Genomic DNA, 265,016 nt, shown 5'->3' on the forward strand with positions numbered 1-265,016 from the left:
CTTGTGTTCACATGACCTCTTCTTTGTCTTCTGTTCAGGGGTGGGGAGGAGTGGAGGGCCAGTGAGTGCTCTGGGGTCTCTCATAAGGACACTAATGCTATTGGAAAAGGGCCTCATCCTTATGACCCCATTTAACCTTAATTGCCTCCTTATAGGCCCCATCGGCATGTATAGTCACACTGGGAGTTGGGGCTTCAATCTAACCTATGAATTTGGGGGGACACTCTTCAGTCTGAAGCCCACATTCACTGAAATTAATTAGACATTTGTTTCTAAGTCAAATGAATTTTAGTATTTAGGCTGAGTGCCACTGTAAGCAGGGTCCTCAGATGCATTGACAAGGAGAGGTGGTGACGTCCCTAGTGAGGGAAGGGGGCCCCACAGAGCCTGCCCAGCGGGGTCCCCAGCCTTGGCAGGTGATGTCTGTCTGTCTGCTTTAATAGAACAGCACTCACATCTCCTGATGCCATTGGGCACTACCATTTACTTGGAAGCGGAAGGCTGGCCTTGCTGGAGACCAGTGCCAGGGGCTCTGCTTCTTCTCCGTGACACTCTCCATCCCTAAATTATGCCCACATAACTCTGGAAACCACCCTGTCCAGCTGGGCAGCTGGCACACATGGCTGTGAGCACCGGAATCAGCCCTGTGGGAACTGAGACGAATGTTAGTGTCTCATAAGGATTCAGCAACTCAATTTGGAAAGCGGGCTCATGATGTTTAAGTACTGATTACAAATGAATTGATATCGATGGGTAGAATAAAGTGTATCATCAACATTACTTTTGGCAGCAGTTACTTGTTACATTTTGTAAGTGTAGCTCTCAGGACATTTAGCTTTACAAATGGGGGGCCCACTCCTTTCCAGGGGCGGTGCCCAGCACTGGGACTTGCCCACCTCACCAGCAGGGCACATAGTGCCTCAACCAGCCTCTGCTGGCCTCCTAGCATCACCTGGGTCCCCCAGCTGCACCTTCCGCCCACCCAGTTTAGGCCTTTACCCCCACTCCACCCCCTCATCTCCCGCCCCAGCCCCCGCATGTTCTCTTGTTCTTCCACTTCTGAGGGTCCTGACCGGCAGATGCGAAGCCACGTGCTCCGGCTTTCGGGACGCGCAGAGCTGGGCAGGCACTGCACAGCTGGGCAGGCACTGCACACGAGTAACCTGCGGGACACAGGGCAGGGCCTGAGGCTCATCGGAGCTGGGGAACCGCGCGCGGTCCCTTTAAGGAGCACCCGCTAAGCCGGGCCGTGACGTCAGAGCAGTGCGGAGGGCGGAGTCAGCGCGCGGCCAAGGCGCGGGCTAGGGGCCTGGGTGGGTTGGGCGGCCGCTGACTGACAGGAGCACTGGCCCACGCAGCCCAGGCCGACTCTGGGGCGCCCCTCGTAGGCCCCGCCCTCGCAAGACCCCGCCCCACCCGCGCAGGCCTTCGCAACGCCCCGCCCCCCAAGATCCCGCCCCTCCCTGAGCCCTGCCCTCTGCGTATGCCCCGCCCCCCAAACGCCCCGCCCCTGCACGCCCCGCCCCCGCCCCGGAGCGGGCCTCGCCTCAGTGCTCGGCGGCGGCGGCTCTGCGGGACTCTGGTGGCGGCGCTCCTAATGGCTGCGCACGGGCCGCGGTGAGGCGCCGGCGGAGAGCGACGGGCGCGGGCCGCGGAGCAGCCAGAGCGAGCGTGCGCGCAGCCGGACCCCGGCCAGGCCCGGCCCGACCCGCCGAGCCCGCGATGCACCCCGGGGCCGCCCCCCGGCGCAGCTGACGCGCGCTCCGTGGACACCGGCCGGCCGGCCAGGCCACGATGGCGGGGAAGGCGGCCGCCCCGGGCACCGCGGTGCTGCTGGTCACGGCCAACGTGGGCTCGCTCTTCGACGACGTAAGTGCTTTGGCGGCGCTGGACCCGGCCCTGAGCCCAGGACCCCGGGACCCGGATCTGAGTCTTGGGATCTAGACCCAGAACCCTGGCCCTGGGACCTGGGACCCGGACCGGGACACTGAGCCCTGGGACTCGAGCCCTGAACCCTGCCGGTACCATCCTGCGACCCTCAACCCCAGACCCTAAGTGCCCTGAGCTCTGCCTGGAACCCTGGAATCCTAGTCCCGCAGACCCAGCCTCCAAACTCCATAGGCTGAGCCCCAACCCCTGAACCCAGGTGCCTGAACCCCAATCTTCATCCTTGTCCAAGGTCCCCAAACCCTGATCGTAGAACCCTCGTCCAGGAACCTCAAACCCCTAACCTGGCGTCAACCCTGGTCCCAGAATCTTGACCCCAAAACCTTAACTCTGAACTCTGGTCCCCAAACCGCAGCCCCTGACTTGTGGCCTCTGGCCAGCCTGCCTGTCTCCCTGTCTGTCACGGACAGCCCCTGGGTGCCCGCACCTCATCATACCCCGTAACTTAGTGTCTCTCTAGTTCCCAGACAAGGGGCTGCTTGTTGAAAGCCCTGGCCGACTTTGCTGCTGCTTTAAGGAGAAAGATGCTGAGAAGCTCTTCGAGGCCAGAAAGGGATGCTGACTGCACAGGGCCTTCACCTTCTAGGGGCCTCCCTCCCAGGCCCCAGGCCGGCCCTGGGGATGAGGGAGCGAGGCGGGGGCCGGGAGCTCGGAGGCAGGCCAGGGCTGACCTAGTTCGGTGTCTCAGCTGTTGGTACTTAAACTGCCAACCCAAATAAAGCTGAATGCAGCTCCGAAGGGGCGAGCTTGTTTAAGAAAAAAGGTGATGGCACCGATGGGCCTGTGGCGTCCTCCCCGCCCCTCCCTAGGTGAGCAGTAGGTGGCAGTCCGTAGGTGGTGTGGACCCCCGACACCAGTGTGACTTAGACTTCGGGGGGGGGGGGGGGGGCGGGGGAAGGCTCTTGTCCTTTCCCCGCTGGTAACGGTGGGTGAGGTGTTTCAGTGAGCTAAGCCATGTTCTGGGTAGGTTTGATTTTATTAATAAAGGGCAGGCGCTATTTTTGTGTATTTCTCATTTTAACTTCCAGGAGCCCAAGCATTATACTTCCCTGCTGGAGATGAACTGCTTTCCCTCTGACTTTGTCACAGACAACTTTATCTAGTTTTGTGTTTGATAAATTTCTTCAAAAGTGCCCGGTATGGGTGTGTGTCTGTATATTTAGCATTCTATTCTCGGCTTTCCAGTAACATGCCACTGTAACATGGTTTTGCTCAGATGATTCAGATCCGTTAGCTGTGGCTTCAAAACCTCAGAAATGTCAGGAAAATTAAGCATGATGGGGCATTTCGGTCTCAGAGAGAAAAGAATTTTGCTGCGCAAACATTCTTCCCTGTAATCTTTGATTCTGACTTCTAGCATTTTTGTTGTGTTTCAACTGTATACACACACTTCTCTCTGTTGACATTAAAATAGGTAACTTAATTTACTTATGTTTAGCAGCATGTTGTCTTTGAATTTTCATTTTCTTAAATGGTATAAGGAGTTTTGCATTATGTTTACATCTGGAAGGAACATTTGTTTTTGAAAACAGTGCATAGGTTAATTCTGCAAGGTGTCTTTGAATTGAAGGTGCTAGTAAAGAAGTATCTGTAATACAGGTTTCTTTTTTAATTTAAATATACTTTTATTGATTCAGAGAGGAAGGGAGAGGGAGAGAGAGAGAGAGAGTAACATCAGTGATGAGAGAGAATCACTGATCAGCTGCCTCCCGCAGGCCCCACACCGGGGACCAAGCCGGCAACCCAGGCATGCGCCCTCGACCAGGAACCGAACGGTGACCTCCCACTTCACAGGTTCACAGGTTGACCACTGAGCCACGCCAGCCAGGCTGTAACGCAGGTTTCTTACTGTGTGGAGCAGCCCGAGGGAGGGAGCGTCCCCAGTCAATGGCAGCAGGGTGGGTATTAAATAGTCTCCCTCATGTGCCGTGTGGTGCTTGTGGGAGAGGTGCCTGGACATGAAAGAGGCCAATGCTTGAAGGAGATTGTGATTCGTTGGTTTAAGTAGTAGGTTTCAGGAGATCTGCTTGGCGACACTGTCTTTGCATGACATGTGCCCATACTGACCAGCACACTCTAGAGCAGTGGTTCTCAACCTTTCTAATGCCGCGACCCTTTAATACAGTTCCTCGTGTTGTGGTGACCCCCAACCATAACATTATTTTCGTTGCTACTTCATAACTGTAATTTTGCTACTGTTATGAATCGTAAATATCTGTGATTTCTGATGGTCTTAGGCTCTACAGCAGCGGTTCTCAACCTGTGGGTTGCGACCCACAGGTTGAGAACTGCTAGCAGGGTCGCCTAAGACCATCGGAAAACACAGATATTCACATTATGATTCATAACAGTAGCAGAATTACAGTTATGAAGTAGCAACGAAAATAATTTTATGGTTGGGGGTCACCACAACACGAGGAACTGTATTAAAGGGTCACGGCATTAGAAAGGTTGAGAACCACTGCTCTAGACCAGTGGTCGGCAAACTTTGGCCCCTTGAGTGTGACTCTTACCAAAATACCACGGCCTGGGCGAGTCTATTTTGAAGAAGTGGCGTTAGAAGAAGTTTAAGTTTAAAAAATTTGGCTCTCAAAAGAAATTTCAATTGTTGTACTGTTGATATTTGGCTCTGTTGACTAATGAGTTTGCCGACCACTGCTCTAGACAGTGCTGAGGCCTGGGAGGGATTCTTTCTTGATAGTTTCGGCATCTGGGAAACCGAGCTCCAGGTGGTGGCCAGAGCATCGCCTCTTCCCGGAGGGTAATGGATTGAGGAGGAAGGTGTCTGAGTTAGAAACACACGTGCCCTGCTGTGAAGGACAGTTTTCCTTTTGTACACAGTGCTAGGTGATGAGTTTTTGCTTTTGTGGTTTTATCGTCTTCCCTTGTTACCCCTCCGCCCCCGCCCCGCCCCAGAGGTGACCACTGTTAAAATCTGGATGTAGGCTTTAACCATGTCTTGCCCCTAACACCCTACTCTCATCTCATCAGCACTCCTGGCTCTGTTATGTCTCCACAGAGGGCCCTCAGGTTGCTCCTCACCCTGTGATGACAGATGAAGGTGTCATAAATACTTACAATACACTGGTTCTCAAATGTTTGCCTCTTGCTTTCTTAAAAATTATGGAGGACCCCAAAGAGTTATTAGTTATGTAGGTTACAACTACCAATATTTACCATATATCAATAGATAGAAACAGGAAAGCTGAAGCTGAGAAAGTTGCATTAGCTGTGAGGATGTCATTGCACCTCAGAAACCCCCTGGAAAGCCACCGTTCACTCAGGAGACAGTGGAAGGGGAACGGGAACGGGAACGGGAAGTCATTGCATTGTATTACTACGAACATAGCCGTGACCAGTTAACCACTCACCAAGTCTCCTGGGCCTTCCTTCCGGTCACCTCTACCCTAGCTGTGGCCCTTCCCAAACCTGCATGGCCAACTCCCTGCCTGGGGTTCTAGACATGGCTGGGGTGCCTGGGACTTTTCCAGGTTCACAGAGAGCCCTGTGGCTGTTCTGTAACCCCAGTGGGACTCCCACTTGCCTGGAAGGGGGTGGCAGGGCTACATACCTAATTGTTCTCCTTGGGGTGCTTGGATTTTGACAAGTGAGGTTTCTAGCTTTAGGCTCTTTACATTTTGGCTAGGATGAACTGAGAGGGGAAGTTTCACAGCCGATGTTTCAGAGCTGTCCCATCCTTACATGGTAAGGCTGTTTCTTGGGAAGGAGACCTAGCCAGGCAGAATTTTGAGAGCACAGCCTGCTTTCGGGTGTCTGCCTGTAAGGACTTTGTCCTGCTCCTTACTCGGGGCGAAATGTCAGCTTTGAGCTGATTTCCCTTTTTGCTTGGTCAACCCCTGCGCAGCCCTCTACCCAGGGGTTGCAGACCGGTTGTGCAACTGGGCTCTGCTGAGGATCGCTATCGAGGCTGCAGGCCTCCCAGCGCCTTGCAGACAACAGGTGTGTGTGAGCTGCTCCCCTGGGCTGAGCAGGGTGGGCAGCACCTGGGGCACGGTCCCTCTCTTCCCTCCACCATCCGTTTTGCCCTTCTTGCCCTAGTTGTAGCCCCACCCCGAAAACTCCCTGAATGCCACGGCCACTCCTGCTGCTGTGGGGCTTTCTCACTTCCACCGCTCGCTGCCCTCAGCCTTCTCCCAGCTCTGCCCAGCACAGCAGGCTTGGTGGGGTGCACCGGGAAGTGTGCCAGAGGGCCTCTGACGGCTGGGTCCCTGCTTCTTCAAGGACTTCTGTTTGGTCATGGCTTCACTGAGATGGCCGTCACACGCCATACACTTCAGCATGTCCGTGTTCGACCAGTGGTTTCCTGTATCCACAGAGTTGTGCATCTCTCACCAGCCAATTTTAGGACATTCCTTGTACCTGATAAAGAAACTCAGTAGCCTTAGCTGTCCCCCTCCCCATTCTCTCCATCTCCCTGAACCTCAGCCCCTGGCAACCACCAGTCTCCTGTCCATCTCTAGGACATTTCCCACATGGAGTCACTCATGTGGCCTTTTGCATCTGATTTCTTTCACCAGCGTGTTCTCAGTGCTGGCGTATGTCAGAGCCACATTCCTGTTCAGGATGAGCGCTCATCTCCTCTTGGACACACCAGTCTGTTATCTTCCATCCAGGGTGGGCACCTGGCCTGCTCCACCTCGGCCATTAGCAGTAGTGCCGCCCGGAGCATTCGTGCCCAGGTTTTTGCATGGACATGCGTTTTCTTTCTCCTGGGCATGTGCCTGGAGGGGCGCTGCAGCTGCATGGTGACTCCTTGTAGAGCCTGCCGAGGAGCTGCCCACTGTTTCCAGGGCGCCGCCCCATTGTGCAGCACACCTGCCCTGTCCCAGAGCTGCAGTTGCCCCACATCCTGCCAGCACTCCTAATTACGTCTTTTTTCAAAGACTCCTTCCCTGGCTGCTTGGACACCCATCATTTGGCTCTTGTTCTCACCCCCACCTCCCAGCATTGCCACCTTTTCCCAGCCATACTCACCTCCTGGGAGCTCAGCTAGACTCAGGCCTCTCTATGTGGACACCCAGGAGGTAGGGAGAGGACCCAGACCCCGAGCCCAGCATACAGTGCTGTCGCCTGGGGAAGCCCAGTGCACAGGCCAGTGCCTAGTCTTCCAAGAGATGGGGGAAGCAGCAGTCCCTGTCCACGCAGCCCCAAGCAGGCTCCGGTGTGCCGGGTAGGCGGGGGCTGATCAGCCGGCTTCCTCACGGTCTCCCTCCCTGCTCTCCCAGGCCCCTGGTCCCATGGGTGTGGCCTGTGGCATTACTGCCTGTGACCTGAGATCTGAGTGTACTTTCTGTTTGCCCAAGTTTGGGACTCTGTTTGTAGATGGGGTCCCGCCCATCCCCACGGTGGTAGGATCAGATATACGGTGATCCCATGTTTGATACAGTTATGGGCTGCTTTCTCTGCTGCACACCCCACCCTCCACAGCCCTGTGCCATGCCTGCCTTAGATGTGGTTCTCATTGGAAGTTAACATGGCAAAGGTCTGTGTGCAGCCACACTCGCCTCCTGGTCCTCCTGCCCGACGTCCTGGATCTCACAGGCGGAGCTGTGAGCTGTCAGCCAGCCTCCGAGAGCTCACACTGTCATCTGTGGGGTTTCCTGTTTTTATCGGCTCTCCAGTCGCTGAGGGAGGGTTTAGATCACTGGGTGGAGAAGCCACTTCTTCGATGTAAAGTATTAAATATTTTTCTTGTTTGAATCCAGTGAAGTGAGCACTGCAGGTCGGCCTGCTGGACAGCCCTGGAGGACAGGGACACGTCTGCTGCCTCTCAGCCTGGGATCTGGCAGGGCGTCCTGAGAAAGGTCTCTCCACTTGCGTTTGGGGCTTGCATGCCCTCATGGCACACACCATCAGCATGGGGTCTGTATGTCCTTCCTGGAGCTGGGCAGGAGAGGCCACGCAGCCCTGGGGTCTGTCTCCGGTAGGCGATGGCCGGGTTTCGGGGAGAGAGGCCTGTTCTAGGGTGACTCAGAAGTACAAAAATCAGACCAGGCCTGCCTCCAGCAGATTGCCCTTTTAGAGCCCAGTGACTGGAAGGGGAGATGATGGGGGGTCAGTGTTGCCTGCGGGGAGGTCCCACAAGGGACTACAGGGTGATGACTTAAAAAAAACACTTTATTGTTGAAAGTAATGCATATGTCCCCTCTCCCCCCATTGATCCCTATAGCCTACCCTCGCACCCTGCCCCAAGCCTTCACCACCCTACTGTCTGTATCCGTGGGTTATGCATATGTGCATACAAGTTCTTTGGTTGATCTCTTCCCACGGTGATAGCTTTTTAAATGTTGACTACCTCAGTGTCTGCCTGGGCTGGCTGGTGGCAGGGTCTCCTGTTGGGAGGTGGGCTTGATCCAGGATGGGTTCCAGTAGCGGGGGTCAGCACAGGGCCTGGTGGCTAGTCAGAAAGGCAGCAGAAGGTCTGAGCAGCATCTCGGTCACCCACCTGCACTGCTTTATCAAGTTTAAAATTTGGTTTGGGAGATGGAAATGGCACTGAAGCAGAGTGTCCACTGGGAGGGAATGCATGGGAGGGGCCCACGGCTCCATCCATCACAGGGAGGAGGCCAGCAGACCATGCAGGGTGGAGTGGCACTGTCCCATCCTGGCCTCACTTTGTGTGGAGTGTGCATGTGACCAGGGATGATGTGGGAAGTGGCTCAGGTCCCCAGATGTCAGTCAGGATTGAGAGGATCTGGAGCAGGTTGGGAGTGAGTGACAGATCCTACACCGAAGCTGGTCTTGGTGCTGCACAGACGTGGAGTTTCGTGGGCTGACGAGGTGCCCTGGCTGTCAGGGAAGCACACTGGTGCCTCCCACGCTGGAGGGAAATGCTGCCTCCGGTTCTGGTTTTCTCTTCAGTGAATAAGAATAAGTTCCCCTTCTCTCCAGGAGCAGGGCCTTGGGGTCAGCCTCTTACTGGTGGGCCATTGTGACCTTGGGCTTGCCTTCTTGGGCCATCAAGGTCCTGATGAGGGGTTGGGGATGCCACGCAAGCTGTAAGCTGCAGTCTCCTCCCCTGTCTGAGCAGAATGCCCTGTGGTTGGGGTGGCTTGCCCTGCACTGCCCTGGCACCAAGAAGCCTGTGCCTAACCTGCCCCTTCTCCCATCTGCAGCCTGGCCCTGCTTATTTGTTGCCCACCGGGCCTTCCTGGCTCATCTTGCTCTGGCCTTGGAGCATGGGAACTGGTGTCTGGGCCTGTGTCTTGGAGGTCCAGCCCTGGCTTTGGTTTCCAGGTTCACTGGTGTGGGCTCGGACAAGCCTCCTTCCTGCCCTCCCTCTCAGGGCCTCTGAATGGCCAGCAGTTTTTCTGGGAACCAAAGGGGATTTTAAAGCAGAAGGCATGGCTTGGGCCAGGTCTCGGTGGAGGGGAAATCCGCCCTAATGCCCTGTGGGAGGCCACACTCCAGTGTCAGTGAGGACATGCAGTGGCACAGGGAAGTGTGGATGTCTGCCTTTCATCACATGTAACTGTGGGCATGTGACTTAACTTCTTTCTGTCCATGTGTGTGTCAGGAAGGTAGGAAGGAAACCCAGCACGGTGGCTGCCGCAGGTACAGGAGGGAACGGAGGCCCTGACAGGTGTGTGGCTTGGTGTTGTCAGGTGTCCCTGGGGTGCCTCCTTGGCGGGTCTCTGTCCTCTCCTTCCCGGCAAGGGCCTCCTGTGTCCAGGGCTGAGCAGCGCTCGGACTGCCTCGTTGATCCATCAGCTGTCCCTGATTGTGCCAAAGGGACGGCCTTGTGTGCCCACCCGGCACCTGTAGCGATGCTGGATGGCCCTCTGTGGCCTGGACAGGACGTGCCCCTCCTTTCCCGAGGAGCCCCTTGGCCCTCCTGCCACCAGCTCTGTGCAGCACTTCCCTGCCCCACCCTGAATTGGTTCCAGGTTTGTGTTTCAGTCCGATCAGTCTTCCCTGTTGATATAGATCTCATCACATGACATTCCACGCAGGTGTGCTGGCCTCTGACCCGCACGGGGCAGTGACAGGGGCGGGATTTGGGGTTCTATGTAGATGGTTGTAGGGGCAGAGCAGACACAGCTATGGGGAATCAAAAGAGCTGCGAGGCCGCTGGGTTCCTGGACCCTGCTGTGCTCAGGCCCACTGACGCCCCTGTCAGAGCATGGGTGGAGCTGGGCAGTCAGTCCTCCAGGCAGTTGGAAAGGCTGGATTTCTCTGATAGTATTAGTCCTTAGGAGCAGGCAGTGGCAGGCAGGGCTCCTGGAAGGGACATGGCTGTCCATAGCTTCCCCTCCCACTGCCCATGGACCAGGTGGACACCGACCCAGATTGGGGCAGAGAGTGCCTTGCGCAGGTGAATTCTCTGCTCTCAGCCTCTGGGTGTGATGGACCGCTCAGAGGGCTGTTCCCACCCTCTCTCACTGCCTCCCGAGCATCTCTGATAGTCCTGCTTCCTGGGGGGTTTTGTTCCGTGGTGCACCCAACTGGTCATCGGGTGGAGAATTTCTGTGAATTGGCAGAGTGTTCCTGAAATTGCATGGATGAGAGGTTCAGCCCTGCAGGGCAGAGGGTCTGTCACCTTCCTGATGGGCACGTGGCTGTCCTGGCCTGGGCTCGTCACCTAGTGAGCACAGTGCCATCACAGGACAACGGGGGCAGGTGTCAGATCCGATGTTCCCAGCTACTCCCTATTAGAAGAACAAGAGGAAACACTACTTGGGTCTTCTTTCTGCATTTAGGGAAAACCTTTTCTCTCTTGTGATTGGAGGTGATGGGCACTCAGGCTCTGAGGCGTGCTCGCTAGCCTGGCCTCCTGTTGTCCCCATCAGATGAGGCATCATAGGGACTGTTCCCGCTGGCCCCGTGGCAGGTGGCCTTCTGGGAGGCCTTGGGCGTGCGGCCTTCCTCTCTGATCCTTGCTGTCCTTGGGTGGGGGCATGTGCTCAGGGCCCTGCGGCCCACCTGGAAGGGGATTGCATCAGGGTCCTTTTGGGCCAGCAGTTTTGTTAGCCACACGGCTCATTAGTCCCAGGGTCCACAGAGCAGATGGAGGACAGGGTCCTGAGGACAGCTGTGGGGGCAGCTGCCCCCATCCCAGCATGGACCCCAGCTCCGAGCACTCTACCTTGCCTACTTAGGCTTTTGGGGAACCGTTGGCTCTGTAAGACGTGAGCGTGTAGACTCCGGTCAGGGAGCTCTAGCCACGTGGGTGAGCCTGCTTGTGTGGACCGAGAGCTGGGTTGCGTGGCCAGTGCTTTCAAAACTCTAATGAGGCTTCCTCTGCAGAACCCTTGGGAACCCGAGAGGCAGGCATGGAAGGGCTGGGGAACGGACAGACCCACTCATCCTAGTTTGCCCAAAGCTGCCCTCCAGGACACTCAGAGTCCTGTACCTCTTTGGGGTCCCAGGATTGATTAGGGTGCATCAGTGGGCACTGGCTTTATCCGGGGCAGCAAATGTGTACCCAGCACCTGAGGGCAGGGCATCCTCTGCATTTGCTGCGTTGTAATTTGGGATGATGTGGAACTTCCTTTCACACAGATTCTTTGTTAAGAATGACATCTGTCCAAGTCACAAATTTGTGGGGACATATGTTTTGCTTTTCTTTTCTCCTGCACTGTTACGGTTTTCAGATCTGTTGCAACTTCCTGTTTTCGCTGTACCGCCGTCACTACCCTCGCCCTGCATCCAGGCAGCACATACTGTGCGGAGTCCAGGTGGGAGGTGGGCGGCTGGGCTGTGTGCAGGGACCGGAGGGTCGTGGTTATTAATGCTACAAACAGAATCTGGGTGAGCAGTGGAGACTGACCAACCAAGACTGTCACCAGGGCCAGGTAGCGTCTCATCTAACTCTCTGAACCCTCAGGGCTCTGTCCTTGCATACATGGCCCAGGGGCACTTGATGTTCTTAGAGGGGGAGTTCTTAGGGCAGGAGGTCTGAGCACCATGTAGGTCAGCCTGGGGTCCTCCCATTTTCAGCCTCCAGGTTTCGGGTGGTTCTGCTGTGCTGCCCAGGTTCAACTTTGACTGAGTTTGCAGGTGTGTGGGTGACGGGGCATCTAGGAGAGCTAATTTTTAGGGATTGTTAATAGCTAGTCCCAGCCCTGGCCGGTTGCTCAGTGGTTAGAGTGTCAGCCTGTGCACCAAAAGGTCTCAGGTTTGATTCCAGGTCAATGGCAAAATGGCACATACCTGGATTGTGGGTTCACTCCCTGCCCCCAATAGGGGCATGTGTGGGAGGCAACCAGTCGATGTGTCTCTCTCACATCATTGTTTTTATTTCTCTCTCTCCCCCTCCCTCCTGCCCTTCCACTCTCTCTGAAAAGCAACGGAGAAAGTATCCTCATGTGAAGATTAAAAAATAAATTTAAAAAAGTTAAAAAAAAATAGCTGGTCCCAGCGGCCTTTCATTCACGCTTATTTAGTGACCTCCTCCTTGAAGTTGGGCCCCCTTTCAGGGGCTGGAGGCGCAGCAGGGGGCCCCCCTAAGGCCCCCCCATAGCGATGCTCCCATCAGCACACTGCCTCTGTGGGCATCCTCTGAATTGGCTGCGCAGAGTGGCCTAGTGCTGGGAGCAGCCCGTGGGCCCCTTGGGGGAGGCCCCCAAAGCCCCTGTGTGCTGCCTTCCCTGCTTCACCTCCCCCCCCCCCCCCCCCAGTTTTCCACACCTACCCCACCAGTCCTAATCTAAGACAGGAGCGGTCTGTAGGGTAAAGTCAGGCGAGCAGGTGATGTCACGGAGCATGAGGTGACAGAAGGTCAGGAGAGATGAGGACAGGAGGGGGCCTGAGAGGGGCGTCCTGGGAGTTTGGGAGGGATGTTTCAAGAAGGGCTTGCTGTGGGGAGAGGAGGGGGGCCCAGGCGGTCCCGGAGCCAGCAGGTTGAGCCAGGTTTGACTGCACAGAGTCGAGATGCCTGGCATGTTGTCAGGACTGTCGCCCTCTGAGGCAGGGGTTCCGCTCTTCTCGTCTTCTAGGGATGAGGCACAGCCCACCGTTAGGACAGAGGGGGCCTTGCACAGGGCAGCCTGGCTCTGTCCCTGGGTGGCCCCAGCTGCCAAGCACAGCAGGAGATGGACTTTAGGGTGGCTTAGGATGCAAGAAATGCTCTGGGTATGGAGACCACAGGTGGCCTCCTGGGGCAAGTGGCCAGGGTTGGGGCAAAGGCTTCGGAGCATGGGAGCTGCCCCGGGGAAGTAAGGAAGGGGTGCCCATTGGGGCCACTTCGGGGCCGAAGCAGAGGCTTGAAACAGGGAGCAGGCCTGCGTGGGAAGTACTGGGCTGGCGCGGGTGGTGAGTGAAGGAAGCTGCATGCTGAGAGGCAGCATGTGTCTGATTGGTTCGAGCCCCAGTGTCTTTCGTGCGCTGGGGACTGCAGCTGATGACCCCACTTCTAGGAAGATGTGGTTAGTGCCAGCGCCTCTGCCTTGGCCCCGCTGTTGTCCTCCCCAGGGCGGGGCCTTCAGTGTGGACGTCAGCTCCTCCTGCACACACTCGGGCCAGCCGAGCTGCCTGTGCTCTATCGGTATTTTTAAAGCTACTGATAAGTGAGTCAGTCCGGAAAGGGAAGAAGGGGGGCTCAGGCTAGGCCGGAGGGTGAGGAGCTCAGAGCAACTCGGGGAAGTGTAGCCCGGGAGCATCGGTGTCCTTGGAGGGAGGGGTCCACCCCAAGCGAGGCGCACAGGAGTGGCCCTCAAGGAGGGGTCCGCTGTGGACTGCCTCCTGAGGAACCACGGACGACAAACGCAAAAGCACCAACACATGTACTTTCCATTTCTATCGTTTAATGGAATAAATTCCACATGGGGAGGAAGTTAAAAATTTATCCCAGTTTCTAGGAGAAAATTGATGTCCGTGACCCTAACCTTGCTAATTTTAGTTTTCTATAATGAGAAAAGCCTGTAGAGTCACTCAAAACGCCCGAAACTCCTCGTGTATACTCCGTGTGGCATTCAAACTGTTTTCAGCACAGCCAGTGGGCAGACCTTGAGTGACTTTAGTGCTTGTGGCAACTGCTGCATCAGGACCTGCACTGTGGGTGAAGGACAAAGTTTTATTTTGTGAGAGAATAAACAGGCACTTCCCTGCTGGAATTTAACTTGACTCTAGCCGCGTGTTGCTTTTCACGGAGAAAGTCAAGATCCCAAGCTGAGTGGCGTTGACTTGGGGTCTGCACGTGCCCCTGGTGTCTGGCGGGGCTGCCAGGCCCGGGCGCATGTGCTGGGTCTGCTCCCTTCCCTATGGGAAGCAGCGCCCTGAGCCCAGACATGTGCCCGGTGTCCTGGAGTGCAGAGCATGGAGCAGAGGGACCCCCAGGCCAGCCCTTCCTTGTCACAGATGGGCCTCAAGTCCCTGTACTGAAGGTACTAAATACGTGGCTCTCCTCCCCATCAGCAGCATGCTTGTGGGACAGACACCCTGCTCCTGTCCTGTGCTTGGCATGTCCTAGCACCGTGAGGTTTACCTGGCATTCTAGCTGCTTTGGAGTTCACCCACTGAGTGAATATGCCAAATGTCTTCACGGACACCGATGGGCAGTGAGAGGGCCTCCCCTTTCTTACTGTCACAGTGCTGAGCACCGAGCCCTCCACTTGCCTTCTCTCGTGGACCAATCCCTGGGTGCCTGGCCAGTGTGCCAGACAGGGTTACGTATATGTGTGGGTGTATGTGTGCACACCTCCTATGGTGTCCATACGTGGCCATCACACACGTATATACTCAACACCTGCTAGTCCACATCTCAACAACTTTTGGTGTCACCAGTCCTTTGGACCATCCAGGAGGCTGTAACATGCATCTGTTATCCTTGGGTTTGCATTTCTCCGATTACTTGTAGAATCATTTTGAGACTTTTTCCTTGGGTTTTCAAGGATCTTTATTTTAGATTGTGCAGCTTTTACAGATCTTGTATCTAATTAGTGATAGAGTTATTTTGATAAGGAATGTCCGGATTATGGGCTCGATCTCCAGTGTGGGGCATGCAGGAGGCAGCCGATCAATGATTCTCTCTCATCATCGATGTTTCTCTCTCTCTTTTCCCCTCTCCCTTCCTCTCAGAAATCAATATATATACATATATATGTATATGTATATATGTGTGTGTATACAAAACATACATACATGTATATGTGTGTGTGTATATACAAACACACACACACATCTAAAGAAAAATAAATGAAAGTTTGTGTCTTTCTGGGATTTGTCTTTCATCTAGGTTGTCCAGTTGGCCACCATTGTTCATGGTATTCCCTTGTAATCCTTTTAATTTCTGTAAGCTTGATAGTAATGCTCTCTCTTTTATTCCCAATTTCAGTAAGTTGAGTCTTCTGTTTTTAGTCAGTCTAGCTAAAGGTTTGTCAATTTTGTTCATCTTTTCCAAGGACTAATCTTTGTTTCGTTGATTTTTCTCCGTTGTTTTTCAAGTCTTTGTGGTGGCTGCATTTAAATGAAGTCAGACAGGAGGCGTTATTGACAGTGCCATTGCTGCTGTAACTGCTGGTTAGAGAACTTCGTTCTCTGCCTTTTGCCTTGCTTTTCCTTGTTTTGGTCGATACTGAGCCTTTCTCCCACTTGTTTCTCAGTGGAGGCTGCATTTCTGGGGCAGGCCGATGTGGTTGCTCTTCTCCTTGGTCCCTGAGGTGGAAACAGTGGCCTGTGGCCCTGATTTTGGGTCCCCTTTCCTGCATGATTAAGCTTTGGGTAGTCTTTGGGCACCACTGAGGTCCCCTCACGGCAGATCTGTCGATTTTGTTGCTGAAATAAATGCAAAGCAGGCAGTAGCTAGCTTCCAGCCAGATGTTCCTCTGAGCGCTCTGCTGTCTCTGAGCACCGGCTGGCAGCTCTAAGAATCTGCAGTGACCTGGCCAGCAGCACCTGGAGCCTGTGGTGCCCGCCACAGACTCCACTCGCTGAAGCGGCTGTCTCCTCCCTGACCTCCTGCAACTGACAGTAGGAGGAGCAGCAAAGTACCTGGACTAGTCTGAGGAATGGAGCAGGGAAAGAATGCCCTGTAACAGCTTCCACTGAGCCACCTTCTGAAGGCTGCCCAGGTCGTCTGCTTTGCAGGTCGGCCCTGGATTACCCCACACAGTGTGAGCTCAGCTCACCTGTCTGATTCCAGAGACCACCCATCAGTCGGTTCTGTACCTCGGGGTGTGACACTTCCTGACTTTGGGGTAGTTTGCCTAAAGCCCCATAGACTGAGCTCCGTCCTGTGCACATGGGGCGTGCACTGTGGTGCTGCCCCCCTCAAGGGTGTGGCACGTGCTCCCAGGGAGTGACAAGCTCCTTAACCAGGGAGCGCCGGGGGTGAACCCTGCCCCCGAGAGCTTGTGGTTGGGCCGGGAGGATAATAGCGGGGTTATTTTATAGCCGTATCCTAGCTCTTGGTCTGCTACAGGCCTCTAGTTACAGTAGACAGAACAACTCTTGCTAGTTTAAGCAGAAAAGGAAGTTTTGAGAATAGGTGGCTCCTAGGAAGGGCCAGCAGTCAGGCGTGGAGGGCCCAGGAAGGAATGGCTGAGTCCTCCTAACGTCTGGGGCCCTGTTGCTGCTGTTGGGCAGAGGACCCGCTTGGCAGCTGCTGACAACTATACCCCTTTGCCCACCCCTGCCCTTGCTGAGATGGGTGCCCAGTGGCTTCCAGGGTCAGGGCTGGAGCCCAGAGAACTTGCAGTGACAGAATGATGGTGACACGGGTCCTGCTCTCAGAGGAGCATGCTGGGAGGACCCGAGCCACCTTTCACCAGACCGCCACCAGGCCACCAGGGCCTGTCGGTGCCTCCACCGTGCAGAGTTGTAGGTCCTTGAAGCCCCCAGTTGTAAATTCTGGTTACTATACACGACGATAATACTTTTGCTTGAAATAAATTTTGCCAACAGCTTATATTGGCAGTGAAAACAGAAACTTGAGGCCAACATGTAAGAAAAGGAAATTAGAGCGTGAAAACTCATTTTCGTGGCTTCTGTCTGATTAGGTGTTCTCTGCCCTAGCTGAGCCTGGGAGCGCGTCATCTGTGCGGTGTCGGGGCGCAGTCCATGACTGCAGCTCACCTGCCTCCTCGACCCCGGTGTTTGGCATTGGTTTGTGAAGGAATACTTTCTAAGTAGCATTTGCTGGAATTTTTATAGCTCCGAGAAGGAGACCAAATGAGCATGTGTGTATGTTTGTGCATTGGTTTGCATATTTAACCTATTTTTATTGTTTTAATTCAAACCACCTACTTTCCATTTATCGCTCTTTAGTATACATTGGTCTTTAAAATACATGAAGTCATAGTCTGTGAGTTGCATTTCAGGGTAATAAAGGATCCAGAGCAAAATGTTCATATAGAAGAGGGTGTGGTTCTGATGCGCTGAGGACCGGTATCTTCTCTGCGCCTGCGCCACAGAAAGGAGTGGGTAGCTGCTGGCCTCGCAGGGATCATTGCTTCTGGCTCAGGCCCAGTGTGGGGACTATCACCAAGTGGCGAGCTCTGGACTTTCTGCCCAGACTGTTGCCCCGAGGAAGGAAGCACGCAGGCCACCAGTTCCCGGGCCTCAGTGTGGAGTTCCACAGGGTCTTGCTGGGAGCCCTCTAGCAAGAGCTGAGGCCACCCCTTGGTACCCACTCTTTTCTTGTTTCTGGGCTCTTCCCAGAGGCTGCCACAGTGCATGGCACCCATGCCCACCTCCCCTGCTGCCCCACACTGTGTCTTCTGTGCCCTCCTGTTTGCACAACAGGAGACCTTTCCCAGATGGTCCCACCTGACTCTTCCCAACCCATCCACAGCGAGGGGCCCAGGATGACCATACTGGCTTGGATATGTGGAAGTCCGCTTTGCCTGTGGGGATCCTATGCCCATCCTAGAACCAGGTGCGGGCCCAGAGGACAGTCCACTCCCCACCCTTGAAGAAAAGGGTGGCGACACTCACTGGCAAGGGGGGTATGAGGGCCACTCCCCCATGAGCTGGTCCCTACCCAGACTTTTCCCCAAGCTCCTGCCTCCATCTCTCCCAGTCACACCTGAGCTCTTGTCCAAACAGCACCCATCTGCTCTGTTTTTTGCTACCCATTCCTCGGCTTATGAGCCCCTCAATGTCCTGGTTGGTGGTGTGTCTGAAGGGGAGGGTCCTTTCTAGGGTTCACACCCAGTGGCCCCCTACATGGGACCCTAGGGATTCTCATTTCTGTCTGGCACTCCCAGGCCCACTGTCCTGCCCTCCTGCTCAGTCTGGGCTAACCTCGTCCTCACACACATGCTGCCCTCTGCCCTTTGAGAGCAAAGTAGAACCTTCTGGAAAGCTTTTATAGAAGCAGTTGTCAAACTTGAACAGCACTCTGTGTTGAGGTTGTGTGTTGTAAGTCTACAGTGTGCGCTGCACTGAGCCGGGGCCCTTCCAAGTGGCCCAGTCTCCTGAGCTGACACTGGGGGACACAGCAAACACGGGACTGGTTCCAGAGTCACAGCCCTGTGGGGTTGGAGGGCTACTGGGAGGCCGTGCCAGGTGAGGACCTGGGGAAACCTCCCCACCAGGCAGAGGGGCTGAGAGAGTGGAGGGCAGGAGGCGTGCAGAGGAGGCTGGTGGGGGACAGACGGAGTCAGGATGGAGGGTGTTGGCCCTGCACACCTGCAGGGTAGAGCCAGCTTTGGGTTTAGTCTGAGTCTGAAGGCAGCTCATTCAGGTGGTCATGAGAAGAAGCACCTGCCCCTGCACAGCCTGGGGTAGGGAAGGGGATTCTGGAAGGTGGGGTCTCTGTGGCCCTATTGGGACTGAGGTGTCCTTGTCCTTGGGGCTGGGGCTCTGGCTGGGTTTGGGGAGCATGGTGCTTCTAGGACACCAGACCATGACGGGGGAGTGCAAAGGGCCATCGGATGTTTGTCCTCATTTATATATACTTTTTCTACCTGAAGCATTAGCCAGACCCCCACTTTGGGGTCAAAGTGTAGGATGGGAATAGTCTGAATTAGGAGTTGGCAGGCCAGAAAGCAACTTGATGTTTTGTTCAGAATTGGCTGTGAGGCCACAGGGCCCTGAAGCAGCCACACCTGGCACTTGAGAGCCGGCCAAGCGTCACACGTGGCTCCCGGGTCTCCTCGCCACCCCACTGCACCCTGCACAGCCCATGGTCCCGGCGAGATGGCTGTGGGAGCTGGCCTGGGACAGCCGGTGGAGTGGCAGTCCTGCGTCTGCTGGGGTGCCCTTCTCCACGGTAATCAGGTGTCTCAAAGCTGAGCGTGGGCCCCATATTTACATCAAGGACGCTAGACAGGAGCATATACATGTTCACCAAGTTACCAAAATGCTGATACTTTATGTTTCATAAGAGAACGCAGAGCATACGCAGGGCAGGAAAAGCCACGGATAATAAATCGGAGATACCAGTGTGTCTGAAAGTCCTTAATTACGGGTTCCTGAGCTGAATAACTGAAAGCTGAAGGAGCTGTCTCTCAGGACTGCGATTGGAAAATGAAGGGTGCGTGGGCGTCCCTCAGAGAAGCTAAGCCCAAAGGGAGAAGGAAGGAAGGACAGGGACCCGGACTGTCCCTGCCATGGCTGTGCTCGTTTCCACGGGGTGGTTGGCTGGGCTAAGAGGGAGGGCTTCAGTAACTGGTACCCGATGACTCAGTTGTCAAGGAGGTGTGTCCACTGGATGGTGGCCACATCCCCCTCTGCCAAGCGAAATTCAGTTGGAGACGCTTACCCGTCTGAACAGAAGAAACCCCTTTGTGATCATCAGATACACGGGCATGAACTTGGGAAACATGATCTATATTATGTGATGCAGCTGAACCCAGTGAAAGGTTGAAGAGAGGACGGAGGGATGAAGGCACAGGCAGCTTATGCAGAATTAGTAACTTTTGGGGGATAGGTGCTCAATAAATGGCATTTATTTTTAATTCAGGCAATTACTGTCCAACTTATCCCGATTGTCACTCATATTCTGCCTTGTCATTTTACTGAAATCTCTTAGTGTGTGTGTATTGATTTGGGCTTTATGTTTTTTGAAGACAGATTCGGTTATGGCATCTAAAGTTTTCATGATTAGAATAATTTTGTGTAATGTGTGGTATAATTCAGGTTGGCGAGAGTAGCCCTCTGAATTAAAAAAAAATTTTAAAAACCTGATTACATTATTCAACAGTCATTCATTCACTCATTCATTCATTTGGCAGATTACATGTGAATGTTATTTATTTTTAAGATGAGATCTGCGACATGAGAAGAGCAGTTCAGTTTGGATGTTAACGTAACTCTTCTCTGGGACCTTTTTCTCTCTTTAGTTTGAGAGCAGGCATCGGCCTGTTCACCTATAACCGCCAAAACAGGAAGTGTACACAGAGTGGTGAACAATTTTGTTTCTAGATGTAAACACCTATTTCAATTGGGAACAATTACTAAAAACTTCATGGTGTAAACGACTGACTGCAGCTTTATGGACTGGTGACCAGAACTTTGGTTCATCTTTAAATCTGACAGGTCTCCCGGGAAACACAGTGTCAGGATGCAAGTAACAGAATCTCTATTCACATTGGCTTAAGTTATATGCAGTGGAAGGTTTGGAGGGGGAGGCTGCTGGTGGGCTGGTGGCTCGGAGTGTTACCGGGGCTCCAGCTCTCTCATCCCCGCATCCTGCTAGTCCCTGTGCCCATGGAAGTCCCTCTTGGATCAAGGTTGGATGCCCCCATCAGATCCTCACACCGCACTCTGCAAAAGCAGGAAGGAAATGCATGGAGCACCATTCAAAAACCAAAACAAGAAATCCCACCTTTTTCTCAAAAGAAGAAACTTTTATAAAACTCTTTAGTTTGGGAAAATTTTAGGTTTGTAGCCAGGTTGCAAATAGCGCAGAGTCCCTGTACCTCCCTCCCATGAACATTAGACACAACAGTGGTACCTTTGTCAGAGCTGAGAAATTAACATCAATTCAACAGTATTGACTAAACAACAGACTTTATTTGGGTCATACCAGGTTTCCACTGATGCCCCTTTTCTGTCCCAGGGTCCCATCCAGGGACCTGCATTAAGTCGCCGTGTCTCCTTGGTCTCCTCTGGCAGTGGCATTCCTCAGTCTTGCCTCCACGTGTACAGGACACTCACCACGAATGGAGCTTATAGGACAGAATGTGTTCTGGGTTAGTCAAAGAGTGAGGGTGAGTGAGTGTGAAAGTCAGAACACGACTAGACACGACTGTAGACCTTATAACAATGTACACTTAGGCTACACTAAATTTATAAAACAACCTGCGAGTCAGTCAGGCACAAGAGAAAAGAATTCATCAAGACACACTGTAAACATGGGGCGTATGAGGCTACTGCCAATGTAACACGGCTCCTGCTTATACCAAACGTTTTCTGTAAGTAAAATATTACACTCTAAAATAATGATGGGAAGTGTAGTGAATCATAAACATGTAACATGGCTGTTGATTATCATCATCTAGTCTCACTTTCTGTACATAAGTCTAGGGCAGCCGTGGGCAAACTACGGCCCACGGGCCGGATCCGGCTGTTCTATCCGGTTCTCTTGCTCTCCCCTCCGCTCCTTTACTTTGAATTTATATTAGTTCATACAAACACTCCATCCATGCTTTTGTTCCGGCCCTCCGGTCCAGTTTAAGAACCCATTGTGGCCCTCGAGTCAAAAAGTTTGCCCACCCCTGGTCTAGGGGCTGCACTTCACACGATGGGCAGCATCACCACACAAGTGAGGAGTGTTGTGCTGGGACATGTGATCACAGCTATGACGGCACTGAGCGACGGGTTTTTCAGCTCCATTATAATCTAGGGGACCACCGTCGTCTGTGCTGCCCGTCGATGACCAAACATTGTTATGTAGCTGTGACTGTATGTACATGTATCAAATCCTCACGTTGTACACCTTGAGCTTAGACAATGTTATATGTCAATTCTACTGCAATAAAAGTGGTGAAAAAGAGAAAGGTCAGTGAGACATGTTAGAACCTAGAAAGAGACTTGAACACACACGAGAACTCGGCATGTGACGAGGGTGGCATTTCTGTCGGAGAAGATGGGGTTATTTAGTGTGTTCTGACACAGTGTGGTAAAAACATCCGAATCCACTTCTCAGCCCTTACACCAGGTAATTCTAAACGGGACAGAGATATACCGAATTTCATCAAATTTAAGAGTGTCAAAATAGAATGCGCCATTATTTTCTATACTTTTCAGGAAGGAAATAGAAAACCAGTGCTAGAATATAAGAAAAATATCAAAAGAATTAAAAGCCCAGCCAACATGGCTTAGTGGTTGAGTGTTGACCTATGAATCAGGAGGTCATGCTTTGATTCCCAGTCAGGGCACATGCACGGATTGTGGGCTCAGTCCCCAGTGCGGGAGGCAGCCAGTCAATGGTTCTCTCTAATTATTGATGTTTCTGTCTGTCTCTTCCTCTCCCTTCCTCTCTGAAATCAATAAAAATATTAAAAAAAAATAAAATTCATTATTTAATTTTCTTTAAATACAACGTTTATTGAGAAAAGATATTGTGGCCCTAGCCAGTTTTGCTCAGTGGATTGAGCGTCGGCCTGCGGACTGAAGGGTCCCGGGTTCAGGTCCGGTCAAGGGCACATGCCTGGGTTGTGCGCTCGATCCTCAGTAAGGGCCATGTAGGAGGCAGCCAACCAATGATTGATTTTCATCATTGATATTTTTTTCTCTTTCTCCCTCTCACTTCCTCTCTCAAATAAAAAAGAAAAGACATTGTGACTTATACTCCCACTTTTTTTTGGAATCATCATGTGATAACTTAGTGCTCAATTACAACATCTAGAAACATTTTTTATGTGCTGGCTGAGGCCTCAGCGGTCCTTCTGGTGTTCATCTGGTTCCGTCTCTGCAAGAGCCAGTTACAGTTTCGTCTGTGTGTTTCTCACGGAAACCCTTTCACGAGTATTGGCAGTTAAGTTCTAATATTTCCAGAATGATTCCGAGCAGCTCCATGAGATCAACACAATTATTAAGCTATCTTTAATGAAAGCCTTGAGTTTTCCATTTCAATAAAATTATTAAACACTTTTGTGAAAAAATAATGAGTATTGAAATGTTATTGCCCCAAACGTGTAAATTTGCTGCATATATTTGCAAAAAGTGAGGCCATAAATCAAGATTGCAATGATATGTTCTTATTCATAGTCTCTTTTTGAAATTCTTGAAAACATTGGACATCTGAGAACATCTGGTTAATTCTGGCCACAGTAGATGTGAAATTCAGATACTTTCTATATCTTTTCCTTTTGGATTGTCATAAATTCTCTCTGGTTAAAAACAACTGAAGTTTTATTTAAAATGTTTTATTCGATGAGGCTGACCATGTCCTCAATGACGAGCACACATTGTGGTGAGCCCTCGAGGGCCTGGACCCCCACTTGGACCCAGTGGTGGTGGGAGCCTTCTGGGCACAGGGGCATATCATGTGAGCCCGTGAGGATGGCTAGCTTTTGGTTTATGGATGGACTGAGGCTGGCCCTGGCAAGTGAGCTGTGGCTTAGGGAGCCTGGGTTTCCCCTTTAATTTATAGTTGGCTGTGGAATGCCACCCGAAACTCTGGGGGGAGGGAAACCCTGGTGAATGGGTGCAGGAGGCTGGCAAGCGGGCTCTGGTCGGGGAGCCTTACAGCTGAGCAGACAATACAAAGTGTGGAGTGTGGCTGAAATGACATCTGCAGTTTGACAGATGAAGTTTCTCTCGAGCCCACGCCTGGAATTGTGAAAGCCCATGAAGATATTTGAATGTTAACTGAGGGCCCAGATGAGGGGTGAGCTCTGGCGCGCCGAGTCCTGGGCTCATTGCTGCTGGGGGCATTCTTCTGAGCATCGGGTCCATGTCTGGGCTGGTGTTGGCCCATCTCTGGGGGGACTGCCCGGCCCTGCCAATCGGAGGCGTTTGGACCACCCGTGTTGCCCGCCTGAGTGCTGGTCCTTTTCACCTGCCCGTGGGCCCCTGGAGAGGCCTGTGGAGGCCCGGCAGCTACCAGTGGACTGGCATCATCCCAGGCGGGCTTTAGGAGGAGATGGGCACTCACCCCATGGGCTCACTCAGGCCAGAGTGGGTGGGAGGGTTTGCATAGGCTGGGGCACCTGCAGAACCCACAGGAAGGACACCTATCAGCTGTGGGCACTGAATGGACAGTATCGACCTGGCTCGAAATCGTAAAATTAGTAACCAAAGCAATCTAACCACATCCACAATCATTTGGAAACTAGTGAAAAGGGGAAAAGACCAGAATGATCCCACTTCCCCAAGCAGACCACAACCATCTGAGTGTATTTACTTCTAGGCTTTTCCCTGCAGAAGTCGTTTATTTGAAATTCTGTGAACAGTGTTTACGTTGATGAGGAGTCAAGTATGAATTCAGACAGCTGCTCCTTGGCGCCGCCCTCAGGGCTGCCTTTCCATCCAGCCCTGCTCATGCCCAGGGGCCCTTGACCTTCTGTGCAGTTGAGCTGCCAGGGTCCTGGCTGGGCAGGGGTGTGGGGGACCCTGAAGTGTTGCCTGCCTGGTTTCCTTCTTACTCGTACAATAGCTTGCCTCTCACACTTGCTGCCCAAGGGCCTGTCTGACTTAATAATGTGGCCCTGTTTGCTCCTGTGCCATGCAGGGCACTTTGGGGACAGGATTTCTCTGGGTGGCTCCAGGACAGATCTCCCTGCACCCCAGCGGCCGCCTCACCCACAGAGGCTCCTGAGCAGCTGCCCAGGCCCCTCTTGCCAGCAGCCTGCTTCCTCCCCGTCTCTGCGGCCACGTTGGTGGAGCTGTGAAGACCAGCCAGGGTCAGGCTGCGGGCCGAGGCGGATGCCCTGCTGCAGTCTCCTCCCCCTGAGGACTGGCACCTCTCCTGTGCTGGTTAAATGTGCTTTTCCGGGTCACAGGGGAAGAGTTGTGGCTGCCTTTGCAGGGTGAAAGTTAGGTTCAGAATGAGGCAATGGGCTAGTGCTGGGCATTGCCTTGGCTTCTAGGACCCAGTTCCTGGGGAGTTGGGGGTCTCAGCCCTGGATGGAAAGGGGCAAGAACCCTCGTCTTGGCTCCCGGCTGTGGGTGGCTGTCCAAGGCCTTGGTAGCTAGAGAGGGTTCGGGCTGGGATGTTGTCCTTCTCCCTGCTCCTCTGTCCCTCTCCCTCCTGGCACTCTGCCCGCTTTGGGGCCTAACCTGCACACAGCACAGATGCCCTTCCACTTGGCTGGCTAGCGATGTGCATCTTGGAATATTCTCGGTTGTCTTGGAATACAAGCTTGTCTGCATTACTTGAAGCATTAGGCATTTGCCTTCTATATTAAGCCCACGTCTCAGTGGGCTCGCGTCTCGCCTGTGCCGACTAGAGCTCACGCTTTCTGAGAGTTGGGGTTCTGTGCCCAGAGCACATGGGCCAGCTGTCCTCCCACAGCCATGTCCTCCCACAGCTCCAGAACAGACCTCTGTGTGCTGCTGGGGTGGGCGCTGCTCGTGTCTACTCACTTCTCCCTCTTTCCCCAAAATGCTGGTCACAGTCAACCAGATTGGCGTGAGCCCACTGAAGGGCCGAGAGCTGCAGCTGTAAGGGCCCGTTCTCGGGGGCTCGGGAAACTTTGAGGGGGACCTGGGAAGGGGGACTTTGAGGAGTGTTGGGGGACTCCGAGGGCAGGAGCACAGGCAGGGAGGAGAGCACAGGGCATTCCCAGGCTGATCGGCACAGCCATTTCTTGGAGAAGGCCCGGCATCTGCGGGCAGGGGCAGCATCTGCGGGCATGGGCAGCATCTGCGGGCAGGGGCGGTGTGCTTCCCTGAGCGCTTCTCCGGGACACAGGGCAACACGCCCTGTCCCCCTGGGCACCCTTCGCTCTGGTTCTAGCCCATTTGTTCTGGGGAACCTCGAGCCCCTAATTTGAGACGGGAGCCTTGAGGAGCTTAGCGGCTGCCCCTTGGGGGTGCACTCTGAAGAGCGGGGGCAGAACAGCCCTGACATTGAGATTTCTGGATGATTTTAGTCATGGGCTTATTTGTTAAATGTCAGCAATTTGGCCTCACTCACAATTTGTTTTGAGATCAGGCTCAGTATTGAATTTGTATTGAAAGAAAACCAGGATTCTAAAATTAAAATATTCGGGAAAAAGTTATTTAACCCTTGGGAGGTTATTATGCCCATATAAAAAAATTTGCCAAACACTGATTTAACGTCCATAAAAAACGACAAGAGCCCTCACTCTGTTGTGTCTGTTTTAAATACTGTGGAACGTGACCCTGTCCGGACCACAGTTGAGCGGCTGGGCCTCCCTCGCGCCACGTGGCCGTGTGCCTTAGGTTTTTATGTGGTTTTTCAGTGCGAGCAGTAGCCGTATAGAGTCTGCAGTATGTACGTGGAGGACATCAGCCAGCGCTTGGTAACAACTTGCTGCTTGTCCTCTGCTGGTCTCTGCAAACTGGAGTGGTGTGAGCCTCTCCTGTCCCAGAGCGGAGTCAGACACTGCCCCGTCCCTCGGCAGTGTGTGCTGCTGTGTGGGCTTGGACTGCGCCTTGGGCGGTTCGTGTTTCCCGGGGCACTAAGGCGTGGGAGGGCCCGGTGGCTGTGGGGCAGAAGTCTCTAAGGGGGCTTCACCTGTTGGCAGGTGTGGCTCCTGCTCCCCCTTTTCCATCATCTCCCCGCGTCCTGACTGTGGACCAGATGTTAGGCATCCGGCCCTGGGGGCTCCGGTGCTCCTGGTTGGGGGGTCCGGTCCATGTGGTGGAGCTGCCCGGGCATGGGTGAGGTGGGGTGACATCCACAATTCCCCAGCAGGAATGCTGTGCAGATGGGAGTGTGGTGGCCCTGGGGACAGGGCACACAGTAGCTGCGGCATCCTCTCTGACCTAAGGGTGGGCCAGGTGCACAGTGACCTGTGCATATTCCCGCATGTGTGTGTCCAGGCCCCAGGAGGAAGATTTGGGGAGCAGCGACAGACCTGTGGTGCCCTTAGCTCCAAGTTTCCCAGGGGGAGCCTCAGCTAGTGACAGGGCTGGTCAGAGGTTGTGCCTGCCCTGTCCCCTCCTCTTCTCCTCCACTTCCTCCCTGTCCACACCCCCTCCTCCCCCTCCACACTTCCTCCTCCCCATCTACACCCCCTCCTCCCCATCCACACCCCTTCCTCCCCATCCACATCCCCTCCTCCACATCACAACCCCCCTCCCCATCCCCATCCCCTTCTCCACATCACAACCCCCCTCCCCATCCATCTCCTCTCTTCCCTCCAACCCCCCTTCTCCCCCTCGACACCCCCTCCCCCCTCCACACCCCTCCTCCCACTCACACCCCTCCCTCCCCATCCACACCCCCTGCTCCCCATTCACACCCCCTCCTCATTCCCCACTTTGCTAGGCTTCTGACTCATCCTCCCTCTTCTTGGTGACCAGTGGGCAACTGTCTAGGGAGAGTTGTCTTTCTTGGCTGTGGGCCCATCAAATTAGCTCTGTGTGCTGACTCCCGTTGGCTCCATCCCCCTGAGCTCATGCCAGCCTTGGGGCTTTCAGCTGACTGCGACAGCAGGGCCCTGGCCACTGGGTGGTCCTTGGCTTCAGCTATGGTGGGTGTGGGCCAGAGGGACAGGTGATGTTAAGTGGGTACTTGGGAACACTGGCTCCCTTGTGGGAGGAGGTAGAACAGAGAGAGGGAGTGAAGGGGGCAAAGGGGAGGGCAGCCCTTGACCTTGAGAAATTGGCTGGGGTTGGCGGCAACAGCATGAAGATCTGTCTTCTCCAAGCCTGGCGAGAGCCCAGCGGAAGGTCCTCTACTGCACTGGGGCCCTACAGGAGCAGAGCTGGGGGTGCCCGGTCTCCCCGAGTTGAGGATAAATTGGACCAGTGTTTGTGGTGTGCCCTCTCCTGTAGCCTGGGGACCTGGCCCGCTTGGGGTGGGATGTGACACTGCCCAGCTCAGGGCGTGGTGGCTTTGTTATGACTGCCAGTGAAAGGAAGAAAGGAAGGAGCAGCTGGGAAGATTTCTCACATGGTGACTTGACAGGGGCCCTACTTTTAGACTAAAGTTATTCAGGACTTGACTTTTAAGATTTTCAAAAAAATTTCCAGAGACTCAAATTGTAGAGAAGAGAAGCTTGGGCTTTACTGCTTCAAGACCCGGACCTTCTTTCTGTGGCTCCTGACTGTCTGTCTTCCTCGTGGGCCCACAGCTGCCCAGAGGGATGGGCTGCGGACGGTCCCCTGCCCGGAAGGACCCACACCATGCAGCGCGGCCCTGCTGCTGGGCCTCGCTGGACCAGCTGTCGTTGAATAACCTGCCTGAGGGTTCTGGGCTAGGCCTCTTGGCTGGAGAGGAGACAGCTGGCGTGGGTTCCATTTGAGATGGGGAAGAGCAGTCACCATGTCCCGGTGCAAAATCACAGACAGGACTGTCAGCTTCAGCCCTCTTAGCTTTTAATTTTAAATTATCTCCCAACATCTATCTATACTAATAAAAGGGTAATATGCTAATTAGACTGGGAGACCTTCCAGAAGACCTTCCGGACAAAGCCATGGTGGCAGGGCTGAGGCAGAGGCGGTTAGGGGTGATCAGGCCAGCAGGGGAGGGCAGTTGGGGGCGAGCAGGCTGGTGGGGGGGGCAGTTGGGGGCGATCAGGCCAGCGGAGGGGTGCATTTGGGGGCGATCAGGTCGGCAAGTGGGGACAGTTGGGGGCAAGAAGGCCGGATGGGGGCAAGCAGGCCGGCAGACAGAGTGGTTAGGGGAGATCAGGCAGCCAGTCAGGTGAGCGGTTAGGAGCTAGTGGTCCTGGATTGCGAGAGGCCTGCGGGGATTGGGCCTAAACCAGCAGTTGGACATCCCCCGAGGGGTCCCAGATTGGAGAGGGTGCAGGCCGGGCTGAGGGACATCCCCCCGCCCCTATGCATGAATTTCGTGCACCGGGCCACTAGTATATATATAAAAGCTTAAGCGACTGGTATGACCGAACGACCGGTTGACTGGTCACCATGATGCGCACTGACCACCAGGGGGCAGACGCTCAATGCAGGAGCTGCCCCCTGGTGGTTAGTGTGCTCCCACAGAGGGAGTGCCGCTCAGCCAGAAGCCGGGCTCACGGCTGGAGCTGCCCCCAGCCCCAGCTGGGGCTCCTCCCTGGCTGCCTGTCAGTTCAGCACTGCTACATCACCCAAGGGGTCCTGGATTGAGAGAGGGCGCAGGCCAGGCTGAGGGACCCCACCCATGCACGAATCCATGCACTGAGCCTCTAGTTTATTATAAAGATTGAAGTTGCCAAAAGGAATAGGACAGTACATATCAACACTTAGATACCCACCATAGCAATTGCCATTAAAATTTTTCTATCCGTGTTTCATCACACATTTACCCATATATCCATCCATCGATTGTTCTGGTGTTTATGCATTTCAGAGTAAGTTGCAAACAATAGCATACTTCCCGCTGAAGTAGCTAGAGTTCAATATTGGTTTAGTTTTTTCTTTTGATAGAAAATTTACATACAGTGAAATGTGCAAATTTAAGTAGACATTTGCTGAGTTTGACAAATGCTTATGTTGAACCCAAGCCATTCTCAGAATGTAGAATGTGACCATCACCGCAGAAGATAGCCTGTACCCTTTGCCCCTCATCCCCATCCTGAGGGAGCCAGGCAGGCTTTGGTTTACTCGGGTCCCGGGAGTCAGACTCAGTCTCTCAAAGATGGTTTTGAAGTTGGTCCACTTTGTTGTCCGAGGTCCGTCCTTTCATGGCTGAGCGGTTAGTTTCTGACCGTACCTCGGCCTTTGGCTCTTCTCCGTGGATGCACACCTGGGCCCGTCTCACACTTTGGCTGCTACGTGAACATTCCTGTACAGATCCTTTTGCGAACACATTTTCGTTTCTCTTAGGTAACTTCACCTGCAAGTGGAGTCAGTGAGTCGTGAGGTGGGTGTGTGTTTAGTTTCCTCAGAAACTGCCAGAACTTTTCCCAAAGTGGTCACGCCGTTTTACGTCACACCTCCCCGTGTTCCTCCTTCTTGCCAGTGTTTGCTGTTTGGTCTTGGTCACGTTCGCCACTCTGGTGGGCAGGCAGTGGTATCTCCTTGTGGTTTTAATCTGCGTTTCCCTGATGGCTAATGATGTTGAGCACCTTTGTAGGTGCTTACTGGCCACTTGTGTATTTTTTGTTTTTGGTAAAGTGTTGATTCCTATGGCTTGCCCATTGTCATTGTGTTACGTGTTTGCATGACTGAGCCGCAGGAGTTCGTGTGCCCCACACATCAGCCCTTTCAGATATTCTCTCCCACGCTTCCTGCGTCTTCTTGGTAGTGGTTTCAGTGACCACAAGTTTCAGGTAAGATCTCCTAATGACGACTGCTTTCTGTGCCCCGAGAAATCTCTGCCTGCTGCCACGTCGGTGAGACATTCTCCCCTTGATTCCTTCATGGTTTCACCTTTTACATTTAGCTTCTTTCGTCTCTGATGACTTTTGGGTCTGATGTGAGGCCATGGTTGAGATTTAGTTTTTCCATGTGGACATCAGCTAATCCTTAACCATCTGTTAAGATTTTGTTTCCCAGGGGGATTGCTTGGGCACCTTTGTTGAAAATCAAAGTTTAGGTGTGTGTCTCTTTCTGGACTCTGTTCTGGTCTATTGATCTGTTATTGAATTTTATTCCAGGACCATCTGTCTTGATTACTGTAACTTTACAGGAAGTCTTGAGACCAGTGTAAGTCCTCTCACGCTGTTGTCCTTTTAAAGATTGCTGGGTCTGCTAGGCCTGTCGCATGTCCAGGGGTATTGCCGAGATTACGACCCTCGTCACACCAAATCCACAGATCACTGCGGGCAGACATTTGAACACTTCTGGGTCTTCTGCTAATGGAGACCATGCATCTCTTTGTTTATTTAGGTCTTTAAGTTCTCTCAGTAGTATTTTGTAGTTTTCAGCATAGAGGTCTTGCATCTTTCGTTAAATGTATTTCTACGCAATTTATGTTTTTTGGGTGCTATTGTAAATGGTATTTTAAAACATTTTATTTTCCAGTTATTTGCTATTGTTAGATAGAAATGCAAATGAGTTTCTGTGTGTTAACTTTGTACCCTATGACCTTGCTAAAATGTAGCTTTTCAGAGTCCTTAAGGCTGTATATGTCAACAGTTAGCATCTGCAAACAGCCAGCTATACAGCTGTCTCTGACATGGTGCCTTCTTCTCTCTCTGCCTCCTGCTCTGGTCAGGACCTCAACTCCATGTGAACCAGGATGTTGAGCCTGTAAGCATGGTGGTAGCTGGGGGTTGTTTTTTCTTGTTTTAGATGTAATTTATTAAACTGCGGACGTTTTCTTCTATTTCTTACGTTGCTGTGTGTTTTTTTTAACTATGAAAAAAGTTGAATGCTGACAAATGCATTTTCTGCATCTATTGAAATGACCCTATAGTTTTTCTCCTTTAGTCTGTAAGTGTGGTGAATTACATTGATTTTCAACCAAACTATCATTCCTGGACTAAACCCTACTTAGTTGTATGATATTCTCTTTCTTACATATTTCTGCACTTGGCTTGTGTTTGTGTCCATAAGAGATATTGGTGTGTAATTTTCTTTCTTTGCCAAGTCTTTGAATGTCTTTGTCAGGGTTTGGTATTAGGGTTATGGTGATTTCATAGAACAAACTAGAAATTATTCTCGCCTCTATTTGGAAAGAGCCATTAAGATTCTGGTATTTCTTCCTTGAGTGATTAATGGAATTCCCTAGTGAAACCATCAGTGTAATGTGGGAAGGTTTTTGATACAAATCCAATTTCTCTAACAGATAAAAGTTTTGTTTCACTGTGTCATTTTATTTTTTAAGGAATTTGTCCATTTCTCCTGAGCTGTCACATTTGTTGGTGTTGCTCAGAGACTCTCCTATTGCTCTTTTTAGAAAATATTTTAGAGAGAGAGAGGAAGGGAAAGGGATAGAGAATAGAAACATTACCAAGACAGAAACATCTGCAATCGGCTGCCTCCTGCACGCCCCCTACTGGGGATTGAGCCTGCAACCCAGACATGTGCCCTGACTGGGAATCGAACCATGACATCCTGGCTCATAGGTCAACACGCAACCACTGAGCCATGCCGGCCGGGCTCTCCTATTGCTCTTTTAATGCCTGCATTGATAACCTTTGGTTCCTGATATTGGTCATGTGAGCCCTTTTTTTTTTTTTTTTTTTTTAAATGACCATCATACCTACTGGTTTATCAGTTTTACTGATTTGTTGAAGAGCCAGTTTTTGGGTTGGCTAGTTTCTTTATTGTTCGCTGCCTGCACTTTTGCTGGAGTTTCTGCCTCTGACTGTTCCATTGTGTGACCAGGATGGGCGCTCGCTGGGACACTTGGCTCTGACCTGCCCAAGGAGAGTTCTCTCCTTTGTCACTTTTTCCAGACCTTGGTTGGACTGCATTCACATTCTTTAGAACCCACGCTGCTAAATTAAATTTACGTACTTTTTTCCTTCCTGGGAATCCTCTCCTCCTTTCATAGCTGGTCGTCATCCCCCAGGACCTAGCTTGAGTTTGGCCCTTTCTCCGTGGACACCTTTTCCCACCTGTGAGCAGGAGGCCACATGCTCTGGTAGGAGGAGGTGGCACTGTGGGGTCTGGGGTGCCCTTTGGGTCACAGCAGAGCCGGCTCACCTCCCAAAGCTCCAGGTGACTGCTTCATTCCACCGGAGCCAGAGCTATCTGTCCCTGAAACCCAGCTCCTGCCTTTGTCTGTGGATGAGCGATGCTGTAGCAGCGTGGGAACGCCTGCCACTTGAGGAGTCCGGTGTGTTGTGTAAGAAAGGGGCAGAGGAAAGAGCGTTTCGAGGCTGGCCTTGCCGTGTCTGGGCCGGGCCTGTGTTCTCCCTGCCGAGGTGGACCTCCATCGCAAGACACAGAATCTGTTCCTGTCTTTCTCCCAGGCCTCCACCGGCTCCCACTCTCAGTTGCACAGTCGGGGTTCATCTCCCGCAGAAGCGAGCACCCTCCATAAAGGGAGAGGGCACAGGCTCTCAAACCACTGACGGCTACTGGCGGCCACCTCCTCTGGGACACCTTTCCCCAGAAATCCCACTGGGTCCTCATCCTTTTGACATAGTCAGCGGTGTACCCCAACCCTGTAACTTGTCACAAGGGGCTCTGAAAGCCTCCTTGCTGACCAGCCGCAGTGACAGCCTGCTGGAGGGGCAGGTGATGGGTGACTGCGTTGTTGTCGGTGGTATGGCGATGGGGTCCCAGGGCACCAAGGTGATAGCAGTGTAGGCAGCTGCAGTTTTATTTTTTGCTCCCCCCAACCCCCGCCCCACTGAGTGTCCCAAAATGCTTGATATGAGTATGAGTCACTTTTGAAAAGAAATCTTGTTGAAAATTGGACAGAGAGACGCATTGCATGTTAAAAGCAGCAGTGGCCTAACTCTGGTCCAGGGAGAGTTGCCTGCCCCGCCCCCACCAGTCTCATCTCCCGACAGCTCACCACTCCCCCTGGACTCTCCTGCTGGTGTTTATTGTGGGCGTGGAGTTTGATCTCCATCATCTGTGGTCTTCTGTGGACCGCCATGTACTGGCCTCCCCACCGCCTGCTCTGTCCTGGCGCGTTCAGGGGTCAGGCCGCCAGGGCCGCGTCCTCTGGACCAGGTACGTTCTGTTTGCAGAGGACCACGTGGTGTGTGCTCTGATTTTATTTCTCCCCGTCTTCTTCTATAAACCCACTTGTAAAAGAAAACAAAGAGAGCCAGCGTGAGGACAACAGCACATAAACTGCTGGCAAAGCTTGGAGGATGGAAAGGACAGGGTTCCCTGGGAGGCGTGGGGGCTACATGAAGGGCCTCCCTACCCTCTGCCCCGCCCGGCCAGCTGTCCCCTCAGGGGTTCTTGGCACAGCTGGTTTGATATTTTGGCTGAAGTCACTATGGAGGGGGAAAGCAGTGGTGTTGGGGGACTTCCTGGGAAGAGAGCGCCCAGGGGACGGAGCCTCTGTTGCGGGTGGGGGGGATATGCTGAGATCACAGGGCGAGGCTGTTGCCATGTGATGTGTAAAACTGCCTCGGGTTTCAGGCTTCTATTCTGCTCTGTTCCACATCTGGTGCTTGGAGTCCAGCCGGATACACGTCTGTTGGGAAATGGGCCCCAGTTTAGTCTTAGCCGGATGGTTGGCCTGCACAGAACGTGCCCGGCAAGTCGATCATATCATTTTTCATAGGCCATTATTTCCTGGAGGGGCCAGGATGTCCCAGGATTGCTTTGTTCTTAGAATTTAGTCCTGTGTGATGATAAATTATTTTATTTAATTGTTTTATTGTTCCAGGTGTGGATTTCTTTTTTTAATTTTTTTTATGTTTATTGATTTTTTTAGAGAGAGGAAGGGTGAGGGATGGAGAGATAGAAACATGGATAAGATGTTTCTTATGTTCAGTTGGCTGCCTCCTGCACGCCCCCCACTAGGGATCGAGCCCACACCTGGGCATGTGCCCTGACCAGGAATCGAACCGTGACATCCTGGTTCATGGTCTGACACTCAACCTCTGAGCCACACCGACGGGGCTGATAAATTATTTTAAATATGTTATGATCTGGGACACCCTTAAGGGAAAATGTCTGTTTTGTTATAAATTCATCAAGCCCTTCTTCCCAGGGGATTAAGGTTTTCAGAGGATGCATCTTTGTGAGAAGTTTTGGCATAATTTGGAGAGACTTAAGCAGCTTTTTCTTCGTACTTAATGAAAGAGGAGGGCATCTCTAGCTGCCCTTCACAGGGAGACCTTGCTCTTTGAGTTCCCTGTTCTTTCTCGTTCTCTTGCTGTGCCTGCAGAGCTGAAGGGATGGAGGCTAGAGTGGAGAGGTGGACGTGCGAGCTCAGTGTGCGAACCTGGCCCCAGGCTGCTGCCTGCCCGCCCCCTCGCACTTGTCATTTGGTGGGGGGCTGACCGTCACTTCCTTCTACAAGCCTATTTTTAGCCTCAGTATATTTCTGACTGCACAGACAAGATTTCCCTTCACATGAGAGGAAACGGTTTTCCGCAGGGATAAGCGAGTGGCGGGGCCAGGATTTCCTGTGGATCGCGCAGCGCGGCCCCTGCACCGGAGGCCCCAGGTCTGCAGGGTGAAGGAGCCCAGGGTGCTCGTGTTAAATGAACACGGCTTGAAGGTGCTAAGGATCGATCTGAGGAACATGCCGTTGGGTGCTATGTGCACGGTCCTGTGGTCACCTCTTGGAGTGCGGGTCTGCTGTCTCAGAGGGGGTTAACCTCCAGGGTTGGGGTGCTGCCTCCAGGACTGGGGCGGCGCCTTTGAGTCCCCGTCTGCCCTCAGCCCAGGCTCTAGCGCGGGTTCTGGAGCCAAGAAGTCCTTTCTGCTCCCAAGAGTGATGCCTGTGCTGCCAGTGCTTTCCGTGTGGCCCAGGAAGCAGCGGCCCCTCTCCCTCCTGCAGGACCCGGGGACCAAGGGGCTTCAGTGTGGGAGTCAGAATGGGGGCTCCTGGTTCCCCAGCCCTGACACCTGGGGGGAAGCGATGCCCATGGGCAGTCCTGGTGGGCTGGGCTTTCCAGCGCCTTGGCCCACCGTGACCATCCTCGGACTCTGGGTGGGAGCTCCCTTCTGCGCAGCCGCTCTCGGCATTCAGCATCTCCTTCCCATGTGCACTCTCAAGCCCGGCTGCTGGCTTCCTCAGCAAACGCCTCCTTCCAGGCGCCTCTACAGGTCTGAATTGCACACCCGTAGTCAGTCAGGATGTGCCTACAAAAGTGACAGAGATGGGGATCCCAGTCATCAAAACTGTCCTCTCCTGGCCGTGAGAGCCAGAGATGGATGTGGTTCCAGGCCTGCCCCTCCCCTCCCTGTGCAGACTGGGTGTGTGCACTGTTTGGGGGTGGAGGGCAGCACTCACCCACAGATGCCTATGTTGGGCGGCCTGCAGGCAGCATGGGGACATGTATGCTGGCTGGATGGGCGTTCTCACTGTGTCCCTCAGAATCCTGACAGCACATCTCACAGTCCATTTGTACCATGTTTCACAGATTCTGACATGTACATTTGTATGTTATTTCATGAATTCTGACATGCAGATTTATATGGTATTTCATGGATTCTGACATGTACATTTGTATGGTATTGCATGGATTCTGACATGTAGATTTGTACCATATTTCAGGGATTCTGAGATGTACATTTTTACTGTACTTCATGGATTCTAAGAATTACATTTTTCACATGTTAGAGAAGAGCCTTCATGTTCCAAAACTGCTGGGGTGCTGACATAGTGGCATTTTGGATTCGGTGAAATGTGACAGTCGTAACTGGTGAAGGCGTGCTGTGGGTGAGAGAACCTCCCAGTGCCACTGCATCCTCGTGGCCTGGATCTGTCCTGCGGGAAGAGGGTGCCGTCATCTCTGTCCCTGATGGGACCCTGGGCTGGAGGAGCCAGTGCCTCTCCCAGGGCCTGCAGGGAGACTGGGGGTCAGCATCCCGGCCCTGCTGCCCTTGGAGCCTAGTTCCTTCTCTGTGAAACAGGCTGCAGAGCAGGGAGGGGATGGAGGGCGGCAGGGAGGGGCTCAGCTCAGGGAGGGGCTGCTGGAGCTGGCATGCCCACACAGAGAAGCCCGGTGCCCAGGCAGCCTGTGGGGTTCGCTCTAAGGCTCATTACGAGGGATGGTTGCTTGGAGTCCTGGCCAGTGTGGTAGGATGAGCCACCAGGACCAGTGCAGTCCTCCAGGCTGGCCAGGCTGTCACCTGTAGGCGACCACGGAGGGGTCGGGTGGAGGTGATTCCTGGAGCTTGGAGAGAGGTGGCTGGAGGGGCTGTTCAGAGAGAGCTGAGTTCTCCACCGAGGATCACAGGCTGCACACCCTGGCCGCACCCTTCACCTGCTCAGTCCTGCCAGGACTTGCCCTGGTCCCAGGCAGCTGGGGGCTGGCCAGTGTCCACCACAGGCCCACCTCCCAGAGTAGAGCGGGGTTGCAGAGGAGAGTGGGTGGGTGGGGGGAACCCGTTAGAAAGTAAGTTGTAAACATTGTGATGCTCAGAGAGACATCAGAGGCACCCCCACAAGTGGGTGTTTTCCCATCTAAGCACATGGTCTTCACTCCGGCCATTTGTCCTGGGACAAAGGTATCTCCGTGCAGTTTACAGTCATGTCACCCCACTTGCCTCCAGCAGCCTTGATGGTGCTTATTACTCCTTTTTCCTGGCTTGTGCTCAAGGCTCACCTGCCGAGGTGGGGGTCACAGCTCTGCAGCCAGTCATTCCAGCCTCCTCACCTGTCTTTGGTCTTTCTAACCTTGGCATTGTGAAGAGTCTGGACCACTCATCCTGTAGGGTGTTCCACTGTTGGGATCTCTGCTTGTTTCTCCGCTTTCATTTTGGGTTAGACGTCATTTTAGCAAAGCACCTGGGTGAGTGGGGGTGTACCCCGCCTCCGCCTCAGGAGGCCCCCTGCCAGCTCTCTCCTGGGAGAAAGGTGAATGTCTCTTCACATGGACGTTGTGTGGAGACCTTTCCTGTGACTCCTCTGTTTGGATCTTTTGCCCATTTTTTAAATCAGACTTTTTGTTGTTTTTCCTTGACTTAAAAAAAAATTTTTTTTTATTGATTTCAGAGAGGAAGGGAGAGGGAGAGAGAGATAGAAACATCAATGATGAGAGAGAATCATTGATCGACTGCCTCCTGCATACCCCCACTGGGGCCTGAGCCTGCAACCCGGGCATGTGCCCTGACCAGGAATCGAACCATCACCTCCTGGTTCATAGTTCAACTTTCAACAACTGAGCCACCCTGGCCGGGCTTGCTTGACTTTTAAGAGTTCATCAAACATTAGGAAGACTAACTCTGTATGTGTGCTTTATGCTGCAAACATTTTCAATCAGTCTGACATTTGTCTTTGGTTTTTGACATGCAGAAGTGTGTTGTTTACTGCAGTTTTAAAAATGGTGTTTGGATTTTGAGTCATAGTATATTTTTCCATATGAACTTTAGCATCAGCCTATCTAGCTTGAGCTGGGCGGGGCGGGTCCCTGACTGGTGGTGGGACAGTGTCATTTATAGACCAACCTGGAGAGAACAGATGGCTTTATGGCGCTGAGTCACCTTCCTGAGAACCAGGGAGGTCGTCCTTTGACTCGGGGCTACTTTTGTCTCTGCCAGGAAGGGTTTAATGTGTTTCTCTTACAACATTTTCACTTTTTGTTGTTGTTTGTGTTAATCCTCAGCCGAGGATATTTTTCTCATTGATTTTTAGAGAGAGTGGAAGGGAGAGGGAGAGACAGAGAGAGTGAAACATTGATCACACTGATTGGTTGCCTCTTGCAGGCCTCCCCCAACCAGGGCTAGGGATTGAGCCTGCAGCTGAGGCATGTGCCCTAGACCTGGAATCAAACCCGAGACCCTTCAGTTGATGGGCTGATGCCTTAATGACTGAGAAAACTGGCTAGGGCCAAAGCTTTCACATTTTAAAACTTATTCCTAACTTTTGTCTTTATGTTGCTATTGTAAATGGGGGTTTTCTTCTCAATATATCTTCTGACCAGCTATTGTTTGTATTGATGGCTGTTGACTTTTGTATCTTAATTTTACATCATGCTACTTTCCTAAATCCTTTTATTGTTTTCTTTAGTTGTATCATCGAGTCCCTGGTTTTCCAGATGTCCTGTGATGCCTTGCGCAGATGTGGGGGGTTCAGGTCTTCCTCTCCAGGCATTATGCCTCTGATTGCCTTCTCTTTTTTGTCTGCTTTCCTACTGTCTTTGAGATAAGTTCGAACAGTGGTGGAAATAAGAGTGCCTTTGCCTCATTTCTGGGCCTCAGTGGGAGTGCCTCATGTTCCTTCATGAAAAAGGGACTTGCTCTGGGGGGAAGCATGAACGTGTGTGGTGGGTAATATTTCCAATACAGAGATTCTGTGATATTCAAAGTTGTTGCTGTTAAACAAGAAATAATAAAAATAAAGGAAATATTTCATTCAAAAAGCTAAATTACAGAACTGTGCCATAAACTGAAGGAACATAGGAAGGATAAGTATAAATCCAAATTTTATTGAATGAAAACACACAGACACAAAGCCCATAAAAACAGTACATTAAGGAAAGGTAAAGAGTTGTTTGTTTGAATACATAAATGAAATCATTATCTGACAAGGCTAATTATTGGAGGGAGGGGAGGGACGGTCAGACGGACGGAAGGAGGGACTAGCACTTAGGAACCGGGACCTTCCAGTTTAACAATCTGTTTTAGACAGTGGTCTATTAGGAAAAAATGTTAAATTAGACCCTTACCATATACTTTATAGCAAAATAAAATCTGAATGGGGAAGGAATGTGTAAAACAATCTTCATTTTACTTTATCATACACACCCACACGTATTTATAAGCACTAAGGACACAGGTATTAGTTTTCTCTGCTGGGTAACAAATTACCCCAAACTTAGTGGTCTACACCGGGCACCCATTTTCTGTCTCATGTTCCTGTAGGCAGATGTTGGGCACAGCCTAATGGAGCCCTCCGCTCGGGGGTCTCTCGGGCAGTGTTCTCATCTGGAGACCAGCTGGGGAAGGACTTCCCTCCGAGCTCCCGCGGAGCTGTGGGCAGAGGAGCTGTGGGCAGAGGTCATTTCCTGGGGGCTGTGCAGTTCAGGCAGCTTGCTCCTTCAGGGCCAGCAGGAGCGTGTGCCCTGCTTCCAGAACCTGCCCTTCAGAGCCTCTTTTAAATGGCTCACCTGGTGCTGGTAAGGTCAGACCTGCCCAGGATATGCCACTTTGATTCACTTGAGATGAACTAACTTTGGAAATTAATTACACCTGCAGAGTCCCTTCACTTTGCTATGTAATGTTACCTAACCTTGGGAGTGATATCTTATCGTCTTCTGGGTCCCGCCCATACTGGGGGAAGAGGGCCACGCAGGCAAGACACCATGGGGGGACACTTGGAGGAAGTTAGAGTTCTGCCTCCAACAGGAAGTCCCCATCAATTCCTGGTCCATCAAAATGTTATCATAAATGGCTGTGACTTTTATTGAAGAATTTTTTAGTTTTATTTATTTCTTCTCTAATGTTCTTTCTTCTTTATGAAAATTCAGAATTTTGTTCTACATAGTTTTCCTTCTCCGTGAAGAAAATTTTAAAACATCTTTAGGGCAAAGCCCAGCGCAGCCTCCACTTTGGGCTAGAATGAAAGTATTTCTCTAAGATCTAGTTTGTGTGTTTATCTCTTATTCTTACTTTAGTGTCTTTAAAAATAACTCTGCATTAACCAAACATGGGCTGTAGCTCTGAGGAGGCTGGCACCCACGTGGCCTCCAGGCCTTGCCCAGAGCTGCTCCTGGGTAGAGCCGCCACGTTGTCATGCCAACACGGAGCCCGTGCACTTGAAATGTGGCCACTGTGACAGTGCGGAATCACAGCCCCACCGCCCAGCTGGGCAGGGCCCTCAATGAGAGGTTGCTGTGATGGGAAGGTCTAATTTTATAGAAACTGGGATATGTGCATATAAAAAGATCATTTTTGGGGTTTTGTCTTGGCTAGAGAGCATGCCTAAGTGTGTGTGTGTGTGTGTGTGTGTACACACGTGCACATGCATGTGTGTGCTTGCACACAGGCTGTGCTGTATTGTTTAAGGGTCTGTTTTCTAGAAGTTTGGAATCATAACTGACAAAGCTTGTCAGGGCTTCTAGGTGCCTCTGCTGTGGTCTTCCCCCTTTGTCTCAGTGTCATGGGAGATGGTCGGTGTGCTCCCGCACGGCTGTCGGTGGGGCTGGTCTGGAACAGGGACCGGAGGGCCTGTGCCTTGACTTATCTCACTGAGGATGTGGTGGTTTGTTGCTGAACTCCTTACTTTTAGTGGGAGAAGACTTGAGGCAAATATTAGTATATCAGGCTGTAAATTCAATTGTGATTTTCAAGAAATTATGTTCTTCTTGCATCTTCAGGGAAATTAAACGAGAGGTTTATGTGCCAGGCAGGAATAGTTTCATATGCGGAGTATGAAGAATTATTGACGTCTGTAGCTGCACCAGCCCTGCAGACCATGTGTTTCCATGGCCAGGTCTCATCCCTTCGGCGTGTGTGGTGTGGAGTCTGGTGTGTGCAGGGATGCTGGGCTGTGGGCCCACATTTTCTGTGTCTCAGTTGGGATCAGCCCTTCTTACCACTGGCTTGAAACTTTCACTTTTCATATTTTAATAAGATAAGAGCACAGCACAGTAATGTACAGAGAATGAGTCCACTCAGCTGAGCCACAGCTCAGCGCCATCCCTGTGGTTCTGGTGTCCTGGTTCGGGGCTGAGACGGCGGGGTTGGTGAGAGAGGGTGCGCACAGTGCAGTGGTTTCAGTGTCACCACCACCACAACCAAGTCTAGAACATGTCATCGTCCCCCCGCCAATCCTGTGCCCTAGCACTCCTTCCCGTTGCCCCACCCAGCCCTGGCAGCAACCTAACTTCTGTCCCTGTGGATTTGTCTTTCCGCACATTCCATACAACGGAGCCTCACAGGGTTTACCCCTTTGCGGCCGGCTCCTTTCACCTACATTGTGCCTCTGAGGCTCGTCTGTCTCATGGCCAGTGTCAGTGCGTCCTTCCCTTCTGTGGCTGAGTAATAGTTCGTTGTGTATCAGACCAGGCTCATTGTGACTAATGCTGTGAACGTGGCATCTGTGTTTCCGTGTGGACAGAGGCTCTCACTTCTCCTGGGCATGGACCATTTTTAAGTTGCAGTTCCGTAGTGATGAGCATGTCACATTGCTATGTAGCGGGACCCTAGGCTGTTCCCCTGCAGACCTGGAACTGCGCCCTGCACAGCCTCCCAGCCTCACTGAAAGCCTAGCTCTGCCGAGTAGCCTCATGTTGCACTCAGGGCTGCAGGACTCCCGACAGCCTTGTCCATAGTCCAGGACCCTCAGCAGAGCTCACAGGGCCGGTGACTTAAGCCATTGGTGAGGAGACATTAGACCCACTGGGCAGGCCCCAGTGAGCCCAGTGGTCAGGACCTCCCAGGAAGGGGCTGCATCTCAATCTCGTATACTCTACGAGTCCATGCCTGCTGGTCCCCAGAGTATCCGGAATCTGGAAGCTGGCGCTCAGTGCTTTGGGTCCTCCCAGCTTCTACAAGCCCACCTGCTGTGGGCAGCCCCTCCATGACCCCCTGGGATGGGGCAGGACACTGGGCTCTGTGGTGCCTGCCCTTTGCCAGGCGGGTTTGGCTCTGGGGAAACTTGTAGATTGGGTCCCTGCCTGCGGAAGGGGTCTCCTGTGTGGAGCATGGTGACCTGTGTGCGGAGTGGGTCCCCTGTGCGGCATGGGTCCCCCCCCCCCCACCCCCATGCAGAGACCCCAGCCCCCACAGTGAGGCCGGCAAGTAGGTCTTCATCACAGAGGCTTCTGCGCAGGGCTGTTTGGGGCTGTGAGCAGTCCGACTGACTTTTCCTTTTTCTTCTGTGTTTACAGCCGGACAACCTGCAAAAGAACTGGCTCCGGGAGTTCTACCAGGTGAGGGCGCTGTGCCAGCCACGCCCCCAGATAAGCTGCTCACACGATAAGTATTGTGTTTTTGTGGAAGTCACACTTGCCCACGCAACGTGCAGGCTTGGCTGTCCTGGCGCCCATGGGACAGGCGTCGCATTTCTCCTCGGAGGCCCCTTTCATATCCCTTCCCTCTGGCCAGGATTCAGGGGACTGGGCGGGGTCTCTTCATTATTGGAGGGAAGGCTGCTGAAAGTGTGTGGGGACATTAGGGTGCCTCTTGGGGGTCCTGGGCTTTCAGCATGATGAGACCACACAAAGGGACCACCGTGGGGTCTAGGCAGAGTGTGGGTGACTCTCAGGGGAGGTGCTGTAGGACGGGCCAGATTCCAGCACTGTCTGTTGAGCAGATGTTGACTAAGGCCCTGTCTGGGGGAGCTCTGCTCTGGGGGCTGGGGTGGAGCTGGGACATGGCGGACAGGGGGCTCCACTTCCAGTATTTCCGCAACGGTAAGGACGATCAAGCCAGTCACCTGGGTCCTTGGTGAGGTCTGTGCATAGGTGCGCATACTGGGCTCCAGGTAGGGTGTATGAGAGGCCACTCTGAGGAGGCACCACGAGCTGAGACCTAGTGGGTGGGAAGAGCGTCCAGCTTGGCTGGGAGCAGGAGAAGTGTGGCCGCAGCCCGAGGGGCAGCTCTGGATTAGAGCGGCCTGAGCACAGCTGGGTGAGGATGGTCCAGTGCTGCTCTGGCTCCTGCAGTGAACACCGGGCCCAGTGGCAGGGCTGTGTGGGTCCTGCTCCTGTTTTGGAGATGACAGTGGGGACCCAGAGGAAGAGGCTCGGTGCAGGCCTTGTCATCCCTCGCCATCCAGCAAGGTGTGTCCCCCTGGGGTGTGTGGAGGTGGAGTTCCTTTCTCACCCATCCGATGTGTATTGTCTGCCAGGCGTCGTGTTTGTTGTTGGGGGAACAGAAGGCGGATCCCTGGGGAACAGCCTAGGCCCAGGTGCAGGGGCATCAGGAAGGAACATCCTTGGGATGAGGCAGGTGAGAGGCCACAGAGGTAGGGTCTCTGGGAGTAAGGTGGGGCTGGTTTCCCATTACCTAGGGGTCCTGGGCCCCTCCTTCCCCATACTCTGCTCTGCCCAGGTGGACACCTGATGTCAGGGACCCCTGGCCGAAGCCAGGCGGGCAGGCTGCTGCCTGTGACAGCTCATGAGGAGGTGTGCTGGAGAGAGCAGGCCCTGCTCTGGTCAATGCTTGCCTTGGGATTGCACAGGCTCCATGCCCCACCTCTGTCCCCAGCCACTGGGGGAGTCCCTGGTGTGGCTGGAGCCCTCCAGTCCAGCTCTCGGCTCCCTGGGTCTGTTAGTTTTGGTGAAAACATCTGTCGTGCTGAGCTATAGCTTTTGTTCCTTTGTCTGTCTGTCTGATTTTCAAAGGTGGACCTTGCAAAGTTCGTGTGCAGCAGAGTCTGAGACTGTTAGGGCACATCCAGGAAGGGTGAGCGGGCAGCTGGCCTGGCTCCAGGCAGGGAGGGGTCCTGGCAATGACAATTGCGAGGGAACGTGCTAGAAGCCTGTTTGGGTGTGGGGGGCCGTCCTCAGGGAGGAGTCCTGGGGGGCAGTCCTGGGAGTCCTGGGGAGTCTTGGCTGCCTCACTTGACTGTGCCCATGAAGCCATCACGATCGGAACTTGCATCCCATATCCGCTGGCCATTTATTTATTTATCTCTCCCAGTAGAGGTTCAAGTTCCACTCTGCCACAGATTGGATGTGTGTGTTCCCCACATTCTTCTGTTGAAGCCTGACTCCCCAATGAGATGGTATGTGATGGGCCTTTGGAAGGTCATTAGGATGAGATGAGGTCATGAGGGTAAGGCCCCAAGATGGGATTTGTGCCCTTGTAAGAAGAGGAAGAGACCACAGCCTGGGAGGTGCCAGGTGCTGGGGGGTCGGCAGTGAATAGGGGCATCCATGGCACTGTGGAGAGACATTTGGAAACTCCCCACGGTGGCCCAGGGCAGCCTGGGAAGGAAATGAACCACCTGAGGGCTGGGGTGCAGGTTCATGGGGTGTCAGGAAGGCTCTTGAGGAGGCTGCTTGGAGACCTGCAGCTCTAACCTCAGTTCTTCCAACTGTGGGCAAGGTCACTAGGTTTAACCTTTCCCCGTTTCTGACATGGTGAACTTGCATGTGAACGCTTGGGGGCAGGCACCTGTCTTGCTCAGAGCTGTATCCTGAGCACCTAGGAGTGGGTCTGACACATTCTCTGTGCTTAGCAGTTCCTTGTTGAAGAACACTCAGGAAATTGCACAAGGCAGGAGAGTATAAATAAATCTCCCCTACCCCCATCCCGCTTCTGGTTTGATGTCCACACCCTCCTGTCTAACCGTCTGTGTGACTGGAGTTTGGCAACCTTCCTTCGCTGGTCCTAGATAAATGTATTTTTAAAACCTACTCTTTTTGGGGGGTAAACTAGGAAATCTTTCTGTGTAAATTAATATACACTATTTTTATGTCTTCAGAGTATTTTATTATATGAATAGGTCATCATTTAAGTTAAATTAAAGTTGTTTTTTTATTGATGAACCTTGGGTTGTTCAAGTTTATAGTAATGCTATAGATAAATTTTAAAATTGATATAATTTTGGCTTGCATACAAATATAAAATGAGCAAGTATTGAAGATTTTTTTATTGAGATAATAAATATTTATTAATGGGAAGACCAGTAATATCTTCTAATTGGTTCAACTAGGTTCTCCCATTCCTGGTGCTAAAATGAATTTTCTGAATGATACAAAACTGGCTCATAATTGCCAGGCTGGTGTGGCTCAAAGGTTGACCATCAACCCATGAACCAGGAGGTCACGGTTCGATTCCCAGTTAGGGGCATATTCCAGGGTTGCAGGCTCGATCCCTAGTGCGGGGCATGCAGGAGGCAGCCAGTCGATGATTCTCTCTCATCATTGATGTTTCTATCTCTCTCTCCCTCTCCCTTCCTCTCTCTGAAATCAATTAAAAACAAACAAACAAAAACTGTCTCATAATTATTGACACTCTTCATTCCTGTGGTCCAGGGGCATTTATGTTATCATCAGTTTCTAGAATTCACAGAATTGTAAAACAGCCCAGAGGTAAGTCAAGGTAGAGACACCTCAATAGGTGAGCTGAACAGGACCCTGACATTTTTTGCCCGTTTAAAAGTCACAATTTTTTTCTGGAAATTTAAAAAATACTCTGATGAGCAAACCTGCTTCCACCAATGTGGGGGAACAGGTAACCTACTACTGCCTTAAAGAAATTTAAACCAGAAAACGTCGGAAACTGGTTTTCAAACATCAGACACCAGGCGGGACAGGGCAGCACCTGAGAGAGGGGACAGGCTCAGCAGCTTACAGCCGGGAGAGGAATTCCAGATGAGTATCTAGCCAGGTAAAGTCACAGTTTTACTGTTTACATCCTGCCCACAATTTCCAGGCAGGCAAGGAAGCAGGAAGACGGGACCCCGAGCCGGAGGGTCTGCTAGGGGTGTGGCTGAGGGCTGTCTGTGTGACCTCGGAGAACTGCTCCTGGCTTCACTGTGTCCTTGTTCTGGTTGTTTCCACTGATTTCTGCTCCTTGTTGTTTCCTTTTTTTTCAATTGCTTTGGGTTGAATTTGCTCTCCTATCTCTGATTTCTTAAGGTAGAATACAGAATTGGCCAATTTTAGAAATTTGACATGGGCATCATCACTAAAGATCCTGCAGCATTAAAAAGATAATAAGGGAGCCCTAACTGGTTTGGCTCAGTGGATAGAGCATCAGCCTGCGGATTAGAAGGTCCCAGGTTCGATTCCGGTCAAGGGCATGTACCTTAGTTGCGGGCACGTCCCCAGTGGGAGGTGTGCAGGAGGCAGCTGATCGATGTTTCTCTCTCATCGATGTTTCTGGCTCTCTATCCCTCCCCCTTCCTCTCTGTAAAAAATCAATAAAAATACATAAAAAAAAGATAATAAGGGAAATATCATGAATAACATATGTCAATAAATTTGTGAAAGGAACAGATTTTTGGAGAAACAAAGTACCAAAGCTTAGCCAAGAAGAAATAGATGCCCTATCGATTCCATTGAAATGTTGCCCAACTCTCCTACAGAAAACTTTTAGGACCAGATGGTTTTCCTGGCAAATTCTGTTGAGCATTTAAGGGAGAAACAGCAATTACACAGAAACTTGTAAAGAAGATCGAAGCATAGTGATGCTCCCTAAGCCACACTGGCACGGCCACTACCTGATGGCGGAGGCAGACAGAGATGCCACATCAGAAAAACGATCCCCCATGAAACAAAGGCAAAAATCCATCAAACTAACAGGTCAGACGTATAAAAGTATGTCTGTTATATATCAATAAATACCAGTATGTGATACACAAGCAGATAAACAACAGTGTATTAAAAGTTATTACAGCATCACCAAGGAATGTCAGCCTGGCTTAACATTCACAAATTAGTCAATGGAATTCACATGCCAGCAATTGAAGAAGAAAACACATCATCTCAATAGATGCAGGGAAAGCTTTTGACAGGATTCAAAAACCTTTCTGATAAAAACTCCCAGCATTGAAGACTCGAGGGGGACTCCTCAGCCTGCAAGGAGCATCTGCAGAAACCCCGCCGCTGATGTGCTCCCAGAGGTGGAAGACGGCGTGGGAACAGAGCCAGGGTGCAGGGCTCCCTCCCTCTCCATGGGGCGCTGGAGGTCCTCGCCAGTTCACAGGCGGGAGGGGAAGGAGAAGACAGGCAGATTGGAAAGGAAGAGAGAAAGCTCTCTCCTTTGGCAGAAGACTGGACTGCCCTTTAGAAAGGCCTGCAGAGCCCACACAGACTTTACTCTGACAAATATCAGGGAATTTAGTTAGTCTGCAACATACGAGGGCAATTGGAAAATCTTTGTTTTATATTAGCTAGGAACAATTGAAACTTAAGAAATAACATCTAGAATAGCACTGACATATTTGGATATAAATCTAATGAAATACATTAATATGTGTACACTGAAAACTATGAAACACCGATGAAGGAAATCTGAGAAGATATGAAGAAATGGACAGAGATGCCACGTGCCTGGTTGGAAGACTCGTGTTAGCATGTTAGCTCCACTGATGGACCTATGATCTGCCGCACTTCCAGCCGGAATCTCTGCAGGGAGTCAGGGAGTCGACTACAGGATGCTTCTAACATTGTTGGGGCAGCAAAGGAACGAGAATAAACAAGACAGTTTTGGAAAAAAGCCAGTAAACTTGAAGGAGTCACACTTTCTGATTTCAAGACTTACTGTAAATCAATTGTATTCAAGACAGTGAACTTTTGGCAGGAGGACAGAGATGTGGGTCATGGAGCAGAAATGAACCTACACATACAGCCCAGTAACTGATGGAGGAGGGAGGTGATTCATTAGAGAAGGGTCAGTCTTTTCAACTATCCATGCTGGGACAATTGGACATCCATATACAAAGAAGTTTTTCCTATACCTTGCACCATTCACAAACATTCAATTCTTAAAGAATGTTGAACTTAAAATTGTACAAGTTCTAGGTGAAAACTTAGGACAGACATCTTTGTGACTTTACATTAAGCAAGGATTTCCTCGCTATGACACCAAAAGCACAATTTACAGAAGCAATATATTGATGATAAGTTAGAACTTATAATTAGGAACTTCTGCTCTCTGTACGACACTGTTAAAGAATAAAAAGATATGTCACAGATGGGGGTGGAAATATGTGCAAATCACATGAAACAAAGGACTGGAATATAGAAAGAACTCTCAAAAGCCAATGAGAAAGCAAAGCCCCAGGTTAAATATGAGTAAAAGATTTGAACAGGCATCTCACCAAAGAAGATGCACAATAATAAATAAGCTCATGAAAAGATGCTCAACATCTCTAGTCTTTCAGGAAATGCGAGTGAAAACCACCGTGAGATACCAGCACAAATCCATCATTAGCGTGGTTAAAATTAACAAAACAAAATAGGAAAACCCTGAGAATATGTGGGAGAGGAACCCTCACAACCTGCCCGTGGGAATGCAGAATGGTGCCTCACTTCTGAAGTTACAAGTACCCCCATGTGACCCTGAATCCCACCCCATGTGTTTACCCAAATGTTTGCAGCTGCCTTATTTGTGAGCCCCTGTGAGAGAAGCCAGACTCAGGCCTGCATGCCCTCCGAGTCCATTTATCCAGCATGAGGGACGGCCAGACTGTGGGGACAGGAGGGAACGGGCGCTGCAGGAGCATGGGGTCTTGGGAGGAGGTGAGAAGCAAGGTACCAGGTGTTTGTGGCATGATTCATTGCTCTGTATTCTGGTGAGGCCCCCAGTCTTCCCTGCGGCTCTTTTGCATTCTATCCAGGCTGTGGCTTGTGGGGCTCAGGGCCCTGCTCTTCCCCAGCTCCCCCACTGCGCAGCCGTGGTGAGTCCCATCTCTAGGTGCTCCCGACTCCCCAGGTTTTGATTTCAAGCCGGGCCTTTCTGTTCTTTTCAGACGTACCTGTCCAGCTCCCAGGCTCTTTAGACTGAGCGTCTCCACCCTCTGCCCCCACAGCACAGCTGGCTTCCTCTAGCCCATCCGGGTCACACTGGACCCTCTCTATGTCTCCCATCTCCCATCTCCCATCTCCCATCCCACCTGTCAGCACCTTGTACTCCCTGGCTGGCTGCACTGGCTTCCTCCAGCCTCTGCCTCCTTGCTGCCTCCTCTCCACCTGGCAGCCCCAACAGGGCCAGGTCCCCACAGGGCCTTTAAGGTCCTGTGTGAGCTCACAGCCCTGCTCCGATGGTCTGGACTTAGAATGATTTGGGGAAATAGCTTATGCTGTAATGTTCATTGTCACGTTGAAGACAGCTATATTGAGTTCATACGCATAGAAATGCTTGGCTTCTGGATTCTAGGTGATCTGTGGGCTCATGTTTCCCCTCCTGTCCCTCCCATTGTGGTTCCTGCTGCTGTGCAGGGCATCACTGCCAGCTGCACCTGTCCTTCTCCCCCCATCGGAGCACTAATGGTGTGGCCATGCTCAGCACCCCATTTTACAGATGAGAACAGTGAGGTATGAAGAGGGTATGAGAGGCACCCAGGCCCCACAGCTAAGTAGTTGCAGTCAAGATGGAGCCCATGAGTCCAAAGGCCATACCAGTGGCTAAACAGGGGACATGGATCTGGGGACAGGTCTCACTGGGGGTGTCTGTCAGCAGGTGCTGAAGAGACTGGATTGTGTGTCCATCGATGGAGGAGAGGGTATTGGAGTCAGGTCAGCAGTGCTGGCAGGGGTGAGGTGTGCCTCCCCGCCAGGCAGGGTTGAGGAAGAAGACAGCAAAAGCCAATGAGAAAGCAAAGCCCCCGTTTAAATATGAGTAAAAAATTTGAACAGGCATCTCACCAAAGAAGATGCACAATAATAAATAAGCTCATGAAAAGATGCTCAACATCTTTAGTCTTTAAGGAAATGCGAGTGAAAACCACCGTGAGATACCAGCACAAATCCATCATTAGCGTGGTTAAAATTAACAAAACAAAATAGGAAAACCCTGAGAATATGTGGGAGAGGAACCCTCACAACCTGCCCGTGGAAATGCAGAATGGTGCCTCACTTCTGAAGTTACAGGTACCCCCATGTGACCCTGACTCCCACCCCATGTGTTTACCCAAACACATGGGAGGTGGCCCTTTCAGTGACAGCAAACCACCTGCTGCAGGGGAGGGAGAGGGCAGATCTGGACCCTTGAGCAAAGAGGAGGATCTCAGTTGGCCAGCAGGCAGGGTGGGACCCCAGGACCTGAGAGAAGAGGAGTGACAGCTCCTCTGGGAGCTCTTCGGGGCTCACTTGGGATTCTCAGTGGGGGTGATGAGGATACAGAGTGTCTGGCAGCATCTGGGAGGGTGCAGCCGGGGCTATCCTGGGGCCAGTGCAGGCCCTTTGGAAGATTAGGCCTGGTGGGAGGGGTCTTGATAAGGAAGGGACAGTCATTGGTGGCTGGGAGGGCAGCTGAGGGGCAGGGACTGTGGGATGCCACTGCGATGGAGCAGAGAGGGCAAGTTTATCTGGGCCCTGAGTGGTCACAGTCCCCTATGAACTTGATATGGTCCAGCAGCCATAGTGCTGAATGGAAGTCTGCTCGGCAGGCTGGCTTCAGGGAGGAGGTTCCCAGAGGTGGCTCTGTGGCATCTTGCACTGTGACCTTGAGGCTCTGGTCACCACTGGCCCCTGCGGTCAGTACAAAGCCAGGTGAGCGCCTGAGGCGTGGCAGGAGGCCCATGTGCTCCTGCTTGCTGCCTTAGAGGGGAAGTGCTTTCTGGTTAAGATTCATCAGTTCATGTAGAGTTTTGATGTCCCAGAGCTACAGGTTTGGTGAAGTGTCCCTGTATCCACATTTCTGCCTCTGAAAATGCAGCCTCTTGTCCAGCTGTCCAGATCAGTGTAAATGGTGGCTGTCCTGCCCAGGGGCCTGCTGCTCGGCCTTCGTAGTCAGCCCTCCAGCCTGCCCAGTGCCTACCAAGAAAACCCTAGTTCTGCTTCAGAGTGGACGGTGGTCCGCACATCCTGAGCACGTGGGCAGGGAGACACCCTCACTGGTGGGCGGCCACGAGGCCCGAGGGGGAGGTCACACAAATATGTGGCTTCCCGTGTGCACGTAGCAAGGAGGCGTGCCTGCTGCCCACACTGCTGGCTGCCGCTGCCCCCATCGGTGGCCGCGTGCGGGCGTGGACTCCAGGAGGGCGTCCGATCAGGGCCACACGGAGCTGCACCCACACAGCACAGCCCTGGAGAGAGGAGTGGGCAGCCTGGCACCCACCCCAGGCCGAGGGTGAGCAGACGATCTCAGGGCAGGGTGTTTGCAGAGCGCAGCTGGTAAATGGCAGCCCTCTTTTCCTCTCAAGAAATTCTTTGTCCTTTTTCTACTCCTTATCTTGGGTATCAGGATCCCACTGGGCTGTTTGGAGGATGTAATTCCTTTTTAGGTCACTCAGATACTCCTCTTTGGAGAAAGCCTAACAAGGCCTGGCTGTTTCTATTTTTAACGCTGACTCCTGGCCAGCGAGGGGCCGTGGCGGGCTGCCGTGCGCTGCCTGGGAACCCAGAGCTGCCCCTGCTCGCCACCTGCACAGCGTCAGGAACGGGGAGCTGCTTTCTGTTTGGCTGGTTGCTGTGTTGTTGTTTTTAATTCTCTCCGCTCTTCCCTGCCAAAATTTGTAATTCACTCTTTTCCAAAATATTTTTCTTTAGCCTTCCTATGAAAGAACCCACGTATTTTTATCAGTTGCCTATTTCCTCCCCCCTAAAGTTAGAAGCAGCTCCTTTTTTGTAGCATTTTGGTCAAGCAGTTGTGAAGCTTTGGGCAGTGACTCGCGTGTGGTCCCAGGTGAAGGCAGGCCAGCCTCACTGTCAGGCAGGGATGTGAGCTGCAGCTGGGATGGGCGGAGGCCCGTGTTGAATTCTTGCTTTACTGAGATGCATTTCCCAGCTCAGACAAGATCCCTGTCCTGCACTGTCCTCAAGATGTCCATGGCGTTGGCCCTGCAGGGATCTTGTCCAGGACCATCCAGGTTCCAGAGCCTCTTCCCAGCCTGGGGAAGGCCAGCAGCTCTGTCCCAGCTGTCCCACAGCTCATCTCCCAGCATGCAGGGTGGCGTGGACTCATACCACCAGGCAGGGGCCCCCACCGTGTCCAGTCTGTGTGCAGTGACCATGAGCATAGGCTCCTAGGAAGTGGACGCTCAGAGAGCCCTGGGCACGAGGGGTCCCTCTAGGAAGTGACAGAGGAGGATCCAAGCGGCATGCTTCCTGGACTGCCCTGCCCTGCAGAGTGACCTGGGCCAGCTTGAAGGAGCTGGCAGATGTCAGGTACTGGGACCAGGTGTTCAATAGAGCAGTATTAAACATCTAATTCTGTAAGCCTACAACTGAGCAAATCATATTAAAATCAAAGGTAACGAGTGCCTGACACTCAGCATCTAATGGCTTTCTCGGTGTTACTGTTGGGATCCTGTTATTTATGTTGTGTCTTGGCAGGGAGCTCTAGCAGTGTGTGCCCCTAACTCTGTGTTCAGTGATGTCACATCGGGAGCTGGACATGGGCGTCGTGGGGGTGTTTGCACAGTGAAACGGGTTTTGCCCCACTGAGCTGGCTGTCAGACACTTACCGGCATGCCATGCCCGCAAAGCAGGTTGAGCAGGTGCTGTCTCGCTGACCATTGAGAACACGTCTGTCCCGAAGGCCGTGATTCCTGGGATGTTCAGAAACCAGCCTTGGCTTTCTTTTTCACGCTGGCTACTGCAACCCAAGTCCCACCTGTTACCGGGGTCCTGTTGGTGAGTGCCCGATGGAGGGCATGGTCCAGCTGACAGTCCCGGGAGCCCAGCCCCTGCTCCCACCTGCCTTACTTCCCAGGTCAGCGAGAGGTATGGTGCCATCACAGAGGCTTACGTTTGCCCCATGGAGCACTCCACAGCATCACTCACTTGCAGAGAAAATATTTTCACTGTTAGCAAAAATTTCCCACAGCATGTCATGAAAATGATCATCTTCCGATGAGTGATTTTGAACTTCTCATCTTATGCAGTAGTTAAATGTCTTTGAGATGAAGTCTCTAAGTTTGTGTCTCAGGCTGCACTTTGAGTGATGTGGTTACAGATGCCCAAGCACTGGAGGTCTTACCATCTGATCGGGGCACCTGCCCTCCCGAGAGTTGGCTGGCAGAGTAGTTTTCCAGCTGTTTCCGGAGAGGGGCGTAAGAAGAGACCTTAGTATCTCTTTCCTGCTTGCTTTCCATTAAGGAGCCAGGGAAGATCAAAGATTAATAGGAAGTCACATTTCCCATCACAGACATGCTCATAGGGCAGCTTCGAGCAGTGTCCCAGCCCAGATCGACCTCCAATGGGCCAGACGGTGCTGCCCTGGGTGGCGGGACGATGAGGGATCCTTTGGGTTTCTGGTTTTGCTCTCACTGAGTTCAATGAGTGTGGTCAGCAAACTTTTTATTATGGCGAATTTCAAACATACAGAGAGAGGACAGCACAGTGAACTCCATTCAACAGCTTCCAACTCACAGCCAATTTATTTCAATTGTGCCTCCACCCACGCCTCCCGCCCCATAACCACTTAAAGCAGCAACTGGTCTGTGTCACTTACTGCTGAGCACTCCAGTATGTCTCTCTAAAATATTTTTAAAAACAACCCTCATAGCCCCACCAGTGTGGCTCAGTAGTTGAGCGCTGACCTATGAACCAGGAGGTCATGGTTCGATTACCTGTCAGGGTTGCAGGCTCAATCCCCAGTGGGGGGCATGCAGGTGGCAGCCAATCAATGATTATTTCTCATCATTGATGTTTCTATCTCTTTCTCCTTCTCCTTCCTCTGTGAAATCAATAAAAATATATTTTAAAAAAACCAACCCTCACAGTGTCATTATTACATCTAAGGTTAACATTCACATCATATCATTAAATATCCAGTCAGCATTCAGACCTTCCTAGTTGTCTCATAATTATTTGTAATTTGTATATTGGAATGAAACAGTATTTTGGTAGAAATTAACTTTTTACAATGCTGTGGAGGTATAAACTGATGTACAGTAAGTAGACTTCATATATTTAAAGTGTGAAATTTGATGGATTTTGTGGTACGTCTATATCTGGGAAGCCATCGTGATCCAGAGAATGAGCGAGTCCATTGCCCTCACTGCTTCCTGGTACCCCATCACTGCCTCCTTCCAGCCTCACGCCGGGCAGCCAGTGGCTTGCTTTCTGTCACTCACTGTCCGTCAGTTTGCGTTGTCTAGTGTTCCATGTAAGTGGACTCAAACAGCGCACTCTTCGTGGTCTGGTCGCCTTCCCTCAGCTTGATTTTGCTTCCGTGTGGTCAGAAAACAGAGTCCTTATGGTTCCATCTTTCAAAGTCCATTGGGGCTTGTTAACGGCCCAGTACAGGCCTTTCTCAGAGAGAGGCCTTGGCAGAGCGTGTGGTCTCTAGTTGTCTGGGCTTTAGATCAAGGTGTTGACCGTGTCTTCTGTGTCTTGGCTGACTGTGTGTGCATACACGTACACACTGTGTGCCTGTGCGTGTGTGTGCGTGTTTCTGTTTTCAGCCACACGCATATGTATGGTTGTGCTGTCTTCCTGATGAACTGTCGTGGTCACTACGAAATGTTCTCTTTGTCTTGTAGTCCTTCGTCTCATAATGTGGCCACACCAGCCTTCCTCGCCTCCCATGCACGCTGCCTCTTTCCTGCCCGTGACTTTGGTCTGTCCGTGTCTCTGCTGGGGGTCTGCCTCTGACAGGCAGCAGTGCTTCACTGCTGTGCTCTGTGCCGTCCCTCCCCGCCTGAGACTGCAGTGTCTAGCCAGCCTTGTCTGGCCCAGCAGAGCTTTCTCTGATGGTGGGAATGTTCCGTTTCTGTGCTGTCCAGCACACTGGCCACATGTGGCTGTTGACCACTTGAAATGCCACTAGTGCTGAATTTTAAAGGTCTTTAATTTTAATTAGTTTAAGCAGCCCCCTGGGACCCGAGGCTGCCTTTCTGCACAGGGCAGTCTAGACCGCTGACGTTGGAATCTGGGTCTACCACGTCGTTGCTGCTCTCTGTTCATACCCTCTGCTTTTTGTTCCTTTGTTTCCCCTTTCCTTGTGGATTATTTCAGTTTCTTTGCATTCCATTTTAATTTTTCTATTGACTTTTAAAACATTTTTTAAGTGGTTGATCTAGATCAGTGGTCGGCAAACTCATTAGTCAACAGAGCGGCAAACCGCGGCTCATGAGCCGCAGTTTGCCAACCACGGATCTAGATTTATGATCTGTGGGTCTAAACATTTTCAGTTGGCATTATACTGCTTCATGTAAGTAGAAATCTTGAAATCAAATGGCACGTGTATGATGTTGTGTATATTGAAAACCCCAGTAGACAGTATTATGGGTCAGCAACCTACCCCTCACCCCAAGCCAAACCCCGGCTGCTGCCTGGTTTGGACTTAAGTTCTATTGGTGCCCACTCCTGTAGCATGCTCTGGCTGCTCATGTCCACACTGGCAGAGTGGATCTGCTCCCACGAAGACATTGTGGCCACAAATCTTAAAACATTGATCTGGTTCATGGAAAGTGTTTGCCCAGCCCTGCCCTCACAGATTCCTCATAAAGGGCTGATGGAGATGGCATTTCCTAGGTTTTTGTATATTAAAAACTGTTTTTCTGTGACTTTGATATTTGAAGGACACGTGGCAGAATAGATAATCCTTGGCTTATGCTTTATTTCATTGAGATTTTCAAAAAAGGTTCTTCCATTGCCGCCTTGATTTATGTTGGTTTTGACAAGTCTGTGCCAATTTGTTTTTTATTTTGTTTTAATGTTAACTGACCTTTGTCCCTGGAGACCTTGAGGATTGTATCCTTATTTTTGAAATCTCATGATCTGACTGGGATTTGGCTTGGAGCTGATGGTTTTGGGTTACTTTTCTTAGGTGCCCAGTGAGCCCTTTCGTTGTGTAAGTTCAGTTTTTTTCTATTTGGAAAGTTTTCTTGGATTATAATTTTAAATATTAATTCTGGTCCCCTTTGGTCTCTTTCCGGGGACTTTGATGATGGGAATGTTCTTCTTTGCTCACCTTCATTTTCATGTCTTTCTCTCCCACTTTTTCGTTGTCATCTTTACTCTCTTGATCCCTGACTGTGGATCTGCCATTGTGAATATCCCTTTAGTCCCGTGGTCGGCAACACCTACTCACGTGACCTGTGGGCCACCCAGCTGCTGAGTGAGCTTTCAAGGGGGGCCACCCTGAGAACCCCTCTGGCCTGCTGGCCCTGACTGTGGATCTGCCATTGTGAATATCCCTTTAGTCCCATGGTTGGCAAACTGCTCTCGCGAGCCACGGTTTGCCACTCTGTTGACTAATGAGTTTGCCGACCACTGGGATAGGGGCTTAATCACAAGGAACAACAACAGCCTGTAGTTATTGGAATTGAGAGTCTAGGTCAGTGGTCGGCAAACTCATTAGTCAACGTAGCGGCAAACCATGGCTCACTGCTCTAGTCAGTTCTCCCCTGAGCACTTTTTCTCTGTGATGATTTTGTCTTTTTCTTTTGTTTCTTCCCTTGGGTTAATCAGCACTCTTTCTCTCCCAACCAGCGCCCTCCCCCCACCCCTCCCTTCCAATTTCTATTTTAGTTTCGAGTTTCTGATTTTGGTTTTTCATTTTCTCAAATGCTTGTTTGAATGTGTGTAATTCAGTTTGCAGTGTAGGCTTGTGATTCTTCTTCTGGGCGGAGCCCTTCCCTTGGTTTATGGGGGTAAATTTTTTCTTTCCTTTCGCAGCAGCTTTGTAGGGACTTGTTGAACTTCTCTCCCTTCATCTACTGCCACTGGAATGTTTTATGGGATTCCTGGTTTAACAGCACCCTCTTCTGTCCGTCCAGCTCATCCAGGTACGCTAGGAGACCTCGATCGAGTGTGTCTGCCTTGGCGGTGACTTGATGGTCCTCCTCTGTCTTGCGGTCCATTTCCTCCTTTCCTTCTTTTCTCCTCTGTGCCCAGTTGCCCACGGCTACCTCTCCCCCTCTCCTCTCTTTCCTTCCCTAGATCCGTGTCTCGCACAGGGCCCACGCCCTGCATTCTCTTCCCCGTGGATGTGTGATGAGCTGAGGCTTCCCCGTGTTTTCAGACCCCAGGCTTCCTGGCCACCCTCCAAGTCAGCCTCAGGGCCTCCGCACGTCTGGATGCCAATGTTGCAAGTCTGTGATGCCAGTAAGGTGCTCTTACTACCATGGAAACGCCTGCAGGGTCTTTGTGATCTCTCCTGTTGGTAGCCGCGGTGTTGCTCTTCTCGGTCTAGCCAGGGGTGACCCGCCCTGTCCCGTCACAGAACCCCTCTGGCCTGCTGGCCCTGACTGTGGATCTGTTTCCGCCCCGCTGCTCTCCATCCTTCAGTGTTTCCTTCTTTTCTTTCTCTGGGTTTATGTGCTGCTGTCTGTCTGGTGGCAGCTCTGGGTGGGGGTGGCAGGCCAACGGGCTGTGGGCTCTGGAGAGAGTGGGACTTCCCTGCTGGGTGTGGCACCTGGGTGTGGCTTCTCTGAGTGTTGCTGGGTGTGCTGCCTCACCTCCCTCTGCCGCCTGGTGTCCTTGAAGCTGGTCCTTGCTGTGAAATCCCTGTGGCCCCCACTTACTGGCCCCTCCTGACTCCCAGGTAGCCCTCCCCACCCTGCACCCTGGGGGCTGGGCGAAGCCCTTTGGTGGCTGCTGTGGCAAAGCTACCTTATCACTCTAACAGTGGCCCCACTGGTGACGCTCTGCCTCCGGTGCTCCAGGGCAGGGCTGGCGAGTGCCTTGTCTCCTCTGTGAGCAGGTGCTGGTCAACACCTACTCATGTGACTTGTGGGTCACCCAGCTGCTGAGTGAGCCCTCAAGGGGGGCCACCCTGAGATGCCCACCGTGTCCGCACGCGTCACCCAACCTCCCAGTGTGATTAGCTGCAGGGGGTCAGATGCAGTTTTGTGTTATGACCCAGGGGTTGTCGGAAGCCCCATCGCAGACATGGAGCCATTTGTCCTGCCAGCCTCCTTCTTCACAGACGTGACGGTGCCCGTGCAGCCCTGTGCATCCCCTGGTGGTGAATAGAAGAGGGGGTCTGTCCAGCCAGCGTTGGCAGAGCCAGATACAAACACCAAGGACTGTAGTGGAGAAACATTGGCGACTTTCTTATGAATGGCGCCATCCAGAACGGGAAGCCAATGCTCGAAGCCCAAACTCTCTGATGTAGGTTACAGTGATACAGGGCAAAGTCGCAAGACACGGGGCTGAGGGGTTGGAGTCGTGCTAGGAGCTGATTGGTCAGAGGGGGTGATGAATCATCTCTTCAGGTCTTGAGGGCAGCTTGAGGTCACTGCCCCAGTGCCCCAGTGGCCCTCTGTCCCATCTCCTGGGAAAGTAGCCAGGGGGCGTTTCACCTGAGGGCTCAGGAGCTGACACATAACTCAGGTCCAGATGTTATCGTTAGCCTGCAGAGGTCCAGACTGTGTGACCAGTAGTCAGGTCCAGGATTCTATCTCCTGCTGCCTCAGGCATTGCTGATTATTCGGAGGACAGACTGGGTCTCTGCGGGGTGTGTATATAGAGAGAGATGATTTCTAGAGCCAGGACCTAAAGCTAAATTTAAAGTCATAGGGACCCTCGGTTTCAACGGCCCTGTCCTATGCTTCCTCCCCAGGTCGTCCATGCGCACAAGCCGCACTTCATGGCCCTGCACTGCCAAGAGTTCGGGGGGAAGAACTATGAAGCCTCCATGTCACACGTGGACAAGTTCGTCAAGTAAGTCTGGGCGCATGCCATGGCCCTGCTTCCTCCCAGGGCAGGGTGTTGGGGTGCTTTCTATGGAAACATGGGTGTAGCCTCACCATGGTGAAGCCCCGTGGTGAGCCAGTTTTCCAAAGAGAAAAGGTGTGGCCCAAGTGTGTGACAGCATGCCTCCTGGGAGGGGGGAGCCAGAGGGTGACAGGGTGCCTCCTGTGGGAAACGCAGGGTGACAGCGTGCCTCCTGGGAGGGGGGAGCCAGAGGGTGACAGGGTGCCTCCTGTAGGAAATGCAGGGTGACAGCGTGCCTCCTGGGAGGGGGTGGGGGGGTCCAGAGGGTGATGCCTTGGGCTCTGAGACTTTAGCCCCGGGTTCCAGGCAGGGGTCCCATCCACGTGTGCCAGAGGTTACACCTTGTGTGGTCTGATGGCTGCCAGCCTGCTGCTGCTGAGGATGGATAGACAGATGGACAGACAGGACTGATTTTCATCTAGCAGCTCACAGCTACATTTGTCACAGTAAGACGGGGACAGAGCCCATTGTCTGTGGGAGGAAGGAGACAGAGGCACATGCGCGCACCCTGTGGCCCCACAGAAGTAGGTACAAGAAGTATAGCCTACCAAAAAAAAAAAAAAAAAAAAGATTGATACATTGCACCACGTTCACATTTAAAACTTTATCAAAAGGCACTCTAAAAATAAAGTTTTCGCCACATTTGGGGAAAGGTATCTGCAACACACTTTCCTGACAAAAATTGGTATTAAATATATAAAGAACCTCTGTGTGTCAATAGGAAAAATCCACCCCTTGGGAAAGCGAGGCATTTCACAGAAAACAGGACATTTCACAGAGGTGAGAAAGTGCAGGTGAGCAGCAGGTGTCAGCACGTCCAGGAGCTCCAGCGACCGGTCACATGGCACCTTTCATCCCTGGCGGCCTGTGCTGTGGGCAGAGAGGTTTTATACAGAGTACACACTGGCATGATTTTGCTTTAAATAGTTAACATCGCTTATGTTTACCAGTCCACCTGCCGTTTGCAGCACTCTGTGGAGATCCAGGTTTCTACCTGGTACCATATTCCTTCAGCCTGGGGACTTCTCTGTCACATTTAGCACAAATCCCCCATGAATTCTCTCAGCTTTTGTTTTCTGAGAAAAAGTCTTTGTCTTCATGTTTGAAGGACGTTTTTGTTGTAAACACAATCCCAGCCTCTCCGTGTTTCTTTCAGTCCTTTAAGGCTGTCGTCCCCTTGTCCCGGCCTTGTGCTGGCCTGAGAGACCTGAGCCTGATCCTCTTCAGCTTCTCTGTATGTGATGTGTCTTTTCCCTACTTCAGGGTCCTGTCTTTCTAGCTGGTTCACAGCAACTTATGTCACACTTTAGTCTGATTTTCTCTGTGTTTTTCTGGCTTGGGGTTCTTGGAGCTTTTTCAAGCTGTAGATTTATAATTTTTTTTTAGTTTAATTAATTAATTACTTTAACTTAAATTATTTATTGTTTAAAATATTACATGAGTCTCCTTCCCCCCCACCCATTGACCTCTCCCCAGCCCCTCCCACCCCCCAGCACATGCCCTCACCTCCCTACTGTCTGTGACCATTGGTTATGCTTATATGCTAGGGGTGGGCAAACTTTTTGACTTGAGGGCCACAATGGGTTCTTAAACTAGACCGGAGGGCCGGAACAAAAGCATGGATGGCGTGTTTGTGTGAACTAATATAAATTCAAAGTAATGGAGTGGAGGGGAGAGCAAGAGAACCGGATAGAACAGCCGGATCCAGCCCGCGGGCCGTAGTTTGCCCAAGGCTGTTATATGCATACAAACAAGTCCTTTGGTTGATTTCTTACCCCCTCACCTCCTCCTTCCCTCATAGGTTGGACAGTCTGTTCAATGCTTCTATGTCTCTGGTTCTATTTTTGTTCATCAGTTTATGTTGTTCATTCTATTCCACAAATGAGGGAGATCATGTGATATTTATCTTTCTCTGACTGGCTTATTTCGCTTAGCATAATGCTCTCTGGTTCCATCCATGCTGTTACAAATAGTAAGAATTCCTTCTTTTTTATAGCAGCATAGTATTCCATTGTGTAGGTGTACCATAGTTTTTTAACCCACTCATCTGCTGATGGGCATTTAGGCTGTTTCCAAATCTTAGCTATTGTAAATTGTGTTGCTATGAACATAGGGGTGCATATGTCCTTTCTGATTGGTGTTTCTATTTTCTTGGGATATATTCCTAAAAGTGGGATCACTGGGTCAAATGGGAGTTCCATTTTTAATTTTCTGAGGAAACTCCATACTGTTCTCCACAGTGGTTGCACCAGTCTGTATTCCCACCAGCAGTTCAAGAAGGTTCCTTTTTCTGTGCATCCTCGCCAGCACTTGTTGTTTGTTGATTTGTTGATGATGGCCATTCTGACAGGTGTGAGATGGTACCGCATTGTGGTTTTGATTTGCATCTCTTGGATGATTAGTGACTTTGAGCATGTTTTCATGTGTTTCTTGGCCTTCCTTCTGTCCTCTTTCGAAAAGTATCTATTTAGGTCCTTTGCCCATTTTTTTATTGGATTGTTTATCTTCCTTTGTTTAGTTGCATGAGTTCCCTGTAAAATTTGGAGATTAAACCCTTATCAGAGAAAACATTGGCTATAGATTTATAATTTTAATCAAACTTGGGGAAAGTGTGTCCATTATTTCTTTAGGTGTTTTCTTTTTTTAAAAAATAGTTTTTAGTTGATTTCAGAGAGGAAGGGAGAGGGAGAGAGAGAAACATCAATGATGAGAGAAAATAATTGATTGGCTGCTTTCTGCACACCCTACATTGGGTATCGAGCCCGCACCCCAGGCATGTGTCCCGACTGGGAATCGAACCATGATCTCCTGGTCCATAGGGGGAAGCTCAACCACTGAGCAACACCAGCTGGACTAAATGTTGTTTTCTTTTCCTGCCCTTCTGACTTCCTGACATTCAACTATTTGTGGGCACACAGGTCCCTTTAGCTCTCGTGATATTTTGCAGGTCATTTTTCCTCTGGATAGTTTCTGGTGCTGTTTTTTATTCCAGGATGTTTTCTTCTTTAGGTTTTAATCTACACTTAGGTCCCTGCAGTAAAATTACTTGTGATATATTTTTCAACTCTAGAAGTTTCTTTTGTGGTTTTCATATCTGTCTTTCCTTATGTTCATGTTTTCCTTTAAATCTTTGATCATATTTATAATAACTGTTTCAAGGTTTGTTCAATGAATTCCATCATTTTTGTTCTTTCTAGGTCTTCTTTTTTTACTGCTTTTTTAAAGATTATGGGTCATATTTTGTTGCTTCTTCACATGCCAGTAATTTCTGAGGAGATGGTAGACATGAATGTTCTGTGCTGTTCCGTGTCTGAAGTTTGTTTTCTCCCTGTAGAGACTCTGGAGTTTGCTCTTGCTGGGAGTCAAGGTCTGAGGATCAGTGTGGTCCTCTCCAGGCTTATCCTCTCCCTATCCTGACCACTGCACTGGCTGTCGCATGGTGCCTGTGTCCTTCTCCACCTCCCCTCCCCTGTGGCCATGGGGGCCAGACCAATGAGCAAGCCCTCGCTTTCTGTCACCATTCCGGTGCATTCTCAAACCTCTAGTGCAATGGTTCCTGTTCCAGCCCATTGACAGAGATGACAGAGAGGTCACCTACAATAGAGTCTTCTAGGTTTTACCTCCTGCCACCCGCCCCTTTCTCTCTCTTCCCTCTCTCTCCTTTCCCACTGTCTGTCCCCCCTCCTCTTCCCAACCTGGTTGGTGGTGTCTCCAGGGTGATGTCATAACATGGTGTCCAGGCCAGCGTCCTGGGCCTCGGCAGCACACCTGTAAGTGGTGAGGTGTCTGTGTGACTCTTGACTAAAGAACTCTTGTCCTTCCAGAGAACTGCTGTCAAGCGATGCGATGAAGGAATATAACCGGGCTCGCGTCTACCTGGATGAGAACTACAGGTCCCAGGAGCACTTCACGGTAAGTGCCTTCTCGTTGGTGGCCTGCTCTCCATCACAGCATCCTGCCATCTGCCTGCATTGAAATGTTACAGCCGTGCTGCAGCCTTTGGGGGGTGCCCCTAACTCAGCAAATCTATGGGGGGGGGCGGGTACACAGTGCAGACAGCACCTCAGCTGCTTCCTCAAGTTGCCCTTAGTGGGCTGCTCATCGGTTGGCACAGACAAGGCCCACGTGGCAGCTGGAAGGTGGACAGCCAAGGATGGAGGCCAGGGCCCTGTTGTGCGGGAAATGAGAGGGAGGGTTAGGGTTTGGGGCTTACAGGTGAGGGCTTAACCCCATGCCTGGTCTTCTGTGCCCAGCTGCCTGTGCCACAGGCTTGCTCCAAGCTCTGCCAGTCCCTTTGTGCACCTAAAAGAGAAATTTCTAGCATTAAGTGCTTACCTTGAAAAATCTCTAAGGAAAAGAAAATGAACCTGAAGCAACTAGAAGGAAGGAAATATGATATAGCAGTAGGAATCGGGGCAATAGAAACTAGAATAATTGAGAATTCAGTGAACTGGTTTCTTAGCAAGGTTATCAATCTGAGCCGCCTTCCCCAGCGGATCAGGACGGGCCTGTCTTGGAACACAGACCCAGGTGGTGGGCCTTGAGGTGGAGTCCAGGACCGGCTCCCGGCTGTGGCGCATCTGCTAAGGGCCCAGCATCACTTACTGCACAGATGCCCGCTCCATGCAGGCGGCCAGAGAACAATGGCAAGGCTCCAGATGTGCTCCGAAGCCTCAGAAAGAGTGATGGCGGTGGCGGGGGGGGCGGGTTACCAGCTTCTTGGTGGAGGGAGCCTGACACACGTGCCCAGAAACTGTCACCTCACGGGAGCTGCCACCCTCCTATGGAAGTTTTCTTTCCATGTTTTCAGAATTGTCACCTTGCTAGTTCTCCGTGGCCTGCTTCGTGTCCCATATCATTACCAGGTAACATAATCATTTCATTCTCTTCCAGCCAGAATGTCTGGTTGGCTGAGAAGGGAAGCGGCGGGACGTTGGAGGCGCACCAGGGCTGAGAGCTCCATTTGGTCTTGCCTTGTCCCTGGAGATTAATCTCAAATGTCCTTCACCTTTTGCAATGGGAAACAAAAACTTGAAAAATGAGCGTGCCCATCACTCAGCAATTTCACTGAAGAAATAACTGTTCTTGCCAACAGTTGTGGTTCTCAAAAATTATTTGATGGCAAAATTTGGAAGTCATTTTCAACACCCAGAGTTCAGATTTTCACACGGTGGGACAGCTGTCTGATGGGACAGTCTGCCACAGGACAGCTTCCGTGACGTGGGGTTTGAGGGCTCTCGAGGGAGGAGGCAGGCAGCAGCCCGCTAGGGCCCCTGCAGGATCTCACCATCTGGTTGGTACATTGAAGTACTTAGCAATGATAGTATATCTGGTCTGTTCTTCAGCGCATGGATTTTCAAAAGTAAAACAGCAGAAACCAGGGGGCATCCAGAACCCATGGCATCTCACAGTTAGAACTGGCAGCGTTTTCCTTGTACATACAGCAATAGCACGTCAGTTGGGGACGTGGCAGTCTGTGTGGCTGGAGCCTGAGACGGTGCAGTGTACAGGACCTCACTGGGTGGAGGGACTCGACACAAGTGACAGAGGGAGCTGCCCAACCACCCAGGTCTGAGGCCCCCAAGGCTGTGGGTATTGGTATCCACAGGACAAGACAGCATCTAGTATTGGGGAGGAAGGCTGGGCCCACCCGCCAAGGGTGGGGACATCCCTCACTCCCCTCTCGTCCAGCCGTACCTGTGGCCTGAGGAAAGCCAATTCGCTCCAGGGTGACTGTCCAGTGGAGTGGCTGGGATAGCCGTGTCTGGGGGGTGAGAAGGGGCCAGCCTTGTTGCAGACTCTGTCTGGAGCTCATCCCATACTTGGCACAGGGAGAGGTTTGCGTTTGTCATCCCATCTCATGACCAGGAGAGTAGTAGTTGGTGATGAATCTCTGCTTGACCCTGGGCCCTGCCTGGAGTGCTGTCCCCTTCGTGCCCGTTCATCACCCTCAGGTGTCACGTGTGGAACCGTCTTTGCTGGGGGCCTCTGGACATCTGCTGGAGGGATCTTGCACCCCCGGGTCCTGGGCAGGGTTGAGCAGCACTGCCAGCCGAGAAACCACCCTCCTGCCACAGCCTGGTGGCCTCGGGCTGTCAGAGGGAAGAAAATTTAATTTTTCAAGATTAATGGTATTGGAGCAATATTTTTAGCTGAGTGTGGTTCAAATAATAGGCCATTAATTGAAAAAGGAAATTGAAATGAATTTATCTTGTACATAAATGCTGTCATAGGTATTAATAGGGATCAGAAAATAGTGGCCTGTTCCCAGAAAGATGTTGAACCTGACGCGGCACCTGGTGCGTGAACATGACGGTGGGGGTTGCTGTGCGCACGGGAACATGGGCAGGGGTGGTGGGGGGAGCTTCAGCCTGTGGGGGCTTCGGGCCTGGGAGGGTCTTCCACCTAGAGGGTCTACTGGCAGAGGCAGGAGGCGGCAGACGTCCTTCTTCACCAGCAGATGGCGCCAAAGCAGCATTTCGTATCCTGAGATTTTGGTATAGGAGGTGCTAAGCAGCCAATTTTTAGACTTAAACATTTTTACGTTAAATTTTGTTTGCTCCTAAAAAGCATCCTGAGTGGGCATTTACTGGAGCAGGAGGCTTGTCTGGTCTACTGAGGGTTGAGAAGACAGACTGGCCTCCACTGGCTGTCTTCCTCTTCCCGGGCCTTTATGCTCACCGGGTCATCGGCTGCTGTACTTTGCACTGGAACCTTGATAGTTGGAAGTCTGTTCCTCCAGAGGAACTGCCAGTCTGGAGTGTTGACATTGGCCCTGAGAGGCCAGGCCCTGTCCTGTTCTTGGGAGCTTGTTTAAATGTCCGTCACAGGATGGACTGAGGACCCTGGCCCGTGTGTCGACACAGCCACGAGTGAGCTGGACGGGCGCTCACACACTGTGCCCAGGGCCTCCAAGTGCCCCAGGCCCTTTCCTCCTGGTAGCAGCCCAGATGTGCCAGTGTCGAAGTCCTAATTTCTGTCTTCCTTCCTGAGCTCAGACCCCTGGAGCAGCAGTTTCGCTTGTCCCTGCTCTGGCCCAGAGCCTGGAGTCACGTCAGCGTATCTTGGGTGCTCAGTAACCGCGTCTGAGCCAGTGAGCCAGTGTGGGTTAGACATGCACTACCCAGGCCCTCCCTGCAAGGGTCAGGGGCCGTGATGTCCCAGCGCAGCTCAGTGAAGAATGCCTGCCTGAAGGCAGAATTTGATGCCATCCGTGTGTAGATGTATCTAAGGCCATGGATTGGGTGACATCCCACAGGTGTGGGCTGCAGGGAGGTCCGAGTCTGGGGCCCCCACATTTGGAAATTGGGAAGAAAAGGTGGGTTTATCAGGGGAGGTGAGAGAAGGTGGGGACAGGGGTGAGCTGGAAGCCATGAGGCAGTGAAGAAGGGTTGCAGGGGAAGGGGGCTGCACCCCTATGGCCTTGGCACCACCTCCTATGCCCCACCCCTTGCCTGGGGCTGCTGGGAGGACCCAGGGGTCTGGAAAAGAGAGACTGGCACCCAGCTGAGGAGGGGCTGTCCCTGGGTGAGCATGCAGCAGGTACCCTGGATGGCCTTTCCCCAGGGGGAATTGATTGCACCTGCTCTCCACAACCCAGAATCTAATGCTCCAGAGTGCTGGCAGATTTTCACATCTCAACACCACACTAACGTTTTTGTATTTGCCCCCCAAACCCACGATGTTCCAGTTTTCTTCATCAGCAAGTGTTAAGGCCTCAGGTATCTTCCATGGTAATAGACATTAGGTGGTAGATGTGTTCGGCGCTGTATTCATAGCAGGGCCAGGGGATGAGGAGCCTCAGAGCCTCGAGAAGGTGATTGGACATCTGCTGCACCCGCCCTGCCCCTGGGGACCCCTGAGGCCCCTGTCCTTCCTGGGCACCATGTGGTGGGTGCCAAGTGACAGGATCTCATGTTCTGGGAACAAGACCGGTTGTTGGGGATGCTACGAAGTCGGATGGAGAAGCAGCGGCATCGCTATTGCTCATTCATCCCTCCTCCTGAAGCAAGCCTTTTCCCCGCCCCCAGATTCCTGAGGCTGCCCTCCCGCCTGGCCTCAGCTCTTTGGGCCCCTTTATCTGAAGGACTGTGCATATTTTTGTGTATGTCCTGTCCCACCCAGTGAGGACAGTGTCACCACCCCCGATAATTCGTTGGATTTAGCGATCAAGTCCATGTGGAAGTGTGTTGCCAGTCGGGCATGTGACATGATTCTGGCACTGTAGGAGAAAGGATTCGTACAAAAACACTTGAGAGAGACCTGCCCATTACAAGGACAGGCTCCAAGTGGTGGGGGAGGGGGAGACTTTCCTTAGGTGGTGCCAGCTCCCCAGGGTGGATAGCTCATACCCCCCCCCCCCGTCCCCTGGGGGTACCAGCTCCAGAACACAAGGAGGTGTTGGGGGACTCCACCCAAGGGCATCCAGGGACTGCCACCTGGCCCGGTCAGGCGAGTTGAGTGGAGCTTAGGGAGGAGGCTCCAGGAGGAGACACCAAGCTCTGTGCCGGTACAGGGGACCCCGAGACTGCCTGAGTTATACTGGGCATCGCAGAGGCCCCCACACCCCCAGATGCTCTCCCAGAACCCCTGCCTCCTGGCACCTGCCTGTCATCCGGACCCTTGGGAAAATGCTTTCCACCCAAAGCCTTCTGGGTTCGCCTCCTGGGAAATGAAATCCCTGGGAGGCCTCAGGTGGCCGCTGTTTCACAGGTGTTACTTGGTTGACTTCACAGCGCCCTGGGGCCCACGGCCTTGACACTGAGGAAGTGCCCGAGTAGTTTTCCAAGGCTTCCGAGTGTCTATTGATCCGAGGCGGCGAGCCCAGGAGTCACGTGTCTAATTTCACAGGCACGCCAAGGAGCATGGAAAACGCATCACTTACTGCCCGCAAAGCCTGGACGTCGATAGGGGACGGCTTTCCTATACTCTGGCTTCAGAGGCGGCTAAATGAGGAAGAAATTGCAGATTTGTTTCCATATAATATCCTTGTTGTCTGTTTCCTGCACGAGTAAAGCATCCGGCATGAGGGGCCCCCACGGTTCCCACTGGTCGTTTGTGTGACCACAGGGGCTGTTTATGGGTGATTCACAGGGCTGCTGGGGGCTGCTGAAGGCCCCAAGGAAGCACGGCCAGGGGCTGCCCATCTGCCCCTCACCTGGTGACCCTGTCTTCCCCGTCACCTGGTGACCTGTGGGGAGGAGGATGGGGGGAGGAGGAGGAGTTTCCTGGCAAGATGTATAGGCTGGCCTGGGGACCCCAACACACAGTATCAGAGGGGCCTCCTGAGGAGCTGTGGGCTGATGCAGGTACCCCAAAGGTCCCCTTTTCTTTGGGGACGCGGCGCTGCTGGTAGGACTAGGTAAGCATGCTTGTCTGGCACCTTATCTCTGGGCAGATCAGCTCAGTGGTAGGCAGAACGGCCCTTTCTCCATGGAGAAGCTAGAGGCCGAGCAATCCAGCCTGAAGCCGCTCTGGTTCGCACACAGCAGGACCCACAGAACCTCCTGAACCCCCTCACACCCATGGCTGCCTGGGAAGAGTCAGAGGACAGGTGGCAGAGACTGTCCCTGTGTAGCCTGGACAGGGCTGCCCATTGCTGTGGCCTCACGCCTCCCACGGCGGCATCTGTTGTGGGGCAGGCCTGTTGGGCCACGGCCTCCACCAGTCCTTGCTCATTTAGCTGTCAGCCGCGGAAGTGTCTGTGTAGCAGCTGGAACTGTGCACTGTGGTTTGTTGAACCACATTGGCAGCCCTTTGGGGCAGTGAGCACAGTTAGGACGGCTGGCAGAGGCTATCCTTGCTGTTGGCTCTGAACTGGTGCCTTTGCAGCCAGCAAGGCGAGGAGGGAACCCTCTCGTGGAGTAGAACTTGTTCAAGGGTGTGAAAGGTCTCCGGCAGCTGGTGGGCACTCAGCCCCTTGGAGCCTCTGTGCGCATCGAGGAAATGTCCTTGGCGACCACAGGGTTGCCTGAACACGTGGCGTTCAGACCTCCCCTCAAAGCTCTAGAAGTAGGGTTCGGTCTGGGCAGAGGGGCCTGAAGCCAGAGATCGGTCAGATCCGTCAGCGCCTGAAATGCAGCAGCATCCAGGGACACCGGTAAGGCCTGCGGGCTGAGATGCCTCCGGTGCCCTATGTCCAGGCTTTGTCCTCTGCCTTCCAGCTGCACAGCCAACACCTTTACCTCTTCCATAATTGGGTCTCAGGAAAGAGGCAACAGGTGAGTTTTATTTTCTGTGAGGGGAGAAGAATGGCTAAACCAGAAATTCATGGACATGATTTTGAGAGACAGCGAGATTTCCCAGGGGTGCAGCCTCGCTCATCTGGGGTGACATAGAAGCCAGGGAGGAGGAGGCATGCTCTCTGACTGTCAGGTGCTGCCCTGAACCTCCCCAGGAAGCACCTCCCCCTCCCTACCCAGAGCATCGCTTTGCAAACCCACCCTGTCCAGCAGGGTCCCGTTCCCAGCAAAGTGGGATGGTGATCATTCCTGTGGTCAGACCGTGCAGCCCCCTAGGTGCAGCCCTGACACCAGGAACCTCGGTCTAGGCTTGGAGGGTCAATCCTCAGCCAGGAGGAGCCGTGTGCCTGCACCTCCCACTCCATGTCCATGCTGGCGGCTCCTGGGCCCAGGATGCCTTAACTGCTGGTCACCAATAAACTGGGCCTCCCCACCCCCTTTTGCCTTTTGCATTGCCGTGAGAAGGGTCCCCACTGGCCCTGGAGGTCGGTTCTCCAAGAGGGCCGGGCTTCCCTCTGAGAGCAGGGCATCTGCTGGAGGGTTACCCGGGGTGGCTGCTGGGGTTCTGTCCCCCATGCCCATGGTGGGGAGACAGCCTGGAACCCATGCTCCTTCCGAGGAGATGCCCTCCCCGCTTCTCCTGTGATTGCCCCTTCCCCATCTCTGCTGTCCTGATCAGATTTTAGGGGAAATATATGGAAAGTTAATGGAGTTTACTGATGTTCTTTGATCCAAGGAGGGGGAGGAAAGCAAATGCATTTCTGACGCGGAACTAATCTGCTTCAGGAGGCCCCCACCAGCCTGTCTCTGCCTGCGCCCTGCCCGTGGCCCAGACAGGCCTGATGAAGTGAGAGAAGCAAGATTGGTTTTCCGAGGGCACCGGGCCCCCGTGCACAGCTAAATCACACTGTCTGCTCTGCTGGCGGGGTAACACCGTGCCCCCCTCAGCGGCACCTGCAGCCCCGCGGGACGCAGTGATGTGCGGCCGGGCAGCGGCGGGCTGCAGTGAAGGTGAAGCTGTCATATCGATCTTTTTAGCACTAAAATATGAGCCACTTTGCTCTGCTCCCCGCTGCTGTGATGTGAAAAATAATAACTCGGATCCAAATTAAAAATATTGATCCCGGGAAGGTGCTGAAAGTAAATAAACACCTTCCGAAGTTTTCGGGTCAGCCGAGGAATGGGATTCAGCAATAAATGTGTCGGCACGTCACAGTGCAGGGTTCTTGATCTGTTTTTTCTTTGAATTGATTTTTCATTATTTACTTCCTAAAAGTGTTGGAATTCGGTTCTCCACTGTTAAACCCCAGTGTTTGGGCAAATTATTTCTTTGGGGCTCACGAGGTGCTCCTAATCCACTCGCTCATTGATTGATTGATTTTTGACTCAATAAGCTCGCAGTCCCTGCCTTATTTAGAGCTTCCATCATAATTTTTTATACATTTAGGCCTGACTTTTTTATTTCCCTCTAACAGATGAGCTGACGTTGGGCCATCAAGTGGGGAGGACAGTTGCCACAAGGTTAATTGTATCCGCTCCCTGTGTTCCCAGCTGACGTTGGGTCTGTCGTGGCTGAAGGTTGAGCACAGCCCTCCTGGACCCTACAAACCCCTTTACCAGCAGGGCCATGACCCTGGGGGTCTGCCAGCTGCCCACAGCCGGGCCCAGTGGGGTGGGTGGCTCGACTTTCCAATGTCGTGGTTCTTCGTGGGCGCAAGGAGACACTGAACCATGTGCTTCTGGGAGTTTGTCCTTCAGGAGGCCCCTGAAAGCTTGGGCGAGTCCCCACCCTGCCAGCAGGTGCCAGGGATAGGCAGCTTGGGAAAGACAAAGGGTGCGGCGGCCGCATCTGTGGTTGAGGGCGGTGAAGACTTGTCTGAGGGGACTTAGAACCTAAAACACACACACATCCCGCTGCCCCTGAGAGTCAGGGTTCCTAGTGCCCATTTCCCGGTCACTGATGCCCAGATTTGGGGAGCTGCCAGGCATAGGGCTCCCTGGGCTCAATCCTGGGGGCCAGAGGGAAAGGTGGAGGTCTGGGCCCTGCCCCGTGCTTTGTGTTCTCCACATCGGAGGACCCGCTGTGCTTGCTGGTGGCCTGCTCCTGAGCCAGGATGTCAGTGCGTCTGTCTCATTGCGGGTGCCGGGAGTGGGGCTAATAGGAGGCATGCGATGCTTCCCATTCTGACCCACCATGCTATCTGACAAAGGTACTGGGCAGCTCAGTCGGGGGAGGAGGGTGTTTTCACAAATGGTGCTGTTAGAGGGCCATGAGCGAAAAGACAGAACCTCAACTCTGACACTGAAACTTACAAAAATCAAGCTCGAAACAGGTCATACATCTAGAAGAGCTAAAACATAAAACTATCAGAGCACATAGGAGAAAATCTTGGTAACTTTGGCTTTTCTCTTATAAAAGGAAAAATTTATCAATTGCACTTCATCAGAATGAAAAATATTTGTTCTTCAGAAGATATAAAAATAGGCAGTCCACAGCCAAGGAGAAAACATTTGCAAATACACCCGACAAAGGACTTTATTGAAGCCCTATATATATAAAGAACTCCGACAGCCTAGCACCAGCCAGACACACAAATCTTCCTGAAGTTTTAAAGATCGGAACAGACACTTCAGCAAATAAGGTGGAAAATGGCTCACAAGCCCATGGAAAGACACTCGATACCATCGGTCATCAGAGCAGAGCATTTGAAGACCACACTGTTTGCGAAGATCACAGATTCCCCACTGCTGGCTGAAATTGAACAGACTGACCACATCATGTGCTGGTAGGGTGGGGAGACTGGAACTCTCAGGCGTTGCTGTAGAGGAAATGTCAGATCCCAGCCACACAGAAAACACACCGACCATGTGAGCCAGCCACTCCTCCCCCGGGTATCTGCCTAAGAGCAAGGCAAGCGTGTCCACACAAGGGCTGGGACACAGATGTTCACGGCACCTTTACTGATAATACCCCAAACTGCAAATGACCCGAAGTCCCACCAGCAGGTGAGCTGTAAGCCACCTGCAGAGCCACGCAGCAGCAAGAACCATTGCTGCACTCTGGGAAAGGGCCTGTGCCGAGTGCACGAAGCCAGGCAAGGGAAGGGTACCTTCGGCATCATTCCGTTTACATCCTGTTCTGGAACATGCAAGCTCATCTGTAAAGACAGAAAGCAGCTGAGTGGTTTCCAGGGACGGGGCTGGAGGTAGGGGTTTTGAGGGGACAGAGGGACACAGGGCAGCTAGGGGAGCCAGGGCCGTGCCTGTTATGTGGCTGTGACGATGGCTGCCCGATGCAGCTACGTCAGACCCATCTGACTGCGTACATCCACTCTGTGCGGTTTTGTAAATGTCAACTGTGCATCAATAACACTGAAATAACTAGTTACCTGGTTAATGGTGGGTAAGCAGCTAAAGTTTAAGTGATTTGATTTGAAAGGGAAATATTTCCGTTACAATCTGACTCCATATAAAGGCTATATAAATCACTCTATATGTCTTATGATTAAGGAAACTTAACATTCCATTCCATAAGAAATAATAGCAGAGTGTGAATAATTTTCATATTCACATTCTACAGGTATCAACATAAAATTGAAAAGACATTCTTTAGATTAAATAGACTTTCTCGATGTTTTTAGTGTGGCTAACATTATTCCAACTCAATAAAAGTGATCTTGGTTAACATTAGCCCCCGTTTGGCCTGTGCTCTGGGCAGGCAGGTGCTGTCTTCAGTTTAGAGTTGGCCAATATGCAAATGAGTTTTTGCCCATAAGGGGGCCGTTTCCTGTGAGGAGGAGTCATTGCACTTTCCATCCATTGCTGTCGGTTTGAAGAATCTGGAAAAGCAGATTCCTGATGCTCGGTGGTGCTTCCTCCTTTGCTCCATCCACACCTCACACATCGTCTTCATCTTGTTCTGTGTCTGTGTCCTCTCAACTGTGAGCATCCAGGCCCAGAGGCGTTTGATGGCTGACCCATGTCCCCAGGCCGAGCCTGCATGCAGCCTGCACCTCTGGCCAAGTTCCTGCATTCGCGCAGCCAAGCCCAAGTCCTGGTCTGGGTGTGTGGTCAGGCTGGTGGCCCTGCTGTACCATGTTGGGGAGCCCACCCTCCCAGCCAGCAGCCTTGCCTCACTGGTGCTGGGGCACTGCACCCAGATCCTCATTTAGGGAACGTGAAGCAGGGCCATCAGTGGTGTGTTGGGCATCTCGTGTGACTGGAATGTCAGTGAGAAGAATACCTCCCACACCTGGGATCTGGACTCCCCCCGAGCTGGGCACTCGGAGATGTAGTACATCCACACATGACAGAAGGAAGTCACGCGTGCCCTGGGTGAGTCCCCACCAGTGTCCCTTCACCCGTCTGCATGCACTGCCGCCTGCAATGGTCTTACTCAGTGAGGAGCAGGCACCGGGCTCTGCCTGGCCAGGGGATGTGGGAAGGGACAGGGAAGAAGCGTCTGTGGGGGCAGGGAACCCCTGCAGCAGCCCTATGGCATAAGGAGTGGTCCCCTCCCCTCCATCTACCACAGCCTGGTCACATAGCTGCCCTCGGCCTTGCCTGTCCCAAGCTGTCGCTGCTGTCTCCCACGCTCACTGTGCGGGCTGGCGCCGTAGCCATACTGTGCCTGATTCCTCGGTGAAGGAACCAGGGCAGTTCTGGTTTCTTTGCCCAGCACCCTGCCTGTGTCAGTTTCTCTGATGGCATGGTCGCTTCATCCTTGCTTCTCTGCTCCCATAGGCCCCTGCTGCAGGGCCCAGGCAGGTGGCAGCTAGCTGTGAGCCGGGGTCCCTGCCCCAGTGTGGGTGCGGGCTGGGTGCTCTGCAGTGGCCTCCCGGGCCCTTCCTCGTCGCTGTGCCTGCTCTCCAGGAAGTCCGAGGCAGGCTCTGCTGACTGTGGGGCGAGGAGCCGGTGGCTGCTGATCCGTCAGGCAGACAGGCGTGATGGAGTGCGTGTCACCCGCAGCCGGGAAACAAATGCGCCGCGGAATGTATTGGTGAACAAACTGAAAAATTGTAAAGCTCTTAAGGACTTTCATGCTTGTTAGCATTTTTTGACAGAAAATCACTGAAGCAGTGAACATAAAAAAGTAGTCACGGTTGATTCGCAGTTCAGCGTGTTGTTCGAGTCATTTGGCCTCGAGTGACATTTCACTCCCGGAGATCGTTTCTGAGCTGCCCTGCTCACCAGGGTTTCTTTCTGCGACAGTTTCCACATGTCCTGGCTCTTGGGCTCCCTACAGATCCGTCCTGATGCTCTGGAGGGAGAGAGGGGAACCTTCCTGAGCAAAGACGGGGGCCGGTGTGGCCTGGGGGCCTGTGTGTCCTGACAGCTCACGGGGAGTGGGGGCCAGAGTGGACATGGGGGCCGATATGGTCTGGGAGTGCATCTGGGCTGCCATGTTCCTGGAGCCCAATCATAGGAGGATCCAGAGTCTTCAGGAGGCAGTCGCAGGAGTATCTCGAGGGTGAGTGACAGCCGCTCAGGACAGGGTGCATCCCACCCTATAGTGGACAAGACGCTGCAGTCAGCAGGGCCCCAGGAAAGGCCTCCCCAGGGCATCGGTTATTGCTTATTCTCGGGCAGATGATGTCCTTGCCAGCCTTCGTGTGGCTGATTCCTGTGTGTCCTGTCCCAGGTCACGGAGCCGGCTCCTCTTTTAAGTCATCCACAGGCCCATCTGAGGAGAGCGAGGCGAGTCTCCCAGGAGAGGAGGATATTGGCATGAAGGAGAGGGGACCTGGCTCACGGGGGTCGTGGTGGCGCTCCTGGCCCTGCTCCTGGCTCCCTCTGCCTTCAGGCTGCAGGAGGCCTTGGTAGCCACGGTGGCTGGTCCCCCATCAGCGGTGGTGGCTGGGGGCCAGGCCTCCAGGCTGGGTGACTAGGGCCAGTCCCCCAGACGGAGCTGTTGCTGCTCAGACAGGAGGAAATGGAAACGGAGTTTAGAAACTACATACATTTACATTTACGCTACATGTTTTTAGAAATACCCTCCCACATTTCCCCTCGATTTGTATGTGTCCCCTTTTGGGAGAAGACCTGACTTTTAATTATGACAAAGAAAAGTAGCGTTGAGCCTGGCCGGTGTGGCTCAGTGGTTGAATGTTGACCTATGAACCAGGAGGTCCTGGTTCGATTCCTGGTCAGGGCACATGCGGCTCCATCCCCAGTAGGGGGCATGCAGGAGGAGGCTGATCGATGATTCTTCCTCATCATTGATCTTTCTATCTCCCTCTCCCTTCCTCTCTCTAAAATCAATATAAAAAAATTTAAATACTCTAAAGAAAAGTAGTGTTGATACTTGGGTTTCCCTCATGGGTAATTGTCTTCCCGGTTAGAGGGAAGGACGCCGCCACACGTCTGCCCGTAAGTCAGACAGACCCTCGTGTGCCTGGCTTTCACTGTTCTCTCCCACGCTGCGATTAACTTTTAATGCATCGTTAAAAACTCCTTCCTGCTAGTTTCTCACCTGTGAACATGGGAGTGATTTATACTCAGGGTGTTCATGTCTAGAATGCCAAGAGAAGAGCGGCCCTGAGGACGGGGAAGTTGTCACACACGATAAGCCGGTAGCGGACGAGGCCCCTGCAGCCTGCAGGTGATGTGCAGAGCGCCAACCACAGGTCTCGTCCGCTCCAGAACACTTGAGATTTAGACAACTACAGCATGCCCCATATCCTGTCAAATCCTCCCAGATGAACCAGGAAAAGAGTCTGCAGCCAGAGGCCCTGGCCCTTTGCAGTGGCTCCCTGTCCCCTGCCACCTTCCGGCGTGCAACAGTGTCCATGGTTGTCGGAGAAAACCCTGAAACATCTTTCAAAGGGACATTATTACACTTCGCTCTTCATCTTGAAATTAATGTTGGGCTGTCAATTTTTATTGCTGATCTGATGGATGCAGTCCAGTGATGGCAGCTGCTCCTCAGACAGCCTGGGAGTGCGGCCTGGCTCCAGTGTGGGCTCACCCCGCCCTCCCCCCACCCCCATTGTGGGTAACTCAGGTAGAGAAACACCTGTGCAGGGAACAGTCTGACCTGCACGATGTACTTGGTGCCTGGGGTCATTGAGGGGTTTAATTTTCTTTTCTTGCCCTCACCTCAGCCCGCCACTCAGAGAAAAGAAGGCTGGAGGCAGCTTTCCAGGCTGGGGCCCGAGCGGGCAGCACCGGGCGAGGCGGAGGTCCGTCCCACTGGCTGGGTTCTTTGCATCTACTTACGAGGCCGGGATGTAATGATGTGATCGTGCTTGTCTGACAAATGCGGCCGGGCCAGCTCAGGACAGCAGACGTTCCCACTGTGACCCGAATCAGCTACGCGGCAGCCCCTTTTGGGTTAGAGCTAAGCTATTTAATCAATGTTGGCTGTTCTTCCAACCGTCGTAATTATTTAAAGGGTTTTCAAAAGGGAGAGGACAAATCAAATCAAACCATAACTGTTGTGTCTCATTCAGAGCTAAGTGTATCTTTTAAAATGTGGGCCTGTTTAGAATCCCCTCCCAGTTTTCATCTATTATCACAATAATTGAGTTTGTAGCTGGAATTAAATTTATCAAATTGCATTATCCTCTTTAGAAATTGGATAGGGCCCCAGGCGGGGAGGCAGAAGTTAATCCGCTTTGCTGAAGCCCCGGTGGCACCGCCGCAGGACCAGGGCTCAGACGTCTTCCTGTCACCCGGACGCGATGTAATTTCTCCTCAATCCCTTGTGCAAATAATGACATTTGAATCGAGCATTAACAGGCTTAATTACTTTAAAATTGTCATTTTAATTTACACTGATATAGTATTGATCATACAAGCAGAGATTAAGCTGTTCAGTGGAGCGGATGATGGGGAATTAAACATTAAAGGGTCCTCCAGGGGCCGCGGCTGCCCAGCGAGAGCCGGAAGAGGGATGATATTTCTCAGTAATGAACTAGCGGCATGCGGGGACATGAATCTTGGGCTCCTGGAAAAGGGGAAATAATGGGGTTTGGGCAGCATTTGCAGGTTACTCATTCGCCGCCATGCACCAATTCTCCAATGATCGTCCGCCTCACCAACATTTATTTATCCAGCAAATTCCGAGCTTTGACCTTTTGCTAAGTACATTGAACATAAGTTGGAGTGGAGATTTTTCAGCTGTAACTTTCATAAGTATTTGTTATTTTTTTTCTTATTTCTAGGCAACATCAAACAAAATTATTCCGTTTTCCTAACGGCCTCGTGTCTGTGGGCCCCTGCGCTGGCTGTCGGTGGTGTGCCGAGAGGGCAGTGGCCGGGCCTCGGGGCTCAGTGAGCTCTCGAGGGGCAGGGGTACCCGGGACCATCTCAGGCCGGGACTGTCACAGCAGGGGCCATCCCAGGCAGGAGGCCGTTCCAGGTAGGGGCCCAGAACCTGCAGCCACACCTCACACTTCACTTGTGAAAAATTCCAGAGGCAAGTCCTAGGTTTAAGTGTCGCTGCCCCCGCCCCCCCTTTTTTTTTTCAACAAAATGACGTGAGAGTCTCACATTTTGCCCTGGAAGTGATGGTCCTCTGCCTGTCTTTTCAGTTTGTTCTGTTTTCTTGTGATCATTATGCAAAGCTTCGCCCTGTAACTGCAGATGCTGCCAGCTGGGGAGAAGATGGAAATGAAGCCTTTTTTTTTTTTTTTTTTCCAGAAGGAGCCCATTTGATGGGCTTCTTTTGGCCACCGTCAGACACCTCAGATCTTTGAGCCGTTTCGCTCTTTAGAGGTTACGTAATAAAAACTTAGGTGATGGATTTTATGGCTCAGTGGGGAATGATGAAATTCTTGATCCCTGTCCATAATGGCTTGACTTTAAACAGCGGGCTAGAGATTTAATTAAAGCTGATCAGGGAATGAGACGCTGCTGTTTCTCCCCAAGTGGACGTGGTTTGCACAGGAGAGTCAGAGGCGTCACATTTCTCCTCAGTGGGACTGAAGCTTGTTGTCCACTTCACGCACTCGGAGTAGCTCAGTCATCTTCATCCCTAATGATAGCACTTTTGGTTTTGTTGTGTCTGTGACCTTATTCTGTAAAAAAAATGCCACGCTCTGACGTTTATTGGGCACCTCCTGTTTGCTGGGTTTGTGCTGTCTTAGAGCTGGGAGCCAGAGACACATTTTATTCTTCACTGGGGACCCTGAGACCGGCTGAAAACTAGAGGGAGCAGTCTGGGTCCCAGGAGGACACCTCCAGGGACACGCCTGCCCGGTCTCGCAGCCTCTTCCTTGAGAGCTGTGGGCTGGCTTCTCTCCCGTGCTTGCAAATTTGTTAGTGTCATTAGTGTGACCACATGTGGGTACTGAGTAGGGCATGAGAGTGGTGGTGGGGCTGACCTCGGGAGAAGTCATGTGTGCAGAAGTTTTGTGTGGAGATGTTGGGAGTCAGTGCCTGAATCTTTGAGCTTGAGTTCTTGAGTGGCTCTGTTCTACCATGTGCTCTCTCCGCTGTAATCACGCGTTTTTTGCACGTTGGCATTTCATTATTTCCTGTGGACCCCAGCTCCCGCCTCCCCTGCACTGCTCCTCGCCAGGCAGCGTTCCACACGTGGCATGCTGCCTGTTGCAGACAGACTTTATGGCTGCGTCACACTTAGTTACACGTGGACATGGCAGGTCTCCACGCAGGAGGCTCTGCCCCCACACCCAGGCACCGGCCCTTCCCGCCCTCACAGCCCAGCACCGGTGTCCTCTGTCCCTCTCCAGCCTCGCCAAGTGGCTCTGCCCGTCCCTTTCCAGCCCTTCTCAGCCCCACCTCCTTCCCCTCACGAAGCTCTGGCCCCTGCTGGGTCCTGGGGACCGCGGGACCTCCATCCCACTACACACCTCTTCCCCCAAATGCCTTCTCCTCTGCCTGAAGCCTGGTGCAGCGCCCAGGCATTCCCACCATCTTCTGTGCAGCCCTGGCCCTGGCACCCCCGTGTTCCCTCGCCACACCCATCCCTCGCCACACCCAGCCCTGTCCTCCTCCTACCAGCATCCACCCACTTGTCAGCCTCTCCCGCTGCATCCTGGCTTGTCATTCCCACCAGCACATTCTGTGAGCAGCAGGGACAGGATGCCCGGGGTCCCTGGTCCCCACCAGCAAACAACATGTCAGCATTCCCCTCTTTTTTGTGGGAAACACCTTTTGACCCTCTGCCTCCCCTTCTTCTTGGTCCTGCAGAAACACTGATCCGTCTTCTTTTCCTTTTTAAGGAACATGGTAGATTCCATGTGGTCAGGCAGCGGTGTCCAAGTGGTGAGGGTTGCCCAGAGGGTGGTTGACGGGTGTCACTCCTCCGCGCCATTCACGGGCTCTGGTTTATGTCCAGGCCGTTAGTGAGACATCGCTTTCCCGTAAGGGCTGTTTGGCCCCCGAAGAGAGGTGAGGACCAAGAGGTGTTTTCTTCAGATGATGGGACTGTGGGTACATTGCAGCCTCCTCCAGCGTCTGCCTCCTTCTGGCTGGGGCCACAGGGACATGCGGTGGCTAGTGGTGAGTCAGGGCTGTTGCTGCAGCGGCCTCTGCCTGAGAGGCGATCAGAGGTGGGTGGACACGGAGGCTCCCACCTCTGCGTTGGAAGGAGGAGGCAGCAGCCCCTGGAAGAAAGCTGCTGTGTTGGCATGTCTGTGCAAAGGGACTGAGCTCAGTTATTTGAAACAGAAGGAAATGGCGGTTTCCCAATCTAATTGCAATTTAAAAATCAATTAAGCCTTTTGGGCAGCATTTTCTGTGCCCTGAGCTCTCCTAAGGGCAGCAGGTATTTTGTAAACAGCTTGTGCTGAGTGTTGTCATCTCTTAAAGTGCACTCGCTCTAATTAGCCTCTCTGCATAATGCACATGGCCTGCTTCTCCAGAACATCTGTAAGAACGAAACTGTAATTGAAAAGCTAATGATTTTTGGAAGACAAAAGATAAAAGTCAGAGCTGCTTTAATTATGATACAAACTCTCCACATAATTTAATTGGCATAAAAGTTTATTGATTTACTTTTGTAATCATTTAGACATGGAAAATATGATAATAAACTTCATAATTTAAACTAGTTGTTATTTTAAGACTGACATATTTCTTGCTCGCCACTGAAACTTTCTGTGTGCAAAGTCTATATTATGGGGAAAAGCAATATTCACATGCATATTGCAAGCGACTCTCATTCGGAAAGGAAAACTGAAAAATCATTTGGGTGCTTGCAGAGGACGGCTAGGTCTGCGCCATTTCTTCTTGTCACCTAGCTGGGTGCCGGGCACATGGTATGAGTCCGAGATGTGGGCTCCTCTGCGCACTCAGCTCCCTCCCCAATGAACGGGCACGGGGAGCCGATTCCTCTCCCACCTGTTGTCAGGCATCAGCTCATGAAGTCTGTTAAATCAGGCAGAAGTAGTAGGATTTTCCTGTTGGAAAGGAAGGTCCAGGACAACGTGTTGAACACTAGCCGGAGAGTACGTGTGGGAAAGGACCTGGGAGAGTACATGTGGGAAAAGAGCTGGGAGGGTCCAGACTGACGATGACCCTGTACGTCTCCATGCGGTGGCTCCCCGATGGCGAGTGCCTGGGCCACGTCCTCTGAGCAGCCCCGCCCTGGCCCAGGAGGAAGGGCAGGACCGGCAGGGGCCTCCGTGCATCTGCGCCTGCTTCTTACTCTCAGTGTGGACGGCACCGCCGCTCTCTCAGGCACCTTCGTTCCTTACACGCGGGCAGATCTCGGGGTGAGGAGTAGCGGCTGCCATCTCTACAGCCAACTGACAGAGCTGGGACTTCCCCTGCCAGAGTTTCTTTGAACCTACCATTTGGGTGTGCTCACAGCACCACTGGCCTCTAGAGTGTGGACTCCAGGGTCACCCTGTATCCATGCCCTTGATGTGCCGGCAGATCAGGGCCCATGGCCACTTCCTCCCCCACTCACCTTTAACACACCACGTGCCCCTGGATCCGTCCTTCTCCTTGACTGCACCTTGTCCCACTGATTGCCCTGTGTCTCCACTGGCCATCCTGTGTCCACACTGGCCACCCACGTCCACAATGGCCACCTTGGCAGTCTCTCTATAGGCTCTTCTCCTGTTCCCAGTCCCTCCCCAACGGCAGTCCTGGGGCCAGTCCCTGGCCCTGCCCTTTCTCTGGCTCTAGTCAGTCCTCAGTGAGAAGACCTCACGTGGGCCATGCCCATTTACATCTGCACCCAGACCTCTGTCCTGGACCCCAGTCCCACACGCCCAACTGCCTTCGATGTCTCCCTGCGGTGTTTTACAGCCATTGCAACCTCAACGTGTCTGAAGCTGGATGCTTCCTTCCACCACCCTCAGTCCCAGGCGATTGGCAGCACCCGCTTCCTGCTGGCCCGGCGAAACCCTGGCCCTCGGTGCCTCCCCGAGCTCACGGCCCTTTGTCAGGGCATCCTGTGGACATTGCCCATGTTCAGAAGCTGACCCTTCGTATGAAGCACCCATCACTGTCCCTTGCATCACACCATCTCACTTTGGGCCGTTTATTCAGCGAGACTTCCGGCCGCCTGCCAGGGCAGCAGGACTGGATGTCAGGGACCATTTGTGAACAAGTGAGCCAGTTCTCAGCAAGGCTGTGCCTGAGCCAGTGCGTGACCTCGCCCCAGACACAGTGCGATGCGAGTGTCCCCTGCAGTTTGCGAATCTGGCGTCACCCATCGCGTGGCCATCAGCACCCTCCGGGGCACCCCTTCCCAGCAGCCCGTCTGTAAAGGCCGCCTCGCCCCCCATGGCTGTTCCTCACTGCCATGATATGAAATGTTAACAGGCACATTCATCTGTTGGATTTATCGTGGGCCACACGGGACATTAAGTGGCTGTTGCTTGGAGTGTTTACCCTCCCTGTCACGATTGCTGTGCTCTGCCGGCCCCTTGCTGGGCTGCCTAATTGGGGACACTACAACCAGGGCTGTGACAGGGTTCAGCACCCCGGTGTACGCATGCCAGCTCCCATGGTGCGCGCTGTATAAAATGCTCTTTAATTCAGGAACAGATATCATTAACTTTGTAAGTAGATGAACACAATGGACAACCAATTTAATTAACTTCTGATGTCGGCTGTTGGACGGGAGACAAAATGAAATTATACGTGCATCTCTCAAGCAGGCAGCCAGCCTGGAGAGGGCTGGGCGGTGAGGGTCAGACGGGGGGACACCTTTGTGCCGTCATTTCACGTTTAGCCCAGAAGCTGAAATTGGAAAGTCAGTACTTTGTAAAGAAGTCAGCTCTCATTTTCGATGGTGACAAAGCTGCTCGGAGAGGTGGAGCAGCCTCCTGACAGTGACATGCTAAATGCGACCTCTCCCACACGCTGCCCTCCTGGAGAAGGCTGGGCGAGATGGGCAGTCATGCCGCCTCATCCCATTAGACCGGCCGCCCGTGAGTTTATTATACAGGGAGAGATCAATGAAGCGCTGCATTGATTTAAACAAAAGCTTTGTTTCATTTATTATTGTTTATAATCTAATGAAAGTGATAGTAACTTAGCTTTGATTTATTACTCAATCTATTAAATTTTATTAAAACCGGGAGTCTTGGGACTCTGCAGTCTTTTACTCTTGTCAAAGAGTTGGTCCTCCTCTTGGTAAAAGTGTGTGATTTTTTTGCAGTCGTGTTCAGCTTCTTGGAAGAAAGCGATGCCTTGGGTTGCCCTTTAAAGCTTGAGTAGACAGTCCTGCACGTTAGCTCCCGAGCAGCTTAGCCAGTCACTCCTGTGGGTGTCCTGGGTCTCCACACCTCGGTCATTTAACCAGGATCTTCAGACTCCTGCCGTGCACCAAGCATTGTGCTGGGGACTCAGAGGCGACGAGACCATCCTCAAGGAGCCTCCCTCCCCTCCCAGAAAAGAAGACAGGTGGTGGGAAGGAAAGAAGCTCACAGCCAGAGTGGGCAGCACGGCACAAGGACAGAGACTGTGCCTGGGGCTGCTGAGGCTCTACACACAGAGCAATCTGGGAGGGCTGCTGGGAGGAGGCAGCATTTCCATGAAGACGTACGCGGCGGGAGACGGGGCGGGGTCATGTGAGAAAAAGTTGAAAGTTGGCAAGGCAAAGCAGGGAAATACCCTAATGACGGCAGAAATTGGCTTTGTGAGCTGGGGGTGCGTATGAGGGACCTGGGTGAGCAGGCTTGTGCTGGAGGTCACTGGAAGCAGAAGATTGGCAGAATCAGACTTTAGTTTTTCAAAAGGTCGCCTTGGCATCTGGTGAATAAGAGGCTGAGGGGGCAGTACTGGGGGAGGAAGCAGGGGTCCACAAAAGAGTCCACTGGCAGTAGGGTGCAGAGATGTGGAAGGTCAGAGATGTGGAGGGTGTTGGGAGGGACATGGTGGGGGAAGCAGCTGGAGGAATCTAGAGAGATCTACCGTTTGCTGGGGGAGCAGGAATGTCCTGCTAGGCGGGGGAGGGACTGGACTCCTTGTGAGAGAGACATCCACATGGGGACTGCTGCCCTGGGCCTATGAGGCGGCCTTCAGGAGGCGCTGTGCAGGTGAGAGTGTTACCTGGAAGACGAGGGATGGGGCCACAACAAAGGCATGGGGTAGCCTTTGTTAGGGACCCCAAGCAAACCCAGTGTGTCATTGTCACCCAGAGGAGGAGATTCCAGAGAGGCAGCGTGGTGTCCAGAAACCTGGAGGTAAAGGTGCTTGAAGGGTTAGGGGTCCTGTGCTCTGAGAAGCTGAATGGCATGAAAGTATCCCTGGATCTGCAAGTGGAATGTCACTGCAGACTTGGCATAGGATAATTTCACTGGGGTGGCGAGAACGGAGGCAAGTTTAGAAATGAGGCAGAATTCCTAAACCTAGTGTTAGCAGGTGGAATCCATAAAACATGCATCCTGGTCAGATAGGTTAATGCCAGGAATGCAAGCCTGACTTAACATTGAAAATCTCTAACAGCAATTCACTAACCAATTAAAAACCAGAAATGCCTGTGATCACTTATCCCTTCAACCAGGCCAGCTCTACTGTCTCCGCGCTCCGATGTGCCTCATGGCCCGACCTCTAACCTATGAAATGCTGCAGGGCTCAGGCGTGAGAAGGGAACTTCTCTCCACTCAGCATTCACACAACTTCAAATATCAATCTTCAACGACAAAAAAAATGGCCCTTTTCACTCAGACATGGCCCTGATCTTCAGACGCATGAATCCAAATACCTGCGTGGCGTCCCCACTTGGATGTCCAAGAGACATCTCAGGTAACAGGTTTACCCCAATTTCCTCATTTTCCACCACATCTCTCGTGCCTCCATTTGTCTCCTTTGCCTCAGAAAATGGCAGCTCCGTCCCTCAGCTCCTCTCTTCAAGCCCTGGGGGCACTCTGACCCTCCTTTTCTTACTGGCCTACTTTTAGTTTATCTGCAAATCCCATATTCAGTTATGTTATATCCCCGCTGTCCCACTCCCCTCAGCCCTCTCCACCCCCAGAACACAGTCTGTTCTCGGCACAGGCCAGGTTTTTTTCGGTTCAGCTTGGAACCAGGACATCTGGCAACAAGACAAAAAAAAAAGAAAAAAAAAGCAAAGAAATGGTGTAAGGATTGTGAAAAAGAAGAAACAAACCAAAACAAGCAGTCCTTACAAATTATCAGAGATAATTTATAATTATTAGAACTAAGAGTAAGCTGAGCCAGGTTGCTGGATATAAGCTCAATATACAAAAATCAACAGCATTTTTATATGCTGGAACAAATGGTTCTAAACCAGTGGTGGTTTAAAAATTATATTTTCTAGTAGCAATAGAAACTAAAGGATACCTAAGAATAAATCTAACAAAAGATCTTCAAGACCTTCATGAAGAAAATTATGAAACATTATAGGACATTAGTAAGACCTCAATATATGTTAAAGATATATCATGTATGGGAAGGAAGACTGAATATCATAAATATGCCAGCTCATCCCAAATCAATCTGTAGTCTCAGCATTTATAATCCTAGCCCAGCAGGGTGTTTTGAGTGTAACTTGGCAGCAGTTCTGAAGTTCATATGGAAATACTAGTACAAAGGGCAAAAAATAACAAAAGCAATTGTGAAGAAAAATAAAATGGGGCACTTATGCTACTAAATATGAAGACTTCTTGTAAAGCTGAAACAGGAAGAAGTGTTATTGGAAATAGAACAATGGAACCGAATGGAGAGTTCAAAGAACAGACCCCCAAATAGACCCCCAGACAAAAAGTGGTGCATGAGGGTATGACGTAAGTAACAATGGGACCTGACCAGGTGGAGCTCCATGTGGGATGACACAGCACTAGCTAGACCTGACCTGTGACATCCCTGTTACTGTAAAAACCTGAGGGAAAAGCACACCCTGTGACTTTTACGGGAATATAGAGAATCTCTCTGTGGAGTCAGATTAGGGCTCTGCTTTCAGATACGGCCTGAAGGTATAAACCACAAAGGAATATATTGATTCATTTGACTACTTTAAGACTAAAAACTCGCATTTAATGCAAGGTGCCATAAAAAGATTGGTGAGATAAGCCAAAGAACGGGAGAAATTCTTTGTAACGCAAAGTAATAGAGAAACAATTCCAGATTATATTGAAATTTTTAAAAACTTACCAAATGAGAAAAAGATCAATAGAAAAATGGACAAAAGATGTAAACAAGAAATTCACAGGAGAAACTTAAAATGCCAATACTCTTAAAAAGAGATGCTCAACTAATATAATGAAAATGCAAGTTGAGCCCTAACCGGTTTGGCTCAGTGGATAGAGCGTCGGCCTGCGGACTGAAAGGTCCCAGGTTCGATTCCGGTCAAAGGCATGTACCTTGGTTGCAGGCACATCCCCAGTAGGAGGTGTGCAGGGGGCAGCTGATCGATGTTTCTCTCTCATCGATGTTTCTAACTCTCTATCCCTCTCCCTTCCTCTCTGTAAAAAAACAATAAAATATATTAAAAAAAAAAAAGAAAATGCAAGTTGAAACAACAATGATGTATAATTTCACACACATCCAATTGGCAAAGGTCAAAATGGCACCAGGTCTTAGCAAGTATGTGGCACATCAGCACTGCTCCACACTGCTGGTAGAGGGTGGGTCATCATGGCAACCTGGTGATGCTTGTGTTGAAAATGCACATCCCCCATGACCCAAGATGCAACTCCAATTGCATGTCATTACATGCACACACATGTGATACATATGTGCACATGTGTGTCCAAGGACATCGTGCATGTGAGGATGTTCACTGTAGCATCAGTTGTAATAGCAAACACATTGGAAGCAGTTTTCATGTCCAACAGAAGACTAGATAAATAAATTACAGTATTTTGGTATGTTGGATTATTATGTAGCATTTAAAAAACTAAAGTTACAGCCCTGGCTGGTGGCTAAGTTGGTTGGAGCATATCTCCTGAGAGCAAGCACTGTGTGCGTATGTGTGTGTGTGTTTGCACAAGTACTACCTGGGTATAAACTATCTGTGAAATCGTGGGATGGAGGTTCATGGGATGCACCCCATCTCCCTGTACTGAGTCTTCAGCGCTCTTAGATCATGTGAACCTGAATGTCTTAGCATTTCTCCCATCTCACAGGGGAGACGAGTGTGGGAAGGAGATTCACAGCTGGTGTGCTGTCAGATGCACAGCCTGCAATGCAGTTGGTTTCACAAGGGACCCCAGGCCCGGGTCCCTTGGGAGGGATGGAAGATGGCCTGTTCCTGTGACTTTAGGGGGAATGCTCCCTTCTGCCGTGCTCTGCAGGCTCCTGGGAGCTCAGACCTGGTGCTCCTGGGAATGCGCAGTGGCGACATTTTCATTTTTATATGTTTTTACTAGAGGCCTGGTGCACGAAATTCGTGCATTGGTGGGGGGGGTGTCCCTTAGCCCAGCCTGCACCGTCTCTAATCTGGGATCCCTCTCACAATCCAGGACTGCTGGCTCCCAACCGCTTGCCTGTCTGCCTGCCTGATTGCCCCTAACCGCTTCTGCCTGCCAGCCTGATCACCCCTTAACCACTCCCCTGCCAGCCTGATCGATGCCTAACTGCTTCCCTGCTGACCCAATTGCCCCTAACTGCCCTCCCCTGCCGGCCTGGTCGCCCCCTACTGCCCTCCCCTGCCGGCCTGGTCACCCCTAACTGCCCTCCCCTGCCGGCCTGGTCCCCCCCCAACTGCCCTCCCCTGCAGGTCTGGTCCCCCCAACAGCCCTCCCCTGCAGGCCTTGTCCCCCGCAACTGCCCTCCCCTGTAAGCCTGGTCGCTCCCAACTGCCTTTCCCTGCTGGTCTGGTCCCCCACAACTGCCCTTCCTTGCAGGCCTGGTCCCTCCCAACTACCCTCCCCTGCTGGCCTGATCGCCCACAACTGCCCTCCCCTGCTGGCCATCTTGTGGTAGCCATCTTGTATCCACATGGGGGCAGCCATCTTTGACCACATGGGGGCGGCCATCTTGTGTGTTTGAGTGATGGTCAATTTGCATATTACCCTTTTATTATATAGGAGTGATTTCAGAGAAAGGGGAAGGGAGAGGGAGAGAGAAACATCCATGTGAAAGAGAAACATCAATTGGCTGCCTCCTGCACGCCCCCTACTGGGGATCGAGCCCACAACTCGGGCATGTATCCTGACCGGGAATTTAACCATGACCTCCTGGTTCATGGGATGGCGACACCCAACCGACTGAGCCACACTGACCGGGGCAGTGGTGACATTTTCACAAGGACGTTGGTGACACAGGTGAAAGCAGCCTTTCCCACCTTTGGCTCATATGTGAGAAGCCCTTCAATTTTTTCCGCTTTTGTGGTATCTGGAGAAGAAAAATGTGTTCCCGTGTGCCCTTTACTGCTAAGTCGACTTGATTTGAGTGTCAGGAATTCTGTCTCATGAACAAGTGAGCCGGATGGGGAGGCCGCAGGTTAATGGTATGTACTTTGGCTGCCAACCCAATTGCGGAAATGATCGATCACTGGGCGTTGGATCTGTTTGCAAATAAAGAGTGATGGAGGCGTTTCTGACGAGGCGCTGTGTTCTGTCCTGGCCCCACACCTTTGTGCAGTGGCCTCGTCAGGGAGGTGGGGACCCCGACAGCCGGTGCTTTGCCACTGCCAGTCGCTTTCTGTCCCAGGATGTGGAGCGCTCTGTGCCGTGGTCATACCAGTCGGCTGGGAAACAGGGTCAGGGTGCAGCCGCTCATCACTGGCTGAGTCGCTTTGCCAACACTTGTTTTCACCAGGACCTGGTTCAGCTGCTGAGCCTCCTGAGGAGCGGGTTTCATCTGCATTGGGCACTGATTCCTGCCCATGCCCAGGTGGGTGGGGAGTCCAGGCCATAGCCGTCTCAGAGACAGTCCCCTGCCACTTTCCACGTTCATACGGAGCTGCACCTCCTGTGCGGCTGCCCAGTTCTGTTTCTGGTCCTCGCCCAGCCTCCCAGAGCCCCGAGGGGCTCAGCACTGTGGGCGATGCTGACTTCTCCACTGTTGATGCCCTGCGAGGTTGTACCGCTGCAGGAGGGCGGAGGGCTCCTGCCTGCAGTGACCGGACTGCAATGCGCTTAATGGGGAATTCATAAGCACTCTTGACAGTCAGGTTTATAAATATGTAAAAAAGTATTTTAATTGTTTTTAGCAAAACAGGCAAGGAGTCAATATTCTCAGACGCGTCAAACACACTGTTGACAGGTCCTGTGGCCGGAGGACCCGGAGAGCAGGCCCCGGGCGCATTTCTATGCAGACGTTGTCGTGACCGTGATAAATGAGGGCCCTGAACCGTATTGATAGAGTAGGTTAAACATTGGAAAAGTTAGCTGAACTTTGACTTTAAATATTCATTACAGCTAATTATGGATTTTCCGACTCTATGAATTACAGTTTCCATACCTGCATTGGCAATGTATTTTCCATTTATTTCTTGTAAACTTCATGATCTTATATCAGCTGTATCACATTCAGTGAGGTACTGGTTTAAATGTTCGCAATGACATTTATTTACTTACACTGTTCCTAAGTGCGTTCTGCCCGAAACACATTAAGACATCCTATGGAAGGGCGATGGTGACAGGCCCGTGAGGTGGCACGGGCACAGCCTGTTGCTGCTTCCCTGGCCCACAGGCTGCGTGTCCCCGTGTCTGTCTTATGTGGTGGGGCAGAAGTGAGACACCTGGATGGCACCTCTGTGGAGGAAATGCCGCTGGCAGCTGGCTCCTGGGCTGGGACTCCTGGTGTTCGGGCATCGGAGGGTCACCCATGGTGAACAGTGCAGATCTCCATGATGTGACTCAGTTACAAGGAGTGCACCTTTAATTCTAGTTCAGAGCATTTTGTTCGTCGCTCTGGGCTATGTTAGAAATACCCACCTGCAGGTCTCTCACCTGATCTCTCTTTTGCTCCACAGGCTCTAGGAAGCTTTTATTTTCTTCACGAATCCTTAAAAAACATCTACCAGTTTGACTTCAAAGGTAAGACTCTGATGTCAATTGTCCAGAATCCTTCTGGGGTTTCCTGTCTCAGCAGACTCCCCACCCCCTGCCCGATGTCCCTGTGAGGGACTGGCGTGGTCTCGGTTTGAGTCACTTACTGGCAGTCACTAACCAGGGACCTCGTATGAAACCTGGCTTTCTGGCTGCACCAAAATCAGGACAGCTGGCCTGCGTCCCCCAGCCCAGCCAGCTCACCCCCTCGCCCGCCCCTGCCACCCCTCTGCTCCCAGGGCAGGGCTCGCAGGCCACGCTGCCTCCTGCAGTAGAGCCCGAGTAGAAGGGAAAGGCTCTGTCTGCATCTGCGTCCCTACCGATGTGCAAAGTGGAAACAGAATGAGACGATGGCTTATCCCAAAATGACAAGTGAGAGCCTGTTTATGGCTAAGTGGGAAACGTGGTCCCATGTTGACTGGGCAGGCACCACCTGGCTGTGCTGGAAGATTCTCCCTGAGCTGCCTCTGACGTCACAGGCTTGTCACTGTGTCTTGGGGCACTGGAGGCCGTTACACCGGATCTGACAAATTTCGGTATCGCCCGTTCCATTGGGCATGTTGGTCCTTTTATCTTCCACTCAGTGTTACATCTTCAGGTTCTGTGAAAATTCTGCAGCGCTCCATTTAGGCTAGTGAGCCAGATCACGTTCATTTGAAATGTCATTAAAGTTGTAATAACTGTGGAGAGCCACTAATTATGTCAGTGTCTCCGATTCATTATCTTTGCTCACTTGGGAGACAGATCACCCCTTAGGAAACGGAGAGCAGTCTTCTAACGGCGTGAGCAGTGCTCTGGTCCGGCTGAGAGCAGGACTCGGCCGGTGGGGGTTCCCTGGCCCTGCCGCCTGAGGAGTCTCTACAGGCTTTTAAATGAGCATCTAACTTTCCCACAGTGACCTTGGCTCTGACTACAGTCTTCATGGGCCCCGGCACCAGTGTATCCTTTATCGACAGGGGAGTGGTGAGGAGGTCCCGGTGGGGCTGGCAGTAGAGGTGGGTGATGCTGGTCACCTGCACCACAGGCTTGGATATGAGCCGATCTGCTGAACTGGTCCTTTCGTTAAGTACCCATTTGCATACATATTTTACTACCGAATCCGATCAGTCAGGAAGTGCCTGCTGGCCCACAGTTTATTTAAAACTGTATGTTGGAGGTATGCATGATTCTAGCACAACCTTACCCTAGGCCTCCACATTGTCCATGAGAAGAGCTGTAATAGTACATGCATGTCCATTGAACATGCTCTGAGCTCTCCTGTGTGCCAGGAGAATGTGTCAGTTCTGAAAACACTCACAGTGTCCCAGCACAGTGGGTGCTACTGCTGCCCCACAGCAGGGTGGGGTGTGGGTTGCAGGTTCAGGGTATGGGGTGCAGTACGGGGTGTGGGATGCAGATGTAGGGCGTGGTGTGGGACATGGGATACGGGCGGGGTGTGGGTGTGGGGTATGAGGAGCAGGGGAGGGGTGCAGATATGGGTGCAGATGTGGGGCGCAGGGTGCAGGGTGCAGGGTGCAGGGCGAGGCCGGCATCTCAGGCAGGGGCACTGCCTTCCCCCTGCCCCGCAGCCCTGCTCTTTGGGGCTCACTCTTCTTCCTTGAATTGAGTTACAACAAAAGCAATCCAGAATTTGTGAAAAGTTTGAATACACTTTTATAAAAAATAGCCCGAATTTTAACAAAAGTAAGTACCTACTTAGAAACTGCAGGACTCCCAAAGGTACAGATGAAAAGGGATGAAAGGGACTTCCAGTTTCCGGTCCAACATGTGAAGATCTTGGACGTCTTCAGCTCTGTCCTCACAACAAGAAAAGCCAAACAAACTGCAACTGGACGACTCTTCTTAGGTTCCTTGGCGAAGCGAGGTCACGGGGCAAACCGCTGCTGCAGAGCTGAGACGGGCAGACCCAGAGCAGCAGAGCTACTGGTGGAGACCGTCACTGCAGCCCCCTCTGGGCGACACTGCAGGGTGTTGACCAGGTGCTGGAGGCCGAGTGTGGGCTGCTTGAGAGGGAAATGCCTGAGGACCAGCTTTCGGGGTGCTGAGAAGCACATGTGAGGGGCACATACTGACTGAGAGACTGAGCTCTACTCAGGGGACTATAGGACATATTTCCTCCACCCAAACCTCACTCCACAGCATCCCAGCAAGGCTTATGATGGGAAGTTCTGCAAAGGGGTCTCACAGGAGCCCGTGACAGCAGAGCACAGGAGCCCGTGACAGCAGAGGAAACAGGAGCAAGGCCCGGGAGGCTATTTTAGCCTCTGACCGCATAGGAAATAGCCCAGCTCTCGCCAGGTCATCATCAGCCTCATATGGAAGGGCTGTCTACCTCAGTTTCTCCTACCCAGTTATTTTTGTGCTGCTTTCAACAAAAACTATAAGGCGTGCTAAAAGGTAAAAATATACCCTGAAGAGAAAAGCATGCACAGACTTGGATAGTACCTAGATTTGGAACTATCAGACTGGGAATTAAAAATAACAGATTAATTTGCTGAGGAATTTAAATGAAACGATGGACATGCAAGAACAGATGGGTAACATAAGAGGAAAGATGGAAACTCTCAGGAAGAATAAAAAGGAAAAGCTGAAAATCAGAAATACTGTGACATGAATGACAAGTGCTTTTGAAGGGCTTATACTGGATGTTGCTGAGGAAAGAATCAGTGAACTAGAAAATGAAAACTCTCCAAACTGAAAAGGGAAAGAGAAAAAAAGCCAGGACAAATGTCTAAGAACTATGGGGGCCCTGGCCAGATGGCTCAATGGGTTGAAGCATCATTCTGTGCATCAAAAGGTTGTGGGTTTGATTCCCAGTTGGGGCACATGCATACAGGAGACAACAAATTGACGTTTCTCTCTCACACTGTCTCTCTCTCTTATCCTCCATCTGTAAAAATCAATCAGCATATCCTTGGGTGAGGATTAAGAAGGAAAAAATAAGTGTGGGACAACTACAAAAGGTGTAACGTATGCATAATGGGAATACCAACAGGAAAAATTAGACAGAAAGGGACAGAAGAAATACTTGAAGTAATGCTGGCCAAGAATTTTCCAAAAGTAATGATGGACACGAATCCACAGATCTTGAAAGCTCAGAGAGGTCATGTAGGATAAATACCAGGAAGTCTACACCTAAGCAGATTCTATCCAAAGATAAAGAGGGAAGGGGTGAGTGGGAACACCTGATCTTAAAGGAACAAGGGTAAGAATTAACATCCACTTTTCTTTAGAAACGATGCACACAAGGAGAGTGGTGTGAAGTGCTTAAGTTCTTGGGGACGGGGAAATAACCTAGAATTCTGTATTCAGCAAAAGTCTCCCTAAAAAATGAAGGAGAAATAAAGACTTTCTCAGACAAACCAAAGTTGAGGGAGATTGTTTCCTGTAGTCCTGCCTTACAAGAAATGTTAAAAGGAGCTCTTGGTCTGAAGAAAAGTGATACAGGTGCGGAAGCTTGGGGCTATGTTAAAAAAAAAGAAAAAAGAGTGTAAGAGAAGGAATAAATGAAGATAAAATATCTTATTTTTTTATTCTGTACTAATCTAACAGATAACTTTCGTTCTAAGTATTATAGCAACAATATATTGGGTGACAATAGCTATTGGATAAGTGAAGTGAACGATAGAAATGGTATAAGGGCTGTATAGTGTTATTTGAAAATGGACTTGTATTCATTGTAGATGTTTATTGCAAACTCTTTGACAACCACTAAAATGTCTTTAATGAAGTACAACTGATAGAGTAAAAGAAAAGTTGGAATCATATAAAATGTTTAATTTAACCAGAGAAGGCAGAAAAAGAATGGAAGACAAAAAGAAACGAAGAATAAAGGCCATAAATAGAAAAGCTATAAATATGGAAGGTATGAGTTCAACTACATCAATAATTACTTTAAATGTGAATGGTCTAAATACACAAATTAAAAGATAGATTGTCAGAGTGGTTAAAAAAAAAAAAGAACAAGATCCAACTATTGTCTACTAGAAACTTACAGTTAGATAGATAGATAGATAGATAGATAAAAGTAAAGGAAGGCTAGAAAAAATATACCCTGCTAACACACTTAGTGAAAAGAAAGCAGAGTAGTTATATGAACTTCAGACAGAACAGACTTCAGAGCACAGAAAGTTATCAGGGATAAAGAGGGGCTTTACATCATGGTAAAGGGATTAATTCTCTAAAAAGACATGATAATCCTGAATGTGTATACACCTAACAACAGAGCATCAAATGCATGAAGCAAAAACTGATAGAACTACAACAAGAACCAGATGGGTCCACTCTCATAGCTGGAGACTAGAACACCCCTCACTCACAGATGGACAGCCCAGCAGGCAGGCCGTCAGTGAGGACAGAGTTGAACTCAGCAGCACCATCAATCACCTGGTCTAATGGACATTTATAGAATAATCCGTTCAACAACAGCAGAATGCATTCTTCTCAAATCAGCCAGAATACTCACCAAGACAGACCACATTCTAGTCTGTAAAACACACCTCAACAAATTTAAAAGAAGAGAAACACAGCCCACAGTGGAATTAAGCTAGAAATCAGTAACAGAAAGATAACTGGAAAACCCCCAAATATGTGGGACATTAAACATCTCACTTCTAAATAACATAATGGATCAAAGAAGAAGTCTCAAGAGAAATTTTAAAAATATTTTGAACTAAATGAAAGTGAAAACACAACTTAGCAAAATTGTAGGATGTAGTGAAAGCAGTGCATTGATAGCAGCAAGTGCATATATTAAAAAGAAAAAAGAAAAAAGATGTAGAATCAATAATCTAAGCTTCTGCCTTAGGAAACTAGAAGAAGAGCAAATTAAATCCAAAGTAGGCATAAGAAAAGAAATGATGAACATTAGAGCATAAATCAATGAAATTGGAAACAGGAGCTCAGTAAAGAAAATCAACAAAACCAGAAGTTGGTTCTTTGAAAAGATCAATAAAATTGATAAACCTCTAGCCAGCTAACCAATGAAAACAAGACAAATTACTAATATTAGAATTGAGAGAGGAGCCATCACTACTGATCCTATAGACATTAAAGGATAATAAAGATATCTTATGAACAAGTCTATGCCTATAAATTTGATAACTTAAATGGACCGGTTCTTTTAAATATACAATCTACCAAAACTCATACAAAGAGGACTAGATATTCTGAATAGGTCTTTATGTATTAGAGAAATGGAATCAATAATTAATAACCTTTAAAAAAGAAAGCATTAGGCTCAGATGATTTCACTGGTGAATTCAACCAAACATTTAAAGAAGAAATCATACCAATTTTCTACAATCTCCTGCAGATAATAGAAGCAAGGAAATACTTCCTAACTCATTCTGTGAGGCCAGCATTACCCTAATACCAAAACCAGATAAAAACATTACACACACAAAAAAAAAAACTACAGACCAATATCTATCATGAATATAAAATGTAGAAATTCTAAACACAAATTAACAACTAGAATCCAACAAGGCATAAGAAAAGTTATACACAATAACCAATTGATATTTATTCCAGACTGGTTCAACATTCAGAAATAAATGAATATAATCTACCACACCAACAGGCTAACAAGTCACATGATCATATTAATAGATGCAGAAAAGCATTTGACAGAATTCAGTACCCATGTTTAATAAAAACTTTCAGCAAACTAAGAATAGAGGGGACTTTCCTCAACTTGATAAAGCTACAAAACCTACAGCTAACGTGAGACTTAATAGTGAGAACCTAGGTGCTTTCCCGCTGAGATCAGGAACAAGGCGAGGATGACCCTCTCACCATAGCTCTTCAACGTCATACTGGCATCTCAGCTAATGCAGTAAGACAAGGAAATGAAATAAAAGGCTTATTGATTGGAGGGAGCGTGGAAAAATTGCCTTCGTCTCAGATGACATGATTATCTCTGTAGAAAACCCCAAGGAATCAACAACAACAACAAAACTGTACTAATAAGCAAGGTTGTAGGACCAAGGTTAAATACAATACAATAGTCTTTCGAAGTCTGTTCAGTGCAGGGCTCCTGCAAAACTGAGTCCCAGGCAGACTGAGTCTCAGCCCACCAAACAGGCACCCCCAGGCGTCCGTCCCCTGCCGCATGGACTGGCAGCCCTGGTGGCTCCTGTGAGGGCTCGAGCTTTGCCAGGAGGAGTCCTGCACCGGAACAGACATAGAGAAAGAATGTTCTTCCTTATCCTCAGAGACAGGCGAGCTGTGCCCTGGCTGTTAGCCGAGGGGCCTCAGGAAAGAGCAGCGTGTGGCTGGGCTCCTCATGGGTGAGGAATGGAGTGCATGTGTTCGGTGCTGGCATGTGCGCAGTGCCACCCAGGTCAGCGAGGTCCCAGAGCCACGTGGCCAGCCCTCCCAGCCGTGACAGCAGCAGCTGTGTCACTGTGCAGGTGACTGTCTGGGAGGAGCAGGAATGACCTTAGATCTGGGCAGAGGGCGGAGCTGCTGCCAGGGCTGGAGCTTTGAGGCCCCTCAGTCCTCCAGACCGGCCAAGGCTCAGCCCTGCCTGGGACCGGTCTCCCGTTTCCCGTCCTTGCTGCTGGTGCTCATTTCTCCGACAGGCCCTCTCCCTGCCCTGGCAGAGTTCCCCTTCCTCCTTCCCCACCATTCTGGCTCTTCGTCCACCCCGTGCTCTGCCTGGCCTCTCCCTGTGGCCACACTTGGAGGCTCTGTTTCCCCTGCCATGTCCCAAGAGGCCCAGACAACGTCCTGTGTTTGTGTCCCGTGCCCTTACCCGTGGGCATCTGTATGTCCGGTGCCCGGGTCCACTCTCATGTCTCATCTCCATGTCCCATGTCTGTGTCCATGTCCATGTTCTCAGGGCTCCTGGGAGGTGAAGGCCATGGAAAGGCCCTGGGGGAGGTGGGTCAGGGAGCCCGCAGCACAGGTGGAATCTGTAAGAATTGCTACATCGCTGGTGGGACACCGGTTCTCCCCTGGGCATTAGCCCCCACTCCTGTGTCTGCTACCTGGGCAGGTCTCCCTTCGACCTCTTCAGAGTGGTGACGGCTGCGTGGGGCTGATGTTTGATAAATGCTGTCCTTCTGCAGAGATGGATGGGTGGTTCCAGTAAGTGCTTCGGTGATTAAACGCCCTTCTGCACATTCCAGTGGCAAATGGGTGTTATGGACGGGTCCTTGTTTGCTCACACAGGCCTGTGCCCACCTGCCCCTGGGTACCTGCCTCTGGCTAACTGGGCCCATCTCCCTCTGATGCCTTCCGAGGGCATGGCGATGCGCTGCGGGACCTTGGGGGACCAGGGACACAGCAGGCACAGCCCAGCACTTGGGGAGCAGCTCACTTCCACCTGCCCTGCTCTTAATTCCCTAAGTCACTAAGCATCTTGTATAGGTCACAGCCAGGCTCCTGCTTTAGCCCCTCGGAGTCCCCACCCCTAGTGCTTTGCTCTTGCCTGGGGTTCACGCTCCACGGAACGCTGCCTCAAGTCCCTGCCTCCTGTCTCATCTCTGCTGCTCCACCACATCAGTGGGTCCATGGGCGGGATGGTGCTCCAGAAACGACAGATGTGAGCAGCTCGTGGGGCTCGGAGCACGACCCTCAGAAACTCGGACAGCAGAACTGGTCATTGTTGGCCTCCAGGAATCTCCTAACAGCCCAGGGACATCCGCTATGTGGGGCCTTCCTGGAGAGAGGAGCATGTGTGCGGGCCGGCAGGCCTCTCTGCTGCGGTCGTGACGGGCCTGCATGTGGTGGTCTCGGTGGGCCTACATGCAGCCGCGCTCCCTACAGGGAATCCTGAGCGGAGGCTGGCATCCCTTCACCAGCCCGGGCCTGAGACTTTGAGGAACATATTCATACATTTCTTCACCAGACCCCACCATGGCGTGGGGTTACCATCCGTGAAAAGAAGCCCCAGGTCCTGGTGTGAGAGAACCAGGCCCAGCCCTGTCTGCAGGGGTCAGCCCAGGTGGGGGTGGCCCAGCAGGACATCTTGTCCAGTGAGGTGGCGGGCAGACGGCTAGGAGCTTGGTCTCTGTGCCCTCTTCTCTCCATTTCACATAAAAACCCCTCGTCCTTGCACATGAGTGATGTTGGCTGGATGTGGAGGGAATCAATGTTATTAAATAAATTTGTATTAAGGTATGAGCGAACGGTAATTCCACAGCCCTCTTAAACATACTCACGGTGTTAACGGAGGATGCCAATTAGCCCCTGTAAATCTGCAGGCTGGGAGTGTTAGTGGATAATGAAGTGGCGTGTCAGACTCCAGGTGGCGGACCAGCGATTTACAAATCACAGCGTTCCCGGGAGCAGCTAGCCTGCTGGGTCGGCGCCCCCTGTCTGGTCCCCCTCATCACTCCCTGCTCCCCACAGGGCTACATGGGTGGGACACGGGACCCCCCAGGGTATGGCTGGTTGGATGGAGTGACATGCTTATTCACACTGTTCATCTGCTCTTTTCTAGCTAAGAAGTATAAAAAAGTCACTGGCAAAGAGATCTACTCTGACACGTTGGAGAGCACGCCCATGCTGGAGAAAGAGAAGTTCCCGCAGGACTACTTCCCCGAGGTACGTCCGGAGCCCGTGCCCCTTTCTCCCAAAGCACTTACTTTTCAGGGTGGTCACGTGAGAAGGGACATTTAGGACATGGCGTCTTCATATCATGGTGGGGATCACATCTCTGCTGCCACGCTCCCACGTTCTCTTTCTGGGAGGATCTGAGGTGTGCGTCGGTTCATGGGTTGTCCTAGGTGAGAGCTGAGAGAACCTGCAGTGTTCATTGTTCAAACAACTGGTAAACTTTCTAATCCTTATTTTCTGGGAGAGGAACCATCCCCAGCGATACAGGAAGGTGATTATCTGTTCAGTTTGGCTTGGGCTGAGAGCAGGTCAGTCTGGCCATGACCTACCCAGCCTTCATAGCTATGGTGTGCCAGGCAGTGACACACGGGGCGTGTTCCTGCGAGAGGCACAGCCGAGAGCCCTCCCGGTCCCAGGCAGTGGCTGCTTCATACAGATGAGAGGTTAAGGAAAGGGTGCGATTATTTGCCACCCATGGCTCAGACTCAGTCAGAAAATGCTGGTGTCTTTCCTGTGGGTTTTACTACATCTTGTGTCGCTTTGTTACTTTTATGCGCATTGCACCGCACACACCAATTCGGATCCTGTGTCTTTAGTCGACATTATAACCGGCACTTTGGAGTCTCCTAATCCTGTGCCCTCACGTGTTGATCCAGAGTTGGTCACCTGTCCTTTATCTCCTATTAACTGGGGCCGGATGTGGTGCTGATTGAAGCCTTCAGGCGAGATGGAGGCCTGGGCGCCCGCCCCCCTGACAGAGGTGTGCTCAGCCGCAAGAAGGATTGCTTCCAGTCCCTTCTGTGTGAGGATTGCCCGCTGCTCAGCAGACGCCCCACCTGCGCTCCCAGCTGATCTTCAGCAAGGCCACAACTTTATTAACTTGTTTTATGACCTGAGCCCAGAGTGAAGGAATTGTGGCTGCCTCCGTAAAGGATGGCCCTCTTGTCACGCCAGGGCACGACTTCCTCATCCATTGTCCCGAGCCAAGGACGCAGTGTCAGAGGCCCGGCCTCCCGGCCTGGCTGCTCCGCCTGAGGCTGGAGGAAGGCATGCCCGAAAGCTCTGGAAGCTTCAGTTCTGGACCTTCCCTGAGCACAGCCGATGCTGTGGCTCCTGGGTTCCTCCCTGAATGTTGGCCGTGGTGGGTCCTGTCAAGGGGGTGGGACCATGGTTCCCTTGGAGATGTCAAGGGGCAAGAAGTTGGTTTCAGGGTCCAATTTTTGCTAAGCTCCCATGCCCTGTCCCATTCCAGACCCAGCTTTGCTTACCTGGAGTCCGTGTTGGGGCCCACACAGGCTGGGACCCTTGCCTGAGGGTGACCAGGGGCCACAGGGGCACAGGGAGGGCCTCAGCCTCCTCCCAGCAGGAGAACCAGCTTGGCAAGGGCCCCTAGGGCGGCTGGGGCTCAGCCCGGAGCTGGACATGCTTGGCAATGTCCACAGTCCTGACCCAACACCCACAAGTGGGAAGCCCTCACCCCTCTCTGTCTTGGTTTCAGGCACCACTGGCCATGTGAGGCTGAGTTGGGACCTGGGTTGTCCTAGCTCTTCTGTTCTCATCCTGGGGTCTAGTCCCAGCCCAGAGGGGCTCTTTCCCCCAACCTAGGGTGGCTGAGGTTCCCCAGAGGAGACCTGGGAGGGGAGGCAAGGCTGACAGGGGTGCCCATGGGCTGGCCATGCCCAGGTCAGGGCTGGGGCTGGGCAGCGGGGCTGGCCGGAGTGATCCTGTGACGGCAGTGGGCAGTGCTAGACAGGGGACTGGTGTGGTAACAATTGCAGCCAGTGCTGGGAGGCCGTAAGCCCCCTGCCTCCCCCCTCAAGCAGTTCCAAGTCTTTATATGCAACTTTAAAGTTTGGAACTGTTACAAATGCTGGGAAATGGTAGGGAGTGGCCAGCAGGTGCCGGCCTCCAGACTGAAGAGGAGTTGGGCTTGGCTCCGTCTGTCCCCTGGAGCTCAGCTCTCCTCTCCTCCCAGCCTCCCTCTGTCCAGGGCATGGGCGCCTGCTGGTACCTGGGTTAGCCCAAGTGCTTGATCCCACGAGGCAGGTGCTTCTCCAGGCCGCTCCCCACACAGCAGCCTCTCAGTATCAGGGACGCTGTTCCCACTCACACGCGGATACCCAGCTTGTGATGGACCCCAGCATGCGGCCCACCCCCCCAGGACTCACATGGTCCCCCTGGGGTCTCGTCCTCTTGTCACTTGTTGGCGACTCTCACTGCATCTTCATCCTTAGAAATGGGGTCACCAGAGGTGCCAGTGTCTGTCAGCCGTGAGCGGTGATGCTCCCTGAAGAAGGGGCTTCTGTGACGGTCGCCGTGTGTTGGTGGACAGAGGACGGGGAGGCTGAGGCGGTGCATGCCTTGGTGGGTGGCTCCCCTGGAGGAGCCAGGTTCCTGGGGAGAAGCCTCTGGCGCTCATGACTCGCTCCCAGGCTCAGCACACCGGTCAGGGCTCCCGTTTCCCCTCCCTCCATGGCCCAGGCTCGGGGAGTAGAGGCCGGAGCTCAGGCTGACGGTGTGGATAGGGGCCAAGGTCTGGGGGCCTCAGCTGTGGCGTCCCACCTCCTTGCATATCCCTGAGAGAGGGCAGACACCCTGGTGGGGTGGTCATGGCCCTTGGCCTTGATGCCCAGGGTCAGTGTGCTGTTCCCAAGGTGCCAGCATGGCTCCCTAGGGACAGACAGCAAGCGGCTGCCTCCCTCCCCTGGGACAAGTGGCCTGGGTCCAAACCTGAAGCCTGTGCTTAGCAGTCCTGACCCCAGGTGACCACACTGCCACACCTGCAGGGTGACCACACTGTCACTGGGTGCACCCCGATCTCTCCAGTTGGGACGAGGGGACCGCCATACCCAAGCATTGGCTTTGCAGGGTGCCTGTGGTTGTTCCCTTGGATATGACGTTGCCACATTAGAAACTGGCTCAGCGTCTGTGCGTTCGTCTCAGACGGGAGTCTCTGGAGATGAAGTCACACCATTTTCAGAAGTGAGTTGTCTCCAGGGGGACCATGTGAGTCCCTTAAAGTGACTGTACTGAGAGCGCCGGCACCTCCAAGGTCCTGTGAGTGACGAGGCACTTTGAGGTGTTCAAGGCATCCATAGGCTCTGCGCCTTAGTGGAAGGTGGTCCGTCCTGGTCGGGCACCTGGGCGCCACGTCAGTGCAGCTGGTGTGGGGAGGCACGCGCTGTGGCAGGAGCTGTCTCCTGCTCCTCCCTGTTCTGTGCCTTCAGGCCAGTCTTTCCGCTTTATTTGAACACATTTTGGGGGAGGGAATTAGTTTAAGACAGATTTCCGTTTCTTTTATTACCATCACTTAAGGATAATCTAAATGTAATTACCATGATGGAGGCAATTCCAAATAATTACAGCCCCTGCATATAAAGCTCACAAAACTTTCCCTGCTGATTTATGGCGGCTTTGGCTCAGCATGACTTTCAGATGCTGCCTCTGGGAGCAGCACTCCAGATAATGTGAGACCATTTTTAAAAAGCAGATTTGTGTAGTCGATCAGGGCCGAGGCATTTTTTTCCTCTTGCCCGTAGTGAGAAATTGGTTGTTACCATAGATCATAGGCCTGCTCCTGGCTCTTATGAAAGATGAATTAATTTCACTAATGCTCCGAAGCGGGCCTTTCATGGGGAGGCTGTGTGGCGAGAGCCTTCCCGCAGCCTCCCTTTCTCACTGGTGATTTATGCCGTCTTTTAGTAGATGAAACCGCCTGTATTTGCCATCCATCTGCTGCCTAAAGGAATCCTATTAACAGGGGATCTGAGCAGAGACTTAATATTGTAAGGTGAACGACGTGGCGGCCCCTACTCCCCGCCCGGGCATGACGTGGCTTTCACTTCATGGTGATAACCTCGAAGTTTATCACCCCAGCCAGTGCTGTCCCCATCTACCCCAGCCAGTGCTGTCCCCATCTACCCCAGCCAGTGCTGTCCCCGTCTACCCCAGCCAGTGCTGTCCCCATCTACCCCAGCCGCTGCTATCCCCGTCCACCCCAGCCGCTGCCGTCCCCGTCCACCCCAGCCGCTGCTGTCCCCGTCCACCCCAGCCAGTGCTGTCCCCATCTACCCCAGCCAGTGCTGTCCCCATCTACCCCAGCCAGTGCTGTCCCCATCTACCCCAGCCAGTGCTGTCCCCATCTACCCCAGCCAGTGCTGTCCCCGTCCACCCCAGCCAGTGCTGTCCCCGTCCACCCCAGCCAGTGCTGTCCCCATCTACCCCAGCCAGTGCTGTCCCCATCTACCCCAGCCAGTGCTGTCCCCATCTACCCCAGCCGCTGCTATCCCCGTCCACCCCAGCCGCTGCTGTCCCCGTCCACCCCAGCCAGTGCTGTCCCCATCTACCCCAGCCGCTGCTATCCCCGTCCACCCCAGCCGCTGCTGTCCCCGTCCACCCCAGCCAGTGCTGTCCCCATCTACCCCAGCCAGTGCTGTCCCCATCTACCCCAGCCAGTGCTGTCCCCATCTACCCCAGCCAGTGCTGTCCCCATCTACCCCAGCCAGTGCTGTCCCCGTCCACCCCAGCCAGTGCTGTCCCCGTCCACCCCAGCCAGTGCTGTCCCCATCTACCCCAGCCGCTGCTATCCCCGTCCACCCCAGCCGCTGCTGTCCCCATCCACCATCACCTCAATGGGATTTCAGAGGGTGGCCAGTGACCAGAAGATTAGCACACAGACTGGCTTCGAACCGACTCCCATTCCGAGAAGTGATGGAGGCTGGAGGCCATGTCCTTGAGGTGTCCCCACATTCCAGAGTTAGGTCCAGAGTCAGAGGAGGGATGGGGAGGGGGCAAGAAGGAGGAGGGGCAGCCAGCTGGAGCCTCTGGGTGCAGGAGCCAGTGGTTAGGAACAGCCTTGCAGGGTCACCGCTGAGTTGACATGTCCCCGCTGGGAGGGGCAGTTTTCTGCTGCCCAGGGCCTGCCCTCCCACTGAGACAGAAGGAGCGGCCTGGGGTAGAAGGTGAATTGCCAGCTCTCCAGGAGGGGCCAGTCAGACAGTGGGTGCGGGTCAAGGCCCCTCTCCCTACCAAGCAAGGTGGCGGTTCTGTTCTGGAAAGATGCCCCTGTCTCTGCTCTGACACTAGGAGACATGGGCCCCACCAAGTTAAGATGGATCTGTCCCCACCCACATCCCAGGTGACTCCTGCCCCCAGCTGGGGTGGGGTGAGAGGACCAGCCACCGAATTCCCGATTCTGGCTTCTCCCACTCACTCGCTCTGTGACCTTGAGCACAGTTCTTAACCTCCAAGTCTCAGTTTCCCGGTCTGCAAAATGGGCACTGGTGGTGCCCTTCCTGTGGCTGATGTGAGGATTGAATACGCCTCTGAGCTTCAGGCGCTGGTCTGTCAGTGACTGGGCGCAGGCTGCTGCCCGTCAGGCATGCGGGGCTGGGTGGTGCTCACGGACGCTGCTTCAGCACCTGACATAGCCACTGAAAATAAGATTCTAAACTAGATGTGGTCAAATCGGTGACTCAGAGGGATTATTAATGAGTTCGTCTAGAACAGTGGTCGGCAAACTCATTAGTCAACAGAGCCAAATATCAACAGTACAACGATTGAAATTTCTTTTGAGAGCCATATTTTTTAAACTTAAACTCCTTCTAACGCCACTTCTTCAAAATAGACTTGCCCAGGCCGTGGTATTTTGTGGAAGAGCCACACTCAAGGAGCCAAAGAGCCACATGTGGCTCGCAAGCCGCAGTTTGCCGACCACGGGTCTAGAACATAGCCAAGAGACATACGATTTAGGGTTGAATAGAGGGCTCTAGGCAGAGGGCTGGCCATGGAAGAATCAGGAGCCTGTGTTTAGATGTCACGTGTGAAGTTTGGTCGTTAGGGGAAGTAAGGAAATCGGTGGGACAGTAGGTGCAGGGCCTGTGGGGTGGCGGAGAGCCCAGGCACTGAGTTATTTGGTACATGAAGAAGTCAATCACTGCAGAGTCTGGGCCCGCGCTCACACAGGGAGGAGACTTCATCACCACCGACTTTGGTTCCCATGTACTTACCTTCGTCCCTGCAATCCCAGGCTCACAGACAGGGACGGAGTCCTGGCCTCCCACCATTGCCTGACCCTGGGGCACACCTCCTCCCCCTGCTCTGTCCCTCAGCTGACCCAGGTGACTGTGCACCAGGCCCCGTGCTCCTGCTGGGAGTATTGGAGGGAATGGGACAGTCTCATCCACACGTTTCAACATGGTGTTTGTGAGCTGAGGACTCAGCAAGGTCTCCCGTGTCTCCAGGGAGTTTGTAAGGGATGCTGCCAGGAGCCCCACTCTCCCAACTCCTTAGGCTGTGAAGTGACCCTGTTGAGTGTTCTATTTAAATTAAAATTCATTAAGGTAAAATGGCAGCGTTTCCAGTGCTCAGCGACCCTGGGTGACCACTGGCTCCCGCATGGGCAGTGACACATATTTCCGTCATCACAGCTGCATCCACCCTCCCTTGCCCTGCCTAGGCACGAGTGGACCATGCAGGTTCCAGTTCCGTGGGTCTCTGACCTGAGATTGACAGCAGCTGTGGAAGGCAGCATGGGTCCCGCCCCCACATGCCCCATCCTCCATCCCCACCCTCCCAGGTCAGGAACCAAGGGAGGAATGTGGGGCACCAGTGACTTTTGTCCCAGCTTCTCCAACAAGGTGACCTGGAGGGAGGGAGAATGAAGCAGAGGTGAGCGTGGTTCTTTGCTTAGCCACCCTCCTCTGATGACCAGCTCTCCCAAGGCAGGTCCAGGCCCCGAGTTGGTGCTGCGAGGGGGCGGGGCTCTCAGAGGGCCTTCGTGGGCCACGCACCAGCGTCCAGGACGTCTTTGTGGTACGCTGCTCAGGTGTGCATGGCTCAGCAGCGCAGCCTCCTTTGACCGTGCCCACCTGGTTTCCTAGTAGCTCTCTCAGGGCTGGGGAGGGGTTTTAACAGGTGGTGGTGGCCGTGCGTGTTTGTACCTGCTCTCCTGCACGCTGAGCCGTGTGCGTGTGCTTGGCCTGCACGGGAAGTGGCGTCTCAGCCCTTGTGAGCTGAAAGGTTAGCGTGTTCTCTGACTGAGAAGCCTCCGATGCACTCGTGTGAGGCGGTGCCTCCCTCCTTCCTCTTTTCCCACTTACCTGTGTGACCTGTTTATTTTTCAGTGCAAATGGTCAAGAAAAGGCTTTGTTCGGACAAGATGGTGTGTCGCGGACTGGTATGTTCCTCGTGTTGACTCTTCGTCTCTGCTTCATGGAGTTCCCTCTGTTGTGTTTTGCACAAGTGGTGTGTCGAACGTCCCTCAAAGGCTGTGCTGCCCCGAGTCCCAGCCCTAACCTGACCCCTGCTCTGCGGCCCTTTTTGCTGTTGGTGACTGTGTGACACGGAGTATTGTCTCCTGGTCCCTGAAGGCCGTGCTGCCTCCTCCCGTGGCCACAACGTTGTGAGCAGCCCCACTCCTCCACGCACCCCCCCACCCCCGCTCTGTGCCCCACTGCAGCCACATTCTATTGTGTGAAAGCGGCCCCGCAGCAGGTCATGTGGGGTTTGGGGCACCGCTGCTGTAGAACCCCTCACCCAGCGACCCAGGCCGGGCCTTCCTGCAGGTGACAGCTCTCAGTGGCTCAGCAGGAAACCTCAGACCCCTGACTGCGAAGGCCAGCACTGCTCACCCTAACATGTGTTCTCCTGGGGGTGCCGGGGTCTGAGGGCCATGGTCTGAACTGAGTGAAGGTCTTAGAGGGGGTGTCACCTTAAATGATACCGATGGGCTTGCTCAGGCCAAGGGTATGCACCCACTGGTGTGGACAGAATGTGGGGCAAGGCACAGCTGGGATTGGCTCTGGAGCTGGAGCTGGTGTCCCGCACCTGACCTTGGAGTGCCCATCAGGCAGCCAGAGTCTGCCAGTGACCCCAAGTTGGGTGGAGCAGCAGGCCCTCAGCCGCCCTGCTATTTGCACATGGCCCCTCCCTGTGGCTGCTTAGGTCTGGTGTTCCTGGAGCAGGGGGCCCAGAGAGGTGGGGAGCCCCAAACAGAGCTGCCGTCTTTGTGACCTGATCAGGGCGTGGTGGTCACCATTTCCTCCCTTTGCTGAGGGTCACAGGCTGCAGTGTGGGGAGGGCTGACGAGGACACCAGGAGCCGGGGTGGGGGTCATCTGCCCCTGCAGGAGAGGCTGAGTTCTCTACCCTCCGTCTCCATGGTCAGTCCTGTCTCACTGGGTTTGGGGCCTGGTGGTCTCGGCCCTGCAGGTGACTGTGGGGTGGACATGGCAGGGCTGTGGGGTGGGGGCTGACTGCCTCACCACAGCCTCACGGAAGCTGAGGCTTCAGGGCGACCCTCAGCCTTTCCTGGGCTTGACCTTGGGCACTTCTTACTGGAAGTGAAATGAATCATATAGTGACCCCTAGTAATGGGGCCCCGACAGTGAGCTCTGTGGGCACCTGGGGCCAAATCACCTGCTGGCTGAGGGAGCTGAGGCCTCCTCCCTCCTCTCCTTTCAGTTTGAAGGGCCCCTTCCTTCCTGCCCTCCCTTTCTCCCTTCCGTTTCTCCTCCTCCTTCATCCCCCCTCTTCCCTCCCTCCCCTCCCTCCCCTATCCACTCCTTCCTCCTTCTCCTTCATCCCCCTCCCCCTCTTCTTCCCTCCCTCCTTCATCCCCCTCCCCCCTCCCACTCCTTCCTCCTTCTCCTTCATCCCCCTCCCCCTCCTCTTCCCTCCCTCCTCCACTGCTCCCTCCTTCATCTCCCTCACCCCTCCCACTCCTTCCTCCTCCTTCATCCCCCTCCTCTGCCCTCCCTCCTCCACTGCTCCCTCCTTCATCCCCCTCCCCCCTCCCCACCTTCCACTCCTTCCTCCTTCTCCTTCAGCCCCCTCCTCCTCCCTCCATTCCTGCTCTTCCTGACTCATTGGCAGCTTGAGAAGAGTTTCTGTGATCTTGCATTTGCAAAGATGTTCAAGAGGACACTCCAGGTCTCCTGTGTCCTCTGAGCAGGTGTGTCCTGCTCTGGGTCAGCCTGGAGAGGCTGAGGAGGACAGGAGTATGGGGCACAAGTGGCTCTGCCCACTGGTGACCTTGGGGCCCCCGGCCAGAGTCCACATCCCCCAGGAGCTCGGGCAAGAGCAGGGTTGGAAAGGCAGTGCCCGGCCCGAGGCTTCAGCCTTTGTCTCTGAGTCTCCTTCTCTGTCTCTGCAGCGCCTTTGACTTGGTGAACATCCACCTTTTCCATGACGCTTCCAACCTGGTTGCTTGGGAGACCAGCCCCTCTGTGTACGCGGGCATCCGGCACAAGGCCCTGGGCTATGTGCTCGACAGGTAGGTGCTGTGTGCGCGGCCCACCCACCGCCCAGGACTGGACAGCTTATTCTTTTCAGCTGCTTACTTTTCTTTTTGTTTCTCCATTTGCCAAAAATATGAAACTTGCCAATGTTGACCCGTTGATACAGCACAAATCCCAACCCCTGTCCCAAGGCTCCAGCAATCCCTCCCAGGCGGACTTAGGGTGGGTGGCCTCATGCTTTCTCTTCAGTTTTGTGGGAGAGCTAAGAAAATGAACCCAGGGCTATGGCAGAAGTAGACACCGGCTGGGGTACCTTAGAGTCTGACAACTACATCTTGGCCCTGGGTTCTCCCAGTGGGAGGCGGTGCCTCTCAGTGGCTCCGCCCACCTGCCACTCCTGGAGGTTGGGGGCTGGGGGTTGGGGGCTGGGTCCCTTGAGCACCGGGCTGTGCACAGTCTGCTCAGCAAGGCCAAGCCACCGGGCGCCTCCCTCCACATTCTGCCCTCACAGTCCACCCACCAGAGCCTGGGGCCTGCGCCTCTGGGGAGGGCAGGGGAGCAGCCCGGGGGTCTTCAGAGCAGGGAAGCTGCTCCTGCCTCCTGAACGAGCTCCCAGCAGCCTCTCCTCACTCCCTCTCGCAGGTGGTTTTTCAGGACCCTCTGGTCCTGGACTCCGTGGGGCCCTCCTTCTGTCTCTGGCTGTCTCGTGCGACCTTTCATAGGACCCGAGTTGATAGGCTGTCATTGGGAAAGAAGGCGTCCCCTCAGACCCAGTTGATGGTTAGGTTTGGTTTGGGAACCAGAGTCCCTCTTGAGTCAAAGACAGGCCTCTTGCTGTATGGAGCTCGGCCTCGAAGCCTCATCCCAGGGCTGCTCTCCTGCTGCCCATTCTGCTCAGGCCTCAGCGAGTCTCTCCCACCAGCGTCCCGCAACATAGGTGGCCGTCAGACATCCACTCAGGCTTGGGACAGCCGCTACCACAGCTCAGTCCTCTCCCCTTTCTGCCTGGCGATCTCAGATTTCTCCAGGACTCCACCCTGTCCCCACACTGCCTACATCAGAGCAGTAAGGACTGTGGCTCTCCTGCTCTTTGGCCCCGTGTCTCCAGCTAACCTCTTTCTGGCACTGCGTCCGGACCCTGACCTTTTGACCCCTCCTGCATGCACCAGGCTCCCCTCTGGACTTCCCCCCAGCATGGGACAGGGTCCTTCCCTGCAGGTTCCTTCCTTCTGGGTTTCTCTCAGCAGGATATACCCTCCACAGGGGTCGGAGGGTGGGATTTTGTCCCTTGCTGCCACGTGTGACGGTGGTGGTATTTCACCTCCAAGGCCCTTAGATGAGGGCCCACGCCCTGTCCAGCAGCCAGGTCCCTGCTGCAACCTGCCAGGCCCACACAGAGGAGGCAGGAGTGCGGGATATAGTATCTGGTTGTCCTGCCCACCCAGGGCCCAGCCCCCTCAACCCCTAATGCAGCCTCCAGGTGTGACCAGACTGGGCTCGGAGGTGGGGTGACCTGAGGTGAGGAAGGGCCAGAGCAGACCTAGGCCCAGATCTGAGCTCCTCGCCTGCCTCCAGAGCTGGGGCCTCAGCCACAGGGCCATGGGGCCCGTTGCTTGGTCCGTGTGCTGACCCAGGGCCACCTGTGACAGGGGCTCCCGTGTCCCTGGGCTGGGGCATGACATCCTTTGGCCAGCTCGTCCATGAGTCCTTTGTTGCCTGTTCTCACCCAGCGGGCTCTGGAGCGCCTCCACCATGCAGGCTCCAATGTTGCTGAGTCTGTGCTGAGGCCCCAGGGAATCGAAAACGTGCGCTGCTTGGAGCAGGTTCTCTCTGGGCACTGACCTGACAGTGCTGGCGTGGAACACAGTGTCGCGATTCAGGAGGTAGCAAAGAAGGCAGGTGTACGGTGAATCAGGCTCAGGGGAGCCGCCCTGGGAGCGTTCCCTCGCAGTGGCCGATGCTGGCCTCCCCGAGAGCTGCCAGGCCGGGTCCCCGTGGGCAGAGCCACCATGCCTGGGACAGTGAGCCCATGGCCAGGAACAAGGACCTCGTTAGGGAACTGTTGTGTGCGGTCTCTGGCTGACAGGTTCTGGGGGGCTGTACAACTCACTGGGACCTCCCATGGAGCGGGGCTGAGGCAGACCCTTGAGCAGCCTGCTTTGGTGACTGTGGTCAGGTTGTCAGTGGGGTGTGGCATTAAACTGTGTCATTGCCCCAAACTGCCATTCCCCTGCAGCGTCGGGGAAAGCAGCCTTAGGGTTTGGGCACTTTCCCGTGGCTTTGCATTCCCACGAATCACTTGTGTGGGGGCTCGGCCAGCCGCAGATCCGGCCTCTGCACGCAGCACAAAGGGCGGCTCTGTAGGAGTGTGAATACCGGGCCGCCCTTTCATCAGGGCTGCTAACCTTTTGGCAGCCACCAGCAGACTGCATTCTGCTCTGCCGATTGGGAGGACAATGCCATGCCGGCCCTTTGAATGGACGCTGCCACCAACAGTGCCCCATTCACTCTTTGGGAACCTCTGGGTGCATTGTCTGTAGGCCGGGAACACAGGGAACAGCGAGGAGGCTCCGAGAGGCGAGCCTGCCTTCTTGGCTTAATCTCCCCGTGAAGTTTTGTGGGTCCACATTTCCATGAGCTGGTGCCATCAGACCTGGGGAAGGTGCATCGGCCTGAAGCCCCATCCCCAGGGCTGCTGTGGGACCCTGTGTTAAAACAGAGGCCGCCAGGGCTATGTTTGCAACCTTTCTGTAAATCTCAAGCTTATTATAAAATGGAGAGTTTGTGTTCAGAAGTGTTTAACCTCCCAGCAGAGCTAGGCATGCGTGCCTCTGGCCCCTAGGCCCGCGGGCCATCATACGCAGGCGTGGACCCAGAGCACCCCTCCCTCCAGCCTGGCCGATTGGGAAGGGTTCCTATTGGAGATGTGAAGATAGGGTTTTCAGTGGTAAAGTGCAGATAGGGAGTTCCTCTGGGTGGTTTTATTACAAATAATCGTGCTTTTTGTGCAGTTTAATTGTTTGCTTTTAATCTCTTGTTAGGAAACTTTTAAAAAGAAGACAAACCCCAATTAATGAAGAGCGTCAGGCTGGCACTGGAGGTGCGGGGCTCCAGGGATGTGGGTCCTGCGTTGGCCTGGGGTCCCCTCTGGCCCTGGACCAGTCTGTCCGCCTCCCGGACACACAGTTAAGCTCTCTGGGGAGCATTGGGGGATTAAACAGGAGCAGAGACCTCAGCCAGTGTCCCTCCCGGGGCTGAGACTTCCTGACACCTCCTGGAGCTTTCGGCCGTGAAATGAGATTTTTTTTTCCACAAGTGACAGGGCTCTTCTGTCTCCCCTTTGAGATGTGGCCTGGCCTAGTTCAACAGAAACATTTTTACATTACAACTGTGAAATCTTGGCATAAAGCGCCCCTTTGTCCCCTCCATTATTTTCTCACAAATACAGTCCATTGTCACAGCGCTGAAGTTAATTTGATCAACATTGGGACATTTAACTTTTATGTCCGGTCAAAAGAGTTGTTTCATGCTCATTTTGGGCATTCAGAGGAGATGATGGCCAGAAAAATAATGTTGCCGTGAACAATTCAGGGCAATTAGTTTCCCAGGGAGAGGCGATGTGATGCCGGCCGCCCACGGCCCCCTTTGTCATCCCAGGGCCGGTCATCAGTCAGCTGTCAGCCTGCTCAAAGGCCCTCCACCCGGAATGTGTCTCTTCAGGCCGTTCCCAGAACTCGCTCGCTGTTGGCGAGCAAAAGAGAGGCGCTGGTGTCCAGGCTGAGGCAGGTCCCGCAGACGTGGACGCTGGACGCTGGGCACTCGTTCCCGCCACCTGACTTCCTGGTTGTAAACACATCCGTCCACTCAGGGCCCCAGCCTGGAAGCCTGGGTGGCCGTTGTCATGTCTGTTTGGAGCCCAGCTCAGACTCCACAGGCCAGTGCTCGCCACCGGCGTTTTCAGGGTGTTGGGCAGGATCACGCCCAGTTAGGACACGTGAAGTCCAGTTGCATCCCAACAAATGAGCTCGCTGTTCTACGTCTCGGATGATTGATGGTATCTGTAATCTATCCTTTAATTTATTTCTTGAAAACGGATTCACACGTCCAGAAAAGGAGCAGGCTCTGATGACAGCCATGCACCCTCCACTCAGCTCCGTTAGGTTCACATCTCCGTGTTTGTCTCACGTGTCCTTTCGCTAAGAAGTGAAACATGGATGCCATCTATGTTCTCCATCCTGAATCCTTATCCTGCCCCTCCCCCTCACCATTTTGATTTAGTGCCTGTCCTTCCGTGGCCACATTGCTGTACTGCTGGCATGCGTGAGTACATGTGCACGTTGGCTCGTCTGCGTTTTCTTCGTCCGCACTGGCATCGCGAATGCCGTCATGCTGAACACCTGCTCGGCAGGCATTCCTGGCTCGGCCCTGCAGGCACTCCTGGCTCGGCCCTGTCCCTGCTCCGGGGCCACTCCCTCTGCGGACACTGCTTTGGGCCGTCCTCGGTGTTTTACTGACATTCGGGACAATGTTGGGAGTGGTGCTTCTGGCTGCTGGACTATGCCTGCTGCCCTGTGCTGTGACCGGGTGCATGCCACATCCTCCAGGGCCTGGCGTGCACGCTCACACCAGGCTGGGGAACATGGCATTTCCCCAGCACCTGTGAGGCTGAGTGTCGTATCCTGGGTTACTGGTGTTGAAGTGTGTAAGGACTCACTCGGCTGAGAGTCAGGCTGGGATTCCCTGCCGGATACTGAGCAACAGGAGGCTGAGGGTCTTCTGTGCTGGTGTCAGGCTTCAGGTGGTGGCCAGGTGGGGTGTGGGGTGTGAGGTGTGGTTCTCAGAGTGGAAAGGTGTATCTAATATTATAATGCTATTTAAAGAATGAATGAATGAATGAATGAATATGACAACTGCTCAGCAGGTCCCCAGCCCGGAGCACACAGGTGGTCTCCCCCACCACTCTGCCCGAGACAGTTCTCATGGGGACGGGTGGTCATAGGGGTGGGTGTGTGAGAAGGTGCTTTAGTGAACTTAGTGATTGAGAAGTACTGACGTGATGACTGGGGACTGAACCCACCCAGCCCCTGGGTCCCCCACCTCGAGAAGCAGCCCTGAGAGCAAGGCCCAGGCCAGAGCAGGGAGCAGGCTGACAGTCCTCGGGCCACCATACAAAGCACAGTCATTTCCCATGTCTCCGAGGGCCGGAGGTCTGAGGGCCCAGGAGGGCTGCCCCCTCACTGTGTCCTCACGTGCCCTGCAGAGGGCCTCTGGCGTCTCTTGTTCTGTCAGACCAGGGCCCTACCCTGTGACCCATCTAATGTTAACCTCCTTAAAGGCCCATCCCCAGCACAGTCACATGGGGGCCAGGGCCTCACCACGTGGACTTGGGGAGACAATTCAGTGCATAGCAGGGCCTCAGGCCTCAAGCAGCTGAGACAGGAGGTGAATTTTCAGAAACCTGAGCAGTTCACATGGGGACGCCTATGGGAAAGAGTGGATTTGGGAATTAATACCTTACCATGAAAACCTCACCTGACCCAGCTCTCTCCGTGCGCTGCTCCATCAGGGCTGTGGCTGTGCCCAAGATTCTGTGACTTCTCCATGTCGATCCCTCCAGTGGCTGAGGGTCTGTGTGTCACCCATGGGTGCAGTGGTGGGCAGAGTGGGCACCACTCGGCCGGCCTGGCTGTAGGAGTGTGTGCTGGGCCTGGGAGGGCCAGTTGGTGGGCTGGCCACTGACGCTCAGGCTCACTGGCTGTTGGTACTGCACATGACACCCAGTGGGACCATCAGAGGGACATTTGGGAGCTTCATGCTGACTCTGACGCTGGCTCAGGTCCTGTCAGTAGGTTTTTCCTCTTTGCCTTGTCTCTGCCTTAGGACAAACCATTTTACACAGGCTCCCTGTGCCAGCTGGAGTCAGGGCAGGAACTGTCTGCCTGGCGCGGCCGGCCCTGCCAGGCCAGAGCCCACGCCAGCACGTGCCCAGCACAGGAAGTAGAGCACATTGGTCAGTTTGTTTATAGCCACTTAAATATTTCTACCATACACCATTCAATGAGACATGTTAAGATTAGGAGAAACACTTAAGGAACTTTAAAATGTTCTGCCTAGTTGTAGTAATTTCTGTTGTTGATGTTTTTGCTAATAAAAATTTTAGAGAATGCGGCCTCTACCAGACCTGAGAAACAAAAGCCCACGCTAGTTGGTTCCTAATTATATGTGAATTCCACTCCGTCCGTAGTTAAAAGACAGGAACGGACAGAAAGAAAAGGAACAGAGCTGGCGGGTGAGTCAGGGGAGGGGCTCCTACGTCTGCAGGCCGCGCAGCTCTGGGGAAGAGACCCAGTGGCAGCGAGTCTGTGATCTGGGACACCGACTGTCAGCGGCTCCGAGGCGACCGATTGCAAATGCTGTCATTTCTGAATATTTAACCTGTGCCTCCCCTCGGGACGTTGTCTCCATACCAGATGCCTTTGGTCTGCCGTGCGGGCCTCCCAAGTCCGCAGCCCTTGCTCGCTGGGCGGCCTCCGTGACGTGGGAGTGTCACTGTGGTTTGTCTCATAGTGAAATCACCTGTCAAAACAGAAAGACGCTCCATTTTCAAGGCCCAAAAAATTGATTTTTATGGCTGTTCTTGTAATTCCCTTTTTGAATTAGGCACGCGATATTGATGTGGGCCTACTTTTTAATCATAATAGCTCCTGACAAGGTAATTAATTTTAAAACAACGCTTTTTTTCCTCCTGGTCCAAATGGCACTCTGTTGAAATTAAAAGTGAGGCCCCGGGCCCGGCACTCAGGCGATTGCCTGGGCCTGTGGCGGCCCCTCCCGCTGCCGCCGCGGCACGACCTTTCAGACCCTGCTGTTATTAATGGGCGCAGGCCATTACATCAAGAAGAGAGAGCCACGGAAGTAGGATCAAGTTTAGGTTTTTAATGACAGTGTTACAAGGCTCTGGACACGCCGTTGAAACCCTCCACTCGTCACCGCAGGCATCTCCGTCCCCACACCTTCCCTGCAGGTAGGAGAGCCAGGCCCTGGGAAGGCACATTTTCTCTCTCTAAACACTTAGAGGTTTTTGAAGTTTATTCTATCAGATGCTAAATCTGAAATTTGAAAGTTGTTCGTTTTTTTTAAAAAAAAGAATTTACCTCAAATTGGGCTCTACCATCTAATTAGCCAAATAGCCTTTGCTTCCTAATTCATAACGTGGGTACCAGCCGCTCACATTTCTTCCTAGTCTCTAATTCCCTTCCCATCAAAAGTGGGGACCTCAGTTGAGCCAAACACTTTCATCATTTAATCAGCAGGTGCCCAGCTTCAGCACGTACCCCGGAGCAGCTCCATGTCACTGGCGGGGGGTCACCCTGGCGTCCCATAAATGCACCCTGGATTGTGTCCTCCTGTGGGCCTTGCTCCAGGCTGGGGTGTCCCAGCACCTACCCCCTGCAGCCTCCATGTAGCCTCCAGGGCTTGGCTCACTGTGAACCCTCACGGATCCCACAAGATGGGAGCCCTGGCCTCTCCTGTGACAAGAGTGGTCTTCAGCTGTCCTACCCGCATAGAGCGAGTTCCTCAGAGCTCACATTGACTACAGATGTGTCCCGCCACCCCTCAACGGGCACCCGCTGCCATCAATCTCACATACAGAGGAAGGGTGCCCGATAGCACACCTGCGTGATGTGCTCACAGCCATGAAGGCCAGCAGGCCATATGCAGTGTCCCCACTTCTCCAGCCGTGTGCATGCTTGATCAGCCTCAGAGTCCACGGCACGCAGGGAACAGCAGCACAGGCGACAATGGAGCGGTGACAGCCTGGTCATTGGGGCTGTGCACCTTCTCCCTGGACGCTCCTCAAGGACCGCCGGCTCCCGTGCTGTCCCGTGAATAGAGCCGACAAGTTACTGAAATAAAATGTGCAGATGCCTTGACACAGACTTTCCCCCCAGGAGAGTGACGGGCCTCCTCCCTTAGGCAAAGTCAAGCTGGAGAGAAAAAGAAATCACTTGAGTGGACTGAGCCACGGGTGCTGGCTGGGAGGAGGGCGCCGTGTGACGAGGCGCTCTGAGGGTCCCGTGGCAGCCACCCTCTCAGACTGCCCTCAGCCACGTCCCAGGTGCTGTGCTAATGTCTCCATGGCCACATCCTCTGGCCCCTCCCCAAGGACAAAGCAGTGCTGACTCTGAGCAGCAGAAATGTCTCAGGAAACACCACGGGCACAGCACTCTCTCAGACCCGCTCACTGGCCTTTGGCTGGGGCGGGGGGCGGGGGCGAGGACATGGCTTGGCCAGGTGCTCTGCCTCTGGTCCGAGAAGGACAGAGGTCCCATGCAAGACAGCAGGCTGGGCGGGGGGTGGGAAGCAGCAGGAAACAAGCGGAGGAAGCATGTCCACTAAGGGCCTCCTACCCTGGGGCACGGGACCCATGTGGCCTGGGACTCCCAGCCACCTCAGGGCTGTGCTGTGCCTGCCATGCCGCTGGGGTGCCAGGAGGCCATCATGGAGCTGAATGGATTTGCCTGACCCTCAGACCCAGAGCCGCGGGGACTGGGAGGGCAGGCTGGCTGGCTGGGTGCCAGGGCCAGGGCTGGGTCTGGAGAGAACTGACACTGAGCCAGGCTCAGAAAGTCGGCCGCAGGAACCCGTGAGGCACTGAGGGTAAGGGAGCCAGCGCCTGCCTCCTGCTGAGGGGACCTTCCATGTCCTGGGGACGCCAGCCTCCTGGGGAAGTGCTGGTGGACTGGTGCCGGGGCGAGAGAACAGGCTTCTGTGTGGTCTCAGCTGACAGCCAGAAGTCAGTCAGCATAATGAGCTGTGATGGTGTGGTTTCTCAGTCTGAAGCCCAGTGATGGTGCTCCCTGACCTCTCACTGGTCCACAGCTGGTGGTAGCACCGTGGAGTTGGGACTCTGCGCAGAACGGGCCCTGAGCCTGCGGGGACAAGGCTCCCTCATGGAAGCAGAGCATGTCACTGTCTTCTCATTTCCCGTGTGGCTTCTGTGCACAGGGTGGGGCCAGGAACCCCATGTCCTAAGGGTCCTGAGGGGAGGACTCCTACTGACCTTCCTAGGAACCTTCACGTTTCTGAGGATATTTTTTTAAAGATGTTTAACACCAGGAAAAAGTTGTTGTTTTTTTCAGGATGGCTGCAATAGCTAGGTTCCTGTGGGCACCTGTGAGGCAGGTTCTGTCCCCTCACCTGTGAGCACAGCGCAGGTGTGGGGAAAGGAGGGGCCTGTGCTGGTCCTGGACACAATGGGGGCCAGTCCACGGGCTGAGTGAGGCTGGTGTCTCTGCCCACACCTCTGACGTCTTCATTCCTGATTAGTATTTCCTCTATAGAAAGATTTAATTTTAACGCAGTGAAATTGCTAGTTACCTGCACCATTAATAACAATCTGTGAAAATGTTCTTTCTCTTCAAATTAATGTAATAGTTAAGTATTATTAAAAAGGAAAACAAGGCTTGTCGTGAAATTTAGCTACATGATAGAGCAATTAATACGTAAGAGAAATAGGAACATGGCCGAGATGGTTTTTTAAAGAATTGTCGACAGGAAGTGTCTCCCTATAAAGTCAGATTAAGGAAAAGTGTCCAGGATGGATGAAGGATCCACAGAAAAGAATAGGGAGTCACAAAAAATTCCAATTCGCTTGGGGAATTTGGTGCTTTACAAACTCGGGGAAGAAAGCATTGAATGTTTAATAGATGGTGCAGCTCAATGGACCATTGAGAAATCGATAAACTCGGACCCCTACTTCCCAGTGTGACTCCAGACGGATTAACCAGCCGCAGAACTCCACCTTGAAGATAAAGGACGGAAGCCATTAATGGATGGGGCCGGGAAGGCCTTCTGGAGAATCAGCTTATTTCACTGCGTAAAAACAAAAATGTTTGCAGAAACAGAGTTAAAGGCCAGCAACAGACTGAGAGTTAACATCATAATTTACAGGAAAACTCCTGGAATTCAAAGTGAAAAAGGCAAGGAACTGGAAAGAAAAGCCGTCTCTGAACAAGTAGAAGTAGAGAATGCAGGTTCTAACAGGTGCATGAGAGGACGGTCAGCCTCCTGGTAATCAAGCAAATTAAAACAAAGACGGTGTCTCCACTCCTCAGACAGGTTACATAGAACACAGCAAGTTCACCCTCCCGGACACACACGGGTGAGCGAGCAGCCACCGGGCCGCCTGACAGCACCTGGGAGCTGGATCCTCAGGGCCGAGTCCCACCGTCCTCATCACGGCAGGAGGTGCCAACCCAGCGCCATACTGCCCGTCACTCATCTCTAGTTTCTCAAGATGATGAATCAAGTTAGCAAAGACCGAGCAGGTGATACGTGGCCTGCCACGCCCAGGCGCCTGCCCCAGGAGGGCACGGTGCCCGGGCTCCACACAACGTACCAACAGGCATTACAGGGTGGGCCGGGACGCATCGGGTTCCTTGGTATCCGAGTAGGTGTTTCTGAGTGACTGGTGAAGACCCTTTTGCATGCCTGGTCCAATTAGGGTTTAAGTCAGTCTCTGCAGCCCACCCACAGCTCTGCACAGCAAGTGTGTCCATGAAGCCACAGCCGGGCAGTGACGCTGGGAAGCTTGGTCACCAGGCTTGCCTTTCCTTCTGCACAGACGACACATCTGTTCGGCTGATTGACTTGTAAGAGGTTCTCGTTCTGCTTTGGAAACAGGAGTAGCTAGCGCTTTGCCCGCCCTCAGAGCCACAGTCATGGATGGCGTGGTGGGCGGTGGCCAGCAGGTTTGAGCAGTTCCCAGGCTTCCTTGTCTGAGGGCAGAGATAGAGGCCACACTTGCCATGGGCATGCTTTTCAATGGAAAGTCTTTATGGAGCACGCTGTGATCCACTTAACATTCGGTAGGAACACGTTTTCCAGCCAGGCAGTATCTGCTTGAAAAGATAAGTTGCCGTTATCTTATAACTTTGAAACATCCAATGGGGATGATATGTAAACACTTTCAGGGCAAGTCCAAGCTGCCCTTCCTGCCTGAGAGGGACCATCCAAAGGCAGGAGAAGGCGGCCTGGGGCCCTGTGGGCTGTCTCACCCACATGGCTCCCTCTGGGCCACCAGCCCTCCCACGCGCTGTTACCCGGCAGGGCTCACTGTGCACGGCATGGGAGCCAACACGATGGCACTGCCTGTTGAGAAAAGAAAGAGCTTTTATGTGCAAGTTCATTTGGCAAGAAGATAGGAGGGGCTTAAATCTGTCCCCCCATCCAGTGCTCAGGGTGGATTGAAGGGGTTTCAGCACCAGATATTCCTGGACAGCGGACCTTCCTTCTGAAAGGGTCCAGGTGTGTGGGGGGAGAAGGGGGAGGGGGCAGGGAAGGAGGAGGCAGTTAAGGGTCCACAGTGTTAGTCCTGAGGGGTGTCCACAACGTTGCCCACAGTGAGTGGGGTAAACTGGTTCCAGGTCTTGTTGGAAACAGGGCAGGACCAGTTTGAGCTGGTCCTGCCATTATAGGTCCCTGTACACACCACCACACCAGCTTCCCGAATCCTGGGAACCCCAGTGGGAGCCTGTCTTCCCGGGTGCAGGCTGTGCTTCCCACCAAGTGTGTTCACGCCGCTGGCCCAGTCGATGAGGACCTGTTGGCGGCACACACGATGCTGGAGAGGGCCTCGCACTGTAGGTGGACATGTGTGGCCGTGGCCACTTTGCTAAGTGTTGGGGGTACGCATCTGCCTTCCACGGGAGGTGGTATAAAATGTGTGGTAGGAGCATGGCTGCAGCGGCCAGTGGGCGTGAACGCACACTAACTTGTCTCCTCCTCTCCTCCCAGGATCATTGACCAGCGATTCGAGAAAGTGTCCTACTTTGTCTTTGGTGACTTCAACTTCCGACTGGATTCCAAGTCTGTGGTGGAGGTAGGCCCCCGCCCGTCTGGAGCCCACGCGTGTTCAGTGGTGTTAGGAAGGCAGCGGAGACATGCTGTCCTTTATGGGCGAGTTCAGTGTCGTCATTCCCACTGGTTATGTTTATGGCAAAAACTCCTAATAAAGAAATGTCTTGCTATCAGAAAAGGGGGCTGTTCTTGGGATCAGGTGGATGGGGGTCCCTCAGATTTCCGCAGTCACCGTCAGCCGCTGCTAAGTGCTGGGACCTGTTCTGTCTTGACAACTGAAATTGTCAACTACTGAAAAGAAACAAGGAAGCGGCTCGGGGTCCAGCGCTCCGCCCTGCCTCAGCTTCTCTCTCCTCATGGCACATTCTGTCTCCTTTAATAAACGTCGACGTCACTCCATCTTTGGGAACTCGGAGGCCATGTGTGTCTCCTGGGCACACCCACAGGGCCAGGGTCCCCTCGGGCCCCTGAATCCCTGTCCCTGCTGAGGAAGAAGTATAGATAGAAACCCTCCACCTGGCCACTGGGCATTGAGGTTGGAAGGCGGGGCTCAGTGCAGTTGCATGTCCCAGCGGTGTGACCTTGGTGTGTCACAGGAAGCAAGGCCGGTGGCCAGGCACAGGGGTCGGCTCTCCCTGACGAGGTCGCTGCAGGGGCACTGGGACGGTGGGTGGGGCCTCTCGTGCTGTTGGGCTGCAGCTCTGATGTCAGCTCTCCCAGCCGCTGCAGAGGGAGACCTCCACCTTGAGCCTGCACCTGCCTGGGAGGAGCGGTGTTGGGAGGGAGACGGCAGCAGTGAGCCAGGCAAGCCTCCCAGAGCTCGGTCCCGCGCCTGGCACAGACTCCAGAGCGCATGTGTGGTGACCACGGTGGGAACAACAATATGGAAAAGTGGCAGTCCCTCCGAGTTATTATCTTCCCATTAGTAGTCTCGTTACAAATACCGTCACACATTAATCTTCCTTCTTTGGTAGGAAATTATTTCTTAAAGACAGACGGAGCAGGCTTTGATCATCCCACAGCTCCCTTGGTTGACAGAAATGAATAATGTTGTATTGAAATCCTCTTTTATAATTTAATTAAGCCTGCGCTACCTCACCAAGCCAGCCCCCCACACACATGCGTAATGTTCACTGACCACCAGAGCACGGCGCCCTGACATCGAGGAGCCCCTGAGCGTGGGGCGGGGGCTCCGATGTCAGGGAGTGCTCTCAGGTAGACTGGTGGACCGGTGAGTGCCCCGGGACTACAGAATCCTTCCTTTGGGTCTGCTGAGTTTTCTTTCCTCATTTTGACATTGAAGAGCTAATGAGTCAGGTATCGGGGACCCAATCAACATCCCTCAGGCCCTGCCGCCTTAGGGAACTCAGGAGCCGCCCTGTCATGTTGGAATCTGCCCCGTGTCTGACACCATTGGCCGGAGTGGCTACAGAGGCCGGTGCCCTGGAGGGAGGCGCCTTCCCCAGGAACCTTAGGCCACCGGGCTGCAGAGCTGCACTGTTAGATCTTGAGTCCCTGGGCACGTCTCTTTGCTCGCTGGTGCTGGGGACCAGCGGGTCTGCTCTGCTTGGAGCTGCCCACCACTCACCTGGAGGGTCTCCTCTCAGCAAAGCACAGCGGGGCCTTGAAAGACATCAGCTGATCAATCAGGAGCCACCCAGCAGCTTGCACGTTGGGAAAAGGTCAGAGTTTCACACGTGGCCTTTTCCTCCCGATAGAACAAATATCACATAGAAGGGCAGTGCTCCGGACTGAGGTCAGATAGTCACAGGTGTGTGCACAGCCCGGTTCTGGTTCCCGTGGGGGGTGCTGAGCTGCACGCCAGCTGTGCAGAGCGTGAGGTGCTGCAGGCAGTGGTGACTGGGGGCAGGAGGGCCTGGGTCATTGGTGAGTTTGGGGAGACTTGTCTATACAGTCAGAGTTTTCCTTTTTCTTATTTCGTGGGTGCCCGGGCGTGACTGCAGGAGGCCCGTGTGCTCAGTTAGGGGCAGGTGCGTTCCTGGGGGGAAGGGGGGGCGCAGCCCACTAATAAAATACACTCGTCTCCCACTCCCCCAACATGTGTACCCAGCACCCTTTCTCTGGGTGCTTCATATGGAGGGATCGGTCTCGGTGATGGTGGGCTCAGGGCCTCAGGCTGCGCTCTCCACTTGGCTCTGGCACACTTCCCCTGCCTTTTCATTCCTTTCAAGTGAAGTGTCTGATGAGGATGTGCGGGGAGGTGGGGAGCGGGTCTCGTTAGAGTTGCAGATCAGGGGGCCTAGACTCAGAGCAGATGGGAGCCAAGGCATCACCTGGAGCACCACGTCCCACACTGGGTGGTCCTGTGGGGTCTCAGACAACCTTGAGCACCAGACCCCATGCTGTGCAGTCCTGTGGGGTCTCAGACAGTTGTGTGGGTGGAGGAGGCGCAGCCCCAGGCAGACACTGGGGTGTAGGCAGCAAGCCCTCTGTCTCACCCCGCCCGCCACCAGGGGCCCTGAGTGTTCTCTGTCCTCAGTACCGCCACCAGCCTGGGCCTCTGTCTGGCACCATCCCTTCTCCTCCTGCTGGGTGGGCAGGCAGGCCGCCCATAGCAGTGACCCCTCTCGGGACACCGTCTTTGGACACCCACATTTAGTGCCTGCGGACCAGGTCCTGGGGGCAGGAGAAGGCCATGCAGCCCCACCCCACCCCTGTGTTTTTGGGGAAGTCTGTGCTCTCAGCTCCAGGGGGTCACCCTCAAGTTATGTTCCTATCACCCAGGGCCAAGTGAGAGGTGTCCACACCTGTCCTGGCCAGTGCTGGGTTGTGCGTGGTACGCAGGCCTGAGGGTGCTGTCAGGATGGGATGCGGCATCGTTGCTTTGTCTGGAGTTGGCAGACAACCTCCCTCCTGAGGAAGAAGGTTGAGGTTATGTTTTTGGCTCAACTAGAAGCCACAGCTTGACTTGGTCTCCTTGCTGACCCCACCTGAAGTGGCAAGCTGAGCCTCCCTGGTCCTGGACGCTGACTGTGTCCGGCTGGCACAGTCCACGGAGGTTAATTCAATCCATATTTAGAGCAAGAGAGGCAACGAGCTAGATCTGGACAGCAGGGAGTCAAAGATAGTGATTGTCCCCCTGTGGCTGGAGCAGGGTGGACGCTGGGAGCTCTGTCAGCCCTAGGAGGAAGCCTGTCATTTGTGGTGAGGGAAGGTTATGGGGTCACCGCAGTCTTGGCCGGAACCCGCCTGGGAGAGAGGCGCTGTGTGCACTGGGAAGACTGTCCCCCAGGCATCAGCCACTTCGCATTTCAGATGCAAATTAATACAAACAGGCTTGCAGAGCAGAACTGAGGAGAGGATACTGTGATCACATGTGGCACCGCCTAAGCCATAATTAAAACATAAACAAATTAAACACGATTATCATGTGCCCCCTACGGGGCCGCGCGTCATGGAACTAATTAATAATGCAGCCTCCCCTCAGCCCTGCTGGCGGATCACTCAGAGGGTATGTTTCATGCCTTGCGCAGTGGCAACTGGCAGCTGGGGCGCTCAGCTGGCCGTAGTGACAAACAGTGACAGCAGTGCCAGGCGCTCCCATCTCCTCGCGGCCCAGCCGAGCGCCCACCTGCCGCCCATCACTGCCGACAGTGATGGTGATGGATGCGTTTCGGAGGCTGGCAGCCGTTTTCAAAAGCCAGTTACTGACAGGTACACATGTGCTCAGGTACCAGGTGGGCCTGTTAAATGTCCTGTGAGGAGCTGACTTAAAAGCAGCGATTGTCCAGGAAGCCACGCTAGCAGGAGGGGTGCTGGCCAGTGGGGTCATAGGTGACCATGCGACCTTGGGAGAGGATGAGGAAATCGCTGTAGAGGTCCCCATGCCTCCCACACAGCAGAAAGGGGCATCGCCTCTGGTCAACCCTCTGAGAACCCCCAACTGGATCGCCCCCATACTGGCTGATGCCAGCTGAGCACACGTCGAGCACCAGGTGAAATGCTGGCTTTCATCTGGGTTCCGGTCACCTTGTTGAACCAAACCCAACCACATCTCTGCACCCAGGACCCCTCAGCCTGGGGACACAGCGGGCACGGGCCAGGCCAGCTCCTGGTGGGGGCCCTTCGGCCAGGGCAACAGCTGTGTTGCTGGCCCCCTGCGTGTGTGCAAGGTGTGACTGCCACTCCTCAGTTGGGGTGTGCCTGGCAGCCTGGCTTGGCCCTGCAGAAGCCCCCACGGGCGGCAGTTCTTCAGCCAGAGCTGCACCCGTGAGTGGTGGGTGTCAGGAGCCCGGGAGGTCTGGGCAGTTTGCCATCCACTAGACAAGCAACAGGGACGTGCCACCCAACTTCCCTAGCGGCCTGGAGAAAGCCTTCCTTAGAGCAAGGCCTTTGCAGGCCTGTCTCCTGGTCTCTGGAATGCGTAGTTTCAACACGACAGCCAGCCTGTTTCACTGCCCTCGGCAAATGTTAGCGGTCATGGAGTTTTTTCTGAACTGGGAGCAGTGTGGTCAGGTCCGTACGGACCTCGCAGGGCCCAGCTTGTGCGCTAAGCAGCCTCCCTCCGGCTCTGGACACTCTTCTGTCCGTGGCCTCGTGACGCTGAATTGCTCTGATGGACGAGGACAGGGCTGCTGGAGGGACCGTGAGTCAGGTGTGTCAGCCGAGCTGTACTTGTCAGTTCCTTTGCTTGGTTTTTAAAGAGTCTTGGTTTAAAGAATAGAATTATGAATTTACATCACTTGATTTATTTTTTCATTACTGTTCTAAAGAGACCTTTATTTGGTCTGTTTGATATAGGGCCTGTGACAATTAATCAAAAATGAAATATAGTTTCAACTTAATTATGATGAGTCTCCGGGGCTTTTATTAGAGGGTTTTCTTCCAGAAAGTTTGCTTTATAAACATTGGCCAGTGTTTCCAACTAGCAGATTGAGGTCAGAATAATTATTCTAATTATGGAAAAGGAAGAAAAAGGACAGTGCATTTGTGGTTACCCCTCCTCCCCTCTGCTATAGGAACAAGATTTTCTGAATCATAATCAGTTGAGCTCACTGATCTTTAATGTGCTTTTCTGGGTGTTTCGCTAGGTCCTGCTTTCTGCCCGCCCTCAGGGCTAGTACAGCCCCATGGGGACTTTAGGACTCGGAGCAGATCTTCCATGCCAGGCCTGGTGGCAGGCACTCCAAGGCCACGATCCGTGGCTGCCTGTGCGGGTCTGTGCCTCCTTGCACACGCCCTCCCACCGGCTGAGCCCAGGCGTATTAGTGGAAGGCTGGGGATGTCCTCAAGAGGCCAAACCAGCGTGTGCAGGTCCCCTGCGGGCCTCACTTGGGGCCTCACACGGTAGTGCCTGTCCTGGAGCCAGTCCTGGGCCAGTGGCACATGCCCCAACACCTGCTGGACGCAAGTCTGAGAAAGCTACGCTGCTTCCTGCTCAAAACTGAGTTGGTTTGCAGGGAATGCTGGATGGGTGCTGCCCCGGGCCACCAAGCTGGAGGGAGCCAGCGGGAGCCGTCTGAGGAGGAGATGAAAGGGTCTTTATGGCGTGTTGTTGTTCTGGACGAACAGTGGACAATATAGAACAAAGAGGAAGAAGGTGCCTCCGCTGCTGACATAACCCTCATGACAGCGCCTTTTCATTAACTGCCGCCAGCTCGCCAGCAGCTCGGCTCCGAGGCCCCGGCCCCGCCCCCGCCCCTCGGTCCCCGTGGTGTCAGCACTGTCGGGCCCTCGGAACTTTTCTCAGCGATCACTTAGAGGTCTCCCTCCTCCCAGGGGCTCCAGGGCACTCCTTGGAGAAGGCAGTGCTCTGTGGAAGGGCCTTCTGGGAAGTCAGAGTAACAGGAATGGTGTGTCCTGGGCACGTGCCATGGAAGCAGCAGTGCCTGTCCACAGGGCAGAGGGCACACCTGACAGGGTCGGCCTCCCCGCTCGATCTTGGTTCCTCAGGTCCCTCCCAGGACGGTCCTGTCTGCATCGGGCAGATCGCCCTGATCCCGAAACCCAGGAAATCACTGTGGTGCACGCTTCACTGAGGCCCCGCCCTGCCTGCAGCCATGTCTCCCCCTTGCTTCTCAGGAGCTGTGCCTGTGTGCATGCATGTGTGTGCATGTGTCCATGTGCATGTACACATGTGTGTGCCTGAGCATGATAGGAAAGAGGGTGCTACCTTGGCCAGAGTTCATTGGAGTCATGTGCACGTACATGTCACTGAGCTGTGCCATTCCCATCGCAGGCTGAGTGGCATCTGTGTTACCCTTGCTGCTTTGATTTGAATGTTGGCCACTTTCTTCTTCAAGGCTCCCAGGCCTGCTCGGCGCCTCCAGGCGCAGCAGACTCACCTCAGTCAGCTGCCAGTGTGGGCAGCAGCGGATGCCTGTCTGATGGGCACTTACTTTTCAGGGCACAGCATGTGTCTAGCCATCAGGGGCAGTCAAAGAATTCCTCTTGTCTGAGCACTTTTTCTCAGATCCATACGTCACCGATGACCACGGCGAGTTGTAACTGATTTCCGTTTCAGAGCCATCTGTTAAGCGATTTAATGATTGTCCTCCTGTCTCCTGTTGGAATATATTTAGGACTTGAAATAATGTCTGGGGACATCAGTTACCAAGGAATTGTTCGTCACCAAGCCAATAATGCTTGTCCGGTATTCTAGAACTCCGACAGAAATCCAGGGGACAAGGATGTCTGTCTGTCTGTCTGTCTGTCTGTCTGACTTGATGTTTTCATTCTGAGCCCACTTCCCAGTGCCCAGCACGGACACCTAACACCTCCCATGCTGGTGCTGGCGGGCTCTGGAGTGTCCGAGATGCAATTGTAATCTCTTGACCCCGGGAGGAGGCCGGCCGCAGGGCTGGGACTGGCATGCGCGGCCCCGCTGGGCAGCAGAGCACTCTGTTGATCTGACCAGCTACACGACACAGCAGGACCCCACCTGCTGATGTTCAGCGTTCCTGGGGGAATTAGTCACAGCATGAAAGACTGGCTCTTCTAGAGTGGTTCCTGTTTTCTAGAGTCACTTGAAAACTTTAAATTTAAAAGTTAGTGATTTTCCATTAACACGTTTTAAGGGAAACCTATGGACAGACTCCGGTCTTGTTTTGTAAACCACCTTTTGGAAATCCTTCTTGGAGATGTTAGCTGGAATGTTTATATGCAGCCCTTTTTTGTAGGCATTTTTATGGCTAGAATTTAACCAAAAACAGCAGGTTAGCAAAACAGCGGGGCCATGGTGGGTTTCACTGACGTGCCTTTGCTTGGCTGGCCCTTCAGTGAAGCGTTTCCTCACAGTTTGCAGAATTCACCTCCCAGTGGTCACTGGCAGGGGAGGGAAGAAACCCCAAGACTCAGGGATAGGGAAAGGGCAGATGGGCCATCCAGGGCACGCAGCCCTGCTGAGAGAACAGCCCCGCCCAGGGTCCTGCAAGCTGTTGGCCTTGGTGGCTCCCACGGGACACAGCACAGAGAAAGTGAGTGTGTCCTCACAGCGGGAACCCTGGAGCGTGAGGCTGGCTTCTGTAACCCATCAGCTAACTGTTACAGTGTCCACTGGCACCTTCTGTCCCCTGAGTGTAGATGCCACGGGGCCCCAGGTGAGGCCAGGGGAAAGGGCGAGCTGATGGGAGTGACATTGGCCTAGCGTCAGGGTCTCCAGGGCTTGGACAAGTCCCTGCTCCCAGAAGGCGGCAGCCTCGCGGGTGGGTGCTGGGAGCTACGTCCGTGATCAGAGCTGTTAATTAGGGCTAATGGGCTGGCGGCATTTGGGCAGAGAGAGACCACTGAAGGGGCATTGTCTGTTACCCATTTCAGTTCCTTGTGGAACTGAAAGCAAAGTCCCTTGTGAGTGGACAGAGCTCAGGAGCCCCACCCCAGAAGGTCACACTCATGCCTGCGTGTTCCCAAGGTCATCCAGGCCCCCACCTTTAGACGGCAGAGCCCCACTTCCTCAGAAGGGCACACACCCCTCGCTGACCAGCTCCAGGCTCTGAGCCATGTAGAAGGAGGTAGGTGGCTGCCTGGAAAGCAGGGCCCCGTCTGAATTCTTCCGTCAGAGATCCTGTCCCTGACCAGCCAGACGTGAGCTAGTCACGTCTGCCACACCGTGGCTTCCTAAGTGTGCTTTTGCTGTCCTTTAGTTGTCATCCTTTTTTAGGAAAGTCTCAGAGATGCTGGCACAGATTACAACAGTTCTGAGAAGTACAGGCCTGGCCGCACTCACGGTTCTGCACTTGAACCCTGTTGTCAAAGTGCCGGCATCTCCATCCGGTGTCTGGATCCATGGTGACATCCTTGTTCATCCTCAGGCTGGTTGCATCCTTGGCCCTTTGTTTAAAGCTGTTGAAGACATTGTTTGGAGGCCCATTTATTCTACACGCTTTTCCTTTCCGCTTTCCCGGAGGTAGGTCCTGTGAACATGTTTGTGACTGAAACTACACCAGGCGGCCGGGCTGCCGCTTCCCTCTGTCCCTCGCCTTTGTGTCCGATTTCATGCTCTCAGAGGCCGGCATGTTCTTCTGTGTGCATTGTCAGCGGTGACAGCTCTGGAGCAGGGTCACGTGGAGAGGGATGGCGTGAAAGGTGGTACAATGCACCTTCGGGCCCAGCCACCAGCCCAACCCGGCCCCCAGGGCCCAGACCGCAGGCGCCCCAGAGTGCTGGGGTTGGCTTCCTCCAGGGGCTGCCACTGCCTGGGGCTGGGGCACCTGGTCCTCTGGCTCCTGTATTTTGTGGGCTGGCCCATGACGTGTGGTGGTTGCGGGCGTGTCCAGGCAGAAGCAGGTGGCACAGTGTTATTTTCTTCAGGTCTCAATTAGAAAAGAAGAGTTTAATCCTCTGGGCCCGTGGTCGGCAAACTGCGGCTCACGAGCCACATGCGGCTCTTTGGCCCCTTGAGTGTGGCTCTTCCACAAAATACCACGGCGTGGGCGAGTCTATTTTGAAGAAGTGGCGTTAGGAGAAGTTTAAATTTAAAAAATTTGGCTCTCAAAGGAAATTTCAATCATTGTACTGTTGATATTTGGCTCTGTTACAGTACGATTGAAATTTCCTTTAAGAGCCAAATTTTTTAAATTTAAACTTCTCCTAACGCCACTTCTTCAAAATAGACTCGCCCACGCCGTGGTATTTTGTGGAAGAGCCACACTCAAGGGGCCAAAGAGCCGCATGTGGCTCGCGAGCCGCAGTTTGCCGACCACGGGACTAGTTCCTTAAAAATCCCATAGGATGCTTCCCTCAGCAGCTGCCTGCGGTGTGTATGGAGCTGGGAAACAGGTCAGGGGGCGCGGTGGTCGTGGGGGTCCAGGCCCGGGCGTACCTGCACCCTTGTGCCTTAAACAGCCTGCAGACCTCTGGCCAGACTGGCTCCCATCGCCCCCTCTTTGTGTGGCCATGACAGTGACAGGTGACCCAGAGACAATGGCCTGCCCAGCACCCCTGAAGGCGCCGTTCCGGGCTAGACATGGCAATGTGCAGGCCCGCGAGGTTCACGCCGTGTGTCAGGGGCCCCTCCCCCGGGTACAAATTTGGGCTGGGGTGTGAGGGGCCAGGGGCCAAGGGTGGGAGGCAACAGGAATGCGCTGTGTGAGCATCCCCCCTGCTCCCTGACGGGCTCAGGCGCCAGGAGGGGGGACAGTGTGTTCCAGGGCCTCTTGGCCTTTTGATCCCACGTGGGTACCTTTGCCCACTTGTCACCCTAGACCTGTGTCCCCTCACACTCCAAATTGGATGCTCCCAGAGGGCAGGAACCGTGGACTGTCTGCTAGTGTCCTGGCACCTGTGGCTCTGGGCCGGGCTGGAGTGGCCCTGGGCTCGCCTCCCAGGAAGGGCGTTCATGGCTCCGCCAACTCACAGGGTGTCTTTTCTGCATCAAAAACCAAACCAAACAAAAGCAGGAGCAGAGCTCCTCAGCCCCAGGGATAACTAGGGGTTCAGCAGAAAGGGCGCGCTCCAGGCAGGTTGTTTCTGAACTTTTCTGATGACCCTGCAGCACCTCATGGCCCAGCTGTCCTCTCTGCAGTCACGTGGCCTTGGCATCCGTCCTGCCTGCCCCAGTAATCCTCTGCAGAGAGAACGGGGTGTCAGAGACCCCGACCAGGAGCACACGGAGGGCACTGGGCGAGCTCCAACGCCTGGAGACCCTCACCCCTGACTTGGCCCCGCTGGGTCCCGACTCCTCCCTGCTCCGCACCCGCCGTGACCTCTGGAACCTGCACCAGGGCCTGAGGGTACTGCAGACCCCTGCTGCTCAGAGTCGGGACTTCCTAAGTCCGGGTGGAGAGGGAAACCCAGACGCGAGTTCCCAGGCCACACAGGGTTTGTGGGCAGAGGCAAGACGAGCTGCTCGTGTTCAGCCAAACAGAATTTTAATTCAAAACATGCTGGCCACATACACATCACCTCCTGTTTTCTCGGGTGGAGGAAAAAGGTAAAATGGAAATGCATCCTCCTTCTCCTTCTGCCCCTGAGCAGGGAAGGAGCCCCGGACTCCTGGCTGGAGTCCTGAGCCAGGGGGGCATACGCTGCCCTGTGCACCCGGAGTTCCACGAGGCAGGCCCTGACCTGTCCCTGTTCACAACGCTTTCCTCTCCCCTATCCTCCACCCCCGGTCGCCTGGCCGCTCCCCAGCTCTCACGCTGCCCATCAAGCCTTTGCCCAGGCTGGGCCCTCCACCCGGAACTCCCCCCACAGCGGCCATCTCCTCACTAGTTACCCCCACCCTTCCACCCCCAGGAGCACAGGGACACGCTCGGCACCCACCCGGCCCTGCCCTGTGTGGTGGGTGTCGGGTGGACGCTCTCTGAAGTCACAGTTAGAGCTTGACAGCTGTGGTAGCTGCAGACTGCGCTGCAGGTGCGACGCTGCTGCCCTCGACATGGGTGCACAGGGGGCGATGGCACTGCAGCTGTGGCTCACCACTGGAAATTAGCAGCCGAGGCCCTGCCAAGCCCCTGACCCGGTGCCTGTTCCTGTTCCTGGCGGAGAGTTTTAAGTCTCTTTATAAGTTTTTGGTTGATGTTTTTACAAACACAGAGCAAACCTTAGGGCATTGAACCTGAGAACTTTCTAAAGGAGGCACCTTGCCCTAAGCTCCAAAGCGCACCGCATGCCCCGCACCAGGCTCCGTGCAGAAAGGCCCCGGGGGGTGGACATGCCAAGACCCCTGAAATGCCTAGAGAAGCAGCAGGCGCTCCGAGTGCCAACCAGACAAGTGCCAGGCAGCCCTCACCTGTGCCCTGCGTGTGGCTGCTAATAATGAAATAAACCCTAGAGGGCCCTTTAAAGCCAACATTTTGGGTACTTTTCTCCTTTCAAAAGAGTAAAACCCCTTTTGTAAAAGGTGAGCCGGAAAGGCCGGCCTGCGCGTCTCCGCATGAGTGGGCACGCGGATTGCAGGCGGGAAGTGCCTGCCTGGTGGCTGATCACTTCTTCAAACTGGTGAATGAGGAGCTGGGGCGGCGGGGAGGAGACCTTCAGCAGGCGCGATCAGATGTTTATCCTTTGGGAGCCGCCCTAAGTGGCCAGATAAAGCAATTTTGTAAAAAGTTTCTAGCAGATGCCTTTGGGAGGAGAACTGTGAATTTCTTGAAAAATGTCCTGTGTTGGCTACAATGGCTGTCCGTCCACTGCCCCCGCCAGCCCATCCCCCCTTCACGGAAGCACTTAAGCCACTTAAGCACATTAGCATCTGGATGGAGCGACCTCCGCGGGCTGCACTGGGTGGGCAGGGGGGCCGCTCTGCTCCGGATTGTGCGGCTTGTTCTAATCCATGCCCTTTGAAGGCCCCAGACTGATTTGTGACACATGAGTCCAAAAGCCACTTTGGGGGGCTTGACCCGCTTAGCTGATCTGTGCGCTGAATGTCAATGGCCTGTCCCGGAGTGTGCTCTGGGGCTGGTGCTGCCTCCCCTGCCCCCTGACCTGGAGGGGGTCTGCGTCCAGCGGCAGGCTGACAGAGCTCACACCTGCAGGTTCAGCCCAGGACCTGGGGGGCTCCCGCTCTCCGGGGCGCAGGCTTGCTCAGCACCAGGAACTCACCAGGGCCGCGCAGAGGAAAGTGTTTTAAAAAGTGAGAAATGGTTGTTTCCTTGCAGTGGTCCTTTTAAAAATAAACATCATCTAGCCCTTTTTTGAAAAACAGCTTTCCTGGGGTATTTATATCTAAGCCACAACCCAGTGAGAGCCTCCGCATCAGATCCGCTGGCCTGCTTGTCTCAGACATTCCCCACGTGACTTGTTCCCCCATCCTGTCCACATCCCATCCTGCCAACACGTGTGAACATGGGTGTCGGCCCTTCAGAGCCCTGCTCTGTCCGCAGCACTTGGTCACTTTGAGCGTGTCCTGCACTTCCTCTGTTACACGTGTGTCCTGAGTACCCCTCCCAGTCCGTCTGCATTTTCATGCCCCTCAGAGCCACAGGTGGGTGAGGGGGTCACGTGATCTGCACATGAGCACATACATGCACACACATACACAGGCAAAGACAGAAGACTTTTCTAAAGCCCAGATTTAGTTTAATTCCTAGCCAATCAGATGCTAGCCTGGAGGGTGACAGCGCCGTTCTTCCCTGTCCCCGCTGCTGCCCAGCCGCTGCCCTCCCCTCCCTCGGGGCTGATATCCTCCTCAAGTCGCCTCTGGCCATGTTGCCCTCCGGGTCCTGTCCAGCGGCCCCGGGCGTCTCTGGGGCTGATCTCACTGCAGTGTGTCCCCAGGCCGTGGCTGGTTGTGACTCCACCCACCCTCCCTGCTCACTCAGGCTGTTCTCAGTCCAGGGCCTTCCTGGGCCAGGGCCCAGCTGCTCCGCGGAGTGCAGGTTGGGGTGGGGGGACAGGCCTGCCTTCAGGCACCGCTGGGGACCTGCTCTGGGGTCCCTCCACAGGGAGCTGTGAAAGGGGGTTGAAGAAAGGATGAGGCTGGGGACAGAGGTCAGGAAGAGAGCGGACTGCTTTGAGGTGATGGGCCTGCGGGCAGCCAGGCAGGGGACTAAGTCTCTGTGTCTTTCCCAGACTCTCTGCACAAAGGCCACGATGCAGACGGTCCGGGCCGCCGACACCAACGAAGTCGTGAAGCTGATCTTCCGGGAGTCAGACAACGACCGGAAGGTGAGAGCCTGTCCTTCTGGGTGGGTGGCCCACGGCAGCCACCACGGCCGTCCCGAGCTGGGAGTGGGGGACTGGGCCTGAGCCCCGCTCTGCCCCCACCTGCGCTGACGCCCCGTCCTTGGCAGGTGATGCTGCAGCTGGAAAAGAAACTGTTCGACTACTTCAACCAGGAGGTTTTCCGAGACGACAACGGCACTGCGGTGAGTTGTGTTGTCTCACACGTGGCCTTGTGTCACCTCAGGAGCCTCAGGCAGCAGGGGACGGAATGTGGGGGCCTGGCCCTGGAGGGCTGTGTCCCGCGGTTTCTCTGAGACCTGGGTGGCCAGCTAGTGCAGGCCCCGCAGCTGCACCTGCGTAACAGCGGCTTCGGTCCTCGGAGGCTCACACAGGTGTGCGTGCACACTGCCCGGGCCACTGGGCATGTCGAGGGTCACCCTCACGTCAGTCACACGCAGGAAACGAGGTCACTCAGTCCACCTGGGGGACAAGATAAATGGGGTGACGAGCCATTGGAGGGCCTCTCCCCTCCGCAGTGAGGCAGCAGCACAGCCACTGGGACAAACTACCATCGCAGGATGGATGTGCCCGTGCCGGACGCAGCCCCAAAATCCATCGCATCCTTCATCAACCACCGGTCTTGTACCCGTCTGACAGAAATTTAATTCAAGCTGGCTCCTGAAAATAATTATTGTATTTTAAGAGTAGTAATCATTGGCCGGGACATGATTGAATGTGTCCATGCCTATTGACTTTTCCTATGATTTATAGCTTTGTTTAGTCGATATTCCCATCGAAATTGTATAATTAATTATAAGTGTGGCTGTCAGGCTGCAGGATGGAGTGCCCTGGCGAGGATTTGGAGAGATTAAATTTTCCTGGGCTGTCCCGGCCGGCCTGGGGATTTCCACGGCGCTCGGCCTGTTGGTGGAGGTGTTTGCTGTGTGTTTAGCAGCTGCTCCAGCTCAGGGCTCATTGATTTTCGGCTCTTTTCTTCATCAGCGCTGCGTCTCGGCAGCAACAGTGGAATTTGTGCGGCCGGGATAGCTCCTGACAGATACATATGATCAGCCGGCTGCTTTATCATTGTCCACACCGCCCTGCGCTGTTTTTCACTTTGTAATCAAGAAGAATGTTTGCGACACATGCGGAATTGGTTATCATGTTTGTGAAAAATCTCAAAGAGATACAAATGATCCACAGACATGCAGCGTAATTTCTAATCAGAAGCATCCCACATCCGGTGTGTGGTGCCTGCAGCTGGGCTCCCGGACCATCGTTCTGCGTGGCTCGGGGTGCAGAGTCCCCAGGCCCTGGCACTCGGGGCATCGTCCGCATGCTGGTCCCACAGGGGAGGGTCCCGCCAACCTGTCAGAGCCAGACAGCGGGCCGAGCTGGCCCCGCACCCACCCTGTCCAGGGCAGCCAGGCATGGGGTCGGATGGCCAGCATCAGGGCTTAGGAACGCTGCAGCGGTCTGCGCACAGGTCGGCCTCTGTTGGTGTGGATATGGGATTAGCCTCTGCCTTCCTCCCCTGGAAAGCCCTGGAGGGTGAAGAGCGCCTGGCTTGTCCTCACAGCCCCTGACACAGCAGAGGCTCAGTGCTCCCATTTGGAATCAGAACGAAGGAGCATTTCGGAACAGCTCCATGCTGGCAAGCCCCTAGGCACTCAGGGTGGGGTGGGGTGGGGTGTGGCCGTGCTGCAGGGAGGACTGGCAGGGCACCTGGGGACGGAGACTCTGGAGGGCTGGGTCCTCCCCAGATTGGCGCTGCTCCTGTTTTAGCAGCTGGAAGGTTCCGACTCATTCCAAACCAGATATTTATTTGCTGTTCTTTTTACCTAATACCCTTAACAAGTGGAATATGGGTGAGATTCAAGTGGCTCCATCCCTAAATGCTGCCACCCAGACAGACGGGGGCTAGGGGGTGGCTAGGAGGCTACAGGGCTGCCAGGCCTTGTTCAGTAGAGCTGGGAACAGGGACAGGAAACTGCCTCGTGCTCAGGCCTCGCCAGCTGCTTCTCCCGGAGTTTTCCAGCTTCCTTGACAAACTGCCTGACTGTGCTTATTGGAGCATGTGTGTGTGTGTGTGTGTGTGTGTGTGTGTGTGTGTGAGAGAGAGAGAGAGAGAGAGAGAGAGAGAGAGAGAGAGAGAGAGAGAGAAGAGAGAGAACTGTAGAGAACTGTGTCTCCAGTACACACTTGCATGTAAACACATTTGTAAGCACAGACGCACACTTACATTCAGGACTAGTCCACACCCATGTGCACACCTCCCCTTGAAGGTGCACTTCAGTCCCCGAGATGTTCCCTCACTCTCAGCCAGAGTCCTCCCCTCCCCTTCCCCTCCCCCTCCCCCGGCCCTCACTCCTGGCACCGTCCCCCAGGACTCAGGGCCCTAGCCGCTGGGCAGCGTTTAGCTGGTGAGGTTTCCACCAGTGTTTCTCACCAGCAGATGTGGGCTCACATGGCCCCGTGGGGTCCAGGCCCCCAGCCCTGGGTCCTGAGCCTCGCCAGGCAGGGTGTGAGGCTCTCCATGACGGGGATCTGCGGGAATGTGCAACCGAAATTCTAAAGCTATGTGCAGACGGTCCCCTTTGTGCATAAGGAGCTTTGGGTCACTCCTCTCAAAGCGTAAGTGCCACAGCCAGCTCCTTCCCGTGGGATTTCCGCTCTGCCGCCCTCTCTCCCAGCCAGGGGACCAGTGGGGCAGGTGGGGGTGGGGGGCTGCCTACCGTGCTCAGGTAGCAGCCTGGCACACGGTAATTACTGTGTACATGGCGCTGCAGTCGCACGCTTCGGGGGTGATGGATGAGGTGGCTTTGAGGGGAGCCCCTGCACGAGGCCACGCTCCCACCCAGCTGCGAGGGGACATGATTAATGAATGCATCCTGAGGGCGTGTGTGGTGACGGCTCGTCACAGCCTAGTGTGGCCAGACACTGTGTGGTGCCCTTCCTTCTTGGGCACCGTGCTCTCTGGATGTGCAAACCGGGGCCATTTCTACCAGCTTCCTATGTGAGCTGCACACTGCTTACCTCTGACTTAGTTTGGGCAAAATGGGAATGGTGTGCCCTCCTCAGGACACTGCCCCTGTGGGCAGCACCACTGAGGCCTCCCCGGGCCTGACCCCACCTGCTGCACCGCGTGGCTGCAGCAGGGAAGCGGCTGCTCAGCAATGGGCGTGCGGGTTCTGGGGCCAGATGAACTGGAGCCCTGGCAGAGGGCTGCTGGGCACCCACAGGCCCTTTGGGACACCACTGGGTGGCTCTCATTGGGAGGGGGTGGCCTGCACACAGGCCAGCTGACATGGGGCAACACGTGCTCCTGAAAGTTCCAAGGCCCCTGCCGCTCCAACCACCGTGCCCCGTGACCTTGCGATGGCCCAGACAGGCGCACCAGTGACTTCATTTTCTTCCTTTTCTTTCTTCAGCTCCTAGAATTTGACAAAGAGCTGTCTGTCTTTAAGGACAGGCTGTATGAACTGGACATCTCGTTCCCTCCCAGGTAAGGAGCACCTGCTGGACAAGCAGGTAACTGTCCTCTCGGGCACCCGTGCCCACGTGCACACCAGTCCTCTGGTCCTTCCCGCAGCCTGAAGAAAGGAACCAGCCAAGAGCAACGGTGGTTCTGTCTTTTTAAAAAGATATTCTTCCAGGGCACAAAATGCGTCTCCTCAGGTGTGCGGGGCCACAGGCAGCTGTGTCTGGGCCTCCCAGCAGGGTCTGCAGCTATAGGGACCCTTTCGTCCCTCTGACCAGCCACACACCCAGGGCCTCCCAGGGGCCTGGAGTCAGCAGAGAGAAACGACAGACAGGAAGTGGCCAGTCCCTGGTCCTGTGGCCCTCTGACCTCAGGGTCCAGGCTCTGGCCAAGAGGGCCAGGAGCTCAGAGCTCAGGGTCAGCACCCAGACCAATGGGTGCTGAGTGTCCGAGCCTGAGAAGCAGGGACTGTGGGTTCCGCTCAGCCCTGTGGCCATGGGGTTGGTGCACAGGCGGAGTCTTAAAGGCCCACATGAGGGAGTCACAGTTACCACTGTCCAGGGTGCTGACCGAGCTTGTCTCCCTCACGCTCCAATGCTGCTCTAAATGTACAGTGAAGTGTGCGCTGAGTACTTTCCGAGACATTTGACATCGGAAGACGTTCTCTGGGATCTGTTCAGACTTCCCCTTCCTGTGGGTGATTGGCCAGATATCCTGATTGTCCCTCCCATTTGGACAGACTCATGGGGATCTTCCTCAGGGCTTTGCTGAGCCTGGCTGAGGACAAAGGAGGCCTGGAGCTGCCGCCAGCCAGGGTGCAACACTGTGGACCCCGTGCCCATGCTGGCCTCTGCCCCTCAAGTTGCTCCCAAACCGAGTGGCCATCCACCCCCCACTGCCCAGATCGCACTGGAAGTCCTCCCTCCCTTTGGTCCTGTTGTATTTTTAAAGCCATGTCTGTGACCACCAAATAGAGGTACTAGTACAGCTCCCCGGCCGCCACGCGGGTGTGCAGAGCTGTTACGAGCAGAAGCACAGATAGCGGATAGCAGGGAAATGGCCAGGGTGGCATTTGTAGGGTTAGTATCTGCGCAGATGTATTCTCTGACTCTGCCGTGAAATATGTGATCTCAGGCATGGTGTGTGTGTGAGCGCGTGCACAGGAGTATGAGCTCATGTGTATATGGGTAGGTTTGTGCATGGATGCCCTGCATGTTGGGTGCATCTTGTGTCTATGGGATGTGTGCCCAAAGGACTGTGTATATGAGTGTACTCATGTGTGCACTGTACAGTTGCATGTGCATCTGTGCACACATGTAGGCATCACATAGGTTGTGTGTGCATGTATGTTTGTAGTATGTCTGTATAGCATAGGTACAGTGTGTATTCAGGATGTATGTGAGTGGGTTATGGATAATTGTGTGCATGTGTGTGCGGTCCATTGATTTGCTTATGTGTGTAGAGTGTCTACACATGCATGAATGTGTGTATGTGGGGCGGTGTGCATGGGTTTGAGTGTATGTACATTGTGTGGGTGTACATGTGTGTATGCAGAGTTGGTACTTACAAGATAGTTGTGTCTTTAAATGTGTAGGTATATGGGTACATGTATGAGTATGCACATATGTTGTATGGAACGTGGGGATGTGGGTTTTGTGTGCATGTGTAGCTGGGTATGTGTATACATGGGCCTGTGTATATGTATGTATATGGGGGTGTGTAAGATATGCACTGAATGAGTGTGGGTATGTGTGTGTGCATGAGGTATATCTGTGCATGTAGCTGTGTGTGTGTACATGGATATATATATGTGGGAGTATATACATATGTAAAATGTGTGTGAGTGCACATGCAGTTTGTATATGTGGTGTGAATCTGTGTATAGGTGTGTGCATGGGTGTGGATATGGATGGGTATGTTACCTAGATGTGTATGGTGCGTGAGTGTGTGTGGGTGTGCATATTGTGTAGGTGTGTATGTTGTATGAGTGCGAATAGGTCTGAGTCTGGGTGTGTGGGGGTGTATATGTTGTGTGGGTATGCATGGGTCTGAGTCTAGGTGTGTGTGGCTGTGTATGGGTCTGAGTCTGGGTGTGTATGGGGGGTTGTATGTTGTGTGGGTGTGGGTGGATGGGTATGGGTGTGTCTATTGTGCGGGTGTGCATGGGTCTGAGTAGGTGTGTATGGCTGTGTATGGGTCTGAATCTGGGTGTGTGTGGGGGTTTGTATGTTGTGTGGGTGTGGGTGGGCGGGTATGGGTGTGTATGTTGTATGGGTGTGCATGTGTCTAAGTCTGGGTGTGTGTGGCTGTGTATGTTGTGTGGGTGTGGGTACGTATATCACATGGGCGTGTATGTTATGTGGGTGTGGGTGGGTGGGTATGGGTGTGTATGTTGTGTGGGTGTGTATGGGTCTGAGTCTGGGTGGGTGTGGCTATATATGTTGTATGGGTATGGGTGTGGGTGGGTGGGTGCATTGCGTGGGTATGGGTATGTACTAGTATATCACATGGGTTTGTATGTTGTGTGGGTGTGGGTGAATGGGTATGGGTGTGTATATTGTGTGGGTGTGCATGGGTCTGAGTCTAGGTGTATGTGGTTTGTATATTGTGTGGGTGTGGGTACGTATATCACATGGGTGTGTACGTTGTGTGGGTGTGCATGGATCTGAATCTAGGTGTGTGTGACTATGTATGTTATATGGATGTGGGTATGTATATTACATGGGTGTGTATGTTGTGTGGGTATGCATGGGTCTGAGTCTGTGTGTATGTGTGGGTGTGGGTACCAGGTCACCCTGGGGAAACAGAGGCGGGAATTCCATCCCCCAATGCCAGGACCTAGTCAGGAAACCCCAGGGCCTGAGGCCAGTCTGCTGGGCATGCAGCTGCCCAGTGGCACCCAGAGACGACATCTCCCTGGGGCCTGTTATCCCCCAGGATGCCCAGGGTAGGGGGCACCCACCAGCCCCAGGGCCACTCCTGCCTGGGGGTCAGGGAGGTCACTCCTTGCGAAGAAGCACCCGTGTCTGAGGCTGTCTCATCACCCCGTGCCGCCTCGTGTGTCAGGGCGTGTTGGCTCCCCACGTGGCCAGGCTTCCAGCACTGCCTGGGAGGTGGGGAGGACGGTCCACCTTGGCTGTCACGGTGTCCTTGCGTGTTGGCTCCATCTCTTCAGAGCGCAGTCACAAGGACCTGTGGGTCTCTGCTTCTTCAACTGGAGCTTTTGTCTTCAGAACCTTTCGGTACCTTTTGCCCTTGTCATTCAAGGGGTGAACGCATTGCAACCTGGCGGAGCCATCTCGGTCCCTGTCCCGGTGGAGGTGAGCTCACCAAGGGCCGCCCGCAGAGCTGTGAGGGAGACATTGTCCCCGAGTGCGGGCACGTCGCTGCCGGAGGTGCAGAGGGTGGGAGCGCTTCTCCCCCCGAGCTCCCCGCGGCTGCAGGCACCGGTTAGTCGCACACCCATGAGAGTCCCCCAAGAATTTCATTAGCCATGGGTCTCATAACGAGAGTGGGGTTCTCTCCAGCAAAGCCATCTGTTACTGTTCTCCATGGACTAGAACGCCACTCCTAATGGATTATAACTTAATGCTGCCTGTCATCGTGCTAGAAACGGTGCTAATATTTCAGACATTTATAGAGCCTTCAGCACACGTTCTTCTCAGCTCCAGGCCCAGCCATGTGTATAGCACCTTCATTAGGGACAACTACAGGCGGCTGCATGGCGGTCAAGAGGCAAAGTTGCCGCAGGACCGGGCTAGACTCGCAGTAGCAGGAAGGTCACCGCAGAGGCCCAGAGCTGCCCCTTCTGTGCCTCCACCAGAGACACTGGCAGCCCCGCTACGAACAGGCCAAAGAAGGCCTCCGATGCCCCATGGGGTCCCACGGGGTCCCATGGGCTCCACAGGTAAAGAGCTCTGGGCTTAGAGTGGGCTGTGGGAGTCGGGATGTGGGCACCTGCTCTCTGAAACTGCTGCTTAGAGCTGGCGAAGGGACAGTAGCTGTTTGACATTAACGTTGGTGGAGAAAGCTTCCTGGCCCTGCAGAGGGGCAGGTCAGGTGGGGGTCACAACCGCTCCGCCGGGAGGCAGAGGCCTTGCACAGTGGGAACACGGGTTCACAGGGCAAGCCCAGGTTGAGCTTGTAAAAACAGCATAAACCGCAGCACACCCATCTGTCTGCATGCGGCTGTCTCCCTTCAACAGATACATTTGTTTTTAGGTTAAGAATTAGGAGGCTTTTTCGAACGTTCTGTGAACCGTGACTTAGTTTTGTGAGCCGTGACTTAAAGTTTGACCATCTATGGATTTGTATATATAACTGCGTAAGTAACATTGTAAAATCTGTGCAAGAAGGATGAGCTCGCTGCTGTTTGCCAGGCCTGGTGCTCAGGAGGGAGCAAGGACGCCCATCTGTCCAGCGGGTCCCTGAGCGCTGGTTGGACGCTGCCCATGCAGATGCTCAGGACCGAGCTCTGGGGGGTGATGGGCCAGAGAACCAGTGGTAGGAAAAGCAGGCGACCCCCGGTGCCCCGGTGCTGCTCTGCCGGGGAGGGCCCGCGCCCCGTGCCACCAGCTTCCCTCACCTCTGACTTGCCGCACTGGGTAGTTTCCACGTGGCCACATCATCCTTCAGTCTTCCTTTGAGTCTAGTTTGTTGCGTTTCTTTTCTAGGAATTTCAGTAACACCTGATGTTTTTGGAAACCATGTATCTGAGGCCCGGGTTGTGAACGTGGGAATAGCCTCTAGTGACACCTCCCTCACCATTTCTCTGTAACCACACCTCCTCTGTGCAGGGCTGTAATATGGGGACAGTAGCTTCCTTACCAGGAGATTTTGAGGGCCCTGTCCTCAGCTCCCTGAGGAGCACGGCAGCACCCCCTTTTCTGCCCCTGGTGGGGCTGGCTCAGGAAGGGCCCCCCTTCCTGCTGAGACTGGAGATTCCTGCAGATTCAGCCTGGCCAGCCAGCGGGACTTTGTGTTGTCGGCCTCGGGCCTTGGTGATGCCCCGGCCTGCCCAGCCTGCTCACATGGAGACCTGAGCCTTGTGGGTAGGGCTGGTCTCCCAGCAAAGGGGCCACTGCCCACATCCTGGGGTGCAGGGAGGGGGGAGGGCGAGGCCCCGAGGACAGGTGGGCGATTGTTAGCTTTATCACCCTGCCATTCATTATGGCGATTTCTCCTCCGCTGTCCGCGTCCCCACCCTGCATGGGGTTTGCTTTCAGATAAGTCTGAGTGCACAGCAAGCACCATATTAATCAATGTCAGCTCCCCAGGGAGCAGGCCCCGGCGCCCTGCTGCTAGGCCGGCCTAGGCAGCGCCTCTTCCACCACCCGCACCCCCGCGCCTGGCCAGGGAGAGGAAGGACGTGGCACCGCCAGGCTCCCCTCCTCTGGGCCACGCTGGCTTCCCCAGACCCATGCAGATGAGCAGCGCCCTCTTGGCTCCTGGCCTGGTCCTGGGAGTGGCTGGGGAGCCTCAGTCTTTGGGGGTGAGGGTCTGGCCATCACTCTGGGCTCTCAGGTCCCCACCCGGGAACAGAGAGGAGGCAGACCCAGCACACTCCCGCGGCCCCATGGTGTGCACGGAACCGTCGCTCACAGAGCTACTAAAAGTCGCCTTTGGTGGGCTGTTCACACCGGGCCCTGCTGGATTTGCACCGCACCTTGGTCCTGGGGTGCGTCAGCCTCAGGCCGGACCCGACCGACCGCAGGTGCTTTCCAGGAGGGGAGAGCGTTGTAGGGAGAGTGTCGCACTACAGCTGAGGAGAAACGGTGGTTCCCGGGCAGGTGGACGTCAGCCCTGTCTCTGTGGGGACTGCATCCCTGCGTGGCCCTGTGCAGCCTGGCTCCTTGGACTCCTGGGAGCGCGTCTGGCCACATACCTGCCCCTTGTCCGAAGCTCCAAACGGGGATGAGGCCAGGGAGCCACGTGACTGGACACCCCTCACGGCACCACAGGGCAGCGATGGGATGCTCTGGAGGCGGCAGGAAGCACCTGACCCACCACATCCGGCTCAGAGGCCACCAGAGCGCTGGCCGCAGGGAAGAAGCAGGCCCGGGGTGGCAGAGTCGGGGGCCATCAGGACGTCCCAGGGCCACAGACTCTCTCTGGGTAAACTTGTTCGCAGCCACTTCTTAGCAGACCCTCCCAACTCCCAACCTGGAAAGACCAGCTGGTGGTGGGCTCCAGGCCTGCAGGACCTCTGACCTCTCCCTGACCTTTGCCCCCAGTGGGGGGGGGTGCTTAGTGACTTAGCAGGTTGTCCCTTTGGAAAGGGGAAGGCCTGTGTGGGCCCCACTGCAGGCATCTGATTGGATGACATGCCCCAGGCATGGCAGGTCCCGGTCGGGTTAAACTGAGAAACCCTGAACAAGGCGCCTGTAGTGTGGAGACAGGCCGGCGCATGCTGCCGCTTGTCCTGAGAAGTTTGTGGGGCAGCTGTGCTGTGCTGTGGTGCTGGACGTGGGAACCATGCAGCCGTTTAACCACATTCGCTGCTGCGCTGGGGCTATGGTGAAGTAAAGCAGGGGTATCCAGCACGGGCTCAGGTCACAGATCTCTGGTGAGGGCCTGTGGGGCTGGAACAGTGAATTGGGCAGAAATACCAGGTACAGTGCGAACCCCAACCACCTGTTCAGTGCTTGAGGCACAGGGACGACACGGGGCTCAAGGCGCAGAGCGGAGGGACCGGGAGGTGGCCAGGTGCCCACGACAGGAGCAGCCCAGAGAGCCAATCACATTCGTCTCTTTTCCTGAAACAGGAAAATTTAATAGAGAACGAGGTGCCATTCACAGCAAACACCACAGAGTGTTGTGGAATTAACCTACACAAACACATTGGACTTTCACAGGAGAAATGTGCGTCCCTAGCGAAGACCGTGCAGGGTGCACCACAGTAAGGGCGTCCGCACTGAACAGCCAGGGCTTTCCCTCCACAAGGCCCAGGCGTTCAGTCCTTCGTTGTAACTGCACCACAGTCCCCACCAGTGTCCACGCGGGTGGGACTAGCAGTTTCACATGCACCGAGGAAGGCCCGTTGGGCAACGCAGCCCTGAGACAGACTGTCCCAGTGAGTTCCCGAAGCGGGAGGGAGCTGCCCACAGGTGGAGGGACGTGAGGGGCCTGGGCAGGCGGCTGCAGGACACTGAACAGGTAGCCAGTGTCTGAGGACAAAGCACTGTGCACAGCTGGTGGCCACAGGCCCAGCCTTGGGGCTGGTGGCACCCCCACTTGGTTCTCACCATGTTTGCGTCACTTGCTGGTCCGCTGGTTGGCTGTGGTGGCTCTATTCCTGAGGGAGCCCTAGGCCTCTCCCGGTGGCCAAGCGGTCAGTGAGGTGAGGCTTGTAAGGCCAGGGAGGGACAGTCTCCACCACAATGATGACCCCCAAGGCCAGGGCCTGGGCACCTGGACGCTACCTGAGATGAGAACTGAGGCGGGAGCAGGTTGTGGGGACGAGGGCATGTGGCCAGGCTGGGCCCCGGCTTCCACAGGGTCCTTCTGGGCCACAGTCCCACAGCAAAGTCACCTGCCAAGTCACTGGGGTGCAGGTGGGGGCTGGGCACGTCGCGTTACCAAGGCACGTGAGGTCCTGCCACCGTTTTTCCCCTGCATTTTACTGTACTTTAGACCATGTCCAAAAACAAAAGCAAAGTTAATAGATGATCTCATTTCTTTAAAGGAATTGTGAGTTTGAACTTCTGTTCCAGAAACTTCTGTATGGATATTCTTTCCCTGGATAACACTGGCCATCCCGAGGGCCTTCAGGAGAGAATCCGAACAGCCCCACATGGCACGCGGAGCAGAGGCCCGGGAGGGGCTGGAGCCGGCCGCTCTGACCTGCTGTGTCCTGTCTCTCCAGCTACCCGTACAGTGAGGACTGCAGCCAGGGCCGGCAGTACATGAACACCCGGTGCCCCGCCTGGTGCGACCGCGTCCTCATGTCCCCGTCGGCCAAGGAGCTGATTCTGAGGGTAAGTGGTGGGCAACCCCGACCGCGTCCTGCCTGGGCCCAGGTCTCCTCGGGGCCAGTGCTCGGGCCTGGGGGGTTGTGGGCAGAGCCCGGGTCTGGGCCCTGTGAAATCTGATACTGGCAAATTTCTCAGGTTTCCTGTGGCCTCTTGACTTCCCAGGGTTTTTCAATTCCCACATTTTAACACAAAAGGAATGTTTGCAAAAGAATCAATATCTGAATTGGTTTTGTCAACCCCATCAATATAATCAGAAAAAATTATAAGAATGGCCAGCATTCACGCAGCCCGTGTGATATAGGCAGTAGGAGAGGGCAGGGACACGGCGACCCACCACCACGCCCCTGGGCTGCACCAGCTGGTCCTGTCTGTGCTCCTGTGCCAGACCCTGGGCTTCACCCACTGGGCAACGGGCTGCAGGCAGGAGGGCAGAGTGCTCATGTGCTGCCCCAAGTTCCCCCCACAATAACTCACCACCTGCCCCACCCCACACGCCCCATGACCCCTGCTCAGCTGGACCCTGCAGTCCCCACTAAGAGGCCCTGCTTGCCTTTTTGGTGAGGGTTGGGCCTGGATGCTCCCCCCGGAGCCTGGAGCACCCTGGGGAGGAAGCCTGAACCAGAGGCTGGTGCTTACTCTGAGGGCTCACTCTGAGGGCGGGGCCAGGAGCCTTGGCAGTCCTCCCCCCGCCCCCCCCACCTGTAGGCAGGGCTCACAGCTGATGGGCAAGCTGAGCACAGGCTGCCGGCCAGAATAGGTCCCTTCTGGAATGAGACAGGTGTCACCTACCTGGAAAAACAGTGGGAAACTAGAAAAGTGCATTTTGCACTAAGACAGCTCGAGTGCTTACACCAACGAAGAGAAGGCTGGCAGGAGGCCATGCTTGTGTTCAGGGCTCAAGGCAGTTCAGTGGAAGGCCCTGTTCTAGACTATTTACATTCACATCTCCAGTTTTGGGGGACGAGATTGGATGCCCTGGGGGATGCTGGGCGGCGGGCATTACAGGCCACAGATGCGCCAAGCTGCTTCCTCGGCCTCATCCATCATGCCACGCTCGGTTTCCTCATCACCATGTCCCGTCTGACTCCCCGCCCAACAACGCTGAAGGTGGCGGGCGCAGCGGGGCTGCCTGGAGGCCGGTGATGGATGCTCAGCGAGGTGTGCCGCGCCCCGTCATTTGTTTATCTGTCTTAGGATTATGCAGTTGGAAACCTACAATTTTATGCTGCCTTTGTAAATTACCACGCCGCCTTTGATGAATGTCCCCACTTGCGGGGCAGCGTTGCGTTGGGGAGGGATGGGCGTGCTCACTTCCTGACAGGTGAGCAGGCAGCAAAGTAAACCTGGCCTTAAGCTTCCTGCTGCATTGAAGAGGATTCAGCTTTCACTGTAGAGTCCCAGGTGCTTCAGCTGTGGATGAAGTCCCGGCCCAGTCAGGGCTGACTGACTGCCAGGACCAAGCTCTTCACCCAAATAAGGTGTCTGCCAGGCACGGGAGGTGGCAGGCACGGCGGTTATGCTGTGAGGGTCCCACCGACTGCAGTGGGCGTGGGGTGCCGAGGTGCTACCATGGCTGCCAGAAGCTTCCGCCCTCCGCCGGCCACTCCCTCACGGGCCAGGGGACGGCTGGCCATGCCCGCCTCCCACACCGCACCCTCTGTTTGCTTTTCCCAGTCGGAGAGCGAGGAGAAGGTTGTCACCTACGACCACATCGGGCCCAACGTGTGCATGGGAGACCACAAGGTGATGCGACAGCCCCGGCCCGGGGGGGACCTGCGGGGCTGGACCTGGGGGCTGGCGGCTGCTTCTCTGCCTCCTGGGTCTGGCTGCACCGGACAGGCCGCGTTGTCTGTTTTCACTTAACTTTAATAAAATACCCGGTGGTAGGCAGCTTGGTGGGTAGATAAGAGGGCAGAAATGACCAGTCCCAATGGAGTAAAATACACAATTTAACTATTTGTAAACTATGTGTATATATATATATATATACTGTGTCTCCGTGGATTATTTCTTAGGCCATTTCTCAAGTGTGCATTTGAGGTGTTTTATTGTTCTTATGCCGAGCCAGTCTCAGCAGGCGGTGGCGAGTGTCACAGTCAGCTCTCCAGGGACTAACTTTGTACACGAGACTCCCTGCAGCTGAGCCCAGCATCCTCACCGAGGGTTGTGCTGGCCACAGGTGTGGCCCCTCCCTAGGTAGACTAGAGGCCTCCACGCTTTCCCGTTTTGAGACCACCGGGCAGCATCCTGAGACGCAGCCCCACACTGGTGCCCGAAGGGATGGACCCAGGCGAGGACAGGAACTCTGCCCCGCCCCCATTATTTGGGGCATAGTCAGCAGTCTTTAAATCAGTTTTTACCTTAGTTTTTATCTGGAAATAATACCTCTTTACAAAATACGAAGGCACTTTGCCTGAGCCCCTGGTCGTCCAGCCTGGCTTCATTTCCTATCAGCTGGGTTCCATGCACAACTGGTAACCGGCCTTGGCCCCAAGGTCACCAGCTCCTTGGTTCAGGCAGCCCAGAGCAGCGAGGGTGAGGGTGAGGGTGAGGGTGGGGTGCGGCGCGGGCTGCCTGGTTCTGACGCCCTCCTCTTCTCCCGCTGCAGCCCGTGTTCCTGGCCTTCCGCGTGGCGCCCGGGGCAGGTAAAGCTCACGCACACGTGCACAAGTGTTGTGTCGTGCAGTGACGTGTGGTAAATATGGCTCCTTCCCTTGAGTTCACCTTTTCTGAGCTTTTCCCCGGTGTGTCTGTCCCTTTAACAAACCACTGGTTCCACTGCAGGGAGGCGATGCCAGCGACACGAGAGGACCCTTCGCGAGCCCTGCCTGTAGCGTGAGGAGCAGATGGAAGTCGCGTCCATGGAAATCCACACTCAACAGCTGCATCGATTAACCTGCCCGAGCGCCACCCACTAGCCGGCCGGCCCACACTTCGCTTCAGCCTCCGGCCCTCCCGGGGGAGCCTCACATACCTCACTGTCTTGTCTGTTCATGTGACATTAAGTAGAAATATTGGGTTTTTTAATAAGTCACAGTCCTGTTGCCAAAACTCTAATAGACAGCAGAGATTCTGTATTTTAGACTTCACGGTTTTCAGTTTGTAATAATTGTCAGCGTGGGAACCCCACGGGTGTCAAATGTCCCCTCTGCCAGCTGGAGGCGTGCCCGGGCGGGAGCCGGCTCTGTGCTGACTCGGGCAGCGTGGCCACTGTGAGGACAGTGAGGGCCCTGGCTCCAGCCGACGGCGCCTCCTGTGTTGTTCCTTCCACTGCCATGTACATGGTGTCTGAATCACACTGCAGCTGCTTCCCAGTTTTATATATAAATATATATAAATATATACTTTTTAAAATAATTTATAAATCTTACCAAAACTTATGCTAAATATGCTTTCCAGTATGAATGCTCGAGAGTGTCATATCAGCGGGTCGAATTGGAGTCTAGGAGTTCAGTTATGTGAACGTCACACACATACCTGCAGAACAGGTGACGTGCCGGGCAGTGCATCGTGGGTGATCAGCGCCAGTACACCTGGCTACACTAGCAGCCGTCGCTCCTCTGCCTTCTCCTGTGTAATATTAGACCTGAATGTGAAGGTCATAGCCGGCTTGGTTGTACCTTTTAGAATTTTGTAAACCGTTTTGTCTGTCTTTTGTTACTGTTCTATGGTGCCAAGTATTATACATAAAACAATAATATCATGGGAGAAGTAAAAATAGCCTAGTTCGCTTCCAATAGAAACTGCTTTTAACATGGGCTGTACATAAAAACATTAAGAGGAACAGAACTGTAAACGTCCTGGGCTCAGCTGCCAACGCCCCACGCAGATCCGTGCTGCCCACACTCTCCCAGCACTGAGTTAGCGCCGAGCTGACGGAGCCTGCGGGGGAGAGGCCGTGCGTCTATCCGTCCGCTCTAGAACACTAAGAAGTCCTGGGCTGGAGGCCGCAGGCAGACGCTGTTTAGGTCAGTCACTACCAGTGCAAGTGAGGCGGGGTCCGCTTGCCGAATCTGTGTTCTTGACAATACGGGGGGTCTGGGTCAGGGCGGTCACTGTACTGTCCACTTCCAAGCGGTGATTCTGTTCAACGGGGTTTCAGCTGTTGGTCACTGTGGAGGCCTTTAGAAATGACCGCTCCGGTTCCTAAGCAATAAAATTGATCATGGTGAACGCAGTGCTGCCTGGCTTTGTCTTCCTCCTTCCCGGGCTTGTCCTCCGAAATGCTAAGTGACAGGACTGTGCCCTCCTCAGCCTGTTGCAGACCAAGCTCATTAGAAATCCTGGAATTTCATTCCATCATTTACCATCACACAAACTAAGCTGAGAATTAAGAGCGGAAAAGTAATCTTTTGGCTCTTTTACTGCGGTGGTAACTAATGGGATTCACCCCGCGGCATTTTTACATGAGATTATGTAAATGCACGGCATCCCTCAACCTGAAACTGGAAATTCCTTTGCTCTTAGCTTGAGCTGAGACAATAGTTCACTTGAAGAAATAAATTTTCATACTGCTTTCTTAAAAAGAAAGAAAAAACAGCCAGTGGTTCCTTAGAAATAAATGTCTGGTTTTTCAGATGGTACAGCCATGTGGCAAAAACAGAAAACACCCACAAAACAAAAAAAAACTTCAGCTATTTACATTCCTCTTTAGCATTTTCAAAACCTCCAAGAGAAGTCAGAGTTACATAATCACATTTAATTTTTAAAATTAGTACTCAATCCTTATGCCCATTAAGATGCAACATGCAGAGCCAGGGCCACGGTCTGTGGTAACCGAGAATCAGGGTGGTGGTACTGGGACCAGCCCTGGACCTGCCCTCAGAAGGCGGGCGAAACCGAAGGAGGAGGGAGTCCCGCCCCAGAGCCCAGTCCCGCTGATTCCCGGAGCAAGCAAGCGGGCGGCCGAGCTGCAGATCCCACTCCCTGGGCAGGAGATACCCGCCCTCACGGCTGATGGAACTGCGCTCCCCGACCTCCCCCAGGCCGCAGAGTAGTTTGAATTAAATAGCGCTTTCTACTGAGGAAAGATCTGTAATGGGAGTTGAAAGGCCATGATGCAGAGGAATCCAAAACCCCACTGATTTCACTCCACATGAGTGCCGGGGAATACTTGAAAATACTCAGCTACTGGGGCTAAGGCTGTTTTAATACACAATCCAGCAAATCCAGGAGTCATGGGCCGGGAGGGAGCAGGACGGGCCCCAAAATGTGTTTCAATCCGCCCCAAACCTCATCCCAGCTGGCAGGCCGCAGCCCCGGGGTGGAGATGCTGTACCTGCCGCCCCCGCGTCTCACCTGCAGGCGCCGCGCCCCGCTCGTCTGGCTCCTTGCAGCTCCTCCAGCGCCGCACCCAGCGGCTCCTTCCCGCCTAGGGTTCGCCGGGCCGCCTCCTGCGCGCGGGCCTTCGCTGTCCCCGGAGAAGCCCGAGCAGCCCTCAACCTCCGCTCTAGGGCGCGGGGACCTGGCTGGTTTTGCCCCGCGCGACCCAGGCGGCCGAGACAGGACGGGAAGAAACACGCGGTGCAGCCGGAGCCGCGGCTCCGACGGGCCGTGTTAAATAATTTATTGATGATACAAAGTGATTCCGCCGAGCCCGAGCCGGCAGCTTTATAACTTATTCTGTAAAAATATATATACAACTCCGGCTGGAGGCGGGGAGGGCCGGCTGCGCCCCACCCGGGCCCTCCGGCCTCGCGAGACCTCACAAGGCGTCCCCCGCACCGCCACACGGGCTGACCAGCGCTAAGTTCGAGGGTTTGTGCTTCTTGAGCAGCCGCGTGATCTTCTCGTCGTCCGAGTTGGGGTCCAGGGGCCGGTTGTACTCGTCGTCGTCCTCCACGTCTGAGCCGCCCACCTTCAGCTTCTCGGCATCCGAGTCCTGCTTCTTCTTGGCCGACGCCATCTCCGCCGCGTGCCGCTTGCGCCACTTGGTTCGGCGGTTCTGGAACCACACCTGGGGATGCAGGGGGACATCAGGCTGCGCCTCCCGAAATGCCCGACCCGCGGCCCGCGGCCAGCACCTTGGCCCCCGCACCCCTGCAGCAGGGCAGCTGCGCCTCAAGGGCTGGGCCGAGGCGGGCGGGCGGGCGGGCGGCCGCGGGGGGGGGGGCCGTTCGCAGGATGCGGGCTGGAGGGGCTGCCTGGTACAGCGGGACCGGCGAGAGGCCGCCCCGGCCGCCGCCTCACCTTGACTTGGCTCTCCGTCATGCCCAAGGAGTAGGCGAGGCGCGCGCGCTCCGGGCCCGCCAGGTACTTGGTCTGCTCGAAGGTCTTCTCCAGCGCGAAGATCTGCTGGCCCGAGAAGGTCGGCCGCGAGTGCTTCTTCTTGCCGTCCTTGTCCAGGATCCCGCCGGCCTGGGCTGCACACGAGAGCGGATGAGCGCGGCCGCCGCCCCCAGCCCCGCGCCCCCAGCCCACTCCTGAGCGCGCCACTCACCCGGGCCGGCCAGGCGCGGGTCCCTCCAGGGAGAGCCCTGAACCACGCCGGGCCAGAAGATGGGCGGGCGTCCGGGCAGCTCCGCCAGCGGCTTGGGGTAGCCGCGCGCCACGGCGGCCGCGGGCCCGAAGTAGACGCCGGCCGACGAGGCGAGCCCGTTGAGACGGGGCAGGCCGCCCAGGAGGCCGCCGCCGGCCGCGCCCACGGGCCGCCCCAGGATGTCGCTGATGCCGTGCGGGGTGCCTAGCGGCAGCTGCGCGCCTAACCCGCCCAGCGCGGGTGCCTTGAAGCCGGCCGGGCCCTGCAGCGCGTAAGGGAACAGCGACGTCTTCATCTCGGCCATGTTGTGCAGCGCAGCCAGCGGCGCGCTGCTCAGCACGAACGCGCCCGGGCGGTTAGCGTCCATGGGCACCGCCGCCGCCGGCCCGGGCGCCCATCCGGCCCGGAAAGTTTGCGCGCGGCCCGGGCGGGCGCCGCTGCACGGAATTGCGGGGCGCTGGGCGCGGATGGGCGCCGACGGCCCCGGAGGGCGGGCGCGGGGCTCGGGCCGGGCGGCGGCGGACGGCGGGCAGTGGGCGCGGGCGGTGGCTCCGGGGCCGGTCGGAGCGGTGCCGCGCGGACCGGACGCGCTGATAACCGCGGGGCCCCCCGGTGCGGCGCGCGCGCTGATTGGCTGCGGGCGCCCGCGGCCCGGCCATTGGCCAGCGCCCCTCCCGCCGCGCGCCCCCGCCGGCCGCGCACTCCATGAAGGGCCCATTAGCGAGGCAGGTGCCTTCCGGGCTGTAAATTTGCCCGATTTATCTCCCCCGGGACGAAATAAATCCCGTTGGATGGGAGTTTAGTTAGGCAAAGGTTTTAATGGGAAATCAGGAAAAAATACGAGAGCATATTTTATCGCCCGAAAGAATGCAGATTTGAGGATCCACTACGCAGCTCCGTCGTGCTCCCCATTCAACGAAGCGCCCCACGCGGGAGGGCGCTGTCGGGGGGAGGCGGCCAGCGCCCCGCCCCGCGGATCCCTGGCCGCCCGCTCTCAGGTTGGAGCAGGACCGCAAACATTTCCCGGAACTCAGAGGTGCAAACCCGCGGCGGAGGGAACGAGCTCAGAGTCCGGGGGGCCCAGGACTTGGCCCTCGCGAATCTGCTCTACTTTTACTGACAAACCGCTGGCGTGGTGACGAGGCCTGTCCTGGGGCCACACGCGTGACCGCTGACTCACGCACGCGGCCGGGCGGTTCCCTGTCCCTCCCAGCCCGAAGGACGGTCCTCTGCAGGTTGGAACACGGGGACGGCCTTGGCCAGCTGGTCGGGCGTCTTGGATAGGGTATAAGCCGCAGCTTCACTGGGGAGGCAACCTGAGCCCCGGGCTTGCGACCGACCGAGCCCAGCAGCCTTCCCTCGTGAGCGCAGCCCCAGCCCGGGAATGGGGACCCTGCCAGGCTCTGGGCCCTGAAGCCCAGGGAGCGGGGCCGCGTCCATGGCCTCCACACGGGTTCGCGTCCCAAGTGCAGCGGGCCAACGTGCGGCCTTTAGACGGGCAGGTGGGGCCCATGGTGTCCTCTGGGTACAAAAGCCCCCATCCCCAGGAACCGATGTGGGCTCCAATAAGATTGCGGTGGAGCCGAGCGCGGGCCGAGAGAGGCGCCGAGTGAATGCGGGGCGGTGGTGCCTTTGTCCTTTTTGGTGGCGTTACACGTTAATAAGTGGCAGACGTGACTATCGTTCGCTGCTCATGTGGAGCCGTGGCACAAACGCGCGAAAACGGACAGCCGTTTAGGGGGTCGGTGCGCCGGGCCAGCCTCTCGGGCCTCGCGCGGTGCGGTCCGTCCTCAACGACTTTGCCGTTTCGCCCCGGCCCCCAGGGTTTCCGTGGCAGGAACGAAGGCCACCCTCCCGGCTCTGTGCAGTGGCCCAGCGTCCGCTCGCACCGCGGCCCTCGGGGGTCCATTTTCGTTTTGTGCAGTTAGTGGCGGAGCTCGAGTCCCTACGCCAGATGGCGGCTTGGAAAGCCGCTGCCGCGCGCTGCTGGGCGTGGGATGATCTACCACCTCGTGTGCGCGCCCCAGGCTGCCCCGGCTTCGCGTGCGGTGCAGCCCCACGCATGGGAGTCTCTCTCCCAGCTTCCTCCTCCGAGGCCGCTCTCGGGGATCCGGGCGTGGCTGTCCCGCGAGCCAGGGCCCCGATACCCAGATCGATGTTCTTGGGATTCCCGCAGCTAGGAGTCCGCCATGCCCTGAGACCCGCCCCGGCCTCGCCCGCGCCCCACTTTCTTGGAGGAACCTACAGCCTGTGTGCGCTCCCAGAGCCGGCACAGGGAGCCCCCCTCCCCCGCGCAGGGTTTGGGCTGCTCTGGGCTCCCTGGAGGCGGCGGCGGCCAGCAGCGAGGCTCCATTGAGCTCGGGAGCTGCGGGTTCGGAGGCGGGGCCAGAGGAGGCGGGCCGAGGGGGGGAGGGGGGCAGCAGACCCCTCCTCTGCGTTTCGGAGCCCACCCAGGGCCGCAGCGTCCTAAGGTTCTTAGGGGCAGGCCAGGAGGGGCGCGCCGGGGCGGCACGACGGAGGCTGTTACCCTCCGGAAGGGTCCCCGCAACTCTGGCTCAAGGCAGGAGGGACGCCTAACCCTGAGCGCTGCGCTTTGGCTCCTTAAGCACCCGGCGGACGGCGCGGGGGGCGGGGGGTCCCAACCCTGTTTCAGCTGAGGAAAGAGACCCCGACGCGCTGCCTGCGCTCCCACCACCCCAGGCCCGTCTACTAGCCAGGCCCTCCTTGGCTGACTTGGGGTCGCGAGTGGGACTGTCATCTCCACCGGCCGAAGCCTGCACGGCTCTCCAGGGAACCTAGGCCAAGGGTGCGGTTTTGCAGGAACCGGGTAAGTTGGGGGCGCCAGGAGTGCGGGGTGAGGGCGGCCTCTTTTCCACGCTCTTCTGGTCCTAGGCCTCTCGATGCGCTTCCCCGGCCCCAGTCCTGCCCTGCGCGCTGGGGTCCTGAGCCGGTGCCCCAACCGCTTCCGCACACTCCTGGATGCCGCGCACAGGCTGCCCGCTTCCCGCCCTGACCCCCTTATAAAGGCCTGTTAGCTTCGTCTTCCCTCCCCGCGTCTCTGGGCGCTTCGCTGCCTGCGCCCCCTCCACCCACTACCGGGGCTCCCACCGCACCCCCTCTTCCTGCGCTCTCACGCGCCGCCCACTCGGTAGGATCCAAGGAGCACTCCTCCTCCAGGGAAGGTCGGGTGGCTGCCAACGGGAAGGAGCGCCTCGGGGCTGGGGCGCGCTGCCTGGGCGGACCTCAGCAGGGAGAGGCTCGCCAGTGCCACCTCCTGGCCTCAGAGAAAACGTCCTGCGAACGAGGAAGGCCGTGGGGGAATGGAAAGTGCGCCATTTGGCAGAGACCTTTCTCGTTCAACATTTCTTTATTGGGCACCTGCTAGGGGCCAGCTGTGCCCTGGGAGAACCACGTGAACTGGCCAGCTCCCGGCCCCTAGCTCACCGTGCGGTGGCGGCGGAGTGGGGGGGGGCGGGGCGCTGGTAACAGGAAACCATGGAACTCGCATTAGCACCTTGCTGGACTGGACAGGGACCATGGACCCAAAGGCCCCTGGGGGAGGGGGACAGGGTTAGGGATGCAGAGGATGAGCAGGTTCTGGGATGGCTGCAGGCGGCGGGCTGGAGCACATGGCAGCCCCTCCTACTCCAAGGGACCTGGGCAAGTGCTGCGGGAGGGGAAGGACCAGGACCCCTGCCCTAGGAGCCTGACAGGCAGGCCCAGGCCTTGCAGATTCGCATCCCCGCCCAGGGCCCAGTTGTGGGAGCCGACAGCCCCCAACCCCCAGCCTTGCCAAGGAGCAAGGGGGACTGTGAAAGGCAGTGAGCAGGGGAGGCTGGGGAGGGGGCTAGGCTGGGGTGGGAGGGGCACAAATGGGTGGGCACAGGAGGCCCAGCTGGTCACCCTGGCCCAACCCCTGCCCTTCTCTCACCTGCATTATTGCCAGGGGCAGCCTCCATGCTCCAACTCCGCCTAATCACCATATAACTACCAGTGTGCATCCAGCCAAGGCCTGGGGCCTCACCACCCGAAGTTCCCCCTAACCCTCACGCCGTGCTGGACTTCTGCCCTGGACCACTCTCCAGACATCTCATCACGGCTCACTTCCTCCTCCATTCTGGTCACAGCTGGGCCCCCGCACTCAGCCACCCCTCGCCTCTGCAAGGGCACCTGCTGAATGCATTTGCTGACCGGACATGTAGCAATTGTATAACCAAAAACCACAAGTGTTCCAGGTGCAGGCACCTCACGTTCTTGGGGCCTGAATAAATGCTGCTGAATGTAGACACGAACACCAGCGGGCTTTCCAGTGTTGGCGCGGGGCATCTGTGCACCCCCAGGGAGAAGGCTCTGCCGAGGGGCCTCTAGGCACCCTGAGCCAAGGGTGTGTGGCTACCCAAGGGGACTTTGTAAGCCAAGCATCTTCCCCAGGCAGAGTCAGGCCAGGCCCTAGGAGACCGGGGCCCCAGCAGGTGGGAGGAAGCCCAAAATCGTGCTAAGAAAGAGGGTGGAGCGGACAGGGGCGCTGTGGATCCCCAGCTGCCCACCCCTTCGTGGCAGGCAACAGCCTGGACAGCGGCCAGGGCCCAGGGGGTGGGACCTAGATGGCAGGGAGAGGCTGTCTGGTGGACCCCTCCCCCCAGCCCATTCCCTGTGGACCCTCTGGCTTCCCTGGATGGGCCAGCACCTCCTCCTGGCAGAACCTCTCACACTCCAGCTCCTTTATTTCTTTAACAGGTGTTTATTTTCCTAAACATGGCGTCCACAGAAAAGCAGACAGAATTACACCACACATTTTTGTCACCCAAACCTGAGTTCTTTCTGTCCCTTTGCTGGCCTCACCTTTCTTCTCCCAAGCCTTAGGAGAACCACCTAAGGGAACCACCCAGAAGTTTCGGAAGGGAGTCCTTTCATTGGCTCCCAGAACCACGTGGGTGTGTGGGATCTGCGGGTCCCATGTGGCTTCCCGGACAACTGGTAGGACACGGGGCCACCCTCTGCTTTTGGGACAGATGTGCACAGGGCAGATGTGGCTGCTTCGAGGTGCCGCATACGCACGTGTCCCCCCTCTCCTGAAGCACACACCGCCGTTAACTTCATCTGCTGCTCCAGGTTGTGCCTCTGCCCCGCTTAGCTCACCTGGCAGCCCCCACACCTGTACTTCCTCCTCTCCTTCCAGACCCTCCCTCAGGACCACCCGGGTCTGCAGCCCAGACCTCAACCTCGCGGTCTCCATGCGAATGGCCCATAGGTGTCTCCTTCCTTTCCCAGCATCCCGCAGGGCCCCTGGTCAGGACAGGCACCCACATGCCAGGGGCCCAGGCTGTGAAGAGCTGGAATGAATGAATGAATGAATGAATGCTTGAGTGAATGACTTTCCAACAGAGGCAGCTTGGCGCTCCGGGAGGAAACGTCCTACGTGGGTCTGGTTGAACTAAAGACTGAGCCCCCTCCCTACTCCAGGCCCGCCCGCCCTCCCGCTTTGGAGAGCCTTTCCTTCTGAGAGGAGACCTATGGCTACCTGTTGCCTGCAGCCACACCCACGCTGGGGGCACGTTGGGCCGGACCTACACACCCAGCAAGCAGAGCCAGTACCCCTCACATGAAGGGGTCCCTGCTGAAATCGCCCCACCCCACTCCATGCCCTGGTGCAGACAGGAGCCTGGCCAGGGGCACACAGCAGTTACCTAAATCAGGAGGGGCTCCCAGGAGGAGGCAGCCAGCTGTGGTGACTGCAGAGGCCCAGGCCCTCAGGGCAGCCATCACACAGCGCCTCGGAATCGGAATCGCTCTCCGAGGCCCAGAGAACCTTGTCTCCTTCAGGAAAGGACAAAGGGAGGGGCCGTAAATCACGGCTCAGAGCTAATTCCCCAGGGGCCTTGCGGGCACCAGGTGTGGGATCTCGGGTAATGAGCTCTCTCCCGGGGCTGCTCTCCGGGGGGCATCTGACCACCTGCCAAACGCGCTAATTGAGCGCCCGGTAAAAGATTTGTGTCAGGGCGCCCGCTCCGCGCTTCTGCGGCTGCACAGGAGCAGCACTGCCCACGTGGGTGCTTCCGGAAGGAAGGGCTCCTGGCTGCCATCCAGGCCCGTCTCTGTCCCCCGTGGAGGCTTCCCCCTCAGAGGGTTGGGCTTTGCCATGGCCAGCGCCTTCCGGGGTGGGTGGCCTCCCTGCCCCCTGGGTGCCCCTTCCTGACGACGTCTGGGCGTCCAGCAGCCTCAGCTGTCCCTGGCATGTGGGGGGCTGCCCCATGGACGCCTGGCCTGAGCTCTCTGGCTTGAACCTCTCTGACACCTGTCCCAGGTCTCTATGAAATGCCTGTCGCAGAGTTCGGAGGGACCTTCCCTGCGGCGTTGGCCGGGGGGGGGGGGTGGGGGGGGGGAGGAGCCGACAGTGTGGAAAATGGATGACAGTCTGACAACTGTGCCCGTAGTTACTTACACGGCACGGTGAGAGGCGACGGGGAGGGGCCCGTGTCCAGAAGACCGAAGGCTGGGGGAGAGCTGGGGCGGCTTGAACCCACCCATGAGGCCAATTGCCTGGTCCTCTCGGGCCCAGGAGAAAGCCAGGTGCCCCCTGGGGTCGCAGGTCCCCACCTCACTTGGCGCCTCCAGGTTGTCCTCCACGCTGGGCCCCACGTGCCCTCGAGAGGGCGCAGCCTTCCCCAGGGGGGTCCCAGAAAACACGTAAGGCCCCAGCGTAAGGCAAACAAGCCCAAGGCCACAGCGCGTGGGGCCGGCGGCAGCTTCGGTCAGAGCAGGCACGCTGGAGGCCGGACGTCCTGGCTCAGGGCGTCTGAGGGCCTGAGCTCTCCCGCACACACGCCCTGGAGCAACAGGCTCCTGTGCTTGCACCCGGGTTCAGGTCCCCCCAGGGGAGGCCCATCCCAAGGGCACGAGAAGAGGAGTTGGTGCCAGGCCCGGTTTCCTCCTGAAGGAGGTGGGAACAGGCCGGGCCCCATCCTGCCTGGGTGGTCGCTGGGATTGTCCTCTGCAGCCCCTTTCCACCCCCACAGCCCCGCTGGGTCTGGGCACTCAGGGGCATCCTGAGCACGCAGGGCCGCAGGCTGGGGGCTCCAGGGGTACAGCCGGGAGCCCGGAAAGGGGCTCCTGAAGGAGGGGCGCCGGCTCCACTCCCAGGAGCAGCTTGGGCTGCTGGGGAGGCAGCGGACCAGCTCCTGCTGAATGTGCCACCAGCTCCTGCGCAGTGGGCGGGGGTGGGGCAGGTCTCGCCCTCTTTAGCCTCACCTGGGCCCCCGCACCCAGAGCCCCGAATTGTAGACGGTACCTGGGCCTGGATGGTGGTGGCGAGGAAAGCAGACGCCCAGGATGGCAGGAGGGTGCTGGGTTCACACCCAGAGGCCGGGGGTCCTGCAGAAAGAGACCTCATCCAGACCACGGCCTCCGACCCCAAGCCAGTGGCTCATCAGCAAACCACGCGTGAACCTGTTCCTGGACGGGGAGGAGGGGCAGGTGCCGGGACCAGAGACCCCGCCGGTCCCGCTGCTCCTTGTCAGTGGCACTCGGTCCTGAGGCCGGTCCAGGGCTGCAGCCACGCCTCTCGGAGTGGAATCGCTGTCCCTCCCGCCACAGGGCCTGGACACCACATCACCGCAGAGCAGAGGAGGTCCGAGAGGAACTGGGGGTGGTTGCACAGCCTCGGGGCCCAGCAGCTTCTCCCTCTGGGGAGTCCAGACCTGCCCCACCACAGAGGGTCCTTACACAGGTCGCTCCCCTCCGCCCACGGGCTTGGCCATTTCGGGGCCAAGGATACAGGTGCTTAGAGACAATGCCTCACACCTGGTCACCGCCTCGCGCAGCCTGCTTGTGGGGGCAGCAGGTGTCTCGCTCCAGGAACTCAGCGCATGTCCCTGGGAAATGGGGCTCCGACTCCCTGCCTCTGTGGCCCAGGGCCGTCCACTCAGCACCCCAAAGCCTGGCTCTGAGGCCTTCTCCCAGACCCTCCCTCTGCCTGCTTCATGCCCACTGCCCAGCCCCCAGCGCCCACTGTCCCCAAGCTCTCCCGGAAGCCTCTCTGCAGAGCCTGGCCCGTCCAGTCACAGCTGCCCCTCCCAGGGGCGCCCAGGCCAGCAAGGTCCTCGGGGACACCTGCCCCATCCACACGCCTCGGCTTCCACCTGACGCCGTGCAAGAAGGGCTTCTGCAGGGTCTCGGGTCTCCAGCGTAACTGCAAAGGAGGAAAGTCCACAGCGGAATGTGTGGTTAACCCCGAGGGTGAGCACGGGCTCCGAGCAGGCAGGGCAGGGGGCCCCTGAGTGACCGGGTGGGGTAACGCCCGAAGGCCCGCCGTCCGTATCCATCACGAGACGTGAAGCAGTCACATTGAGGCCAGAAAAGTGCGTGAAATATTTTCAGGGTGACGAAGCCCGTCATGAATAAGAAGATCTGGCAGTAAACGAGAAACTGGGAGGAAGGTTTCCGGGCCTATGACAGAGAAAAGTGAGGGTTCCTATTACACAAAGAACTGGGATTCATAGCAGAAAGGGAAGAAACGGACAAAGTGCGGATAAGAAACCCACAGGCAGGACATGCAAGTGGCCACGGCTCATGACCAGACCCCAACTCCCGAGCCTCGGAAATGCCACTGGAATGGCACCCAGCTTCATGGGGGCGTGGGACTCAGCAGCCCCATCTTTGGGGGGCAGTTCTGAGCCCAAGAGCTTCATCTCAAAGAGGATGTTTCCTGGGGGGCGGGTTGTAGGCAGGATGGTCCTTGTCCCATCCTACTGTCTGAGCACCCCCGTCCCCCGATGCCCCCAGAACAGAGCCTGGTGGCAGGAGGTGCCAGAAAAAGGGGGAGGACATGGGGGGCACCCTGATCCCCAGGCACAGGGCGGAGGAGGGCCGCCTCCACCTCAGTGTCTTAACGCCCCCTCTCGCCTCTTGTCATAAAGAATTAAAATCCATAATAAGAAAATTTAAGAGTCCCCTGTAATTCAGCCCATCAGCGCCATGCCGGCCATCAGCCAACCGCACGGAGTATCAATCTAGCCATCTCCCTCCACTCCCCATGAGCTGTGATAAAAACGTCAAACAATTAGATTATGTGGCCGACAGCGCCCGCGGAGTGACGCAATGGCAGGGCAGGGCGCGTCCCTGGAATCACCCTGACAGAGGCAGGGGGCCGCACGCCACGTGAAGTCCCCCCCCCCATACTCCCCATTTTTACAGTCAGACCAGGTCTGGGGAGCAGCCCATGTCCCTGTGGGTCCAGTGAGCAGGGTCGGCCTCAGGGACCTGCTGCAGGGGACTGAGGGACTGAGTGATGCTGGGGGGCAGAGCAGGGAACCCCCGGGGAACCAGAGCTCAGAAGGTGCTGGCCCCTCCCTGCTCCACCGCCAGCCCAGACTGGGGAGGGGTTTGCTGGCCACTCTGCCCGGCCTGCCCTTCCCAGGACCCACACTGCCACCTTCTTCATCTTCTTTTTTTAAGCGTGAAGACGTGTCGCAAATTGATTTCACTGTTGGAAATGGGATAATTAAACTGGTTGTTTCTATCTTCATCATCGCCATAATAAAATGAGAGGACAGCCGTGGCGTGGAGGGATGCTGTGTCTAACTCAGGGGCATTAATTGAATACAGATGGCCTTTCGTGAAGTCGCCGGGTTATATTTCAGGAATATGGGATAATGATGCCAGTTAATCATTTTTACAAGATATAAAATTACTGGCTCCTCTGGAAAGATCATTAAGGAAAACAATTGTTCACAGCAATTGACAATAGAGTTTTAATTATTTAATATAGAAATTAAACTATTAGAGACCAGTACTGGATGCGGGAACTTAATAGAAATTTATATACGAGGGTCTGTGGACATTTTAGTTTATTAACCCACCTAATTTCTTAATCCAAATCAACCCGGAAGCCTGTTGTGGCTGTGCCTGTGAATTAAGTGGGGAGGGAGGGAGGCCCAGGTGCCCAGGCCCCAGGTGGACAGGGTGGGGCGGGGTGGCCTCCCAGGTGAGCAGGGACATTGCTGGGAGTCCCAGGCAGGGACCAGGGGCCCGAGAGCCATGCCAGGAAGTGAGGATGTGGTGCCGGGACGAGTGGAGGCTGCCAGGGGCTGGCAAAGGGCAGGACGCTAGGTGGCCACCTCAGGAGCATGGACCTCGGTCCGTGTCTGGGTGACACTATTCCAGGGGATAAAGTGAGGGAGGGACGTGAAGTGTGGACACAGAGCCCACACTACCTGGGCCCAGTGACGGGACACCTGGTGTGCCCGGAGCCCCAGCCCCCGCACCCCAGCCCCCACTTCCCCATGAGGAGCAGCCCCATTGGAACAGGCCCCCCTCCGGGCACAGGGACCCTGGGGTGTGCAGGTGGCCTGCTGAGGGTAGAGATGCTTTAAAGGAGGATTCTGACTTTTAAAAAAACAGCCTTGGAATGGAAAGTCCTTCAGCGTGTAAGTGAAACTGCAGGGGGCTTGTCCAGACCACATAGGAGCTCGAGGGGCAGAAAGCGGGCAGAGAAAAGATATCCATCAAACGGTGACCTTTGCTGTCTGCTGAGAGGACTTTATCTTCCAAATTCCCTGCAATAAAAACACTCCTTACTTTTAAAATGTGGAAATCACTATTTTCAAGACAATTAAGAAAACAAGTAGAACTTTTAAAAAGGTGAATGGTGAGCAAGACACTCCCTGCCGGCCTGGGAGGGAAGGACCGGGACACAGAGGCGCTGGACCAATGGGGACCTGGGACTGTGGGTCAAGATCCGGGTGGGGTCAGGCCCCAGCGATGGGCAGTTCTGGGTCAGGGAGTCGGAAGCTCCCGAGTAACCGGCTCAAGGTCACGGAGCCCGTCCAGAGCTCAGCCTGGACCAACGTCGCCTGCCCTCGGCTCCCGCCCCGACCCGCTCGCAGGGTCCGCCGGCTGGCGGTGCGGTCATCTGCTGCCCCGCCCTGTCACCGCCTGTGTCCTTTGTGGGACTTGTCCAGAGCACGCAGACCTGGTCGCCCTGTCTCACAGGCCTGTCCACCATGCGAATTACATCCCGTCCCCTATTATTACCAATAAATTCAAAGTGATCTTTCTTCTCCTTACAGTTTTTAGGGTTACATAAATTTCACCCACGTAATTTTTTCACGCTTGGATCTATTACAGAAAGCCACTTCTATTGTAGAAGTTAATTGATAATGTGATTTGTTATGTTGCTGGGACATAATTCAGAAAGTTATTTTAGCGCCTTTGATACATGAAATCGCACTCACGTGAGGAGACACAGGGGAGGTGAGCAGTGAGCGTGCAATGAAATATCTCCAGAAGCTTTTACTCCTGTTGTCTGGGTGCGTGCCAACACCTCTCCACAAGAAAGCTCATATTTCCAACGCTGCTCCGATCCAAATTTATTCCCTGGTCATTAGTTAGCTTTTAAAAGAAACCTGGAACAACTATGTGTATATATTTGGAAAAAGGGGGAAAAATCAAACAAAAAAGGAGGAATCTCCACCTTTCAATATTATCAAAGATGAGCTTTAAAAGCACTTTATATTGCATTAATTACAGATTCATGGAAAGCGGCATAAATAGTGCAGACGATGGCGAATGGGACCCCAACCGCACACTGTGCTGTCCACAGGCTTGTGTGTGGGGGTGCGTGCACCTGTGTGCATGTGTATGCATGTGAGAGCCTGTACATGCACACGTGTATACATGTATGTGTGTGTGTGCCCCCCTTCTGCTTTCTGGATCTCCCTGCCTTGTGCGCCGCCCACCCCCGCTGCTCCCCCTGCACGACTCCCTTCAGCCCCCAGGACCTGCCACGGGGCTGAGGTGTAGGGCGTAGGGCTGGCAAGTCCAGTGCCGGCCAATCAGCCAAGAGGTTTGGAGGGAGAGGGCATCCCCATCCAATCCCGCTGACCCAGCGTGGGACACACACGTGCCAAGGTCAGAGGGCCAGCAAGGGGCTGGCGGTGTGGGCACCGACCTGGCCTTCCTTTATGCCATCGTTTCCCCCACCGCCTCTGCCCTGGCGTGAGGAAACACGTGGACAGAGCCCGAGCCACAGAGCCGGTCCACGGCGCCTGCTCCTGTCACACCTGGTGGCTCTGCTCCACGTGGCTCCACATGTCAGGGCCCGCTGAAGACACAGCCCACTTGATCCGGTGGTGGCAGGAGACCTGGGCTGGGAGGTCCTGGCTCCCCTCAGGGCCCAGCGCCACACGGGCCTCCCGTGACCAGCAGAAGAAGCCGTGTTAGCATCACGTGAACACCTGTCCCTTCCTCTGCCGGGGTGGGAGCCACCCAAGTGGGGGCTCTGGGGGAGGCTGGGGGCTCATTTCACATGGCCAGGTGGGAGAAGGTGCTGGTGACGTGGCTCCCAGACCCGAGGCTGGGCCAGGCCCCGCCACCACTCAGCGTCTCAGCCACAGACACCACTCGCAGGAGCTGGGTTCAGTCCTTTACTAAAGCTCTTCCATGGAAAACGAAAGGGCCCAACCGTGTTCCTTGTCTCAGAACCGGGCGTGTCCCTCCCCGGACCACGAGCCGCAGCCCCAGGGACGTCGGCCAGACACGGTCTTCCGAGGGCACCCCTGCTGCTGGCGGCTTGTGGGGGTGGAGACCACCCCTCCTCCGGGTCCCCGGGGATAGATGCGCCCCCTCGACAGGGCAAGGTGGGTTCAGGGGTCCAGGCAGCCTGGGGTGGCCCCTGGTGCAGCCCTCACCCCACCTGCCTGCCGGGCCCCTCCTAGGTCCTCCCATTCCATGAGGGTCCCGGTGCAGAGGTGCAGGCAGACCCTGGGAGGGCCCTGGATGATGGTGGAGGAGGCAGGTGGCACCGGGCCGAAGGGGAGGGACTCAGACCAGCAGGAGGGCCCTGCAGGAGGGCCCGGGCGGGGGGGGGGGGGGGGCGGCGGCGTGCAGGGGCGTAGCGGCTGGGATGGGAGGATCACACGATGGCCTGGTTCGGCAGCCCGTACAGGACCAGGTTGAGGCTGATGGAGAGCCACTCAGAGCCGTGCAGCTGTGGTCGGAACATCAGCCTGTTCTTGGGGGTCTGTGGAGACTCATCTGAGGGGAGAGGGGACAGGAGGCTCACCGGGAGCAGGAATTCCGGGGCCCCAGCCCAGGGCCATGCGCCTGGGTGGGCGGGGAGGGGTGCTCCTGGCTCTGCCTGTGACACAGCCCCCCCCCCCCCCCCCCCCCGGCCGGCCTGGACGCTGCTATGAACACACCCCCGGGCTTTCAGACTTGGTGTGACTTGAACGGTTTTAAAGACAAATCAGCAGATCTAATGGCCGGAGTTTCCCCTGGGGAGTGCAGAGGCCTAGCCCGGCTGTGGGCCCGATTGCAGGAGGCCATGCGGGCGTGGAGGTGGGGACGCTGACACTGCAGGGTGCGGGACGGTGGGGACGTGAGGCGGACAGTCTCTAGTTACCGTGGCCGACCATGTCACCAGCTTCCATCCTCTGAAGGAGACGGGCCACTCTCCCGGTTGTCTTGCCAAGTGCCAGCAGATCTGGGGAAGAAATTCCACCTCAGGTACGTGGACCCTCACCCGCCCCACCCCCCCCCCCCCCACCGCGGGCTTCCATGGAGGCCCAGGGGTGGGACAGGCCGGCCCCACGCACTTTCCCACAGGACGTTGGCCCTCAGCGTGTTGTCCTGCAGGGTTGTTGGCCACTGGTTCGCCAGGATGCTCCTGACCCCCACCAGGCTCAGCAGGATGGCCGTCTCGACGGGCTCCTCCAAGGCCAGCTGGGAGACACTGCAGGGGACCGAGCGCCCGTGGGACAGAGCCCGCTCCGTCCTCACCCCAAACAGCACCAAGGGCTGGAACGCGTATCTGGACTGACAGCTCTTCAGACTTCCCACCCCCAAACTTAAATGCCCCCCCCCAAAGGCATTCAGATCCCTCTGCAGGGCACCCCCTGTGAGAGGAAGTCCAGGTCCCTGGGGTGTGCGTGCTGGGGGCACCCGGCCCAACCCCAGCAGCCTCGAGGCTCCGGTGGCCGGTGGTCAGCTGCCGGAGCCCCCGAGACTTCGCAGGGAGGGTGTGGGTGCCCGTCATGGAGGTCTGGCTCCCTCTTGGGGCTCTGCCCACAGCTTGTAGGGGAGCTCCCCCCCCACACTCCCCACGGGATGCGTCCATCACTCATATGCCCCCCAGCAGCCTCCCCAAGCCGGGCTGCCGGCAGGGCCACCACACCTCTTGTGCTCCGAGGACTCCAGCGTCCGCCGCATGCTCTCGTAGGACCGGCTCAGGTCCAGCAGGACCATCAGCTGGCAGTCTGCAGGACATGGGCGGGTGGCGGGGCGGGGTGGGGGTGCAGGCTGGCATCCCGGTGCAGTGACCACAGAAACAGGCCCAGCTGCCTGAGGCCTGGGTTTGAACTGCAGGCCCTTTTCTGGGGTCACTGGCCGCACGGGCGCTCGGGACGTTCTCTGCTTCAGGAGCCCCACAGCCCTCTCAGTCTCCTTGTGCCCCGGGGCCCCAGCATGCTCCACCCGGCAAGGGGGTCTTGGCTCCCAGCACGCCACCCCGACCAGGCATCTGGCTTGCCTAGGCACAGGGCAAGGAGCTGGCCACCCTGGCCCCATGCCCTCTGAGACAGGGCCAGTGTCCGAGATGCACCCAGGGTGGGCGGGCAGCGGCCCCACAGATGCAGAGGCCCACCCCGCTCCCAGGGTGGCCTGGCTGGGCTGGGCCTCGGGCGGCCCCGGGGGCAGGCAGACCCTCCAGCCGTTTACACACAGGCCTGAGGGGAGCAGTGGGCCCAGCAGTGCCGTGGCCCCCGGGGCCTGTGGCCTTCACATTTCTGGGCTCCCTGGCCATCCCGTCTGGGAGGCTTGGGTCCGTTTCAAAGAGGCCCTGTTTCCACCTCCCAGGTGACATGTTTACGGGGTGGAGTGGGGTCCTGTCCTGCGTGGCCCCACAAAGTGCGTGGGGGCTGGAAAGGAGACTGGGACAAGCGTCCACAGGCTGCCATCAATGGGGACACACACCTCGAAGGGGAGGGGCCTCCTTAAGGGGTCCCTGAAAATGCCACCAGCCCCTGCGCCGTGTCCTGGGGTGGGGGCCGGAAGTTCAGACAGAGGGGCTGGTGGGCAGGGCGGGTGACCCATGCATGGCAGACGTGCCCAGCCTCCCCGTCCTCCGCAGGCCCGAACGGGGAGGGTGACCCCCTCCTGCCCTGGTGGTCTGCCAGGCCTGGAAGTCTACATGGGGGCCCTTCGGAGGTGACGGGGACCAAGGGGCTGGGAGGCCTGCTCTGTCCTGTGCCTAGTCATCTGGTGCCTGCGGTCCCGGGGGAGAGCCGGGCTGAGGGGGGCCCTTAGAGGACCCGCTCACCTTCCAAGTTCATGGCAGCCAGCCTTTCCACCAACAAGTGCGACAGGAAGTTCTCCATCCCGTAGAAGAAGAAGCCCTCGCAGCGGCCCAGCAGCTGCTCCCACTCGGCCTGGCTGCAGGGCAGGGGCTCGGTGGGCGGGCGGCCAGCCGGGGACAGGCACGTGCCGAAGCCCCGGGTGACACCCTCCGGGGATGAGGTTTTAAGCAAAGACATCCCGCTCAGTCTTCCCTCCACCCCCACTGGGTGGCGGGGACGCACAGAGCCTCGTGCACTCGCCCTCCCAAGGGACCTCTCCTGGCTCTGACTCAGGGTCCCTGGGAGCTGGGGCCAGCCGCTCTTGGGAGAAGGGTGGGCCCCGTGTGCCTGGAAGGGACCCCCATCTCACTGGGCATGGCTCTGGGAAGTGCAGGAGGGACACTTCCCAGACCCCAAGCACACCCAGTCCCTGAGGGCACCCACAGGACCTGCCCCACTGGACTGGCTGTAGGACCCTGTGCAGGGCACCCCTGGGGCCAGGTCCTCAGCTGTGAAATGGGGTAAGGACGACGACGCCCTGATCCGGGCACCCAGAGTGAGATGAAGGAAAGTCAGGGGGTCACAGGACAGAAGGGGGGCTCAGGCAGGAGGGGCGTGAGGGAGAGACGAGGGAGACGGGGAGGGAAGGGGCCCAGGTGGAGACTGAGGACGGGAAGAGCACCCCCTGGGGCAGGGAGCCCCACAGGACGGCGTCCCGGGAACCCAGGCCAAACCTTGGAAAGAGCTTTTTTCCCAGATGTCCCACCCATCGCGCGGTGTATGAGTCCTTGTATTTATCCAAAATGTCCCGGGTTACGGAGACAGGCAGCCACGTTCCTGCAACGAGAATGGAATGGAGGCAAATCGCAGAAGCTTCGTCACCGGCGTGGAGCAGGCGGGGCTGCGGGGCGGGGCCCGGGCTCACTTCACGGGGCACCGGCGTGGCGATGCCGCACTCACTGCCAGTGGAGACGCTGGTCTCCTTCCCTCCCTCGAGGAGAGATTTGCAAAACCAGTTTCACCAAAAAAAATCCTATATAATAAAAGTGTAGTATGCAAATTGTCCCCTCAACCGGGAGTTCCACCAGGGGGCGGGGCCGGCCAGGCTAAGGAGGGAGGACCTGGCCAGCAGCCAGCAGCCGCTAGGGACCCTACCAGTGCACAAATTTTGTGCACTGGGCCTCTAGTAAAAAATTTTTTTAAATCTCAGAATTAAACACCGAGAGCCTGGGGGCAGGAGGCCTGAGAGGAGGGAAAGGCCCGAGCGTCCGGAGCTGCCTTGTGGGGGCCCAGGCCATGCCTGATGCCGAGGGTGGGGTGTGGCGTGTTCATGTGCGTGTGCATGTGTGTGTGCATGCAGAGAGGGGAGGGGCCGTGCCAGTGCTCACCTGGGCCCTGGGCCTCCTCGAAGGGGTCCACGACGTCTGGGCTTTGGTTAAGGAGAACCAGGGCCACAAGCTGGTGCTGGGCGGTGGGGCCCGGCAAAGGATACACCTGAAGTTGTCCGCGTCTACTAAGATGGCGTCGGGAGGGATGACTCGGGGCGCGCTGCCCTGTGACAACAGGCGGGGTCGTGGGGCCTGGCTCCAGCGCACCCAGGCCCTCAGCCCAGGGCCAGCGGCCTCGCCCACCTACCTTGCGGCTCTTCTTCCCTGGGCCTCTCCGCTTGAACTCTTTGCCTTTGGCGCCCTTTTTCGTGGTCCGGTCTGTTGGAGACATGGAAGGAAGTGGTGAGGCCGGAGGACGAGCCGGGGCGGGTGCAGGGCACCGCTCGCTTTGAAACGGTTGGTCTGATGTGATGTGAACGTCACCTCAATACCAAAGCAAGATGTAGGGAGAGCTGTTCCTTTTACGTTTTCTAAATGTGAAATGGCAGTAGCATCTCAAATGTAAAGACTCAGAGGGCGGGGAAAGGCCTCGGCCAGGCCCGCCCAGTGACCATCCACACCCCCCACGGGGCACCCCCCAGGGTGCCGCCCCCCCCCACACCCCCCGCCTCTCTCCGCACAGCCGTCCCCTGGCTGCTGCTCACTGTGCAGCGGCTGTGGGTTCGGGAACAGTGACGGACCCGCCTGTATCGGAAGCACGGATGTGGGGTTCTCCTTTTTTTTTCCAAACCAATCTGGAGTCCGTTTTCTCTCCTGTTGATGGCTCACGTACTTGCTGTAGCCCATTCTGCTTTCCTTGGACTTTCTGTGTTCTCGCTCTCACTTCTTAACTTAGCTACCCACTCAGGCACGTCACACCCGTGTCATTGTCTAGTACAGACGTTCAAAGCCGAGAGGCCCTTCCAGAGTGACGGGCCCCTGGGGACCTGCACGCGGAGGCAGCACCGCGGGTCCCTGTGGCTTTTCTGTGTCTTCCATCATTGATTGTCCCCCCTCTCCCCCCTTTGGTTTAACCGGGTTTCCTAAGGCACCCGACTGGGGACTTGCATGTCATCCCCGCAGCGGCCTCGCCTGCACAGGGGGTCACAGGTGCTCCCTCTGTCCCAGCCCCCTGGGTTCCACTCCCCTCTTTCCTGCCTTCGTTGGACTAACTGAGCGCTGTTTGCAGCTCACCTCCCTTCCCCCGTGTTCGCGGTGACTGCTCAGCGATGGCCTAGCCCCCCCACGGGTGCGGGCACCGGGCCACGCAGAGTCTGCTGACCCCGTCCCCTCAGCCCAATCGATCACACCGTCAGATGGTCCCATTCACACACATTACAAACCCCACAACACACACTGTTCTTTGCCCTAAACCCGTGGTGGGCAAACTGTGGTTCGCGAGCCACATGCGGCTCTTTGGCCCCTTGAGTGTGGCTCTTCCACAAAATACCACGGCCTGGGCGAGTCTATTTTGAAGAAGTGGCGTTAGAAAAAGTTTAAGTTTAAAAAATTTGACTCTCAAAAGAAATTTCAATCGTTGTACTGTTGGTATTTGGCTCTGTTGACTAATGAGTTTGCCGACCACTGCCCTGAACTGTCAGAGTCTTGGGAGGAGATTTTAAGGACAACGGTCCTAAGCGTCCACCCGCACTCCCCACTTTCCCTGCTGGGGAGCAGCCTCCTCAGTGTCCCTGTGCCGGGAAGGCCGCGGTGTGGGAGGAGGAAGGTCTGTGTGAGGGACAGGCCGCGGTGTGGGAGGAGGAAGGTCTCTGTGAGGGACAGGCCGCGGTGTGGGAGGAGGAAGGTCTCTGTGAGGGACAGGCCGCGGTGTGGGAGGAGGAAGGTCTGTGTGAGGGACAGGCTGCGGTGTGGGAGGAGGAAGGTCTGTATGAGGGACAGGCCGCGGTGTGGGAGGAGGAAGGTCTGTATGAGGGGCAGGCCGCGGTGTGGGAGGAGGAAAGTCTGTAAGAGGGGCAGGCCGCGGTGTGGGAGGAGGAAGGTCTGTAAGAGGGGCAGGCCGCGGTGTGGGAGGAGGAAGGTCTGTAAGAGGGGCAGGCCGCGGTGTGGGAGGAGGAAAGTCTGTAAGAGGGGCAGGCCGCGGTGTGGGAGGAGGAAGGTCTGTAAGAGGGGCAGGCCGCGGTGTGGGAGGAGGAAAGTCTGTAAGAGGGACAGGCCGCGGTGTGGGAGGAGGAAGGTCTGTAAGAGGGGCAGGCCGCGGTGTGGGAGGAGGAAAGTCTGTAAGAGGGGCAGGCCGCGGTGTGGGAGGAGGAAGGTCTGTAAGAGGGGCAGGCCGCGGTGTGGGAGGAGGAAGGTCTGTATGAGGGACAGGCCGCGGTGTGGGAGGAGGAAGGTCTGTGTGAGGGGCAGGCCGCGGTGTGGGAGGAGGAGGAAGGTCTGTATGAGGGACAGGCCGCGGTGTGGGAGGAGGAAGGTCTGTATGAGGGACAGGCCGCGGTGTGGGGGGAGGAAGGTCTGTATGAGGGACAGGCCGCGGTGTGGGAGGAGGAAGGTCTGTATGAGGGACAGGCCGCGGTGTGGGAGGAGGAAGGTCTCTGTGAGGGACAGGCCGCGGTGTGGGAGGAGGAAGGTCTGTAAGAGGGGCAGGCCGCGGTGTGGGAGGAGGAGGAAGGTCTGTATGAGGGACAGGCCGCGGTGTGGGAGGAGGAAGGTCTGTATGAGGGACAGGCCGCGGTGTGGGAGGAGGAAGGTCTCTGTGAGGGACAGGCCGCGGTGTGGGAGGAGGAAGGTCTCTGTGAGGGGCAGGCCGCGGTGTGGGAGGAGGAAGGTCTGTGTGAGGGACAGGCCACGGTGTGGGAGGAGGAAGGTCTGTATGAGGGACAGGCCGCGGTGTGGGAGGAGGAAGGTCTGTGTGAGGGACAGGCCGCGGTGTGGGAGGAGGAAGGTCTGTATGAGGGACAGGCCGCGGTGTGGGAGGAGGAAGGTCTCTGTGAGGGACAGGCCGCGGTGTGGGAGGAGGAAGGTCTGTATGAGGGACAGGCCGCGGTGTGGGAGGAGGAAGGTCTTTATGAGGGACAGGCCGCGGTGTGGGAGGAGGAAGGTCTCTATGCCGGGCAGGCCGCGGTGTGGGAGGAGGAAGGTCTGTATGAGGGACAGGCCGCGGTGTGGGAGGAGGAAGGTCTGTATGAGGGACAGGCCGCGGTGTGGGAGGAGGAAAGTCTGTAAGAGGGGCAGGCCGCGGTGTGGGAGGAGGAGGAAGGTCTGTATGAGGGGCAGGCCGCGGTGTGGGAGGAGGAAGGTCTCTGTGAGGGGCAGGCCGCGGTGTGGGAGGAGGAAGGTCTGTATGAGGGACAGGCCGCGGTGTGGGAGGAGGAAGGTCTGTGTGAGGGACAGGCCGCGGTGTGGGAGGAGGAAGGTCTCTGTGAGGGACAGGCCGCGGTGTGGGAGGAGGAGGAAGGTCTGTATGAGGGACAGGCCGCGGTGTGGGAGGAGGAAGGTCTGTATGAGGGACAGGCCGCGGTGTGGGAGGAGGAAGGTCTGTGTGAGGGGCAGGCCGTGGTGTGGGAGGAGGAAGGTCTGTGTGAGGGACAGGCCGCGGTGTGGGAGGAGGAAGGTCTGTATGAGGGGCAGGCCGCGGTGTGGGAGGAGGAAGGTCTGTATGAGGGACAGGCCGCGGTGTGGGAGGAGGAAGGTCTGTGTGAGGGGCAGGCCGCGGTGTGGGAGGAGGAAGGTCTGTGTGAGGGGCAGGCCGCGGTGTGGGAGGAGGAAGGTCTGTATGAGGGACAGGCCGCGGTGTGGGAGGAGGAGGGTCTGTATGAGGGACAGGCCGCGGTGTGGGAGGAGGAGGAAGGTCTGTATGAGGGACAGGCCGCGGTGTGGGAGGAGGAAGGTCTCTGTGAGGGACAGGCCGCGGTGTGGGAGGAGGAAGGTCTGTATGAGGGGCAGGCCGCGGTGTGGGAGGAGGAAGGTCTGTGTGAGGGACAGGCCGTGGTGTGGGAGGAGGAAGGTCTGTATGAGGGGCAGGCCGCGGTGTGGGAGGAGGAAGGTCTCTGTGAGGGGCAGGCCGCGGTGTGGGAGGAGGAGGAAGGTCTCTGTGAGGGGCAGGCCGCGGTGTGGGAGGAGGAAGGTCTGTATGAGGGGCAGGCCGCGGTGTGGGAGGAGGAAGGTCTGTGTGAGGGGCAGGCCGTGGTGTGGGAGGAGGAAGGTCTGTATGAGGGACAGGCCGCGGTGTGGGAGGAGGAAGGTCTCTGTGAGGGGCAGTCCGCGGTGTGGGAGGAGGAAGGTCTGTATGAGGGACAGGCCGCGGTGTGGGAGGAGGAAGGTCTGTATGAGGGGCAGGCCGCGGTGTGGGAGGAGGAAGGTCTCTGTGAGGGACAGGCCGCGGTGTGGGAGGAGGAGGAAGGTCTCTGTGAGGGGCAGGCCGCGGTGTGGGAGGAGGAAGGTCTGTATGAGGGACAGGCCGCGGTGTGGGAGGAGGAAGGTCTGTGTGAGGGACAGGCCGTGGTGTGGGAGGAGGAAGGTCTGTATGAGGGGCAGGCCGCGGTGTGGGAGGAGGAAGGTCTCTGTGAGGGACAGGCCGCGGTGTGGGAGGAGGAGGAAGGTCTCTGTGAGGGGCAGGCCGCGGTGTGGGAGGAGGAAGGTCTGTATGAGGGACAGGCCGCGGTGTGGGAGGAGGAGGAAGGTCTCTGTGAGGGGCAGGCCGCGGTGTGGGAGGAGGAAGGTCTGTATGAGGGACAGGCCGCGGTGTGGGAGGAGGAAGGTCTGTATGAGGGACAGGCCGCGGTGTGGGAGGAGGAAGGTCTGTATGAGGGACAGGCCGTGGTGTGGGAGGAGGAAGGTCTGTATGAGGGGCAGGCCGCGGTGTGGGAGGAGGAAGGTCTGTGTGAGGGACAGGCCGTGGTGTGGGAGGAGGAAGGTCTGTATGAGGGACAGGCCGCGGTGTGGGAGGAGGAAGGTCTGTATGAGGGACAGGCCGCGGTGTGGGAGGAGGAAGGTCTGTATGAGGGACAGGCCGCGGTGTGGGAGGAGGAAGGTCTGTGTGAGGGACAGGCCGTGGTGTGGGAGGAGGAAGGTCTGTATGAGGGGCAGGCCGCGGTGTGGGAGGAGGAGGAAGGTCTCTGTGAGGGGCAGGCCGCGGTGTGGGAGGAGGAAGGTCTCTGTGAGGGACAGGCCGCGGTGTGGGAGGAGGAGGAAGGTCTCTGTGAGGGGCAGGCCGCGGTGTGGGAGGAGGAAGGTCTCTGTGAGGGGCAGGCCGCGGTGTGGGAGGAGGAAGGTCTGTATGAGGGACAGGCCGCGGTGTGGGAGGAGGAAGGTCTGTGTGAGGGACAGACCGCGGTGTGGGAGGAGGAAGGTCTGTATGAGGGACAGGCCGCGGTGTGGGAGGAGGAAGGTCTGTATGAGGGACAGGCCGCGGTGTGGGAGGAGGAAGGTCTCTATGAGGGACAGGCCGCGGTGTGGGAGGAGGAAGGTCTGTATGAGGGACAGGCCGCGGTGTGGGAGGAGGAAGGTCTGTATGAGGGACAGGCCGCGGTGTGGGAGGAGGAAGGTCTGTGTGAGGGACAGGCCGCGGTGTGGGAGGAGGAAGGTCTGTATGAGGGGCAGGCTGCGGTGTGGGAGGAGGAAGGTCTGTGTGAGGGGCAGGCCGCGGTGTGGGAGGAGGAAGGTCTGTATGAGGGACAGGCCGCGGTGTGGGAGGAGGAAGGTCTGTATGAGGGGCAGGCCGCGGTGTGGGAGGAGGAAGGTCTCTGTGAGGGACAGGCCGCGGTGTGGGAGGAGGAAGGTCTGTATGAGGGACAGGCCGTGGTGTGGGAGGAGGAAGGTCTGTATGAGGGACAGGCCGCGGTGTGGGAGGAGGAAGGTCTCTGTGAGGGACAGGCCGCGGTGTGGGAGGAGGAAGGTCTGTATGAGGGACAGGCCGCGGTGTGGGAGGAGGAAGGTCTGTATGAGGGACAGGCCGCGGTGTGGGAGGAGGAAGGTCTGTATGAGGGACAGGCCGCGGTGTGGGAGGAGGAAGGTCTGTATGAGGGGCAGACCGCGGTGTGGGAGGAGGAAGGTCTGTGTGAGGGACAGGCCGCGGTGTGGGAGGAGGAAGGTCTGTGTGAGGGACAGGCCGCGGTGTGGGAGGAGGAAGGTCTGTATGAGGGGCAGACCGCGGTGTGGGAGGAGGAAGGTCTGTATGAGGGACAGGCCGCGGTGTGGGAGGAGGAAGGTCTCTGTGAGGGACAGGCCGCGGTGTGGGAGGAGGAAGGTCTGTGTGAGGGACAGGCCGCGGTGTGGGAGGAGGAAGGACTGTATGAGGGACAGGCCGCGGTGTGGGAGGAGGAAGGTCTCTGTGAGGGACAGGCCGCGGTGTGGGAGGAGGAAGGTCTGTATGAGGGACAGGCCGCGGTGTGGGAGGAGGAAGGTCTGTATGAGGGACAGGCCGCGGTGTGGGAGGAGGAAGGTCTCTGTGAGGGACAGGCCGTGGTGTGGGAGGAGGAAGGTCTGTGTGAGGGACAGGCCGCGGTGTGGGAGGAGGAAGGTCTCTGTGAGGGACAGGCCGCGGTGTGGGAGGAGGAAGGTCTCTGTGAGGGGCAGGCCGCGGTGTGGGAGGAGGAAGGTCTGTATGAGGGGCAGGCCGCGGTGGGGGAGGAGGAAGGTCTCTGTGAGGGGCAGGCCGCGGTGTGGGAGGAGGAAGGTCTGTATGAGGGACAGTCCGCGGTGTCAGAGGAAGGCTTTGCTCCCCACCGTGAAAGTCATTTTCAAAAATATCCACACCGACAGGCTTTTCCGTAATAACTGAAAGACCAAGGTCACTGTTTGCGTTGTTCTGCCAACAAGTCTCGTGGCTCCTACCTGTGTCCTCAATGCACGAGCGTCTTTTCCTTTAAAACCGCTGACGCTAGCCTGAGCCAGTTTGGCTCAGTGGAGAGAGCGTCGGCCTGCGGACCGGGGTTCAAGTCCAGCCGAGGGCACACGTACCTCGGTTGCAGGCTCCTCCCCGGCCCCGGGCCCTGGTCGGGGCACGTGCAGGAGGCAGCCAATCGATGTGTTTCTCTCACATCAACGTTTCTCTCTGTCTTTCCCTCTCTCTCTCTAAAAATCAATGGAAGAATATCCTCAGGTGAGGAATAACCAAAAAAAACAGCCGCCGCCGCTCACGGTTAATCATCGCCGCCGCCGGTCCACCGCCCGCCCGCTGCGCTGCTCCTGGCTCCGTCTGCTTTGTCTCTGTGTCTGGTTCATCCAGCCACTTGGGTCTGTGGAGTCAGTTTCCTCGAATGTGGGGAACGGGCCGCTGTTACCCCGGGTCCAGGCCCAGAACCGTCCGGGGAGCTGTCGCCGGTGGCTCCTGTTCTGCTCTCCGTTCTCTCCGGGGGGCGAGGGACTCAGCCTCCCACTTCCCCCCGGGCCCGGCCACCGCTCACTGAGCGGGCGACACTTCGCCTGGCTGGGCGCTGAGACTCCTGCTCCCGCACCTCCTCGGGGAGACCGTTCGGGCACCTGGGAACAGGTGGGTCCTGGCACCCTGGCAGCTGGTCTCTCCAGGGCAGGGCAATGCCCTCTGGTCGCCGCCCCTAAACCTGGGGATCGTCAGGCTCTCCCTCTGCGGTGGACACCTGAGCCCCTGCGGCCCTGGCTGAGTGTCGGGACCGCGGTGGCTGCTGCGGGCGGCTCTGTCCTGGCCGTGGTGGTTTCTTCACACGCTGCACTGACTTGCCGTCAGCCGAAGACGTGGGGGACCCTCTGCAGGTCCCAGGACCTGCCCTGCAGACTCCTGTCCCTCTGGGGCACCGGGCCCCAGCCCAGGGGGACCACGAGGCTCTGCGGTCCCCGCTGCCAGGTCTCCAACGTCTGAAAATTATTGCTTTGTGCCTCTCGCCTGGAGTTTTCCTGTCCCAGGTGGAAGGGCACACTTGGTCCTTGGCGTTTCATCTTGGATGGAGGCAAAATCCAATCTGCTTATTTTCCATTTGATTTCATACTGATGGACGTGCGGTGTTCCTGCGGCAATCTGCCCCGTGCCCAGCGCGGAGCATTCCCACGCGCCACCGTCTGCGCACCCGGCACCACAGCGGAGCCGCCCCGCCCCGCCCCGCCCCGCGCTCAGGAGACAAGTTTGTGTGGCCAAGAACAATCTTAATATATATATTTTATTGATTTTTTACAGAGAGGAAGGGAGAGGGATAGAGAGTTAGAAACATCGATGAGAGAGAAACATCGATCAGCTGCCTCCTGCACACCTCCCACTGGGGATGTGCCCACAACCCAGGTACATGCCCTCGACCGGAATCGAACCCGGGACCTTTCAGTCCGCAGGCTGACGCTCTATCCACTGAGCCACACCGGTTAGGCCAAGAACAATCTTGACAGAACACTGGCACACAGCAGGTGCTCTATAAATGCCTTTCCGATAACTATGACAGGAGTTAACGACCTCGTGTAATAAAAGGAAGCAGTTCCATTTCAAAACGAACCCCCGGCCGGCCCGGGCCGCACTCACCTGCCTCCTCCTGGTGCAGGCGGTTGTAGAGCATCTGCAGGGAGAACTCCCGGGACATGGAGTTGATGGCCCCCTCCCGGAGCGCCAGCAGGCCCTCCAGGGGCAGCTCCAGGAGCTGCCTGTCCACAATGAGGACCACGGTGTCCACGACCTCGGGCTCCACTGGGGGCGGGAGGAAGCTGGCTGCCTGCGTGACCAACCCTGTGGCAAAAGTCACTGCTGAAGCCACTGCCTGGCCACGGTGGCCCCCTGGCAGAGAGCAGGGCCCCAGGCATGTGGCCTCTCTGGGGAAGACACACTGGTCTGATGGTGCAGCCGGGCTGGTCACAGGGGTGTCGGGTCCCTGTGGCCCTGAGGACCGGCCCAGCGTGGGTGGCCACTCCCTGAGGCAGGTCCTGGGATGACGTGGCTCCTCCCAACCAGGGAGCCCCCTTCCAAAGGACCGACACTTGCACAACCCTCTCCTCCCTTAGGAGGCCAGAGAGGGGTCGTGACCTCCGGGGCAGCCCCGAGAGGGCCCTTTGGAGAAAGGCTTTTCCAGGGGACCACGGAGCCCGCGGAGGGGCCTCGGTCCTGTCTCCTGGTAGAGAAAGCCTGCCCTCTCCGACACGCGTGGCGATGCGGGGCAAGGCCCCGTGACTCCGCCTTACAGAGTAAAGACAGGGCCCGGGCCCCGAGCGCGGCTGGGCTCCTCGGATGCAGGGACTTGAGGGCAGCATCTCAGTCACTAAAGTGGCCTCAGGAGGTCAAACCCGGGCCTCGGCGCTGGCGTGTGGATGGGACTTGTCTTCGGACCCTCCATCCTCAGACGGGTGGACGGGCCCCCGGTGGCGCGCAGGACCCTCATCTCTGAGGGTCTGCACCTCGTGCTGTGGGCGTCAGCACCCAGAGTTGGTCAAAGCACTTTTGACAAAGTCACTGCCCATTTCCCTCTGCTCAGCAAGTCTTTGTGGGGGAAGAGAAGTAGATGAATGACGTGCCTTTTTAAAAGAGCAATTTATGGCTCTGGCCAGTTTGGCTCAGTGGTCAGAGTGTGGACCTGCGGACCAAGGGTCTTGGGTTTGATTCCCAGTCAAGAGCACGTACCTTGGTTGCAGGATCAATTCCTAGCCCAGGTCGGGGCGTGCGCAGGAGGCAACCAATCGATGTCTCTCTCACATCCATGTTTCTCTCTCTCACTCACTCTCGCCTTCCTCCCCACCCTCTTCCACTCTCTCTAAAAATCAATGGAAAAATATCCTCAGGCATAGATTAAAAAATAAAAATAAAAAAGAGCTACTTGTGAAATTAGGCACCAGGTGAGAGATTAGGCCCTGGCACACCCCTAACGCACCTCCCCAGCTGTGAGGGCAAGGGCTCTGCCCGCAAAGTGCCCAGGGCCATGAGCCACGGGCACTGGCTGCCCTTAAGCTGACCCCGTGGCCAGGTTGTGACCGAGGTGGCGGGGCACACAGCCTCTGAGACCGTCCCAGCCACCTGTGGTGCCCAGCGCCCGGGGAGACCCTCGGAGGGAGGCCCCGCGGGCCTGCCCGGCAGCTGTCACAGGTGGAGCGAGTCCCAACCCGGCTTCTTCTTCACCAACAGCCATGGAGGTTCCTGGGGGCCAGTGACTCACGGCCTTGGCGCCTCCCTGCCCTGCCCCTCACCTGGGAGCATGGACTGCTTCCGTTCCTTGTCTTTGCCCTTCGCTTTCGCCAGATCCCCAATGGTCGACGAAATGTGTATTCTGAAAGTCAAAGGCACACGTCCAGGTGTTAAGATACTCGAAAACCACACACAACAGGAACGTCAAGCACATCGCTGTGGACCACTTCTCGTTAACGCAGCGAGCGCCTCACAGATGGGGGCCGGGCGAGCGAACAGGGCTCAGGGCCCTCACCGACTGCTGCCCCGTCCCGGAGGTCCCAGGCCCAACCCCGCTGCCTGTTTGCTGCCAGAAATACATCTCAGGCCAGCCCCTCGCCCTGCTGTCCCGCCCACACCCCAGCAGACGGTGTGAGAGGACCGGGACTTCTTCCCAATGGCAGACGGCAGATGGGACAGAGCCGGGCATTCTGGGGGTGCAGAGACCCTCAGGAAGCACAGGGTGTCCTGACAGGAGGTGCAAGTTCCCCGTGTGAACGGGAGCTGAAGGAGAGGGGAGTGGCTTCCCGCCTGCCCGGCCCCAGGCACTCAGCTCCACTGGGTGTGCCGAGCGCAGGCCCCTGACCCCGAGAAAGCACCCAGCACGGGACCTGGGCTCGGGGCAGCGGAGCAGGGAGAGCAGCGGGTGCAGGTAGTCCTCCGTGGCCTTCAGGATGTCGCTGAGTCGCAGGAGAGGGTACTTCTGCCTTTCAGGGTTCACGCCTTGGGATTTCTGTCCAAGCCAGACAGCCCATGATCAGAAGGTGCCAGGGGACCTCATGGGATGCACCTGGTTAGAGCGGAGGGGCGCAACCCCGCTGTGTGGGGACCCGCAGGGACAGGACACTCCGGAAACAGCTGGTGGCCAGGGCCCAGCTCAGCAGCACATGAAGCGCCTTGGACCCACCACCTGCCTTGGGCACCAGAGTCCTTGGGCCCCGTAGACCATGCTCAGTGATGGTCAGTTTCTCCCGCACCCCTCTGAGAGCACCCCTCTTGGGCACCCCCAGCCCCACAGGGATCCTCTGCTCACATCACGAGTATCTGCATCAGACTTGGCTCAGGAATTCAAAGAAAAGCTGAACCCTGTCCAGCAGGGAGGCCGACCTGGGTGTCCCACAGTGCTTGGTCAGTCCCTGCCCAGCACCCCCCCCCCCACCTTACTGCAGCCAGGCTGGGGTCCCGGTCCCCTGACAGCTGGGCTTGGGTCTGGGGCCTCACCCGGCCGAGGATCAGGGCTCTGTCCTTGCTGCACACCTCAGCCTGGCTCTGCTCCCGGAACTGCTGGGCGCTGGCCAGCAGGCCAGACAAGGTGGCCGGGTTCACAGCCACCCGCGCCACCTTGCAGGCGTCTGTGGAGACAGACGCTGCCGCTGCCCCTCACCCGGCCTCGCAGACCCGCCCTTGGTCGTGAACACGTGGAAGTCCTGAGCAAACTGTGGGCACAGGGCTTCTCCACAAGGCTCGGCCGCCTGGGGGCGGACCCTCGCGCCCGGCCAGCACTGGGGTGAGGGACCAACCCCCTAAGGCAGGAGGATGGACCGGGAGGGCAGGGGCCCGAAAGGTTGAGGGAAGAAGGGAAAACAGAAACGAGGCGTTTGAAAGGGGCTGAGGCGGCAGACCCTGCACTGGGTGAGCTCGGGCAGCTGGGCCAGTCCTCTGGCCCCAGGGGCTTCCCCAAGGGTTTGGTCCTGGCTGTGGACAGAGTCCCGGTCCCTCAGGATGAGTTTCAGAGACGGTGCGGTGTCACCCCGCTGGTGACTGGGGCTCCCCACTCTGAGATGCCTCCCACCAGACTGTGCTGAACCTGCCCAAGCCCCGGGGGGGGGGGGTGAGGAATGGGGTGTGGGGGTCACCAGGCCCGCAGGAGGGACATGTGTCTGGAGGTGGCAGGTATGCCTAGCGCTGGGTAAATACCTGCTCCGGGAACTCACCCCCGACTTGGACCAACTTCCCCTTGGTTGTGGGGATGAACTTGGGTTTCTCATAGGCAGCACCATACAGATGGGTCCTGTGAGCAGGAGGGCATGTGCGGGGTAGGGTCAAGTCCAGCCCATAGGGTCCCAGAGCAGCCCCAAGACGCAGCTTCTGTGAGCTACGTGCACCCCCAACAGGAGCACCCTCCCCACCAGCGCCTGGCGAAGTCAAGATGCAGAATTAAAACAAGCCCATGTGGACACAGCTGTGAGCTGTCGGTGGCCTCTGCCGGAGGCTGGGCCAGCCACCTTCTCTCCAGACAAGCGAACTGGTTCTGCCCCACCTAGTGGTGACCCTCAGACACACAAAGGCCCCACTAAGGTCAGGAGATGGCACTGGGGCCTCCAAGACCCTGCTGCGGGTGGGGGAACAGGCATAAGAATAGGAATCGGCCTACCTGTCAGGTGAGTGGTGCAGAGAGAGGATCCGAAAAGTGGGAGGAATCTCATTTAAGTGGTTAAAATGTTGTTCAGTGACAGAGAGATTCTGCCAAGCCTGTATGACAAACAGAGATCAGCGAACCCCTGCATGGTGTGGGGTGGGCTGCTGGCTTCATCATCATCTCTGTTGAGGAGACTACCGGCAGGGTGGGGGTACAGGGGGGTGAGCAAGGTGGCGAGCAGGGTGGCAGCCGGGGTTCCGCCTGGGCTGGGGCTCAGGCAGGAGCTCTGCACAACTCATGGCCACCACAAGGGGGCAGCAGGTGCACACGGAATTACCTGGCTCTTCACTAATAGAAACCTCATCTGCATGATCCAAAGCACACGTGCACCCAAACCAAAATAGTGCAGCCTCTTCCCTGAGCCTCCTCCCGTCTCCACGCCACACACGCAGGCGTGCACATGCACGTGCACAGTCAAGGGCACAGATGCACACGGCTTCGTGTGCACACGCCACCCTCTCCCTGCCATCAGCCCTGTGTCCCTCCTTCCAGCTGCCTGCTCTCCTGCACGCCACCCCTCCCCCCTGAGCTGACTTCTGCTTTCTGATGAAATGAGCTTCAAGTGTGCAGAAGCTGACCAGGGTTCGAGGGCGTCCCCAGCTCAGTCACCTTGGAAATGGCAGCCAGCCTCTGCTCCACGCTGGCGAACTGGCTGGTGGAGGTCCGCTCCTGGCGCTTCAGCCTGTTCTCAAGGTGCAGCAGGGCCGCCAGCTGCGAGCTGCTGGTGTTGGCCGTGGCTGTGAGCAGGACATCCCGCATCATCTCTGAGACTGAGCAGCTCTGGAACAGACCGAGGGAGGTCCGAGGGCCAGGCGCGGCCAGGCTCGTGGGCCCACAGGACATGGGGAAGAGGGGCCTGGGCTCGGGGGAACCTCAGGAGGATGGCCTCTCCTCTAAGTGAGCGCCGTCCTTCACACAGGCCCCAGCCCCAGCCCGGCCTGTGCTGGCGCAGCCACCAGCAGGAGAGGCACAGGGTGCTGGGGCCTCCCTCCCTTCCCAAGGCGGCCGGAGGGTGCACAGAGCAGAGCCACACCTGAGACAGCATCAGGAACTGGCAGGTGGCCGTGGGGTCCAGGGTGCCAATGCACTCCACCATCTCCAGGCTGGCGGCCGCCGCAACCTCCAGGAGGCTGTTGCCCAGGGCGACCTGCAGGCACTGCAGCAGCACCTCGGTCGCCTGGGCCAGGTACTGCTGGGCCAGCACCTTCCTCCTCTGCGGGTGCAGGCACAGGCGCAGGCGCAGGCTCAGGCCCAGGCTGGCTCTTCGGGAGGGGCAGGCGGGGCGGGGCGGGCGGGCGGGAGCAGCTGTACCTTCAGCTCTGAGCTTTTCCTGCTCCTCTCCTCAGGGGCCGTCCTGAAGGCTGGCTGGCTGCTGCCATGCTCCTCGCTGTCCCCGTCGTCCAGGGTTACCTCCAGATACTTGAGGCTGCTGTGCTCTGTTCCCACCTAGGGGACATGCCTCCGTCAGCTGGCATTTGTCGGGACACCGCCCAGCCCCAGAAGTGCCTGTGGGTCAGGCGACTCTGCAGGATCCCCCGAGAGGGCCCGGCTGGCAGGTGCAGCAGACGGGGAGCAGCTCTGGAGAAGCGAGCCCGGGCGGCACAGGCCTCGATCGGTCGCATGCCGTGCCCACTTCCCTTCAGTCCTGGAAATCCGGCTCCCTGGGCCGCAGCGCCCAGCAGCTCTGTGCAGCTGCGACCCATGAGTCAGGTGCCCGCCTGCCCCGGGGACTAGGGGACCATGAGACTTGTGCCAGCCTGTCTGTAGAACAAGCCACCTAATGGGGTTCTTTTGGATGCAGTGGGCCTAAGAGGACTTGGGTTGAGGGGAGGCCTGGGTTTGTGGGGTCATGGCGGGCAGGGGCTGGAGGAACCTGGGCCGGGAAGGAGCTGGGTCTGGGTGGGTGGAATTCTTGAAAGCCCTGCCTGGCCATCTGGGAGTTAGTGCACGTTTCCCCGACAGCCCTCCCAGGGCACTGTTAGCGCCACTTCATGGACAAGCCCCAGTGTGGACGGGCGCACGGGTCTGCCTCTACCTCACTGAGGCCACCTGTGCAGGTGCTCAACAAATGCCGGTTGAACAAGACTCCACAGCTTCACCCAAATGTGAGACCTCTCCTAGGTCCTAGGCACAGAGAGCCCACAGGGGCTGACGGGGCCTGTGAACCAGGCTGGACAGGGAGGCGGGGGCACCAGCTCCAAATCACACGGGGTGCGGAGCCATCTGCCCCGGGCCAGAGGGTTCCTCCTAAGGGTCGGGGTGTGGGGCCAAGCCTGGCTGCACCGGGGTGGAGGAAGGGCATCTGCAGAGGCATTTAGGAGGGTGACCTGCATGGCAGCGCTGTCCCCAGTTCCCTCTAAGGGGTCGTGTGCTCCCATGGGCGCCTGGCTGCTGGGCAGCCTCGCCAGGGGCTCGAGAGAAGGGGGCCTGCGTGACCACATGGCCGGTGGGCGGTGCTCGGCGCTCACTTGGGCTTCTCTGGACTTTGTGGGGTGCAGGGCCCTGCTGCACGTTAGCCCCTGTGCCCAGGCAACTCCAGACTCCTGGGCGGAGAGCTGCTGAGGTCGGGGAGGCACCGTGAGCCGAGACCATGTTTAGGGCTGGGACCGCCCGCCCCCATGTGCCCCTCTCTCCCACCTCCACTTTATAAGGGACAGACAGCTCTTGTCCACAGTCTGTTCTCAGAGGTCCGCCTTTCTCTCCTGCCCCGGGGCTCCCGATGGCGAGACTGCTTCTTGCCTCCAGCCACGCCACCCTTCTTAACTGAGGACAATCTGGGGCCTATTTCATGTCCTGTTCTGAGAGCAGGGGAGCTCGAAATGCTTTGTTTGCGTGGCTGAGGCACAGACGGGTTGGTGCCGAGCTAGACGCGGGAGCACGTACCAGGAGGCTCTCCTCCCAGTAGAATGTGGGGCGCACGGGGTCCACCTGCATGGCCAGCAGGCGCAAGGCCCTGCCCACCAGGCCCAGGAGCCGCGCGCGGATCTCCACACAGCTGGTGCTCAGCGGCTGCAGGCTCCCCAGCTGCGCCAGCACAACATGGGCCAGGATCCGCTTCAGCGTGAACCATCTCTTCAACACAAACCGCGTTAGTGACTCCCCCCTCCCGCCCCAGAAATGCAATAGGCCCACCCTCCAACGCCCCCGGGGCCACCCTGCATGCCCCGGGAGTGGGGACACAGGAGCCGTCTGAGAAACACCCCTCCTCCTGGGGCGGGGGAGGGTCTCCAGGGCTTAGGTTATGGGAGGGTCACTGAAGCTAGCATATAGAACCTCAAATTAGGGCCCAATGACAAGCATGAGTTCGTATCAAGTTCAATTTTAGGACTGTCTTTCATCCATCTATAGTTTCGTCAAATTTATTCGATTCGGAATGCATGAAATCTAAGCAAATGTCTAAAATGGCAGAATGCTTCCTTTGAAACAAATAATTTGCAAATTAAACTTTTTTTTTAAAAACAAAATGTGATTCATCTTATGGACTTTTTCGTACGCTGGCAGAATTGTCAGAGCAAACTCAGAACTCGGGAGGGAGCTCATGTGCTCGGGCAACATCCCCAATGTGACCTGGTTTCATTAGCCAATGAGGTTCCCTCAGATGATCAGGTGTGGCCCTTCCTCAGCAAGGCTGGAGACCCCCCAAGCTTGGGGGCGGCTGGGGGCCGCGGGGGGCTGCAGGGCAGAGATCTGAGGGGCGTGCATTTGTGAGCTCCGGGTCTGGTTCCCACTGGCTAGTCCTCTGCTCGCAGAGCCCGCATCACAGCACGACGCCCACGTGGGCGGGGCGGGTGGCAGCGGTCCTTACCAGGCCGGTGGCGGTGAGGTCGCTCACGCTCCGCAGGTAGTCGGCCAGCAGCTTCTCCATGGAGTCCTGCCGCAGCTCGCGCTCCAGGGGCTCCTCCCAGATCAGCTGAAACATGTCCAGGTACACGTCCACCAGGTTCAGCTTGAGGTGCGCCAGCTTCCTCGCCAGGGGCGTGTTGACGTTCTGTAACTGACACGTTTGGGGACCAGTCAGACCCCGGAGCCTCTGGGAGGCTCAGCGTCCGTGTGCTGCTGTGATGAGGCATCACTGACGTGTTGCTGTTTTCACAGACAGAGACACCCAAAGAGCCATCACCACCATGAAAACAGTGGACGTCCCCCTCACACCCCACATTCCCTCCCTCCCACCACCTCGCTCTCCCTGGGCCCCAGCTGGGTCCCCTCCTCCCGGTGGCCACAGGGAGCGTGGGCAGTGCAGGCCGCCTCTGCTCCGGGGTGACCGCAGGGGAAGACCAGTTGTGGCCCCGGGTCCAGGACACACACTTACGTCTTGAAGGGCCAGGAGGCTCTGGACACTGTGCAACAGCTCCTCCTCCTCGGCCACAGCGCTCTGGGCCAGATCGTAGGCCTCCAGGTAGTACGCGGTCCTTTGCTCCTCGTCCGGCTCTATTTGGGCGCATAACCTGCCCAGGACAAAGGGCGGGCGGCAGAGATGTCAGCGTGGTGCGTCATCAGCAGCGACAGAATGTGCAGTGTGACTGTACTGTGCATGTATTAGTGCTTAGCATGTGTTGAGGCGATGTTATACACGTACAGATATTGTCAACATATCCGAACACGACAGAGTGCAATCGCCTTCCTATCTTAGGGACACGGGCGCCGGGCACCTCCCACCAGGCCCAGGGGGCTCTGCAGTGTCGGCTGACTGTCCCCTCCTGTCCCCAGGAATTCCTACAACGACCATCTACATCGGACTGACATTCTATACATGTCCAGGTCGCTTTCCCTCATCAAAGCTGTTTTAACACCTTACAGGCGTGTCATGGAGCGTGTGGGTATCCCAGGGCGGGAAGGGGGAGTTTCCTGAGGCTGTGCTCATCTCTCTGCGGGGCTGTGTGTGAACACGTGTGCATGGGCGGGGTAATGTGTACACACGCATGTGATATATGTCTGCACGTGTGAGATGTGGCTGGATGATGTGTGTGGGTGTGTGACCCGCATGTGGACACTGGAGGCGGGGCTGCTGCCTGTGGTGTGGGTGGTGGGAAGGGCTGTGTCTGGGGTGGGGTGGGGGCGGTGAGGTGTGTCTGTGTGTTTGCGGAGACTGAGCAGGTGGGACATGAAGGTGGCAGGACAGGAGCGAGGATACCCGTGACGAGCTTTACTTGAGGGGCACCCAAAGTGGCTGCACACCCCCATTGTGGGCGTCCCCAGGGGAGATGCAGGTGGCCACAGGGCAGGGGCCAGGAGGAAGCCCTACGGGGCTGATGACAACGTGACAGGGAGGAAAGCTGGCCACGGGGTGGGGGGGGGGAGGAGGGGCAGCATGAGGACCCAAGGATGGAGAAGGGCCTGTGCAGGGACTGAGCAGGGCTGGTGCCCAGCATGGGGCGCCCGGCATGGGGCAGCCGGCACCAGCGCCCGGCAGGGGCCTGCAGGGGCCTCCAGGGACAGCTCCCCGCCACCGGCGGGACCTGCGGCCAGGCGCTCACCTCTTTAACTTCGCCCGCTCCAGCTTTATGTCCACACAGTTCTCTTTGTAGCCACAGTTGACAAACTTTTCCTCAATTTCCAACAAGCGATCATACAGCTCGCTCAGCAAAAACGGGAATTCAGAAGGTTCGCTGTCCACCGACTCCTGGGCGACTTGGATTCGGAGGTTCAAGCTCCTGTGGGGGCAGGAGGGACACTCCACTTCCGGTTCCACTAACACGTGGCCGACGTGACACCGGCCGATGGGACACGGCCAACAGCTCTGGGATGACATCAGCCGTCCCCGTGGAGCCACCAGGGCCTCTACCTTTCACCCCCGATGCCAGAAGGAGCACCTTTCATTTCTCGAAAACCGGAAGTCACACAGCCACGTTGTTCAGTCACAGGACAGTGCAGCGAGAGAGCCCTGCCCCCCCCACCCCAGGTGTCTGTTTGGAAAATCAAACCCTCCTCCAAGGACTACATCGGCGTGCAGAGGTGCGTGTACCCAGACAGGAGGCAGGAGGCGTGTGGACTAAGTGGTGGACTCGGGGTGGGCACGAGGGGTGCCCCAGCAGCCTCTCGCCAACACAGAATGAGAACTTGACAAAGAAGAGGCAGAAAATAGAGAAATCCAAAATGAGACAAAATCCCTGTTGCTTTGGCCAATGACACAAAAGCGGCTTCTTCCAAACAGTCAGATACTCGGGATTCGGGGATTCTGAGGTCAAGGAGGAAACAAACAGACCCCAGGGGTGACCTGGGTAGAAGCTGTAAGAGAGAGGCTGTAAGCCTCTCTGCCACCACACCACCAGAATAATGGCTCAAAACCCAGCCGAGAGTCTGAGAGGCTAACAGGCCCGGGGGAAATAGCGCTGCTGTTCCAAGTTCTGTCCCCAGAGCATGGGCCGCGGGCCCAGGGAGGTGGAGAAAGCCTGGTGCTGCCTCCGGGGATGGACAGGGGGCTCTGGACACCAGCCAGAGCAGAGGAGGGAAGGCGGCTGAGCCCCAACCCAGCACAGCCCTGCCGTGGTTGGAGGTGCACCCCCACCCCCACCCCCAGCGCCCAGCCGGCGGTGCCCGTCCCTCCACCCAGGAGAGGCCGCAGGAAGCCCACGCATGCTCACGGGCAAGGAGGGCCATTCCCTGGGAAGTTAGGAACGAGACAAGGCCACCTGCATCTTTGGAAAGAAATACACGCTGCTCCGAGGGGCCCAGAGCCTGCGTGGCTGTGACAGACACGTTGTTCCTCAGAGGGGTAAGGGGTGCAGTTGCTGGAGAAGGGGGACCGCATGGTCCCCGCTGTGTGAGTCCCTGACCTCCGCCGGGCCGCGGGCATGCTTCCACAGAAGCTACCTGGCCTCCAGGTCTGTGGCCATGAACTCCAGGATGGGTGCGCGGTTGGGTCGTTGTATCTTGAGCACCTTGAAGACCTCGATGAGCCTCTGGAACAGCTGGCAGGCCTGGGGGGCGCACACACTGGCGTCAGCGGGGCCCCGGCCCGCGGCCCTCTTTGCTGAGCACAGCGCTGGCCTCTCCTCACCATCACTTCTTTCCCTTCCTTTTCCGTGGACAAGATCGTGTCTGCCAGCGTCAGCGTGGACCGGTACCAGAACTCCTCGCCGCCGCCCAGGCGCTGCGCACGCTCAATCATCCTCCTGGCTTGGCCGTAGTTTTTCTCCTTGTTGGCCAACTGTGCCAGCAGCTGCAGGCATTTGGCTTCTGCACAAGGGTCCTTAAGATCCTAAGAAAAGACAAACATACATGGAGACAGGATGGGGGAGCGAGCAAGAGAGAGACTGAGACAGAGACAGAGATAGAGAGACAGAGAAAAGAGATGGAGAGACAGAGACAGACAGAGACTGAGGTGGAGGGACAGAGGGACAGAGACAGAAAGGGGGACAGACAGGAGTGCAGCAGCTCCGGGCAGCAGGCCTTTCCACACCTGCGTCCTGCACTGGGCGCCTCTCTGACCCTAAGGCACCTGTACGCTTGTCCCGGGCACAGGGTGGGCTTGAGCCTGCTGTGCTAACACCCACCTGCAGGACTCTGGACCGTGGTCAGAGCCCTGGGAAGCCCCCCTCAGCAGCGGCTCCAGCACCCTCCCGCCATCCTGAGGCATGGCTTAAGGGCTCCCCCGAGGCCTCGGCCCCCAGGCTGGGCGTCACTGTCCTGATGCCAGTCCAGGGCTGCCTCTGTCTTCCACGCACCGCACATGTCAAAGGGGTGTGGGGTGGGAGGGTGGGGCAGGGCCTCGCTGGCCTCTGGACTGAGCCAGGCTTTGAGGCAGGGAGAAGCCCGGTGGCTGGGCCTAGAGAGGGCAGCCAGCATGCAGCTCAGAGGCTGACGGAGGGAGGCCGGATGGGCTCAGACCTCTCATCCCAAGAGCCAGGGCCCCCGAGGGGCCAGCGCAGGCTCGGGTGCAGTTGCGGTGGGACAGTGGCTGGAGTGCGGAGAGGAGAGGTGGGCACAGAGAGAAGGTGGGTATGAAGGCCGGGCACCTGCTCGTAAAGGAGGGACAGCGCCGGAAGCTGGTGGGTGCAGCGGGAGGGACCGGTGAGAGCTGGGCTGCTGTGAGGACACAGGATGGGAGCAGGTGCAGCCTTCCCCAGGAGAGCATGGAGGCAGGGCCCAGGCCCTGCAGACACCCAGGGAGACGTCCCCAGCCGAGCTCACCTGGCTCTGAGTGCTGAGCCTCAGGGAAGAGCCAGAGGAGGGCAGAGCCCCAGACTCTCAGACATGAGGTGGCTGGTTGACGGGGTGGCCTGGGGAAGAGGCTGAGACAGAGCAGCCGAGAAATACCTGCCCACACCTGTCCCAGTGCCTGACCTGCACACACCTGTCCCAGTGCCTGACCTGCACACACCTGTCCCAGTGCCTGAGACCTGCACACACCTGTCCCAGTGCCTGAGACCTGCACACACCTGTCCCAGTTCCTGAGACCTGCACACACCTGTCCCAGTGCCTGAGACCTGCACACACCTGTCCCAGTGCCTGAGACCTGCACACACCTGTCCCAGTGCCTGAGACCTGCACACACCTGTCCCTAATGCCTGAGACCTGCACACACCTGTCCCAGTGCCTGAGACCTGCACACACCTGTCCCAGTGCCTGAGACCTGCACACACCTGTCCCAGTGCCTGAGACCTGCACACACCTGTCCCAGTGCCTGAGACCTGCACACACCTGTCCCAGTGCCTGAGACCTGCACACACCTGTCCCAGTGCCTGAGACCTGCACACACCTGTCCCAGTGCCTGAGACCTGCACACACCTGTCCCAGTGCCTGAGACCTGCACACACCTGTCCCAGTGCCTGAGACCTGCACACACCTGTCCCAGTGCCTGAGACCTGCACACACCTGTCCCAGTGCCTGAGACCTGCACACACCTGTCCCTAATGCCTGAGACCTGCACACACCTGTCCCAGTGCCTGAGACCTGCACACACCTGTCCCAGTGCCTGACCTGCACACACCTGTCCCAGTGCCTGAGACCTGCACACACCTGTCCCAGTGCCTGAGACCTGCACACACCTGTCCCAGTGCCTGACCTGCACACACCTGTCCCAGTGCCTGAGACCTGCACACACCTGTCCCAGTGCCTGAGACCTGCACACACCTGTCCCTAATGCCTGAGACCTCCACACACCTGTCCCAGTGCCTGAGACCTGCACACACCTGTCCCAGTGCCTGAGACCTGCACACACCTGTCCCAGTGCCTGAGACCTGCACACACCTGTCCCAGTGCCTGAGACCTGCACACACCTGTCCCTAATGCCTGAGACCTGCACACACCTGTCCCTAATGCCTGAGACCTGCACACACCTGTCCCTAATGCCTGAGACCTGCACACACCTGTCCCAGTGCCTGAGACCTGCACACACCTGTCCCAGTGCCTGAGACCTGCACACACCTGTCCCAGTGCCTGAAACTGAGATCGGAACATCGGGAGGCTTTGCTGGTGCCACTGAGTCTTTACACGTTTATTAGGGACTTTTCTCTCTCTGGAGTTCTTCACAAGTGACCCTCCCAGGGAATACACTTCTGAGTGCTGGACGGACAGATAGACCACCAGTCTGCGGCATGGAAAGCAACTGACGCTGGCAGGAGGGACGCACACCTGGGCCTCCACTCCGTCCTGGATTTTCCCCCAGGACATCTTCTCGTGGGAGACACAGCCCAGGAGGAAAAGCAAGGGCCCAGCTGGAGAACGAGACCCCAGAGAGGCCACACCCCCCGCACTGGGAAAGGTGTGTGCCGGTCTCAGGCTGACCCCCGAGGAGTGAGAACGAGTTCATGGTGGGGCGGCGGGGGCGGGGGGGCCCGTCTGCCCTGGAGGAAGGAGCCCGGGGTCCCTCCAGGTCCTCACCCTCACCCCACACGCACCACTGAGACGCCCAAAAGAACAGAACGGGACCCTGCAGTGCAAGAAAGGAACCCACGCAGCAGGAGCAGGCCCTGCAGGGAACTGGTCAGTGGGTGCGGGACGACCAGGAAAGTAGACAAGGGCATGAAAGGCACTTTCCACAGAGAACCACACGCGTGTTCGAGACCCGGAAGACCCCAATCCCGCTTCCAAACAGCCAGGCGCTGCCGCAGGGTGCGTGCGGGCGGCACAGGTGCAGGGCGGCCCTACCTGGAAGGCCTGCTGCGCCTCGGACAGGAGCAGCCGCGCAGGCTGGTACAGCTCCATGTCAAGCAGAACTTCCGCTTTGAGGGTCCACAGGAGGGGAAAGGACGTGCCTTCCAGGCCTCGCCCAGTCTCCCCGTTTATCTTCAGGATCTGTAACACACCGAGCCGGCTCTACTCTGATGTCCAGGTCTGTGCCCGACGCCCGAAGCCCAGCTTTCCTCCTGGGCACCTGTCTCTTCTCACCCAAGCAAGCCACCCCCAGCTGCCTGAGCTGGTTCCTGGGCCGGCCCTGCTCCCGCCCGTGCTCCGCGCTCTGGGCCCCCTCTCCTGGCCCAGGCAGCACCCTGGCCGGCGTGGGACAGGTCGCTGAGCTCCAGCAATTCAGCAAGACCACAAGGGCCCCTCCGCCTCCTGGTGCAGGTCCCACACAGCCCGTCCCCAGCAGGAGCCTGCACACTCCAGGGCCTGTCTGGCATCTTCCCACCAAGTCTCCAACATGGTGGCTGTGAGTGCTTTCCTAATGGGCGAGCCCACGGGAGGGGAGCCCACGGAGCAGAGGGAGCGTGGGAAGTGGTCAGACCACGGACGCTCTCTGGCTGCGAGGGCCCCGCCCTTCCTAGCCCCATGCTCTGCACCCCTCAGTCTGCACCCCTCAGTGCCACCCAGCTGTCTTCCCTGAATCGCTGCTCGCCCACCAGGGCCCTTTCTAGGTTGGTCTGTAGTCTCGTCTTCCCCGGGGACCACCCTGGAGGGGACACACGCCATCCGTCCCCGGAGTTCCCAGGACACCGGCGCACGGGGCTGTGGGCGCAGCGCAGTGGGGACAGGCACCGAGTCAGCTGCAGCCCTGTCCCCCCAGGGCCCCCCGCTGGGCAGGGCAGAGCCCAGCTACCTGGTCCTTGGCCACGAGGGGCCGCACCTCCCCTGGCAGCACGGCAGGCACGGGCTCAGTCAGCGTGGGCAGGCTTTCTTCCAACAACGGCTCCCTGGTCTTCTCCTTCCTCAGGGCGATCTCCTTCCTGCAGCTGACGCAGTGAGATGGGCAGCATGCTGACGCAGCCGCCAGTGACCAAGAAACGCCTGGCAACGCTCGACTCCGCCAGCAAGCCAAGCGCTACGACATTCAATGTCTGCAAGAGGCCGCCGTTCTCGCGCGTGTTGACAAAGATTTTTATTTTTATTTATTTTTTAAAAAATATATTGTGTTGATTTCTTACAGAGAGGAAAGGGAGAGGATAGATAGTCAGAAACATCGATGAGAGAGAAACATCGATCAGCTGCCTCCTGCACACCTCCCACTGGGGATGTGCCTGCGACCCAGGTACATGCCCTTGACCGGAATCGAACCCGGGACCCTTCAGTCCGCAGGCCGACGCTCTATCCACTGAGCCACACCGGTCAGGGCTTGACAAAGAATTTTAAAATCCCCGCGACTTAGCAGCACCGCACAGGACCCCCAAATCCACGCTTCTCGCCCATTCTCTCTCCCACTCCAGACTCAAGCATCCAGCTGTGGGTCTGCCTCCTGCCCTGGACGTCCAGACAGAGCCCCACCGCCGAGATGGGTGAGGCTCCTGTCGGGCCCGCCTCCCCCGCGTGCCCTCCGCATGCCCGCTGCCCTCACTTTCACCTTCGCCGCTGCACCCAGACCCATGGACGATCTTGGTCCCTTGTCTACCGTCCCAGCCTGGGAGATGCCCGTGCACAGGAGGGTCAGTAACTAAGAAGCTGCACCCCAGCAGAGCGCCCCAGACCCTGATTCCCTGAGCTCTGTACCCCTGGGTCCTCCCAACACCCACTGTCCGGGCATGCTGGGCAGCGGGGCAGCGGGGGCCGGGCATGGAGGGAACGCAGCCGAGAACAGGGCACCTCGGCCACGTGGCTCCTTCTTCCTCGCGAAGGGGTCACGCGGAGCCTCGGCAGCAGGACACAGCTGGGCCCTGGCCGCACGCACCTGGACTGCTCCGCGTCCCCGATGTAGGCCTGTCCCACTGCGTCCTCGTGGAGGGCAGCTGCTTCTCTCAGCTTCAAGTCGGAGCAGACCAGGGCGAGCCTGGGGAGGGGACGGCAGGAGCTGTTACACGGGACACAGCAGGCCTGTCGGGCCACACTGCGCTCCGTGCACTCGAAAGAAACACACAATTGGATGATATTTTCAATAATTTTTCAAGCTAAAGAAAATTACTAGGGAAAAGGAAGAGGTGGCTCTATCAAATTTCAGGTAGAAAAAAACTGGCACATTCATTCATATCGTTGTAGGTTCCTATAAATGCAGGTTCCCAATCTTGGGGCCACCCTGTCCGAGGTGTAGACAAGGCACACTGGGCGGCGCCCTGACCACCCATCACCGCCATGTGCTGCTTTATTTCTTATGAAAAACTATTTAAAACACTGTTATGGAAGTACAGTTGACATGCAATATTACATTAGTTTCAGGTACGACATGGTGATTTGACACCGATGTTCCTTATGATGTGATCACCTCCCTAGTCACACAACCAACCATCTGTCACTATGCCAAGTTGCTGTTTATTTTTATTTTTGCTAATCCTCACCTGAGGATATTTTTTCCACTGATTTCTAGAGAGAGTAGAAGGGAGCGGGGGAGAAAGAGGAAAGAAAGAGGTGGGGGGGAGAGAGAGAGAGAGAGAGAGAGAGAGAGAGAAACATTGAAACATTGATGTAAGAGAGACACCGTTTGATTGCCTCCCACACACAGCCTGACCAGGTCCTGGGATTGAACCTGTGACCCAGGTACGTGTCCCTGACCAGGAATCGAACCCAAGACCCCTCGGTGGGAGGACTGATGCTCTGACCACTGAGAACACCAGCCAGGGCAGTTGCTGTTTATTTTGAAAGGCTTTGAAGCCCACAGAGAAGTCGCACAAACCCTACAAAGATTTCCCTGAAAGGGAAGCAGGGATACCGACCGGAGGTGGTAGAGATCTTTGAGGCTCTTGCTGTCCACCACGCAAGCTGAAATCAGGACACCCAACTGCAGGACCGGGATCGTGAGCTCATGGAGGGACATCTTCTGCAGGGCCTTGACCAAATGGTCCAGAAAATACAAAGTGTACGTCTGCACGAACACACAAAACATGGAAGGTCAAGGGGAGGGAGGTTGGCCGCTTGCTCACAGGGTCTTTCTTCAGAGAACGCTGTCCTCCTTGGTGCCACGCACCGTGCCTGGCTCACAGCAGCTGTTCCACAAGTGTTTGATCAATGAACGAATGAATGACATGCTCTCTTCCTCCCCTCCTTCATTAACAGCTATCCTTTCGTCATGTGCAATTACCTAGACCCACCACACTCAAGTATAGTTAAAGATTCTCACAAGCAACAATCCATTTATGAATTTATTCAAATTAATGTTTTTGTTTCATTTATTTTTCCACTAAAAACTACCAATCCATTAAAAGCAAAATTTTTTTCTTAAAAGAATTTCTTTACGTACACACACAACTAATACTTCTTATAATGTTGCACTAGATTTGATAAAAATCATTAGTCTTCGGTGGAAAATTAGAAAAGTTGGATGAACTATTTTAAAACCCTACTTAAAAGCACTGAAAGAGTGAACAACACTGAGAAAACTTACTGGGCCAGGACCTGGAAGAAGGCAGGTGTTCGGGGACCCTGACATGTTGGGGTGCATTTGCCATGGGCTGTCTGCTGATGGAAGAGGCAGCCAAGAGGCTGCAGGGTGCCTCTGACTTTGTTTGTAGGGTTGAGGGCCCCCGAAAGCTAAATGCCCAGGTTGGGTCCCCACAGGGCTGCACCGGACGGCTAAGGGTGTGGAGGAGTGCAGCCCCCTGGGGGCACCACCCCAGCCCAGTGGCCCTGGGTGGCCGGGAGAGACTGATAGTTGATGATGCCTGGTGAGGCCGGTCAAGAACAAGGGGTGGGAGAGACACAGACATCTCGCAGACCCTACACACACTGAGAGATGATAAAAGGGCGTAAGAACAACATGAAGCCAAAATTAAAATTTTTTATATTAAGTGGAAACATCCAAGAAAAACACAACCCACAAAAATCATCACAAGAATAGGACTCTGAAGACTTTTTAACTATTGAGTGAATTGGCTCCATCATTTTAAATCTTCCCAAATAGAAGCTCCGGGCCCAGAAGTTCATCCGAACCAGTGGGGCAAGAGCTTGTGGGGCGAGAGCTCATGGGGCGAGAGTACAGCAAAGATGCCAGTGCTGCCCTAAATCTGCGACTCCTCGCGATCGCAGCCAGAACTCACGGGGTTTCAGTGGAATCAGAGCCGCCGACTCGGGAGCCGGCCAGGAGACTCGCGACCAAGGGCCACGCTCCCCACTGGCACGCGCAGGGTCTGAGCTCAGCATCCAGACTCTGTGACAGAGGCATGTGGGCCGGGCTTTCGCCTCGTGACAAATGAGGCACCTCAGAAGGGGGAAACGGCTCTTCCCCAAACCCACACACACCAATTTCAAGTGGGTTGCAGGCCCGGCCGGTGTGGCTCAGTGCTTAGGCATTGACCTATGAACCAGGAAGTCATGGTGTGAATCCTGGTCAGGGCACATGCCCGGGTTGCAGGCTCAATCCCCGGTAGGGGGCGTGCAGGAGGGAGCCGATCAATGAGTCTCTCTCATCATTGATGTTTCTATCTCTCTCTCCCTCTCCCTTCCTGTCTGAAACCAACACAAATATATTTTTAAAATAAATAAAATGTGGGCAACGGACTGGACAGGGGACCACACAGAGGACACCATGGCCACAGGCATTGCGAGGTGCCTGGCCTCGCTGGGGCCACCTGCGCAGCCGCCACGCGTCCACCAAAGGGCCACAGCTGAGAAGGTGAGCCACAGTTTGGTGAGGATGTGGCAGCAGGAGCCCCTGCTCCCTGAGGGGTGTCACTGACACAGCCACTGTGGGCGGCCCTTTGCGATGCCCACTGCAGCTGAAGGCACACATCCCCTGCGGCCCACAAACCCTGCTGGTGGGTGTGCCCTCCAGACACGTGGGCACCAACCCTCACAGTGGCCTCACCTGAGGACGCCACCCCCTGAAACCACCCAAATGTCCATCAACAGTGGGAAGGACATGGGGATTGTGGTCCCGGCGGGCAATGGAGCGCTCCAAGCAGAGACCAAACCACAGAGCCACGGGGGAGCCCCAGGCCTGCCACCACATGACCCTCAAGATCACACACGAGTGACTCCACTTTTTAAAGCGCAAGAAACACGCAGAATCACGTGGGCTGAACGAGGCCCCCAAAGTCACCAGGTGTGCCCCCCCACTTCCCTGGGACCTGTGCGTGTGACTTCACGTGGCAAAAGAACTGTGCGGGCCTGATTAGACACGGGTCCCGAGGAGAGAGATCATCGGATGTAGTCACATGGGTCCTCAGAAGTGGAGGCAGAGGCAACACTTCCCCGAGACCAGCCCCTCCACGTGCTTCTCCGCCCGGGCATGGTTCACACGGCCGTGAGGCGGGAGTGCCGGCGGCAGCGTGGCCCCCAGGCAGGGACAGCTCCTCGGTTTACTCACCGGCCTCTGGATGCTGGATACGTTCACGGTAAAGTTGCTCCTGTCCTGTCTGAACAAGGCTATCACCTCTTCCGGGCAGAAGTAGGCAGCCCACGCCTCCACGCTCGCTGGGGGCTCCTCCACCTCTTTGCCGGAAAGCGGGGTTTGGCCCTGTGAAGCAGGAACACAGGGTCTGCTTTACAAAGTGGAGCTGAAAGTTCCCGTGGGAGTGTGGGCAGACAGGTGGGAGCGGGGAGAGCGCGTGCCGGAGCTACATCTGATTTTACGTCCAAAACTCGATGGGACATCCATCCCTCCTGGGAGAGGGTGACTTAGGCTCTGCCCCGAGCACCGCGACCAGTGCCGTCACACGCCCTCACTCAGGAAACGCTGGCGCCGAGCACAGGCGAGGGCCCAGCTCTGTGGGGCAGAGCAGCCTGGACAATGCCAGGCGGTGGCAGGAGCACGGCCATGTGGACAGGCAGACGCTCAGGTGAAAGGTCGGGGGGTGTGGGACAGCCCCCTGCGATGGGAAACTCAATGCCCCTCCCACCCACAACCAGAACCCAGAGGTGCCTGGGGGTCACCTTGCAGGGCCTTTGATCTGAGACTGCTCTGGTGTGGGATAAACTCCAGGGAGGAGCCAGACACGCCCCCCAACCCCCCACCCCACCTCCCATTATGGACCTAGCTCCCCGGGTTGTGTGTGAGAGAGAGATCACTGCCTCCATTCTGCAGAGGAGGAAACTGAGGCACAGACACACTCATCGGGCCCACAGCCTGGGGCGCCGAGCAGTGTCCGCACAGGGGCTTCCCCCCGCCCCCCCCCCCCCCCCCGCCCCTGCTGTGCTGCCTGCACCTCTGAGAAATGCGTTACCTGCTTCAGGTCTTTGCTCTTCTCTCTGTCCCTGTCCTTGACCTTCTCCCTCTCTTTTTTAAGCAGCAACAAATTGGAACTAGCTGTTGCTGCGATTTTACTTTCTGAAAATGATTTTTTTGCTGTTAATAAAGAAACCTGGGGAAATGAAATAAAAATTGGCAGCATTAAGAACAGACACCCGTTCTCACCTTCCTCCCAGTCACTCAGATCCGAGGGGCGGGTCAGCCTGCCATGGCCTGGCCGGTGAGCCGGTGGCAGAGGTGGCCACAGCGTCCCCGGGTGGGACACTCGGGGCCTCCTCAGCACGTGGGGCTTCCCCTCAGGACTTGGGGCCAGCAGGGACACGGGGTGAGGGCGATCCTTGAGGAGGCTTTACAGTGAGTGAGCCTCCTGTCCATGAACCACCCCGGGGTCCCCCAAAGGGTCTCACAGAATCCTGGGCGGGGCGGGGAGTCCTTCCCGTGCTTCCTGCTGCCAAGGGGCAGGACGGGGCCTGGGGCAAACTTGCCCTCAGAAACAAGGCCTGTCTGGACATAGCTGCCCTGCTGGGGGCACTGCCACAGGAGGTCCCCAAGAACACAAGGCCACCCAGAGCTGCCGGGAAGGGGGATGTACAGAGGTGGGGGGAAGGGGTGCGTGGGTGGGGAGAAGATTCTGGAAGCCCAGCAGCAGGGGCTGCTGATGGTCTGAACGACACAGGCTTCGACTGACTGCCCACTACCCACAGCAGTGTGGGTGAGCCTGGCGGGGAGGGGGTTCAGAGAGGGGCCGACTGGAGGACGCAGCATGACGGAGTGGAGTGGACAGGGACAGGGCTTCAGGGAGACACGCTGCACACATCTTGGTCTTTTAAAAAATACACACACACACACACACACACACACACACACACACACACACACATACTAGGAGCCCAGCGCGCAATTCGAAATCGCGTGGCGCCGCCCACCCTTGAGTCGCCGGTCCAGCCCTGCCTCACTCCCCAGGCCCCGGAGCAGCCATGGCTGCTGCCGGTCTGGCCCTGCCTCCCTCTAGGCCATCGAAGCAGCCCCGGCCGTGTGCGCAACCTCCTCCTGTCCGGTCAACCCGTTACGGCATCCCAGTTAATTAGCATATTTCTCTGTTATATGCACTGAGTGGCCAGATTATTATGATCTCTGAACGCATAATAATCTGGCCACTCAGTGTGTGTGTGTGTGTGTGTGTGTGTGTGTGTGTGTGTGTGTAATATATATATATATATTAGAGCCAGGTGCATGAATTCGTACATGGGTGGGGTCTAGCCAGCCTGGCCAGGGGGAGGGGACATGGGCAGTTGGCCGGCCTGCCTGTTGGTCAGACTCCTGGTCGAGGGGACCATTTGCATATTAGCCTTTTATTATATAGGATAGACACTGAGTGGCCAGATTATTATGCGTTCAGAGATCATAATAATCTGGCCACTCAGTGTATATAGATAACTTTATTGATTTTAGGAGAGGAGGAGAGAGAGAGAAACATCAATGATGAAAGAGAATCATTGATTGGATGCCTCTTGCACACTCCCCAGTGGGGATTGAGCCCGAAACTGGGCATGTGCCCCTGACTGGAACCGAACCTGGGACCCTGCAGTCCGCAGGCCAGCACTCTATCCACTGAGCCAAACCAGCTAAGGCACATCCCGGGCTTTAGAGAACCTTTGGAAGCAGCAAAACTGAGCCCCAGCCTGGTCCCCGGAGGAGCGGTGCCCGCCTAGCGGCCGCGGCCCACCTGCCAGATGTGCCGGAGGAAGGCGTAGGCCATGAGGCAGTAGTCCTGGTAGCCGGCGGCACTCGGGGTGTCCATCAGGGCCAGCAGGATGTGGGCGCGGGCCAGCGCCTCCAGCTGCCTCACGTTCCGCACCTTCTCCAAGGAAACCACCCCCAAGTCCCCAGACTCCAGCCTCTCCGGGGTCATCTGCATGAACGAAGACTCTCCTGCAAGAGAGGGCGCCCAGACTCACGTCCGCAGCCGTGGCCACTTCCTCACTGCCCTTCTCCCAGGCCCCGGGGGTCAGAGGGCGAAGTCCTTTTCCAGAAGGAGCGCCCAGCACTCGCCGCTTTGGCTCCGAGGATAGAATGTCAGCCTGCGGACCGAAGGGTCCCGGGTTCTATTCCGGTCAGGTTGCAGGCTCCTCCCTGGCCCAGGCCCTGATCAGGGCTCATGCAGGAGCCAACCCATCAATGGGTTTCTCTCACATCGATGTTTCTCTCTGTCTTTCCTCTCTCTTCCACTCTCTCTAAAAATCAATGGGAAAATATCCTCAGGTGAGGATAAAAAACAAACAAACAAAAAACAGAAGGTGTGCCCACATGCAGGGCCCAGGGCTTCTCCTCCGAAGGGAGACAGCAGGCCTGACTTCTGGGGCACCGTGGCCACGGCCAGGCTGCGAGGAGACACCGGTCCCAGGCCCAGGGTAGGGGGTAGCTGCTGGCATCTGCGGCTCTGGAGTCCCTTTTGGGGTTGGGAGCGATGGAACCTCCCCTCCGCGGGTCACCCTAGTTGGTCTGAGCTTGCCCTGACGGGGAATCGAGTGGACGAGTCCACGTGCTTCTAGTGCAGACAGGGGGTCGCCCTTTTCCAGGGCCCCCGAATCTGCAGGCCAGGATGGAGGCCGCCTCAGTGCTGCAGCCCGGCCCGGGCAGCATCCTGCGGCCTGTCTGGGGGGGCCGTTCCCCTTTTTGGTGTGAGAGCACTCTTGCTGGAGCAGGACCCGGGACAGGAGCCCAGCAGCCACGCTTCCCGCTCTGTCTGCTGGGCGTGGCCACTGTCCTTTTGCAGGTTGTCTGTGGTGGCCCCGGATATCCACTGCTCACCTGCCCCAGGCCCTGAGTCCTCAGGTGGCCCTCAGCCTTGCTGACAGCAGGGGCTCAGGACCAGCCTAGGCGGGGGGAGGGGGGCTGAGGAGGTGGGGGGAGGGAAGCGGGGAAGGAGGCCCGACCTGCCAGCACCTGCGGGCGGCACCGCTGATTCTGTCAGAGCCCCATCTCCTCTCTCCACGGGCTCCTGGCACACATCATGCTCCCCACAGAGCAGGCTCCTGTGCTTGGGGTCACCTCTCAGTCCCCCACACAGTCCAGGAGAGGCCACTCTCCCACAGGAAGGGGGACTGGTTTCTCCGAAACGCTGCTCCCTCCAGGACAGGTCCCTGGGGCAGGCCTGTCGGCATCTCCAGGGAGTTCCGCAGTCCCTGGCCTCCCCCAGATCTGCCACGTGGAGCACCCGCAGTTTGTAAGCCCCCCCGCCCCCCCACCGCCGCCAAGGTTGTGGCGACAGTGAGGCTGTCCGGGCTTCCCACCCACCAGCACCCTGCTCAGCAAACCCCACCTCTGACCCCAAGCCAAACCCCTCTGTGGCCGCCACATACTGTCCTGGCCAAGCAGCCTTGGGGGTGGCCTGGGGCTGGCTCCATGTCATGACCTGGAGAATGCGTCTCCCCTTTACCACCGAAGGGCCCGCTCTCTGCGCCGGAGGAGACAGCTGAAGGGACAGCGTGCCCAGGAGCCATCCCTGGCCCCGTCGCCTCACCTGCTGGCTCAGGTGTGTCCTTGGAAGGTTTCATCCCCAGAAGGATGTCGATGGCCCAGTTCAGGTGGAAGGTCACGTCCTCAATGGGGAACTGCTGGTAATACAGCCACTCGCTGAACTCCACGATGTAGTCGACTTTGTGCCACGCGCTCTCCGGCTTCTTTGGGATTAAACAGAAAGGGGGTGGGACGCTGCACCCCCCACTCAGCACCCTGATAGGGCACGGAGCCACAGTCTAGGACACCAGCAGTTTGTTGCTTCACTTTCTAGAAGCAAATGGTTCATTCTCACCCTGCAGTCATCCCAGCGAGACTCCTCCACTGGGACTCATCCGGCCGTCCAGGCTCATCACGACCGCCCATGGGCCAAGGGACCGTGTTCATGTGCAACATGTAGTGAGACTAGAGCTTGGCAAAGCCTCCACAGGCCCCTGCTCCCTGAGGACACCCGCAGCCCAGCCCAGTGCCCCCCAGACCCTGCGTGTCCTGCCTGCCCGGAGCAGGTTGCTCGCCATGCCAACCTCAACTGGTCCCTGGCATCCCTCTCCTCAGCTGTCTCCTCCGGCACGGGCTGACATGTGCGTATGAGGCTTTATCTGGGTGGTTCTGTGGTTAACTGGGCTTTGGAGGGCAGAGAGGGTGCCCTTCCCAGCGTTCAGCCCCAGGGTCCTGCCCGTGCACAAATATCCAGTAATTGCTGCACATCGGAATGAAGGCACCAGCCAGCATGTGGCGCCCCGGCCTCCCACTTGCCCGCCCGCCCTCACCCCCACACTCTTCATCCCACAGCTCACAGGTGGAGGGCAGGGCTGCGGTGGGTTCTGAAGGTTGGGAAGGCAGGGAGGAGGAGGGTATGGAGCCGCAGGGGTTTGGGGAATGCTGGGCTAATGCAGGTGAGATGGAAGGAAGAGTGGAGGGGGCGGCAGGACATTCAAGGTCAGAGTGGAGGGAAGTCTATAAGCAGAATCAGCATAGAGGCGGCCGTTAGCCCAGGACACTGACTGAGGTCACCAGGAGTGGGGACCCTGGGTAGGAAGGGTCCTGGGTAGGGAGGGGGTGTGGGGGGGGCAAGGAAGGAGGGCCCAAACACAGGAGCAGTAAGTGGGGCCCTGGGTAGGGAGGGGGCTTGGAAGCCAAAGGAAGGAAGTCCTCAGCGGGGAGGGCAGCCAGATGCCCCCAGGCAGTGACAGGGACACGGGCTCCTACACCAGCAACTTGTCCCTCCACCCTGGAGAGGGCGAGGAGAGACAGGGACGGTCTGCTGCCCTTGACATGTGAGTGAAGAACCGCTGTCACCCCTCACCCCATCCCCCACATCACCTCCAGGACTGATCGGGCCACACCTGCAAGGCCTGGATTGCGTTCTGATAGCAGGTCAACTCCCCGTAGACGTTCTTGGAGTTCAAGGCCAGGCGGTGCCACATGTGTGCCAAATAATCTTCACTTTCATCTTTAAACTTCTGGATTTCCATTGTAAAATTCTGGCCAAGTTTGGCCTTCACAATGACCATATGCTTGAAAATCAAGCTAAAGGGATGTGAAAGAGGAGTTAATTCTGGAACCGAAGGACAAAAATTTAACTGTATAATTCACCCAACCCGGAAGTATTGGTCCATTTCCCTACTTACAAAGATAAAGCAAAATGGAACCTGAGTTACTTGGGCTTTTGTGCTGTGGTCTATTTTTTAAATTTATTTTTAAAATTAATTATCTTCGTGTGGACGTCGTGTCGTAAATCCCTACCCTTCTGGTGTTGGGTTCTTCGTGGAGAAAAGTCGTCAGAAAAGGGGGAGTGGGGGAGGCCCTGAGGGGTGGGCTGCGAAGGCACCGGGCTGCAGGGGGCGCTCCTGGCAGGGGGTCCCGGTCGGGGCGGGAGGGTGGGGCGCACTCACAGGCGGTGCGCTGTCCGAGGCAGCATCTGCACGGCCTCGTCCAGCACCTTCAGGCCGCCCTCCCAGTCCTCATGGTCGGCGTGGCAGTGGAACAGCATCCCGTAGAGCGCGGCCCGCAGGGACAGGTCATCATCGGCCTCTGCGGGGACAGGGCTCAGGGCTGCAGGGGCCTGGGCTGGGACAGGCGTCCCCTGCCCCACTGCCTCCCCTGGGGCTGAGCACAGCAGACCCCCCCACCACCACCGCGCCTCTGGATGGTTGGATGGTTACGGGAGCTCCTCGCTCAGCTGTCAAACCCGGCGCACGTTTCCCCAGTGCTGACTTTTTCATGTTGTGCATTTTCTTTATTCTCATTATTTAAATTTTCCTGTATTTGAAATTGTGCCTCTCTGACCACTTTAACGTTTAGGAAATAGTATTTCCACAGAAATCTCTTGCTTTGCTCCATTCCCCTTTCTGTTTTTTCCTAGAATTTGAATTTCAAAACTGCATCTCCATTTAACCTGACGTTTTTTCAGCGCACAGAGTACTGTGGCCGTGACTGGCACTGTCCCCGGTGCCTCACGGGCCACGCGGGCGGGCTCTCCACCAGGGCTCCTGCGTGACGCTGCCCGCCGCCCCCGGGGGCTGCCACCTGATCTCTCTCTGCCGCACCGCCAGCCATGTAACTGCTGGGGTTTAGACTAACTTAGTGCTTACCTACATGCGGTCACATTCTGTTTAAGTCAAGTTTGTGTCTCTAAATCACATCCTGAGCACACACGAGGACTCTTACACTAACAGGGATGGTGAATTAGCAGATACTCATCGTTTCTTTCTTTAAATGTGGATTCTAAATATGGCTTTCATTGTTCTAGATCGATATTTTTTTATAGAAATTGAATACAATTCATCCATCAGAATAACCCAGAGGCTAGATGTCAAGGCAGCCTGGGCGGCCTGGATGGACCGTGTGGCCCCGGACAAGGGGACCATCGGGCCTCGGTTCCCTGTGCACACGGGGGCCTGGCGAGGCCGTTCATGAAAAGCACTGGCAGTGCCTGTCACAGCCTGACGGCCGGCAGACGCCACCTGCGGTTTCCGCCACGGTCACGCTGGCTTCACAGAAGGGCCGGGGACTGAGGCACAGCGTCCTCCCGTCCCGCGTGGGGCGGCAGCGGCTGCACACCTGGGAGGAAGGATCCCTGGGAGGTGCCTCCGCTCTGCAGGTCCGAGGTCGGCCACTGGTGCAGGAGCTGCACTTCTTCTTTCTCCTGAAGCGGAACCGACGAGACATGCCCTTAAAAGCTGTCGCTTATTCCTTCACCGCGTTGTGCTTCATCTGCCTCCGCATCCAATGACAGAAATTGCAGCTAAGTTTCGAAGACACTGAGTCACATTTCACCCATGAGAAAGGCTGTCCAGCACAAGGTCAGCTGCGTAGGGGACACGGAGGCCTCCACGGTCTACAGCTTCCTCAGTGACAAGGCATCCATGTCACTCCTGTCACTTTAAATCAGGGGGATCAAAGCACATTAGGGAAAAACAATGAGGCGCAGCAAAAGCTCCAAATGTCTACACTAGTCCCTTAGGCCCTAAAGAACTAAAAAAGAGCAAACTAAACCCAAAATAGCAGCAAGAAGGAAATAATAACAATTAGAGCAGAGGTCAAGAAAATGCAGAATAGAAAAACAAAGAAAACGAATGAAACCAAAAGTTGGCTCTTTGAAAGATTAATGAAATTGACAAACTTTTAGCTAGACTGACATGGAAAAAAAGAAAAGATACAAACATTTAAAATCAGACATGGAAGTGGGAACATTCCTATCAAGCCCAGAGAAACAGAGCGGATTATAACAGAGAGTCCTATGGCCAGTTGTACGCCAAGGAATTAGATAGCTTAGAAGAAATGGAAGAACCCCGAAAAGCACATAAGTCACCTAAGCTAACTCAAAAAGAAATAGGAAATCTCAACAAACTTCTAACACGTAGGGATTGGATTAGTAACCAGAAACCTCCCAATAAAGAAAGTCCTGGAACAAATGGCTTCAGAGGTGAATTCCACCAAACATTTAAACACTTGACATCAATCCTCCTCAACTCGAAAAAATAAAAAAGGAGGAAACGCTTCCTGACTCATCCATTCTATGAGACTGGGATTATTTTGAAAGGAAATCAAGATAAAGGAATCACAAGAAAATGACAGACCAATATTCTTACAAATATAAATGCAAAAATCCTCAACAAGGTATTAGCAAATCAAATTCAAGGGCATAAGAAAAATATCATGTGCCACAACCAAGTGGATTTATCCCAGGAGCACAAGGCACTTCAACATAAGAAGAACAATCAGTGTGATGCATCACAGCAACAGAAGGAAGGAGAAAGCCACATGATCATCTCAGTTGATGGAGAAAAGGCATTCCACAAAAGCCAGGCTTTCATTAGGAAATCTCACAGTCTCTCAGAGAACGAGGAGTCGTGGAAAACTCCCGAACACAATGAAAGGCATTTAAAACAAACCCACAGAAAGCACCGTCCTCAACGGTGAAAGACTGAAACGTCCCCTCTGAGATCAAGAGCAAGACAAGGACGCCTATGCTCACACCGCTGCTATTCTACATTGTACTAGAAATGCTAGCCAGAGCGATGAGACAAGAAAAACAAATAAACACATGAATGATGCTCAACAGTCATTAAAGAAATTAAAATCAAAACCACAATGAGGTACCACTTCACACCTACTAGAATGGCTAAATTTTTAGAATGGAAAATAGCAAGTGCTGACTAGGATGTGGAGAAATGGGAAGCCTTGAACATTGCTGGTGGGAATGAAAAATGGTGCAGCCGCTGGGGAAAACAGCCCAACAGTGCCTCCAGGGCTAAACACAGAACTGCCACAGAACCCAGCAATTCCATCCCTGGGTATCGACCCCAAGGAACCAACAACAGGAGCTGTGTCTGTGCACCGTGTTCACAGCAGCACCATTCACACGGTCAGCAGGTGGAAACAACCAACGTCCATCCGCAGAGGAGCAGATAAACGACACGAGGTCTGCATACCATGGAACACTGTCCAGCCACAACAAGGCTCCAACGTGCTGAACCTGGGAACACTGTGCTCACTGAGATGAGGGTTAGGGTTAGGGTTAGGGTTAGGGTTAGGGTTAGGGTTAGGGTTAGGGTTAGGGTTAGGGTTAGGGTTAGGAAAGTTCCTTCCGTCAAGGTGCCAGTGATAGGGTGCAGGTGAGCAGATGGCAGTCAGGCCGAGACCTGCCCAGCCCTGGTGTGCATCTTGCCCAGCGGCTTCTGTGCTTTCCTCAGCTGATCCTAGGGTCCTGCCTCCCTGCCCCTCTCTCCCCTCTCCTACGGAGCTTTCCAGGGAAGGGTCAGGGTCTCTTGGAGGGAGGGCGGGTGGAGAAGGGCAGTGGGGAGGGAAGTCAGAACTAAGCCTTGAGCTCAGCCAGGGGCCACCCCCACTTGAGCAGCTCCGAGGGGTCTGCCTTTGCTTGGGAGCCCCGCCTGCCTCCTCTGGAGAAAGAGCCTGAGAGGCAGCCGCGGGACCCCGGAAGCCGGCCCTGGAGCACCTGGGTTTTGGCCTCCGTCTTGTTGATGATGTTGACGATGCTCTGGATGGTGTGCCTGGCTTTCTTCCTGTTGGCCGCGGAGGACAGGAGCGGGAGCTGGGTGTTCCAGTAGTGCCGTGCGGCCAGCATCACCAGGGCGCTGCTCTGCGCGATGCCCCCAAACCTGAAAGGGAGGCCTGACCTAGCGAGCTGCAGACACGCAGGCGCCCACCGAAAGCCCCTGGGTCCTCAGAGGGCAGGGTGAGGCCGGGTGTCTGACCTGGAGCCTGTGCTCATGTCTGCAGGACATGCCCCTGGGGGTCCCGGCTGTGAATCTCCTGCTCCATAGCCCCCTGCCTTGACCCCCACCCACCCTTGCCACGGGGTCTGTGAGGGAGGGCCGGCCGCCGTGACAGTCCCTACTGCGTGTCATGCTCTTCATTTCAGGGCACTGCAGCTGCCAGGTATCTCCCGTACACAACACGCACCCAGGCCCACCGCACACGCAATCCGTCAGCCACAGAGCAGCGCGGCGCACCTCACACTGTCGGTGAAGGCCTTGCTGGCTGCCAGGCGCAGCTGCTTCCGCCCCTTCAGGTTCTCCATGATGCTCCTGCCCCGGATGCAGGCGCTGGCGCTCAGCATTTCTGCCATCAGCTGAGCCTGGACTCTGCAGACAGAGACGCCTTAGCACACAGGAGGGCAGGGCGGGGTGGGTGTGCAGGAAGGTGAGTGAGCCTGGGGTGCCTGGAGCAGTCTCCCAAACATCTCCAAACCAGAACTAACTGGCTGAGTGCAGTCGACCCAGAGAACCACCAGACAGCATCAACTGGCGTCTTGTTTAAAACCTATTGTAAATTTTGAGTGGACGCTTATTAAAGCTGGGGACAGTGAGACAAGGAAGGCCCCAGCATAGAAGCATCAGGAGAGCCTGGGCAGGCAGCTCTGACTCACGGGGAAGTCAGAGGAAAGGGGCCTTGGAACAAGGTCAGGGGGTTGGCCTGGGATGAGCTGCCACTGCCCACTGCTCCCCTAGTTGCAAGTCTCATGGGGACCTTCGAGTTCAGGAGACGCACGCCCGTGGGGGAAGAGGAGTGGGGAGGGAAAGGTGCCCCCAGGAGAAAGAACACGCCAGCATCAACTGATGTCTTAAATGACTAATTTGTGGGGTGCTGTGCACAGCAGCCGGTGAGCAGAACAAGCCCTGCTGGGAGCCCTGGTGCACATGAGGGCTCAGTTCTGGGCAGCTCCCACTCAGCGAGCTATGGAGAACATGTAATCCCGCTCTCTGGACGTTTACTGGCCCAGCCAGCCAGGCTGGGCCCAAGGACACCGCACACACTAAGACATCACCCCTGTCCAGGCTGGACTGATCACATGCCTGCAACTCAGCCCAGGGGGCACCAACTTGATTCTGAGAGACATACACTGGCCCCTGGGTACACTCCCTGCCTGGACCTGGGGCCCTGAAGCCAGGGAGCTGCCTGCAGGAGCAGACAGGAGCCCAAGGGGGAGCTGCGGCCCCTCGGCTTGTGGGGTCTGCCGCGCAGGGTCAGGTCCCTGCTCTGGAGAGGACCCCCAGGCCCTCCTCTCTTTAGGGGTGGGAGCAGGCCCCGCCTGGGCACCAGCAGTTGCTGGAGATCTCACATCACCTATACACTCGCTGACTCTTTTTGCTTCCTTTGTACTGTCAGCTGCAGAGAGAGGAATGAGGACTCTACAGCTACACTGAGTGGCCAGATTATTATGCGTTCAGAGATCATAATAATCTGGCCACTCAGTGTATAACTGTGAAGGTACTTAAGTTTTGTTTCTTGAATTTTGAAGCACTGCTATTAAGTGTACACATATTTAGGATGTTGGTTTTCTTTCTTTCTTCCTTTCTTCCTCCCTTCCTTTTGTTAATCCTTATCCAGTGATATTTTTCCATTGATTTTTTAGAGGGAGTGGAGTGGGAGAGACAGAGAGAAACATCGACGATGTGAGACACACTTTGATTGGTTGCCTCCCGCACGGGCATTGAGCCTGCAACCGAGGTATGTGCCCTTGGCTGGAATTGAACTAGGGACCCTTCAGTCCATGGCCAACACTCTATCCACTGAGCTAAACCAGCTAGTGCTAGGATGTTTGTGTTCTTGCTGATTTAACCTGTTATCATTATGAAATGCCTCTCCTTATCTCTGACAATACAGCTGGTGTGTTTTAACATATCATGGACTGCCTTGAATTAACTTATTTCATTTCGCAGGTGATGTGAGAACTCTCAATGACAGACTTCCATTTATCTCATTCCCATCCTTCGTGTTATCATTATCAAAGCGTTTCCTTCTACTTTTGTTAATAATCCACAATGCCATGTATTTTTGTTTAAAACAGGCAAATGTCTTTGTAAGAATGTGAGCACTGAAGGGAAAACCCTATTATGTTTATGTTCCTCTCACTTCTTGAACCATGCACGTGTCCACCTGGAATCACCTCCCTCGGCCCCAAGAATTTTCTTCAGTGTTTCCTGTTCCGTGGGTCTTCTGGAAAGGGATTCTCTTAGCTTCGGTTTCTCTTGAAATGTATCGATTTTGCCTTCATTTTTTGAAGGCTATTTTTGGTGGGTAGAGAATTCTCGGTTGACGGGTTTTGGTTTCCGCGTTGTTCCCGTTGAGAAGTCAGCAGTCCTGTCCTTGTTTCCCTGTACTGAGTGTGTCTCTTCTGCTTCCAGCTTCTCTCCCAGGCTTTCCTCCCACCTTTGGTCCTTGGCAATTGGACCACAGTGAAAGCAGGTGTGGTTTTCTCGGTGTTCATCCTGCTTGCAGCTCATTGAAAATGCTGGATCCCTGGGTTATTTTTAATTCAATCTGAAAACATTTCTGCTGCTACATTTTATTGATTGATTGATTGATTGATTGATTTTTTAGAGAGAGAGAGAAACATCCATGTGTTGTTCCACTTACTGATGCCTTCACTGGCTGCTTCTTGTCTGTGCCCTGACCGGGGTCCCTGCAACCTTGGCATATCGGGAAGGTGCTCTAACCACCTGAGCCACCCGGCCAGGGCTCGGCTGCCACCTTTCCCAGTGGGTGCATCTCTGCCTCCCTCTCCTGCCTCTGTCCCCCAGAGCTTCAGTTTTGTTCTTTAGGCTTCAATTTCAATAGCCTGCTGACCCTCATTCAAAGAGGCACGTCGCTTCTCCAGTGTTATTTCCATATGAGTATTGTATTTTTCAGTTCTAGAATTTCCACTTAGTCCTTTATTATAGCTTTCCCTTCTTTGTTGAAATGCTCCACCTGTACATTAATTTGTCCTTTAAACATCCTTCCTTTTCTTTAGAGTAGCTGTTTTAAGTGCATTGTGTTGTGTCAGGGTCTGTTGATTGTTTTTTTCGATTCTAATGACTGTTTTTCTCCTGGTCTGGATCAGCTCCAATCCTGGCTCTGCCACCCACCAGCGGGGTGACTTAGCCTCTGCCTCAGTATCCCTATCTGCCGTGTGGGAACAGCCGTTGCGAAGGATAAATGAGGTGACGCATGCAGAGCCCTTGGAGGGTCCCTGTGTGTGCCCTCAGCATGTCCGAGGCACTGCCATGTGGGTCAGTGATTTCGACTTTTGGGAAACAGATTCAGGAAGTGAGCTGAAGATAAGAACCTCAAGGAAAACAGTGTTTGCTGGAGAAATATTTGTATTAGCAACAGCGATTTTTAAAAGCCTCACCTTTGGAAATAGAGGAAAGATTCAGCACAACCATAACCTACTGACCAGCTGAATGGGGCCTGTGAGCCGTGAGCAAATGATCAGAAAAATGAAGCGCCCTGTGGCCACCTGGGCCATCCCGGGACCTGGGCAGCGGCCGCCTCTGGGGAGCGAGCAGTGGCAGCGCTCGGGCTGAGAGGGGCGGGGAGAGGGCATTTTCCTTTCACTGAAACTGCCCTTAGTTACTTTCTAACGTACTTAGGGTGCCTTGCTGCCCACTCAGAATCCTGGTAAAACAAGCCCGTGTCTGTAGGGAAGGGCAGGGGCATCTGTGAGCCCTTTCCACCTCTGTGCCTGCCACGCTGGCAGCTGGTGAGGCTGCAGTGGCCTCAGAACCCTTCCGAGCACAGCTCTCCCGGGGCCCCTGTCCTGGCCAAGTGGGACTGGGATGGAGGCTGCACGGGCACCTGGCTGGGCTGCTGGGGATGCCCAGAGGTGGGTGGGGTCTGGTGAGTGGGGGTACCGCTCCGTAACCTCTCCACAAGTCATCCCTGGCCACCACGAGTGCTCCTACACACCGATGTGTGGTTACGAGCATTCTTCGTGTACCTCCTGACGCGGGGGAGGCAGGGAGACAGCCACATCAGGGGTCACCAGGAGTCAGGCGCCAGGGAGGCTACTCACGGATTGAACATCTTCAGGTACTTAACGCCCATCTGGATGGCCTTCTGCGAGCACGCCATGGTGACCTCGTGGTCGTGGGCTGTGTAGGCAAAGTGGCTCAGGCGGGCCAGCGTCTGCAGCTGGACCAGGGGGTCCGTCCAGTTGCACTCGGAGACCATCTTCAGCAGCTGTGCAGAGGGCAGGGGGAGGGCGTTCTGTGCGGGGTGACCCCTCCGCCCACCGTGGTGGGTGCTGTCAGCTGGGGGCTACTTCGTTTGCTGAAACCCTGCACCTCGCTGTGGATTATGGAGTGATGCTATTCCAGAGAGACCCGATGGGTAAAGGGCCATCCCACGGCAAGCACCACCGAGGCTGAGTTACCGCATCACTAGCTGTAAACTTAGGCCCAGGCTCGGGCTCAGGGTCGCCTGTTGGGGGGCAGATGCCCCGGTGTCCACGCTGCCTCAGTATCCCCAGGAACACCCTGCTCTACATGGAGCCACAGAGGAAACTCAGAAGGAAGCTGACGAGTGACACTAAACTCAGGTGCCCTGAGGGGGACAACAGGTGCTGGTGAGCGCGTGGTCACTCAGGCAGGCCAGGTTCCAATGCTGGCCACGTTCGGCAAGGCCCTCTGACCCCAGCTCTGCCTCTGAGCAGCAGGATTTGAACACATGCCTCAGGTGGGGGGATTCTGCCTGGCATGCCGACAGGACACCTGGTGGTGACTACCTGGGCCTCGGGGGCACAGTGACACCTGGGGGGAGGGGGTGACACCTGGGGAAGGTGATGCCTGAGGAAGGAGGTGACACCTACGTGGGACAAGGAGGGCACGGTGAAGTCCATGAGGCCCAGCCCGTTGCAGGAATACATCTCCAGGGCGACCAGGATTCTGGTCATGGAGTTGATGTCCTCGTTGGTGCCCTGGGGAAGGAAGCATGGGGTGTCCATGAGTCCAGCGGACCCAGGGAGGGTCTGGGACACTCGGGACTTCAACCCTGTGAAATACCAGCTCCGTGGCAGCAATCAGAGCTATCTGTATACAAGTTTGTCTCCCAGTGGTCTTCCCACACCATCAGGAGGCACGAAGTGACGCAGAGTGGTCAGACAGCTGGGCTGACGGGCTGCAGGTGGAGGGCAGGCCACCAGCAGAGCGGGAATGGCCTTCCTTCCATCCCCCTCCAATTGGCCCTCGATCCTGGCCACTCAGATGCCCACCCTCACTGCCTCTGCGGTCTCCCCTTCCACCTGTCCCCCTGCCCTCTGGCTCCAGGCAGTACCCCTGGGAGGCTCCCTCTGCAGCCACACACCCATCTCCTCTCCGGGTCCCCACTTGCTCCTCCAGCCCCCACTCCCACAGCCTTGTGTTCACAGCTCAGGGTCCCCTGATATCTTGTAAAGCAGGCCCCCTGTGGCCTGAATGCACCTCCAACTAAGGCCACAGTGAGCACCACTGAGGGTGGATAGCACCCCCAGAAGCCCAGTGGCTCGGTGGACATTTAGGAGAGTGACCAGTGGGCTGGAGGGAGGGGAGACACCGTGGCCTGGGCACATGGAGAGGCCGGGGCAGTGACTTCAGTGGGAACAGCCCTCGTGGAGGGAAGCACCCTATACAGAAGGGCGTAGCCCAATGTGCGCTGCCCTCCAGGCTGGCGAGGCCCCAGGGGAGGGAGACGGGGAGAGGCAGCGCCCGCAGCGCACCTGCTCCTCCGTGCCCAGCCTCGTCCCGATCTGATGCTGCAGCAGCTGCTTAGCCTTCACCCAGGTGGCGATGAGCTGCTGCCGGGCTTCGATGGGCACGACCTCCTCGGGCACCGTCCCATTGGTCAGGTTCAGGGCAAACTCGCAGACCTGAAATGAAGGCGTCCTTGTTCATAAAACCAGGACTCTACATAGAGAAACCTGAGCCAAGACCCAAATTATTAACCGTAAGTGGGCCTGGCTCTTGGTGCAGACGGCAACCAAGGCTTAAAGGCCGGCCAAGCCTGGGCCCGTCCGGAGCGGCCGGGAACTGAGATCCCGGCGTACAGCTCGCCCTCCCACACCCTCACCCCTCTGGCACGCGGGGCAGCCACGGGGTGGCAGCAGCATGGTGGCTCCTCATGCCTTTCTCTCCGAGGGCACCTGCTGAGTCCCACCTCCTCACCCCTCGGGGCAGCTGCAGGTCCTGCCGCTTCCCTGAAACTCTCTAAGGAACTTGCTAAGATCCTCTGAACTAGAAACGGGTGATGGATTGGCCAATGCTTTTCCACACCCATCAAGACCGCGATTTTCCTCCTCCTCGTGGGTTCCTGCAATTGGGTGCGCGTTGATCGGGAGGCAACCTTCATGGGACAAGTGCTCCCACTTGCTCACAGCCTCTGGCCATGCACGTGGTATGTGGCTGTGGTCCTGGCTGCTCTGTACTCTCCTGCTTTGCACCCCTATTGTCGTCTGTGCTAGAAAGGCCAGCACAGGCACACCCTGGGCCTGAGGGACGTCCGCTCCCTGACGCTGCTTCCTCGTTTTCAGAGAAAAGCGTTTTCCCGTCCTCGCTCAGCGCCCCTTTCCCGGCAGATGGACAGGCTGACAGTTTCACCCCCACTGCTCCCTGTCCTCACCCCGGGACCGTGACTGCAGTGAGGGGCCGCCCACGAACCCCGCCTCCTGCTTGCTCGCACAGCGGGCTATACCTCCACCGCCGTTCTAATTTCAGAGATGGCTCCCGAGTCCAGTGGTGTGTGCAACGGGTTTGGTCGAATGACTTTTCTAGATTTTTCTGGCACCTGGGTTGGGATCCAGCTGATAATTAGGCCTCGAGCCAGAGCGTTGCAGAGCATCGCCAACGTGACGGGGTCGCTGGAACACAAGGTGTCAGCGGGTGAAGCACAGACTCAAGGCGTGAGTCCCCAGAGCCCACGACAGCTGTGCTTATGGGGTCCCCGTCTTGTGGGGTTAAACAGAAAGGTGGCCGACACTATGCGGCACCTGTTCAAGGAGCCGATCTCGGGCCTCGAGGGAGGCAGCTGGCTGTGACAGCCTCCATGGTGACGCGCTGTCCCCTGACACAGGTACCTTCACAGTGGAAGGCGACCCTGGGCCACGTGGGCTGGACAGAAAGGCCCGGGGCAGTGGTCAGAGAATTTCCATCAGTCACCAGAGCAAATGGGCTTGCACCGAACCTCCGTGTTTCTCACCAGAAACGAGGTGGCACTAAAGTGTTTAAAATGGTCACAGGTGGCCGAAACCGGTTTGGCTCAGTGGATAGAGCGTCGGCCTGCGGACTGAGGGGTCCCGGGTTCGATTCCGGTCAAGGGCATGTACCTTGGTTGCGGGCACATCCTCAGTGGGAGGTGTGCAGGAGGCAGCTGATCGATGTTTCTCTCTCATCGATGTTTCTAGCTCTCTATCCCTCTCCCTTCCTCTCTGTGAAATATCAATAAAAATATATATATATATATATATATATATATATATATATATATATATAAATGGTCACAGGTGATCTCCGTGTGCTAAGAACTGGGGACTCAGATCTTCGTCTGCAACCAAAACGCGCAGCACAGAGGCCACGAGGTGGCCCGGGCTCGAGGCCCTGCAGGCGCCATGTCAGAGGCCAGGCCGAAGGGGGGCCGCTGGGCACCTCCTCATTTTATGGCCCATTTTCTTTGTTATTCATAACTAAAAACATCACCTCGTATGCTGCCGCATTCTGACTCATTCATTTCTGAATTTCTACTTTAGCATCAGAAACAGGCTGGGCTCCCAGGCCGGGCCCGGGCCGGCGTGCAGGCTCCCGGGAGCCTCCTGGATCCCCACACACTGCCCCGCAGCTCAGAGAGGGTAGTGTTTGGCTCAGGGTGCACAGCTAGTAAAAGGGGACCCTGGGATTGCTTGAGCAGCCCTCCCTGTGGCAGCACTAAAGTAGGGGGACACCCGCCCGATCCCAAAGGTCTAGGGCCAGGACCCACCCGTTGTGGCCGACGACCTTGACGATGGTCAGGAGGTGGTACAAGGCGTCCACCAGCTCCTTCTGCCGCCCGGCCATGATGAGATGGTGGTTGTGGTTCAGGACGTACACCATCGCGTTATGCACGATCCAGGCTTCCTGGATCTCCTGTCCGATCTCCGCGGACCGCAGCCAGCTGTTCATGGCGTACTGCGACAGGCCCTCGATCCAGCTCCTGCAGGACCCACACGCCACGCTCGCCTCTGAAGCAAGACCTTCCCCAACGGGCAGCACAGACCCAGCGTGACGTCTGTCCAGGGCCCTGCCCCGGCTGTGGAGCGGGGTCAGAGAGGTGCCCCTGCTGGGGGGTGCCTGCCACGCTCTCTCCTAAAGGACCCTGGACCTGCCCAACCCCCCTTCTCTACCCGGGACATCCCCCGGGCACGCACGCAAATCAGACCCTCTCGCTCGGAACCTGGTCTACAAAGTCCCAGCCTCTCCGCCTGAGGGCCAGGTCCTGCCCCAGGGCCACCCGGCTGCCTGCCCACCTCTGTGGCCACCCCTCACACACCGGCCCTCTCCTCAGGGCGACCAGGCCCACTCAGCACTGTGGGCGAGTGACGACTGTCCACGTGGGACTGGGCATGGAAACCCTTTCTGTAAAGGCCGGGCAGTGACCAGGCTTAGCAGCTCCAGGTCGTCTCCCTTGCATATCTTCCTCTATGTTATTTCACAGATTTTTAAAATGTCAAAACCACTCAGCTCCTGGGCTGTACAAAACCGGGCCCTGGGTCAGATGTGGCCTGGCCCTGGTCTGCTGACCCTCCTGCAAATGGGAACGCCTGGGCCCCAGACAGGCGTGGCAGCCTCGCCTGGTGGCAGCTCTGAAGCCGGCAGGGACAGGGGACCTTCCATCAAGTCAAACTATCTGCACCAAGTAGCGCATGCTCCCTTCCTCGAGGCGGCCGCTGGGGCGCCCCGGTGCACGCACACCCGGGAGGCAGGCCAGCGCGCTCCTCGCGCTCCAGGCGGGCGGCTGGGAGAGCCACTGCCTGCATACAGGGAAGGGGAGAGCAGGCCTTTCTCCCCAACTCACTGGGTGAGAACAGTCACGTACGGCACAGCTCCCGGGACGTGAGAGTACAGCCAGTCATTCACTTTAAAAAATACTATTAGATTCAAAAACAACTCAGACTGTTGTTATTAACACAGCTCTGCTTCCCACGTGCCCTGCTCGAGGCATCTCACGTGGGCGAGTCTCCTGGACGTTCCACGGGAAATGCTGTGTCGTTCACACGGGAGCGGTCGAGGTGTGGCCCCGCACACCGTTCCTCTGAGCCAATTAAAGACCTGCCCCTCGCTCTTCCCCAACATCTCACTTTCACTAACAACGGGAAGGTCGGAATGAACACAAGTCCGAAACCCTGGACCCCAGTCTTGTGGCTGTTCTCACGCAGGACACCAGCCACGCTCCTGGTTGGACACAGCCCTGCCCTCTACTGCACACCTCCCCCGGCGGCCACAAAGCCCGCGCTTCATGGGCAGACGGTGCCACAGGTGCAGAGGACACGGGGACCCCACCGGTCACGCGGCCCCTACCTGTACGTGTTCCACTCTGAGTTTTCCTCGGGGGACTCGAGCACATAGCCTACCGGGTGCTGGCTCAAGTTCTCGGTGGGTTTGGGATGGTCATTTAGCTCCACACCCTCTGACTGGAGCAAGTGGACAGTGGCCTGCATAGGAACAGCGCAGCGGGAGAGGTCACGGAGGCATGCCCCATGCCAGGCACAGCTCAGAAACTACTTCTATCTGCTGAATTTATAGCAAACATGTCACATTTTGATTTCTGTTTCTCCCAGAAAACCCCAGAACCCAGGTAACTCCTATACATGATCTCATTTAGGGAGCAGAGGTGGGGACACTTGACACCACTATCATCCCATCAGGTGGTGGGGTCAGTGCCGAGGGGTGAGGCTGACGGCGTGCCCATGTGGATGCCCATGCGGCCACCACGGAGGACTGAGCGGATGCGGGAGGGGACCCGGGCCCGCAAGCCGACCTGTGCACAGGACATACCTCGGCACTGATGAACCCCACCTCCGCGAACTTCCGCAGCAGGCTGGGGGACCCCGGCCTCTGTGCCAGGACCTGCGACTGGGCCTTGGCATCCGACGAGACGTCCCCGCCCCGCTTCCTCCTTCCTGGGGGAACAGCAGCGCTTCAGACGCGGCCATAGGTCACAAGGCAGGACGGCTGCCCCTCCCAGCTCTGGGGTGGACGGGGGTCTCTGAGGGGTGGGCACTGTGCCCAGAGGGGGTGGAGGAAACTTCCCCAGGTGTGTGGGCCCCCGGGGGGTGGCAAAGGTGTCCCATCTCTAGCTGACCCTACAGACTGCACTTTCTTTGTTTTGCTCGTGCAGTTATGCCCGCCAAGCCTGCCACCCCTGCCTCCGGGGCCGCCTCTCACCTGTCACAAGTCCCTGTGTCTTAGCTGCCCACTAGACCAGAGCTGGACTCACTCCCGGACCCAGCTGCCCACCCACACTCCTGGGAAACACGCCTGCACGGAGCTGCTCCACACGCACCCCTCACCCACGCCGTCAGCCTCAGCCCTCGGCACTCGGCCCACATTGGGTCTCTCACACACAACAGGTCCCTTCCCTTTCTCACCCCTAACAGCCCTAAAGTGACTGTGGAAGTCAAATAAGATGATCGAGTAGGAAGCCAGATGCACAAAGGAGCCTTGTCAGCAATAATGGCCCTCTCATCACCGTCACTCTCACCATCCCACTCTCGGGGTGACCCTGTGACCACCGTCACTCTCACCGTTCCACTCTCTGGGTGACCCTCTGATCACCATCACTCTCACCGTCCCACTCTCGGGGTGACCCTGTCATCACCGTCCCACTCTCGGGGTGACCCTGTCATTCCCCCTTACTCTCACCGTCACATTCTCGGGGAGTGACCACATGATCACTCACTCTCCCGGGATGACCCTGACCTCACTGTCTCCCCATCAGGAACAGTGGCCGCAGCCAGCTGCAAACATCTGTAAAATTCTGTTTGCACTTGAAGGCCCACTGGACTCAAGTCCTCGCACACTGACCCTTCCCCTCACTTCAGGACCAACCCCGGCCTCTTCCAGGGCCGGGCGGCCCCTGCTGGGCTCACAGCCTGGCGGTGAGCTGGGTGCTGACGGGGGGCTTGCGCCTACCTTTCTTCGCCCGTGCCATCTTCTTCACCTTGACGCTGTCGTACAGGAGGCAGAAGCGGCTGGCTGTCCGGCAAACATCCCACACATCTTGCTTCCGGGCAACCTTGGCCAGCTCTGCCCAGATCAGTACTCTGCTCACCAAAGACCCAAACGAAGGGAAATGTGAACTTGGCTGTGGCTGGTAGAGCCAGAAACCACTAGAATGACTGCTCCTGAGAAGAAGGCACTGGTGGGTCTACAGTTTCCAGGTTGCAAAAAGCAACATGAGATAATCAATGCTCACAGCCAGGGGTTGAGGCAACAGGGTGGCCTGGCAGGGTGGAGCTGTCCCCGGGGCCAGGGTGAGAGGGTAGGGGGTGCCCGAGCCCATTGTCAGGGCAGCCACACCCCCGTCGTTTATTTAACATGCTTGGTCTCAGGGGCAATGGGGTGGTTCCCTGCCAGGCCCCCCAGCCATGCGCTTCCTCCTGCCGGCCTCCCGGACCACAGGTGGGACCAGGGCCGCAGTCAGCTCAGCCATCACAGACGGTTCCTCTCAAGTGACAGCCGCCTCGTGGCTCGGGGGCTTGGCTGTGCGTGAGCCTGTCCTTCTCCGGGTCCCCACTCACCTCTCCTTCTCATTCTCGTTCCCCAAGCGCCGCAAATGCCCGGCAGCTTTCTCCACGCTGATGATGTGGTGCCGCGCTTTGGCGTAGAGGGCGGTGAACCGGCCCCTGTTTCTCCCGGTGGAAACTGAGGACAGAAACGAGAGCAAACGAGGCTGACGTCATGCAAGGGGTCACGTGACGTGGAGGGACTGCACCTCCATTCAAGGGATGATCTGTGCAGCCAGTCACAGCAGTCCCGGGGCTCTGGGCTCGGACAGAGTGTACAGGGAGCCTCCCTGGGACATTTTTAGTCTTTTGATGGGAGTTAGGTCGAGCTAGCTGTGCCTGTGTGTGTGGTGGGGGGTGGGGGGAGCTGCCAGGCCGCTGGGCACAGCGTGTTGCAGGCTCGGCCTAATCACCCTGCCCTACTCTGTCCCGTGGCAGTGCCACCCAAGCCCCAGTTGGCTCCCCCTCATGCCAGTGCCTGTCCAGCGCCTGCCATCCCCGTGCCCCACACCAGGTGTTTGAGCAGCTTGGTGTTGGAGGCTGCCCCTCCTGGCACATAAGCACGAGCTCTGAGAGCTCCATGTCAGGGCCTGGTGGGCAGAGGGCAAGGTGGCCGGGCTCAGACCTCCCGGTCCCCACCTGGGGCAGGGCGCAGGGGGAGCTCGGGCTGTGCCTCGCAGCTGGAGGCTCGTGCCCCGCGAGTGAGGCAGCACCTACCTTTGGTCTCGTTCTCGCTGTCGAGCACGATCTGGAAGGTATCGGGGGCCAGGGCCAGGCCCGCGTTCACCAGGAGGGCCCGCTTCTTCCGGACGCTGTCTTTGGGGATGGCTTTCTTTGCCTGAACAAGGAGAAGATGGTTCCGGTCTTTCCTGAGCGCTCTCAGGCTCTGAAGAGGCGCCGTGGGGCCCCGTGCCGCACCTGCTCGATGGCCATGATGGCCTTGTCCTCGGCACGCTCGGGGGACTGGTACAGCATGGAGCAGAGGCGCAGCCGGTTGAAGGCCATCTTGAGCTTCTCCTGGTACAGGCCCTGGCTGTCCAGCCTCATGGCCTTCTGCAGGTGCTCCATGGCGGGCTCCAGGCGGTCCTCGTCCTCCTCGATGTGCGCCATCTCCATGTGCACTTGGCACCGGAGCAGGACCATGAGGCTGGAGAGCAAGCACAGCGTCATGGGGCGCGGGCATGCTGGTCGCCTGCGAGGGCCTCAGGGGCACCAGGCAGGGGGCCTCCACATCCTGCAGGTGCCACCTGCCTCGCCTTGAGGACTCGCACAGGGAGAGGAGGTCCCTGCCGACCACAGGAGGCCCGAGCCCAGCAGGCGACAGCAGCCGGGACCTGGCCTCCAGGACTGAGGAGCAGCAGCTCAGCGAACCAGGGTCCTGCTAGCAAGAGCCGCTGTGAGTGAGGGACATGTGACGCTGGGGCTCGCCACCTGCATCCGCGGGTGCACGGCTCTCAGTGCTGCCAACTCAGTGCTCCCCACTCTACGGCAGCCCTGCCTCTGCCCCCTGGTCTCCTGGGCTGAGGCACTCACACCCACTCACATGGCACCTCGCCCCGTGGGCCCATCCCCGCCCGGCACTTGTTCCTGCTGCCCCTGTGCGGGAACCACAGGCAGCCGGGCAGGACCGGAGGCTACATCTCAGCGGGAAAAGAGAGTTCCTCAGGGCCTCCTCCTTCCTCAGCTCATGAGACCCAGCTCACGGCCCTGCCCTGGACATAAGCATTCTCAATCCCACAAATCTGTCAAATAAAAGTCCTACAAGACCCAGAACTGACTCAACATGATGGAGGCATACACATTACAGGTCCCCGTAACCTCAGGGTCAGAGGCAGGGAGAGCCCGAGGCACCAGGGGGCTGGTCTGCTGCCTGAGGGAGCTGGCATCATGGCCAGGGGAGGGCACCTCTGATACCCCCAGCATCCCAGCTATGCCGCAGGGAGGTCCCTGCTCCCCATCAGGAAACCAGAAAACAGACTCTGCACCCAGAAACGGACCACTCCCAGGCCTGAGGCAGGGACAGAGGAGGCAACAGAACAGAGCGGGTCAGCACCAAGCGGGACTCCTCTGGGCATAAGCCCTGAGTCCCATGAGACTCCTCTCGGGACAGACGAGCCGAGAAGCCGGCAAGCTGACAGGCACACACAGCCAAGAGGTCTACACAGCAGAACAGCTCGTGCCAGGGACAAACTGGCGACCGCTCACTGGAGGGGCCCTCCCTGATGATGGTGGCGAGCAGAGCTGATTCAAACGTGAGAATCCAAGGCGCCAAAACAGGATGGATGGGACCCGCAAAAAAGGCCTGAGAGTGATATTCAGTTACTTCTGCTTCCGGCCGTGATGCCAACCGTACAGTTGGACCTGGTACCTTGAGGAGCTGCTTCCGGCACCAGCCAGGGCAGCGCTGATTGCAGGCCCTGGAGACGAAACTCAGGACGGAGCCCGTGACCGCCGCTGCACTGGGCACGGCTTCCCGTGGCACGGGCTTTCGGGGTCTGACCTGAATCTGCCCATGTCTGTCCCCGAGGGCTCACGGGCCCAGGCGGCCCTTGGTGGATGCGAGCAGGTATTGAGGGCAGCCTGACCTTGCTCGGGACGAAATGCTGCCTTACCCCTCCCGCAGCCTCCGCAGCCCTCCTTAAGGATGGGTGCCTTCCCCTGCTTGTGGCACTCTGGGGAGAATGAGCTGGATTTCATCCTTATCCCTGGTGTGGAAGAACTCTGGCCTCGCTCTCTCCCGCCATGTGTCACCCCTCTCAGAGGGGACAGCCCAGGGCGCAGACACACGAGCTACCTGTCCACCTTCTCCAGGATCTCCGCGATGTTGGTCAGCGGCTTGCGCAGGTGGTGCCGCAGGTTGTGCTGCAGCAGCGGGAGACACAGGTTCCACTGGGTGGTGCACACCACGTGGATGACCTGGGGGTCGCCCAGGCGGATGGCTCGCTGCAGCGCGATGTCCAGTCTCTGTATTATATTCAGCTGGGTCTGCACAAAAGACAGTGACCAGTTTGGGAGCTTGGAAGACGGGTACCAGTCACCTGCTTCGGGTGGACCCTGGGTGGGCCCCTGGGAAGTTTGAGGGTCAGGGTGAGGTCTCTGCCATGTCCCCAGCACCCTCAAATGTGGCACAAACTCGGCTCTCACAGCGTGCGGGAAACCCGCACACAGCCGGGCATTTACGATTCCTGCTCAGGGTTTACCTCTACAGCCAGTCGAATGTAGATTTTAATTTTACTTTCGAGTCTTAAGGCTTCTAATTCATACTCCAAGCATTCAATCTCAATCAGCTTCCCAGGGTCCTGCAGAATGCAAACAGGGAGATTTTTCACGAAGGCAATCATACACATTCGTTAACTTCAAGGACAATTTTATTTTATTTTATTTTATTTTTTTAATATATTTTATTGATTTTTTACAGAAAGGAAGGGAGAGGGATAGAGAGCTAGAAACATCGATGAGAGAGAAACATCGATCAGCTGCCTCCTGCACACCCCCTACTGGGGACGTGCCCGCAACCAAGGTACATGCCCTTGACCGGAATCAAACCCGGGACCCTTCAGTCTGCAGGCTGACACTCTATCCACTGAGCCAAACCGGTTTCGGCTCAAGGACAATTTTAAATAACGCAGTTACTAGGTAGAAAATCAGCAAATAAAAATCAGAACACAAGACTATATTTAAAAATTCTAAATGTTTATAAGAGATACAAAGATCTAAGTGAGAAAGCTAAAAAAAAATGGTGCCTCCTGAGCTGCACACAACGAAGACGGAGGGAGACGTGCCTCCTGGGCTCCCGAGACTTCTCTTTCCCTTCACCTTCCCGTCCGATCACAGCGGGCAGGTGCCCACACCCACAGTCACTGGCCACTTACTTTGCTGTCAATGTCCTTCAGGTCTGAGAGGCAGCTGGCGGCGACACCCTCACATTTCAAGGTCAGAGAAAGATGAGCTAAATCAAAAAGCAAGGAGAATCTGGAAACAAGAGAGAGCAGCAACGCATCAACAGGGGCCGGAAGACGCCCCTCTGGCAGCACAGGCGTCCAGTCGGCATGCACCGAGGCAGGCAGTAAGAGGAGAGCATGTAGCCTGGCCGGCAGCTCGGCCGCTTAGAGCGTCATCCTCATACGCCAAGGTTGTGGGTTTGATCCCTGGCCACGGTACATACAAGAATCAACCAATGAATGTATAGGCAAGCGGAAGAACAAACGATGCTTCTCTCTCTCTCCCTCCCTCCCCCTCTCTCTCTCTCTCTCTCCAAAATCAATAAATAATAAATGTTAAAACAATCTTTAAAATATAATAAAATTTATATGGCAATGCCAAGGACCTATGATGGCCTGAGCAACTTTGAGGAAGGACAAAGTCAGAGGACTAACCTACCTGACTGTAGGACACTACAGAGCTCTCAGCGCCAGGAAGTGGCCCTGGTGTAAGACAGGCCAGGTTTCTCCGCTTTGACATCGGGACCGGGTCATTTGCTGGGTGGGGGACCTGTCCTGTGCGTGGCAGGATGCTGAGAGTCCCCACATAATGGCAACAGAGTGTCTCCAGACACGGCAAGTGCCCCTGGACAAGCCCACACCCTCCTGCCCTTTCCTAGACCCTGTCACTGCCCTCACAGGAATGCCCATGGCTGTGTGGTGTCACCACCCTGCCCTGCCCCAGCCTTGGGAAGGGGTGAGTCCCTGGGGTCCCCCTCTCCCTGCCTACCCCGTCCTCCGCCCACTCTGCCCCTGGACTGACAAGGGCCCGGGCAGGCCCAGCCTCCCGCCTCCCCACCCCGCCCTCCCTGAGCTCCAGCCACACGGGTGGCGGAGAAAGAAGAACCCACCGAGGTAGAAATCACTGGTTTTAGGTCTTCCTGGTTTTAATCTAACGAAACCTTTTCCCCACTCGAGGTGTCAGCAGGCCCCTGAGGGTCAGGCTGAGACAGACCCTGAAGCGCACAGCAGGTGACTGAGCCTGCGTCCCCAGCAGGCAGAGGGCACACCTTCCTTCCGGACCAAGGACGGCGACCAGATGCTGACCGCACTGAACCGCGAGGAAGCTAAATGCCAAGCCTGCTCTGGACACCCTCTTTGCCACACCACAGCGAAGCTACGAGCTCTTACAAAAGCGACCTGGGGGCGGGGGGGGGGGGGGAGGAAGCCATTTAAAGTCCTGGGGGGCCTCATGGGCGCATGGGGAGAGGCTGCGCCACAGGGCGGGTGGGGACAGCACCCTAGTGCGTGCTCTGCCAAGTTCACGGGCCGCCCAAGGGGGTGCCCAGCAGGGACAGGGGACGCTGCTTTCAGAAAATGCACCACTCCCAGGAATTCAAGCCAGGATCGTCTGAAACTCTGAACAGGCTCAGCGAGTTCAGGAACCTGGGCTCACAGAACTGAGAAGTTAACATGCTGGGGTGGGGCAGGGGGGCAGGGAGGGTGACGGGAACGCTTGTCTTCCACCTGGGAAATGGCGGGCAGCCCTTCGGGAAGGTGACCTTGAAAAGCACTTCTGCCAGAGTCCATTTGATTTTCAAAAGTACGATGTGAAGTTACATATCCCCAGCCTCCCCACACAGCACAGGCCTCAGGACAACGAGAGCTAGAGGAAGTGCCCTGCAACCGGAGGAAGCAGCGTGGGGGGCGCGTGGGGGGCGCTGCGGTGCTTCCTGCATCGTTCCCTTCCTCCCGCCCTTACCAGATCTCGCACCGCCGCGTGCAGCTGTGAAACTAGCGCATAAACACTTACTTTTCCTCTTCCGTCGAAGGGGGGCTCTGGTGATTATAGACGTCTAACTGCTTATAGGTGTTCTTTAGAATTTTGTTGGCATCTTCAGGTAAATCATTTTTATCCAATTTCCTAGAATTAATTCAAACACAAATAACCCAGCTCCCGTTGGCTTTATTCAGATCATCCTAAAAAAAATACTCAGAGTCCATGAACCGGTCTCTCCCACCGAGCAGAGGCCTGAAATGAAGCCACCTCCTTTCTCTCCTCGGCTCCTGGTCGACTTCTCACGCACCTCACGCGCCCCCACCCCCAGGCCCGGCTCTCTTCCTACATCACCGAAAACTAAAACACCCGGGGCACTGTGCACCAGCCCCTGCACCGGGCCAGCCACACACACAGAGCCCACCTTGCAGGATGCCAAGCCTTCGCACTGGCTGCCCAGGACCCAGGCCTCCTCGCTGGCCTGGCCTCTCCCCTACGCTGGCATCTCGCCTCCCCCCCACCCCCCCACGGCAGCAGGTCTGTGCCTGGGTACAACTCCTCTCCCCGGGCCCTCTAGCTGCTCCAGCAGGGTCTCACCCACTCCTCTAGCTTTGCTGAGTTTCCTGGCCAGGCCCCAACCTCACCTGGGGTAGAAGCCCCCTTGGCGGCTGTCCTGCAGCTCCTCCCACAGGCACAGCAGAGGGAGGGCCCTGGGAAATCTCACGCCTGTTCTCCCTCCCTAAACACTTACTGTTTTAGCAAGTTAATGTGGAAAATGATGTCCAGGTTAATGGAGCTTTTCTTTTCTTCCTTCAACTGATGCTCGTCCATCAACTCATGACGTACCTGTTGTAAAATGGAACGGGGTACCAATCCAGGTTTCAGCGAGGAGTCAGGTAGCGATCGGATACCGCGGTTAGCTATTCCTTGGCAAATATTCCTTCTTTAACATTCCCACCTACAATGAACAAGTATCTTTTCATTAATTATGTTTAGTACTGAGTTTTTCATCTATAACTTGATGTCCAACACAAAATGTAATAGGTTATGAATGCTCTTCATACACGTTGCTCTGGTCAATACTTTACTTTCCGGATTTGCCACTGTCTTTAAACGTCAACGCCGCGACAGAGGAAAGACTCAGAGTCACAGTGAAGAACAGCTGTTGTTTGTGGTGTTTGTGTCTGTGTGCGTTGTGTCCCTCGGTGGCTGGACCTGCGAGCTGGTTTTATACAGTTTTCTGACCGAAGACACTGAGCAAAATTACTTCTTCTGTCTCCATGTTTAACCCGCCGACTCACCATCACAGAAAACATCCGCTGGTATCTGTGTGGCGCGTGCTCTTTTATGAATGGCGCTGCCGTGGTACACAACTTCGCGGCCTCCTCTTTCTTTCCAGCTTGTAGATAACACTCCAGAAGCTCCCTGGATAACATAAAAGCAGCGGATAGAAAATGCTGGGGAAACCATTTTCTGTTGCAAATGTCTAATAAGCTATTATGCTTGTACTATTTTCATGTTTCACAGACTTCGGAAGACACAGATGGGCCAGCTCCTTACCCCGAGCCATCGCCTGGCTTGGCAGGGATGGGGATGGGGAAGGGGATTGGACTATGGGACAGGCTCACATTTCCTGTGTTTTGAGTCAAAGCACATGCCCTGTTATAACACCCAGGTGATGTCATCTACGGTTAGAAACATCTTCAGACAAGTCACACAAAGCAGGACCCTCACTACAGAGCTGGAGCAGTGACCATCGCCCACTGGGCAAGCGCAGGGCGCGCGCCTCCACTCACAGCATCAGCTCTGCCTGCCAGTCCTTGTCCTCTTCCTCGGTCTGGTTTAACACGCTCACGATCTGGGAGAGGCTGGGGATCAGGTACTGATAATAGCCAGGCTTGAGGAAGGGCCTCACCATTTGCCAGTAGAGGACCGACGCATTATAGACCAAGAAGTAATACCTACGGCACAAGAGGAAGAAGTCCGAGACGAGGTCGGAAGCAGAGCCGGTCCCCAGCCCTCTTCTGGGAAGAAAGCTGAAGCCCTCTGTCCCCAGCAGATGGCAGCAGTCCCCTCCGAGACATACGGCCCGCACTGCATGAGCAAACATGCACGGCCCTCCCAGGGCAGCCTGGTGCCCCGCTCAGACACCAGCTCAGCCCCGGCCTCGATCACCTGGCCAGAGGCTCCCGATGCCAGACTGGAGAACACCTAACTCATTCAGTCACTCCACAAAGTACCCAGCTTCCCATGAAAATATACCACTGATCAAGGCCTCCTTTGACTCCCAAGGAATAGACAAGAACAGGCAAGAGCAGAGAGAATCAAGGAAGGCTTCCTGGAGGTGACATCCTGCTGAGACCCAAAAGGTGACCAGGAAATCAGCCAGGAGAGCTGTGCAAGAAAAGAGGACTGGCAGGTAGGGGAGAGAGAGCAGAGCCTTCGCGGAGCAGGCTCAGGCTGTGTGTGTACACAGGAAATGCAAAGTGGGGGGGGGGGGGTCAGGGCACCCCTGGGAAGCTGGGCTTCTTCCTGAGGGCTGCAGGGAGCCACCTGAAGGACTGAGTTCAGAATCACAGGGGCTGATTCGCCCCTTTTTATACAGGCCTCTCTGGGGGCGGGGAGGGAGGGGTGGGGACTCTGCCTTGTAGGACCCCAGGTGTCTGGAGGTCTTCAGCACTGGCCCTTAGATGCATGCGTGATGCTAATTAAGGCTATTACCCAGGAAGGAGAAGGGGCGCTGGCAGTAAGACAAGGCTGCTGATTCCTTTGTGAGTTTACTCAGAACCGCAAAACTCCTGGCATGCAGCAGTGACCAGGCCCCTCCCTGACAATGCCCACTGCTCCCGTCTCCTGGCCCCAGGGCATGATCCCCTTGAAACACCCGCTGTCCTTAGAACCTCTGGCTTGAGGCCACTGGGCTTCCCTGTCTGCAGGGCCCTGCTGAGGGAGTCTGGGGGCTGGGCCTGCATCTCCAGCACCTATTACAGGGGCCAGCCAGAGAAGGCCATCAATGGCAGGCAGTGGGACAGTGAGTGAGCGAACCCAGGGTTTAAGCTGAAATCTCCTTAAAATGTTGTGTCCTATCTGAAAAGGTTGCGTGCAAGCTTATATAGTAATTTTGATGAAGCAAGCATTAATTAAGAAGAAAAACTGTGTTGGAGTCTCAGCCAAATCACCTCCACAGACATGAGGCCTGGGCCCAGGTGGTGGCTGGGGGAACACAGGCCAGTGGAGGCAGCGCAGAGGGAACTGAGATGCTGAGCTCCCGAGAGGCCCAGGAACTGGTGAAAAGAGCCATAGAGGAAGCTGGTACAAGTCACCCCCAGTTCCCGGAAACTGCGGACCAGAGCAGAGGAAGCAACAGGGACTGTGCCCTCAGCCCAGCTCTACCTTAGAGACGTGGGGGACACTGTAAGTGCGCTAAACACACAGAGCAAGGAACAGAGAGAACCACTTGGTAGATTCTGGCCTGAACCTTTTACACAGTCCCCGTTGGGAGCGACAGGACCATAGCCCACCTAGGTTCTCCTTTGGCAAAGTTGATCACTTTCATGTACTGAGTCACGCAATTTTCAAACTCCTCCTAAAACATAAAGAATTGCACAGTTAGCCCTAGCCGGTTTGGCTCAGCGGACTGAAGGGTCCCGGGTTCGATTCCGGTCAAGGGCATATGCCCGGGTTGTGGGCTCAATCCCCAGTAGGGGGCGTGCAGGAGGCAGCCGATAAGCGATTTTCCCTCATCATTGATGTTTCTAACCCCCTCTCCCTTCCTCAATAAAAATATATTTTAATTACTTTAAGGTTTGTGTAGCCTGACATAATTTTGGAGGGGGGTGTTAAATGTTAACTGTTGTGATTCAAGATGTGGAATTTTGAGAATCAAGGCAACCTCCTGAGGGAAGCAGAGTAGGACAGACACCTCATCTCACTGACAATATTGAGATTGTCCATGTCAAGCCTCCTGGTCCACAGGAACTAAAGGAAAATGCAGGGCCCCCTGGCTGTTTTGGCTCAGTGGATAAAGTGTTGGCCTGCGGACTAAAAGGTCCCAGGTTCGATTCAGGCCAAGGGCGCTTGCCCGGGCCTCGATCTCTCCCCAGCCACCGCCCCTGCCACTAGGGGGCGTGCAGGAGGCAGCCAATCGATGATTCTCATCATTAATGTTTCTATCTCTCTATTCCTCTCCGAAATCAATAAAAATATTTAAATAAGCTCTGGCTCTCACCAGATTTTCGGTGGACTTGGGGGCACACAGCTGCGCCCTGCACAGGTGCGCTCGGCCCAGAAACTGGGTGACCGGCCCCTTCACCTTGAAGTACATCTGGATGCAGTCCTCGCTCACCTCTGGCTGCCCCATCTGCAAGAGAACACCGCCCTGTCGCTGCCTCCTTCCCAAAAACACAAGGCAGAGCTTGAGGACGCCCTGAGGAGGGAGGGGTCCGGCGGTCTCTCCCGTGCGCACCCCCCAGGCGCTGTGCCCTCCCCCGGCCTTCAGCTTCCAGCAGAAACCCCTGGGACAGTGACCTTCAGGGCCTGTTCGGCGCACAGAACGAACAGATCGGGGCTGAAGCTCTCGGTGGGGTCAAACTCGGATTTCCCCAGGTTGGCGGACTTAATCAACTCGTACGCCCTCTTCAGGGAGGTGGCATCTGTCGGGACAACCGTTGAGGAAGGCTGGTGAGCACTGAGGGGCAGTCAGGAGGGTCCCAGAGGAGCCTGGGTCAGGCTGGCAGCCCGGGCGGTGCCCCTGGGTGGCCGCCTACAGGGACAGGATCCTCTAGGCACGGCCCCGCCCCCAGCGGCGCGGCGGTGGAGCCTCAGGTTCAGAATCACAGCCTCCCGGTACCCGCTCCCGGGGTTGGGGGGGAGGGGGTCCCCAGGGTCCAGAAAGATCTCGGAGTCCGGGTCCCCGCCCACCCTGGTGGCTCTCGGCGCGGGCCAGCTCCTGAGTAATGACCAGGTCCATGGCGCCTCTGCCCCGGCGTCTTCGTCAATCCCTTGCAGCTGCTGGCGGTTGCCTAGCGACAGGGGGACGCGGACCGGTCCTACAGGTCGGCGATAGGGCCACACTTGTCCGGAAGCGAACTCCCCCGAGTCTACCCTATGCGGGTTCCCCAGCCCCGGAGAGTGAGGGCCTCCGGGGAGCAGAGCAGGGCTGAAAACTACCCAGAAACACAGTTTATGAAAAGCCGGCCCGCTTATCAGACAGTGACAAACTGTGGCATGTGACCGCTAGGCGGCTGGAGAACCCTACCTCCCTCTTACACCAAAATAGCTCTAGAGGAATCAAGAAGTTAAATAGAAAATAAAAGCAGACCAAAAATTTCCCAAATAAAGCAGATAATTATAAAAATTCTTGGTCTGGGAATAAGTAGGATACAAAACCCAGAGACTATAAAAGAAAGAGTGATGACCCCATAAAAAAGTCTAAGTGATAAAAACCTCTTTGAATAACTGAGGAAACATTGGCAACACAGCATCCAGGCGGAGGGCTGATTTCCATAAAACCCTACAAATCTGTAGGCAACAAGCCAGCTCAGCAGACCAACCAGGGAAGCAGACACCAGCAGCATTTAAACATAATGATCTCATAATAAGGAGTAATATGAATCCGAAGAACAAGATAGCATCCTTCACCTACGGGCTGGGAAAGAGAAAAAGGTTTGACAGGACACTGGTTCGGGGAGAATGTGGGAAAACGGAAGGTCATGTGGGAGAATAAACTGGTACCACCTCTAAGGAGGGCAACTTGGCAATATCTGAGGAAATTCCCAATGCACACTCCCCTTTTCTCAGAATTCCACTCCCCCAACCTCTATGCATGACTCCGAGTGAGCCCCAACTCCCTGCTTCTCTCTGACCTGCGACCTGCCACCTGCCCCGTTTGGGGACCCCAGTCAGCCCTTGGAAGTCTCCAGGCAGCAGCTCCTGGGGGGCCATGGTCAAATAAGGATGTCAGGGTGTCACTGAAATCAAGTAACTGTGGGGAAGGGGTACGAGAGGAGACTTACCTTTCAGAGTGATGCTCTACTCAAGAAAGAAAAGGCTATTTTGTAAGACTGTGGCCAGCACTGACTCCCCTCACCTGTGGCTCAGAGCAGACCTGTGAAGAGAAATGTGTAATGAGATGCAAGAAGTACTGGAGGAACAAAGGGACAGAGGAAGGAAAGCCAGGACAGACAGCAGGCTGGAGCCAGGCTGGGCCTGCAGGCCAGAGAGGTACAGAGTGGAGAGGGCGCCAGCTGCGAAGGAAGGCTGGGTGGGTCTGAGTGCCTGGTCACTTCCTACAATCCCAGGAGGCCAGGCTGTCTTCATTCATTCCACAGGCAGGGCACAGGCGGAATCCTGGGTGGGGACACGGGCTCTGAAACAAACCCAGAGGCTCGGGCCCCACTCCGTTAATTCCTCGCTGAGCAGCTGCAGGCCACGCTGGTAAGTCGGGGACCCACCCAAGTCTGGGGGCTGAGACAGAGACGATGCTGAGTGGGGGGCACGGGGCTGGTGCGTGGTGCTGCTTGGGGAATGGTACTACCCGGGGAGGCTTTAGGATATTTGACTGCCCAAACCTCCGAGTTTGCCTCCTGGGCTCTGCAAGGAGGCTACTGACTACGGAGGGCCCGCTGGTCCTTCCTGCATTTGAGGGAGAAAGAGCCTCCACCTCCTGGCCCTGCAGCTCTGCTCCCTGAGGCGCTGGCTGGTATTTTTAGCCACCTATTCAGGGGGCCCTCCCTCCCTCCTGCTAATGGCCTCGGTATGAACGATATGAACGCACTTCCTATTATTCTCCCAGCACCACACACAGCAGGCAGCTAGCTGTTCAAATGCAACATCAGCCGGCTCTGATGGGCTGCACAGTGATGTGATAGAAATAGAAAATTTCACCATCTACCCATCCAAGTTGGCGACTAAATTGGGATGTCAGCTATGACCCCGCCACCCTCGCACACAGACGGTGACAGCTGTGCTGAGCCGCTGGCCCTGCCCTCCAAGTGCCTGCAGTCCCCGGGGGCACCTGGCACTGTCCTTGCTGTTCCCTGCTGTCCTGGTCCTGGGCAGCCTTTTGGTGGATACCATGGGGCCCCTGCAGGGTCTGGGTCCTTCAGGTGAGCCCCACTGTGGGGACAGAGAGAACTGCTCCCTCCACGGCAGAGGGAGCATTTTGATTTTGTGTCTATTCTTTTTTTTTTTTTAATATATTTTATTGATATTTTACAGAGAGGAAGTGAGAGGGATAGAGAGCTAGAAACATCGATGAGAGAGAAACATCGATCAGCTGCCTCCTGCACACCCCCAACTGGGGATGTGCCCGCAACCAAGGCACATGCCCTTGACCGGAATCGAACCCGGGACCCTTCAGTCCACAGCCCGACGCTCTATCCGCTGAGCCAAACCGGTTTCGGCTTGTGTCTATTCTTAAGGTTTGGTCTCCCCTGCTCCTGGGGGCCTGGGGGCTGCCTCTGTTGTGCTCAGGAGCTGGAATGTTGCAGCCACGTGGGCTCCCCCAGGACCTTCCGGGCAGCTCCAACCCCTCCCTCCTCATCAGGCCTCTGTGGCTGCCCCACCCACCCAATGATGAGGCTGCTGGGAGTCAGGGCTGAGAGCTCTGTTCTCACTGGGCGCAGTGGAACCCGAGGCTCTCCACATGGGCTGGGTCCCAGCAGGACTGAGCTCCAGGCCCTAGCGGGACTCCTCTTTAACGCTCCAGTCCTGTCCTGCTGTCCTCCCTCCACCTCCCATCTCCATGCCCCATGGTGCTCCCTGAGACACCCTCCCAGTAAACTCACACTCAGACCCGCAGGCTGAGACAGACCCACAACAAAACCAAACTCCCTCCTGGACATGGGCGCTGGCCTCGGGGCTGAGCCAGCTCATTGTCCAGAGGCCTCAGCACCAACATCCACGTCTGACTGGCGGAGATGACCACATAGCCTGCCCACCTGAGGAGGCAGCCGAGCAGGTGAACAGGGGCGTGGACAGAACGTAGAGTTGGGAGATAGTAGTGTCTCTGGGGATTTGGCCGTTCACACCCCCAGCCTGGTCCCCAGACGTTGCTCCCCGATTCCTTTGGAGAGAATATGCTCCCAGGTGAGCAGTTCTCCTCCAACAGAGCCTGACGCCACTGCCATGCATCAGCCCCAAGGCCCCAGTCTCGGCTATGAGACACCACAGACAGTCCTTTGGTGAGAAGAGCATGCCTGGATCCAGACTGTCCCGCCCAGGCTCGGGGTATGTGGGCGATGGTGGGCCTGGGACTCTCTGTCTGCATCCACGTGTTCCCAAACTAAGCCCGACCAGGGGCGCAGGGGCCAGGGGACTTCCAGCACCCCTGCTCCTGCCTCGGGGAGGCGGGTTCGCTGAGGCTGTGCGAGGCTGGAAGGGAGCTGTCACCAGTCAGTGATGCCGGCGGCCAGCTTGGAAATCTGGAAGTGTTTTGACTGAGGCTGGCTTTAATTATAGTCCTAAGGCTGGAGTCAGAATAAGGGCAGAGGTGGTAGAAGGCAAGCAGAGATGTCAGCATTTCTGTGCAAATGCAAACCACGGGCCTCCGGCCTGTGTCCTGGGAGCCCTGGGAGAAGGCAGCCTGCATTGGCATGGGAGGCCTTTCCCCATCACCCTGAGGACAGTGGACCATGTGTGAGTGTGAGCATGCATGTGTGTGAGCCTGAGCATGTGTGTGTGTGTGTGAGAGAGAGAGGGAGAGCAGGTTAGTGTGAGCACATGTGTGACAAACCTCTCTACATGAGTTCCCCAGCAGGCAGGCTAGCCCTGCCTGCCTGCCCTCCTCACCGAGTGACACTCCCCTCCCCCACAGAACAGCAGTCAGAACTGAATCCAGCTGAACTGACGAGTGTCTTCTGGGAGCAGAACCCTGACACCATGTTCTGGGAGGTGTCATTGTAACCAGAACCAAGGTTCAGCTGCCTGCTGCCACAAAAACCAAACTGGTGAGACAAATGCTGGTGAAAAAGGAAAGAGGTTTATTCAAGAACTAGTAACCCGAGAAGATGAAGGCCTTTTATTGCAAAGTTCATCTCCAAATCTCAGAGGTTCCTATAAGCAGGGAGAGGGAAAGCAAAGCAAAGCAAAGTTCTCTACCTGCGGGCCAGCACAGTCCATTCCGACAAGGACCTCGCAACTGGCCAAGTGACGGTCTGGTGTGCATCATCCTGGTCTTCGTCATCCTGGTTCTTCATCATCCTGGCTCTACATTTGAAAGTTAGCAAATCTCCTGGAACTTGGATGACTAAAGGTTGGAGTCCATATCTTCTGAAATTAGTTCCTATACAAATACTAGGAGCCCATCGCGTGGCCCCACCCACCCACCCGCCGCCCTGCCTTGACACCCAAACCTCTCCACACAGAGCTCCAGTGCGCCTGGCCCAGCCCCCGACCCCTCTGGCCTTCTCTGGCCACTTCAAGCCCCGCCCTCAGTCCCTGGAGTCGCCTCGGGCTGGTCCCAGCGTGAAAGTCTCCCACCTGCTGTGCTGTGCTCCTTCTCCTGGCAGGTGGGTGGTGGAGCACTCTGAGTGCGAGCGGTAGGTGGCAAAGGACTGGTGAGGGGGGTGCTACGGGCTCTCACCCCCGCCCTCCCCAGCACAGGATGGTCCCGCCTCCTCCGGGTGCCTCCCTGCTTCAGCCCTGTCTCTGGAGCAACGCCCCACCACGCATGCGCAGGCAGCCTCCTGCAATCAGTCGTTACGCATTATGGCATCCCGACCATTAGCATATTAGCTCCTTATTATGACTAGAGGCCCAGTGCATGGATTCGTGCACCGGTGGGATCCCTCAGCCTGGCCTGTGCCCTCTCACAATCCAGGACCCCTCAGGGGATGTCAGACTGCTGGTTTCGGCCGGATCCCTGCAGGCCAGGCCAAGGGACCCCACTGGCGCGTACACCAGGCCTCTAGAATGCATATAAGATCTTTGGTTAATTTCTTCCCAACCTCCCCCAACCCCCTTCCCTCTGAGATTCATCAGTCTGTTCCATGTTTCCAAGCCTGTGCGTTGAGCGTCTGCCCCCTGGTGGTCAGTGCGTGTCATAGCGAACGGTCAAACGGTAGCTTAGGCTTTTATACATATAGATGATGATTATGATGTTATCTGCAAACTACATATTAGTCAGAACCAGCATTTACAGAAAGAATGGTGGTTTGGGTTACAATTCCCCACTGTTACATCATCGTGGGTATAAATATCTCTCTTCAATGAATTGGAAAGTGAAACTAACTCCTTCCACAATCTTAAACAAATAACATCAAGAGGTCAGGAGACGAAGACTCCACCCTTCACCACTGGCACCCTGGTGGCCTTGTTATTGCAACCTACGGAGCCTCCAATTATTTGCTGAAATATTCATAAAACTATAAAAAATTAAGCACTAGCAGTTTGCCTGTGTTTCATTATTTATCAGGTTAGTGACTTATTTTTCTTTTGGCAAGGAGCTTCCAATCTTTCTCAAGGGGGAAAAAAAAACCGTGGGCAAGAATAACAGCCCTATTTTGAGTTATTGAAATTAAAATTTAAATAACTTCCCACCCCAAATGAAAACTGAATAAAGATGTTCATAAATGCATGTTGACTGAAAATGAAAAATGTAAGAGCTTCCCCATTTGTTTTATGAACATCAATTTTGTTCAAATAACTCTCCTAAGTTGCCTCTGAGCCCCAATCCCTTCTGAGGTTTCCTCTCCACTTCACAGCAACACCCTGGCTTGTGTGAGGGGCCATTCCTCCTCTTTCTATCCGTCCACCAGCCTTTCCTCGCACCTTCCCTGTGTCAGTGGGGTGTCCACCATCCTCAGGAAGGGGCAGCCTGTGCCAGCCCCCCATATGAAGGAAGGTGCAAGGAGAAGCTGGGGTGTGACTTCCAGGGGAGCCACGACACCCCCTGGTGGGCATGGCCTCAAGGCTCCTTCCCTGCTCTGCAGGCTCGCTCCCCCCAGAGCATCCCAAAGCCACACGTCAGGAGAAGGGAGAGGTGATGGGGCTGGTGACCCACCTGGCACTGGTTTCCTAAGGCTGCTGAGCAAATGAGCCAAACTGAGCAGCTCAAACAGCAGCAATGACTCCCTCAGTCATTTCTGGAGGCAGAAGTCCAAGCTCCAGTTCAGATCCCTCCGGGGGCTCTGGGGCGGGGTGGGGGGGGGGGGTGGGAGGAGGGGGCTCCTTCCTGCCTCTACCGGCTCCTGGTGTCTTCGGTGTTCCCTGAGTGTGTGGCCTCATCACCCAATCTCTGCCTCCGTCTATCCCGTGTCTCTGTCTCAAACCTCCCTCTTCTTTGTCGCATAAGGACACCAGGGACTGGAGTTAGGACCCATCCTAAATCCAGGACAACCTCATCTTGAGACTCTTATTCATATCTGTAGAGACCTTATTTCCAGATCAAGTCCCATTCACAGCCCCAGGGGCTGGGATGTGGACCTTCTTTTTGAGGCCAGATACATAATTTTTTATTCTAAATTGCAATACCACAAAGAGAAACCTTAGAAATATTACAAAGTCGCTGCTGTGAGGCTTTCGGCTAACACTGCAGGAGGTGGCCAAGGCCCTTCAGCGCTGCCCTGCTCTGTTCCCAGGGCTCCGGGTGCAGGTGGCCACCAGAGGGCACCCTCCTCCCTGCAGCTCAGAGGGTCACCCTCACACTAAAGCCGGAACCCTGGCTTCAGGCTCTGTCCAGCATCATCTCCATCCTCACATCTCCTGAGAATCCCCTGCACCTTCTTCCTCCCCATCTCCTCTAGGCAAGCAGGACACTGGGGCTGGGAGGACTGCGAGGATAAGATGTTAGGGGGGTCCAGAGGACGTGAGACATGAAACCATCACCATGCGAGTCATTATTGCTAGTCAAGAACACCTGTGGGCTCACCTGTGAGGCTTTAAATACACAGCCCCCATCTCACCCTGCTGCTGGAGCGGGCACCCCTGTGCTGTGCACACACGACTCCAGCTGCCCTTCCTCCTGCCCTTCCCTGTTGTGAAGGGTCCCTCGTGGGTCCCAGCCCCTCGGTCTGCGTTTCCTAGGGGACAGGGAGAGGTGGGGCGCTGGGCAGAGCCCCAGGCCACTCTGTGTGTGTGTGTCAGGAACATGACGATCCTGGCCCTTCCTATGAGGAAGACGTCTTAGGAAAGGTAACCGTACAGATCAGTAAAAACCCAACTGCCCGCTTCTGAAAAGGACTCCGACTCAGAAAGGTATAGATACGTGATTTCCTCAAGTTTTATGACAGAGTTTTATTGAGCCCTTTTCTTAGATTTTTGAAGACAGATTTGACCATCAGTGGCAGAAGCCGTGGAGCAAGAAGAATCCACATCTGTGATTCAGTTAAAAATAGTCCACATGCCCCTCTCCGTGACCTAGAAATCTCCACAAGCATTTCCCTCTCTCAAGTGCAGGTTCTGAAGGAGGCGCCTGGCCATCTGGTTCCTCCCTGCTGGGGCCCTGGGGGGCTGGCTCGCTCTCAGAGGGTCCCCAAGGTAAGGCCCCGGCACTGTGGGAGGGGGCAGGCAGGAGGGAGGCCAGCATCCTCTCCAAGGGAAGGGGTTTCCTCCCAATTCAGAGCCGGCCACCCTGAGACCCGGGACGCCTGTCTGGTTCACAGAGGCCCGCGGGTCCCCTGCGCCACCGCCCGAGGACTCCGCAGGCCAGGGCTAGTGCTGCTCTGTTTTCAGTTCACTCACAAAGGACACCTGTTCTTGGCGTGACCTGCGTTTGTCATAGGCTTGAACCTGCTTCTCAGCACTGCTCCACGTCACGCTGGGGCCTGCCTTCTGATGGTCATGGCAAGAAACAACACCGAGTGTCCTCAGGGGTGGTCAGACCAGGGCTGAGCCATGCTTTCCTGCTCTCTGGGGAGCCACCCGGTGCAGCCGCGTCAGCATTTCGAAGCTGTGTGAGCAGAGGAGGTATGAAAGCTCTACATCCCTAGGGACTGGATGATCCAAGATATGGAGGCCAAGCTCTGAGGATGGCCTGACTCACCCACAGCGTGCTGGCTGGGCAGGAGTGGCTACCTCGCTGGCACACCCATGAGCTGTAAGGGATGTCTGGGCCAGGTGGGGGGCAACCAGGTAAAGCCATCATGGCAAAGGTGAATCTTCCTCCTGCCGGGGCAGGTGCGGGGCTGCTCCGGGGACACAGGTCTGCATGACTCTCTTGGGTCGTCTTCTTGGGTGTCCCCTGCCCCCTGGGGACACTGCTGGGGCCATCAGGACCCTCATCCCCACTCAGGGGCTGGGGGTGGGGGGACAAAAAGGAAATCCCCTGCGTGGCCCAGCAGCTCTCCCCCTCCTGTGAAGGAGGCCTTTGGTGCTCACTCCCAGCAGAGCTCCATTCCCCAGCTGCTGACAGCTGGGTGGGAACAGACGGCCTGTGTGCAACGAAACACAGCACCACAGAGCTGCTGGGGATGAACGGGGGCAGAGCTGCGTTAGGCTGATTTGGGAACCCTACACACACTGGCCGGCTCTCTCCCGACTCCTGGAGAGGCAGAGCTTCGGGTGGGCTGGGGAGGGAAAGGACGGGTGCGGCCCCTCTCACTGCTGTGACCTCTGGCAGCCCCTGAGCTTCCTCGGGGTGTCGCAGAGGACCCTTCACCCCGTGGACAGAGCCATATCCGAGTCCAGATGACTGCACCAGAGACAGAGTCGGGTGGGCTGCCGGGCAGGTCTGGGCATCCGGAGAGGAAGCTCGAGCGGCACCGCCAGGCTCAAGTGCAAGTGCAAGTGCAAGTGCAAGTGCCTCCGGAAAAGAGACTGATGGTTTTGATGCTGGAAACACAGTAGGAATAAAAGGAAGAAATATAATGTTTACTGTCAAAACTTGTTTTCATTCTGCAAGAGTTTGAGAGGAGAACCAAAGATGCATGAAATGCATTTTCATTACCAAGAGCAGCCCCATCCAGTTTCAAAATCCACATGGGATCCCACCAGCCCCTTGGGACCCCATGGGAAGTGCCGGTACATGCAGGACATGCCACGTGTCCCTTGTCCTTGGGCATCTGCCTGGAGTGGAGGGCTCCCTGGACAGTGCAGCTTTTCCAGTAGCCACAAGGATAGCGTGCCTTGGGGACCATGCCCTGGGGGTGAAAGTCAGTATAGACACTGTTGCTGCCATGGTGTCTCAGCCACAGACAGTGCACCAGGACCAATAATGCCTCCGAAACTGCAGGTCATAGGCTAACTTTGGGTTCTCTTTTGAATTTTCCCTGCACAGGAAATGGCTGTAAGCATCAGAGAGCCCTCCTAGCACCCCATGGGTTCAAGTTCCCTCTGGTGTGGCACCACTGAAGTACCTGAAGGCTGTCCCCTGCTAGACAAGGATGAAGAGACCTTAGGATGGAGGAGGGCAGGCTGCTCTGGGGCCTCTGAGCCTTGGACCTTGGTCAGTCGGACGGCTCTGATGTGAAGTTGTCCACCTGGGCTCCATGTGAGATTTTGTTGGGGGAAAATCAAGGTTCTTCCGTTGAAAAGAGTTTGAGAGAGAAAGAGAGAGAGAGAGAGAGAGAGAGAGAGAGAGAGAGAGAAGTGAAAACACTTTGCTGTTTGAGCTTCAGGAAGATCAGGGTGGGACCAGCATCCCTTCAGCGCCCTGGTGCTGATATCCCTTTTAAACACAATGGTGGGCGCGCTCTAGAATGGTCAGAGAAGTCACCTGATGCCAAACGCTGAGCTGAAAGGATGTCTCTCCATTCCTCCTTCACAAAATAAACCATCCTGTTCCAGCCAAGTCCTAACCTCAGCATTTTCCAGGTCACAGAGCTATCCTTTGGGTTATAATCTAGGAAGCCACCAACCATTGATGATGATGGTGGTGGTGATGTGGTGATGAAGATAATGGTGATGGTGGTGATGATGGTGATAGTGGTAGTGATGGTAGTGATGGTGATGGGTAGTCATGATGGTGGTGATGATGGTGACCATGGTAATAAAGATGGTAGTGGTGACAGTGATCATAGTGGTGATGGTGTTGATCACAGTGATCATGGTGGTGGTGACCGGCACAGCTAATACTGAATGAGAACTGTCTGCCCTGCTGTGTTATCAGCATTTGGTGGCACCCCCACATCCGGTTGGTCATGCTCTGGGCATCTCTTAGGTTGACCGCAGGCAGGTCTGCAGTTTTGCTCCAGAGTCAATTTAACCCACAGCACGTCAGCTTCTGGGCTCCCTCCATTCAGTAACCATGTGGCCCTGGTAAGTCACAGGAACTCTTGAGCCTGTGACAATGACATGTGTCCTCAGCCAGTGTCAGCCATTAATGGCGCTGTTCCTCTTGCCACAGTAAGGACAAGGCAGGGGAGCGGCCAGCTAGAAAGGAGACCGGGCAGCAGGACTGAGGCCTGTCCCTGGGAGCCATGCCTGGGCCTCTGGGTTGCCCCTCGCATGTTTGTGTGTCAGGCTTCCCCCCGCAGTGGGTCTTGGTCACCTCTCTTTTGTCTCGTAAGTGCCCACTCACTTCCTAGCTACATTTTGTGGGTGTCTCCCATCCCATTCTCTTGGTTCTTGAGGGTTTATGCACTTTTGCCCTTTAATTCACTTTGGTGCTTTTGGTTGGGGTTCAGGAACAACCAGAGATAAATAAGACCAGTCAGGTGAATGGAGCAGTCATCGTAAGTAACCCTTTTCGGTGTAGCTTCAGTAAATGCTCATGGATTTGCAAAATAATCCTGCGTCTGCCATGTTAAGAAAGGAAGATTAAGTGATTGATTTCTAGTGCTTTGTGTGTGATTCTCCCACATAAAACCTGGGCACGTCCGAGGGTGTCTGTCTCATTTGTGAATCCCAACTAGTGTGATGATTCAAACTGCGGAGACTGTGCAGCAAGATTCTCAAACTCAACCAAGCCCTGGAACCTCCTCCGGGTGCGGGGGGGGTGGGGGGGGCACGGGGAGCCTTATCAAAGCATGGATTGCCAGGCCCCACACCAAAGATTCTGGGTCAGTGTGCATAAGGGCCTGAGGACATGCATTTCTGACACGTTCGGTGATGGCCGGGTCCCACCTTCAAACACTGGTGGGAAGATGTTACAATGACTGTGCTGAGGGGACACAAAGAACCATCCGTTAAATGACAGTGATTCGTCCACATGGCATGTCAGGAGAGGGACCACTACATGTAGCAAAGGTTGTAACGAGATTTTTTAAAATATATTTTATTGATTTTTTTAAAGAGAGGAAGGGAGAGGGATAGAGAGTTAGAAACATCGATGAGAGAGAAGCATCGATCAGCTGCCTCCTGCACATACGAGGGATGTGCCCGCAACCAAGGTACATGCCCTTGACCAGAATCGAACCTGGGACCCTTCAGTCCGCAGGCCGACGCTCTATCCACTGAGCCAAACTGATTAGGGCTGTAACGAGATTTTTAATGAACCTTTGTTATCCTGACAGCAACTGAGGTTTTACAGTCTAACCGCTGACGAACAGGTGTGGTTTTATTTGAGGTCAGATGCATTTGCCTTCCCAATCAGTCTGCAAAGAAGACTCATTAATGTTGCAAAGTGACCCTCTTCCTCTGGGCACGTCTGTTCAGCTGCACCGTGTTGACTCCTCCCCAGCAGGTATGTGCTGAGCTCCTGAGGGGCCAGGCCCGTTCTACACACCTGTGAACAGACAGGCCTGGGCCCTTGTGGTTCTGAGCTGGAGCCAAGGGGGTGTGTGGGTGCAGGGTCAGACAGAAGCAAACAGGACAAAGAAGCAAACTGTATGATAGGTTGGAAGGCAGTGTGTCTGGGGTCCAGGCAGGTTACGGTGGAGGACACAAGGAGATTCTCCATCCCAACCGGGGCCATGTCCGGGCATCTGATCAGACGGGAAGGTCACATCACCAGAGCCTTTCCTTCCCCTGCTCACACCTGGCCCACATTCAGCCGAGTTAGGTGACATCACCAACACCAACCTGGCAGTGGTGATGGTCCTCTCCCTCAGTGGGGCCAGAGGTGGGCATGCCCAGGGCTGCCGTCAAGGCCAGACTACAGGCACCGGAACCAGTACAGAGGGGCCTCCAGCGCCTGCAGGGCAGGGACCCAGGGCACAGGTGGGAGGGTCCCAAAGGGCCCAGGTGACCTCAGAGTCGGGCTCAGAAAAGGGACGAGGGGTGGACATCTCCTTCTTTCCCCACCCTGGGATGCAAATCTGACCCAGTGGGCCTACTTCTCAGAAGAGCAGGAGGGGAACCCAGCAGCCAGAAGGTGGGCAGAGCGGCAGGCTGCACCCTGGCCACTGTCAGTGCGTGGTGAGGAGCTCGCGGGAAACAAGCCTGGGCATTTTGTAATCAGGATAGAGAATCATCCATATCATGGGAAGCTGTAGCTAAGTTTCCCAAAATAAGGACTTGTGGAGAGATGGGCAACTTAGCACTCGTCATCAAAAAAAATAAAAAGGAAAATATGGGGAAACCCCAGCAGGCTTAGAAAGGAAGAGTCTTCAGCCTGAATGCACGGTGATATTTCTGCTGTTTCTTTGGAGGTGTTCTGGCTTCGTGGCTCTTTTCTCGCCTGGAGAGCCTTCTCTCGTGCATGTGATTCCACGGTCTGTCCTCTAACCCTGCAGATTGGAGAAGTCACAGGCTGATGAGACCCCGTCCTCAGGACCGTGTGTGGAGAACCCACCAGCCTGGATGGCGCCACCGCATAGACCCCAGACCCTGTTCTGAGTGTCAGGCCCACTGTCTACAAGGCACTTGGACAGCACACAGGACGTCCACCATCTGCAGGCCTTTCTCTCTGCAGAGAGAACCTTCCACAGTGACTCAGAGGAGAAAGGGCCTCAGGGCCCCAGCTGAGGGGCTGGGAGGAGCCCATCTAATCAGCAGGCAGTGACCCTCCATCACAGAGCGGCAGATTCAGCCTCAGACCAGGTTGGGGGCCCAGATTCTGGGGGAGCACGTGGTAAATCACCCCCTTTGCTCCAAAGCAAGGCCCTGGAGCAGCAACCCTAGTGGACACAGCTGGCCTGAGCCTCACACAGGACAGCAGCAGGTGGCTCCTCCCTGCTCAGCCCCATGGGAGAGATGTGAGGACCCTGGACCCGTGGCTGCCGCCTGCTCCCTGTGAGCCCATCGGGGCCAGTCCTCAACCTGATGGGGCTGCCTACCTAGCATGCATGAGAGGGAACCCTAACTGGCAGCCTCTGCCTTCTGGAATGCTCCTCCCTGCAGGATCCCAGCTGGAGCTGCTGGGATAGGGAGTAACCCCCCAGGCAGACTCTCCCAGACCACAGCTCTGAGGGCCATTCAGGGGCAGCTGGATCCCTCCTCGTGGGACGTCACATTTCCAAACCCGTGGCACATTCATGATTCCCCTCCCAGTGCCAAGGTGCACACATCGGGTGGGGATGCACCACCCGGCACTCTGCAGACAGGTGTCCCCGTCATACATCTCCATTTCTTAGGCAGAACGTGAACTGATGCTTCAGCACACTTTGAGAAGAAGTGGAGAAGCATGATAATGTGCGGGCTAAATCTGGTGTTAGTTACTTTGAAGAGAATGAGCCTGAAGGAGGAAGGATCTTTATGCATCGTTTTAGTTCTTTCATTTAGGTCTCTGATCCATTTTCATTGAATTCATCTTTTTATATACGCCTTAGCCGGTTTGGCTCAGTGACAGAGTGTTGGCCTACGAACCACAGGGTCCCAGGTTCGATTCCAGTCAAGGGCACATATCTCAGTTGCAGACTCCTCCCCGGCCAGGGCCCTGGTTGGGGTATGTGCAGGAGGCAACCAATCAATGTGTTTCTCTCACATCATTATTTCTCATTGTCTTTCCCTCTTTCTTCCACTCTCTAAAAATATCCTCGGGTGAGGTTTAAAATAGTAATAATAATACACGAATAAATTCCTCTTCGTGCACATGAATGTCCCCTTGTCCCAGCGTCATGTGTTGAGATGACCATCCTTTGCTGAGAACCAATTGTCCCTGTGAGGGTTTATTTCTGGACTCTCGATTCTGCTCCATTGTCCTTTGCCAGAACCAGTGTCCTGATGCCGTGGCTTGGTGGGGAGCTCCAAAACGAGGTCATCCTCCGACCTCAGTGTTGCTCAAGTCCTTTGGATGGCCATACAGTGGGACGCGTTGGTTAGTTCTGCAGGTCCTCTCATGTTCCTCCCAGGTCCTCTTGCAGATCCCACGCCCAGAACCCGTCTCTGGTCGCAGGTTCCACAGCTATGATGCCCACAATTTTAGCCCCATGGTGGTCGCCCGTGCCACGGTCTGGCCTGTGTCCTCCGGGCTTGGTCCCTGGGTGTCTGACATCTCTAGCCAGGGCGCTTTGGGACCTGATGGTCCTAGCTAATCAGATGACCTGGGTAAGTGCTGGTGGGATGGTCCTCAGGAAGAACAGCTGAGCAAACCTGACTTGTATAACACAGTGTTTCAATTTTCCCAACAGCCTCAAAATAAAATGCAGCTCTTAAAGTCCCTCCATGTTGCCTCCCTGTCCAAACCAGGGCCAAAACTAGCCGGAAGCTTTGGTTTTAGGACAAGTCCAATGTCTCTGCCTCAAGCCTTAGGCCAAGACAGAGTTTGTCCCGGGCAGCGGAGCTGATGCCAGCAGGATGCTCGCCATCCTGGCCATGTGGAGCGACCAGGGGGCAAGATGTTAGCCGTTTCCTCCCTAAACAGTGAATCTCACCTGGACTTTATGTACCTAATTAGAGATCAGGAAACAAATGTCTCCCAACACCCTGGCCTTCTGCTTCACAGAGTAAAATGGGCTTCATGGTGTCACTTGTGTCTGTTGATCCAGCACCTTTGCAGGCAGCTGCATCCACCCCGCACAGCACACTCACACACATGCACACACACACGTACACACTCCCACATATGCATGCTGTGCCCATGACCTGCCATCTGATGAAGCCAGCTGGGCCTCGACCTCACCCACCCAGAGCCCCACGGGTGCCTTGGCTGTGCATGAAAAGACACCGGGAAGGCACACGTCTGAGAACCGCAGCCTGGCACGCATCCAGGATGGAGTGTTACAGTGAAAATCCCCATGAAATCCTCTCCAGGTTCTTTGTTAGAGTGATTCCAATGTAAACATGCTGAGACGAGCTTCGGAAAGCTCTGAAACAGATCCCCGACTGCCTCCAAAACAAGAAACAAGCCCAGCAGGTGGTGTGAGGCCATCCTGCGCATCTATGAATAGGGAGCACGATTTAGGAGGCAGCGGCTGGCCAGTCCAGCGTGTCATTCTCCATGGGAGCTCTGGTCAGCGTGCCTGCGGATTTGAAGACATGAAGTCTCCCAATGATGACTGTACGTTTCAAACTGAGTGGTGGCCGTCCCATTCTCTGGGCCCTGCAGAACTCACCAGACCTCAGAGCATGTGGGTTAACCAAAGGCCAAGTTCACCTGAGACCAGCAGCTCCTGCTGTGAGCTCCGCACTAGGATGTCCATGTGGGTCCAGGGAGCCTGCCTCCTGGACACCAGGTGCTTGGACTCATGGCTTTAGTCCAAATGACACCCCTACTCCTCCGGTCACGCTTTCTGTGGTGGGTTTGGGGTGGGGCCCTCACTCTCTGGGCCTTCAGGCTGAGGGCTGACAGGCAGAGGGGACCAGACAGCCCCATGCCAGGGCTGTCTACAAGGATTTGAAGAGAACACCCAGACATCTCTGATTTGGAGACTTTATGTAAAGACTCCTGAAAAGAATCCATCACTTCCCATTCCAAAGTCCCGTGGCTCCCCTCCAATGCTGACATAATGGCTGTCACTGTCCCTTCGTGACTTGGTGCCACTCCATGAACCACAGACCTAAAGCAGCAGGTACCATGGTCACCTCAGGGTTTGGTGTTCCGGGACCTCAGGGCAGAGTCCCGCAGAGGCAGGTTAACACTGTGGACAGGTGGAGAGGACCTCGGTCCGCTCACAGAGCTCTGATTGATGGTTGGGACACGGAGACGTCACCCTCACATTCCCCGCATGTCCCCGCAGACCACAGGCCTCAGTTTCTTCAGATCAGGCAGCAAGTCACTGCTTGCTTCCTCATGTCTGCGTGTGCATATGGCAGTTTGGGAGGGGGGGGGGGGGACCCGGGGGCGCTCATAACAGCTGCCCTGCGGTCACATTCATCCTTCCCCAACTGCACAGGCTTCTCACCACGGTGCACCCTCAGCACCTAACTCGCCGCCTGATGAGCTCCTGGAGAGCCATGGACGCCTGAGGTCAGGACCGGCCCGTCTCCAGTCACACAGACTCGAGAGAGGAGAGCTGGGGAGGAAGCGTCTCTGTGCAGAGGGCAAGCACAACGAGAGAAGGGACGCGGAGGCGGCCACGGCAGGTAGTCTCAGCTCCCTCGGGGGCGGGAGGGGAGGGACGCCACAAAGTGGGGGGACTCACCCACTGTCCACACCTTCTTCCGCTGCACGTGCGGAGTACCTGGTGACGCGACATCGGTGAGGCTGAGCTGCTGTATTCTCAGAGAATCTGGTACGAACACTGGGCGCAGCTTAGGGATGTGCGGTGGGTGCCGGGAAGTTGGGAGGATGCTGGGAAGGTGGGAGGATGCTGGGAAGGTGCAAGGGATGCCGGGAACGTGGGGAACATGCCGGGAAGGTGTGGAGGATGCTGGGAACGTGGGGAGCATGCCGGGAAGGTGTGGAGGATGCTGGGAACGTGGGGAGCATGCCGGGAAGGTGTGGAGGATGCTGGGAACGTGGGGAGCATGCCAGGAAGGTGGGGAGGATGCTGGGAAGGTACAGAGGATGCTGGGAAGGTACGGGGGATGCTGGGAAGGTACGGGGGATGCTGGGAAGGTACGGGGGATGCTGTAAACTGAGTGCAAAGGTATGAAGGAGGCAGAGAGGGTTCTGAGAAGCGCTGGCCTCGCCCAGCGAGGTCCTCCTGGCGGAGGAGGCCACCTGCCCGCCCGGTCCCAGCGTGTGGCCCGTCACAGCCCCGGGGACCCGGTGAGAGGCCAGAACAAGCACTGCTGCTCGGGTTCCAGCGGAGCCAGGCGTTCCCGCCGCGGGTTAGGACGCTGTCAGTTTCCAGGTTGGCACTGACAGCGAACATAAACTGAGTTTGTAGAGCTCGTCTGTCGTGGTTATAAACCGTGTATTGAATGCTGCTGTGGACAGAACTGCCGCCCGGGGGTGCTTTCCTGACCGCAGGGTTCTTGGGAAAGCCCAGAAAGTTCTCAGTGCATCCTCCTCAAATGCCCCGCCGACGACAGCGGGTCCGAGGGTGACGGAGGGCAGAGGGGCCCGGGGCGGTCTGATGCTGACCGCTGTGCCGGGAGCGCAGAGTCGCGGCAGGGACTTCCGAAAGGGGCGTGGCCTCGCCGGTCCTCTGTTCGTGAAGGGACATACAATGCGGAGGTGCAGGACGTTCAGGAAAATAGGAGGAAGGAGGCCCCGCGTGGACGTGGACGTGAGCCAGGCTGACGTCTGGGAAGCCGGTTGGTGCGCTTTGCAGGGCCCGGCCGGGCTCCACAGCACCCTCCAGTGGTACAGGTGTGTGGGATTTGCCCCAGGCCCACCCACATCCCGGTTACCGGGAGGCCCAGCAGGCAGAGGTCACCTGGAGTCCTGTGAACGTTGGAACACACGCCAGATCCCCGCCATCCACCCCAGAAGGTGCAGGTACCTCCGGGCCACTGTCTCCTGGCCATCACCAAGACATCATTCTGAGGTCTGATGGCCACACTGCCAGGCGGCCTGTCCAGGGGGGAAGCGAGGTTTGCCAGGTAAGAGGCCGCAAGGATGACAAAGGGGAGGCTCGGAGCTCAAGCTGCACCAGCTGGCCTGGCTGGTCCTGAGTCACTGGGGTGGAGGGTCAGCAGGACACAACTGCGAGCTGACCCTCTGAAGAGGCACGGCAGCAGCCCCCGATGGGCAAGGGGGTTAGTGGGTGGACCCAGAGGTCCAGGCAAGTGGGACAGAGCCTTCAATGGAGCCCGTGCTCTTTGAGTTGGCCCTCCAGGTCCCACAGGGATGGGGAGAGCCGGTATCAGGCTCCGCAGCGTACCCAGGCCCCGCCTGCTGTGAGGACACTCCTCACGGCATCTGCACAGCGGCGCCCACCTGGTCCCGGTCCTCAGTGCATGAGGAAGTCCTGTGCCCTGCAGCCCAGCCTAATGGAGGTCTGGGCGTGTCTGTGTGGCCAAGACCTCACCTCCATGTCTGTAAGGACTGAGGGTGACCGGCTGCAAGGGGGTCCTTGGCATATTTCTTTCCTCTGTTGTGGTTTTTCCTGAGGTCCCTCAGACCAGAGGTAACAGCTGTGCAGGCAGAGGGCAAAGCCATGATGTTGTCTCCGGATGAGCGAGCTCCATGGAGGCACTTCACTAACGCTCCCCGAGGAAGGGAGACCTCGGCACGAAGGGCTATCAATATTACCACTAATAAAATATTTACCGAAAACCCAAGCAGGCGTTTTTTCTAGTTAATTAAAACAGTGCATCTTACTAGCAGGGCTGTGCAAGTTTATATAAGCAGGTGACCCCCACACGCACACACCAAGGCAGAAATGGACATAGCAGACAGGTGACCACGGGGCTCCTGGGGGTCCGGGCGGGGAGGAAGGTACCCACAGTCCACACGAGTGTTTCTCAGAGCACGCGGAATAAGAGAGATGTGTGCAAAGCCAAAGGTTCCCACGATAACCTGGGGTCCTGGGCAGTGTCCAGTGACCAGGCCTCAGAGCTGCATAGTCTGGTTGGAGGGAACATTCTAGAATGGCCGGTTTGAGAGGTTCTGAAAGCAAACACATTCCCACCCATGACTGGACACTAGGCATCCTGCAGAAGCGTGTCCCAGGAGGAGGCCTGGGCAGGAGAAGCCACGTGTCCCGGCAACTCGGTGTCGACAAGATGCCTGCGACTGACTCGCATGGTAATCTCATCAGCAAGAGGTCAAGGGGCCCCGCTGCTGATCGTACCGGACTCTCTGCAATCAAGGCACTCCACTGAGATAGCAGGGAAGAGCTAAAAATAGACAGGGAAGCTGCCACTCTGCATAGACGTGCCCTTCTTATCCTTCACGCCACCCAGCACCTGCCCAGCCCCCCACCCGGTGCTGGCGGGGCTCAGGGTCCCATCCCTCCTGGTCTCTCTCTTCTGTCGGCCGCTCCCTCCTGCCTCCACAGAGTGTTCTTGGCAATAGCACAGCTCACGTGTTTCCCATTTGATGATGAAACCAGCTGGGAGACCCCAAAAGGAAGCCAGCCCCATAGAGCTTGCTGCCCTAATTGGGGGCGTAGGGACATCAGTCTGTCTGTCTGCAGTACTTTTATCTGAATTCTTGCTGTGAGACCCTGTCTGAGAAGTTCCAGAGAGACACTTTGGAGGGCGGGGGCCCTCAGTCACTGGCGCCGTCCACCCTATATCAGGGCTGCTGGGCACAGGTTCCATCACGGGACTCTGGGGTGACAAGGGCTTGACCATCCCAGTCCCGCCTGCTTAGGACCACAGGGACTCACAATCCAGCTCCTCGTTTCTGCAGAACTGAGGGAAGTGGTGGACAAGATAGGAAGGTTTGCTACGGTTCTGGGCTAACCCTCTGCGCCCTGTCAGCCTTGCCCTGGGACCCTTGCAGCCCAGCGTGATCTGGTTGGCCCAAAGTTGTGAGTCCCGGAACCGGGCAGCTCTCAGCGATCCTACCTTTGGGAAGAGCCACGTAAAGGGGCAGTTGTGGTCACCCTGGCCGCACTGCCCTCAAGACCAGCTCAGCCTCAGTCCTGTCTCTGAGGAGAGGGGAGGTGTCCCCCGAGCCGGGCATTAGCCAGCAGTCCCGGAGGGGCTCATGAGAGAAGTTCCCCAGGTCACGGCGCAGGGCCGGGTGAGCTCTGAGAAACAGTAGGTTTGGCCATCAGCCCCAGACCAGAGACAGCCCAAGGGCCCCCGCCCACCAAGTAGCCTCACAGTGTTCCTCTGGGGGACAGGCTGGTGGCCCCAGGGCTCAGTGGCCCCCGGGAATACAGCCTGTCTCTCCACCTGTAGGGGGAGGGAGTGTGGGCTGTGAGAAGCCGGTGGTCCCCAGGAATGAGGACCCAGGGACGTGCCTCATCAGACTGGGCCCCTTGAGTCACAGACACCCCCACACTTGGGCCCCTCACAGTGTCGAGGACAGGCCAGCAGAAGCGTGGGGATCGTCTCTACAGGATAGGGCTGTGCAGCCGCCTCTGCTCTCTCCCATGGTGCCCCCTCAGCAGGACCCCCTCAGCCCCCAGCAGCCATCTCCTTGCAGGAATCCGGAGGCCACCTACCACCCTCTGTCCACAGGCAGGAAGGACCCGTCCCCAGGGAGCTGGGGCCCTCACTGCCCTCCCACCCCCCAAGGCTCCTTTTAGGATCAAATCCTGAACTTGCGCAAATCAAACTCTAACCCATTTTGATAAGCAGGCCCATGGGGAGAGGCAAGTGTTTTGTTGGCATTAAAAAAAAAACGCCCCCCCCCCCACTCCCCGCCGGGGACTAGGGACACTTGAGGCCTCCAATGCTCAGCTCCCATCAGTGAAGGCCCACGGCCTCTGTGAATAATTAAGCTTCCTAAATAAATATTAGCCCAGCTTGTGTGGCTCAGTGGTTGAGTGTTGATCTATGAACCAACAGGTCATGGTTTGATTCTGGTCAGGGCACATACTCAGGTTGCAGGCTCGACCCCCAGTAGGAGTCATGTAGGAGGCAGCCGATCGATGATTCTCTCTCATCATTGATGTTATCGCTCTCTCCCTCTCCCTTCCTCTCTGAAATCAATAAAAGTATTGTTTTGAAAAAATAAAATAAATATTAGAAAGTCCAGATGAGCCGGCAGGCCAGGTTTGCCCTTTTTCTTCAGCGAAAACTGCATGAAAATACCAAGCAGGTCCACAGGCCAAGTACCACGTGGCCCATTCCCGCGGCCACACACGGCGCTCTGGAAATTCAGACGCCAGCCTCCCCTGGCCTCTGACAGGCTGCAAACCAGCCAGACCACTGGCCACTGGCCTGCACCTGAGCTGTTCTGTGTCCCAAGAACAGAGATTGGCACCCCGACAGGCACAGGGAGCTGGAGGTGAGGGACCGTCCCATCTTTCTCCTGGATACACGCAGGCACACCTGCCCGTAGTGCGGCTGGGCCTGGGTCCTGTGGTTGGGTGTTTAAACGTGACATCAGAGAGTCCCCCGTCCGTCAGGTGTGCTTGTCACGTGGTTTTGAACCTCCCAGTCGTGTTGAAGAACCACAAGCACCCTCCAATGCACCGGTCAGCCCAGCGTGAGGCCGATCACCAGTCAGAAGCCCCACTGTCCCACCCCCGTCCCTCGTGTCTGTGAAGGCTGGGCTTGGAGAGCTGTGCCCCTCGGCCCACAAGACACGGCTCTCAATGCTGGGCAGGTCCTGGCAACGCCCGGGAAGGCAGCTGACAGCCAGACTTTGAAACCTGTCATTTCAACACCAAGACGTCTCCCTTGTCCTGGCCCCAATCATAGGCCGGATGTGCTGGTTAAAAATAAAACTCTAAAGGCACAGTGGCTGAGCAGGCGTCAGGGCAACATGACGCTCTCGCACAGAAGCCCCAGGAGCCCGGGGGCCGGCCGGTAAACCCATTTCGCTTCTCTAACACAAGGCTTGTTCAAAATCCCTGCACTTTCCAACAGAAGCCGAGGGCGTCCTGTCATTGTGCGACAAGCAAAGGACCAGAGGGTGCCCGCTCTTTATTGATCATGCCTCACAAAGTCCACGCTGTTCTATTTTTGAAACATATATCAAAGCCCACTGGTTCTTCCAGCATTTGAAGGCGGTCCGAGTTACGGAGATATCTCCTGGGAAGCCAGCCCCGGGGCTCGCCTGTGAGGACTCGTCTGCAGGCCCGTCTGCTGTAGGGGGCCTTGGAGGCCTGATCTCATGGCTGTAGGTGGGTAGACAGAGCAGCCGCTGGCTGTGCAAGGGAGGCGGGAGGCCGGCCCAGGAACAGCCTGTTGGGAAGAGCTGGGTGAGAGTAACAGGCCAGTGTCCCCACATGGAGTCACCTGGCTCCAGGCTTGTGCCTCTGGCCTCGCCCGCCTTCAAGCTGTGCCCCCGAGCACTGGCTGAGCACGCTGTCCCTGTCCCTGGCATCTGCTTGCTGAGGGTGCAGGAGGGTAAACGCAGTCTTCCCGTGAGGATGCAGGGGGGGGGTGTACCACTTGCTGCTGGCGTAAAGGCCGCGTTCGCTTTCATCCCGCGGAGCCTGCGTCCTGCTCACTACCGTGCCTGTTGAGGCTGGCTGCGGGACGAAGGGGAGTTTTCTTCCTCGCATGCTTGCTGGGAATGGAGGGCCTCCCAGGCTGCAGAAGACTTGGAGGGGTGCTCCCCAGTGCGAGGCTCCCCAGGAAGCACAGCGGCCTCTCCCTCTGTCCCGGTGGCCCAGCCCCTGTGGACTGTCCACTCTCAGACCTTGGCCTTCCTACCCAGCCTCTTTCCTCTTTGCCCTCATTCATTCACCCTTCCCTTCATCATTGCTGGGGGAGGAGCCAGTCTAGCCTCTGGCAGCTCTGGTGGGAGAAGATCTGGGGTTACCATGGGCGCCGACCTGGCCTGGCGCTCATGGGCCAGGGGAGGAAAGGGCCATGTCCACCTGAGAACCACAGTAACGCCTGTGGGAGTGCAGAGAGCAGGAGGCCTGTGGTTACAGCACCTCCTGACCATCAACCTGACCAGTGGTGGCCTGGGGGCCTCATACTCAACCCCCGCTCGGCACTTTTACTGCTCACCACCAACAGCCCCAGGGCCAGGTATAGGGACAGGCAGGCTGGACCCCATGTTTGCCCAGAGATGCAGCCCTAGGGGCTGCTCACCCAGCCACATCCCCACGGATGGGCATGGTGGCAAACCCGGTCAACTGCCCGCCGTGTGGTGCTCTGATTCCAGCATTTGTCTCCTCCCAAGTGTGTCCCAGAGAAATCCTCCTGCCGGGCCGGCTGCAGTCTGGGGAGCTTTCAGCACCTCCAATGCCAACTGCACCTGCAGCCACTGATGTCAGGTCTCGGCGGCTCTGGGGACACTCCCCAGGTTCCATGGGGAGCCCAGGTGCCGGCGGTCAGGGACCTGTCTAGTACCTCTCACAGAAAGGAACGTTTACTCGATGATCTGTTCCATCGGGTTCATGTCAACCAACTCTGCTTTAGTTGATTTCAAGTAAAATTAATAACGAATGTTTTATTAAAATACTATGTATATATTACCCCAGTTCTGATTTATTTATTTTTTTTTATTTTTTTTTTTTTTCAGATCAAATGAGATGATGACGTTTGTAAGAGATTCACAGGCCAGACATTCATGGTGACTCAGTAGCCCACACTCAATGGGCAGAAAGAGAATATGTTAACTCAACAAACCCTGAGGTTGGCAGGAAGACCCATTGTCCAAGAAGGAGGTTTTAAAAGTTACCTAAGATATAAATTTTTAAAAAGACTAAACAGTCTTGTTTTGTAGCGAAAACTTACTGTTTGAGGAAACACATTAATGTTTAAAACATATGTAGATGAGGAAGGAGAATCTTTCTCCCAATCTAAGAGAGATTTAAAATGAGTTTCAAATAAAAGCTAATAAATTTTTAATCAATTTAGTCTCAAGTAAATGCAGTTTCGGAGTATTTTAGGAAAACCTTTTATAATAAACCTTCCATTTACAGTTATATTTAGTATTAAAAGATGTTACATCACAGGATTTAATCTGTACAGCCCACTCCAAAATTGGGAAAGTCGGCAGAAAAACCCTGAAGTAACTTGAACTAAGAAGGAGCATTTTCTTTTCCCAAGAAAAATCTCAAATCGTCAGGTTCAAATTAAATTCCAAATAAATTGTGAAGACGTGACCAAGGGAATTATGCCAGAAATATTGAACCCAGCCATTCGGGGCCGGGGGGGGGGGGGGGGCGGGTGGCCCTGCGGTTCCAGGCACACTGCATGTTCCCCACGCTGGGACCTATGCCTGTTCCCTGCCTGTCTGTGACCAGGAATGTGGGTCCCCCGGTCCCTACAGACAGACTCAGCCATGAGCACCAGCAGGGGGTCCTACAGGTCCCACCACAGGACTGCACATCACCACGTCAGTGATACTGGGGGGCCCCTGTCTAGCAGCCCTGGCCTGGAGCTCCAGGTGGAGCCCCACTCAGCCTGGGTGTCATTGCCATGCCACTGTCACCCGAGTTTTCACATCGACATTTTGGTTAAGTGTCTTCCTGCAGCCGCTGGTGTACAAGAGCCAGCCGGTGGAGAAGAGGGGGCGCTGGAAGGCAGCTCCACGTGATTGGCAGAGGCTTTCCTCCCCTCAGGGGTGGAGAGAAGTAAGTGCCCATGATGTGGTGGGGGGTGGCGAGGTGTCCCGAGCCCCAGGTGGGGCTTTCCACTGACCGCCCCTGGATTTGGAGCAGCAGGTGTGCCAGGCGTGGGGGGTCCCGGGGGAGGCTCAGCAGCAGTCAGGCAGGCAGGGCCGGCACCCCAGGCAGCCTTCCCGGCTTCCTTCAGGACAATAGTGACAGCTGCCCTGAGCAGGGGCACAAGAGGGCAGGAGATGGAGCTGAGCCTAGTCTGGGTCACCCGGAAAGTCTGGACCTTCGTTTGAAGCTCAGTGGACTTCCCTGCCCGGTGGACCATGTCTCGAACCTCCTCTGAGTCATCCCTGCACATCAGCTGCCCAAGAGTGTGAAAAGGCTGCTTGTATCTATGAAACATGGATCTTAATTACATTTTCAGCATCCATGTTAATTATAGCATGACATTGACCTTAAAAGGAAGTTTGCAGCAGGATGTCAGAGAAACGAAGCCACGAAGGACAAGCATCCTCTCACTGAACCGCAGCTGCTACTCTCAGGAAACCCTGGAAGGTCAGCCCTGGACACAGCCGGCCGCTGCCTCCTGGAGGCCCATGGCCTGCACGTCGCTGACGGCGAAGCTCACACTCACTGGGCCTCTCTCTTTCTTATCCTTGACCTTGCTCACTTCCTTGGAGTCTCCCGGGCTGTGGCCCCAGAGAGACTCGGAAAGAAATGCCATCACTTCCCCCAGCCTGGCCCTGGTCCCGCGTGTTGGGCAGGCGGAAGGTCCCAGGGGCTGTCGTCCTGCCCCACTGCCACCACCCATCACCTGCTCCCTCGCCCCAGCGACAGCCTCCGCCTCCCTCCTGCGACAGTCTGAGCTGTGAGTCCCCAGGACCAAAGCATGTAGTGGCCCCAAAACAACATGTCCATGTCTTAACCCAAAACCTGTGAGTCTGGACTTTGGACAAGGGCCTTTGACAGGTGCATGTTACACGTCTTCAGATGCGGTCACCTCGGTTGTCCAGGTGGGCCCTGCACCCAGTGACAGTGTCCTTACAAAAGAAGGGGATGTGGACCTTTGAGACAGACTGAGCAGGCAAAGGAGTGATGAGGGGCCGCCCTCCCTCTAGCAGAACGTCTCTCCTCCATCCAGGGAGAACGTGTTGCACAGAATGTGCCTGGTGGGCTTGGCTCCCTGCGACCACTGGCAAGGGCTGGGAAAAGCCCAGCGTTTTATGGGGAAACTGCAGGAGCAGGGGGCACCATCCCCATCCCCACGCAGGGCTGCTTCAAGGCTGAGCCTGTCGGCACACGTGGTCTCCCCAGGGGCACAGTCTGCCATCCAGGCGAGAGGTGCCCAGCAGACCGGGTCACCACCGCATCCATGTACTCGTGAGGGTGATGGACGGGCTTGCCCGGAGCTCACAGATGCGCCTGGGAAACACCATGACCCTCTGTCCTGGCACAGCCTGGCCCTCTGCCTGGTGGTCCTAGACCCCCTGGAGGGAGCCGGCTTCATCTGATGCTGACAGCCCAGCAGGGAGCCGGCTTCAGAAGCGCTGCAAGCCGTTAAATGCTACTTAAATGCGCGCTAATTAAATTTGCCATTGATGCAAACACAGGACCGTGCCGAGACCTCCCACAACAGTGAGTGAGCGACAGTCTCCCCAGCGGGCGCAATGCCACTGCCAGCCGGCGTCCCCCACCGGCCCCCTGCCTCCCACCACTGGGATGCATTGGCCTCTTCACAAATGTGTCATGTCAAAATTTGCCTTTTTCTTTCTATTTCTTTTTTTAATGAGGAAACAGCATCATCAAATGAAAATGGTTATAGCAAATTAAGTCCAAACCAAGGAAGGAACTTGAAACTAATTTTTTTAAAACTTCACTGTGTATTAGTGTTCAATACCCAAACTAATGGGGTTGCAGCAACGCAGCCAAGACCAAGGATCTGAGCCCACGGATGGGTAACACCAGCCCAGTTCGCCTGAGACCAGCCTCAGAAGCCAGTGGTTGGACCAAGGAGACACGTTTCCATGGAGATCCAACGATGTTATGTGTCAAACGCACAGAGGTGGTTTCTCCTTTGGGCATCAATTCAGAAGGGTCTGGCCAGAGCCCTCTGGCAGAATTGGGCAATTCTTGGGGAGCAGCAGGCCACCCCCAGGAGTGTCCCTCCAGATCCCCTCCATGTGTCCCCAGGTCCTCTCCAGGTGGCCCTCCAGATGTTCCCCCTGGTATCCCCTCCAGGTCCTTCCCTCCAGGTGTCCCCCAGGTGTCTCCTCACCCAGGAGCATAGTCCCCACGGGTTCCACCTGGCCTGGAGCGTTCAGGTCTCAGAACCTCCACTCAGCGGTGCATTCCTGCGGTCTGAGAGCCCTGGCAGACACCCTCTTGTCAGCCTCCGCCAGGGCAGGGAGGACAGGACAGGCTCCCGGCCGAGACCCACTGTGTGGCCGCGAGTGGATCTCTCTATAATGGCCCAATGGTAGGCGAGCGTGGCCCAGTGAGTGGTTCCAGCTCACAGCCCTTCATCCTGGACACTCTGCCCATCAGCACACAGGATCCGCTCAGAAAGCACCATCTCTGCTGACCGAGAGTCTCCACCAGCTGGCAGCTGTGGGTTATGGATGGACGAGGAAGACGGTCTAAGCCTGGTCTTTGTCCCTGAAGAACAGATTTGGTGAACTGGGCTGTGTAGGGACAGTCGCTGTGGGGTGAGGCCAGAGTGTCGGGCGGGGCTAGTGGAGGGCTGCCCGGTTCCTCAAGGACCCGCACCATGAAAGGCTGGACGGCCGTGCCCCTGGGAGGTGGCGGGAGGGCAGGGTGGCCCCACAGACTCCACTGAAATGCCCCTGGTGTGGGTGCCATGGCTCCGTGGCCCTGGCGGGGAGCAGACTCACTCATTCTGGGTGCACAGGACATGGCGTCCTCTTGCTCGTCACTGGGAAAGATGCGTCCTTGCATCCATTCTGCATTGTGAGCCCTGGAGGCACAGACACGGGACCAGGTGAGACACGGCTCCCACTCAATCGTGACCTCGGGTGTCCTGCCTCCAGCACTGAGGGCAAACGGAGTTACATCGTCCCTGAGATGCAGGCTTTGGGGGGGAACCAAATCATTTCCCCTTGAGAGACTGCCGGCCTATCCACATCATAGCGGGACTATTCCCGTCCTTCGGAAAGCAGTCTCCATCGCGGCAGGACGGTGGCCCGTAGTTTGTGCCCATCGGTCCTGGGAGAGACGTCAAGGTGGCTGTGCATGTGGCCCCTCCGCGTGGCGCTGCCCGTGCGGCCTGAGCCTGGGGCCATTTCCGTTTTCAGAGGCTCCGGGCTTCCAGGCGATTTATTCTCGTAATTAACTCGTGACTGCAACCTTCCGGTCGCTGCTCTGGAGCCAGGTGGGGCTGCATCGGAAACAGGCATTTCTCACCAATGGAGCTGCCTCTCAACCGGCTGCGGCCACACGGCTGGTTTTTAATGATTGCAGAAGCTTTGGTGCCTTCTCATCCGCTTCAAACCAAACCCAGTAAACGCATTTGTTTATTGGTGGTGATGCCAGTTCTTGTGCGGAGAAGGCGTGACCGCCCCCCTCAGGCTTGGGACCTGCTCCAGCTCCTGCCGGCGGCACTCGGTCGGTCCCTCGGCCCCTGGGGCCCGCAGCCAGGAAGGGGGGCCATGAGGCCGATCAGTGGCCTGTCCCGGGAGGTCTGAGCAGGGACTCTGGTGCATCCACACCGAGCCATGACTAGCCCACCACCCACCACATGTGCCCTCAACAGACGTTTGCTAAACCAGGAACAATGAGAAGCGTATTTGATTACTAGTAAGTTGCATTTGCCAAAGGACTTTTAAACCACCCAGAGCAGTGAGATAATCTGCCCCCGTCGGCTGAGGACCACGAGAGAAAGGGCCAGCAGCTGTGGGTGCGGTCCTGGAGCACAGGCAGAAAACCGAGTTCTAGACCCGCCCCCCCCCCCCCCCCGCCCTCACTGGGGTGCAGCCTGGGGCAAGTCACACCCTGTCCTGGGCCTGGGGTCCTGGCCTCCGGCAGAGCCTACTCAGCGCCTGCTCCGGAGCCCAGTGAGCAGGGAAGGGTGACGGATCCTGCCAGGGCACACCTCCGGAAAGGGCCAACAGTCCACATTTCCGGCTTTGTGGGACACACGGCTCCGTTGGCCCAGCACCTGCCCAAACAGCAGAGGACCAACCTCTCGGGGTGTCTTCAGCCAGGTGGGGGGCGTCTGGGCTTGGGTCAGCCAACGTCAGGACCCCAGGGGCCGGAGAGCTTCTGGTGGTGGTCTGGCTGCAGAGTCCTGGAGCCTGGGTCCTTCCGGGGAGGGGCAGGGGTTGCTGGAATCTGAGGCCCCCTCTTGGCCCAACACCCCAGTGGGCCGAAGCCGGGCCTGCTCAGGCCGAGCCCTGCACCACCCTCACCCAGCCTGGCCTACGTCCCTGACGCCTCGCTCCCTCCCAGCTGCTCCTCTGCCTGAGACCCTGAGACCGTGGGCTGCTTCCCATTGCACCTGAGGAAATTCCCTCCCACTGGCCTTTGAGGTGTGCAGCGGGCTGGCCTGAGCCTCTCTGCCGCATCGCTGCTCACACCTGAGTCCCTCTGCAAACGCCGGCCCCGTCTGCTCCCTGCCTGGCCCACCTCACAGACTCTCCCTACTCAGTGGATCTTACTTAGCCTTCACAGTGCCTCCTCCAGGGAGCCCTGCCTGCCTGCTCCTCCCCTTCAGAATGGATGGCCCTTTGCCCAGTCTTGCTCCTGTCCCACCCTTCCTAACCACACTCATCTTACTGTCTCTTTTCCCAGGGCCAGTGCCCTCCCCATGAGCAGGCCTCCCCCCATCCCCCACCCCACCCCCGGCCCCGGCCCGCACCCCCAGCGGGACTTTGCATGTCCTAGAAGGTGCGAGATGAGCTCAGCTCACATCCTGAGGACAGTGCTGGCCCTCGGAGCGATTTTGGACCCAAGCAGAGACCCCCCAGTCTCTCAAGGAGGCCCAGTCCTCTGAGCAAAGGGGGCTGCCTGCTGGGATGAATGCATCACCATGGAAACCACTTATAGTAAATCCAGATGTTTGTTTTGGTGGCATCCATCACCGCTAAGCATTGACTCACACCCCAGTTCCTGTCACCAAGAGCATGTGACTTGACAGTCGCCAGGAAAGCGGGACAGAGGGATAGGCCACCCCTCCCAGGGGCCACTCAGCCAGGAGCTGTGAAGTCAGCTCTCCCAGAACAAATGTTTCCAAGATCCTGGGACCAGGCCACTCGGCTTCCAGTGAAGCCTCCCCAGCCCCGCCCAGGGATTTCCTCTCTCTCTCTCTCTCTCTCTCTGCTACTGCTGCTGCTCCCTGTGGGTGTCCACTGGGTCTCGCCCAGGTGTCACTTTGGGAGTCACTGGTTAGGAGTGATGTCTCAGCCTCAGCACGAATGGAGAGAATGGTGACCTGGGTCCTAACACAGAGACCCCTGAACTCAGAGGTCCGAGAAGAGAGGGGTTGGCAATCTAGAGCCAGGACAGGTCAGTAGTGAGAGTCAAAACCAGCCCCAGACCAGGTGTGACCACGAGCTCAGCGGCTCTGACCAGGCCGCGAGGGAGCAGAGGCCCGTCCAAAGGGGCTGGTCAAGAGGGTAGGAGTGGGCCCAGGAGAGAACCCACCGGGCCATCCTTTAGAGAAGTTACCTGTCCCCAGAGGCAGGCTTCCTCCCAGTGTCCAAGCCCAGGTGAGTTTCTGCCTCACAGATGTCGGGGCCAGTTTCCTCCTGAGAGAATGCCTGTCAGAGGTGAGATGGGCCGGGACTCAGGGGACCTCCAGGTGAGGTGGATCAGGGCTCAGGGGACCTCCAGGTGGGTTAGGACTTAGGGGGCATCCAGGTGAGGTGGGTCAGGACTTAGGGGACCTCCAGGTGAGGTGGGTTAGGACTTAGGGGACCTCCAGGTGAGGTGGGTTAGGACTTAGGGGACCTCCAGGTGAGGTGGGTCACGACTTAGGGGACCTCCAGGTGAGGTGGGTTAGGACTTAGAGGGCATCCAGGTGAGGTGGGTCAGGGCTCAGGGGACCTCCAGGTGAGGTGGGTCAGGACTTAGGGGACCTCCAGGTGGGGTGGGTCAGGACTAAGGGGACCTCCAGGTGAGGTGGGTCAGGACTCAGGGGACCTCCAGGTGAGATGGGTCAGGACTCAGGGGACCTCCAGGTGAGGTGGGTCAGGACTCAGGGGACCTCCAGGTGAGGTGGATCAGGGCTCAGGGGACCTCCAGGTGAGGTGGATCAGGGCTCAGGGGACCTCCAGGTGGGGTGGATCAGGGCTCAGGGGACCTCCAGGTGAGGTGGGTCAGGACTCAGGGGACCTCCAGGTGAGGTGGGTCGGGACTTAGGGGACCTCTAGGTGAAATGGGTCGGAACTCAGGGGCATCCATGTGAGGTGGGTCACGTCTCAGGATGAGGCTGCAGCCTGACTTTTACCGTCTGTGCTCCACAGATGGAAGCCAGCATTCTAAGCATAAGCTGAACCAATCCCTTTGAGAGACCTGGACCTAGTGTCCCCGTGCACAGCAAAGACAACCAGGCCAGGGAGACCCAACTTCTCGACCTCATGGCTGCCCCTCCATCGGCACGAGCACCCACATGCTTTCACAAATGGGCACCTTGCAGGCCAAGTAGGAGTGTCCAAGAGCCGTCACAGGACTGACCACGGGCTCCAGGGCAGCGTGGAGGAGTCCAGAGGGAGGCACCCACGCCGGGAGCTGCCCTGAGGGGCAAGGTGCAGTCCCATCGAATCCCTGGGGAGGCCTTGGTCAGGAAACACAACCAACTAACATGGGCTGAGCATCCCCAGGCGCCAAGCCCTTCCTGGAGCAATGACCGGGAGGTGCTATTAGGGTCCGGTCCAGCAGCAGCGGCTCCAACAGACACTGTCTGCAGGGCAGCCGGTCCCTTGTCTAAACGCACACACACCCCGAGACTGGCGCCTGGGTCCCCTCGGGCGTGGGAAGCACCTGTGAGCTTATTCGGCACCAGGACCCACTGACTCTCAGGAATGGGAAGGGCGAGTGGACATTTGAGGGACATTTGAAAGTCAACTTGAAAGCCCGACTTGATGAATCCGCTGTGTCCAACTTGCATTGGAGGAAACAGCTTAATCGGGGTCTTTTATTAAGCCGGGATCAGGACGGCTTGTCTTATCAGTGGGTGAGAGATGACTAAGGATGCAACCGCTCGATGGAGGGGCTCCAAGTAGGAAATGGACTCTCTGCAAAGCTGGCCCTTCACGTCCACAGCACTGGGGTCCCAGGGTCCCTGGGCCATAGAGTTCCCTTGGGTCAACTGTGGCCCCAGCACCCACGTAATGTTTTCCACCCTCAGTCTAAGGCTGTACTTGACCTTTGTCTCCTCATGTCACTAACTGGAGGGTGGGTGTGGTGTGGTCAGACAGCAGGGACACACGGCTGGGACTCTGGGTCCCAGGTTCCATCGCTGCCACCTGTCCCCAAGCCAAGCCCTCCTCCCTCGCATCCCCAGAGCTGGGTGTCCCAGCTCCAGACCAGGCTGAATGGGGGCCGTGAGGCTGAATGGGGGCCGTGCTGCACTAAGACCACACGCACCCTCCCTCACACCCATGTGTGCTGTGGGTCTTCAACCTGTGAGCAGAGTGAAGCGTGCGGTACCGCTGGGCCTGCAAGGTAGACCACCTGCCGAGCGGAGCTGACGGCAGCCTGGTCACCAGGGCAGTTCTGACGAGGCTGGGTCGGGAGAGAAGGTGTGAGCCCCTCTGGACACCCTGGGGTGGAGGGGTCCAGGGACCATGGGTGATGAGTGGTGGGTCTGGGGCTGGAACAGTTTGAGGCCAATTGTCAGGTACAGGGAAGCCACAGTGAGCATTGGAGGGGGGTGAGGGTTGATGAGGGAGAAGGCACAGACAGGATCTGGGGGCCCCGCCTACCTGGGGGGCGGTGGGTCAAAGAGCAGGGAGGATATTAGGAGCTGGGTCAGACCTCAGTGTCCCCCACAGGGAATTGTGAGCTCAGCATCCAAGGCAGCTCTGGAAAGGGGTTGGGTGTGTCAGGACCACCAGGGGACAAGCGGGGCAGGGACTATGGCAGTGCTGGGGTTGGCAGAGGTGCTGAGGGCTCCCTGGGGGGGATCAGGGTCCTCCAGCCACCAGTGTGGACCAGGGTCTCGGCTCCCTGCCCCAGCCACACGCTCCCGAAGAGGTGCAGGGAGGGCTGTGTCTTCTCAGCTACCTCCGACCCCATCCACCCACCCCCCCACCCCCCCACCCCCCTATCCCCCCACCCCCCACCCCCCATCTGTGTTTCCTCAAAACTTCTCCGCCTGCTGCTCCACTGAGGAAACTGTGGGCCATATGGACGTACTGGTCAAATATTTGGAGTCTGTGAGCTGCATTGTGAGATTAATGAGGATCTTAGCTCTCAGACACTTCTAAGCGAGACAAACACGCCGACTGGGGAGAAAGGGACTCGAAGTTTCCTGTGAACCCAACTGCTCTTCTCCCGGAGTCGCCACAGCCGTGGGGACACCTGGCTGTCAGTGTCTTGATCCATCAAGTCTCTCCTTTACTCTCTGCATCAGCCTCGGTAACAGCATTTCCCCAGGAAGGTCTGCATGTCTAGTGGGGCCCCTGTCCTCCTGGATGGCGCCCCAGCCCTGCCACCATCCTCACGCACTGTCGTCCCCACAGACATCACTCTTCGTGTGTCCATCACAGACTGCCTCTAAGGGGCAGGCTTGTGATCACCGCCTCCCACGGCCCAGCCCTCCCCCCGCCCCGCCCCCCCCCCCGGACATCCATGCACTATTTATCTAGTTTAGAAGTGTCTGAAAGCTAAGAGCCTCATTAATTTCACAATGCAGTTCACCCCCCACACATCCGGCCATCCGGGAACATGCACGCACTGTTCTTTCTCAGGCTGAGTTTGGGTAAAGAGGGATTTAGAATATGTTCACTTATGGTCACAAGTTGTGGTTCTTTTTCAGAATTCAAGGCTTTTTCTCCTTTTGTTTCTGTCTTTCAAAATATTTTGCTTTTTTTGTTTCTTGATATTTTTTTTGTTGTTTGTGTTTCATTTTAGTGATTTTTCTTATCCTGCCTTTTAATGTAGGCAAATAGTGCGGCAAACAAATAACCACTCCTAATAAAAAAAGAAAACCTAATGTCACAGCTATAAACGTTTCATATTGTTTGTTATTTTTTAAACTGATTTTATTGGGGGTTTTCTTTATAAGGAAACAATACATAGTCAAGGAAGTGAGATCTGAAAAGATGGAGACAAAAAAATAAGGTGACCGAAATCCATCATCCTGCCCCGGTCGGGCACTAGCCCAACTCCCTCCTCCTTTAGGTGGTCATAGTGCACACACATAGTCACATGCACACATGTGTATGTATATACATGTATGTCAACATGTGCGCGCATGTAATTACACGTGTGTGCACACGTGATCACACTCGCACATGTACATGTGCACTGTTGCCCACTGTCACGCACACTCTCGCTCATACTCACATGCACATGTAAAGGGCTTGCACAAGCATCTGCTGGCCTACTTGCTGTGAAGTGTGGACCAGTCACCAGGTAACGGTGGGAGCTCCTCCGACCGTCCCTATGTTAGAGGTTACCATGTTGCAAACCCCTGTTGTCCCAACAGCTCAAAGCCAGAAAAACAGGGAGAAACATGATTAGAAACTTAAGATATGGGTTGTATTCATTTATTTTTTAGGCGCAAGGATATTTTGAAGAGGGAAGAAGCGTCTTGCAATGTGAAGTGTGCTGTGCTGGAGGTGCTGATCCCAGAAACCCAGTGACTTAGGAATGCTGAATTTCAAACAAAGCATTATCTTACAAAACTGCCAGGTGGAGCCACTTGCTTTGGACCACATCTAATTTGGTAAAATTGCTTTGGCCCAAATGCCAGAAGCCTTGGCAGGAACCAGGCAGGAGGCAACCGACTGGCAGCGGCAAGGACAGCGGAAGCATCTCTGAGCCAGACCCTGTCTGATGGGCCAGCCCAGGCAGGGCCACATGGGTGAGACAGGATCCGATGATGGAGCCGGGAGGCCCCAGCTGGATGGAGGGCGTGTCCAGCAGGTGGGTGAGAGCAGCAGGGTTCTGGGCAGCACCGTGGACAGCTCCCGAGCAGCTGGTCTCGCTCCATCCTTACTTTGTTAGGGCTGGACGCCACCCCTTCAGCGCCATCCTTGGGTGGTGGACCCTAGGGCCCCAGCCCACCCCACATCCCTCAGGATCCTGCTCTGAGGAGGCCCGAGGAGGAGGCAAGTGGTCCAAGATCCCTACCCCCACCCCACCAGATGGGCCCCTTACACAACTGCTCCCATCACCCACCCTGCTCACTCACCTGCTGCCCTCACCATCCCCTGATATTCATTTGATGCCTCCCCTGAAGGGCAGAGCTGGGGGTCTGAGCTCCAGGAGGGTCTGAGGACTAAAAAGGAGAAGAGGAAATGTGATTTGTGGGAGGAAGGGAATAAAAATGGACTAACCACTTGGGAAAGGCCAGAAAGAACAAAGGAGAAATGGGGACATTCTTAACTTTCAGGGTGTCTTCTTGTGTGGCCCACTCTCGTCCTCTCCTTTCAAGTGTTTTCTCAGAGTGGCCCTTCTGATGGACCCTGAAGGTCGCAGAAGGCCGGCCAGGCCTCAAAGCGCCCGGGACGAACACTGGGCAGTCACCACTCCGCCCCATGCCCAGCCTGACCCTGTGGCCTACAGAGCTCACGGGGGACCCACTCAGCCCTGACCAAGAGGGCCCGTGCCCGTGACCCATGAGCCCTGATGTGCCTGGAGAGCCGGCGGGGACACGCGCACACACAGGCCCCAGGCAAAGCCTTTCAGGTGAAACCCCTCTGAGACGCTCATTCTGAAGGGGCCCCAAAACACCTAAAGTTGTCCATTTATTGCAAATGGCCAATGAGAAGCTGCACAAAATACCTCATTGACCTCCCCGTGGCCTTGGACCGGGGCCTGGCTTGTCCTGGGGCCCTGACAAGCACTTTACAAACGGAAGGGCCTCATCGGAACATTCTAAGTTTTGTTCATTTTATCATTTGCCTCTCAAACTAGGCTTCACCTCGGGGCTGAATGAATTTGGTGGCATAAATCTTTGTTAGAAATGGTCTACACAAATTCAAACTGACACCTCAGAGAGGGGAGAAAGACAGCCAGTTGCCATGGCAACCGGAGACCCGGCTTTAATTCCACTCTGTGAGCCACGCATGCTGAGTGCACACGGAGGCCAGCCTCGCATCCCGTGCCCTCCGGGGCCAGGCTGCACACACATGGCAAGGTCACCTCCAACACCAGGGGGTTTCTCCTGATTTCAGGTCTCAGAATTTCACACAATGGCTAACAATCAGGCAACTCCAAAGCTGTCTAAAATGTCCAGAAGAGACGCAAGTCCGGCCTGAGATGTCAGCAGCCAAGCAGAGGCTATTCTCGTTCCAGAGACATTGCATTTTTAGAGAATTCTCTGCATGTGCGGGATGGGGGCCAGATGCTCACCTGGGAGACAGGGAGATGGCACCCAAGCGTCCCTGAGCCATGCAGTGACGCTCAGTCTCTGTGTTGACCACTCCAGACCCTTGGTCTGGTCTTTGATTCCATCCACCAAGAGGCCTGCGTCCTCCCCAGACGCAGAAGCGTTCTCCCACCAACAGCCTCAGAAGACGGGAGGGGCAGAGAAAAACCGGGATCCCTAGCACATGTCCTGGATGCGGGAACCAGGGCTCGGGCCCTTCAGCCCTGCAGGGGCAGCTGGCTGCTCTGTCCCCTGACGAGGTGGGGCCCACAGCACCCAGCCCCGGGCTGAGCCTCAGCAGGGCCCAGCACCTCAGAGGGACAAATGATATCAGCTACTGAGCAAGGGCCTTGATGTCCCAGAGGTCGCAGGTGCTTATCCTGTTGACACACACCCACATCTGCAGTGCAAAGACTTCAGTGGAGAGTCCTGAATTCATAGAATGTGCCAGAAAGCTGACCTTTCCAAAGAGGAAGTAGAGACCCAGGGCATTAAGGGAGGCCAAGGTAGGCTGCCCACCTTACCCTCCTAACAGCCTCTGCTGTGTGTGTTCCCAGAGCCACTTCTGCGGGACTTGGGAAGCCCTGGTTCTGGTCCTGGCGCCCTGCTCTGAGGCCAGGACAGATCACTGGGACGGCACACCAAGCTGGGTACAGAGCAAAGGGAACAGCTGGTGACAGCAGAGCCCCAGGTGGCTGCCCCAGCACATGTCCCCTCCTTCTGGACTTGCGCCTGCTGTCCCGTGGAGCTGAGCCCCCAGGGGGTTATTCACTCCTGGCTTTCTGCCATCTCTGGGCGGGGAGCCCCCGAGGGCAGTGAGGGGTTGACCCGTTCACCTTGCACCCTGTACCTGGACAGTCTTGATGGAGGGGGCGGCAGGGGACAGGACATCAGGGCAGAAGCACCATGGGGACCACCCCCACCTGGGGGAGTCTGGGCAAATTCCCCTAGTTCAGAGTGGGTTCCCCACCTCCCTCCCTGTCCCTCTTGTCCCCAGGCCGGGGCCCCCAGGGAGCTCCAACTGCCCCACAGGCCTGGGGACCCAGCCTAGGAGGTTCCCCACTGACACCCAGGTTCACCTCTGGGGTTCATGCCTTCACCTGAGGTTCAGGACTTATCGCAGAGTTCCACAGGGAAGCGTTGGCAGAGTTCCACAGAGGCAGGGTACCATGAGGCCGAGGAGCCAACGCGCAGAACCTCTCTAATTCCTGTATTCTTAATGACACCATTAAAATCAGGCCCTTCAGCCTGGCCGGGGTGGCTCAGTTGGTTGAATGTCAACCTATGAACCAGGAGGTCACAGTTCGATTCCCGGTCAGGGCACATGCCTGAGTTGTGGGCTCAATCCCCAATGTAGGGCCTGCAGGAGGCAGCCGATCAATGATGCTCTCTCATCATTGATGTTTCTGTCTCTCTCTCTCTCCCTCTCCCTGGGACTCCTGAGCAGGGTTACAGCCTTCTAGATTGAAGGGAAGAGTCATGGGCTCCCCCTCCAGGTTCCCAGGAGCTGAGTACAGGCCCGGGAAGCTTGGGTGGGTCCACCTCACTGCAGACAGGACTCCACTTCCTCCCTTCCCTGGCCCCGCTCTGTCTGGGGGTGGGGGCTGGGGCCTGGAAGGGGCAGGGGCTGTGGGGCTGTGCACACCAGCAGGATCGCTGACTCACGCTGGGAGGACTCTTTGTGGGTACACCTCTGTCTGCACATGTTTGGATTCGTGATGTTTTAACACAAGGACTATGAAAATTCCTCCCAAATCGATTTCCTGTTCACATTCCTGTTTTTGGAGCCCTCCACGAACAGAGCTTTCTTTTAAAAATAAAATCACCCGTCCTCCTGCCTCCG

General features: G+C 55.9%; 3 protein-coding genes across 4 annotated transcripts; 1 reads left to right on the plus strand and 2 right to left on the minus strand.

Moving 5' to 3' along the window:
• Positions 1–1,573: 1,573 nt before the first annotated feature.
• INPP5A (inositol polyphosphate-5-phosphatase A) lies at positions 1,574–146,589 on the plus strand. 2 transcript variants are annotated; one of them, XM_080640009.1, is made up of 16 exons: positions 1,574–1,869; positions 42,300–42,341; positions 58,546–58,646; positions 62,525–62,612; positions 89,250–89,313; positions 97,775–97,878; positions 105,015–105,067; positions 107,044–107,163; positions 118,928–119,012; positions 131,960–132,055; positions 132,181–132,255; positions 135,484–135,557; positions 143,398–143,509; positions 145,181–145,249; positions 146,115–146,201; positions 146,291–146,589. In XM_080640009.1, the coding sequence occupies exons 1-15, from the start codon at positions 1,795–1,797 to the stop codon at positions 146,193–146,195; spliced, it is 1,239 nt and encodes a 412-aa protein (XP_080496135.1). In that variant the 5' UTR covers positions 1,574–1,794; the 3' UTR covers positions 146,196–146,201; positions 146,291–146,589. The 2 variants fall into 2 exon arrangements, with proteins under 2 accessions (XP_080496135.1, XP_080496134.1); XM_080640008.1 differs by having other exon boundaries at positions 146,115–146,151; positions 146,291–146,482.
• A 2,466-nt stretch (positions 146,590–149,055) lies between these two features.
• NKX6-2 (NK6 homeobox 2) lies at positions 149,056–150,477 on the minus strand. The gene is made up of 3 exons (XM_080640010.1): positions 149,946–150,477; positions 149,696–149,868; positions 149,056–149,462 (listed from the first exon to the last, which is right to left on the minus strand). The coding sequence occupies exons 1-3, from the start codon at positions 150,349–150,351 to the stop codon at positions 149,211–149,213; spliced, it is 831 nt and encodes a 276-aa protein (XP_080496136.1). The 5' UTR covers positions 150,352–150,477; the 3' UTR covers positions 149,056–149,210.
• An 11,799-nt stretch (positions 150,478–162,276) lies between these two features.
• Positions 162,277–227,396, minus strand: CFAP46 (cilia and flagella associated protein 46). Its single transcript, XM_080640879.1, has 59 exons — positions 227,306–227,396; positions 226,913–227,037; positions 226,614–226,745; positions 225,907–225,971; positions 224,182–224,346; positions 223,687–223,810; positions 223,137–223,231; positions 222,422–222,532; positions 220,561–220,660; positions 219,889–219,987; positions 219,483–219,673; positions 217,607–217,835; positions 217,406–217,526; positions 216,704–216,827; positions 216,096–216,226; positions 214,959–215,083; positions 214,482–214,615; positions 212,905–213,117; positions 211,627–211,792; positions 210,656–210,805; positions 209,771–209,878; positions 208,976–209,142; positions 205,149–205,280; positions 204,632–204,794; positions 202,234–202,318; positions 201,066–201,204; positions 200,517–200,700; positions 199,175–199,334; positions 197,378–197,583; positions 195,626–195,763; positions 194,770–194,919; positions 192,182–192,330; positions 191,206–191,304; positions 190,144–190,276; positions 189,255–189,401; positions 186,163–186,363; positions 185,976–186,082; positions 184,640–184,816; positions 183,475–183,610; positions 182,968–183,156; positions 182,046–182,234; positions 180,474–180,608; positions 180,196–180,375; positions 179,772–179,942; positions 179,118–179,215; positions 178,678–178,754; positions 177,965–178,095; positions 177,355–177,476; positions 176,767–176,846; positions 175,121–175,321; positions 166,949–167,019; positions 166,806–166,866; positions 166,702–166,737; positions 166,048–166,150; positions 165,298–165,410; positions 164,155–164,236; positions 163,577–163,713; positions 163,384–163,464; positions 162,277–163,016 (listed from the first exon to the last, which is right to left on the minus strand). The coding sequence occupies exons 1-59, from the start codon at positions 227,352–227,354 to the stop codon at positions 162,895–162,897; spliced, it is 7,809 nt and encodes a 2,602-aa protein (XP_080497005.1). The 5' UTR covers positions 227,355–227,396; the 3' UTR covers positions 162,277–162,894.
• Between the last annotated feature and the right edge of the window lie 37,620 nt (positions 227,397–265,016).

This window comes from Plecotus auritus (genome assembly GCF_963455305.1).
Source record: "Plecotus auritus genome assembly, chromosome: 9".
Classification (NCBI taxonomy): Eukaryota; Metazoa; Chordata; class Mammalia; order Chiroptera; family Vespertilionidae; genus Plecotus; species Plecotus auritus.

What these genes read in the sequence shown, in the direction of transcription:
- INPP5A (XM_080640008.1), top strand. Translation starts at nt 1,795, where the DNA reads ATGGCGGGGAAGGCGGCCGCCCCGGGCACCGCGGTGCTGCTGGTCACG. An exon ending in CACGTGGACAAGTTCGTCAA is followed by an intron (nt 58,647 to 62,524) that starts GTAAGTCTGGGC and finishes TTGTCCTTCCAG; the next exon opens with AGAACTGCTGTCAAGCGATG. An exon ending in GAGACGACAACGGCACTGCG is followed by an intron (nt 132,256 to 135,483) that starts GTGAGTTGTGTT and finishes TTCTTTCTTCAG; the next exon opens with CTCCTAGAATTTGACAAAGA.
- NKX6-2 (XM_080640010.1), bottom strand. Translation starts at nt 150,351, where the DNA reads ATGGACGCTAACCGCCCGGGCGCGTTCGTGCTGAGCAGCGCGCCGCTG. An exon ending in CCCGCGCCTGGCCGGCCCGG is followed by an intron (nt 149,869 to 149,945) that starts GTGAGTGGCGCG and finishes TCTCGTGTGCAG; the next exon opens with CCCAGGCCGGCGGGATCCTG. An exon ending in TGACGGAGAGCCAAGTCAAG is followed by an intron (nt 149,463 to 149,695) that starts GTGAGGCGGCGG and finishes CTGCATCCCCAG; the next exon opens with GTGTGGTTCCAGAACCGCCG.
- CFAP46 (XM_080640879.1), bottom strand. Translation starts at nt 227,354, where the DNA reads ATGGACCTGGTCATTACTCAGGAGCTGGCCCGCGCCGAGAGCCACCAG. An exon ending in TGAAGGACATTGACAGCAAA is followed by an intron (nt 219,988 to 220,560) that starts GTAAGTGGCCAG and finishes TGCATTCTGCAG; the next exon opens with GACCCTGGGAAGCTGATTGA. An exon ending in GAGTCCTCGGAGCACAAGAG is followed by an intron (nt 163,714 to 164,154) that starts GTGTGGTGGCCC and finishes GGTCCCCTGCAG; the next exon opens with TGTCTCCCAGCTGGCCTTGG.